The 252,181-nt window shown below is 40.7% G+C and overlaps 8 protein-coding genes and 1 non-coding gene across 11 annotated transcripts; 6 read left to right on the forward strand and 3 right to left on the reverse strand.

The window, feature by feature from the left end:
• The first annotated feature begins 13,120 nt into the window (after window positions 1-13,120).
• Window positions 13,121-19,394, forward strand: slc5a3b (solute carrier family 5 member 3b). Of its 2 annotated transcripts, none has more exons than XM_085433824.1 (2): window positions 13,121-13,183; window positions 15,334-19,394. In XM_085433824.1, the coding sequence occupies exon 2, from the start codon at window positions 15,627-15,629 to the stop codon at window positions 17,760-17,762; it is 2,136 nt and encodes a 711-aa protein (XP_085289950.1). In that variant the 5' UTR covers window positions 13,121-13,183; window positions 15,334-15,626; the 3' UTR covers window positions 17,763-19,394. The 2 variants fall into 2 exon arrangements, with proteins under 2 accessions (XP_085289950.1, XP_085289951.1); XM_085433825.1 differs by lacking the exon at window positions 13,121-13,183 and adding an exon at window positions 13,761-14,785.
• On the forward strand, window positions 13,121-32,647 carry LOC146690750 (potassium voltage-gated channel subfamily E member 2-like). Its single transcript, XM_085433826.1, has 3 exons — window positions 13,121-13,183; window positions 31,369-31,417; window positions 32,032-32,647. The coding sequence occupies exons 2-3, from the start codon at window positions 31,388-31,390 to the stop codon at window positions 32,362-32,364; spliced, it is 363 nt and encodes a 120-aa protein (XP_085289952.1). The 5' UTR covers window positions 13,121-13,183; window positions 31,369-31,387; the 3' UTR covers window positions 32,365-32,647.
• A 1,199-nt stretch (window positions 32,648-33,846) lies between these two features.
• casq2 (calsequestrin 2) lies at window positions 33,847-38,758 on the forward strand. Of its 2 annotated transcripts, XM_085433829.1 has the most exons (12): window positions 33,847-34,038; window positions 34,167-34,352; window positions 36,099-36,183; window positions 36,348-36,448; window positions 36,549-36,660; window positions 37,096-37,169; window positions 37,247-37,377; window positions 37,472-37,517; window positions 37,594-37,648; window positions 37,885-37,985; window positions 38,121-38,195; window positions 38,333-38,758. In XM_085433829.1, exons 2-12 carry the CDS (start codon window positions 34,269-34,271, stop codon window positions 38,570-38,572), a joined length of 1,104 nt encoding a protein of 367 aa, XP_085289955.1. In that variant the 5' UTR covers window positions 33,847-34,038; window positions 34,167-34,268; the 3' UTR covers window positions 38,573-38,758. The 2 variants fall into 2 exon arrangements, with proteins under 2 accessions (XP_085289955.1, XP_085289954.1); XM_085433828.1 differs by having other exon boundaries at window positions 33,847-34,352.
• A 2,623-nt stretch (window positions 38,759-41,381) lies between these two features.
• Window positions 41,382-63,896, reverse strand: LOC146690752 (vang-like protein 1). The gene is made up of 9 exons (XM_085433827.1): window positions 63,703-63,896; window positions 57,938-58,187; window positions 56,736-56,907; window positions 50,158-50,586; window positions 49,600-49,775; window positions 48,178-48,311; window positions 45,385-45,535; window positions 44,501-44,735; window positions 41,382-43,688 (listed from the first exon to the last, which is right to left on the reverse strand). The coding sequence occupies exons 2-9, from the start codon at window positions 58,006-58,008 to the stop codon at window positions 43,428-43,430; spliced, it is 1,629 nt and encodes a 542-aa protein (XP_085289953.1). The 5' UTR covers window positions 58,009-58,187; window positions 63,703-63,896; the 3' UTR covers window positions 41,382-43,427.
• A 2,177-nt stretch (window positions 63,897-66,073) lies between these two features.
• Window positions 66,074-67,598, reverse strand: LOC146690753 (helix-loop-helix protein 1-like). The gene is made up of 2 exons (XM_085435141.1): window positions 67,351-67,598; window positions 66,074-66,828 (listed from the first exon to the last, which is right to left on the reverse strand). Exon 2 carries the CDS (start codon window positions 66,816-66,818, stop codon window positions 66,471-66,473), a length of 348 nt encoding a protein of 115 aa, XP_085291267.1. The 5' UTR covers window positions 66,819-66,828; window positions 67,351-67,598; the 3' UTR covers window positions 66,074-66,470.
• Window positions 67,599-73,534: 5,936 nt separating this feature from the next.
• On the forward strand, window positions 73,535-73,617 carry trnal-cag (transfer RNA leucine (anticodon CAG)). The gene has a single exon. It is a non-coding gene; the product is annotated as a tRNA-Leu (tRNA).
• A 14,285-nt stretch (window positions 73,618-87,902) lies between these two features.
• On the forward strand, window positions 87,903-93,351 carry ackr3a (atypical chemokine receptor 3a). The gene is made up of 2 exons (XM_085433830.1): window positions 87,903-88,038; window positions 90,802-93,351. Exon 2 carries the CDS (start codon window positions 90,871-90,873, stop codon window positions 92,011-92,013), a length of 1,143 nt encoding a protein of 380 aa, XP_085289956.1. The 5' UTR covers window positions 87,903-88,038; window positions 90,802-90,870; the 3' UTR covers window positions 92,014-93,351.
• Window positions 93,352-119,595: 26,244 nt separating this feature from the next.
• On the forward strand, window positions 119,596-123,753 carry rpe (ribulose-5-phosphate-3-epimerase). The gene is made up of 6 exons (XM_085433831.1): window positions 119,596-119,822; window positions 120,170-120,249; window positions 120,327-120,466; window positions 120,647-120,781; window positions 122,892-122,978; window positions 123,081-123,753. Exons 1-6 carry the CDS (start codon window positions 119,701-119,703, stop codon window positions 123,201-123,203), a joined length of 687 nt encoding a protein of 228 aa, XP_085289957.1. The 5' UTR covers window positions 119,596-119,700; the 3' UTR covers window positions 123,204-123,753.
• A 15,108-nt stretch (window positions 123,754-138,861) lies between these two features.
• On the reverse strand, window positions 138,862-219,598 carry igsf3 (immunoglobulin superfamily, member 3). Its single transcript, XM_085433832.1, has 9 exons — window positions 218,917-219,598; window positions 199,801-200,181; window positions 169,849-170,268; window positions 166,465-166,851; window positions 159,970-160,377; window positions 157,144-157,569; window positions 146,044-146,454; window positions 143,857-144,303; window positions 138,862-142,688 (listed from the first exon to the last, which is right to left on the reverse strand). Exons 1-9 carry the CDS (start codon window positions 218,954-218,956, stop codon window positions 142,438-142,440), a joined length of 3,171 nt encoding a protein of 1,056 aa, XP_085289958.1. The 5' UTR covers window positions 218,957-219,598; the 3' UTR covers window positions 138,862-142,437.
• Between the last annotated feature and the right edge of the window lie 32,583 nt (window positions 219,599-252,181).

Raw genomic sequence — 252,181 nt, forward strand, 5'->3', positions numbered from 1 at the left:
TTTGAATATTTTGAAAAGACCAAAATTCAATATTTCTAGACTGGGACAATACGAGGTCATGGAGAGATTTCCATAAATTTTGGACAGTCACACGCCCATAAAACATGCGCTCTGTTGCTTTGTTGTTTTACAAATATAACAGTTGTCTGACACAAATTTAAACCTGTTTAATTCAAGTATATCTCCATTTTCATCCATTATATGTGTCGCAGACCAAATTTGTTTTGTCATCCATTCTTCCACAAACATAGATTTCCCTCGATTCAATATCACCCTATTATTCCACAATGGAACATTGTGGGCACTAAAGTTATGTTTAAACATTAATTTCCAATTTAACAAAACTTGTTGATGAAATTTGGAGAGTTTTATGGGCAGTTTAGAAATTTCAAAATCACATACTAATAGAAATTGGATATCCCCAACTTTGTTGAAAATAAGATGGTATCAAGAACCAGATCTCATCATTTTTTTAAGAAAGATCAGAGCCAATTAATCTTTAACACACCAGTCATTTTTTCACAATCGATTGCTTTTAAACCCCCCTCTTCATAATCTTTTATCAAGTCCCTGTTACTGATATAGTGATGTTTATTTTTCCATATGAAATTAAAATTCACCTTATTGATGTCTTTTACAATCCTTGGTGAGATGACTAGGGAATAAGCTGGATAGATTAATCAGGACAAAGATTCAACCTTGGTTAACATTGTCCTTCTGAACAACGTTAAATCTCTCTGTAGCCAATGGTTCAAAGGTTTTTTTTGCATTTGTCAATTGTGTTCTGAATATTCTTTTTTTCACTATCAGCCATGCATTTAGTTAACCAAATTCCAAGATATTTGATCTCATTTTTGACAGGTGTATCATACAAAGAAGAGTGAGAACAAGTATGGATACTCATGAGTTCACATTTGTCCAGGTTCAGGCGTAGTCCAGAAGCATCAGAAAAGATCTTTATTGTATCAATAATACCAATGGAATTTGTTCTTTATTTTTTAGAAAGTTTGTTGTATCATTGGCAAGCTGACTTATAATTAATTTGTGGTTATTTATGTCTAATCCTTTGATGTTTGAATTTATGACAGTAATAGCAAGGAATTCAATGGCTACAATGAATAAAAGAGGCGAGATGCTGCAGCCCCGCCTGATGCCTCTTTCCACCCTGAACCTGGGACATGTGCCTTGAAAGGGAAACACAACTATTATAATATCAGTGTATAACATAGTCATCATATCCAGAAATGCATCTCCAAACCCAAAATGTTTAAATGTCTTAATAATAAAAGTCCTTCAAATACAAACAAACACGCCTAGTAGCAACTATCACAACCACCAGATTCACAAGACATGCTATTTTTAAGCATCACGTTTCGCGCAATTTACAGTAAATTGCATGTTTCATACTGTAATAAATTACAGTTGCACAGTTCATTTGAATATTCTCCTCTTGCAAGAAAAACACATAGAACTAAATAATCCACAAGTCCAGCAACAAAAATATCCCTGTCCACAACTTTCAGTCACACAACTGACACAGTGCCCCTTTATTAAATCCAGTGTTTTTAACAATAAACGAAAAAACCCCACGCGCCTTCTCCTTTAACATTCCAAACTTTGTAGTAAACGCTTTTTTTGGACTGTTCCTAGTTTACATAAGTGACATAAAACAGGAGGGCAAGAACATGTTGTGGTGAACTGAGATGTGCGTTTTGTAGTCCAATTTCTGCACATTGTAGTTTCAACAGGAAGAACATCATTCACACTCTTTTTTCTAACTCCTTATCTTTTCTCCTACCTGCCGAACATAATTAGTAAAAGGAAACAGGAGATAGTTTCATTCATGTTGGAACGTGTTCCCAGATAGTACGAATACATTATTAATAGTAAGATTACTGCAAATTAAGCATTCTAAAACACATGAGTACTGTAAACAACAAAAAAATATTTTATTTCTTATACACAGAATACTCTGGAGCAGGCACAACGTTGGTGCTTACTTTCCACACAGTACATCCATTATCCTAGTTTTACAGAAGAGATTTTGTTTACTAACTTTCCATAAATATATTCACCAAATTAGCTGGTAATTCATCAAGAAGACACAACATGCACCACCATCTGTTCAGATATGGTGCTACTGTACTGGAAGCAATGGGGTCAGTGCAAGATATGTTGGACACTTTGTGTTTTTTTGTGTTATATCCTGGAAAAAACAAAACAAACGAAGATGCTGATATCAGTGTATCTCAGACAGCCCAGTAATACAGTATACAGATCAGATCCAGGTTCTAATGATTACTGTCGTGAGTTCGTAAGTAGTGCTTTTCTTTTCTGTTTTTGCATCTTTTCTGTAAGCACTGCTTTCTATGTTATGTTTTGATTGTTTCAAATTCAGTGTTGTGCAAAGGACATTTTCATGTTGAAATGTAGTGAAAGCTGATAAAAGCTGAGCTATTTTACAAATAGAAAAAAATATTAAAATAAAAGTTCCCTGCTAGGGACTTTTATTTTATTATTATGAACTGTCACAAACACCAATATACAGTGGCTTGCAAAAGTATTCGGCCCCCTTGAACTTTCCACATTTTGTCACATTACAGCCACAAACATGAATCAATTTTATTGGAATTCCACATGAAAGACCAATACAAAGTGGTGTAAACGTGAGAAGTGGAACGAAAATCATACATGATTCCAAACATTTTTTACAAATAAATAACTGCAAAGTGGGTTTTGCGTAATTATTCAGCCCCCTTTGGTCTGAGTGCAGTCAGTTGCCCATAGACATTGCCTGATGAGTGCTAATGAATAAATAGAGTGCACCTGTGTGTGATCTAATGTCAGTACAAATACAGCTGCTCTGTGAGGCCTCAGAGGTTGTCTAAGAGAATATTGGGAGCAATGACACCATGAAGTCCAAAGAACACACCAGACAGGTCAGGGATAAAGTTATTGAGAAATTTAAAGCAGGCTTAGGCTACAAAAAGATTTCCCAAGCCTTGAACATCCTACGGAGCACTGTTCAAGAAATGGAAGGAGTATGGCACAACTGTAAACCTACCAAGACAAGGCCGTCCACCTAAACTCACAGGCCGAACAAGGAGAGCGCTGATCAGAAATGCAGCCAAGAGGCCCATGGTGACTCTGAACGAGCTGCAGAGATCCACAGCTCAGGTGGGGAATCTGTCCATAGGACAACTATTAGTCGTGCACTGCACAAAGTTGGCCTTTATGGAAGAGTGGCAAGAAGAAAGCCATTGTTAACAGCAAACCATAAGAAGTCCTGTTTGCAGTTTTCCACAAGCCATGTGGGGGACACAGCAAACATGTGGAAGAAGGTGCTCTGGTCAGATGAGACCAACATGGAACTTTTTGGCCAAAATACAAAACGCTATGTGTGGCAGAAAACTAACACTGCACATCACTCTGAACACACCATCCCCACTGTCAAATATGATGGTGGCAGCATCAGGCTCTGGGGGTGCTTCTCTTCAGCAGGGACAGGGAAGCTGGTCAGAGTTGATGGGAAGATGGATGGAGCCAAATACAGGGCAATCTTGGAAGAAAACCTCTTGGAGTCTGCAAAAGACTTGAGACTGGGGCGGAGGTTCACCTTCCAGCAGGACAACGACCCTAAACATAAAGCCAGGGCAACAATGGAACGGTTTAAAACAAAACATATCCATGTGTTAGAATGGCCCAGTCAAAGTCCAGATCTAAATCCAATCGAGAATCTGTGGCAAGATCTGAAAACTGCTGTTCACAAACGCTGTCCATCTAATCTGACTGAGCTGGACCTGTTTTGCAAAGAAGAATGGGCAAGAATGTCAGTCTCTAGATGTGCAAAGCTGGTAGAGACATACCCTAAAAGACTGGCAGCTGTAATTGCAGCAAAAGGTGGTTCTACAAAGTATTGACTCAGGGGGCTGAATAATTACGCACACCCCACTTTTCAGTTATTTATTTGTCAAAAATGTTTGGAATCATGTATGATTTTCGTTCCACTTCTCTCGTGTACACCACTTTGTGTTGGTCTTTCACATGTAATTCCAATAAAACTGATTCATGTTTGTGGCTGTAATGTGACAAAATGTGGAAAAGTTCAAGGGGGCTGAATACTTTTGCAAGTCACTGTATATCCAGCTACATTATTACCTTGCTTTTAATTTATAATAGTAAATATAACTAATGTTATATTCCATGTAGGTGCCATGACCCTGACATAGGCTCTTTTCACAGAAAACATTTTGATCTCTTACAGCAGAAGCAGAACAGGCGTCTGTATAATGAATGGTGGCTGAAGCTGTGATTTAAGGGTTTTGTTATTGCATGCAGGCTCACTGTCACTCTGACGTGCCCTTTTATAAGACATGACATTGTAGTTACTGGTAATATGCTGATATATCAATTTTTAGAAGTTATAGTTTTTCAAATGCCTGTTCCAAACCACAAAATCAAACTATATATTTTCATAAACAAGCAATCTGAGGTTTCTGAGTGTCATCTTAAACGTGACTTTCACTTGCCAAGGTACGTGTCAAGCATTATTATTATTATTGTTATTATTGTTGCTTTAATGTCATTTGAAAAAGTTTTTCCAGATAAGAGGAGTAGGCTATAACTTACAATCCAATATTATTTCAACACAGACTGAGTTATATCTCCACACTACACATGAATCTGCGCTAGCCTCTCAGACCAAATTTAAGACCTTTCTATGTTCATTTTATAGCTGTTAGATCAAGACAACCCCCCCATCTTACTGGACAAATGCACCAGTTCATAAAATTGAAGTATTATATATTGCATAATAAGTCTTAACTGCGACTTGTGCAGTTATATAATGGCACTGCTTTTGCAGATGCTTCCACGCATTGAAACCTGCGAAATCGAGTTTACGTCTGTAGATGGAGCTCTTGTAACTGTAGATATCTTTTTTTTTAAACTCCCGCTAATCCAGCTGTCACCTTACTTAAAGACCATGACAATGCTTCAAGCAGAAGTACAAGTGAAGCATTTTAAATACTACAGTTTCCTCATATTAGAAAATTGAAACATGAGACATACAACATGAGTGTGACATAGTGCAGCGTGTGGTGCTTGTCTATCTCTGACGTCCCAAGTTTTTAACAAAAGCTACAAAAATCTTGTACTTTCACAGAAAGACAAGAGTTTGGATTATTCTAATCAGGGTTTTTAAATATGTGTGAGCCGCTGTAATCGGGCACAGTTGTAATGAGAATGCCTTCTTGTGCACTTAAGAGTGGTTCAAGTTTGAAGAAATTCAATGTATTTATAAAACTAAAAATGTTAGCAGCCCCATTAGTTATACCTCCATGTGTCACAATTTGGTAGGCAGATGTTTCACAAAAAGTCAGTTGCTTTGTCATTTTTGTGCAATTTTTTCTTCCGTTTTGGCCATTTGCTATTTGTTTGATAGACTCCTTTTTGGCTGTCTTATCTGTACAGGAAATCTGATGTGTTTTAAGTTCAGTTGAGATTACACAAACATGTCTCCAGGCTACTTACAAAAGAATGTGACTTTCATTGAATCAAATAAGTTAGGCTTCATACAGTGCTTCATGTACTCTCTGTCCTAAACTTCACATATGTGATTACAGTCCAGAGCCTGAAAGTGGCTGTCTTATTTGACAAACATCTACACATCTCATACAGGACAACAGATTTTCTCTGATGTCACATGGCAGGAGATGACTTGTAAGTCCATTGGGCAACATCTGATAAGAATCCAGGCCTGAACGCGTCTACACGCATGCAGTAAAACCTCAACTTTAACTATGTGGCCTGATGTGTGTGAAAGTTCAAGGATGTAATCATCACCGTGTAGACTTTATTCTTTCTCATGTAAACGTTAAATAAAATACATTTAAAGCAGATACACTTCTATCATTTCTTACAGGTTTTGGGGATATATTTTTTCAGTAATATCCCTCACGATGTAGAAAAGAAGAAGTTTTACACTATTTGAAATAATAATGATAATTTAAATGTGCTTATTTTTGCCAAAAAAATGTTGTTACATTGTATTGCTTAGGCAAGGTCTGGAGGATGAACACAGAAGGCGTAGAGGTGGTGAAGTTTAAACACCTGGGGTGATTTGTGACAGAAAGATGTCAGCAAGAGTTTAAAGATGGTATAAGACCATCTTATTTTCATTGGGAGTGACTGGGAAGGATTAGAGATGAGAACATCAGAGGTACAGCTCAGGATGGGTTAGGAGATATGCAGAGGAGGAATAGTGGATACGCTGTGTGAAGGATGTTGAAGATGGAGCTGCCAGGCAAGAAGAAAAGAAGAAGAGCACAAGATTCATGGATATGGGGAAGGAGGACATGCTTGATGTGACAGAGGAGGATGCTGGGAAAGAGTGAAATGGAGGTAAATGATCCGCTGTGGCAAGCCCTAAAGAGCGCAGCTGAAAGAAGAAGAAGACACAGATTCTTCCTTCTAATACAGCGAGCTATAAATAGATGCATGCTGACCATTCTTTGCTTCAGATGGTTCACAGTTTACACTGATGCTGGGACACAGAATAAAATAGTTTTTATGGTTTTTCAAATATGACACCCACAATTTCCTCTTGTCATTTGTGATCGTGGTTGCCTCATGACGAAAAATTATATATAAATATATTTTCAGTTTAAAGTTAGTTGAAATAAAGCATATCTTATCATCACAATTATTTGTACAGTGTGTCTGAATAAGAGGAACATCATGTAAATCTGAAATCGGAAGCTCCTTTTTTCATGTTATGTGAATACCAGTGAGTGGCATGTTATCAATAATCACTAGATTTGGAGACTATGTCTAATAATAGAAAAGATTTATATGGGTCGAGTGAGAAATTCCAGTATTGGGAAGTGCTTGCTCACCGTGCCCCAAAAATGGATCAGTGAGTGATAAACATCTTATTTGCTTTGTACACACAGTTCATGCCAAGTCCTGAGAATTCGCCAGGCTATTTTTAACACAAAGATTTCTGAGGACGTTCAATTCAGGGGACCACGAGGGCTGTTTGGAAAGCTTCAGCAATGTTTCTTGAAGCTCCTTCTCATGGATTTTGAGTTTTGCATTTTGGGTCATTGTCCTGCTTTAGGATTCACCCTGCATTAAAAACATAGTATTTCCACCCCCATGCTTACTAGTGTTCATGATGCTACTATCAACAAATGCTGTTCCTTCTTTCTCTAAACATATCTTTCATGACTCTCAAAGAGCTCAATTTGAACTTTATCTGTCAACAGCACTTGTTTCCAAAACGACTCTGGCTCATTATTGTTGTGAACGCTTCAGACACTGACTTTTGCGAGGAGGCCGCAGAGAAAGTTTCCTTTCCTCCTCGACATACATCCCCATTGTGCAGCCTTCGCCAGCCCTCCTGAACATTCCTGCATTTGCTTTGCAGTCACTTGGGTAACTTTGTGTTGGCTTTCTGCTCAGTAGGCTTGCAGTTGTTCTTAGTCCTCTGAATCTCTTGTGGATCCCCTTAACTGGTAACTATTAATAACAGTTAACTTCATTTTAGATATCTAGTCAAGCCTAGAAACACCCACTGTAGAATAACAGGCCTACCAAGTTAATGAGGTTTTGTGTGTCTTACAAGTTTTGTGCACAAACCTTTGACTGCTCTTTAACTAATGAATTCATTAGTACTAATGCTACTGTAGTGTGGAAGCTTGAAGATCTCTGTTACTATGGACATAAATGCAGACGCATATTAAAGTTCATAATGAATACTTTCTAAACTGGACCATTTAGCTTTTGTAGTTCTGATGCTCTCTGAATGCTTCCAGGTTTTAAATTTGTGAGCCAAGTTAGCTAATTTAACTCAAACATGCTTTAAGACAAAAGCACGGATCCTATAGCTATGTTTACACTCTAAACACAAAAGTTGTGCTACAGTATTTAAGATCAGACACAACAAAGTTGGACAAAGAGGAGGGGAAAGATTTGATTTATTCTTCTTGTTAGTCTTCTGCCTCTCTTTTCTTTTTCCTGTCTGTTTCCTGCCCTCACGTTCTGTTTCACTGATGACTGGTTTCTCATTAATACGCTGTTAAAATCTCACATACATTGTGTAATTTCATCTTAACTGATACTACATCTGCTATGGATGAACTATCCCAAATGGCACATTTCTGTGCTCCTTGGCCTCAAGGTGGCTCCACAACTACACAATAGATTTAAACAGAATAGAACACAATAGAAAAAAAACATAAAATAGAACTTTATTGTTTGTTTTTGTTGTGGTTTTTTTTTCAGAAAAGGACTGTTTATCAGCTCTTGGATTGCCAGCAAAAGAAAAAGTATCCAACAAAGTTACATAGTGAGGTGTGCAACATGATAGTAAACAGTGCAACGTGTGGTCCTTCCAGTACACCTGGCTTTCTTTGGGAGTCGACCAGTCTGGATATTTCTGAGAAAATGTTAGTCATTCTGATAGCAGACACGTCTCTGTGATCTTGACTAACTGAACTAACATTTTACACATACAATACTTCCACATACCACACCCAAGATACAGGTGCCTTCTGCAAAAGAGATCTGTGGTTTGTCTTTCTTAGAAGAATCCAAAGAAAGATATTATAAGAAAACCCTGAAAACAAACTTAGAAAGTACCAGCCTCAGTCAAATCAAATCGAATGACTTTTTATTGTCACATCACAGTGCTGAGTTCCTTACGATTACACTTTAACTCCTAAGTTAACATTTGTTATGACTTTGACCGTGAATTAAAACAATACAGCAGCTGCTGAGATGAACAGCGTCAACCTTATTTATAGGCACCTGCCAGACGAAGGACTTTTCCTTGGATATTGTGTCCTACATTTCTCTTAATATGCAGGGTTGGTACTAACAACAAATTCGAGTGACCTAGACTACACGAGACACCAGAGGTTTTCCCAAAAATACCTTTTTTGGGTTAATAAAGAAAGTATTCACAGCTGTAACGATCCAGCACAATCTCCCAAAGTCACCTGTTTACCGAATGCTTATTACTGGTGTGAACGTGAGTTATTCTGCACCCCAGTTCTCCCGCTAACATTTCCTCTATTTTGCTTGAACATTGAATGAGGTAGGGCAGCAATGCGTGGATAGAATGAACAACAATGTTAACGCACTGCAGTGTGAGTCATATCAAACCAGTTAGGCGGGATAGTTTTTGTTTTTTTAACAAGTTTTTAAAATGGCTGTTGGAAAATAGTGTACACATATACTTCTAACCTTCAGCACTAATCCAACAATACTAGGAAGTCAAACCTACAGTGCAGGAACAACCACTAAATAACTGGGACTGTAAAGTGTCTTGCTACTCTCCATCTGTAACGCCTGTCTTGTATAACAATATCTAGATAATTGCAATCTCATTTGGCTTTTAAATGTGGAAGGCTTGCAAAGTGAAGAGTGTATCTTCTTCTTTTGTCTGTGTGCACAGATGTGCTGTTAAGTGCAGTGAGCCTTTTCTGTGTTTGATCGATCTGCATGCTGACTTCAAGCTCTGCATCAAGTCTTATTCAAGTGAAACAAAATTGTCTTACTATTGCTAGGCTGAGGCTCCTTCTAATAGATGGCAAAAATAACAAACTAGTATTTATTTGTAGTCTATTTATAGTCATTTCTATATTAATTTCACATTAATTGATCTCAGGTTTAAGTAAAAATTGTAATCTATGATCGCATTGTCACTCTTTGTGATTTAAACTGCCACGACGAAAAGGACAAATGTTGTAAAATTACTACTGATATAGAATCTAAAAAAAGCACACAATAAAAATGTAACTACTGTTCATATAACAGACTACCCATTACATTGCACACCTACTGTTCTTTGACCTGAAAATGTGTTGAAATATAGTGATTAAAACATGCACTTTAATGGGCAACTGACCAGGCTGTTATTTTCGGGTTCAGCACTCATCCTAAGCAATTAAACCACTTCAAGGCATAAAAGCCTGTTTATAAATAACCTCACAACCAACAGGCCAGAACCAAAATTGTCAGTTTGTTTAATCCCCCCCCCCCCATTCGCAACTGTTCAATCTAATTCCGATCAACACCACAGGTTTTATGACTGCGACGATGAAGCAATACAGAACGGCCGGTGTACACTGGAAACTCAAAGTCTTTTCAGATCTCTTGGGAGAGGCTTGTAAAGGATTACTCATTCAACACATGACACTGGGTTGCATTATTTTGGCATAAATAAATAAAAAAAATCATATTGGTATTTCAAACAAAAATGTTTTGGGACAGTTCGGAGGTGCTTTTCGTGGGAAAATGTAGATAAAGCAATTCAAAACAACAGAAAATAAAGGACACTAAAAGTGAAGAGAGGAAAAGAAAATCTAATATGTAGGTCAAAGGTTAAAGAATTGTAAGATCAAAGTGCAGACACTTTCACTGCTCTCTGAATAGATTTTAATGTTTCGAGTGGGGTGGATTAATAAAAAGGCTTATTTGAGTATACAAACTTCCAAAATTCTGTATTTATTGAAGTTCAAGCAAAGCATCGGCATCAGCTGCTGGTGGTGTAATGGTGTGGGGGATATTTTCTTGGCACACTTTAGGTCCCAAAGTAACAACTAAGCCTCATTTAAACACCACAGCCTATTTGAGTATTTTGAGAATGTCCATCCCTTTATGACCACATTGTACTCATCTTCTCATGTCCGCTCCCAACAGGAAATCACACCATATCACAAAGGTCAAATCATCTCATACCAGTTTTCTTGAACACGAAAATAAATTTTCTATATTCAAATAGCCTCCACAGTCACCAAATCCCAAACCAATGTGTTTCTAGCACCTTATATAATCCATGCCACACAGAAGAAAAGCAGTTCTGAAGCCAAAAAGGGGCTGAATGCAGTACTGGCAAGGAATACCTAATTAAGTAGAGGGCGGGTGTATTTATTCCACTATGTGATTTCTTCTAGGAAGTTATAGAGATATGATGTAAAACGCAAATAATTTAGACAGGGATAAAAACAATAACAACAACAAAAATCATTCATTCATCCATACACATGTTAGTTTACTGCAATAAAGTTTCCTACCTCTTCCTCATCTCTTCAACCAATGATGCTTACTGGGTACAAAAACCTTGAGGCAAATAATTTACTATTAGTCTCCCATCTGACTTAAGACTGTAACTAAGGAAAAAAGGGGAAAAGGAGCCCCTCTCTAGCAATTAAGCGCTCAGGCCATAGTCTGGTAGGGAATATAACTAGGTTTTACCAGCAAAATAAAAAAGTTTAAAGTCCAAAATAGATTAAATTTAAAAATAAAACAACAACAAACAAAAACACACACGCGCTCACAAAAGTCAATCAATTCCCACTTCCTGGTGAAATCGAAACACACCGCAACATAGTGTCGCGCAACAAAAACGCAACCGAAAGAGGCGCAATGCCTGCTGGGAAATGTAGTCTTTCACGAAATGGAATTTTCCAAGATATCTGCGAGAGCAGAGTGAGTGGAAATTTACTCCGTTTCCCTCCCTTCGTAGTATGCAGAACTGTGTCTGCCGTGCAGGATGTTTTGTTGAAACTCAACCAGTAGAATCATATTCTTATCTGTCTGCTGAGGCTGTTGACGGTTATTATCATGGTCAGGGCAACATGCCTGATTACAGCAATATCTTTTGGATTATTATTGTTATAATATTGTTATGCTCTACAACCTTCTGGTACATTCTTTATATTATTTGCTCAGTAGTAGTGCCAGCTGTTTTAACAGAACCCAAGCTGTGCGGTTGATTATAGTGAGTGTTTTAACTTGCATTGCAAGCCTCTTCTAACACTATCTACACTATGCAACATACACACGCACAAACAGACACACACTGAAGAATCGGAGCATGCAAATATTTGCAAGCGGTAACATTAATGCACACACCTACTTCACATGCACACACTATTTAGGGCCCACTCAACACAAGAGGTGCTGCTGTCTGATAAGAATGAGACACTTGCTTTTCTCCCAACTGGATGTAATGTTATTATGATTGTTTTTAGAGAGCAAAGCTCATGTGGCTCAGCTCTGTGTTGCAATGGAGTGATGGCACAACAGTCACTATAAATTAGGTGTTGATGATTGCTGGTGTTTTCTCTTGTTGCTCTACAATGACAACTATTTCCTCCAGATTGCAAGCCCGATGCTCTCCAACAAATAGCAGCGTCCGTGTCAGGTCACTTGGAAAATGAAAACATGTGTTGTTGCAACAGCAAAGTATGCATAACTTTATTCCTCTGATGGGCATTGTTGTTGGCATGCGGGCCAAAAATTCCTTTCCGGGGAGACTTCAGAAAAAAATAAATCTCATTAGGAGCTACACTTCAGTGACCTGGCCTTGAATGGGTTTCTAGCAGTTTCCCCGATTGGCAGCAGCTCGAGACCTTCCAGGTGTGTTAGTTCAGGTTAAGCAGCCACCTTGGTATCTAATTACGGGTACATAAAAGATTATGGAAGATTTGGCAAGCTTAGGGATGCTTTGTCTGATCAGCAGTGGAAAGTTACTAAACATTTAGACAACTTTACCCAGTTAGACAAACCAGTAAATACTAACATCTATTCTCCATTTTCACGTTTAAGTAAACCCGACACTTTTTAATTTTCACGAGTTCGTAAAAATGCATATGCCTAACCTACTTATTTTGTTTAAGGACAAGCAAATGATCTTCCTCATTCAAAGCACGCTGAGGAAAAGGGTGGGCGTGACCCAGGAATCTCGACTTCCCGTTGAATCGCTCAGTGTGCACCTGCCTGTCTTCCTAAGCTTACATAAACAGACAGGTGACCAGGAGAACCAGTAGCCTAGTGATAATAAACCGGAGCAATTTCTAGTAGGCGGTATTTTGCGCCCTGTAACACGTCACGGGTGTAATACACGTGTGGGGCGTGGAATCGAGCGGATGCCTATAAGGAGCGAGGGCAGCATTGTCTGACGGGCATCACAGCTTTCTGTGAAAGTCGGAAGAGACACGCCGGCAGTTAATGTGAAGTCCACAACCTGGAGAGGCGACCTACGTGAGCCGAGGAAGCTGCGAGCATTCAGTACGAAGACGCTTCTCCACACACATCTCCGCCTATGGGGCGTGGAGAGAGACGGTTGTGAATCTCTTTGCTTTTGGCGCGTTCGCGAACACTAGCGATCCAGGTACATGTGTAGCGACTTGTTTTGACTTTTTTTTTTATCAGCAGAACCGGTGAGTGTGTGTGTGGAGGCTGAGCTGTTTTGTCAATAAACCAAAATATCCGAGCACGTGCCAGCGGGAAGTCCATTGAGGCTGCTTTTATTTAAAGCTACGCTAGGTCTCATTCAATGGGGTGCCAACTGACTGTTGAGCCACCAGACTCATGTTTTACAGCTGACGTCAGGCAGGGGGAAATGACGGATGTTTTAAAGGGTAAAAAGTGTGAAGGAGTACGCGTAGAGCCGTCCGTGTGTGTTTGGAAACGCGTCCCGCATCTCGAGGATGGCTAATGATGACGACTGCTATCTCTTGGAAGATGCGCAGTTTTTGCAGGCGGATGAATGAGTGACTGTTCTAGAAATTTCCCCCCACTACTTAGGTGCAGTTGGGACTACTTGCCTGACCGTGGTAGACTGGTGTCGCCCTCCTCTCTGTATTCACAAAGGAACTCTCAGGCTGTCAGGCACATCTGGCATTGTTTTGTACACTAACTATCCATTATACCGCTGCTCTCCACGATGGCGTCAGTCGGCCTTTGCTCCAAAGCCCTTGATCGCTTATTGTGTTATTAGACATTTAAAGCAGAGGTGCCACATTTGGTGTCTCCTTGTAGGCTGCTGTGACCGTTGCCAGAGAGCGACATTCATTTAAAATCCGGCTGTGCAAAGTAAGCTGCTCAGCATAAGTTTAGTCCTTAACGACTCCTTAAATAAATTGCAGCTTCTGTTTATCCTCAGGGTTTATATATTTTATTGTAATTCGTATTCCCAATGTGGTATTGGCACATGCCAGGACACGTTTGTCTTGGCGTGCATCTCTGCTGTCAAGTAACTGCTATGCACTTGCACACTAGACCTTCTTAGATAGGTCTTGGCTTAGAAACAAAAAAGAAGAAGAAATAAACTTTAACTACATGGATTTATTAATGTGTTATGCATGTGCTAAAGTCTGCCCCGTGGCATTATTTAAACCCATGATGTCAGTATGTGGGAGCATGCTGCGCGAGTCCCCATCCTGGCATACCGGGGTGTTGGTGATTGAGCTTGACTCTTGCATTAAATAATGATATTGCAAATACAATTCTATTTGTCTGCTGAATGAATGAATGCTATATTTCAGAGTCTCATGGGCAGTTTGTGGTGAACACATGGAGCGCAGGCCTTGATGATGAGATGGTAAAATGAAAACAAAGGCTTCTTTTACAGAGAGGGATGGTTATGCATAAAGCATGGTTGTGAAGTCCGATGCGTGGGGTTATTTTCTCCCATGCATGGCAAGCTGAAACCTCAGGAGGGGCCTGGCAGCCAAGTGTGTGTTTGTATGTTTGTGTGTGTATGTGTGTATGAGACTGACACAAAACAGATGTGCTCTGACATCCCCTTGCATATTACTTTTTGCTGACACAAGAATTTTATTTTAATCCATCCCTCTTGTAATCTTATGTTCCTGCAGAATTTGGAATATTTAGCATATGCAGAATGCAGTTAGCTATAAACTTTTTGTGCAGTTAAATGTCCTTCTAATTTCAGGAGTGGAATATGATGATGCCAGTTTAACAGATTCAGGTGTGTCCATAAAAGCAGACATTGTGAATCGGTCCTTGTTTTGTGTGGTATATATAAAGGAGCTATACTCCTTTAGCTCCATATTTAAACTTGTAGCCCTAAATGTATTTTTGCTACCTGTTTATTTTAATGCGCTGCAAGTTTTTGTGTAAGGCACAAGTCAAACTGCACATTTGGTAGTGGCGCAGCGGCATAGTCTTTGCCACATTTCATGATGTCTTACATAATGCTTCTTTGAAGGTTTTATAGTAGTGTGGCTTGAGTCCTTTTGTGTTTAAACAGATTAACGAGGAAAGTCACAGGAAGTCTAATCCCACTGGAAAAATACTAGAGTTGCAAAGCTGGAAATGAGCAATAATATATTGAGCTTCATGTAGTTTACTGAGCATATTTTCATATATTTACATATATTTTCTTTTATTAGTGATTTTTGATCTTTTTATTTTTGTCATCAGATGCAACACATTTCTGTAATTTTTTTTTTTTTTTGCCCCCACTACACTTCAAATCAAACCTCTAATGTGGTGTTTTTCTTTGCTGTCTTGCAGGAATTTTAACTCTTGGCTTTTCTAGACCAGAGACGTGCAGCATCCTCCGCTTAAAAACTAGAACGACCTCAGTGCCAGTGGATAACCCCATCCAAGTAGTGTATTTGACCAGACAGTGGATCTTAACAACTTCCCTCCAGACAGCAAACCAAAGCACAACATTTCCATTCCATTTAAACAAGTGCAAAATAAGTATATTTATATATTTCCATTTTTCTTTATTTTCTTTTATTTTTTTTAAAGTTTCCTGTAAGACTTTTTTTTTTTTTTTTTAAACATAATCTGTAAAAAAAATGGCTGGTGGAATGGAAGCAGTGGACATAGCTGTGGTGGCACTGTATTTCGTCCTGGTGCTAGCCATCGGGTTTCTTGCCATGTGGAAAGCCAATCGCAGCACTGTGAGCGGCTACTTCCTGGCTGGACGCTCCATGACATGGATTGTGATAGGTGCCTCGCTGTTTGTCAGCAACATTGGCAGTGAACATTTCATTGGCCTGGCTGGGTCAGGAGCAGCAAGTGGCTATGCTGTAGGAGCGTGGGAATTTAATGCACTTCTACTTCTGCAGCTGCTTGGCTGGGTGTTTATCCCTGTGTATATCCACTCAGGAGTCTACACCATGCCAGAGTACCTATCAAAACGCTATGGTGGCAAACGACTCAAGGTTTACTTTGCTTTCTTGTCTGTGCTGCTTTACATTTTTACCAAACTGTCTGTGGACTTGTATGCTGGAGCTCTCTTTATTCAGGAGTCCCTTGGATGGAATCTCTATTTGTCTATTGTTCTGCTTATCAGTATGACTGCTCTGCTCACTGTCACTGGTGGATTGGTGGCAGTGCTCTACACCGACGCCCTTCAGGCAGTGTTGATGATCGGTGGAGCCCTCACCTTAACCATTATGAGCCTGATCAAAGTCGGTGGGCTAGAGGGTGTCAGAACTAAGTACATGCAGGCAGTTCCTAATGTTACCGCTATACTAGCCACTGGAAACTACACATACTCGCCTTCATGTCGCATTGACCCTAAACCAAACTCGCTGAGCATCCTTCGAGGTCCCCTGGATGAAGACATTCCTTGGCCAGGTTTTCTTTTTGGCCAGACACCTGCATCTATTTGGTACTGGTGTGCGGACCAGGTCATTGTCCAGAGAGTACTGGCAGCAAAAAACATTGCTCATGCAAAGGGCTCAACACTCATGGCTGGATTTCTCAAAATCCTGCCCATGTTTCTAATAGTCATTCCAGGAATGATATCCCGCATTTTGTTTGCAGATGAGATTGCCTGCATCGGGCCGGAGCACTGCATGGCTGTTTGTGGTTCCCAAGCTGGCTGCTCAAACATTGCCTACCCACGTCTGGTCATGGCGGTGATGCCTGTGGGACTTAGGGGTCTTATGATGGCAGTCATGATAGCTGCCCTGATGAGTGACCTTGACTCGATCTTCAACAGCGCAAGCACAATCTTCACCTTGGACATCTACCAGACCTTTCGGACGAAGGCATGCCAACGCGAACTGTTGATTGTGGGCCGCATGTTTGTTGTGGTCATGGTGGTCATCAGTATTGCCTGGGTGCCTGTCATTATTGAGATGCAAGGTGGACAGACATACCTCTACATCCAGGAAGTTGCTGGCTACCTCACTCCACCAATTGCTGCCCTTTTCCTTCTAGGTGTATTCTGGAAGCGATGTAATGAGAGAGGTGCATTCTGGGGAGGCATGACGGGTTTTACCCTAGGTACCATACGACTGATCCTGGCATTTATCTACCGTCAGCCTCACTGTGACCAGCCAGATAATAGGCCTGCCTTCGTTGTTCGAATTCACTACATGTATTTTGCTGCTGGGCTGTTCTGGATTTCAGGGTTGGTGGCAATTGTGGTCAGTCTCTGTACTTCTCCACCAGATAAGGAGCAAGTTCGCACCACCACCCTCTGGGGGCTCTACAGCATTGAAATGACTCCCCCTAAGAACAGAGAGGAAACGTACCGGCTGACTGAGAAGAACCACTGTAATGGTGACACAAGCCTGCGTAAAGAGCTGCCCCCAGACGTTAAAAAAGAGAGGTGCGTGGACGGGATGGATATCAAACTTCTGGTCCCTTCCACAGACCATGACCCAGCAACACCAAGTACAGAAACGTCCCCTGCCACCACTCCTGGAGCCCAGATTGGTAACAGAAATATGGAGACAATCAGAGCAGAGGAAGGCTGCCGTAGTGGTGCGGAGACGAGCAGGTGCATGCGTTTGCTGGACTGGGTTTGCGGCTATAAGGGAGAATCGCAGAGCGCTCAGCAAAAAGGGGCGAAGGAGGACGCGAGAGCCATCGCCGAGATGCTGTACGAGCCACCTCGAGTCAAACTTCTCCTCAACCTGGGCTTGGTCTCAGTCTGCTCTGTGGGCATCTTCATGTTTGTTTATTTTTCACTGTAGTAACAAGGACCGAGTGGGGTGGGAGGTGTCTGGGGCTTTTAGAAAGAGTTGACTTTTCAGAGATGTATGAAGCTCTGTCTGTAATATTTACAGTTGTATTTTGTAGCTCTCTAACAGGGATCTAAGCTTAGTGTAATCATTTTTTTTAAATGATGAAAGCTTCTTCACATTTTAAAAAAACCAAACCAAAACAAAAAACTATGACTTCTCTATGACTCTGAATCTTATTTGACACTAGCGTGTCAATTTTGTACAGTGCTTATTGTTATTCCTGTATTCAAAATATCTACTGGGATTTTTAGAATTGTTGTACTCTAAGTGAATTCAATATTTGCCTTATTTGACATATGCACTTGTCTTTTTTGTATTGTGAAAATAAATGTATTCTGTGATTTTTTTTTTTTTTTTTTTTTTTTTTTTTAAGCTTTTTATTTTACTCTTGTTCTCAGTGACTGTAGGCTTAGTTGCTGGTGTAGCATACATATATTGGATATTAACAAATATCCATTTATTTTTAATTTTTTCTTTTTATTTGTTTGGTTGAGGGGCCATTATGAACTTTGGGGGGAAAAAAAGAGTTAATGCTGCGAAGCATTGCATTCGCTGCTGGTATTGAATATTACCATTATATTTATTGTGATTATTATATCTGTTTGATTTAGCCTACTGAAGGTGTTGCATCTAAATTTAGTGAAACTTACGGTTAATATTTAATGTTTTTAATATATACATCTTTTGCAGTACAGAGAGAAAAGAGAGAGCAGAAAGAAGCACAAGACTAATAATGTTGTTATTATCGCTACTATCATTTCCCCTTGCAATGAATGACATAATGTAAATGGTCCATTTGAATTGGCTGTTTACGATGTTGTCACTGATGACCTAAATCAGGGCATAACTGGAGCTGTACTGCTATTTTTATTATACTACATTTCCTAGTAGTGTGTTTTCTTCTTTGTTTTCATTACTTTCACTGTTATTTTTATCTTTCTGTGACTGTATTGTGTTGAAAGTTCATGTACTTGTATTGTATCGTAACAAAAAGTCACAAGTACCAACAGTCATGAGTTGAGTTGTCAGATTGTGTTTTATGCAAATTTCATTTTGTGCTCTACATTACTGAAATTTGTCTCTATTGCATTATGTCCACATTGTGTACAATATACTTCAGGGCTCACTGCATCACCTACAATGTACATTTCTTCTATAGCAGGCTATCTGTTGTGTATCTACTGTGTGTTAATGTATTTCTAGTGCACTGCAGTGCTGAAATGTCATTTAATCTTGTTTGAAGTGCATCTTTTATGAACCTCCTACCGAATGTGTCTTAGTGTGCAATGTTAAAGTGACAAAACATCGACGAACACAGACTTTAAGTTTTTTAAGTACTGAAACTTTGTGCATTAGATACCACATTTCTTCTTTTCTTTTTTTTTTTTGTTTGTTTAAAGTCATTTTCAGGATTTTGTTGTTCTGTCATGTAGACAGTTTTAGTTAGCATTAACAGATAATGCTAAGCAGAAATGACATTTCAGGCATTTGTTGACAAAGTAGCACTTTACTGGACGAGCTTAATCGTGAGATTATTAAGAGCAATTCAGCTCTTAATTAAAAAAAAAAAAAAAAAAAAAAGCAATTCAGCCAGGGTGCTTGAAATCATTGGCCTTCTAGATTGTGGTCATTGTTCCCACAGTGTAACGTGTTCACGCATCAACACCTCATCCCCAGAATACAAAAATAAACGAAAAGTACTGTGTTTGTATGTATTTTTGACACCAATGTTGAATGACCTCAGTCCAAAACGTCAGTTTTATAATGTGATAGGCCAATCCCTATCTGTGTCAGGCGTGAATGATGCATAACATGGAGGATGGTTAACAGACGATTGCTGTATGAGTATGGGGAAAGAGCTTTAAAACGCTTTCTTTCTTTCTGAGAGACTTTACATTGTTATTTTTATGGATTTTATTTTTAGAGATTGAAAATAAAGTTTTCGTGGAGACTAAAGCCAGATGTGTTTTCGTTCTTCGTTCTAGCAAAATTTTCATCCCATGTGTGTGCAGTGTTTATATATGGAGGGAGCTTTTACTTATTGTTGACCAGGATTATATAAACCCTGGCAAGGCTCTAATAATCTCCTCAGGGCCAGACAGGGATTGGGTGATTCCAGGCCCACAAGATTTAACCAATCAAAAGGCCAGCATCGGTGGCTTACAAATCTCCACTGCTTACCAGTTTAGCTCCATACATCCTTTTATCCTCTGGCGACCAAACCTCACACTTCTGTAATTTTCCACAATTAAGGGTGGATTAAAAGTTACATTGTGAAAACAGACATTCATCATGCAAATTTTCTTGGCATGAAGCACAGATGCCAAAGGCAAAATGCTATATTGTACGGTTAGGTAATCTGTTGACTAATACGGTGTGTTTTTTAGAGTGACACAGTCATCACTGCCATTAACTGCTTCTAGTCAGAGGGTGGTATTTAGTGGCCATGATCTGTTTCAATTTAGACGATGACTCATATCAGCGATGTCCTGTGACTCCCCATAGCAACAAGTTAGAATGTAGCATTCACATTTCAAAGGCGGCTGTGTGGGTAGCACATTGGAATAAAGGAAGACAAACACAGACTTTCCTTGGCAGGTTTTTCTGAAGGTGCCATGACCGAAGCATGTTAATTAATAACTTAGAATTGTCACCTGAAACCCTGCCTGCAGATTCTCAGTTGGTTTTGGGAAAAGCATTGTTTTGTTAGAACTGTGTCACAATGTTGACCTCCCCGTGAAGACATGATTAATGTTTATGGATTATTCATACAAGGATGAGGACCATAAGTGTCTGAGCATGTATAGCAATGGACTTCATTTGCCTCTTATGAAAGAAAATCTGATAAACAAGGCAAAAAAAAAAAAAAAAGGTTTAGTGAGCTGATCAGGCAATTCCTCCTCTATGGGTACTGGTGTAGCAGTTCATTTATTTTGAAAGAAAGTAAGGTAACCAAGAACATTTGCTGAAGTGTATGTAATGTAACTGTATGTAATGATAAATCAGAAAATGTTGCCTAAGCTTTTTAGTTCTAGGCCACTTTGCTTATTTTAGGTTATTTTAGGTGAAAGGTGTTTAAACTATTTTGTGGTTGTTGCCTCGGAGATGGACTTGACAGAACATGCCATGACCGGATCTTGAGAAAAAATGAATACATGGCATGACTGAATAGCTTGTGGACCCACCTTTAAGAGCAATAAGTTGAAGTACTCATTTTCTGTATGTGTTTGTCAGTCTCTAAAATTGCCTAGTCTTTTACAACATTTCTTCAGTTTATTGAGGTTTGCCAGCATTCATTTATGCAGAGGTCTTTCAATTAGGTTAAGGTCTGCACTTTGACTGGGCCTTTGCAACACCTTGATTCTTTTCAGCTGCGCTTGGGATCATTGTCCTATTGCTTGACTCAGTTTTGACTTAGCTTTCTTACAGATGACCTCACATTTGACTCTATTAGTTTTCAGAGGAGTCACGCTCAGCTCAATTACTGCAATCTGTTTGTTTTACAGTCACAGGATGTAAAACAAACCCAACTCATCAGCCCTCCACCAATGTGCTTCACGGCTGGCATGAGGTGTTTGTCCTTATATGCTATGTTTGGTTTTTTCCACATGTGGTGCTGTACATTATGAGCAAACATCTGCTCTTTAGTTTTGTCTCCAAACGGACATCGCTCTAGAAGCCATACTTGTGACGTTTGTAATTCTGTTGTTGTGTTACTGCTTTGTGTGTGTGGACGAATGTCTGTGTATATAATGCATATGGTCCCTTCTGTTTTACTATGTAAACCTTTGTTTCATGTGCAGCACTTTTGTTAAACTTTGTTGTCTTTAAATGTGCTTTATAAATACATTTGGATTGGAGTTTTTTTCTGATTGTACTGTCATGAACCTGTTGAACCTGAATGCCAGGTGAAACTGTCAAAACCTCTACTGTCACAGAGGTGCTCACATTCACAGCTGATCACTTAATCAATGTGTTTCATTTGCAGCACCTGGCTGCTATTTACCTGCTTAATTCCAATTGAAGCAGGAGGGGGGGACTTCTTTTTTTTTTAGTATTGCACAGTATTTCTTTTTCACATGACCTTATATTCCCCCCCCTCTACCATAATATATACACTCACCAGCTACTTGATTAGATACACATGTTCAACTCCACATTAACAGAAATACGAACCAGCCAGTCACAGGACAGCAACTCAATGCATTTAGACATGTAATAATGGTGAAGAGTGCCTGCTGAAGTTCAAACTGCGCCTCAGAATGAACAATAAATGGATTTAGGTTACTTTGAACAAGGTTGCTGTTGCCAGATGGGCTTCTCTGAGTATTTAAGAAACTGCTGATCTGGGTTTTTCTCTTGCAGTCACCTCTAGGATTTAAAGAGAATGGTCCAAAAAGAGAAAATATTCAGTGAGAGGCAGTTTTTTGGGTGAAAATGCCTTGTTGATGGCAGAGGTCGGAGGAGAATGGCCCGACTGCTTTGACCTGATAGGAGAGCAACAGTAACTCATATCACTGCTTGTTACAACCACGCTGACCTTGTCCATCTCTTTAAGAGCTCAGTGTACCCATCTTCTCATAGCTGATTCCAGAAGGATAATGCACCATGTCACAAAGCTCAAATCATTTCAACCTGATTTTCTGAACATGACAGTGAGGTCACTGTGCTCAAACGGCCTCCACAGTCAACAGATCTTAATCCAACAGATGACCTTTGGGAGGCAGAGTGTTCATGACTGAAAAATAAAAATGATTGGCCAGCTGTGATGAATAAAGAAAAAAAAAAAAAAGCAGACAAACCTAAAAGTATTCATTTTCTTTCCCAGACATTTTTTGTTGGTCATAACTTAGTTAAGTACACTTTGAAGCTAATATTACGAATATAAATGCATGGAAGTTGCAACTGCAATAGCTCTTCTTCAATAAATTCACCATCATTATTATTAGTACTGCTACATCCAAATATCCCCATTTCAGATACAATACTTTAAGATCCTCCATTAAAACCAACAACCTGCTCTTAAATTAAAGCCACAGACTGGGATTCCAGCACTCTGGTTTTGTTGTGATTTCATATCACTGCTGAAATATACAAGAAACCACTTGACCCTAGTTATTTAAAATAGTTGATTTCTTGTTGCCATATTGCTGACTACTGTAATTCATTATTATCAGGATGTCCAAAAAACTCACTGAAAAGCCTTCAGCTAATCCAAAATGCTGCAGCAAGAGTCCTGACAGGGACTAGAAAGAGAGAGCATATTTCTCCTGTTTTGGCTTCCCTTCATTGGCTTCCTGTTAAATCCAGAATTGAATTCAAAATCCTGCTCCTCACATACAAGGTCTTAAATAATCAGGCCCCATCTTATCTTAATGACCTTGTAGTACCATATCACCCTATTAGAGCACTTCGCTCTCGCTCTGCAGGCCTACTTGTTGTTCCTAGAGTATTTAAAAGTAGAATGGGAGGCAGAGCCTTCAGTTTTCAGGCCCCTCTTCTGTGGAACCAGCTTCCAGTTTGGATTCAGGAGACAGACACTATCTCTACTTTCAAGATTAGGCTTAAAACTTTCCTTTTTGCTAAAGCATATAGTTAGGGCTGGACCTCCCTTAGTTATGCTGCAATAGACATAGGCTGCCGGGGGATTCCCATGATGCATTGAGTTTTTCCTTTCCAGTCACCTTTCTCACTCACTATGTATTAACAGACCTCTCTGCATTGAATCATATCTGTTATTAACCTCTGTCTCTCTTCCACAGCATGTCTTTTATCCTGTCTTCCTTCTCTCACCCCAACCGGTCGCAGCAGATGGCCGCCCCTCCCTGAGCCTGGTTCTGCCGGAGGTTTCTTCCTGTTAAAAGGGAGTTTTTCCTTCCCACTGTTGCCAAAGTGCTTGCTCATAGGGGGTCATATGAATGTTGGGTTTTTCTCTGTATCTATGAAGCGCCTTGAGGCGACTTATGTTGTGATTTGGCGCTATATAAATAAAATTGAATTGAATTGAATTGAATATATCATTCCAACTCTCTTACAAACAGGTTTTTCTCCTCAACCAGCCCTCACTCGACTCATACCTTCCCTCGTTCCCAAGAGGAAACTAATGATATTGTCCTTGTGGAAAAATACTGGCATCCAGGCCATGCTTTGTTCATTGTCCATATTGGACAGTGAAAACACAAACAATAGTCTGAGCAAATGCTTGAAATGACAGTTTGGATAGAAACTGTGTCAACATTACAAAGTGTCAACAGCTACATGTAATAACCATCAAGTAATACATTTGTCATTACAGCATGTATGCAGCTTCATAAAGTTTAATGACATATTAATTGTTTCTTATAAATTGGATCAAGAATAGTCACAGAACAAAAGGCTATATTTTAGGAGAGAATAGGCAGAACAACACAGCAGTTTCAGAAGACAATAAAGTGCTGTTTATGGTCCTGAATGGATGTTGAGGAGGAAAAGGTTTCCCAGTTAAACATAGCAACTTCAATGTAATGTACTTCTTTAAAGCAAACATGGGGTGACATATACAGTACTTCCAAGGAGCCAGATGTTCAAGAAGCTGCAGCAAATGGTGAGCAGTATCTAAAAGTAATTTCCTTAAGAAACAGGAAATAAAGCCTGTTAATAAATGACGTTAACATGGAGGAAGAGATGTACAGCCGTCTGTAAAACATGGTGGGGGCGCGGTCTTTATTTATTTATTTTTATTATTTCAACCAGTGGTGTTGGGGAACTTGTCAAAACTGATGAAAGAATAAACAGGGAAATGTATTGTAAGATTTTAATCAACCACATGATACCAAAATTGATTGGCAGCAGTTTCACTTTTGAGCATGACATCGATCCCAAACTCACTGTGAATGCAGTAAAAACACACCTGGACAGAAAAACACACAATGCAGCACTATCAGTCATTGATTATGCTTTCCAGAGCCTGTACCTCAACTTTACTGAGGCTGTGTGGGATCGTCTCGACAGAGAACAGAACAAAAGGCAGCCAACAATCAAAGAAGAGCTTTGATTGTTCCTTATAAAACCCGGAGAATTATTCCTGAAGACTGCTGTAATAAATGACAATAAAGCGTGCCTAAGAGAGAAAGAGAATGGTAGTAATAAGAAATTGTGGTTGTAAAACTTAGAATTGCACATATTTTATAAACTGGATTTACATTTTTTAATAAATTGCTGCACCCATTTCTGATTTTCCTTGCAAAATATCATAAAATGAGGTGTGACTCTTTTCTTTTGCAGCAATACTGATATAGATAGAACACCTGTGATTATATAACATTAGATGATATATCTTTTTTCAGAGCTCACAAGAAAAAAAACTAAAACAAAATAGCTGGCACGATAGATTGCCACCTGTGCAACAAAATAAAACAAAGAAACAAACAAAAAATGCCATGAAGCCACTTCTTTGTTCAAGCACAGGTAATCCCCTGCATTAAACCTCCACCTGCTTCACGCTTTAGTTGAATTAAGGTATGTAAGTCTCTACAAGTCTGAGTTTCTAGCAAATGCCCCCCGGCTGGTGGCTAAAATTCACACCATATTGCCAACTGTATTCACTCACCCATCCAAATCACTATATTCAGGTTTTCCAATCACTTCCACGGCCAGTGGCCACAGGTGTGTAAATTCAAGCACCTAAGCATAGGTCGCTCTCAGGAGCACCGTCGATTCCGGCATGGCATCATGATAGGATGCCAACTGTGCAACAAGTACCGTCATGAAATTTCCTCACTGCAAAATATTCAACAGTTAACTGTTAGTGGTATTACACCAAAGTGGAAGTGCTAGAGATCAAACTTCATGCGGCCTCCAGATTATTGTAACAGTGCGTAGAGAGCTTTATGGGTTTCCATTGCTAAGCAGCTAAATCCAAAGCTTTGTATCATCAAGCACAATGGACAGCATTAGATGCAGTTGTCATGATCCGACTGTGTGCATGCAGGAAGAAGAGCTTTTATTGCTGAACAGAAAACTCTACAAAACCTAAACTGGGAAGAATCTAACAAAACACACGCATTGTTGCTATCTCCTATCCACATGTAAGTAAAAGAGGTTGTGCAGGCCATACCCCCTGTAACCCCTGCAAAACAATAAAAATATTACTTATTATTTATTTTTTACGATTTTCTTGGAATGAACAGTTTCTGGTGGGACTTTTGTCTTCGTCTGATCCTCGCTCTAAGTCAGTAGCTGAATCCAGGGGCATGTGGATGTTGCATCTTGTTCAGTTTAAATGCAACAGCTCTGCAAGCTGAGTTTATAGGGCTTATGTTTCCTAATGCCTTTATCTCTGCTCTGACATCAGGGAGGCAACGACGACAGAATTATTCATGAAGCCGCTGAGTTTGACAGAGATAAGTGGCAGAGAATTGTGGGTGGTCGATAACCCTTTTCTTTATTACATTCAAATCTATTCAAAACTATTACTGCGTCACTGGGAGCTGGTACGTAAAAATTATGATCCTACCTGTCAAAATATAAATGAGTACTGCTAAAATAAATTAATCATAAGTTAGTACAGTTTCTTTTAATTAATATAGTATTAGTATAAGTTATGTGCAGAGGTTGCACTGCCAGTGAGGTGTGCCACTTCTGTTGGGAAATGCAAATCTGATGGAAGTGGTTTTTTATTCCAGTAACCTCCAAGTATGTTCCAGGAAAGGCAACCCAGCGGCTTTCTTTTTTTAAAATATATGTCTGACTTCACAAGATGGTACGATAAGGTAACTTAACCTGAATACATTCAGTCAGCCATTTAGTGACTCTTGTGCTTTAATAGTAAACCCAACTGACCAATTTCAATGTCAGTCAGTTCACATGATGTCGTCCAGTGCAAAAACTTTCAGGGCTGTCAGCTTTGTAGGACAAGTAATGGTCGTTGTTAGCTGATATTTAAGATCACATTTTACTTAGGTGTTGTTCAAAGATTTTTTAAAGTATGTAAGTATATAACGAACGCGATAAATATTTGTTATTAATGCTACTTTGAGTGTGAAATGAACATGTTGCAATGAGCTGAGCTAATGAGATAGCTGCAAGTTGTAAGTTGTATCGTGCGCCCTTTTAGGTCACGTTGCTATCCAGACACTTTGAAACATCAAAAACGTCTCTGTTGTTCTTTCTTATTGAAGTGACAACGGAAGCAGCCATGTATGCAATGTGCTGTGACCTTTCAAATATACGGCAAACACATAGTCAATGCATTCCTGACGTTCCAAATGCACCGCACCGACTAAACTATGGCGGCATGCCTGGGATTCTGCATTAATCCATGGAATAGGGCTTCAATGGCAAAAGGAAATATTTACCTCTTTTAGAAATAACAGCTGGGAGACTAGTGTCTAGGGCCCCAACACAATAACTGCGAATCACTGAAGCCAGCGAGGTCTTTTCCTATCTTTCTGGGTCAAATTGACCCCTGACAACAACATTCTTGATGAGTTACACCTCAACAACACAGCTGCTGATAAAGGGTTTGCTCAGAGAGAAGCAGCAAGTTATTGATATGATGTGCAAAAAAAAGTAGACCAGTTTAGTTAATACGCAACCAGCTAAATCCTTATCAATGCCGGTCAATACTGTATGTCATTATAAAGAGATAAACAATCCTTATCACTCTTCTTACATTAGTATTATCATAGGACAGTAAACTCACTGCAATAACTTAAGGCAAATAGGTGAGAGTGAATGGAAATATTTAAGAGTGTGTTATATTTCAGGCCCTCCAGGGTTAGAACTTTACTCTCCTGCCATGTGTTGTATTTCTTTAATACAGGCACGTGCTGTAATAGAAAAACATCAATTTTCCATATGGTCAGCACTGTTACCAAAGTCTGCTTGCAATAGAAATAAAAGCAACATCATATTTGCAATTATTGCTAGGCCAAGCAATGTATTTTTCCTTCTGTTACCATGCCGAGTCATTTGATTGTTAAAAATGAAACATCTTAACTTTGTTAATAACATATCCCAAGCTTTGGCCCGCAGCAGAATGTGTGCATGAAACATTTCCTTTCAAAGCAGATTAAAATTTATAATTTACATTTTATGGCTAGTCCTGTCTAATTTGTGGAGCATTAATTTAAGTGATAATATCATCATAATTACTGGACCCCATGACCCAAGAGACATATATCATACTGTATCTCTAGTTAGACTAGCGAACTGGGTATCCATCACATTAAACTGCTTTAATGTCTTCATCAGTAAAGTGTAGGCTGTTCTTTAATTATTTTGTTTTTCCTGCTTTATTGTTTCATAGCCAGTGTCAGGCAGCTGCCCCCTACAAGAAGGGCCGTTCAGCCACTGCAAACAGATGGTCCACACTTCTTTATTAATCACAGCATCAGCTTTGGTTTCATTACAGACTGAACTGTGTGCACCACATGACCAGTATGTGGAACGTTTTCATTGGTAATCCATTACTGTCTTTTGCTTTTACACATACACACATATGTTTTTAGCATCAAAATGAGGACTCAGAAACGCAGGGAGATCTCTGTTTTGAACATATTCATGTTATCCTTTACTTTTTCTGCCCTAACGTGCACTTGGATCCTCATGTAAACACAGTGTGACTGCTATCTTTTGCAGTATCTCATTACAATTGCACCAAGTCACTGAGATAGGAAGAAAGAATGCTAACGTAAGAATGCTCATGTGTGGAAAAGTACTGCAGCTCCAAGGTCAGGTGAATCACAGTGGAAAGACACAAAGGCTCGGTGTCAAGCAAGTTAAAACATGAGCTACGTCAACATGATTAAAAGACATAATTGAAATTTGCATCAAGGTGCCCTCTTTCTTAGAAAGGTATTATCTATTGAACTGCTACATACCTGATCAACTGAAAAGACAAGTCTTGACTGTACTTGTCGATGATTATATAACCATGAACACTGACTCATGTGAACCCAGAATTTGCAAACCAACACTTCATGGTAAAGTGCTGCCAGGACCCCATGAACATACACACAAGCTCTTTTGAGGAAACTGAGTGTGCTTTTTTTGCAAGTATTGTGACAAAGAAGAATGATCAGAATGTAGTTTTAGTGTGTGTGTAGTTTGTGTGTTTTTTTCTTTTTGCGTTTCTAAATCTGCATTTCAGAGTTTATATAACTTTCTGGCCTAGCTACACACTATGGTTCGCTGCGTCCGGTGGCACTGCCCTCTGTTTTGCATATGTCACCCTCGCCCTTGGGGTTTCTTTTGCCATCCGGTCCTTCCGTGACCACTGACGTTTAATCCAGCCAGGCTTGCGATGACTGCCTGTGTTGCCCTTTTTTCGGATCACGTTGTTGTACATTCCACTCATCCTTTTACTAATAATTCGGGGAAACTCAGTTTCTCTGTCTGGCTCTGTACTTAATTTATCTCAGAGTTTTTCAATCTGCCTCCCTTTAGAAGCCAAAAAACATGTATTCAACACAGCCCTGGATTTCTAGAAAGCACTCAGGACTCCATGCCAGAGGACCCATGTCAGTGCAATATTGAGTTTGATATAATCAGAGGTCATTTTAGGGGTTTTCTTAGCTTTCATGTCAGAGTATTGAAGCAGTTTTTCTTTAGTGCTGCTTGATTGTGACCTTATAAATGATTGCCGCACTCCTCTTTGATTCATAAACCCGTTTAGTTAACATGGTTTATAAATAAAACTTGTTAACTAAGATACCTGCATTTGCTGCCTGTGACAGTAAGTGTCTGCAATTTTAGAAATGCATGAACATAAAACGCATGAGAATGATGATATCATAAGTAAGATTATATAGATTATAAATTACAATTAAGGATTTAAGGGTAACGATTAATGTCACACTCACTAGTGTTGCATTAAACCTTGCAAGTCAAAAGCTAATCTGTCAACTAGTCTATAGTTGCTTTGTACTCTAAAGCATCATTACAACAGGTAATTGTAGTAATATACGACAGACTCTGAGTGACTTATTTAATGCCCATCTGCTGTATGCTTGCATTAAGTGCAACAATCAAACTCTTCATATAACTGTATGTTATTTTTTTCCATTCATTTCATACATAAGGTGGATGAGATAACAACTCTCTCGAGGCTGATGTGGTACTCTTGCCTTTTATTGCGAAAGCATGACATGTGGTCTCCCGCTGTCCGTCCATTTCACCACATATTGTGTTGTAAGGAGCTTTCATCAGACTAAGCCAACTGGAAAAATTCACCTGAAAAGTGTCTGAAAACTGACCAGAGTTAAGAGAAACATAGAAAAAATCCAGGGTCAGCGTGGAGACCCTGAAACACTTGGACTTTTTTTTTTTACTATGCAAAATCTCCTTTTATCTGATTTGCACATGAAAATTTCCATCAGACACCAGCCTGTAACTTTTCCACGAGGAGAGCATTAGCAGGAGGACCTACATTTGCAAAGTAGATAAGGCAGTTTCTATTTTACTTTTTAAGACTCTTTCCCCCCTTTTCTTTCTTTTTGGCACACTGGTTGAGGAATTTTGCAAGACATATTCCACAGAATGTCTATCGGGTTACAGACTTACTGTTTTCATCTATTCTGCTTCTATTGTCTCTCTCCTTTAGGCTAGAGACAACTCTTTTCAGTGTGTCTCATTGCACTGATGGTCTTTGTGCAAAACCTTCCATATGCCTTAAGTTTTGTGTTTACAGGGAAGAAACCCAGCAGCTATCCAACTGCTGGCCCAGCAATACAAAGCATGAATGATCTGGAAATGATCAGATATAGTAGGAGTCATCCCTTACAGCAACGTGGCTCTGTTGGGCAAAAACACCAGGCTTTCAAACAATTATAAAGTATGTTATCAAGCATCCTTTTTACACACAGACACAAAGCTGGAGTGTCCTTGAGACAGACCTCTTATTGCTCTTGACAGCTGGTACCGGAAAATTTACTATAAACAAGGACTTCATTTTAATTCCTTGGTTTTTCGCTGAATATGGAGTCAAGCATATCTGAGAACTGATTTACTGGGGTAATTCATTAATATATATATGTATATGTATATATGTATGTATATATATGTGTATGGCTCTTAAATGTGTTGCATTACGTGTTGCTGCCATCTAGGGTAAGCCTGTTTAAAACTGCTTTAGACTGGCTATCACTCAATTTTATACTGCGCTCCCTCTATGAGGGCAAATGAGGAATTACATTTCAAACAAGTCAGGCCAAGCCAATAACTATAAAGTGATGTTATTTCTTTTTGGTATATGGGAATTAATGGGCGTATAAATGTGTTTTTCACCTTTTAACCACTATCAGCACTCTTATGTCTCAAGTATCCAAAGCAAATATCAAGATTTTAATATGCCTTATTCAAGGTCATGCCTCACTATCACACACACACACACACACACACACACACACACACACACACACACACACACACACACACACACACACACACACACACGAAAGATAAAGACAGCAAATAAAATATAAGCAGCTTTCTGTGAGCTAATTACTTCGTAGGTTACTCTGACCGGCGACGCTCTTGTGCTCTCTCCCTGTTTTTCTCTGCTTTCATTCCAAAGTGATTTCCTGATCAGTTCCATGATGTGGCCTTCTCAAACATGGCAAAAGGTTGGTACAGTTGAAGCTTAAATGTTTATAGTCTTTGTCACTCAGTAATGTTAAATTGTTAAATCTATCTCTATATATTTAAGAGCAAATTTGTCTTCAGGTGACATTAAATGAAATAAATAAAGGAAAAATAATGCACTGTTACTTGTTTTGTGTTTTTGAGCTCTGAAAACTCATTTTCTCACCTGATAACAAATGTGTTACTTTGTGTATTCAAAAGGGCACATGAAGGGTGCATGTCAGTTTTCTATGCTTTTTCTTTTATAAGCAATTAAAGAAAGAATTTCAGTGTAACAATAAAAAACCTAACATCATGTTTTGATCAGACTTGCAGTGTTTTACATTTTATGCTGATAAAAAACAGTAAAGTACTGTTGACGCAAATCAAATGAATTGAAAGTTCAACTTTGAATGAAAATTGAATTAAAGAATACCCAAGAACATCTTCTTTGCTGTTTTTTCTTTTTTTTCTTCTTTATATTTTGCTTTATTTTTTGTGTTTGTGTCAAGCAGATTTTGGATTTACAGGATTTAAAGCAAACAAATGGGGCTATAAAATAAATTTTCCATGTTTTTTCATTTTTTGATAAAAGTCTTGTGGTTCTTTCAACTAGTTGAGTGACACTAATTGGTCAAACTTGACCCTTCATCTTGAGACGTCCCTTACCAACGCACTGAATCACTTCCTGGATAACTGGAGGCGCAACGTGACTGCTGCAAGCAACTCTCTGGACAAGACTCTGGCTGAGGAGAACTTCAGGGACGTGATCTGGTATCTCGCCGTGATGATCGGCATGTTTGCCTTCATTATTGTGGCCATGCTGGTGAACACAGTCAAATCTAAAAGGAGGGAGCACTCTAATGACCCCTACCACCAATACATCAAGGAGGACTGGACTGCTCAAAAACAGCAGGGCGATATCATAGCTAATTTTGAGGCTAGATAATGAGGGCAGAATGAGGTCACAGCAGAGATTTGCTGTGAAGACCAGCAGAAAAAAAAGTCATATAAAAAAAGAACCATCATTAATCAGTTACCATTACTAATGAGCACAACAGCAGATTTTGCAAAGTTATTTCTTGATGTCCCACTGCTAACCTGTTAGATGAGCTTCTGAAGGACAGCTTATATGTAGATGTATAACAATGCAATACTGGAAATGTATTAGGGAAAAAAATGTAGATTTTGAGATGTTGCGCTTTGAAGCATATAAAGATTTTGCACTTTGAGCTGTTGTTTCTTTATTCTCACATATATGCACCCACACAAACATACCTAGAGACAAGACAGAGACGGAGAGAGAAAGAAAGAAAGAAAAAGAAAAGGAGGAGGTACACCGAATAAAGGTTTATAATTTTTAACCATTGTGATGGTTGTGATGTAAATTTCCAGAGGTATTTGTTGGACAGCACTCACATAAAAACATTTTTTCTGCCAATGGCCATCTGCTGCATGTGTCCAGATGGCACCTATTATCTCATTTTCTTTACTAATCAACTCAACTTACAGTCAGTGTTCCCTTGTTGTAAGTAAGTATGGGCTGTGAGTTTTGGGCAGAACTTTACTTGATAAGTAGCACTCTAAAAATGTAATTGAAGTATCAGAGGTCTAAGGTTTCCAAAGCAACAAAAGTGCATAGTGAACATAAAGACATTCTGACATTCATGCACATTTTTCAAAGATTCAGCTTTGTGTAATCACACCTGCACATGCATTCCTGCTGTGCTGTGGCCAAAAGTGCTATGAAAAGGTTTGTCAGCAGCCGTACATATTTTGGCCTGAGGAGGGCAGCAGTACCTCTATCCCGAGATCTTATAAGCACCTGCAGTACTTCAAGCAGGAGCATGAATGCAAGACACCAAAGTAGAAGTGTTTCTAATGCTTTTTTGTGGCTTCAGTGGTTATTAAAGATGCAGTTTACTAGTAAAATTGTGTTAAAATCATTTGAGGTACATTTAGTTATGAGAAGCCAGTGAGACATAACAATTCAATCACATTCCAGCCAAAGCAAAAGCTGTTATATTATCAACACACTGGACAGCAGCACAGTGACTGTTCTTTTATTTGCTTGTCCTTTGCACATCTGTTGCCAGATTCCATTAAAATACACCAACATTTTCCACTGTAGCACCAAGCTCCTTGTGGACTTTTGGTCTTCACCGATATCTCAGAATAACTAAACCCTCAAATCTCTAGTGCTCAGCGTGCTTGTCCCACATTACTAACTCTCCCAAAGAGACATCACAGTGAGCAAGTACTGTAACTCATTATTAAACCCTGACTGTCATCCTTCGCTATCCTCTGTTCTCAGTTTGCTCTTCTATTTTTAGCATTCAAACAACTGGTCTCCTAAAAATGGGCCTATCCTGCATGAGTAGTGGAAGGGGAGTGCTGCTATGTATGGTATCCACCCCCAGTGTCTTGCAGCCCTTGCAGTACTCCTCTTTCGCCTTTGTGTCTGCAGGCGTGAAGAAGTAATGACGAAAGGAGTTTCTTGGCCCAGAGGATACGTTAAATTTTTGGATTTCTTTGGACACCGGGGGATGCCTGCAAACTGCCACTGACGGACCAGCAATATATCTGTTTCTTACATTTCCTCATCCTTTCATAGGCCTTATAGGTGACCTTTCTGACCGTGCACTTCCTTTATACTGTGAAACTAACTCATACTCTGGTGGTGTGTGATAACTCTGGACCATGCTCTCCCTGTGGTTGTTCTTGCTCCCCTGCCTAAACTTTGTGCCTCAGGCCCTGTCTGAGAAAGGCCTAGAGTTGCCACAGTATGATGGGAAAGACCGTGTTCTTGATATCAATGACAAGAACTACAAGAAAGCTTTAAAGCAGCACAGCATGCTCTGCCTGTTCTACCATGAGCCCATAGCAGACAGCAAGGAACTGCAAAAACAACACCAGATGACTGAGTTGGTGCTGGAGGTAAAGTATAAGGAAAAAGAAATCAATGCATGCAGTGCAGAAAAAGATTTGACAGGTCAGGGAGAAAAGTGCAGATAACTTTAAAGAAAGTTGAGTTAGCACTCAAGGAGATGCAGCAAAGAAAGGAAAACTCATATGATTTGGTTGGGTGACAGCGGTGTGAGACAGAGGGCGCTCATAATCCCATCAAACAGACTCATAAGTGACTCTATGTTAGTGCTACAATAAGCAGAGAGGGACCTGGTGAGCTATAAAACTCCAGAGCTCTCCATTTTAATCTCTGTATATATGAGGTTCCTCAAGGTCATTGTGTGCACAGATGCAATGAGATGCAGTGCTGCCACTTCAGGTTATTTCAGCCAATTCAGTGTGTGCCTCCTTTCCACAGAAATGCGTGAAATTTATTCTCCTTGTGATTATTCTTTGCTGGCAGAAATAATCCAAGAGCTCATTTATATAATGTTTTTAAGCCACACATGTGAAGGCTGATGCGACCTTCTCTTCTTTGGTATATTAAAGGTATTTAATAGATTGAGTAAGCAGCTGGAGACACGTCTATATAGGAGATTTTAGTCTGTCTTTGTGAATCCTGTATGAAACTGTTCATTCTACCCGTCTCGTGTGACACATGGTGGAGGACATGTTGCTCTTTGAAATGTTAAAGGCAACCTGAGCCCATACGTGCAGGCAGAACAGGTAGGCCACGTAGTTACTCAATAAGGCAAACATGACACCATGCACAGTGTATTTGTAATAGCTGATTAGAGTCTACTGGTTGTAAGTGAGAAGCTCAAGTATGCCACATATCAGCTTATTTACCCCCAATATCTACAATTTGTAGTATTCTGAGGTCTGTCCCCATCATGGGCAAAATACATTTACATAAGTCTATTTTTACTTGAGTATATCCAAGTAATGACACTCTGTAATTTCATATATAACAGGGGAAAATTAAAATATAAATTCCCAGAGACAGGATTAAGTTGTGGCACATTTTGTTTGTGCATGTAAAAGTAAAGAAAGTTGTTGAAATGAACTTAAGTCAGGCTTTGAAAGACTGGCAACCACAGCTCTCACCCCGTGACAGCTGGGACAGACTCCAGCCTCCTCACAACACTGAAGTGGAAAAGTAGAAGTAAATGGATGGATGGATGGACATGTGAAATGAAAGTGCTCATATAAGTAGATACTTCTGCCAAAAGCAGACGTCCATTTAAAGACGCAATAAAGTAATCCTGTATTAGTAACTACACTGAGCTCTATTCACTTTTTTTTACTGTAAATGTTGATGCACTGTTTCATTTGGAACAGGATTGTAAAATAAATAAAATGAAGATCCACTCGTGAGTTCTTTTTAAACTCCATGTTATAATTTTACCAATCTTGATTATTAGTTAATCAAAGTATTAGTGAAGCTCATCCACCTTATTTCACACCACAATTGCCAGGCCAGTCATGTGTATAAACTTACCTGGCTATATTTAGAACAAGGCAGTCTGAATGATTATGTAACCGTATCTCTGTGTGGGCAGCTTGGACACCTCTGTCATATTGCCAACTTTGGTCATGCTGTCAAGCTCCCATTCACAAACAGTCCCATTTAACATTTTAACCGAACCTGCATTACTGTTTCCAGTACTCAGAAGCCAAAGTGAAAGTTTCTTTTTGTCTTGCCTATTTACGTGCTATGTGTTCAGTCCTGTTCTTACAATTTAGTCCTCTGTGATGTTTTTGTGTTGGTTGCAGCTTGTAGCTCAGGTTATGGAGGAGAAGGACATCGGGTTTGGAATGGTTGACTCCCACAAAGATGCAAAGATAGCAAAGAAACTGGGTGAGTATTGGTAGTGGTACAGACTAAGTCTTTTATTTAACCTCAGTCTGATTGGTAGATTTTGATGAAGAGAACTGCCTTTGATAGCAGTCATTTTTGTTAAGAGTCAGACAACTTTAGGTGTTTGACTGAATCTAATGTCTTATCATTTCTTCTGATCGCAGGCTTAGAGGAAGAGGGAAGCATGTATGTTTTTAAGGCTGATAGAGTTATCGAGTTTGATGGTTTGCTCTCTGCTAACACTCTGGCCGAGTTCTTGTTGGATGTAAGTAAACTTGCTTGAGGGTTGATTCCCAGTTGCTTGTGCTAATCACCACCAGTCACACCCTGCAATCCTCTCCTCTTGCTTTATGCTTATATTCTAGCTGTTGGAGGAACCAGTGGAAATCATAGGAAATGCTCTGGAGCTGCGAGCTTTTGACAGGATGGAGGAAGACATACGTCTCATTGGTTACTTCAAGAGCGAAGAGTCCGAACGTGAGTGTGTATATTTGTAAAACTCGTGTTTTTTTTCAGTCTGAACACACCACACCGCCTCGTTAGATGGATCTGTGAAGGACTTTCTGTGGCCCATGCCCTTCATTATAACATGGATTTTTAACCCACTCGTCTCCATGGATTTACAGATCCATTTTTACCGCTACTGCACACGCAGCTGCCACTGCCTGGTCGCCCTTTCACACGCTGTGGAACAACTGAGCGTAGTATAGTTAACTTGCAGATACATCCCATCTGACCAGCTGTGGGAGTGATAAGCTGAGGTCAAAGTTCTGCTATTTCCGCTCCCCATTGTGGAAATGTCAAGTACCCATCGGCCAAAGAAAGGACAAACAGATGTACGTCCAAAAAACAAGGAAAAAAACTGTTTAAAAAGCTAACTTGTTCTTTCTTCCTCTTTCTTTTTTACCTTAGACTATGAAGCTTTTAAAGAAGCCGCTGAGCAGTTTCAGCCCTACATTAAGTTTTTTGCTACATTTGAGAAATCTGTAAGTTACAAACAAACACATAAGGCAATGAAACACTTGCATGTGTAGTCCTAACAGGTCAGTTTTGGTTGCTGTAGGTGGCCAAAGAGCTGAGTCTGAAGTTAAATGAGGTAGACTTCTATGAGCCCTTCATGGAGGAGCCCGTGTCCATCCCAGGCAAACCTCACTCTGAGGAGGAGCTGGTGGAATTTATAACTGAACACAGGCGGTAAAAAAAGATTAATGTCATACTTTATGACTTTAGTAAAGTATAAAGATATATTTTCAATTTAACATCTAATGTTTTTTTTCTGTGCTGTCAGACCAACACTGCGAAAGCTGCGTGCAGAAAATATGTTTGAGACCTGGGTGAGAAAATTAATCATTTTAATTTTAGTTTCCCAAATGCTTTAAATAAATTCACATTTTGGTCTCTTTCTCTCAGGAGGATGATATTGAAGGCATTCACATTGTGGCCTTTGCAGAAGAGGAGGATCCTGGTGAGAGCATATTATATAACGATGGACCGCTGTTTTACTCGAGTGTAAACATGAGATGCTGAGCATATTTCCTGCAGATATGGAAGGCTAAACTATTCAGTCCTCAGGGACTGCTTATGTAAAATGAAAATTATAAAAGGTATGGACTTTAAAATGGATCAGGGTCAGCCTAAGGAGGTAGAATTTTTTCAGAAAGTTTTAGGATGTTTTTTTTTTTAATTTTCTTTATTTTTTAGATGGTTATGAATTTTTGGAAATCCTAAAGGAGGTGGCCAGAGACAACACTCACCTACCTGAGCTGAGCATCGTCTGGATTGATCCCGATGACTTTCCACTGGTGAGAAGAAAGAGAAGCAGACAAATAATGAAAAAAAGAAAAGAAACAAACACACACGCAAAAGGAAAACCTGAAAATGTAGATTATTGTCAGACCTCATGCTCTTTCTCTTTCTGTCCTGCTGACTCTGTTCAGTTGATCCCCTACTGGGAGAAGACCTTCAAGGTGGATCTGTTCAGACCACAGATCGGAGTTGTCAATGTTACTGATGTAAGTCCCCGACTGTCACCACTAACACCGACGACACATGCTGTGCTCAGTTTTTACTGGCACTGTCTGATCTCTCTCTCTCTCTCTCTCTGTGTGTGTGTGTGTGTGTGTGTGTGTGTGTGTGTGTGTGTGAGCAGGCAGACAGTGTGTGGTTGGAAATGGATGATGAGGAGGATCTACCCACAGCTGAGGAGCTGGAGGACTGGATTGAAGATGTGCTCTCTGGCAAAGTTAACACTGAGGATGATGATGATGATGATGATGATGATGATGACGACGATGATGAGGATAATGATGAAGATGATGAGGATAATGAAGATGATAATGAAGATGATAACGAGGAGGAAGATGATGATAATGATGACGATGATGAGTAATTTACAGTGTTATCTGAGTATCCACTGTTTCCTCTTCAGAGTGTCTAATGTGGATATCAGTGCATCAGCTTTATGCTACAATAAGTTAATTTTTAAAAAAAGGTAATTTTTGCACTTAATGTGTGCCTGCTATTAATATTAAAAAGAAATAATATCAATAAAGGTCATTTTTGACTGAGAAAATAACTTTCCCAGTGTCTGGGTTATATGTGAGGATCTTAGAAAAGAATCTAGAAGAGACAAAGAAACAAAGGGGTGAAGGCTAAAAAACAGACACACATATACAGTGGCTTGCAAAAGTATTCGACCCCCTTGAACTTTTTGTCACATTACAGCCACAAACATGAATCGATTCCATTGGAATTCCACGTGAAAGACCAATACAAAGTGGTGTACACGAGAGAAGTGGAACGAAAATCATACATGACTCCAAACATTTTTTACAAATAAATAACTGCAAAGTGGGGTGTGTGTAGTTATTCAGCCCCCTGAGTCAATGCTTTGTAGAACCACCTTTTGCTGCAATTACAGCTGCCAGTCTCTTAGGGCAGCGGTCCCCAACCCCCGGGCCTCGGACCGGTACCGGTCCGTGAGTCGTTTGGTACCGGGCCGCGAGAGTTGCGGCTCAGGTGTGAAATATATGGTTTCAGGGTTTTTATCGGTTTTCAGCGTTATTTTATTATCGTTTTTATCGTTTACTCGGTTTTCCTGGGCCTTTTCATGTGTGTTATGAATAAATCTTTTTTTTTCAGTACCGGTACTAGTTTTATTTTGTTGTATTTATCCGCGACACCTTAAAGGCCGGTCCATGAAAATATTGTCAGGCATAAACCGGTCCGTGGCGCAAAAAAGGTTGGGGACCGCTGCTTTAGGGTATGTCTCTACCAGCTTTGCACATCTAGAGACTGAAATTCTTGCCCATTCTTCTTTGCAAAACAGCTCCACAACTGCCCTGTGATGGCCTCAGAGGTTGTCTAAGAGAATATTGGGAGCAACAACACCATGAAGTCCAAAGAACACACCAGACAGGTCAGGGATAAAGTTAATGAGAAATTTAAAGCAGGCTTAGGCTACAAAAAGATTTCCCAAGCCTTGAACATCCTATGGAGCACTGTTCAAGCGATCATTCAGAAATGGAAGGAGTATGGCACAACTGTAAACCTACCAAGACAAGGCCGCCCACCTAAACTCACAGGCCGAACAAGGAGAGCGCTGATCAGAAATGCAGTCAAGAGGCCCATGGTGACTCTGAACGAGCTGCAGAGATCCACAGCTCAGGTGGGGAATCTGTCCATAGGGCAACTATTAGTCGTGCACTGCAAAAAGTTGGCCTTTATGGAAGAGTGGCAAGAAGAAAGCCATTGTTAACATAAGAAGTCCCATTTGAAGTTTTCCACAAGCCATGTGGGGGACACAGCAAACATGTGGAAGAAGGTGCTCTGGTCAGATGAGACCAACATGGAACTTTTTGGCCAAAATGCAAAACGCTATGTGTGGCAGAAAACTAACACTGCACATCACTCTGAACACACCATCCCCACTGTCAAATATGATGGTGGCAGCATCATGCTCTGGGGGTGCTTCTCTTCAGCTGGGACGGGGAAGATGGATGGAGCCAAATACAGGGCAATCTTGGAAGAAAACCTCTTGGAGTCTGCAAAAGACTTGAGACTGGGGCGGAGGTTCACCTTCCAGCAGGACAACGACCCTAAACATAAAGCCAGAGCAACAATGGAATGGTTTAAAACAAAACATATCCATGTGTTAGAATGGCCCAGTCAAAGTCCAGATCTAAATCCAATCTGTGGCAAGATCTGAAAACTGCTGTTCACAAACGCTGTCCATCTAATCTGACTGAGCTGGAGCTGTTTTGCAAAGAAGAATGGGCAAGAATTTCAGTCTCTAGATGTGCAAAGCTGGTAGAGACAAACCCTAAAAGACTGGCAGCTATAATTGCAGCAAAAGGTGGTTCTACAAAGTATTGACTCAGGGGGCTGAATAATTATGCACACCCCACTTTTCAGTTATTTATTTGTCAAAAATGTTTGGAATCAGTGTGATTTTCGTTCCACTTCTCTCGTGTACACCACTTTGTATTGGTCTTTCACATGGAATTCCAATAAAATTGATTCATGTTTGTGGCTGTAATGTGACAAAATGTGGAAAAGTTCAAGGGGGCCGAATACTTTTGCAAGCCACTGTATACAGCAGGTAAAATAAGTACAGAACAATCCATCCAACCCACAGATGCAATGAAATCAAACCATAGATGTCCATAAAATAAAGTTATGTGTAGCAATGAGTAAGGAATTATGGTATTGCAAACATATTATGTTAATTGTGCCAAAAATACACTTTATATGAAAGCAAATTACATGAAATTTGCTTATTTACATATAATAAGTGCTACTATTGTATGTAAATATGTATGGTTAACAAGTTTGTTAGACCAACTGTTATAAAAGAAGAAATATTTTGGAAATCTCAAAAAAGCAATTTTTTAGGCAGATAACTGATCATAACTAATAATAAAGTTTTTATAGCCAAACGTCTCCTAGAAGAATATACACAGCTTGCTGCATAATTAATATAATATGAAATCAAAGTAACTGTAAGCCTTAGATGCCACATAAAGGAGCCACAAATGTCCCTTCTAGTAGCAGCCATAACTAAGTAACCGTAAATGTAGTTAAATCTTTAAAAACTTCTCCACAACATGGAAGTAGAACAACAATCAAATTCCCTGAAAACATCAGTACAAATATTTATTTCTTCATTTTTATTTTATTTTATTTTTTGTACAAATGTGACTTTGACACCGCTGCATTAATGTTCAATGTTATGCTGTATAAAAGGAGACGGGGGCAACTCACGACCTGTCAGCTGCATCACATTTGGACATTTGGGAAAGCGATCTCTGTGTTTTCTTCTTTTCTGTTTTACTCAGTTTCTTTCTCACACACATATGCTGAAACACACAAACTTGAAAAACCGCACATGTATGCTGAGCACATCCTAAATATGTCAAACCAGGCACGTGTGTAGTCGTACAAGAGAAGGTATTTACAACCACCAACACCCCTAAAGAGTCCAAAACAAAACTACACCCTCTGTAAGCACAGTAACACTCTTGTAAATATAAACTTACAACACATCAAGCCTTATAAGTAGAAAAAGTTTAAAAAATACACATCAAATATCCTCACTCATTAACAGCTGATGCCTAGAACAGTGTTCCAGTAGTTGTAGGCAGGTGGCAGTAGTGAGACACCCTGATGTCCAATACTGGCAGCACAAATACTGATACTGAGTTGAGTTGTTCACAGTAAGTTATTACTATTGTTTTTTTTGTTTGTTTTTTTAATTCTTGAATGCTTGCAGCATGAAATAATGCAATATGAATTTTGGAGTGAGCGATTCATTTTGTACATAAAGTACTTAATGTTTTGAAATTCTTCAGAAATCTGATTTTAGGTAATCCTTTAGGTTGTGTGTTGCATTAAGCTTGTGGCTGATTATAGGACACTGGCCAACAAGATTTACATTACATGGAGCCATAATAAAAAACACAAATCGAGATGAAAATCAGGGCCATATGTTCTGAAATAATACAGCAGTGGGTAAAATTTTACTTTACCAACTGGACCATCCCAGCCTTGCCGTATTGGTCTATTTGATTCACCTTTGCTTTTATTGTTTATTTTATTTTCATTTGCTGAACACGGGACAGACTTGACTGGGGAAAAGAAAAGGGAGAAAGAAAGAGGGAAAGATGAAACATGAAATATCCTAACAGTATTCAGGTGTAGCCATCCGCACAACTCTGGATTGGATAAGTGGTAAAACATTTTTTTAATGGATATTAGTTTCTTTATTTAGGTATTGGAGCTGGGACAGGCTCCATCGCTCCCACAGTAGGACAGTCAGGTTTCTATATTTATCTGCTTTAATTCTTTTTATAATTTCTGCTTCACTGTGCAAATACATGGCCCATCCGATTGGCCAGGACACAACAAACCTAGCTGTCTCTCATCAGCTAAGTACAGAAATTCTAATTTATGACACCTTTTTATAAATGAAGGCCTATTTTAATGTTTTTTTTAATATTAATTACTATGTTTAACAAATCAATTTATTTATGATTTTTCAGTCTTCTTCCTCTGCTTTTTTTAGTACATGAGACTTCTTTGAATGATCTGACAACTACAAACACGTCTATCTACAGTCCAATTATCGTAACAAGTACAGCGCAGACAGACAGGGTAAAAAAAAATGTTTGAAATGATAAAAAAAAATCATTCAAGTGATACATGATTTTGGTATAAAAAGTCTGTAGGGATAAAGTATTACTCACGTATAAATACTGTACATACATTTCCAATACAAGACAATTAAATAATAACTGCTTAGACTGAAAAAAGAGAGGTTCAGTTTATATTAAATGTCTTGGAGAGAGACAGACCCCAGTGTACACTACGATAAAAACCACACTAACGCACACATTTGCATTCTTAAAATCTCAAACGCTCCTATGCAGGCACGCACCGGCACATGCACGTAAAGGAAGCTAAACGTTTGTGAGGGTCATCTGTAGTGCATAGAGACATAACTGAACTGTGTTCTGCAAATGTCACGACAGAGGACATTTCAGTGCATTTCTCCTCATTTTGTGTCTTTTATCATCTTTCAAGACTCCTGGGACAAAGACAAAGACATAAATACTCTATATGTGAGAAAACTACATAAACATAGGTACAAAAAACAGTACAAAAAGATATTTCTTGAAAAAATTCAGTTGGATAACTGCAACAGTTCTGCAAGTCCAGAGCAGCAGCGCTCGTCCACTCTGCCACTGTTAAACTGAAGTTTCTGATTGGAGCAACAGTAAAAACTTGTGCGACTTGGGATCGATGTACTCTTCGGTCAGTCGGATATAAGGGATGCTCTTGATGGTGATGGCTAAGCTAAAGTCGAGACACTTCAGAAGGAACTCTGTCCCCTGTTTAATGCCGCTGGTCACAGACGCTTCGCTCACTAAGGTCCACTGATCAGCCATCCAGCGCTCGGGGCCGTACTGCAGGGTTGGACCAGGCATGAGATAAGCCTCAAGGAAGGCCTACGCACACAGAGAAGCAGCTGATTATATCAAAGTACCCACAATGAAAAACAAAACAAAATTGATGTGTAAAGACAAAACTTGGGATAACATCTATATGGCAAGATTAACTCAATTTATTAATCTCCTGACCGATGAAACCATTTCTAATGTCAGTGAACCAATAAAAGTTGACCTCATGGCCCTTCTTGAATGACAGCTTGCCCCTCTTTTAGTTTCATCATATGATAATAAATTAATTAATCAATAAAACTGAAATTAAATGGACGCACAAGGGGGATTTAGCAAAGAATGCATACAAAACTAATAAAACCTCTTTTCACTGATGTGACACGATTAAGTAATGCTTCCATTTACTTTCTGTCTGATAGCTGATGTTATTTACTCAGTTTGAGTCACAGCTTGTTAGACATAAAAATAAATGTCATTACAGCCTTTCTTCCACCTCATATCACCCATACCCATATCACCCCATCCTTTGCATTCTCCTCTGCATTTCCTCCTTCAATACATCCATAAATCTTCTCTGTGAACTTCCTGTTTTCCTCATGATAGCTCAATCTTCAACATCATCTCTGTCCAGTATCCACTATCCCTCCTCTGCACAAGTTTTTGTCTTCAAACCTCTTGATCTCTTGCCTCTAGCTCCAACTCCTGTTTGTTAGTGCCACCATCTCCACCTCATTCATCACAGCAGATCTCATTAACATCTTGTAAACCTTCCCTTTCACTCTTTCTGCTATCCTTTTGTCATAAGTTACACCTCTTGGTAAACACCGCCTTAGTGCAAAGCTATTGACAACAAATCTGACCTTAGGACTCATGTTATTGACCAGGCAGAAAGCAAGATGCTTCTGGATGCTCTCCATGCTGTGGCAGTGTTGCCTCCTGGTGGTGCGGAGGTACTTCTGCAGGGCCCGAGCCATAGAAGGAAATATAGCCAGAGCTGCCTCTCGCACATCCATGATGTCAGACGGTGTTGCACGCTCATCTTCTTTCTTCATGCGGCGGACATGTGTGAAGGCCTCCTCAACAGCAACTACCAGCCTGACAGAGAAATACCACATTGTATTTGGCTATATACAGTTGTTTTTACTGATCATTGAGCAGCACCCTAATGTTAAGACAGATTAAACGAAACTGCAGACGTATATATCTGTTAAAGTAAAGGTATTTAAACGTACTGTGGAGGACTTTCCATGCAGTTTTTTAGTCATCAAGTTTACATAATAACGTGCATAGCTAAGTGCTTTCTCACAAGCCTAGTCCTCTTGACAGTTTTTTTTTAACTACACATGTGCATGCACCAGCCATCCCAGTATGTGCAGCTTCCCAAGTTTGATTTCTACTTCTGTGCAGAATCTATGTGGAACCTACGACAAACCATGTGCAAGTGGCTAACACTAGATTTATAACAGTCCTGTTGTGCCTCTGTCGCTTCCAAAACAGGAGTTGGCGGTAGGGTTTTTCTCTTCAAGTTGATTTATTTTCTTCCCAAGAAGAAGTAGCCAGAAACACATAGAGGTAAACGGGCCATTAAAGTTTGTAATGGGCTGGCATTAACATGTGCTGTGGTTGCATTTCTAGGGATGTGGATATGTGGCTACAGCGTAAGTTACAGAATAACTGTGGTACAGATTTAATGCAGAATTATTAAGCCACTGTAACAGTGTGACACTTTGCTCCCATGACTCACCTGGCTCTACGTTTACGGACTCTTCTTTCATAGTCGGCTTCCTCGTAGTACAGCTCATTGTGGGCGCTGTCTTTACGTTTGCCGGCAGCTGTAACCATAGCCCGTGACTGATTTCCATTACTTGGCTGAGCCCCTGCTGCATTCCCTGGGGCTGTATCAGAAAGAAAGGACAGTAGTAAATTGGTTAAATCAGCCTGACCTGGGAGGGCAGTCTTTAACGGGCCAGTCCCCCACCAGTGATTAATGGACAGTATCTCAATCTGAATGATTGAGGGAAAACTCATATTGAAGGACAAATTCAGATCTTATTATTAGTGGTGTAAAACAGCTGTAAATCAACCTTCCCAGCCAGTATTATTCCCATTTTATCCTCCACTTAACTGTGAGAAAGGTTTGATAGTTATCTGGGTAGTGTCGCCAGTCTGAATCACAAAACATTCTTAATTTTAGCACTGAGAAAAGAGGCAATTTCCACTGGAAGCATCCACATTTCTACACACACTCTGTGATGCAGAAACCTTTTTATTGGGGTCTGGATTAAATATTCATTATTTTACACATCAAAGACCATGTGTGAATTTACTGGTTTGTGTGGCAAACCCATAAAACTAATGGGGCTTATATAGCAGTATATTAGAGATCCTGTGGTGTCACTGAGGCGGAGTAAGATCTGGTCCATATTCATGAAGATCACTAAATCTGGGGGTGGTTATAGATGGTAAATGCTGCAGGTCAGACAAGGATATAAATTATTAATCTGATCTGCATGGGCGTATGTTTACGCTTGTGCATGCAGGTGAGAAAGAGAAACTGAATTTAGTGATGAAATATGGATGAAAAATCCTCCCAGTGCGAGTACTGTGGAGCAAATGCGGTCAGATCATTTGCAGAAGAAGCACTGTAGACACTTTCCAATGAAAATAAGAGTAAACATCCTTATACATCCTGCCCTACATATTTGTACTGTTTGTACAATGAGAAGAGTGGCTGACTGGTATAGCGTGAGGGAGATGTGTGGGAGTTGACGACGGAAAAGAAAGGGGAAAGAACGAGCTGGAGACAGTGTGAGCAGGAGGAAGGAGAGATGTGGGAGTATTTGAGAAATGAGCGTTACACTGATGAATTATTTAAGGCTTGGAATTCCACGGCCGCCTAGAGACCCTTCCATTGCACTTTGATAGGAGAGGGGGTGGGGTGGATGAAAAGCACTGTGAGGTATCCAACATTGCTTCCCTGCTTTATACATCAACAAATCCAGCGCTGCGCAGCCAGTGGGAGATTAATAGGTGTTGAGTGGAAGACCCTTTTAACTCCAGGAAAGAGTGTGATATGTGGCATTACAGGATGTGTGCAAGAAAGTAATATATCAAGAAAATTGTAGCATTTAGAAGAGTGCTTTTTTCCCCTGCAAATTCAATATATGCATTATGTCAGAGAGGGACGCTTCAGAGTGACGCTTCACGACTGAAGCGTGAAATTAGTGTCTCCCTGTGATGGTGAGGGCTTTTATCTGTATTTACTGTCAAAACGGTATGTTCTCAGTTTGTTTTTCAAAGCTGCTCATTGAAACCAGAGTATCACAGAAAGCAGAACGAGGAGAAGACAGTTAAAACAAGGGAAAGTAACGGTATAAACTAAGGGACATCAGCAGAAATATTACATGCGGTGCACAAATAAATTAAAGGAACACTTTTTATGCGAGTGTAGCATCAAGTCTAGTTGATTAGCAGGGCGGGTTGTTAATCAGTTTGAGCTGCTTTGGTGTTAATGAAATTAATAACAGGTGCACCTGTTGTTAATTTCTTCTCCTCTTTTTAAGAAGGAACAGGATGAACACTGCCAGAGCTGCAAAATGATCTCCAGCAGGGTATGGTGTGAAAATGTCCAAACAATGTGTCTGACCAATCAGAAACAGACTTCAGAAGGGTATCCTGAGGACCCGATGTTTCTACGTGAAAAACCCAATATATTTTTAAGCAATTTTAAAAAACAGCCAGATGTAGCAAATATGACACAAATGAAAATTCATATATGGAAATTAAAATGTAATTATTATTTGATGGTTCAATAAGCTCTCCAACATAAAAAACGTATCTTACAGGCTAGGCAATGGGCCATGACTGCTACCAGTGAAATCCTCGGACCCACTGTCAAACCCTGTGCTGGTGCAGTGGTTGCTGGATTCCTCCTGGAGCACTACAATGTCAAGCCCCATGTGCCAAGAGTATGCGGGCATTTCCTGGACAATGAAGAAATTTATACCGTTGACTGGCCCCCATGCTACCCTGACCTAAAGGACACAATAGAGCACCTCTGTGACATCATATTTCAGTCCATCAAACATCACCAGGTTGCACCTCACTGTCCAAGAGCTCAGTGATGCTATGGTCCAGATCTGGGAGGAAATGCCCAGGACATCATCTCTTTCCTCTCATTAGGAACATGCCCCAGTGTTATCAGGCATGCAGGGGACAAACAAACTACTGAGTTCCATTCTGCAATGTCATTTTGGCAAAAGGACTAGCCTGCAGCATGCTTTTCTTTGAAACTTTTATTCTGGGGTGACATAGAATTCAGCCTTCTGTAGGTTGATCATTTTCATTTTCATCAAACGATGTGTTATCTTTTATTTCCTAACACATTACCCAGTCCATGTCAGTATAGCTCCCCCCCCCCCCCCCCCCCCCCGCCCCCCCATTGAGATCTGATGTATTTCCAGAGTGTTTCATTAATTTATTTGAGAAGTGTAGTACAGGAAAAAAATAAATAATTGGGACATATGAGGCAACTAACCGTCTACATTGTAGACCTTTAACCCAGCCAGGTGTTTGGCAGCTCGGTGTTTAGAAGCAGAGAGAAGGGCCGGGTTATGGAGTGGAAAATCTCTGTAGTAATACTCCAAAATGGACAGAGCGGCCCTTTGAATGCTGTGTGAGGCAAGAGAGAAAAGAGAAAACTTAAAAACAGTACAAGACAGTATAAAATCCCCCTGAATCTGGTGAACGAACAGCCCACTAAACAGTGATTGAATTACAAGATAATGCCGTCATTTAGAAATTCAATTAAACAATTTGAGAACAAACATTAGCACAGATGTGATCTATTTTATTTAATAAAATCCTCTTAATGGCCAAACTTTTGCATCTACATTACCAACGATGCACCTCAATCGCCGACAGTTCAGTGGGAGAATCTGTTGTTTTATGCCTCAGTGCAAGCATCTGACAAAAGATGAGCAGGCTACTGAGGTCTGGTGAGCTCACTACTTTATAATCCCTCATCCCTGGCTTCTTATTTTAAAGATTTTATTTTGACTTTATTTGACAGAGAAAGATTTTAATTCTTTCCCCCCATAAAGACATTTAGCGACCTCTCTTGTAAAGTTAAAGACACCTCAATATATGTAAAAAAAGACGTGGTTCGACGACTGTCAGAACAGGTTTCAGTAGCTCTCAGTTCACTCAGTTCAGCAAAGAGAAAAAAAGGCTTACTGCTAGTAGGCATCCAAGTGGGGGGTAAAGAGTTAAGAGGGACTCAGCCTTTATACAAGCTGCAGCACTGTACCACGTGAGCTGCTGAGAACTGAGTCATCGACAATTCAATTTTCATATTTGTCCTCTTCAACCAATGAAGACTCAACTGACCTGACATGAAGCCATTTACAGTGTCACCATGTAAGCCACCACAACCAAGTAAGCCATATAAACTACTGGAAACGGTTAATGCAGTATGAATCCTTTTCTTTCTCCTCCGCAGGTCCTAACCTCTTGTTTACCATTCCACAAATTAGGAATTGGAAGAACGCCCATTATTAACCCATTAAACTGTTAGCCTCATTACACAAGCATAAATAGTAATGTCTCCTAGTCTTGTCATAGTAATAAACTTGTCCAAAGAAGAAACAAAGACAGTCATATGACGAGTCGCTTTTTCTCATCTCTCCTTTCCGAACTCCTAGAATAGCACACTAGCCGAGGTCACCGTAGAGTAACTCAATTACTGCCTGTGCCTGTCTTCCCTGTGGCCATAAGCTTCCAATTACACAAATACATCAACAAGGAGAGTGTGGCTGAGCACCGTTGTGTACTTACTGTGCACAGTACAGAAAGGTTATATCCGCATGCGAAAGTGTGAAACTTATCTATGTCGGTCAGCCTTGTGTTTGCTTTAGGAAAGACACACAAAGCTAATATGGTGCAACTGCAGCGTGCTCACCTGAGCTGTCCTATGTTGTAGTGACGAGTCTCTCCATCTGTGGAGCGGATGACACACACGCTGTAGCAGGGCTGGAGTTGGCGGAGTTCCAGAAGTACGACTGCCAGGTAGTGAACAAACAGCTGGGAGTCCACGAGGGACACAGCAAACTGGACGATGCCGTGGTAATCCTCATCCTGCTTGGACCACACCATGGGCTTAATGAAACTTTCATTCTCATTAGATAAAAGCTTAAAAAACAAAACAAATTACAGCTTTATTTAAGACTAAATGAATTAGATTGAACTAATACTCGGCTACATGCAAACAACATACCATAAAAAACAAAAACAATATGTCCCAAAAACCGAATCAATCAACCTTTATCTAAGAGCCATTTAACACCATTAAAGCAATAAAGGAAATAAACTCGGAAAAAAATTGTGTATTTGCATGTTAACTATTTGTTAAATGATCTAAAAAGATTGACTGATGAAAAAAAAGTTCACTGCTTAATGTGCAAAATTAAGAAAATACATAAATAAATACATAAATAAATGAAATACATCTCAAACCCACCTGAGCATCAAGGATCCGGACCCCATAGAAGAGCCAATAAGACATAGTGAGCAGGAGTGTGAGTGTGATGAGGAAGGCACGATACACACACACTCTTGGCAGGCAGGCCCGGTTGGGTCGCAGAAACAAGGCCCAAACAGCTACCAGGAGGATGAGGAGCTTGAAGGAAATGGAGAGGAAGAGCCCCTCGCAGGCTGCACCACAGACCTGCAGTCTGTCGGGCCACATTACTGCTGGTAGAAGCAGGAACACCAAGGGCGTGGCGAGCACCAGCAGCCCCACGCATGAGCCCACAGCCAAGGGAAGGTAACGGCGAAAGCCTTGGGTCCGGTCTTGTATTCCTTTCCCCAGGCCTACCACCTCCTCCTGGGAAACACTGAGCTCTGACGTTCCTGTGACAGCGGTGGTGGTTTCTCCCCAGTTATCATCCTGAAAGGATGTAAAGGAATACATGAAGGAAATCTGGGTTTCATGCCACAGATGTACATTTGGGTCTGCTGTATTGTGTATGCTGTCAATTAAAGTATTTACCTATTTCAGGTCATTTATTAAAAGACTGCAAAAGTCTTGGGAAGTTTGCCTCTATACACCAAAACTGGAATTTTATGATAAGATATGATAAATTTCAGGCCTTCTTTTTTAATTTAAGGGGTTTAACAAAAAGAGTTACAGCCATTTTCACTCATAGTCCACCACTGTCAGAGGTTCAAAAGTAAAAATGGCTAAAACTACTAAACAATACTTTTGTTAAACCCCTAAATTTACAACTAAAAGTCTGCACTTTGAACACATCTTGATGATTTGACTTAAAATCCAGTGTGGTGGTGGTGGTACAGAAGCAAAACTCCCCAAAAATATGTCCAAGCTGTATGAATTGATTTGTTTGTGGTGCTAGGTAGATACACTGGGTTCATCAGCTTCATAAACAACATCCCAGCAAACACTAGTAAAACAGCAACATTGTGAAACTGTCAGACTGTCAGTCCCTCTTTTACTGACCTAAGAAATATTTATAATATTGTAAGCGCACGCGTCTTTGTTTGTTATTACACCAACTTTTGATTGACAGTTAGCTGAGACATCAGGTACACAGACTAGTACAACTAATGTTCTTGTTTGTTTTGTCAGTGATAAAAGGATGCATCACTCTCATGTCCACAACTAATGTACACAAAGGACATCAAGCAGACACTGCCACCACATTCACTCTTTTTTTTCAACCATAATAATGGGGTGTCTTCAATATTTGTTCAAACAACAAAATATTGCATATCATCCAACATCAAAATGTTTGATGGATCCTTCCATTGATAGAGCAGAAATGAGCTGAAAGACACTAAAAATGCTGTGGAGGGCCAAAGGGGGAAAACAGATTTGGGTATATGTGGGTTTACTATTTCATAAGATTCACACAATCATTTGGTTCACTGTTTATCCACTGAGTAGATCTTTAAAATGGATTTTGTTTAATGCTTTGGACACCAAACAAATGTATGAGACTAATATGTCAAAACCTGGGCCCATAAAATAACATAAGTTGACAAAGCAGAGTCAAATGATGAATGTGAATCAGACAGACAGTGCTTCCATTTTCTCACTGACTCCTTTCTTGGCCCACAAAGGCCCCACAGAGTCTATGCACCATGAATGCAGCACATCCTTAATTTTTTTTCTTTTTGAGCAAGTCAATATAATGGCAAGCCTTTTAAATTCTGTTTGAAGTAATAAAGGATGACAGGATGTGCATGCAAGCAAAAGCACACACACACAGCATAAGCCAAAGCTTTCCATGCCCATCATCACAAATTAGTCTGTTTTTTTCTTCTTCTTAACTACCGTGGTCATTTTGAGCATAAATATTTCCGACAAAGAGACACAAAGAGAATAAATTAGTGACAAGTCTACTCTAAAGAGACATTTATTTTTGTTTGCCTGCCATTAATTCATGTAATTAGCCATTCATTGTGCTCCAGAGTGTCACTGCATTGTACCTCCCGACAACCAATCAAAGGAGCAGCAGCTGCAGCGAGAGGGATGACGGCTGGAAAATTGACAGGCTGAACAGATAAGCCACCCTGGCTTCACACACGTGTGCGCACACATCCACCTAAGCACCATCAAACAGTGCTTAGATCCACACTGAAGCCACATGAGCCTCATGGAGCTGCTGTTAGCAGCACAGCTCGTTGTCATATACTCTTCACCTGTCTAGAGCTTGTGATTCCAACTATATGCAAGATCCTTTCCAGTCTATTAAAGTTAAAAGAAGCCTAAGTGAACCCCGCTGGAAATCTGACTTACTTTGCATATTTTACAAATTGTAATATAAATATGAATTTTGCTTCTCCAGCACAGCTCACAGCCAATTAGCTTAGCCTTGCTGGAGGAGGAGGAGGAGGTGGAGGAGGATGCCAACGGGAGCCAGAAGATGAATGAGCATGATCAGAGAAGAGGGGGGCAATGCCGCAGAGGGATGGCAGCAGGTTATGAGCAGAGAGAGGAGAGGTTGGGCTGGCGTCCTGAGTGTGTGTTTGCCAGACTAATGTGAGAAACAAGAGGTCAGCTGTGCACCGTAGGTGTAACATCAGCTTCATTTAGTGCCAGATCTCATTTGTATTCAGCCCACACGTCTTCTTTTTTCCCCCTTAGTTTCTTTCTCAAGCCAACCCCCCACTCACCAACCTGCATCTGTGAACAATCAATGTCATTCCGCGTTCCACTGTGACAAATGAACAATTAGGAACACAGAAACAACATCTTCCTGTTTGAACACAGATGCTGAGTAGTCACTTAGCTAGTGTCCAATTTTCTCTCATTGTTGTTCTCTAATCTCACTAATCTGGTGTTTTTCTTATAAACCCAAGAATGTTAGTCTTTCAGTCATAATTCTGAAAGTTTCAAAATAAACCTCTTCTGGGACACTTGAGAAATGCTCTGTTGTACAAAAGATGGCTAATCACGGGCTTATGGGATTAAGACTTAGCTCAGAATTTGTCATTTTTCATACTTGTGCTGTATGCATGTTTTGTGTTCTGGTGAACAGCCTCTACCTTTAATATTTACAATCAAAAGCAATATATAGAGTAACTTGTGTTAACATTTTGAAAGGAAAAGAACAAATAAGGAAAAGTAAGCATAAAAGAGGTTTGTGCAGTACTTTTTCAACACTGGGTGCTTGACTGATCTTCTCATGCAGCTCTCTGCAAAAACAAGAAAAGAAAAGCTTATTTCCCAAAATGCCAAACAATTTCTTTGAACCCTTTGTGATCACAGAGAACAGGAGGAAACAGATCACAAACAGAGACCAGACTGTCTGGGCACCTCCTCTTCACCAGATGTTGGCTAAGAGGCACAGCTTTGTTTTTATTTGTAGAGATTTACTCTGTTTTATTTTCCACTTATTTAGACATTGAAGTGCAGTTGTGGGTAAGAGATTAAAATGTGTTGGCCAAGTGTGTCTTAGTGCACTAACCACTTAAGCATATACATTTTATATTCTATATGCGAAATGCATGACTGAAACATTTCATTCATCCCAAGGATCCTACTGCAAATGCTTTAAGGCTAATGTGTCATTTAGAGGGAGAAAACTGAGCATTATTGAGTGAGCTAATATACTGCTAATACCTATCATTAAGTCTCAGTGGATTCATGCAGAAGATTAATGCTAACTAATCAGATCAGAAAGAGAAAGAAACCAGGAGAGACTGACACAAGGAAGGTTATAAAAGCAAGAGTGGAAGGGCATGACTGCCGCCTGCTCCCTTGGCAGTGTTTTAGTCTTTTTATCTGGCAGAGGGTGAATATGGATTATGCCACACAACACAGAAAACAGTCTGCCAGCTACAAAGCCTAATCGCTGAGCAGCACTAGCTTGGGTGAAGGTTAAAATAGGCTTTGTGAGACACACACAAAAAAGCTTCAAACGCCTGCCAGGTTTCCTTAAATTTACTGCATTCCTTTTAGGAGAAGGAGCTTTTGTGTTTTTACCTCACATTACATGCATTGCTGGTGTAGTAGCTGTGAGTAGGTGAGTATTTTAGAAAAAGGGCAAACAAACAAGTTTATAAAGCAAGACTACCATACGCTATGGTGTTGCTACAGCTAACACTGTGAGGAAATTGAAACTGCTCCCTCTTGGCACAGAGTCACAGTGTCTAACAAAGCAGCATGGCCAGTCTCAGTAACAGATTCTCAGTGACTCACTCTTACACACACACACACACACACACACACACACACACACACACACACTGTGCTCCAAGACCGTATCCTTATGTCACAGGCATGCGTGTAAACATGGAGGATTATTCATATCAGCTTTCCTCCAAGTGGCGTTTGGCCGGATGCTAATGCTAATCCCAGTCTGTGAGAATGTTTCCTCTGCACTGGAGACTAGTTAGTGTTAATATGCGGCTCCACCATCTGACAAAGCTGCTCTAAAAAGCATGGGTTGGAGTGCACCGTGGTTGACGGTGTTTGCGGTAATGCTGGTGCTGCCACTGGTGTATGGTGTGCGGACACAACCGTCTGCAGGGGTACTGCAGTACAATAGCAGATTACCTTACACTGCTAACAATGGATGCAGGCTAGGAGCTGACAATCACATGCCAGTGTGGAATGTGCCTTTCCAGCCAAAAGGGGATGCTGAGCAGAGATAGCAAAATAGGTCAGACTTCTCCAACATGGTCAGAAAGTCAGGTTGAACGCACGTTTATTTTCCAGTCACATTAAATGTTGCTAATATTAGGAAAGTATATTTTGTCAAGGTAGCTTTCACTACTGATACAATGCTTTTCTGCAGCTATTTTAAGCATGCAAGTTGCACAATAAGCCAATGAAAAATGCACTCATTTTGGGTTACTATGTATTTCAAGTGGGTCAAAGACACTGTAAAGGCAGCCCCAGGCTAGCAATATCTTTAACTCGTCTTCAGGGAAGAAGGTGCTTTCTTTATCTCTCTCATTTTCTTCGTTTCTGCTTCTACTTTAAGCTCTATTTATCTTTCAGTACAGTTTGTGCGATTCTCTGCATTTAAAGGAACCCTAATATTTTGGAAAATAATTTTATTCAGGTGGCAGTTAGCTTAGCATAAAGACATATTTATATATATTTACATTTTTCTCCTATGTGAAGCTTCTAGAAAAGCTTAAATGTAAAACAAGGAGTTGCAATCTCACAGTGATGATAAGACCACAGGAGGTCACACTCCAGGCTATCACTTGGCTAATAAAAGCACTCTTGTTTTCTGCTAAGCCAAGCCAACCAATTGCTATCTACATGCAGACAGGAGGCAGGTATCAGTCTCCTCATTTATGTCTTGTTCATATTGTGCTTGTTTGGTGAAAGCTGTTGATATATTTCAGAAACCAGTTGGATATAATGCTGTTTATGCTTTTTAGGGATATTCCTAATTATCCCAATCAGTACCACATAACATTGCTGTTTACAGATATGTAGAAGCTGTAACTGAGATCTCTCACTCACTTTAACATAAAACACACAAATCTATAATCCATGCACATCTATATGGAAGCTTTTTTCTGCCACTTAAAAAAATGCCAGGATGGGGAAACCTAAAATTTTGTGATATTAATTGTAAATAACACAATGTAGGGATTAAACTAATATATTCTTTTAAAAGCAGCATTAGCCACATCTGGTTATAGCTTTGGGGCAATATTTCACATATCCATATTGCTAATATACAGTCTGAAACGCAGTTCCAGAAGATGTTTTAATAGTCATTTTCTTGAAATCCTGCTGCTCAGAGACAGGAGGACGCATAAGGTTTAGATGCCTGAGGCGTATTACGCTCACCAGGCACTGTCAGCATGGAAAAAAATCGCATTAACTCATCGTTTGAATACTCCTGTTGTAGCAGCAGAGGGACCGCAATGCATGATGGTCTCAGTGCATGGATCTAGTGTACATTGTGATGATTTTAAAGCACTCTGTGTGGTGGAGGACAGTTCAGAATTAGAACAGCACTACAAAATGGCTAGTAGATGTTCCCAAAATAGCCAATAATTTCTGCAAGAAAGAAATAACTCCTAAATATCCACACAGTATTATACTCTAATGAATCTTTAATCCTTGAAGCCTTAGTTAAATATCTGCCCTGCATTTTAAGCCTCATATCGCATCATTTTGTGTCTACACAAACCTATTTTGCTTGTAGCAGCAAAATCAGCTTTTTGATGCTATACTATGCCTTGATTTCAAAGCCATTAGGCATTACAGTCAGTATGTAGGCACACACACACACTCACACACACAGACACAGTAACGAAACACTGTCTGTACAAATCCAGCCAGGCCTATAAGAGAGATGCTAATCCTCTGACCTATCTGATCCCTTGTCGCCATTGTTAGCCTATCATGTGTCGGTCAGCCAGCTGTGCGAGGGCGAGTTTATAAGGTCGGGACGCAAAGTTCATGCATGGATTACTGGGTCTTGCTTTTTCTGAAGGAAACTGATACTAGCTGCAGTTTTAGTGTGCTTTCCTACAAAACAATGTGCATCTTTCACAGTTTCACTGTTGCTGTCAGTTTTCAGTTTAGAGTTACTCCAATACCTGCGCCTCATCTCCTTGTTCTGCTGCAGGTGTGGGCTCTCCAGGCAGCGGTTCTCCGTTATGAACTGGGGAGTCTTGGGAAGGGGTGTCGGGGGGATTGATGACCACAGATCTCTCCGAGCGGCTGCTGTCTTTACTGCTGCTGGCTTTGTGTCGCTCACGGCTTCGATCTCTGGAAAGTGAGAACAAGCACACATGGTGACCACTGGGATAATACAACAGGAAAAATGTACCGATATATAAGACTGAAACTGGAGCCTAACATATCGTTATTCAATGATTATTCTTTACTAATTAAAATGGAAATGAATACTAATTAAAATTAAAATAATGATCACTATACATGTCTATATAATTTCTTTAACAGAAATGTAAATTAAACAACCATTTCGGGTCCCTATTTTCCATTCATTAAAATGATTCAGCTTGGGATAAGTACCATATCATCAATATACACACAAAATAAGAGCTGAGACAATAAGCTCATTAATTTATATCAATAAAAATAATGAGCCAAAATGTTTTATAGTTTATTCTTGATGATTATTTGTTTAAGGTGAGTCCAAGAAGACAAAAATTCTAGTTTCTAAAATGTGAAAATGTGCTTCTTACTTAATAATTGTTCTTAATATTTGTGAGGTTTGGACTCCTTATTGGACAATCTTTGGCTTCTGGACCTTGTGAGCAGCGTTTTTTATCAGCTCCTGACATTTTATAAAATAACTTGTTAATTCTTTATTAATCAAAAATCAAGAAAATAATTTGACGGTTTCTCATTAATGAAAGCTCGTAAACAGTGAAGTGCATTAATACTCCAGCAGACAATTATAGGCATCAGGAATGAGGGGGGAGATAAACAAATGATTCTCTCGTTTGCAGAGCACACAGACTCAATCACTGAAATAGGTTAGAACCGCTCAGCTGTGACGACCCTAATCCACAAGCTCTGTCTGTCTCAATCTCTCGCTTGTTCTCTCTCTGCAGTTTCTCGCCTCATTATTTCACAACCAACATGTGGCCCACTCAAACGGAAGACAAACAAAGCTACAAAATGTTCACTGAAGGCATTCCAGTAGCCAGGGAGTGGGATACAGCATGTGATCTGGAAGAAACAAATTCCTGTCATGGGAGTGCCGGTTAGACAGATACAGCAGAGAAGTAGACAGTCAGATGGAAAGGCTGACGACAGACAGGAAACATACCCATGCCGGTTTGATCTCCCGGAGCGACTGGAGTGATAGGAGTAGCCAGAGTGGGTCGACTCCGTGTCCATACCGACGCAGTTCAGAGACGGTGATTGGACAGGGGGATGAGGAGAGACTTGCCGTGTGGCAGAGAGGGTAACTTGGCAGCAGCGCTCAGGAGGACAAATGGGTTGCTATAGAGACAGGCTTCAAAAATCCACGACGAATGACAACTATCTTTGATTGCGGCTTCAGTGACCACATTGACCTGAGGGACAGATAAATAGCACAGTATGAAGGATGCACCAAGACATCAAACAAACAGAGCATTAGATATGTGCAAGAAAAGCTTCTGCATCTCTGATTCTCATCATTCGACACATTTACAAAGCAGACAGATTAATATATTAGCCATTGTGCTCTGCTGTGTTGTGGGTATATACTTCAGATTATCTATGATTAATGTATTAACCTGGGATATTTATTCCAATCTAACTTGATATTCAGCACACACACTACATGTGTTACAACATCCCCTTAACAGCAGCGGTCCCGGTTCAATTTTTACAGCATGCCACGCCCTACTATCTCCCCCAATATTTTCCTATCTCTCTAATGTGTCTCAAAGACAAGCAAACATGCAAAAAAACAAAAACCAAAACCCCAAACCAAAAACCTTTCCTCTGCAGTCGTTATAAGTTTGCCCTGAACTTGGAAAAAGTGCATTCTGTACCCTCTGCTTGGAATTATTTACAAGACGCACTTTATTTGGAAACTCTAACTTAAATCCAGCCATTCGAATGCCACATATAAAACATGTTTCATGAAGAAGCTTTTACACAGTCTTTCTGTCTTTTTACAAGTCTTATTTTATTTCTGTTTGGATGCGTGTTTTTATAGCTTGTGCCTAAATACTGCCTTTTTGGCTTGGTCTCGCTTGTAAACCACCCCCCAAAAAACATAATTATGCATCTCAGGAGAAACAAAAACATTAAGGTTGTATAAAAAAATATGGAATGGCACAGACATACATTAAGAGGTGCAGGTAACAAAACAGAAAATAATTAATGTCCCATGTTAATGTTAAAAATGCCCACTTGTATGAGCTCTTAACACTCATTAGGATTAGGTTTTCTTTCAGTTACATTCTTAAAAAAAAAACCCTTCAGTAATAGAAGAGGCTAAAAACCCCCAAAACCCAAGTATTTTAAAATAAAACATTCCCTTTGTCAACGTACAGTTTAGACGTACAATATAGAGAAAACCTGCATATTCACATAAAAAGAGCACATTCAGGTAGATCATTTAGTTCTAATCTGTACTATAATTGATCTCATAATAACTGCATTTTATTTGATAGCCAGTGATTTGGAAAAGAGAACTCTCTCCATCCTGTCATTATTAACAGGAGCTGAATCTGCCAGACTCACTTCCTGTGAAACAAATGTGTGATGTATGCATGACGATCTCTCACCAAGCATTCATTTAGACCTCAATCTCAACCCTGTCTGTCTCCCAGCTGTTGTCCTGACAACCACCTGCCAGTCAACTTCCCCATCACCATCTCAATTTACCAGCTGAGACTATTCTTCCCATCACTTACAGGCCATTTGTTATCTCTACAGCAAATGATGCATACTAACACCAAAACAGCCCATTCAGCATATTAGGATGTGAATGCTCCAGAGATCGTATTCTGAAGGGTTAAGAGAAGACACTGCTGTGCAGCAGATTTCCATTAAGAGGGTTTAAATGGTTTTTATTTCCCTCAGCTGCCTATTCCATTAAAAATGTTATACAGTACATATAAAGTCTGTAAGATTAATATTGCAACCTAAAGAATTACTTTTGTCAGATAAATACAATCTATATTGTTGTTCTTTGGGCTGTAGACTGGCTCCATAGTGTAGTGGGTTACATGTTTGCCTAAATACATAAAAAAAATCCCTAGTTTGATTCTGGGAGAACCCTTTTGGGGCTGCGTGGGGAAGTGCATCCAGTGCAAAAACTCTGCCAAAGCAAACATGTGGAGCTACCTGCTGTGCTAACCCCCTGTGAATAAGGAAACAGTTGAAACTAGTGCAAGACTGTAGTGTCTTTTATTACTTTAGACATCAACCGTGGAAATGTCTGTCTTACATAAAACTACTCGTGGCAAAGTTTTAGGATTATTTTGAGCAGTTGGAAAGAGATAGTGCTTAACAAGTGCTACTCAGTTTCAATTCATTCAAGAACAAGTGGACATTTTATCCACAGCGCCCATAAATCTTGATGACACCACAGCCCAGAGGATTATTATGTAAATTTGATTTTGGGATGAAGTGTCAGTTTAAGTTGGGATGAACCAACCTGATGCAAAATGATGCCCCAGTGACAAAAAAGTGCAATTTCTCAGAGCGTGACTCCATCAGTGGAGGCTGATGAATGCTGAGGGAACATAATGTTGAACAAGGCAGAGCAGCACTTACAGAGAACGTCAATAAATAATGCACTTGAACACACTGTAACATGCTACTCACAGAATCAAAGTCAGTGGTGCAGTATCAAATTTTAAACACAAGCCTGACTTTTAACAGGATTGTCATATGTCTCATCTTCAACCCACATCCGGAGCGTCCGGTGTTACCTTGGCAACACTGGAGGCAGGAGGCTCCATCTAACAGCAGTAATCAATCTGCCCTGCTGGGCCTAAATTTGTGGATGCACTTAAGTGCGTATGTGAGAGTGATGTTGGGGTGAGGCACAGTGAGAGGGCATAAAGAGGAAACAATAGCCTTCCATCACACCCGTCACTCGTGTGGTTAACCGAATCCCGCCTGGTGATTTGAATAAAATCCATTAACCCCCTGAGTGCTGATCTCTGGGCGTGTGGCAGTGGTATGTGGGGCACAGGGATCCCACTGAGAAGCCACTCATCCACAGGACGAGCATGAAGAGGCACAGTGAACCAGGCCATGTGGAAAATCGCAGCCACGGGGTAAGAAAAACTATCAGTTACAAGCCAACGATAACTATGAATGAAACATGCGGGGATAACAACGCGCATTAGAGACGTGCGCCTGTCTGAGCTTCCTCCGAGACTGTCCCAAAAATGCAGTACTCCTCCGAGAGGGAGCCTGTGCGGAAAATTGACTCTGCAGTGAAACACAGTTGCATCACTGCAGACCGTTCTGGTTGGCTGCACCGAGAAGAGATTCACCAAGGCAGAAACTGACACTAATGTAAAGCAAACATTCGTTAGGGTGTTTGTTTAGTGGAACGAGGCTGATGCACAGTGGGAGCTACTGTAATTACAAATGGTCAGGCTCAGGGGTGCACGCACACCCGCTCTTATGCTCCTATTGAGTAATTTTTTACTCCTATTATAAAGACAAGGCATAAGCACACTTTAATCTTGCAACAAATAAGCATGGGGCTCGTTGAGGAAAAGCTGCAACGTATGATAAGTAAAATGCACTGTAGCATTTTTCCCACTGCTGATTCAGCTTATAAGTATAACGTGAGATTTTGACTGTATAGTAATTTGCCCTCTAAACTGAGCTGAGAAGGAGGGGTGTGGCATTGAGATTCCATTAAGGTATCCAATGCAGTGCTGGCAAATGAAATGGCACAGATGAGTCTCATAGCTCAACCAGGGCACATGCTGAGGCCTGGTTACCATGGCATCTGTGCCCTCCTCACACCTATTATCTTTCATGCCTTCCTTCCTTGTTGTGCACCCTGCCCCGGTAGCATTATGCCATAATCTTCCAGATACAGCAGCTGGTAATCTGATGAATTTCTTGTATCAGCTGTTTTGCAGCTTAAAGGCAAACAAACTACAAAACTCCCATCTACTGTTCAAATATACAGTGGATAGTAGATTTCTGGATGGATATCAATACAGATGTTCAAAACCGCAGTTTAAGCACATTTAAATGCCAATGTAAATATGTTTTTTGGAAGGTAATCATATGTTTTAAGGTGTTTCAGATATTCATCACGAGATCTTTGCGAAATTAATGTGACACTACAGATAAATATTGGCCACCGGCATGGGTAAATGTCATCTAATTTACTTGTATGAAGACATATGGGTCGATATCAATGTTGGCTCACTTATGGATCAATACCTAACACACAGTAGGTATATTAGAGCCTCATCTTAGCTTAGTATAAGCTAAACCCATTTCATTATTGATTCACTGTTATATCAGATCACTGGTTTGCCGGAATTGAGAGCAAATGCCAAAAACATTTCATTTACTGCCATATAAAAACAAGCCAAAAGCCACATTTTAGGACCTGAAACAACCAAGGTGTATATTATATTACTGTTTTAAAATGCATTCTTTTAAAATGGCAGCAGAAACAACAAGTCCATACATGCACAGGAATAACACAGTCCACTAGGCTGTGTGAAACCTCTCTGAAATCAAACAAAGGGTGACAGAGTGTGAGCCTGTGTAATATATAGTGGTTAATATCTTAAATCCGTTCGTGGACTACAGATAACCCAGAGGAACTGCTGCTCATTAACATATTACATTACCACTGGGCTAAAATCACATAAAACTGAGTCAAATATGCAAGTCATGACACTCCCTTAGAAACACCCCCTTTTTTTTCTTCTTATTTTGTGCCCCTCACTGCCAGGATATCTGACGTGATCAGGAGTGTGTTCCTGTGTATTTTTCCACAAGTATTTGCAGAAGCAAACCTGTGACCTTTCAGTGACTGGATATAGCTACTCCCACCCTGCTGCCCATTGTAAAAGGAGAAAGTTAAGACCTGACACAGTTCTCTGGAATGCAAACTTTAGTCCCCTCTGATCCGCTCATGTGGAATTAAAGAGAAGTACAGTAGAAGAAGAGAGGGAGGAAGAGGAGGGTAGTGCGGGCTGAGAGGGCTGTTGAAGAGATACCTTTATGTAGTGCAGGGCCTTTATGTCTCCAAATGCACAACTGTAAACTATACTGTAATATATTGCGCACTACCCCATGCTCCTCCATTACCTCTCTTTAGCCTAAAGGTAGCTCCAGTTCTCGTTGCACTTCTGACACACTGCCCTGTCGGGCACATTTAAAGGAGAACAAAGGCCAAAGCCTTGCCAACATCACTTTTGATCATGCATGGGAAGAACTGATAGCTTCCATGGGTTGACTCATCTATTCAGGGAGGGTTCCCAGGCTGGCAGTGTCCTCAAGCTCTCTGCACAGGACCCATCAACACTGCTCAATAATAAATAACTGTAGGTGCTACACGGCTTCACTGCAGCATCATGACTCTGACCGACAGAGAGAGAAGACACGTGAAACTGCTCCAGTCACAGTTAACACCTCATCCAGCTGTGTGCTCTCCAGACAGCTGCTGCTGCTGATGGAGACATCTCCAACCCCGCTTTTAATATAAAGGCTACTAGGTCGCACAGAACAAGGGGAGCCACTTCTCTATTACACAGCTGCAGCTTCTGTTACAGCAGATCTCCTTTCAGTCTCGCCCTGAACCCCATTAACCACACAAGACTAAATCACTTCAAATAAACCATGCAATCTGGATGATCGGCTCAAATAATATGCTTACATAAAAAGCGATACTAATGTAATAGAAAAAGGAAAGTCATGAGCTCCAGATAAATTCGGGTTATGTGGCTGCATCTGTCTGGCGAAAAGGAAACCATTTTCCCACGACGGCAGCATTGAACTTCATCAGTGATTCCTGCGTGCTGGTGTATCTCAGGATTTTTTTTTGGCAAGGGCAGCCAATACCCGGTGTGATGAACATCCGTGGATTCGTTTACCTACCTTTATCTCAGAAGCGTTTCATATTCCTTCACCTGCGTGTCGGTGTCAGCGAATCTGCCGCCGAGGAGCTGCAGCTGTTCCTGCTGCTGTGAGGCGCGTCTGCACGGAGAGGCAGCTCACAGGATCCTGGCCATTGTGGTTCGCAGGACCAGAAAGGGAGGCAGCATGGGTGTACAGCACGCTTTTACAGCGCGTTACAATGAGTATTTTCCGCTCTGGCCCGCAAGAGGTCGTCCTTTACGACTACTGTAGAAGGGTCAGGGCCGTCAGTGAGTGTAACTGATGTCTAAATGTGATTTGCTACTTAACTTGACATTTTTTCACGAAGAAGCTCACGTGGAACTTCTCTAATTAGAAAATGAAAAGATTAAGCCCCGCCCAAACGATCCTATATCTAACCTGTAGACTAAAATAGCAATTATTATTATTTTGTCATTATTGATAGATGCGTTTGAAGCCAGTCATGTTTCGCTGTGCAACTGAACACAGTATATAGTATAGTGTATGCACTTTTTTATACTACACGTCTCTGTGAAAACGTTGTAAATTGAAGACTGAAGATTTTGATGGGGAAACTGACAGATTACTAAGAATAGGACTACATTTTCTGTCTGTTAAGGGTGTCTTTAATAGCATAACAGAATTAAAGAAATATCCAGAAATATCCACCCAGAACCATTTCAGTTATTTTACCTATGATGAGCAACCCGTAAGGATGGCCATTACTCTGAAGATAAGGGTTGGATCTGTTTAACTATGATCATGGTGAGACCTTTGTTAATTCATCTCATACTTTGTCCTTATCTTTAATTAACTTGTATGGACTTGCTTTTGCAACACATCAGCTTAACACATGATATTAATTATAGAAGAAAGAAGGCTTAAAGGTAGGGTTAATAGGGGCTTAACACCTGCACCTGATTGTGCCATCTCATTAGTGTCATACCAGGGATGCAATTTCTATAATAGTTCGAGGTTCTGGTGTCATAGCTGACACTTCCAGGGCCCTGGCGCCTCACCTCTGATCTCTGCAGACAGAAACTGTCTGTGGGCTCTGTAGTGGATAAATTGCCAGAGGAAATTCCATCACAGGTAACTGACAGAGACTAAATGTAGAAGGGAACGTGCCACTTTTCACTGTTATTAAAAGAACCAACTTTGCAATCTGAAAAAAAAGTGAGATTTTCTTGATCCCCTGCACAACAATAGCAGTAATCAATAAAATACAATGGTGCTAGTTTTTACTTAACTCCTGACCTTGAACACAGCAGTTGACAGGAGATACATTTAGTTGTTTCTCTCTTGGGTTTTTAAATGCATCACATCTTCGACAGGCTGAATTTCCCTTATGGCGAGACTTTTTCTGCATGGATTACACGGTAATTAAAGCATATGCTATTGCGGAATCTCCAGATGCTGCAGAACCTCTTGAGATATCTTATTAGACAAACATTTCTCAATAGCTCAAGATACTCAAAACCCGTATGACAACTATGATGTCAAATATGATCTATATAATATGATAACAAAAGATTTATTTGGGCCTGCTCGATAACCATATTTTAAAAACTGACATCACACCACGAAGAAACCGCTTACCGTATATGTAGTTCTCTACAACGCCAGCAGAGGGCGACGTTGCTCCTTTCAAGGAAAAATAAACTGGAATGAATTCTGAAATTTACAAACTCAAATTCGAATACATGTGCAGGAAGAATTGCATTAAACTTATAATTACATTAAATATATTGTATCAAAATTATGTGTGTGATCAATAAGCCCTTGTTTCACCATTTAACCAACATCTCTAAACACACACAAGCTTTATGCTTCTTTGCCCTATTTGCCCCGAAATCTGACATTAAGCTGAGCCCCGTGTTCCCTGTATTCTCAGAAGCATTGTGTTCAGTGTGTAGACCAGTGCGTGTAATGTGCTGCATGCACAAAGGACTCTCGCTCTTGCTGCTGGAGTGGACATGAACAATACCTCGAGCCCCATGGGCCACATTACAGATTCGCATAAATGGACGACAGGAGGAGCGCAGGCAGCCTCAGACTAATGGAGAGGAAAACCACAGGGGCGAGTGAGCTGAAAGCTACATCCTGATGTCATCCGGTATTTGGGCAGAATGTCAGAACCTTGAAATGTTCGGAAATCTGTTTTTGAATGCCCAGAAATTAGACCTGTGTGTTCGTTTACCCATGACTAAGACAGAGGTGTCAACTTCTTTACAAACACAACAAACAACCCTCTAAAAGAAAATATAAACTCACATTTATTTCTCAGCATTTTGGTGAAACTTTATTGTTTCTGAACTCTTCCGGATTCAAAAATATTACAAGATGAATTTGAAAAAACAAGATGAGCCTTTTTACTGTTTATTTTAAGCAAATTTGATTTGAAATGAAATTCCAGCTGCCATTAGAAGAAGGAACACAGAGCACACGAGTGTTTTACAGTTACATATTATATTATATAAGTTTCTTTAATACTTGGTGGAATAAGAACCAACCCCAAGCATGATAATGTTTCCATAAGTTAGTGATTAATAAACAAAATGCAATATGTGATATAGAGAAGGTCCCAAAATATTTTCCATTCTTCGGGTGCTTCTACGGATGTTAAGTCTCCAGTGCTGCAGCTCATCCTCATAATGAAACATCATCATGCAATAATAATGTCAGCGTGGTATTCCATTAGGATACAGACCAGGGATTCCCCATATCCCTTGTTCTTTAGTGGCTGGATACGCACTGCCACACTTGTCCTAAATGTCCAGCACGTGGTCGAGATATGAGATGTAACAAATCGCGAGTCGCAAGATTTCAATCTTGGACAACTTTTTGTCTGGCGGGAGCGTTGGGAGCAGTTTCCTTAGTTCTGCAAAGGCCACATTGAAGGCTACAACACGGACCCGTTCCCTGGTGGCATGCGCAGATCGATATTTGGCTGTGGCGCGCCTCTTGCGCCTCTTCTCCTCCTTGGAACGCACTTTGGCCTCTCCATCGTGGGTTCCGACCGGCATGGACCCACACTGCGCACCGAGGGAGTCCAGAAGGGTGTCCGTGTGTCCCCAGGGGAGATCAGACTCCTGATGATCACCGCTGAGCATCATATCAAAACCTCTGTTAAAAATAGAATAAAAAAAAAAATACTACTAGGCAAATGAAACTGAGGCAATACTGTAATTCTATAAAACATGCACAAATCATGGATGCAAATATGAAAACATTTTATTTTCTTCTGGCTTTTCCTCATTAAATGGCAATTAGGAACAAATGCAGGGATATGAGAGACTCCTGCTGCCCTTCAGTGGAGAATCTGTAGTATTACCACTATAGCGACGCTGTCCGAGGTACTGAAACATCAAGACAAGAAAACAAAGCGAAGCAGCCCTTGTTTGTTTTGCAAAAAACAACTGGTATAATAAGAATAGCACACATTTATGATATATTTCCTGAAGATAATATCTATATGTAGAAGAGTGTGCAAGAGGAACATCGGATTGTTTGTGTTTTTATCTGGTAATGTTTCAACTTTCTTGCAGATTTCGACGAACCAAACAAAAAAACAAAAGAAAAAAACGAAAAACGCGCAGAAGACCTTGGAGTAACGACCGTGGAAACAAAAAACAAGGCTGAACTTACCTTGTGCATTCGAGGAGAAGGTTTCATCTCATTCAGCAATATCAAATATTTAAGCTGCAGGTAAAGTTATCTCGCCAGCAGCCTTCATGGTCTCTGACTCTTGATTTACCCGAGTGGAGAAAAATAGCTGAAAACTGGACTTGAAGTGGAGTAAAAATCAGCCCACCTCGTCTTTCCCTTCCACCACACTGTCACTATTGTATGGCTCCATTCAGCAGCAGCATTTTTTGGTCTTCTTCACCCCCCACCTCCCCTATGCTTCCTCGCCTGTCTGTGCGCAGGATTAGACACTCTCGTCTTACTACACGGAGCTCAGAGACGACAAGCAAGACGGATGACGCTGTCTTCTTTCGCTTTTATTAATCAGCAGGTAAAAATAAAACCTGCCTGAGTCCCCGCCCTGTTTTATGAGATTTGTTTTTGCAGACGGTTCATTTGAAAGGTTAAAATCCAGTCCACTACATTGAAGGACCACTTGACGAAAACTTCTGCTAGTGACGTCACATTCCCCTGGCTCTTATTAGCAGAAGGTCAAGTGAGCACCTGGGTCTACACAGAAGGAAATCAAAAAGCCGGTGGAATATCTGCTGTAATAGCCTTGACCTGATGCAAGACTGAGTCATATTTGTGAAACTGGAGAATTAGAATGTGACAAGATTGCTGGTAGAAAGCTGTGGATCTGCAAACCAGTGTGCACAACTCTTGCTTTGGACTCAGGAGGGGAAGCGTTTTTACTTATACATATGAAAATCTAATTTCATGCAAGCTATGCATACCATGCATTAATATCTATTTTTATATTGAGGATTAGTTTTTGTTTTTTATACCTCGTCTGGTCCAGTGTGCTAGTTGCAAAGCTGCGGCTATGACATTTTGATCTGCTCATTTCTGGAAATGTCAACGCTAATCATTACTAACATAATCACTGAGAGTAAATCACCACTGAGCCTCCACCTCTGTGGTAGTGGAAAATGTTTCCTCAGACGCTGTCAGAAATGGCACAGTAAATGCTCGACTGGATCGTGTGAAGTTATTGAGATGGCCTTGGCATATGGCTAACATCATTACCGTTCTCTCGAAGCCGCTGCATGACCATTTATGTGTTGTCGATTTGAAAACGGCGTGGATATGATGCTCATCACAGGAAAGAAAGAGGTGCACGTTATGACAATGGCTTCCCAAAGTTGCAGCGTTGGCAAACATGTGGCCTTTTCAAAGAGGACTTGACAGACATGATGGCATCCTTTGCATTTCTTTACACCGCTTAGATCTAATGCCTATGTATCATTGACTTTTTCTTTTTCTTTTTTTTGCAGGACTGTGAGCACTTTAAACATCTGAATTAATTAATTTACCATCATTGCTGGAGCAGTGATGATCAGCTCTGCCTGTATCTGGCTGTAGCTGTAATATTTCAGCAAGTTTTTATTTATGCTGTGATCTCTTTTGCCATCATCATGAAAAACCAGTACATGGATAATTTTTATTGATAATGAATAGTAAGAACATTCACAGTAAAGAAGGCATGCAGCAGCCAGAATAAAAGACCATTTTATGAACAGCTACTGTAATTATCAGTGTAAATACGATTTAATCAATCTAAGATAAAACCATACATAGCCTTGTAATGACTTGCTTCTTGATATTGCAGCCCAAAAAATGCTTTTCTCACAGATGTCTTGCAGGGTTTGATTGATTGATTGATTGGTAATTTATTTCAACATGTGAACAATATACAAGTACATTTAGAAAAGAAATGAGAGAAAAAAAATATACTATACAAATTACATACAAAAAAACATTCTGATTAATTTACATGTTGAAAGGGAGTGGGAAGAAGTATACACTTATTTAATCCCACCCCTGTCCCATAAATTATCAGTGAATATTTAGTCAGCTTCCTTACTGATATAATTTGTAATAAAAATAGTGAACAGATTTCTGATATACTATATACTATAATATCACATCATGAATTTTTTGTTTGTTTGTTTTTAAATAGAGACATTCACTTAATTTAAATATTTTCCTTTTCTTTATAGATCGAGAAGATCATATTTTTATAACTCTTTTTGAACAGTTTTATGTTTGGACATTGCTTTAATTCCATATTCAGTTTGTTCCATAGTTTCACTCCTTGAACAGAAACACAAAAGCCTTTTCTTGTAGTACGTACCTTCATTGTTTTGAAGTTACAAAAACTTTTACATCAGGCTGCCTTTTGCAGATATATACTATATATGCAAATGCTCTGTTTCTGTGCTAGTTTTTCTATTCTTTTTTACTCGTTGACCTTCATTTGTCTTCTTTGACTGCACAGTTTGGCTTAATGTCAGCAGATTCTGGAGATGCTCAAACAGTTGCTCAGATCTAATGACTGACTATCTATCTATCTATCTATCTATACACACATGTACATATAGAACCTGAGTCAACACCACATTATTCAATTCAAGTAGCTGTGACCATAAAGTCTAACTGGTCTTGTATCATCTCCTCCTTTTCTTATTGGTTCTTCTGGGTTTAGCTTCTCATCTGTCTCAGTCTGGACACCATCTGTTTAAAGGACACAGACACAAACCTCATATTTACATCTCCTTATTCTCATCTGTTCATAACACTCATGCAAACCCGGGCATTATGAAAATGCATTTGCTAAATATTTTTCTTACACACAATAAAATTACAAAAAAACAAAAATCAAACTAAAATTCCTGTTTTTGTCAAAGCTTCTATTTTTACTGTGAAGAAAATATGCCTTAGTATCCCCCCCCCCCTTTCTTTTTCTTATTTTCCAGAACTTTACCTCCATCATCATTTGTCAGCTTCTATAATGAGTTTGCAGCAAACAGCACAGTAAATGTGAATGAGTTACAGTTTTTCTCAGTCGCTTTGGTGCGTTTCTCAGATCAGAATTGAAATTCTCATAACTATTAGTTCAACCTCCACAACACTCAGTCATTTGTGCACATCATAGTAGCAATTTCTCCTCTCTCTGAACAAGCTGCAAATGATTTTGGACATGAATCAGTTGCTTCCATACATTTCCCTGCTGCTTTCTGACATTTCCATTTGCTTATGTCATGTCAGTCAAAAGTAATCATACCTATGGATGCTGAATAGTCGTTCCCAATAAAACTAATAGTCATACATCCATTGCTTGAGTCATCACACACAAAATTGTTGAACTAGTTATCACATGCCAAATATTGGCCATCTGTCAAGCAAATCCTATACCTTTCTGTATCATTGTTCCTGGAAATGTCTGAACAATTGATCTCAGGTGAATTACAGCTGTCACTCATGAGGTTGTTCACTGTCAATTATGGATGAATCCTGTGAATCTCCAATTGGCAAGCATATATAAACTGCGCAGGAGCTAGTGTGTAACATTTCTACACTTCTGTGACACAAACAGTATACACTGTAATGTACTGTGCCATCTCAGACAACGGCGTCCTCACCCATATCCCCCTTCTTGGTCCATACAATACCCAACATCTCCTGACATTTTTAGACACTCTTTACAGGGACCTAGTCCCTGAGAATGAGAGAGGTGGAGGCCAACTCAGCAAGTATGTTGTTGTCTGGGATAATGTCCGTTTTCACCACTCCCATCAGGTCAGAGAGTGGTTTGCAGCACATGACAGAATTCTGGTTGAATATCTCCCTCCATATTCCCCATTCCTTAATCCAATAGAGGAGTTTTTCTCTGCCTGGAGGTGGAAAGTTTATGACCGGCATCCACATGAGCAAATGGCCCTGCTAGCAGCCATGGATGCAGCATGTGACGACATCACAGCAGGGTCCTGCAGAGGATGGATTCGCCACTCCAGGAGATACTTTCCTCGCTGCATTGCGAGGGATAACATCTGTTGTGATGTAGATGAAAATATGTGGCCAGACAGACAGGAACGTCTGGATGTGCCAGAATGATTTACTGTACTGTTACATGTGCTGTTTATTGTTCACATTAGTGCACAGCTCTACCAAATGGGTGATTTTATGTTTACATGTATTCTACAGTGCACAAGTGACTGTAGCATATTTTTCTTTTGCACAATTCTGTAGGATTACAAACACTTCTACACAATGGAAATGTGAAACGTACGTATTCAGTGTCTCAGTTACTCCCAAGACTCCCATAACATCTACAGTGACTTTACTGCACATTTCAGATGGCTGTACAGGTAGGCCATAGTGCTGTCGTCAGCATTTTCAGGTGTCACCAATTGTTTTTGCAATGGGAAACACTGAAATTATAAACTGTCATAGTGGAAACATGACAATGCCATTTGACTATCTTGTTCATAAAGATGGTGTCAAGACTTTTCATTTTGATGGCACTGACAGTTTCATTGACATGGATACTTGCTTTTGAGGTATGGATAATCAATTCTGTGCATGTGACGTGCTTTTGCAGGCTATCCACTAGGTTTTGCAGTTTGCACTAATTGTTTTGGGAAATGCACTAACTGCTGTGCAAATGTTAATGGTGTTCTGAGAAACGCACCAAAGCGACTGAGAAAAACTGTAAAGTAGTTAAGGTTTATTGTGTTCCCTATTCCTTCCCCTCAGCCTGGTTAACATCTGCTGTCATATTTTGTTTCTGCTGATTTGGACTTTGGTGGCATCTAATCAATCAGCTCAGTCCTCATGGTGACAGGGAAGGAAACACAGAGGGCAACGGAGGAGGGGAACGACAACAGTGAACAAAAACAACAGACAGAGAGAACTCTGATGACTGAAGACAACATCAACCTGTGAGCAAATGTTCCGAATTATTATCAAGCTTTGCTGTAAAATTTAAGCTGACATTAAATAATTAGTAAAGTAGAGAGATAATTTTATTCTGTACACTTCCAGTACATAAATTTTACTCACTGCAATGCCAGTTGGCTTGGCACAGCTTCATAAGCTACTATAAATGCTGAGGAGGAATACACGGGCAAAGAATTATATTTATATATATATATATATATATATATATATATATATATATATATATATATATATATATATATATATATATATATATATATATATATATATATATATATATATATATATATATATATAAACAAAAAAAACAACACAGGGTCAAAAATAATGTATTAACAAGTTTTCTACTGTCACACAGAAGTGTGCAACATGTTAGAGATAGAGGGAGACATTAACCATAGAGAACTTTTTCATGCTTGTGCTATAACATCAAACAAATATCCGGGAGGTTTGTGTGTCATCCACTCGACAGAGAACACAGGGCAGTGTTTCCCTGCTAGACACTGCCACAGTTCAGTGAACATCTCTTCATGGTGTTGCCTTCAGGGGCTTTGAATTTGAAAAAATCTATTTGCTTGACAAACATATAATAAGTGACTTATTATCCAGATAAAAAAAAAAAGTACTGAGGGAGGATCAGGAAGGGGCTGGGCGAGCGCGCTGGCACGCACACACTGACTAATGTAGAGAGAGAGCAGAGATGTGCCTTTTAAAAAATGCATCACTTTACAAAGGCACAAAATGTGAAAATATAGATTAAAAATGGCAAATGGCAACATGTACTTGTGAAGAAACTGCATACATACCAGAATCTTGCACTGTTACTAACTCTGTGTTTCTCAGTATGACTCCTTAAAAAGGAATTTTAGGGTTTAAAGTTTCAGAGCCAGTGTAATATTGCTCCAGGACATCCCCATGGATCTTTTCCTAAAGGCTGATGCAGCAAACCCATTTGTTTCGCTGCCAGGCAGCAGTGCTGAGGTGGTGCCAAAAGTCTCCCAGTAAATCCTGGACTTGTGTTTACTTCTGGTCATTGCAGTGATTAAGCCAGTGACATTAATCCGTGAAAGGTTGCAGTATGCATGCTTCACAATGATTCTGTTCTGTCAGTAGCAACAAATCATGACTCACCATCTGGATGCCCATTACTCACTGTTGATTTTTACAGTTTGTGATTAAACCATAAACTGCATCAAATCAATGTGTTGGGTCCAAGAGAATCAAATAATGTCGCCATCTAGTGGTAAGTCAGAAGTACTCAATAGGAAAAGTGGAGAATGGATAATTATTTGTGTTATTCAAATATTTGTAATTCATATTAAATATATTCAGCAAACGCTTTATATGAAGTATTACCTAAACATGATCCAACAAAACAGTTTTTGAAGGATCGACAGCACAAGTCAGGATGGCCGAGCGGTCTAAGGCGCTGCGTTCAGGTCGCAGTCTCCCCTGGAGGCGTGGGTTCGAATCCCACTTCTGACATCATCTGTTTTGTGTAAAACTGAACAGTTTCCAATATGACATCTGCGACCGAGGCTTTGAACTATGAAAAGTTTATAAATCGTCATATCGGGGTCCTGGTTGATGTCATATTGTTCAAAATGAATCCACTAGAGGGCACATCTGGCTCTTTTCACTCTGTGCATCCAGTAAAGTGCCATAGAAGTATCAGCGAATAAAGGAAGATTTAAAAAAGAAAATCAAGCTGTTGCTTTTTAAATGAATTCTTCAGACTAAGCTCAGTGCCTCATACAGTGAACCATGAACTGCTTCTTGTTTTAAAATCACAGTTTTTAGAGTGATCGAGTTGCTTGTTATTATTTATCAGTGATGTCAGCGGAAAATAGAATGAATTATTTAGTGAAAACATATCGTATGTATGTCTAGGTAAAAGGTTTCAACACCTCTTACTTCTCAAGCACATACGATTTCCAGTCCTGGTTCCAGATTGGGCACAAGCACCAAATATATTCCCAATAACATTTATTAAGCTATTTATTTACATCTATCTATTCTTTTTTTAATCAATATTTTAATACTGCTATATATCTTTAATTTGTATGTAAGTATTTGTTTTTACTTTAGAGAAATAGTAATACAACTGCAAGACTTTCCATTGTCCACACGATGGCACTGCAACTCACCTTTTTCTATTAATACCCATATAGATAAGATTGATATGTAATTATGTTTGCTTCTTTTAATGCCCATAATTTACATGACCGCAGGCTAAACTACAATCTAACGATGGTTTCATCTGTGTGTAACTATGTGTTTTGAAGCCCCACTGCAACATGTGATCAACCACGAAAACCCACTCCTGGTAATTGTGCAACTGTAGATTGAGAGGATCACTCAACCACCGGACTCACGTAAGCACAGCAGAGCACACAATGCTGCAACAAAACAGCCTGGGATCGAGTAGCTGGATGTATCGCTGTAAAAACATACCCCCCAGCAAAACACATGATCCCTGTCTGTTACAACAAATGTACAAAGGGAGGGAATGCTATGACAAGCTCAGTAAGAAGCACAGTCAAGAGCAGCACACTAGAGTGAAGTTTAAGAAACAGAAGAGCCACAGAGATGACATAAAACGTCTCATAAACACTAAAATGCTCCGCAGTTTTCCAAAAATCTAAGAACTGCTTTGACAAATGTCTGCCAGTCATTAAAGATGAAGTCAGGCTCAATAAACTAGAAAAAAAAGACAGACCACAGAATGAAACATAGCTGACAGTGCTTAGGCTATACTGTATGTCTCATTCAAGTGGCATGCTGCTATGTGTTAATATGCAGCAGTTGCTGGTTACCCACCTCCTCCTCACAGTGGCTGGGATAGAGAGACTTAGGACAGCCTTTGGTCCCAGATGTATGCCAGCTCACATCTGCCTTTGATGCCTTGTGCTGGCTCTAATTTTTCTTTTCTTTTCTTTTTTACAGGGCAACTTCCATGAGTGGGCTTCACCTCCGGCAACTGTTTCTTTGCAGAAAGCTAATGCAAAGGAAAACAGTGCTGGAGACCAGTAACAGTAGAGTGAGATGATCACTCAGCCACATCTGTTTCATGTGGCTTGAAGACTTCAGGAGTGGCACACCATACTGAAAAACCCCAAAGACAAAGAAAGAAGCACACACGCTCAAACATCTACAGTTGCTGCACAATAGACCACACATGCAGAAACGCAGACAAACATGGGCTCTGTCTCTCTCAGGATTGGCCCAAATGGGAAAAAACTCACATTGTCTTGAAGCAGAAGAAATACTTGGATTTTTTAAGTTTAAAATAGGCTAAATCTCCAACTTACTTTCAGTGAATCCACATAAAAGTGCTACCCATTCTCAGTAACAGATATATGGAAATAAGAGGCATGAGAATTAATCCTCCAGTGGCAGCTGGCTGATTGATGACCTCGATTGCTAACTGAGAGCACCTTAGTGTGGCAGAGCTAGATGGGCATAGACAAACAGCTTGTTAGGCTTCACACTAGCCTGAGCAGCTTGCACACATTAGTAAGCCATCATTCATAGCTGACACTTTGCCTCAGAAAAAGGAATTTTCTTTGTCTAGTTTTTGCTGGTAATTGTGGAAAGTTTTGCTTCTGATTAGACTTAATCTAATCTAAATATTTCTTTTCTTGGCAGCTTGGAAAGCCTTGACTGTGTATGCTCACTAGCTTATTCAGCGCTGCTGCCAAAGATGCTGCTGTGGAGGTTTTAACAGTTAGGAGCTGCACAGCAGATGTAACAGAGCTGGCATGGCATGACGTTTGAAGTCACTGCTATTGCTGTGGACATCAGCGGTATAACTTTGGGTTGCAGGAAAAGTAAAGAATCACAAACACGTCTGTTATGCAGGGAAAACCTGCATAACTGGTATGGGAGGAAGGGAAACCAACATGAAAGGGCAGGATTAATTCACAGAGGAAGAGCTTTATTATTTTTCAGGTAGAGCCTGAGTGCCTGAGAGCATTTGTGTTGCCCTGTAAACACATATTAAACCTAGTTGTAAACGTTTTTTATTAAATCCTCAGTTACTCATTCAGTGTTCTTGCAATCATGAAAAACTGGATGGATCAGGCGCTTACACTACTTAAAAGAATCAAATACCACGGGAGCTTTCACAGTAAGGGCTCATAAGAGATTTTTTAAATACTGTCTGGTTATGTGGAATATTTCCCCCCACTGAATCTGTTCACTACTTATACAGAACAAGAAAGCCATTAGGTCTTTAACCTCTGGGAGTTCTGAGTAAGGGTTTAGTGAAGATGGCATTAAAAGAGACTAAAAGTCACACTGTACACACTGCCAGTGTGTTTCACTACAGATAAAAAGGCATTAAACAGGCAGATAATGGTGGACATGATTTACTACATCCTGCACAACTGTGGCACCCAGGTGCTCAGATTTTCTGGGATCCAGCTCATGTTTCTTCCGAGCCCCGCAACGCTATGCAAAAGGGCTTGCGTGCATGACTGCAAACCTTCCAGGGAAAAGAGGCACTCTTCTTTTACTCCCTTGGACTCCTTTGATTAGGAAAAGGATTTCCAGCTGAGGCTCGAGGTCCTTGAGAAACACGATAGCAAAGAGTTTAGACTGACAGTAGAGATCCACCTGCGCAAAAGCTACTAACAGTGTTTGTTTAGTTAATGGCAAATTAAAGCTGCTTCTATTCTGAATTTATAACTGAGTAGAACATTTTATTTTCCTGTTAGACTTCCTAGATGGTAAATATTGTCATTAAGACCTAGAATGTCTACAGCTTGTCTTGTGTTTGGTATATGAGATATAGCCAGGATATCGTAAAAACATCTGTATGATGTAAAATATCATTGGCCAAGTAGAAAATTCTTAAAATTCAGCAAATGTGTTTATATAGTTTGTAATTTCAGCTGTTTTTTTAATGTAAAAAATAGGTTGCAGTATATTTATCAGAGAAAAATCAGACAGCAGATGAAAACTGACTTTATGAAGTAATCCTATTTCCCTTTTACTGGTAAGCCCACTCCCATTTACGCTGCTCATGTGGTGAAGCTTGCGCTTTGTCTCGTTCTGGCGTTTTTGTGTAAAGCTTCGACTCGTGTGTTTGGGTGGCCTGACTGAATGTTGTTTTGAACAAATCAGTCGTCTTGCATGCCATCTGGGTGAAGCTACGGTGCAGTTTGTAAACAAGCGCTCTGGTGAGTTAAGGGTCCGCTTCCATGCAGGAGCGAGGTCTGCGAAGACGCATGAGTGGCTGAGGCCTTTTCCCAGAGAAACAGCTTTTGTTTGGGTATGGAGGAAATGAGATGGGGGGAGGGGGGATGGGGGGGGGGGGGGGGAGGCACACTTAAGGAAATGGCCTTGCACTCAGATGTGCAGACCACAGCCTGTCACATGTAGGGACTGGATGGTGTGCATATTTCACAGCTTAGGTTTCACAAGGTCACTGCGTGTTTGTTTGTCTTAGTCGGGTCCAGCCTCATAATCACCTGTCTTCATAGCAAGAACATTTTCAGATCATATCCTTTTTTTGTTCTAAAATGACAAAATAGAAAAAAAAAACTGTTGAGGTAATTACTAAAGACGTCATGCAGGTCAGTGGAAGTTTATCAGCTAACGTGTTTTAGCACATAACATATGTAACTCATTATGGCCTAATAATGAAAAAATATGGCAATCTTCCATGTAAGCAAATCTACACAGCAACCTCTCAATGCCATGAGAAGATTCTGAGGACTTTTTCTGATGACGTCATCGTCCCAGACACAAAACTATATAGTGCTGGAGTCTGAAGTGTTTATGTATGTTAGGGCTGTGCCATGCTCTGTGATCTGGTGTCCATCCTGCTCTCCCATTGTCCATATCAGTTCTCCCACCCTGTCTGCATTGAAGGCCATTTTTGGCTGGTTCAATGGCAGGAAGTGGGCACCATCTTATACCAGTGATTGAAAAGTCTCCGGAAAAACAGTGCTGGAAGTCCAAATGCAGATATTCATTCAGTCATAAATAACAATCTAATGTTGTGACCTGAAGGTAGATCTGGTGGACGCAACATTTCCCAGGCCCTCTTTATGTGGAGTATATGGAATATATATATTTTTTAATTGTACAAAAGCAAAAGAGTAAAAACCACCATGTGCAGTCTGATGTTATAAGTTTTCTTTTCTCATCCGTGAGTTCCTGGAATTTTCATTTGCTGCCTTGCAAAAACTTACACATGTAAAACAGAGGAAATAACACATTAATTAAGAGGCATTAAAGGAGCAAGTTCCTTTTTTTTTTGTTTAAAGCAGAGGAAGACTCTAGTGAGATGTTCCATCTTGTTTCCAGACCTAATCAAATGAGCCGAGGTTTCTTTTTCTTTTTTTTTCCTGTAGCCTTCTTTACAATTCAACTTATTTCTACAGCCTAAAGAAAGTCTGTAGATTTAAGACACTTCTTCATTAGCTTTACTTTTTAGACCCAGAAGCTACATAAAATTCTATTTGCAATCCATGACTGGGTACTCATCTAGTGTCATTTTTAAACATACATGGTTTGTGCTCTGCTGTAGCCAGATGTCATATAAAAACTCACAAATGTTTCCAGGAGGTGAGAACAAGCCACACAAACTTCACCCGGTACAAAGGACAACTGCAGAGCTACTTTTTCTTTACTCTTGTTTTTAGGTTTTTGTTTTGATTTACTTTAGGCACAAGAATCTTTTGATTAGGTTTAAGAAAGGATCACGGATTGGGTTAAAATATATGCTTTGACAATGTTAACTGCATGTTAGAACGTAAACTTCTTCCAACTGTAACGAGGTTCTCTCTCATTTTCATTGTAAGTGGCACCGTCAGTGAAGACACCGGCTGAGACCTTTGGCTGGAGTTTCACAGAATCTTTTTCAGACTCTGAAGGACTCACACCTAAGTAATAAGTAGTACACAAAAGAAGTTCTTCTGAATGTGTTTATTTCAACTGCACACTTCAAGAAATGTGTTTCTCAAAAAGTTAAAAGGTAAATATGAAGAATTTACAGTGTAAAGTAAACACTTTCTTCTACTCTAAATCTCCGAGTAAATCTCTGTGAGCCAGATATGACTGTTTGTTCTTTGTTAACTTTTGGGAGTTTTGATTAGGTCATAAATCGGTGCTTGTGTTTGCACCAGATGTCACAGGGTTAACAACAGGCCAGCCTTTAAATATGATGACTCACAACAGAGTGGGAGAGAGAGAGATGGTAAAACGCTGAAGAAATACGAAGCAAATTATTTATATCATCCATCCTTTCAATCTTTCGAGGGTTACATTAAAATCCAATCGGTTATTCCTTGACAAAGAAAAATGCAGCTTGTCGAACTTTGCTTGCGTGTGAGAGACTGAATCCATGTGTGCTTGTACACGAAGAAAAGCGAGGCGCGCTTCAGACCACTTCTATTAAGATTGGCAGCAGGAAAGGTCTGTAATGAAGAACTACCGGCGTTAACTTTTATGCTTTGACTTTCAGCTGCCCCCTTTACCTTCCCATCACAGAGTGCCCATTGTATGTTCCCCATCATTATGGAACTGAGGTATTTACTCTGACATCTGAGTACAATCCCTGGTCCAAAAGCCACACCAATCAGGCTAGCCTTTTAAACCACGTTTTTCTTGCAGCATGTAGATAATGTTGTTAAAAATGACAAATTCAGATCCTGTGAATAATTCCAAAAGCAATATCACAGCCTGTATGAAAAGAGTCCATTACAACAGCTGTGGAGGAACAGGACCAAAACACTCTATTCAAAGGCCTGAAAAGGAGGGAAAAAACACGGGTGAAAAAATAATAACAAAAACACCACCGCCTTCCTCTTTTCATGAACTTCTGCAGGATGTGTCTTTCATCCCTTGCTCACTTTATCCTCATCCTTTGTGTTAGTCTTCCTCTCACCTATGTTAAAACTCACAGGAAACTTTTACCACAATGGGAAATTTAACACATTTTTTTTACAAATGAGTGATCTGAATGTTCATTGGAGATGTTTTTCTCTGGGGATTTAACCATAGATTACCACATATAAACAGTCCCACAAATTAGGCTCTTGACAGGCATTTTTACTCGGGTCAGCTGGCATTGATAGGGCCCAGGCGAGTCTGCACTTTGCAACTCTGTAACTCTCACACGGAAGGCCTGCCATCGTGTGTTTTGATGAATGGACATGAGGCTATTGGCTACGATTCAGACTCTGATGTATAGGGTGCCTGGTACTGAGAGGCTGACGTGAGGCAGCAAAGCTGTTTTGTATTTACAAGCCAAGGTTGAGTGTGGCTGGGAGGTTCTTGGAGGCTTTTGGTGGTTTGGAGTGTCAGAGTGACAGGGTTAAGGCTCCAGTCAGCCATTACGCTCCCTCTTTAAATGCGTTTCTGTATTCTAATGAGAAGCAGATCTCTCTTGGAGCATCTTCACCTCAAACTGCAGGGTGATGATAAAAACAGACATACGATGAACACAGCACACCCTATTCCTCATTTCTGTTTGGTCCTTTGCACTGATGTTCAGTTTTGTTTCTATTTGACTTGTTTTCTCTCTTTTTTTACTCCCTGGGATCATTCTGTCTCTGTTAAACATCAATAAAAGCAATGAAAGACTGGAAATGGCCTCATATGTTTTTGTCTGAGAGCAAAAGCTGAAACTGGGCTCCGGCTTAGAAATGAGACTATGAGGAAAGGCTAGATGAATGAGGGTGCTAATGCTAGTGCCCCTCTCTAGCAGCCCAAAGCGCAGAGGGTTGGACTCCAGATGAGGCCTGCGTTGCCACATCCTGGCCGTAATCCCCCTGCAGTGCCATGTTCACTTGTGTGCATGAAATCTGTGGGGAGACCAGGAATGGGAACCACCTGGGAGAGAGACAAATGGCTTGAGGTAATTTTCCATCGTATGTTGCTCTTGTGATTTTAATCGATCACTCAGTTTTTTTTCTTTAAAGGACATGATATTTATACTTTACCACCATGTAGATCTTTTTTTTCCTTTTTTCCCTCCATTTAACCGAGTCAGACTTCGTTCTGCTAGCATGTTTACCTACATTATTTATTCCATCATCATGTTTGAGTGCTTTGGAGTCGTGTTTATATCCAATAAAACCCACACTGTTTGGTCTTCTCTCAGTGCCTCACGCTCACATAAAACCTAACATGTACTATGTTTGCATTGGAAATGTCGCTTTGTGTAGGTCACCTCGGCATGTTGATGCAACGTAAAAGTTTGAAACTTGTTATAACACTGTGAACTTGATCCCAGGGACCGTACGTCAGCACCAAGGCTTTCATGTACAACCATAAGCTGGCAAAGACACCTATAAGTATTGAAATATTGCTGCAGGCTTCTCCAAAACAACACCGCATTCCAGAAATCCTGATGGTCCATTTTTCATCTAATGTTACAGGACAATAGGGGTGAAAGTTACCTACAATTTCTGTGAACTTTGTCAACAGGATCGAAAGGCAATGTGTTGCATTGCACATGTCAGGATTGTCAGGATAGGATTACCAGATTAGCTGTAAACCCTGGGGTACAAAAAGAGAGGGACACCTTCTCCTGCAGCTTGTGGAGAGATTCTGTCATTCACTAATCCATACTGGACGTTCAGTGTCCCCTGGGGCTAGACTTTTCTTCACCTATTACCTATCTCCTGCATGATCTCAGTGACCTGGCTCATAGTAATGAACATGAGCAGTTTGCTGTGTGTGTGTAAAGGAAAGAAAAAGAGTGTGGGGTGTGTAAACGGCTTGGGGAAAGCAGAATTTGCTTTTTGTTTGAATTACCAGTGCGTGCAGAGATGATGGACAAAGTCAATGGAGTATATGAGCCGCAGCCGGTCATGGCCAACGACTTAGCATGAAGGCACTGACAGATTCAGTGAGGTAAGGGAATGTAGAGCAAAAAGAAAGCTCTTCCAGAGAGCCAGAGGAAAACAATGGGAACAAGTTAAGACTTCAAAGTGACTGCTCTGGTCTCTAATATTAAAAAAAAAAAGATCAGTTTACTGTCCTGGAAGTGATCAATCCACAGAGAATTATCTTTACAGTTCTGTTTAGGGTTTTTAAGTTTTGTACCATCTTTAAACTGATCCCTCACAAGTATGCTGCTTTGTTTCACTCTTATTGTTCTCTTCAGAGCCATTTTCCTCACAGGAGGAAGCGTTTTTTTCAGCAAAAAAGCTCCGAAAACCCCTCACTGTTTGCTCAGAACACAGATATAGTAACTTACCAGTGAACATAATGGATCTTTTGGCAGCTAAAGACCTATTTCCCCTAAGATCAAAAAGGAGAGTGAATACATTAACCAGATGGCCACGATTAAAAAAAAAAGCTTACATAATCAATTGTTTCAGGCAATTTTAGGAATATTTTTGCATAAATGTTCAGCACAGAGACTTTTGACATTTTCCTTTTTTTTTTGGACATCTGAGCAGGTCTCAGGTTTCACCTACATTCATGGAGCTGTTGTAAGGTATGCTCGGTCAGTGTGAGGAATGCCTTGATTGCCACATTTCCTGACAGAGACGCACTGTCTCTGCCAGACGCGCACCTGCACGAACAGATCCTGAAAGATCACCTCATCAGAAGCTCCGGTAAAAATATATTATTTTGGCAGAGACGGGTTGCAAAAACCCGAGATAAAGTCCAGCTTAATAAATAACTTCCAATCTTTTGTCCTTTGAATAGCTTTGTAAGGTTCAGTGGTCACCCCTCCCTCATGTTCATGCACTCCCTGACAAGCTCCATCCTTGTGCGAGCTGCTTTCAGCTTCGCTCACGCAGGTCCTTCTCGGCTTGAAAGATAAATTTAAATGAATAAGTAATTAAGTGAAAAATGAGTGAGGTTGGAGCAGTGGATAAGCTGGAATGTGCAAGTGTAGAGAAGTACACGGGGGAGCCTCTGAGCAGGAGGGGAGGTCGACTGTAACAATGTGGTGGGGAGAAAGTTTGAGAGGTACCCTTTGAATGGACATTTGCAAGAAAAAGAATGTGTCGGTCAAACCCGCCACCGTGAAGCAGGGCTAGACAATGCAAACAGCCGTCATTTGCAATAACTGATGCAGTCTTTCTCCGTTTGGTTCCTACTCACTGTTTTCCCTCTTCAGCATCCCTATCTTTTTCAATCCACTTATCTCATGACAGATTATCCTGCTTCATCTTGATTTAATTGGGCAAATATCTCTCAAAAACTGTGCTTGAATGATTAAAAACAGTAAGCCTTTATCAAAACAGATAACTCAGGATGTCTCTATTTAAGACTGTGCAAATGAAGAGTCAAATGCTGCATCTCAGGAATTTTGGCAAAGACAAGCAGATTTTACTTAACCTTGTTCCTTAGCGAACAAACCTGTCTAAAAGAGTTTTATAGTGTGTATAGCATGAAAAGAAAAGATTAATCGTGGACTCTACGTGTAGCCTGGTACGTGCTAGGTGTGGGATTAGTGAATCAGACGTGGAATAACACAAGCATTAAAGCTGAGTTAAGTAATACTTGACCACTTAAGGGCAGTGGAAAAAATACACATCACTTATAAACTAACAACTACTGTGTCAGTGTATTATTTAAAATATGGCTCCTATTTACTTACTTTAGAGATCCAGAATATTAACCACACATCTTTTTAGATACAGTTTCTCTTAGTTTACCAGGTTTTCTGGACTTGATGACCAAAACTTTATGCTTTCTTCTCAACCGAATGAACTTCTGAAGGAAATTCTCTCAGATGTTTTCTCTCTCTTTCTCTCTCTCGCGACATATATATGCAGTAAACATCATGGCAGCGGCTAAAATGAACCGCATGAAGACGTGAGCTGAAGATGTTTTTAAGTAAATAAAGTCAAAATGTCTCTAATGTTATATAAGTGAATTCTTTACTCATTACACCTTTATTAAGGATGTTTTTGTGGCAGAAAGCATGTTGAAAGCAGAAAGTACACAACACACACTCTCACACACACCCAGCCACCCCTGCTGTTCCCACTCTGGCTTCCCTGTGAATGAGGACAGCAGAACAGAGGTTGGCAGCAGTCTGCGGGGCTACGGATGCTTATCAGAAAGGCTTACAAATCCCCCCCTGATGCTTCTGATATGGAGGACAATGGGTATGCGTGCGTAGTGGGAACTCTCTTTAAAGCCTTATTGAAACTGACTTCACTACTTTGCTCTTTAATGAGGTCAGAGTAGGCTGCTGGCTGTATTTCATTGCTGTATACAAGGCATGCAGTCATAATAAACTTTAGCCCAATTGGTGACCCAAGCAGGTCAACAATATCATTTTCAGAAAGAAAGGCTGGACACTCTGTACCTGGTTAAGTCAATACTTCCCTCATTAAACACAACATCAAAGACATTACTTCCCTCTGCAGAGGCTCATGAGCCCGATCAAAGTATATTATTATGATTTGACAAAGCAAATATCCTTTTGCAGTGGACTCCTTAAATAAATCCCACAGTTTCTGACTCTCTTTGTGGTCCCGTCTTTGTATTGAACTTGGGGTTAATTGCTCCGGTGGTGGCAAAAGCAGCTGCGAGGCCACCAGAGTTGCAGGTGAGCAGAAGCTTTTGACAAACACGCAAACCTCCCACGCTGCTTTGTGGCACTTTCAAAGAACATTCTTGAAATGAGACAGCGTAAGAGTCAAATAAGAGGATAAAGACTGAAGTGAAACTGAAGAAAACTTTTAAAACGAGCATTGCATTTCATGAATTCTTTAAGAAAAAAAAAAAGACAACACCCGCAACACCCCTTTGCATCATGATTTGGTCGGATTGTTCAAAATGAACCTGAAACACAGCAAACATTAGACAAAAATGTAACTGTCATTATTCAGAGGATGTTTTCAGTTATCTTTCTGGGGCTGAATGTTGGGTTTAACCCATGTCTTGGTTTTGGGTGGGAGCCAAAAACAGTAAATGTGATTTACTGAATGTCTGCAACTGGTTTCATATTTAGTTGACTAGGGCGGGTGCGGCAGGGAGTTGCCCTCATATGAATATGTCTGCTGAATATAATGATTTTATCCTCAGTACTGGGATGTACTTGTTGTAATTGTTTTATACATAAAAAACAGTGGAATTTATTTTGCTGTATGAATTAGTGTAAAATTGGAGTTTTGAAATAATAGCAAATATGTTTTCATCATTTTTCTGATCATATCATCATGTTTTAATGATTTCTACCAGTTTTCTTTCCATTAGAGACCATTCTTTGTACCAACACAGTCTCACTGCAGTTTGTGAAATTGCTACTAAGACAAGTGAAGGGCTCTTATTTTGAAAGAATTATTAAGTCTACTGTGGGAAGTTGGAAAGTTGGCATAACTCATGGGACTTTAACCCAGGACACTGGGGTTCAAATAGCTTATGATACCATTGTTTTTAGACTTCCTCTGTTATTTTGCCTTCACACCAACAGCCATTATCTTCGTCTCGTTCTTGGGAGCGTGATATCTCTTCTGTCTCTTGAAAGAATTTTTTCAACTTTTGGAACAAATGTTCCCTTTGACTCAAAGAGGAGCAAGTCACACGACACTGTGACCTCAGAAACATATTTTTGGTCATAGTTCAAGAATAATAATGACATAATTTCACACCAGTGAAAACTCAAATTGCAGTATGTGAAACTGTCCTGAAAGAAAAAAGAATCTGGCCATTATCCAACATCATAGCTTATGAGCAGAAGGCTCACTATGGTATGACCATAGTTCACGTTTAAATACCGAATTGAAGACACTGATCTGTGGTGTCCTCCAAAGTCCACACTTTCAAATATTTCAGTACACCTGGCTGATAGAAACATACAAGCTACTTGGTTGAGTTTATCATTGTTTGAGTTAAAAGTATTAGAAAAACCTGTTTGGCAGAAAGCCTTGAAGACAAACTTGTTCCATGTGTCTGTAGGCCTCTGCTGCTGGGAGACCTCCCTGATGCACTGATCACTGCTTCTCTCTTGCACTCTTAGTGCACTTGTATGCTCCTTTGGGGCTATATATAAATATATATTTATTTATTCTTTATTCATTGGACAGTGGGGATATTACATATTCATAAACTTACCGTATTACCAGTACCAGTACTACAAAGTATTTTTTCTAATGGTTTCTTTAAAAATAACATCCTTTGGGTATTATTTAACAGGAACAAAGGATGCTGAAGTAACAGTCAGGACTATAGCAGTATTTGCCAAAATTTCAAATAGTTACAATAACAATATACATACATCTCTGTATTACAAAGTGGAAGAGTTACTGTGACTGCCCTGCCAGTGTCTGTGTCTGTTGTGTCTCGAGACACATTCAGTTCATAGTTTGACAAATGTTTCCATCTGCAATCAGTGCGAGCCTGTGATCTTTTTCATAGATGTATAAGATCAACAACTGCTATCTATTCTTCTTTTGGGTGTGTGTGTGTGTGTGTGTGCGTGCGCAAGGGTGGGGGGGGGGCCTGGGGGGGGGGGGGGGGGAGTAGGGTGTGTGTGTGTGTGTGTGCGCGCGCAAGGGGGGGGAGTAGGGTGTGTGTGTGTGTGTGTGTGTGTGCGCGCGCAAGGGCGGGGGGGGGGGGGGGGGGGAGTAGTGTGTGTGTGTGTGTAACCAAATAGTAACCACTTAGTTATTTTTTAAAGTATCCATATCTGTTCAAATGAAAATCAGTGTTTCCCAACACAAAGGCACTAAGCTGTTAGGGTATGTTAACATTTAGAACCTTTTCCATTCCAGAGCTGTGTAACTGCTTGACCTCCTTTGGATATTATTAACTTAATATCTTCTCTCTCACAGAGTTGTACTGTTGCATTTCTCTCCCTTTCTCTTTCTGCGAGTTCTAGAGCTGGATGTTCCTGATCTACGCTTACTGGCCCCACCAAACTGCCAAGTATTTTTTGTTATCTGTGTTTATCTATTGTTTCTCCGCTCTACTCTCAACCTAACCGGTCGAGGCAGATGGTCTCCTTACCTGAGTCGGGTTCACTTGTAGGCTTCTTCCTGTTTTAAAAAGATTTTTTTTACTCCTCCTGCAGATTACAGATTATTTCTGTTGTGACTTCATTAAATATAAATAGAGCTCCAGTGAATTGAAGGAAAATAGTGAAGATAAGCCCATAAGCAAAAAAACAAAACAAAAAAACCCCCAACAACAACCAAAAATAAAACTACAACAACAACACTTTGACCATCTGCCAATAATGTTGACTCCTATGAGTTCTGTGTGAACCATCTGAACAGGTTGTGTTTATATATCTTAACAGATTTTTCATATATGCCAACTGCTTTCCAAAAATGCCAATCATGGCAAAATATAATGCAGATGCAATACTACAGCTACAGCTAATATACTATGCACAATTACTTAGAAAAACAATGCACATGCAGCACAAAGTTAAGGTAGATGTTGCATGAAGATTTTTAGGACGTTTAATCTAAAATGTAAAAATGATTGTCGTGGTCTACATAAAATAATAATAATACGGTAATATTATTATACATCATATGTTTTGTATTGGCTATGTGATAACGGAATAATTATATTACAGTGCATTGTTACAGTGAAGACGTACAAAAACCTGCATGTCATTTGAAACTTGCAACTGAAATAAAATTTGCCAGTTTTACATATTCTTTTTTAACCGTTTAGCTGAATTAAGGGAACAACAGTGAGGCTAAACCGAAACTCGCTGGGCAGCTGACTGTTGATTGAACGCTTGGCGATGCCATGTCAATACGCATATCTGTTTAGGACCAGCCTTAAAGGCGTAGCTCTTAGGAGTATCAGCAAGTGCAGAACAGGAGGCTCGCATTCATTTGAGGAGGCGGAGGGCAGCGCACGCAAGTTTCCTGCGGTGGATCTGAAGTTATCCTTTTAACATCAGGGGTTATCGCAAATAAACCTGCTCTTCGAGAGAGCTGAAAAGGAAAAGAAAGACAGGTACGGTGCTTAATAAGCAGCTGTGTGGCAGGAAAAGTGTTCTTTTTTTTCAACTTGTAATACCTCTTAAAAAATTCTTCTGAAATGCGCGACGTAATTTTGACCGCTTACTTCTTATACCAGCAGCTGTTTCTGTTCTATTTCTTACATTTTGACACTTTTATCGACTCTTTATCGTTTTAACAAATGCCAGACGAGGGGAAAGTATTGCTTAATTGTTCGTGAAACATAAACAATTTATAATAATAGCCATTTTATTGCTCTCAATCCTTCCAGCCTATCTGTAATCTGTTTGTTTGCTCCCCTATTCAAATCTGGAGTCGGGCTTCTGTATACCAAGCTCAAATCTGATAACAGACGTTTGTTTCTCGTCTGATATAAATCAACAATGACAACAATGACATTGCATGTCTGTCGTCGGAAGCAACTTGGATTTAGTGCTTGTGCGTAATGACGCACAAAATAGCACTTTTACTGTTCATCTACGCGGAATCCTCATGTCCTGTCCTAAACAGCGAATATCTGATTACAGATTGTGAACTGTAAATCGAGCCTGACAGGAGAAACTTGTGACAAACATGCTGCACCTGCACGATCCGTGTGGGCAGCATTTGCACATGAAAATCGTCCTCCCTGTCTTTTATTTTCTGTGTATTGAGATACAAAAGACTTTGAACCTAATTTGTAAGTGGATAGTGGCGAGCTAAATAAAAGAAGAAAAGCTGGAGAAGAAAAGCTGGGGGAGAAGAGGTACGCTGAGCGATACAGCGAGTAAGACAGAGACGGAGAGATAGAGAGGGGTTTCATGCGCTGTCTGCGTTATCTAACGGTGTGGGTGTTGAAAGGTTAATTAGCTTGAAGCCCGCGGAGCTACCTGGCACCTGCAGGTATTTTCCATACAATATAAGGGAATTAGAAACAATTGAGGGGGATTACACTTTGGAAATCCCTCCAGGATGAATGGGTCTCCATGCCATCCCAAACAATTGAAAGTAAAAGTAAATGTGTGATACGTGACATCTTTTTAAACTGTTTTATCCCAGGCCATGCTACAGGTAGTACTTCAATTTATTATAATGTAAAAGCAATAATAGGAATGGATGCTGGAAGTAATGCTGGATCAACCGTCTGCATTCAGTATTACCACAGAACCTTTTATCTGATGTTGATATTAAAACCAAAAATTCTCTACTAGCCCTTTCTGTTACATTTAATTTAACACTACATATAAATTATTATTATTATTATTATTATTTTGATTGGAATTTCCTTTTTAACTCATTCTAATGTATGGTATTGCTTAAAAAATGTATCATGTCATCATACTGATGCAAAATCTTTAAAAAATCAAATATTTTCACAAAGTTTTGCAAAAACGTTGTCACCAGTCCTGCAGCTTAAAAGCAAAATGGTGCAAAGTAAACTGGACTGACCAATATTACCCAAAATTTGTCACAGCAGAGGTGTAAAGTGACATAAAATGAAAATAAATAATCAAACTGACTGCAGGCTTTGAGAGCAGACATAACCTTCCCTAGACAGCTGCACATCTTAATATGTTCCAGCTGTCCTTGTTTAGACTAAAATTCAACTTGTCTTTTTGTTCATCATCGTTTTTGAACTGGTGCCAATTATTATATGTACAGCACCGTTTTCTTACACAGACAGATGTCTGATATGGTCACATTTCACAGCTCTGTGGCGTGCTGTGTCACGCAGTGGTTGGTGACCTCCATGTTTACTGTGGTCGGACCATTCTGAAGGCGTCAAGCCTTCCCGCTGGTCTCCGCACACAATTCACTCTGTGGGCGTACAAGTCAGTCGGGGGCGACGGCGGGGTTAAGCCTCTTGTGTTCTGGTTTTGATGTATCCCCTTTCACCTCTGATCTTTCACACTGTGTCAAGCTGACAGTTAGCTGAGAGAGACATCACAGCAGAATACTGTGAATGAAGACCATGTAAGGGCGAATATTTTGGTGGTCCGCCAGGGTGAACAAAATCACACCGGGTTTTAGACTTGCCAAGGTGATCCAGACTGATACTTCTTTAATCTTACATACTGTTTCAGTCACCTTATTTGCTGCATGTATGAAGCCTCTTTTTTTTTCTTTTTAAAAAAAAAAAAACGTGTGTGTGTGTGTGTGTGGTGTGCCATGTGCTGCTGCATTATAAGATTCAGATGTTGCAGAATGACGTATTCAAAGTTACGAGCTGCCTTTTCTTTGATCATCTGGGGAGTGACAGCTGATCTTTGCCTGCTTTATGAGCAGAAAACAAACAAGACTCTGGCGTCAGGTTTCCCACCCTGACCACTGCTTTATCTTGGAATGCCCGGAACGTCCAGGAAATACACCCTGTTTGGACTTCTCGATCCCACTTCCTTGTGTCTAATCTGCACTCTGAGCCAGTGGAGCTAATGTAAACATTTATTGTGCTGCCCCCTGACTGCACATCAATCATAGTAAATCCCACTGTTTGTGACACGGTAACAGAGAACCTCTATTAAGTCATGAAAGCAGTGTTTTAACAAGTTAACCGCATTAAGATTCTTTGGGATCTGGTGGCATACCACAAGTGGGTTTATGTTTTATTAGTTCATTCAGTGCACATGAGTAAAATAAGCCAGGCTTTATGCAGCAGAACCTCAGATCTTAAATATAATACCCGAAGGTTTGTTGAAAAACCTCTCACATTTGGCAGCTGTGTCATTATCAAAATAAATATATGTTACAAGAAATTATAATTTACTGTCATGTTTTTCAGACTCTGTCCCAATCAGAGGCGGTGTGTGTTACCTCCCAGCGGTCTGTTGTCCTCTCCGAGTGCTGAAAAATGAGTCTAAGCAGCAGTGATATGGAGGTCCTGTGGGACTCTTTGGATGAGCTCAACTTCTCTGACCCATTCAGCAACATAACAAGTGTGGAATCAATGGTGTGTGCAACGGCATTCAACCGTACGGCTCTGCTGAATTCCTTGTGCGTCCTCTACACTTTCATCTTCATCGTCGGCCTGGCCGCCAACGCCCTGGTCCTCTGGGTCAACATCCGCGCACAAAGAGACTCCAGCCCTCGCCACGAGACACACATGTACATCACACACCTGGCAGTTGCGGACCTCTGCGTGTGCGCTACTTTGCCTATATGGGTGAGCTCACTGGCCCAGCATGGCCACTGGCCCTTTGGTGAAGTGGCATGCAAACTCACGCACCTGCTCTACTTCGTCAACCTTTTCGGGAGCATCTTCTTCCTGGCCTGCATGAGTGTGGATCGCTACCTGAGTGTGACGCGGCATGCAGATGAGGGAGGTGCACGCAGGAAGTTGATCCGCCGTGGTGCGTGTGTAGGGGTGTGGCTGCTGGCTCTGATGGCCTCCGTGCCAGACACCTACTTTTTGCATACTGTGAAGTCAGCACACGGGGACATCATGCTGTGCAGGCCTGAGTACCCAGAGGAGAACCCCAAGGAATGGATGGTGGGGGTGCAGCTGAGCTTCATCCTGCTTGGCTTTGTTCTCCCCTTCCCCATCATTGCTGTGTTTTACATCCTGCTGGCCAGAGCTTTTGCTCACTCCTCTTCCTCTTCTTCTACTTCATCGTCTTCCCCAGTGGAGCAGGAGCGCCACGTGAGCCGCAGGGTGATCCTAGCTTACATTGTGGTTTTTCTGGCCTGCTGGGGGCCCTACCACGGTGTCCTTCTGGCTGACGCTCTGTCACAGCTGGGCATAGTGCCACTGACCTGTGGCCTGGAGAATGTGATCTACGTGGCCTTACATCTCACCCAGTGCCTGTCCTTGCTTCACTGCTGTTTCAACCCCATCCTCTACAACTTCATCAACAGAAACTATCGCTATGACCTCATGAAGGCTTTTATTTTCAAATACTCGACGAGGACGGGTCTGGCACGTCTCATCGAGGCTCCGAACGTGTCTGAGGCCGAGTACTCTGCTGTAGCCGTAGAAAACCCACCACAGATTTAAAAGTTACAAATCTCTGCAAAGCATTTAATGAAGCTTTAATTCAGTGTAAACTTATTTTACAGCTGATTTGTTTCGTCTATTATCAGCATTATGTTTGATATTAGAAGAGGAAATGCTAGAGTCACAGAAAAGCTTGAAGATCGTGACACTTCATCTCTGGTGGACTGATTGAAAAGCACTTAGAAAGCAATGTTATTATAAAATCTGTTACAGAAATCATGGAGCTAGTATCATTGCAAAGCCAAACCAGTGATTGTAAATGTGTTAAATTTTTGCTGTCTATGTAGAATTATATTTGTTGTAAGTTTGTATGTGTATTCAATGTATATATATCTTTGTTTATAGTTGTATTTATATGAGTTTAAATGTGATTTCCTCTTAAATGTCTTCACACACTGATTTCTGCTCAGAGCTCCACGTCATACAGTGCTGCCTCAGTATTTAAGTCCTGCTGTGTTATTGACCACAACCTCTTCTCACATCAGCAAAAAAAGCCTACTAATAAGACAAAAGACTTTTTTTTAGGTTTCTACCTATTAAAGGAACACTTCAACTCTTTTGAAAGACAGACTTTTCACTCTGACTGAATTTATGATATTAATGCTATTCTCATATTTCTAAACTAAACATAAAGACAGCAAGTTGCTGATTAGCTCAGCTCAACTTAACCTACCCTCCTACTTTAACCTTACGGCTCAGTTTTATTTTGGTCGTAAATCTTTCCAGACCATCAGTCTGGAACCATCAGCTGTGACTACTGAGCTCAAAGAGTAGATGCATGTCGCTTCTGACTGTTCTGGAAGGCATTATACAGTATCCATTGCTGTCACTCTTATCTTGTATCTGTGCTAGTGAGATACACATGTCCATGTGGTATTGATCCTGCTGGGTTATCACGCAGGCCGCAGACAGCGCAAACCTTATGACCAAAATAAATGAAAAGCTTTGTTCCTCTCATACAGGCAACACCCAAGTGTTTATTGGCAACCAAATAACAAAAACATCATCATGTTTGCATGTGTGTGTGTATGTGTGTGTGGAGGTGTCTGGGTATTACAGATGCCCTGTGTCTGTGTATGAAAGAGCATGACAGCAAAAGAGGACTTTTACATGTTATAAAATGTAAATAATAACTTTTTCGTTTTTTTTATATGCTGACACAGGCACATCTTCTCATGTGATTGGTTACATATGTAAGCTGTTACACCGAAATGTTTTTTTCATGTTGCAATTCGAACGAAGTTGAGAAGCAAACATGTGTCTACAAGAACAGAGGCATTCCTTTGACACGGTAATGTGTAACACGTGTATTATTCTATATTAAATGCAGACAAAATATTTTGCTTCAGTGATTTCTTCTTCACCCCAAATGATTGTTTATTTTTCTTAAACTTTTTTAAAAAAAAATGGAATGTGGTTCAGAAAAAGCTTTTGCTACACTGTTTGAATAAATCCATCCAAAGAATCATCAAACTTCAGCTAAAAAGACAAGTCAGTATCACTTTTCATTGTTAATCCCAGCTGCCACCTCTAATATACGCTAAACTCTAGGATAGGAGTGGTTCAGCTATAGTTCATGAGATATGGTTTAGTATAAAAAGGAAAACACATTTTCCAGTTATTGACATACTGAAAAACTAAAGGAAAAGGAAACAGACTTTATTTTCAGGGTCAGATGAAAAGCCTTGATTAGTTCACATCTTGCCACCAGATTAATATACAAATGTGGGTTTAATATCTTTTTAGCAGCCGTGCTGCCACCAAATTGCAAAACTGTTCCAAGAAGATACAAACTAAGCACTTTTTTTGGATTTTCATGCCCAGTGCTTGACCTGCAAACTTCCATGTGCATGCAATAAATTCTTTAGCCAGTGCACACCCCTCTAATGGGATGACGAGCTCATTAAGGAATATCATCTTGATGGCCAAGAGGGAGGTATCTTGGCCAAAGTCAATGCTCATGTTTGCCTGAGGGCAGAAGTGTTGATGCAGTTCCTTCCAGTGTTCCCTCCTATCCTGAGGAAATGGATAATATTTTTTTTCTCAGGAGTCACTGATAATGTTATCCTCATAATTTAAAGTACCAAAACTCTATTATTTTATCTATAACAATAACTCTGTGTTGCCTTTGTTTCTGAGTATGTGCCTGCTCTTTCTAACGTTTTAAAACAACACATTTTAAAACAGCTCATCAACCCTTGTCTACATATTTTCAGTGTCTTGACCTCCTTTTATAGCGTTAAGTCACACCACCAGCTGTAGTAACCTTGGGACAGTATAGTCTTGCTGACACACTGTGTTGCTGTGTTATATTGGGAGCTGAAGAGCAGATCAGCAGTCTTCGTTGTTGAACCAGGAGTGCATTTATGTCATGACTGCGATAAGAAAGCTGTGCAGGGATATCCAAAGGTCAACCTAGTCAGTGCTCTGCTAATGATACTCTCCCGGCCTCCTCCTTGTCTGAGAGTCTGCCGTGATCTTTCAGCACTCAGCGTGTGGTAGTCGCCTCACCAGAGCTATGGCCTCTCTATCTGTTCTTGTGTGAAGGATTTTCCACACACAAGCCCAAGCTATCTGCCCTGAACTTTGTCAATACATTCCTGATGTTAAAGCCTAGTTACGGCTCATTTCACCCCTGCTAACTTGCTCATCTGCAGTAAAAGAATGAGACAGCTTCTGACTAACTGAGAAATGGATACTTTTGCTCTTGATCCTCCTGCATGCAGGTCCCGATCAAGCATTTATGAGCATGTGTGCTCCCAAATTTCAATGTGTTGTGAGATGATTTAATTGAAAGGTATTCAGAAACATAAGAAACTTAGATGTTAAAGTAGAGCAGCGACTGCATCATTCCATGTTTGGCACTGATCACCACCTGCACTCATGTATATATCTATCTACTTAGCACTTTTAATTCTTATTCTTTTTTTTATTTTCATGTCTATTTTAGCGTAATTTATGACAGTATGTTTGCACTGAAGCACCGCAGCAATTTCCTTATGTTGTAAACCTGCTCAACATTTGGAAATAAAACCCTTTCTGATTCTGATTCTGACTCAAAATAAAAGAGCAGTTGCCTTAAGAAGGAACTGATTTGGCCTCGCAGTCCTGTAACACTGTCAGACTCAGGATCAAGTACTAGATATCTTATCATTTTTTTCTGTTGAGTACTAATAGATTTAGATTAGGAAAATAATTTATGTTGGTAAGGATTGTGCAGTTGCTTGACGGGTTTTACAGGTTTTAAACTGTTGGTGCTTGACAGTTGAGGCCTTTTTGTGTGGTGTTTACATATTCTACCTGCACTTATGTAAGCCTTCTAAGGGTCCTTTAGTTTCCTCACAGTACAAAAACCTGCTTTTTAAAAAAAAATAATTAGGTTACATGTTGATTCTGAGTTGGCTGTAGCTGTGGACATGAGCATGAAAGGCTACCTGTTCCTCTGCAACGAGCTCAGGGTGCAGCCGGCCTTTCACATAGAGTTACACACTGCTATTTGCCCGAGCACCGCCTGCAACCTTAGTTGGATACATGTTTAAAAAACTAAGTGCAAATAAATCAAAATTTTTTAGCTGTTCCACTTTAAAACCCATGCCATTTCCAGATCACCATAAAAGTAACTGCTACACAGTGAGTCTGGGGTCCCTGCAGTTGTGTGCCTTCAGGTCCAGCTCATTCTGAGGCTATAAACATCCCATGCGCTGCTTACTTGCATGACGGTAAGCAATCATATTGCTTCGATACTACAATTACACATGGAAGATGGATGTTTGCATAGTTAAGTGCAGTATGTGCAATTCCAGATGAGGCACTAAAATGTACTCTATATATTTCAGTCCAGTTCCTCAAGCCACCCCAGTGAGCAACACAATTGCTGTCTGGTGTTTGTTATAAGAATCTTTTTTTTTTTTTTATTTACGGGGTTGCCACATTTATGCACTGTATTGATGCAGAAGAGGTTTTATGGAAGGATACCCACACGTCTGTGGTTAGCTTTTAAGCAACAAAAAGCAGGACGTTCAAGGTTGGAGAAACATTGCGGTTTTGGTTCAATATAGTTGAACATGTTGTCCCAATCAGCCCAAGACTTTTCCATATAAAACTGCACCATAATCATTCTTAAAGAGTGCTGTAACTGTAACCACAAGAAAGTTTAGATTACTTTAAACTGGATATTTAGTGGGGGTGAGCAAAGTGCCTGACGTCTTTTGACATCGTACTGATGTATTCTCATCTAATTAGAGGCAAATACTTAAGCTCACCTTTTCCTCATTATATTGATAGTAACATGCAATCCATCCGAATTACATTTACTTCGTGATTTCTGGCAGTTGGGGCTCCCTTAGAGTCAGAAAAGTAATAATATATATGTAAATTTCCCTTCTAGCACTCTGCAGTAGAGTGTCCTATAATTTACTTGAACTGCACTTATGCTGTGATCTGATGTGCTTCTTCTACTTCTATTAGATGCTGCTTACACAGGATCCGTCAAACATACTGAAACAGTGCTCTATGCAAAGCCAAGCACTGAAAAATGTTAAGAGAGTCCCCTCTTAATGCTTCTTTCACAAGATAGAGTGTTTGCAATTTATTGTTATCACCAAAGCACTTAGGGTACCTCAGATTTGTGCAATTCTCACCACCAAACGGAAAGAGTTACAACAAAATTTATGAGCTACAGAAAGCCAATATCCTGTTCAGCCTTTGCTTCTCTTACAGCAGGGTCATATATGAGTTACGGTACTACAGTACAGTGTTAATGGGGGTTATCTGTTTTAGTTTGATTTAATAAAACAGGTAATGGGCCAGAAATGAACACCATTAAGGGAGTGTTTTTCCTATAGCACGATTGTCTCCATCTGATGCTGGAAAGAGATAACATTAATGAATTATGAAACGGCGGGAAGGTGTAGAGGTAGGGAGAAATTTAGAGCATTTAGACATCTTTTTAAAATGCTTTCTATGGGAAACACTTTACAAATATTCATATTTTGTACATATTATTCACACAAACACAAAAAGCTTGTGCCGTCACTGCAACTGTCACATCATTCCTGGATTTCCAGGTATTTAAAGTGGTTTCATATCTTAGTCAAGCCCGAGCTTGTTCCATTCACTCTGGAAGGAATTTTGCATGAGGAGTAAACAACGAGAAGGGGTTTTGAATTATTAATGAAGCAGAATGGGTAAAAAGCAGCTGCTTTTGCTCAGAGGGACTTTTTAGTGCAAACAGAAAGAAAATTAGAAGACCAGGGTCAGTTTAGCACATCATGACTTCACTACTGTCAGGAGAGGGCAAGTGCTGTGCCCAGATGTTGGACAGATGGTAAGTGAAACGACCACTGAATGCGATTTTGGTTCAAGCACCACATTTACAAACTCACAGCTTATATAACCTTTTGTGACAGCAAAAAATTTAAGGCCATATTTTTGTGTGGGCTGGAGTACATCAAAAGAAACTGAAAGATAACAAAAGCTGAAGTTTATGTTGCTTAGATCAGCTGGTCGGTGCACCAGATCATTTTCTGCTTCAGAGCAGAAGAAAATAAATAAAAGTCTGGTAGCATTTCATAGTGTTTACAAAATGTCACTTAATGTTATTAGTATCTGCCCATGAATTGTTTGCTTGTTGCTCTTTTAATCTATGCAGAAATTTCTGACTCAGCCAAATAAATACAATAAATAAAATAAATAAATATATAAATACAAATAATGCAAATGAATCAGCACTTTCAGTGCTGATGCACTGGGCTATAAAAGAGTTTATCCAGAGTTAACTGGGACTTATAAAAGAAATACTGATGATCTGCATGCTTGATTTGGCAAAGATTTTACAACAGATGCCCTTCTGTACACAGGCCTCCACTTTATCCAGGTGCACAGGCTTGTGGCCCTCCCACCATCTATAAATATATATATATATATATAAATATATGTATTGGTGCAATACATTAGCACCATGAGAGTGGAGACCTTTTAGACACTAATTAAAGTTTTAAGAGAGCAATCGTTAGCATTTATGCAAAGATGATAGAAAAAAATGTTTTGGGTCCTACAACCCTTGAGGTAAATACCCTGCTTCTCCACTACATCCGAATAGTTGCTTGACTGTCTACAGCTGGATTTTAGAAAGTTTCTTGTTGAAAAAGCTGCATTTGATATTTATACCTCTAAAGTTTATGAAGTTAAACAAAAAAAAAAAAAGAGCTGAAAGGCGCTTAAAAGTTCTCCTGAAGAGTATGCTGTCCTTGGTTTCCTTTTAGTCACAGAAAAACTGATTGATTTCCTTTAAAATGTAAAAAATATGGAGGACTCAGAGTGCCATACGGCTTGGCTGCAACTTGAATTTATGGAGCAAACACAGATTAGACACAGATTAGAGTGCTCCAAAATAAGCCTCACATGAACCTTGAATAATGGGATGTGATGTTCTCTCCTGTTACCTACCACTCCAACCCCTCATAAACTATCCTGTGGCTTATTGTTAGTGTGAAAGCTCTAATCTTTTCCAGATTCTCAAATGTAATTGTATAGGCAGAGCACACATGGCTGTGAAGGCTTGATCTTTTGGGGGGCTGATTTATACCACCCTTCGTGCCCGAGCTACGGATCCGGTGTTTAGACATCACCTAATTCATTCATCCTCCTGTCGACTTTATGCGCTCAGACCTGATGTGCAGCTTTAGGTTCATCCTCCACTCGATCTTCTCAGCAGCACGCTCGTGTCAGAGCCGATAATAAAACTTCTGAGACGTGCCAGAGAACTGAAGGCAGCTGCTTTTTGGCTTATGGAGGCACACACATCGATACAAAGCACTTTGCTGTCATATATCTTAAGAGCACCCAGTAATATGTTTGGAGAGAAGGGTGATTATAGCGTCTTCTGAAAGTATGTTACTGAAATGTTTATTTAAATCACCTGCCTTCTTATCATATCATATTAAATGTTTTCTGTCTCAGCTGTGCTGATAATATGCACAGAATAAAAGGCAGAACACAAAGAATTCAGGCTAACACCCGACACTCACAGATCTTGCTTTAGAAGACAGTTTCCATGTTTATTATAGTGTTTATCACGCTGTCTAATCACCCCGTCTTTCCTGAATGGATAATGAATGACTTACCAGCAACACTTTGAGACTGACTACAGATAATGAAAGCTTATTTTTGGTCCCAGAGAGGGAGCCGAGATGACATACCTTTACCTCAACTGACAGGGTGTGTTAACAGAGGTGGCGAGAATCTAAAGCAGGATTTGTGTGCCCCTCTGAAGTGACAAAAACACACACATGGCAAACTTTTGGCTGCGTGTGATGTTTTGTCTGTGATGATGTTTGAGCAGGCAAACGTCCTCCTTTGGTTCCTGTCTGGGGTCAGACTCTGGCATGCCACTGAATAAACACGCCTGTTATTTTTTCAGACAAAAGCAGGGCGTCCCAGTCGAGCCCACATAACATCACTGCACTACAACTCAGTTTAATAAGCTTCATAAACTCGCTGCTGCCTCCTCTTTCTGCCTTTGTTTCTTTGTGAGGCACGCCACATCCATCGGAATAATAGCTTATTTTGGCTTTGCAAAGTATATAAAACCGAGGTCTACGTAAGGTCTTCCTTACAAAATTGGAGCTTGGTGAAAATCTGGAAATCCCCCAAACTATAGCTGCCAGTCACACATTAATTCAGCACACAATAGCATTTCAGTACGCCTGCATTCTGATATTCTCATTACCGCATTCTAACCCAAGGTGAAATGTATTATTTGAACAACCCCCGCCCCACCTCGGTTCACCACAGACTACAAAACTACACAGCGTGCACCGTGCAACAGCGTGCGCGTTACCAAACATGTTATTCAGCTTATCCCAGTTTTCTCTGGGAATTATTAAATGTCATTAGAACACCTGAATTCTTATAGGAAGTGCATGTAAAGCAATATTCCCAAGTGGCTCATCTTCTAAAAAATCACAAGGGGCGGGATGAAGATGATTGCATGAATTAATAACTGCATGTGTTCATTCCCTGTACCTGTTATACTGTATATAGTATTGTTTTAGCAGAAAAAAAGCTTTGTATTTGTAAAAGGTGTTGACAGTTTCAGTTAACACAACAAGAACAAAGACTTGAAACGAAAGGTCCTGCCAGCAGTCTACAAGGAATTATGGTCTATGTGCTTTATCGAAGTTTTGCCGGGATTATGTTCCCTGGAAATGTTATTTCTCAGTCTTTACCCATTAACTATCTAACATGTCATTTTACATCGCATGTTAGTTCAGCGCGTCCTGTCACTGATGATGTGTTTATGCCTGTCTGTCACTGAAAAAGAAAGAAAAACATCTCCATCTCCTTCCCTATCTGCTCCCTTTTTCTTCTTGTCTGGATAGCAAGACAGATCGACTCTGCATGGTATCAGTTTTCAGGGAGTTTCTCAAACCATCACTGACACACACACACATGCACAAAATTTACACCCTGAGGTGAATACGAATGTCTGCGTGTCACTCAACAGCCACCTTGGAGCGTCTTGGCTGAAATGAGAGGTACTCGTCATCCTCCATAACACCCCACTTACTGCCCCCGCAGGAGTGAAACCTCCACTGCCTCCCTGGAACTCACTCAACTCTTTCTCCATTATGTTGTTTTGCTTGTAAGTTCCCTCTAGCTCGAGCAACCTGTGATTTATGTCGTGTACCCTGCCGCGAAAAGAAGGAATTCATAATGAGTAGTCAACCACAAAAAACACAGTCAGCTACCTTTGGCTGTTTCCATGCAGGTTCCAGCCCAGGTTCTGACTGTGAAACGTCTGCGTCTCATTGTGGTAGAGGGTTGCTGCAGCTGGCCCCAGTACAATAACCTCAATACCTACAATAAGTGACGGCTGTTTCTTTAATCCGTCTCTTTGTCTGAAAAGGAGAGTTTCCTCGCCACTGTTTTCCTAAGCTTGGTTTCACGGGGCTCGAGATGCTTTTATGTAGCTTAACAAATGAGTTTGTAAAATGGCTCCTGAGAAATAAAACAAAATTAGACTGAGATGAATGGGAAAGGAAGTTGTAGTTTCCGGGTGGGAGTGAGGGTGGTTTAAGGTGGGGAAACTGAGCACTGACACACCCTGCGTGACACTAAATTTCAGCATTCACCCACACAATTGACCAAATGAAAACACGCAGTGGATTGTATTTCCCTCTTGGCATTCAGATATGAGCCGGAGATTTTCAGAAGCTTTTTTTCACCCTCTGCCCCCTTTTACCCCCTGCACTGGTCATGAGTTGCTCTGTGTATCAGTTGCTGGTTTTATTTCCTTCAAGTCGCCATTGTTGTCACAGCTGCAGCTATTGTATTGTTCCAAAAGGAACTTTGAAAGGGAGAGCTGTAGGAGAAACCCATAAGGAGCTCCAGTCTCTAACATCAAGAGCATGAAGCTGTGGCATAGATGTGGTAAATCAGCCCGATTCCCTGTTCAGGAGGCAGAAAACAGCAGGAACCTTTCACCGAGTTTATCTTGCAATAATGTTTCTAAACTGATAGGAGAGCTGTCCAACAAATTCAAGTTCAGCTAAAAGATAAGGCAAGGCTGGTAGACAATGAAGATTTATTTAACACGAAGACACAGAGAAAACAACCCTGCTGCTTTCTGTGTGATCATTTGCTCCATGATCTAATTATATTACTTTAATAACACAAAGCATCAAACAGTCATGATTTGGTGCTGGGAGCCAAGAAATGCCATACGTATGACAGCAATGAGGTGGAGAAAGATTTTAAAATTTGCTCATTTTAGTGGAAACCCCCTCAGTTTCATGTCTGGCAATGAAAGCATGAAAATGACTATAATTTATATCAGGGAAGTTTAATTTTCAGCCTCTTTCACTCTTCTCTTTATGTCTGTTGCTGAAATGCAAGTTTGTGACTAACTAATGACATTCTCCATAACTTCAGCTGTACTTTTTTAGTGCTAAACGGAAAATGTATCACGCTAACACGTGTAGGGGTTGTTCCTCAAAGACATCATCTAGGCCACGGATGTTAAACACACAGCCTGAGGGCCACAACAGGCTCACTGAAAATTAGAAAGGGGGGTAAAGAAAGAGTAAGAATTGTTCATTTCATCAGAGCCAGACGTCTGAATGTTTCAGTTTTACAGCCTTCCTATAGACACGGTTACACATTTATTTTTCAGACTGTGGGGTGATGACATGTTCTTTGATTCACTATTGCAGCATTTCTTTGTAATGTGGAAACAGTGAGACATTTTATTTGTCTGAGTACATCTGAGGCTGGTCATCTTTATAAACGGATGGTTCACTAAATCGTTTCAGAATGAAATGTCCATGCACTAAAAAAAGAAAATATCCTTTAAAGGTAATTACCATATAGTTTGTATTTATGAACTGTATTTTAATCTTATTTTATTACTTATGCATTACAGTGCTTATGTTTTAAATCCTGTTTTATGTACCTATTTATTCTACATGGGAAGTCCTTGTTCTACATGAGCAGTTGTGCAGTGGCTCGCACTGCTGCCTCACACCAAGAAGGTCCTGAGTTCAATTCCACCATCAGGCCAGAGTGTTCCTCTAGTGTTTGCTCTACTTATTCTGGCTTTCTCCCACAGTCCAAGGAAGTGAGGTTAGATTAAGTTGTGATTCTTAATTGGTTTGTGAGTGCAAATGTCTCTATGTTGTTAGGCCTCTCACAGACTGCATATCTGTCTAGGGCAGGGGTGTCCAACTCCAGTATTTGAGAGCTACTGTCCTGCAGCTTTTAGATGCGTCCTTGTTCCGACACACCTGAATCAAATGAAAAATTGCCATCAAATTGGCCTTTGCCAAACTTGATGGCATGCTGAAGAGGTAATCCAACCCTTTAATTCAGCTGTGTTGGAGTAGGGATGCATCTAAAAGATGCAGGATAGTAGCTCTTGAGGACTGGAGTTGGACACCCTTGGTTGGTGTACCCTATCTCTTGCCCTAAGACAGCTGGGTTAGGCTTTTATATCTCTCAGTAGACTTAGAAGTCTCGTAATTTAACTTGCTCATGAAAGTTTAGTATTTGCCACAAGTTTGCCTGCTATTAACTCATTCACTGCCATTGACGTCTATAGCCGTCAATGGCAGTGAATGAGTCAATGGGTTTAACTCATTCACTGCCAATGGCTGGCAGTGAATGAGTTAAGAAGAAAATGCACTTCATGTTTGTACTTAACTCTTTCATTCTTGTCTTGTCCTTAATTGTACTTCCCCCTAATCTCTGACACTGGTGCCAACACTTAACACTTGGAGAAAAAGTGGATATTTTATCTACTAGCTTCTAGCTTCTGAGTTTGTTAGAAAACAGTAGTTAGTTTTATCTATTTTGAAGCACAATCTCACAGAGCTGCACAGCTTTGGACATTTTTTAGTATCATCGGGGTTTACAGTCAAAAAGTTACCAATCAGTTTTCATTCAAGAACATGAAGACGGAAATGACAAAAAACACCAAAAAACAAACAAACCAATCTTCCAAATAGAGATGCATTTGTGGGAATCACATTTTGTCATACATTTCAAACAATGTACAAGGTATGTAACCGTATACCTGTCTATGCTGTAGGTTGATGGATGAACATTTTCGCTGAGGTTGAAATGTCATGGCTAAAGACTGCAACCCAAACTGAGCTTCCCATCCTGGCCTTACACTTGGTATATGGTTTGTAACTCTATAGGAGGTGAGGGGGGGTTGAACAAACACATTTAAGGGAGGAGGCTGTGTAGGTGTGTGTTTCACTGCTTTCTGCTACAGTATTAAACAGCTTTCCTTCACATGCCTGTCTAATCAGTAATGTTAGAATAACACCTAAAGCACAACAGCCATCAATAAACATGTACACCCAAACTCATGTACACATGCTTGTAAACTCTAAAGTATGTAAACACCTGTAACTGTCTAGCAGTTGCTCATACAGCTCTTCTGTGAACACACTGGAGTTTCTGAGCTTCCAGGCATCATCCATCAACTTGGGCCTCCCACTGGGACTCCATGGATGAGGCACACAAGCAGCTAAGCCGATCCAGCCCAGCCGGGGCGCCCAAATACAAACAAACATAAAACACAGGTCACTTACAGTCACATACAGGTTCCCGGCTTTAAAAATAGTTCAGCTCCCTCCCTTTCCTCTAACCCATGTAATGATTTCCTCTTAATTAAATCTTCATACATTTTTCCGTTACATTCAACCCATTCTCTCCAGACTCTTTCTTCTCCCGCTATGCGGATTATGTTAGCAGCACACTGTATAAATAGTGCTGAGTAGGTGGCCTGGTAATAGAAACAGAAACACAAAGGCTTAGACCCATTTTTTTAAATTCTACACTCATTAATCAGGACTTGTGGGTTTTACAGATGTGCCTGAGTATATGTGTGTCTGGACATTTGAGGGTGTAACGGTGCAGGCACCCATGCGTGCTTGTCTGGAAATATGTGTATGCATGTCACGTAGCAGGTGAAAACACATGGCGGCACAGTTTACATTTTCTCACAGTAACAGGCTCAGTTTTACGTCAGCTTGAAGATATTGAAGTGAATAGCTCTGTCAAATTACAGATTTGTGATTCCACACAACAACTTTATCTTTAATTCACAAGTTGACTTGTTATGGCCGTGTTCTCATGACATGGTTCTTGGCAGGGTGCATGGTCTTAGGTTAATGAAACAGCTTTATATACTCTGACTGGCCACTTTGTTAGGTACAACTGCTCATTTATGTAAATATTTAATCAGCCAATCACATGGCAGCAACTCAGAGCATTTAGGCATGTAGACACTGTCAAGACAACCAGCTGAAATTCAAAGTGAACATCAGAATGGGGACGAAAGGTGAATTAAGTGACTTTGAATGTGACACGGTTGTTTGTGCCAGACAGGCTTGTATTTCACAAAGTGCTGATCTGCTGGGACTTTCCCACCATCTCTAGGGTTTACAGAGAATGGTCCGAAAAAGAGAAAATATCCAGTGAGCAGCCATTCTCTAAGCAAAAATGCCATGTTGATGCCAGAGATCAGTGGAGATTGGACAGACTGCTACAAGCTGATAGGAAGGCAACAATAACTTAAATAACCACTCAATATACTAGGGAAGAGCATCTCTGAACGCACAACACGTCCAACAGCTGACCATGTGCACCCATTTCTAACCGCAATGTGAAGTTTTGCGTCATGGATGTGCAGCTGAAAAATCAGCAGCAGCTGTTTGATGTTATAGTGTCAGTAAGGACCAGAGTCTTTGAGGAATGTTTCCAGTATCTTGTTGAATTCATGCAATAAATAATGAATGAGTTCTGGAGAAAAGAAAGGGAAGCACCCAATACTTTAAAAAGTGTCCAAGTCTTTGTTTTCTGGATGAGAACTTTTGGCAGTACAGTTCTCTTTTACTGATTTTCTGGAATACTTGCATCACAGTTTGGATGATAACCCATGCCTTGCTAGGAAGCTCATACAACACTGGTCCAGAGTGGTGACAGAGGAGAGCCAGTTTTTCCCCTCTTTAGCCCGTCTTCAATAAAACCACATGTTACATTCAGTCAATGACAACTGACAATGTCAAAGTCACATTCAGCTCTCGCTTCCCTCTAATATCATTGTGTTTTAAGGTCCTGTCTGTGCTGTTATTTCCAGAAGTTGTGAGAGACTTCACATAAACTGTCGCTGATTTCTTTCACTCTTAGTTAGTCAGCTGAGTCTTGGCATAGCTGCCACATGCTGCCTGATGAAAACTCAAACCTCTGAACAGAACCATATGGAAAAAAAAACTAGAAAAAAAACTATGGGTTAATGTGAATGTGACCTCTTTTGCATTTTTCTCATGCAACGTGATTAGAATGAATTAAGTATGAATCAAGTAAACATAATGTTGTATGAGAAAAATGTGAAAGGAGCCCCTGTTTAGTTAATCATATAGTGACACATACAACCCAAGGCTTATGAAGACTTGGAAATAGAACATAAATATTCAGAATTAATGGCAAAGTTATTATTAGTTTAATGTTTTTAATTCTTTTCTTCTTTTTTGCTATTTCTTTTCCATGTGGGGAATGCGTACCAGGAGTGCTGAATGCTGTGACGCACAAGAACGAATCAAATAACTGTGACAGTGACGACTGCTGCTCTAAGCACGCTGAATGCTGTGGTGATGAAAGTAGTGTCACAGTGCAGTGGCTCTGCTGGGACATACTGCTGACTTATAAACCAGAAGCAGAAGTGCGCAAATAACCCTAATCAGCCTCTGGAGCCTGAATATGTCAACATTTAAGAAGTCGAAAGACACTGTAGACCAAAGAGAGTCATAACACTGCTCGCATATGTGAAGGCCTCACAGAAGACTTCACATATGCGTGATACCTTTGATATGGTGAACATGTCAACACACATTCAGCTCTGTTTTGGATTTCGTCAAGCGTCCATCTTTAACAGCTGTTTACTGTGCTTGAAAAGTAGTGAATGCTCAGTTTCCAGACTGTTTTTTTCCATAAACACCTTGTCCCTCTGTGCATGTTGCAAAGATAATGGTGATTTTCATCCGGTAAAAAAAAAGTACTGGGCCAACTACATTTTGTGCTAATGTCAGTGCGAGAGGAGGTTCGGCAGGTTTACGCACTATGCGCCCCAGCACTCGTGACCCTGCTCTCTTGACTTTACATTACAGCACCATGATTAAATTCAGTGTCCTTTTAAATGGCCCTTTTGTAAAGGCAGACTCCTTGGATATTATACACACTCGTGGTCATACGACTGAAAACACTTAAATCCAGAGAGCCAACTGACCTTAAGCAGTGACCAGCTCTGTGTCTAGAATAAAATAGTACTATTTTACTGTTTGTGGGTATTTCTGGTGGTTTGAGCTGCACTTGGTGCAAAATGCAGTGGGCTGATTGGTAAGATCTGTTTATTCGCATCAGAAAAGTCGTCCAGGAAAATCACCCGGTCATTGGTGCAAATTTTACACATCTGATGTGTAAAAGCTTCAGGAAGTGTGACTCAATTCTTTTCTGTTGTTATGCATGAGAGGCAACAGTGGGCAGTACCTTCCTCAAAAGCTTGACGGCAGCTATAACAGTAGGAATGTGGCAGGTTTGAGTTACAGGTGGCTGCCCATTCTTCTAGTTTAGCATTTGTTTGCACTAAAACGAATTCAGAGGAGTTAGCTGCTGTTCAGTTTTGGCAGAAGAAGCTACATTTCATTTTAAACCAAAACTAGCATCTCATTTAATGTCAAATTGAGCTCCCAAACATGCTAAACCAGCGCTAGCATTAGCCGATAACAAAAGGCTTTTACGAGTGAAGTCATTTAATTCGTCATTTCCATGAAGTTTGCAGCTGCACTACACATGGAAGGAAAGATGTCATGCACAGAGGGAATGTATCACAGTGTCCACTGTAACCTGGAAAAACATCTGGACTTGATAGCCTACCACCTCATCTCAGGAAGGACGCAGCAGGAAACCAATCGTCGCACCCGTGTCTCCATTTTCCTGATCTTTGCCGTTTCTGAAAATATCAGCCCATCATGGAAAATTTCACACATCTTTACAGAGTCAAGGTGATGTTGATTGTAGTCTACATTTACCCATAAATCATCTGGGGAACATGGCTTGAAGACAGCTCTGGACAGAAAGCTGAAAATTGGCCCCTGATGGCGAGCTCATCTTTGGTAGAAAAATAACAAAAGAATCCACTGCGGAACACAGAGGTGCTGCCAAGGCGATGACATGAATCAACTCTTGTTTTTCTGGTGTTTTATGAAAATGTTATTCACAGGTTTCTTGTATCCTTTGTCTGGAAGTAAACCAATACTCCCGTTGGTCAATACCATAGAACAGTTATCCTGTTTCTTTATGGTTTTGTTAAACACACACACACACACACACACACACACACGCACTCGCATACATACAGCATTTCATACATACACACCCAGGAAGTGGAACACTGGATATGAAAATTAAAGATGCTCTTTCAGATTTCAGATTTTACGTGGATGAACTTTCTCTCACCTCCACAGGCAGGGCAGGGACACAGCAGAAAAAAACAGAAGAGAAGGCTGAGGGAAATTCCTGCCAGGGATCCGTGAGTGCCTTAATACCACAGGAATGCACAACTAAAATTCACTCGACTGTCAAGACAACTGCAGATAGGGTGCAAGATAAACTCAGGTTGTTCCCGACAGCCCTGTGGTTGTTACTGCTGCCGTTTCTGTTTGTTCCGATTTGTTACTGAACAGCAAAGGACACTAAATGTAGGAACAGTAAAGACTTAAATTTGAATAAATCTGTTGTTTGTTTACAGCCAACAAGTCTTTAGGAAACTACCACAGAACGTGTGTGGTCTCTTATCGCATCTTTGATTATGTTAACATACAACAAGAAAGCAAATTAAAATGCTACGCTTTCCCCATAAGCGAGCAAACAAACATTTTCCCAAAACAAACGAGTATTTGTTTGGATCAAATTAATTCCATGAGGAATCTAGTTGTCCAAGTTCAAATGAGGACTGAATACAGTATTAGTGCTGCATTTTCTGTTGCACTTACTTTTTTTCTTTTAGGTAAACAGCCTGCATTTACAGTACATTATACATTTGACCCACACAAGGATTTATACAAATATGGTTCTTTTCCTGTCACACATTTCTGGAGCTCAGTATCTTGCTAAAGGACACGTAAGCATGCAACTTTGATGAGGGCCTCAAACAACAGTTTTCAAAGCTACAACGCATCCTAAGGCATGAATTTTAACCTTTGAATCTCTTTCACGTTGCCTTTTTAGATGTCTAACCAGCTCTCCGTTTTGAAGCAGGGCCTCTTATACACTTTTTTTATATTTAGCAGCTTATAAATTATAGATTGAAAGAATATTTTCACATCTTTTGCTCAATGGATGGGATTTTGCCTCCAGACAAAGATGAGCTAGCCGTTTCCTCATGTCCACGGGCTATTTGCCCCGTGGCTGCAGCTTGATATTTATGACCTTCATAACCTGCAGCAGCTCAGCTGGAGCCAAATCAAAGGAAAACCGCAGCCAGTCATTAGCAGCAGGCAGCTACAGCTTTGGTGCTTTGTCGGTCCTTTGTGTTCATTGCCTCGGTGCTCAGCAAGAAAACCAAAGTGCACTGTTTATTTGAAATCCACTGACATTTCTGACAGTATTTTTGAACAATATTATAGTCAATTTCCACAGAATCCCAATTTAAAACTTGCAGTTTATTGGTTTGGAAGGCAAACTGTAATGATTCATGTTTCTGCGATAAAAATAAGTTAATTAAACAGTTACCCACAGGACTGGTTATTTAACTCAAGGAAAAACCACTCTGATGAACCCAATGAACAGCTTTCATTTTCCAGTGGTAGACTTTATATAACACAGAGAGGGAACACCCAGTCACAGCCTGAAAAACAGCCTTGATTTGTTACATTGTTGAATTTCATTGCTGGGTGGATCTTCTTCAAAACTGCCTGTGTTTCTATTTGTCTCTCAGATAGTTTCTGCATTAGTGAAAAAAAACTATTTGTCAAGGCTCATGTGGATTTGTGGAACTCCCTTTCGTGCCTCCGTTTCTGTTGATGAAGCTGCTCATGAAACCTGTTGGAATAGTGCCCGTTGATCCTTGCTCTTCAATTTCAAGACATATTTTTCTACTTTCTCAGTGTCGTGGCATGTTTCCTGGCAGAATAAGAAGATAAAGCACTTTCCCCTAAGAAGCTGTTCTCTAGTGTTTGCTCGGAGCAGCCTTTAGGAAGCCAAATGCTTTTAAACATATATATATATTTTTTTTTATTATTTGGCTTTTATGGATAGCAATGTGTACAACATTATTCACTTTTATCGCAGTGCTGAGCACATGCAATAATCCAAATTACAGTTTCCTGTCCTGTTCAAATATAGCTGTTTCTTTCTCCTCACTTTTCTCTCATGTGATGAGCAGACCAGTGTAGCAGAGTCCATTATTAGCTGCTATACATGCTGGCTTTCTGCCAGGCCTCTCTGGTAAGCCACTCAAAGAGGCCAGCAGCAGCCAAAGCCTCAAGCGTTCCCATGCCAAACAAAGATATGTCAGTAAAGTCAATATTAGCCTTTTATGCTGCCAACCAGCAGCAGGAAAAAAATGAATAAAAGAAGGGGAAAAAATGTCTGAAAGGATATCTAGAGGCTGAATGAAAACACAGGGATTGTGGAAACGTCAGTGAAGTGCTCTTAAAGGTCTGTGTGCCTACAGGAGGTCCTGACCCATCACGCTCCTGCTCTCACTTCCGTCCGTTCCCTGTGTGAGGTTAATTGGACAGTGGGACAACACTCTGTCAGGATGTGTATGTGTGTGTGTGTGAGTCCATAGAGCCATTCACATAGCCCTCTTCTTTTCTAATGGAACGTAAAGCAATTTCCCCTGATAATGGTGCTTGGCTGTTACAATCCAAGCTGAAGACTCAGAAATCCATGTTGTTACACTGACAAGGATCATTGTTGATGAAGTGTATCTGGAGACTTATTATCATACATTTCGTGTAATTACTTTGGACTTTCCCTCTCAGCTGAATGTACAGAGAGAGACAGCGGTAGGGTTTCATTACGTTTACTTACTTGCTCTATGAAACATTAAGACCTAAGGATTTGAGAAAGGATCTGTCTGTTCTTTGCCCTGTGTGACTGTTAAATATGATCTTTCATACAAAAGAGGTATTGATCTCAATGAGATTAACTGACTAAAGATAGGATTAATAAACTGTGGTGAATCTGGAGAGAAAGGCTTGAATGTTTTACTTTGCAACCTGGCATTAAGTGTCAGTGACTGAAAGGGATGAGCATTAGGTACATCAGAAAGATCCTGACATTAAGTGAAATTATCAGTGTTAGATGAGTCATAAGTAAAAAGTACACTAATATTAGAAGAGATAAATATATTATCACCTACTTAAGTTGGTGACTTTGAGAGGCTTATTGGATTTTACCTTTAGTTTTCTGGCTTCTGCATATGGATACGTTTATTTTTGCTTATGTACAGTACTGTGGAAAAGCCTTTGAACCAACTCTTCTTTATAACCAGATGCTCTTGCCATTTTTTTAAAAAGTGGTCTTGAGCAATAGGTGTCCAACACTGGCTGCAACACTCATTTTCAGTCCAGTGTTTGTACCTTTAGGATTTAAAGGAATGTTTTCACTAACCTATGAATCATGCAAGAAAAAAAAACAGGCACCTAATTCAAAGGATGAACCAGTGTTGTCTACACATAACAGACAACTTTAAATTATATCTTTGTTACAAACAGTCTTTCATAAAAGCATATAATTTGTTCTCATTTCTTTAGTTGAATCTATGAAAAATGCCAAAGATAACACATTGCTATAAAATAGCATTTTTCCACCAACAAGGTGATTTCCAAAGAGCTGTTAGCTGCACTTGGCATATATACATATGATGTATCCTTCAACAATTTTAAGAAACTGGACAAGTAAAGTAAAAAAAAAGACCCAAGAAGTCAGGTCTAAAAAAAAGTAACTACAGTAGATAGTTACTTTGTGAAAGCCATGACTTTCAGAAAAAGAAAAAAAAATCCAGCAAAAACCTGAAACAGGACCTGAAAGATGTATCTGGCCCTTCAACTGACCCATCTCCAGTGGCTGTCAAGATGCTGTCTTAAAAAAGAGAAGGAAGGAAAAAAGGCTGAGGTATGCCAAACTACACAAGAACTGAACTGAAAATCAGTGGCAACAGGTCTTACCGAGAGATCAATTCAAATGTGAAATTTTCTGTTCAAATCATTGTCACTATGTTTGGAGGAGGAGCAGGAGACCGGTGCCACAACGAGCGTCTACAGCCATCTGTAAAACATGATGGAAATTGTCAAAATTAATGGAATTTGGAACCAAGAAAAGTATCATCAGATTTTGATCCACCATGATATACCATCTGGAAAGACTCTGATTGGCAACAGCTTAATTTACAGCATTACAGACACACTGCCAGGGTAGTAAAAGCACATCTGGGTAGAAAAAGCACACAATGAAACATTATCAGTCATGGATCGGCCTCCCTAGAGCCCGGATCGAAATGTTCTCAAAACAGCTTGAACAGCAGCCAACATCCAAAGATGAGTTTTGGAATGTCCATCAAGAAGGCTGGAGAACTTTCCCCAAAGACTACGGAGAGAATTCACAAGAAAGCTTGCCTAAGAGTTGGCAGTGGAGACAGTGGTTATAGTTGGTTATATTAGTCATAGTTTTTATAGTTTTATGTTGAGGTAATTATACTGATTTCTAGGCCCAGTTCAAACCACTTCAGATCCACACTATGTTTTAATGTGTTATATTTTTTTAATGTATAAATTGTTCCCAAATATTACAAAATAAAATCTTGAAGTCTTAAAATTTACTCCGCTTCCTTTTTGGTTTAAAAACTTTTTTATATTTTTTGCTCTTTTTTCCACCACTAAAGTAGTAAAATTCACAAATGATTGTTTTAGGCAGTTTGACATAGTTCACTTACTGCTCTCCTCCCTGGAGAGCCATCCTAGTCAAAATCCTGTCAGGAGAGCATTTGACCTGAACGACAGGAAGAGAAAATGTCACAGACAGTTAGCGTCTGCGTCCACGTAAGATGTGAACAAGTGGTTGAACTTGTACACACACACATAACTGCATATATATATATATTCACTCTTTTTTCTTACCTTTCCCTGTGCTGCAGTTGAAATCCCTAAATTGCTCCTCGCTGAGAAAAAAGGATTTGGGCGAATTTGTCTAAACTGCTTGGCTCTTTAGCACGCTCCACAGTGGGTCCAGCAGCTGTTCAAGGCACCAGATGGGGTCAGAATCCATCCTCCCACTTAAATCATGCGATAGTGATGGTTCTCAAATATTTTTCGCAATAAGCTTATTTTGTCCAAAGGAAATGGACGCTCAGTGCCAAAGAGTTTTCTCCACAGCTGAGTCATGCTTAGCAGCTGATGTTCCTTTTAACATTTAATCTGTTTTCAACAGAGGAGAAAATAGTCACAATTCACAGTTTAGGCAGAATATGGATACAAAAACAAGTTGCTTTATGAAGAACTGGAGGACAAGTTGGCACACTAAATTCAGGACCATGTACCTTTTTAGAAGAAGAAAGGAATGCTCATATAGTATAGGACTGATCTTGGAAAGCATTTTTATTAGAAGTGGATTTACAGTTTTCATAAACCAAACCCCTGCACTCTGCAGGCACACACTGAGGGAAAATATTAAACTTGGCAGTGTTTTGTTGCATCCAGACTTCAAATATGAAAGATTAAATCAGGTGGATTACATTTTTTTATGAAGTCAGGGGGTGATCTTTGCTTAGATTAACCTCTCTGTGGGCTACTGATATTAAATCACCAAAAAAATTCTTTATAAATGTGTTTTCATTCTCCTATAACCCCATGCTATTATTTTTAAAAAAATATGCTCCCACTTCTGGTCTTTTGAAGTGACAAGTCCAGCATGAAGCACTAAATTACGACTCATGGAAGATTGCATTTCTCCCTAGAGGGGGTTTTCACAGGCAATTACTGTTTTATGCTTGCCACTAGTGCTAGGAAGTGTGCTGTGGTCAGGGCACACATGCCAAGGTCATGTCAAAGAATACAAACCATGACGTATGCCGGGTGATGCTGTTTAAATAAAATCCTGTGCACACCCCTCATTTCTGTTTTTCTTTTTTTTTCCCAAGGAGCCAGACTTTTTGGTCATTTTTAAAGTGGTCTTGAGCTTCTAATATTGGCTGCTTTTTCACTATTTTCAGTCCGGTCTTTGTACCTGACCATTTTCAAATGAATGTTTTTGTTTGTTAAGCCACTTAACACTGACCTATGAATCATTCAAGCATAAAAAGGCACCAAACTCAAGGGAACCAGTGTTATGTCTACAATAACAGACTTATTTTTAGCAAAGAGCCAATTTTAAATTGTATCTTTAGGCACTTTGTTACAATAGCCTGTTGCACAAACACATAATTTGAAGGCCAAAGACATAGTTTAAAATGGTCTCAGTGGAAGGGTGGCTGTCAAGAAGTCAGTCTTACTGAAAGGAAAAAGGGAGAAAAGGCTGAGGTATGCCAAAATGCACAACAACTGGACTGAGAATCTGTGGCAACAGGTCTTATGTAGTGATTAATCCTTTTGTTTGAATCTTTGTTATTATATAACAGGATGTGAGAAGACATGTATGACAGTGAGTGTCTACAGCCGTCTGCAAAATCACTGCTGTGATTTTCAGCCAGTCATTTTGGGGCTCTTGTCAAAATGGATGAAATTTTGAATGCAGAAGAATACCATCAGCATTTCCACCACTTAATACCAACTGGAAATCATCTGATTAGTAACAGTTTTGCTTTTCAGCATTACAACGATCCCAAACACACTGCACTGATGCAATAAGAGCATACCTGGACAGAAAAACACACAATGGAACACCGCCAGCCATGGATAGGCGTCCCCAGAGCACAGACTTCAAAATTACTGAAGCAGTGTGAGATCATCTTGACAGAAAATAGAACAAAAGATCCAAAAAGTTGATTTATCACTTGGATGGGTGATGAAATGCTATGTCCAGATGAACAGAATGAACTTTTTGGGATTTCCTTACCTGGTTGACTCAGAATACATCAAGACAAGAGCTTTGAAAGGAGAACTATTCCTGAAGACAGCTTAAAGAAATGAGAAGACTTCGAGGGTGGGGTGCCCTCTGCCTCTCGGCCTGGGGCTCGGTCACTCTGGCACAGCTGGCTGCCGGTGGAGCTCAGGGACACATCACTGCAACCCCCCCTGGCTTCTGCTCAGCGGCTGCTGAGCGACCCCTCATCTGGGACTCTCCTCAGCTCTTTCTGGGATAGTGGTGCAGCTGCCCCTCTGTTGGTCTTCCTTGGTCTCTTGTGTTCTGGGGGCCTCTGGATGTCTGGAGTTTTGATCTCCTCCATACCTGCTTCATGCCCTGGAGGACGGGGCTGTGGCCCCCCCACACCCTCTAGCAGATCATTACATGAAGGAACCTTTTAAAAACAAGCGCGTCCATGCTCACAGGTGTACACACGGGTGCTCACACACACAAACTACACCCTTTTTGGCTCCTACCTCAAAGCACACTGTGCACTGTCGATATTATGTGCTGCACAATAATGTTTAATATTTAGTATTTACTGTTATATTCCCATATATCATCGTGATGTTGTTTATTGTATTCCTCTCTTTTTCTTCTGCTTGTTTTCTTTTTTCTTTCTCAACAGGTGATCCAGGTGATTGATATATGTATTTTTTTGTCTGCTTATTTACAGTAGTTGGTTTTTGTTTTTTTGCCCTTTATCCCTGTCCCTCTTCTCCGCTGTTTTTTCCCCCTCTTCCTTTCTCCCTTTTCTTTTCCTCATCCATAATTCTGATGGCAAAAGAACCAAACGGGACAGGCAAATAAAAAAAAAAAGAAATGAGAAGAAACCTGCCTAAGAGAGCTCAGGCTGTGTTGCAGAATGAAGGTGGTCTTACCAAATATTGACTTTGAAGCTTGTTAGAATTACTCAAGCTGTTTTTGTCTGATATACTGTTTTTCTAATGTACCTTTGCCCACATGTCACATATAGCATCCTTGTAACGTGTCTAAACTTAAGATACATACACAAAAGAAGGAAACAAAGTTGATCAGGAGCATTAACCTAGCCGAGGGAGGTAGCGCCCACCCCACCCTTCCCTTTCCACTTATGGACCCCGACCACGATGACATAAAGCCAAGGAAGGGAGAGGCTAAAAAGATATGTTCCACACTGTCCTTCTGACCATCACAAAAAGGGTAATTCCTGTTTGTTTGTTCAGGCTTTTAGAGTTCAACTCCTAGCGAGAAGAAGGAGGAAGGTTACAATCAAGATGATACATAAAAGGTTTGGAGTTGCACCAAGTTCTTAATAATCAACAACAGAACAGGAAAAACGATAAAACACTGAGCAGCATGGTCACCATTTGTGTTCCTGGTTTTAATTGTGGAGGGTTAAGGGTCACAAACCCAGCTTATGCGTAAACATGCATATGTGCTGCTGAATGTGCATGTGCATACGATATCTGGAAGAGTACTTAAAACACAAACAGAGGGACTTTTTTTTCTTTTATGAACACACCATCCCTCCTGCAGATGATTAATTGTTATAGGATAGGCTGTCTCTATTATGTTGTGTTACCAGTATGATGGCATTAGCTGAGGTTGCCTCTGATTTGCTACTGTATATAATTAATTCTGGTACATGATTTACCTCAGAAGACTGTTAAGCTCTTTAAACACGTTCAGACATGCTCGGGAACACACACTGCTGGGTGCCAGTTAATTAGCAACCTCAACACCAGAGTCCTAATCTGCAGGGACGTATCGTTATTACTGCTGCCAATGAAGCCGCATGCCAACTTACTGAAAAAGTGTTGACACCTTGAATGCCGATGTGAGGCAAGTTTACTGGGAAAAACAAAGAACATTAATTCCTGTAACTGTCCAACCATGAAATTTCTTAAAATGGCAACTATAAATATGACGGACACACACTGACTCACTAGACCAGGGAATGGAATTGATTAGTCTTCAGCTTTTATCCACATCAGCTCCTAATTGTCCTGATGTGCTGCTGAAAAGACATTTTTTAACAGTCCTCACAGGCAAGTGAGATGCAGGAACGCATATAACAAGGGAACTTTCATCCACTAGCTCGTTGAGATCACTCACCATGAAGAAGTAGAAAATATAGAGGAGGCCACAGACGGGCATTTGAGGATTTTCAGTCATCCAAATAGACTGAAATAAATTGTGCTTTGAAGTGTGTGGAGAGGTCCACCCTCTCACTTTAGTGTTAAGTAGGTAAGATGAGATGGCGTGGTATTATAAGCAAACAAACATGGCTCATGGCTTCATTCATGCTTTGTAGATGACTACAATGTATCTTAAAAACTTGACAATATGACAACATGAACATTGTATGTGTTGGGAAAATAATATTATTTCTCAAAATACTTATTGAGAAATTGCATTATATGTAGTGCATAATCACTGATATGCATGTGATAATATGTGACATTATGCGGCTGATACAAAGCTGATTTTTCAATTTTTTTTGTTTTGTTTTTAAGAATACGTCAAGAATGAACAAGTACAGCTTGAAAACATCCGACAAATGACTGCAAGTCACATTCCTCAGCAGTCCCTCCTCCTCTTAACCATAAAAAGGTGTGTGTCCCCAGTAAACAGAGGCTTATGGTTGGCTGAAAGTATGTGCATGGTGTTAAAGCTGTTTAAAAGTAAGAATGCTTTTCTTTCATTTTGTGTTTTGGTCAGCTGCAGGAAAAAGAATGACTGCCTCTTCAATGACTGCCTGCAGTGGTTTGACCTTGAGTGTGACCCAAGTAGAAAGAGACTTTTCAAGCACTCCTAAATTTAAATTTTTTCTAAATCACTTAACGAGCTGCAGTGAATCACCTCTCTCATCAGAACGGCTCGAGAGAGTGAGACACTTTGCACAGAGAAAAACTGTGAAGGACTGTTGTATGAGCCGACCAATAAAACGCCTCTTTCAACAACTGCACCAGCCCATTATATGGTTTTCAAACCTCAAAGCTTCATTTTTGTGATGCCTTCTTCAGTTTCTTGAGGCCCCCAGCTTCTCTGCGGCACAAACGTATCCTGCCTGAGCCCTTCTTAGAATCTGTGTGTATCATGACCGCATGTCAATCAGGATAAGCCATGCCTCTAGTATTTCCATTACTGCAGTGGTAATGCAAAAACTTGGCCAGAACTCCTAAATGTCAAATTCTGTTGAGCCTATCTGGGTATAACAGCGCAACTCTTGTGGCTTCCAGAGTGCTGCAGAGAGGCTAGCTCAGCTTTCTGCTCGTTATAAATCACAGCAGCTTATTCAGTCATCTGGAAAAATATTCAAACTATTTTAGGGGACTGCATCCAGAACGGTGAAAGCGACAAACAAATCACACAATAGGGAGCTAAAAGTTAACTGAGATGAATTATAACTCATTCAAGCTTCTATACCAACTTGTGCCAACTAACCATGAATGGGGGCATACCAAATGTGATGTAACATGTAAACACATTATTGGAGACTTAAGTTTTCTATGCAGGTGTCAGGTTTTTAGGAGACATACATGTATTTGGGTTTTTTTTGTTTTTTGTTTTTTGTTTTTTTTTTGGGGGGGGGGGGGATTGTTTCATTTACTTGGAAGCCAGCCTTTTTCAGTAATACTCAATCAAACTTTTCTTCACAGACAGACTTATATTAATGCCTTCAAACTAGCGATTGAGTCACGCTAACATATATTTATGACAGAGAGAGGTCATAAGAATAAACTTGTTAAATCTAAGAGAGATTCAACCATAAAGCAATGGTCAATTGCAGAGAAAAAGACAGGAGCAGAGAGCATGCTAAACAATTAGAATTCAGAAAGGTTACAAACAACTTAACAATTTCAGGCCTTTTTACACTATTTACTGCATCCAATTACTTTTTACAGCAGCATCCAATTACTCAAAGCGACTGAGGCAGCTGCAGATCGGGAGGTAGAGTAGGCCGTCTACTAATTGGAAGGCCGTTGGTTTGATCCTTGGCTCCCCTAGTCTGCGTGTTTAAGTATCCTTAGGCGAGATACTGAACCTCGAGTTGCCACCAATGCATCTATGCGAGTCTGTGTGAATGTTAGGCAAAGCACTTAGGCATAGAAAAAGTGTTTGTATTGCATATGTGTGAGGAATGAGTGAATGAGGCTTGCAGTCAGAAAGCAATTTGAGTGTGCAAATCGAGTAGAACAGAGCTATCTAAGTGCAGCCCATTTACTATTTTGTGTTTGCATAATTATCTGTTGTGATGTCTCAGGAAATGGATTTGCCTTGTTCTAAAACTATACCAAACCCCCCCGCCCCCCCAAAAAAAAAGAAAAAAGAAAAAAAAGATTTGCTAGAAATTGTTGCACCTACTTATTACATTGTGGGGGAAATAACTATTATAGTTTTGTTTTGTTTTTCAACCATTTTTTTCTTCTTCTTTTTTTAAGAGGCTTTGTGATCTTTCTTTTTCCCGATCAGCCTTCTGCTGTTCAGATAAAAACCACTAATAGATGTAGGAGCTCGTTGCTATGAGCTCTGCGCCATCTAGTGTCCAAATGCACACATTGTCTTAACCTGAAGGCGGAAGTGTGACAACAAAACGTGAGAGAAAGTTATCAAACTACCCACTGACACTTAGAGCAAAACAGGAAAGTTTTTGAAAAAAGTTAAGATGTTAAAAAATACGTCTTTATTCATTCATAATTTTAGTACTTTATTAAAATTGGATAGTTGCCTTTAGCTTGTTTAAGCATAAAAAATGCAATAATACATACTTTGAAGATATATATCGACGGGAAGAATATCACAAATGAAAAGACATATGTCTTAAAGACAGTCACACGTTTATCTAACTTCTTCTTAGCATAAAACACAGACTTGCATGATGTCCTAAATATCTTCGAAGCTTGTCTATGCTGCCTAGCTACATATTTCTCCACGACACGACGCCAGACGTTTCGCTCTCCGTTCTTGGATTTTATTTTGAAAGTCATCAGCGGAAGTTGAGCTTTACGGTACGGCGAGCTTGTCCTGTTAGGTGTCAGGCTGCACGCAGAGAAATACAGCATTAGCAGCATGGCTTACAGTGCGAAGATCGGTCCGTCCATCCTTAGCAGCGACCTGTCCTGTTTGGGCAGCGAGTGTGTGAGGATGATGGAGTGTGGGGCGGATTACCTGCATCTGGACGTCATGGATGGGTCAGTTGGTTAGCATATAGTTTACCTGTTGTGCTAGCTGCTAGCAAGCCAATTTCAAGCTCAGTACTTGAGAGCCAAAGTTGGCTAACATCAACAACCTAGCTTGTCAAAAGTTAAGCCGGGCAGGCGATATTTTTGTAACTGGTTTAAATGGAAGGCTAAAACCTTTTGGGTGCTAAACTATTACAAGACTGTCTTTAAAGTGTTATTGCCTTATACTTCTCCGTGGTAGTTTTGACATTTTTAGCTTTCTCCACACTTACGCAAGACGTCAGTGTAAGCTTTTTATGCAAGATGAAGAGCACAACAGTTGCAATCTAAAAGTTTCTCTTTGTTTCCTCTTTAAGGCACTTTGTACCCAACATCACGTTTGGCCATCCCATGGTGGAGTGTTTGAGGAAGTCAGTAGGCCAAGACCCGTTCTTTGGTGAGACTTAATGATAAAACAATCACTGTTATTGTATTGTTGTGCCGCACAGTATTGGGACAGTGTGAATGTTGCAGATATGCACATGATGGTGTCTCGGCCTGAGCAATGGGTCAAGCCTATGGCCGCAGCAGGAGCCAATCAGTACACCTTCCACTTAGAGGCCACCACCAACCCTGGAAACCTCATTAAAGAGATTAGAGAGAGTGGCATGAAGGTGAGGAAAAGACCCCAAAAGAAGAGACAGACTTGCTTTACTTATTCACTGCCTTGACGATAAAGACATCTGCATAATTATAGTGTAATTGTATAATTGTAGTGATAGGGAATTATAAAACCCCGGCATTTGTTATAAACATGCGAGTGTTAAAGTGACCCTCGCTCACTTGTATTACAGGTGGGTTTGGCTATTAAGCCTGGTACTACTGTTGAAGAGCTGGCTCCCTGGGCTAACCAGATCGACATGGCTCTGGTAATGACTGTTGAACCTGGTTTTGGGGGACAAAAGTTTATGGAAGACATGATGCCCAAGGTAAGGACTAAGCAAAGATGGAAGAATGACCTTTCTGAAAAAAAAAAAAAAGAGTATTACACATAACCACAACAGAACAAATTGGATTTATCATACTTACTGAATTTACAATTTAGCACAGTGCAGTTTCTATACAATTCATTAGCATATGAGGTGTGAGGTCATTGTTTGTCTTATTTGAGAAGTTTAAGAAAGGAAATTAAAGGAATATGCATTAAAAAATCAATGTGCGTTTCTCTGTACACTACCCCTAAAATTATCCAAATAAAAATGCATAGTAAATGGTCATAGCATTAAAGACTGCACAGGAGACTGTATAATCATGGTAAAAAGAAAGCATGCACTCATAGTGCTTCCACATGAATTAAGAGGGTACGTAGCAGCCAGGAGCGGCTAATTAAACACACTTCATTAACTGACCATCAGTAAGTGTGAAATGATAAAACAATCAAAAAGTAAAAGTGGACGTTTTGTTAATTTGTTGGTCTGGAGGATTCAGGTGTGTGTTAATTCTCTAGGAGGAAGGATAACAGCATGATCTTACAGAAACGATTATTGCTATCCATCAATCTGGGAAGGGTTATAAGGTCATTTCCAAACAATTTGAAGTCTGTTATTCTACAGGGAGAAAGTTTGCTCATAGAAGGCAAACATTGAAGGCACTTGTCAATTTTCCATTAGTTGATGTCCCAGCAGATTTATCCCAAGGTTATTGGGTGCAATCCTCAAAGAAATTGCAAAAATCCCAAAAGCTACATCTCAGACTCTACAGGCCTCTGTGAGAAAGTTCATGACAGTAAAATTTGAAGATTGAACAAGAATGGGTTGTTTGAACGGGTTGCCAGGAGAAAGCCTCTTCTCTCTAGAGAGAACATGACAGCCCAGCTCATCTTTGCAAAGTTGCATCTGAGCAAACCACAAGACTTCTGGACCACATTTGGTGAAAGCCAAACGCATATCAGCACAAACAGCTCATACTGACTATCAGCACTGTGACAGAGGGGTGATAATTTGGACTTGTTTTGCAGCCACTGAGTCGACTATGAACTCCTCTGTATATCAAAGTATTCTAGTCAAATGTGACGGCATCTATCTGACAGTTACAGCTTGGCCCAAACTGGGTCATGTAACAGGACAATAATCCGAAACACAATAGCAAATCTGCAACAGAATGGCTGAAAAAAGAAAATAATCAAGGTGTTGCAATGGCCTAGTCAAAGTCCAGACTTCATACTGATTGAAATGCTGCAGTGGGCTCTTTAAAAGAGCTGCACATAAATTACCCACAAACCTCAAGAAATTGAAGCAACATTGTAAAGAAAAATGGGCCAAAAGTCCTTCAACACTGTAAGAGACGATAAAATCATGCAGTCAACTTCAAGTTATTGCTGCTAGAGGTGCTTCTAAAAACTACTGAATCATTGTCACACGCTGCTTCTAAATTTTGGCTTTGTTTTTTATTAAATGAATAATGACACAGTATAATATGCAGTGTAATATTGCTCACCTGAGCTTGTATTAAAATAATTATAAGCAAGGATCAGATCTTTTTTTTTTTTTTTTAATGTCCTGGTATGTAAACACTTAGAACTGCTAGTGTATTTTACCATGACTATTCTTTGTAGCCAGCCTGCTGTGGGCAATGCTGGTTTTCCACAAGCATAGCCCACAGCAGGCTGATACAAAATATTGCATTGCACACTTAGAAAAAAGCAGTGCAATGGGTTCAGGTATATGTGAAGTATGTGGTGTATGAGTGCTGCCGGGCCTTTGTAGTGATCACGTACAGATGCTTTTCAGATGAATCTGTGTGTTCCATTTTGAGGAGGACCTCTTGTGTGGGTGAAAATTTGGTGTAAAAAGCAAAACACTGATCCAAGGCACACTCTGTATGATTTGTGCAGACTGTTGGTTGTTGACAGTTCTGAAAAGATTATTATTATTGAAGCAGATATTTACCACAATATAGTGGTTTTGTTTGGCCTGCAGTCTTGTTGAAGGGGGGTGCATGTGATTAAACCGGCATTATTGTGTGCCTTTGCTCTCCTACTAATCTGTGAAAATTGTATTTGGCACATTTTGAGTTCTTTTCTGTGTATGTGTGACCCAGGTAAGCTGGCTGCGGAGTCAGTTCCCATCATTAGATATTGAAGTAGACGGAGGGGTCGGTCCTGACTCTATTCACAAGTGTGCAGAGGTAAACGACGCATACACGACAGGCTAATCAAATAACCGTCTAAAATCAAAATGTATATGCTTTTAGGTTTTCTTACATTTTGTTTGCTCCCATTTGCTCTAGGCAGGGGCTAACATGATTGTGTCAGGCAGTGCTGTGATTGGCAGTGATGACCCTCGTTCTGTCATCGCCCTCCTGCGCACCGTGGTGGCCGAAGCAATCCAGAAACGCTCGCTGGACCGCTGAGATGTTCTAGTTATGGTCCTCACAGCGACACTCTACCTACCTGTCCCAGCAACACCACCGCAGCAGCCAGCAGAAAGGAATCAATATGGACATTTCTGGGTTAGAGGTTGAGGGTCCAAGTCTGAACAGGGGGCTTCAGTGGAGGGTGTGTGTTGACAGCCAAATCCAAATCACTTTGATGGAGTGAACTTGCGTCGTGCCTCCTAAAACTTGAACTTCATCCTTTTTGCCACAGTCTCCTGAATAGTTAACTCAAAACGAGTCTCACCTCAGCATAGGAACATCTATTTCAGGACTGGAGCCAATGCTACTCTGAGAAACTCTGTAAACATTCCTGAGTATTGTTTTGATTTACACTGTGTTCTCCCTATGAATCACAGAAATAAAATGGCCCAGATATCATGGTTCATACATCACAAAATCCAATTTTGACTCGTTCATTGTTGTTGAAATCACAAGCTATTTACTGTTATACTGAGTAGAAGTATTGTACACCATTCAATCAAACCATGAAATTTGATTTTGCAGATTAAAAAAGTTAAAAGTGAAAGGAAGTGTGTGTTCTTTGCAGTTTGACCATAAATGTGTATTATACATTATGTACTTATATCATTGGGTACACTGCTTAACAACACAAATGCCTAGTTAGCCAATTACATTGTATTAACTCAAGCATTTAGGCATAAAGAACTAGAATCGGTGAAGAAGAGTGATTTAAGTGACTTTGAACACGGTGTGGTGGCTGGTGTTAGAGTGGCTGGTCTGATTTTTTTTTTTTTTTTTTTCCCAGAAACTGCCGATCTACTGGAATTTTCCCACACAACCAACTCTAGGGTTTTCAGGGTCCAAAAATATCCAGTGAGCAGCAGTTATCTGGGTGTGTTTGTGTCAGAGGTTGGAGGAGAATGAATGGCTAGACTCATTCAGATTAGAAGTCTACATTTAACAGCACACTACAACCAAAGTAGTTTTTCAATGCACAACACGTCCGGCCTCAAAGTAGACAAACTATAACAATAGAAAGCCGTACTGGGTGGTGGTGCCTCAATGAGACAGAACTGTAAGGTGCTCCTTAAACATTAATCTTGCAGCAATAATCTTGAATTCAAACCCCATTTTACATTAGTGGAGCTGATGAACAGCAGGTGAACATATTTCAGTTCTCGGGAATGAGTATCACAGAGAACCTGTCACTGCCGGCACACACCTGCCTGGATAAGGACGCTGAGGAGTGACTGTACTTCTTAAGAAAACTGAATTTTCATGTCAAGTTCTTGTTAACTTTTACTCAGGAGCAGTGGAGAGCAACTTAACTAGAAGCATCACAAAATGCTTTGATTTTCACCAGCATCCATCTGTTGAGCCTCACTGTTAACAGTGAGGTATCTGCATACAGCTCAAAGGATACTAAAAAAAAAAAAATTACCCACCACAGCCTGTTTACCCTGCTGCCATCTGGCAAAACGAGGAGGGATCCAATGCTGTACCACCAGACTCCGGAGCAGTTTGTTTCCTCGGGCAATTTAGTTATTATTCTTTGTTAGTGCAATACATTTACAAAATTTGAATTTGTCATAAAACCTTGTGTTATATGTCGACAATTAAATCTTACATTTCACTGCAGCAGCCTGCTCGATCTCTTCTACTATTGATATTAAGTCTGTTTTTATTAATCCTCACTCAGGTTTTCAGTGTTAGACTTCTGCTTGTCACTGGGTATATTTTCCACAGCTCTTTTAACTCACGTGGAAGGAGATTAATGGCTCCTTCACAGAGAAAATCTAGAGTACATGATCCAAGCTGCATGACTGGCTTCCACTGATTTTTTTCCCCCCCTCTCCCATTTGTACACAAGATGGCGAGTTTGGACAAAAACCTTTTTGATTAAATAGTCAGGGGTATATTTATTCATTTGTAAACACGAACAAATATTTTACAAGCCTCCAGATTAAAAACTCTGCGCTGTAATCTATGGTGTGTTCAGGCTTACTAGTGTGAACAGCAACGCTACAAATTCAGCAGATAATTGGACACAGAGTGATTGCTGTGAATAAGAGGAGCCGTCTGTCTCTCTGCATATTGACAACACTGCTTTAACCTTTGACTGCTTTTCAAAGACTTTTATTGCTCTGTCAGTTTCAATCATTACACTGAAAAAAGGGGGCTGTTATTTTTCAATTGATTACTGTCTCACAGTGGTGCCAGTGTCTGATTTGTTTGAACAAGGAGAAATGCAAGTTTACGAGCAGGATGTGTTTCCAGGAATCGATACGTAGCATTGTATTTGTTGAATCACCAGAACCAGAACCTTGTTTTTCCCGCACACCCAGAAAGACCAGAGATATATCTGTGGTTTCTCTCATCTCTTTATCTGCTGAAAGAATCCCTCCTGTCAATGAGAATCACCCATGACATACTTCAAACTGCAAGCAGCTCACTCTTAATAATGCAGCATATATCTTGGAGGCAATTCACAGAGCTGCTGAAATATTGATGCCTAAAAATCTGTATTTTTATTTTAACATCACAGATAACGGCAGATAATGTCATCATCTTTGCTTACAGGGTCGATGCACACGTGTATATAGAGGTTTGCATACTGTGCGAGTGTGTTACAGTTGAGTTTGTGTATTATATGTGTGTTTGCGCATTATTGGGTGAATCTACTGTGACCGATTTCTGTTCTAATAGAGGATGACAGCCGTTTTGTATGCCTGTGTTGCTGCCACTTGGAAATGAGAGACAATTCAATGTGAGTGAGTCGGCAGCACCTACACATGCTCCACACTACTTAAGCCATGTCGTAGTGTCATTATTAGTTAATTGACAGTTGCTGTTTCACTCTCCACACTATCTACATGCCATTTGTTGATTTGTTACAAAGTTTTAAAAGCAGAGAGAGAGAAATGTCGGCAGCAGCAGTGGGAACAAGGACAGAACCGGTTCGCGGGGGTTAGAGGATGCTCAAAGAGGGACATATGCACACACCTCACATACTGGCCCTTAACTTATAGATCAAAGTCAGCCATGACAACAACATCCAGAGGTACTGTTATTTGTGGTTAAAGGCCATAATAGATGTGGGAATGACTGGAGCACAGAAAAGAATGGTCCCAGATCAATCAGCCCTTGGCTTGTCCTAGTCACATGTAAAGTACCTATGCCTTTCACAGCATGCTACTGGCCTTGTGCAAAATAAAACAATGGACACACACACCACACACTGGGAATGGCTGAGAGCAGGTGTTGAAAGTCCACAAAACGATTTTACACTAAAAAAATGATTCAGACAGCCGTCATGCGGAGTGTGACAAAGTGGGTGAGAAGACCATTTGTCTACATTCTTAGTTAACATTCTTGTTTTGATTTAACCATATTTCACATGTAATCTGCAATAGGCAAACATCTACTATCCCGGGTTTGTTTATGTTCTGCACTTTTACAGATTATATAATATAACATCTTGGTTTAAATCAATTCATGCAAGTTTGTTAAGTTAACATGTTATTTATTTCAACTGTTAATTTGTATTGTTTGAACTTACCTTTACCTACCGGTCTTCCAGAAGCAAAAGGAGGAAATGTAGTTCTACTTCCTGCTTTATACCTTCTGGGTTCATCTGAGGTCACAGGAAGAGACCAAGGGCAGGAGGGGAAGAATTCTTATAATTTAATAAAGTTGATTTTAAAGGGTTTATAAAGAAATAGATTTAATGTTGTGATATGTATTGATTACACCAGAGTTTATGTTGCCAGTCAAGAGGAGTAGTAGAGGATGAATATAATCATGTTCATCTCACCTACCTACTGAATGGAATAGTCCAGAGGAGAAAGTGTTTGATTAAGGGGACTATTTAAGCAGACGAACTCAGGTGTTTCAGAAGAAGGGTTCAGGTCAGTGTAGCTGTGTGCAGTTTGACCTTAATTTCCGTTGATTTAAGTTCAGTTATGTTTATTTGAATTGAGTTAATTATAGAGTTGAGTTTCTTATTTGTTTCTTTGTAAATATTCTTGGGCCACAGAATGGTGAATAAATCACTTGCTACACTGGACAGCATCAGTCTCCTGCACTTCTTTGACCGCTTAAGTCGAGTCCTACCACATTTGGTGGCAGCAGCAGTGGGATTCCAGGCCAATTAAGGAGTGGAGAAGATGTCTACCCGAGCAAAGAGAGGGCATGTTCCAGAATGTGAAGCAGATGATTTACAAGATGGCAGCGACCAACAAGGGGCAATAAGTGGCCATATTTCTGGACAAGAGAATGTGGCTGAATTGTCCAAACTTTTGCAAACTCTGATGCAACAGCAGGCTGAACGCGATGCTAAACTGGAGCAAGAGCACAAGCGCCAGGATGATAGATGGAGGCAAATCCGGCATCAGTTTGCCCAGCTTCAACAGCAGATGCAGCATGGCAATCTAGAGCATCAGTTACTTGAAGTACAAGCATCTACATCGGCTTCTTCGAGAGCACCTACTCCAGAACCATCTGCCAGCACACAAGAATCAAATAGGCTTGACTTGGAGCCGGCACATCAACGCAGTGAGGCACAGCTTTCAACACTGGTGAGACATTCAGGCTGGAAGGGGCCAAAAATGCAACCTTACAATGAAGGTGAGGACATTGAACATTATTTAATCACCTTTGAAAGAATTGCTCATGCTTGCCAGTGGCCGCGAGATGAGTGGGCTCTTCACCTAGCACCACTGCTAGCTGGTAAAGCACGTTCCGCTTATGTAGCCATGGATATTGATGACACTATGGACTATGCAAAAGTAAAGTGTGCTGTCTTGCAGAAATATGAAATAAGTGTTGACACCTATCGAATGAGGTTTCGTTCTAGTACCTTTGGAGCAGAGGAAACACCAAGGGAGCTGCAGGTCCGCCTAAAGGAGTTGTACATCAAGTGGATGAATCCTGAAACAAAGACAAAGGATCAAATCGGAGACGCCATCATCATGGAACAGTTTCTCAAGGTTTTGAATCCTGATCTTCGGACGTGGGTTAAGGAACGTAACCCAAAGACTTCCAAGGAAGCAGCAGAACTGGCTGAAGCTTTCTTAGCAGCTCGTCGACCATCAAAAGACTTCACACCCACCAGTTAAGTCAAATTCCAACGTGCCATTCAACAAGTTAGGTGGTGGCCCTGACTTGACAGTTAAGCACACAAGACAGAACTGGTATAACTCAGATCCTGCCAGATCTGAGACAAAAAATAAAACCAATAAAGAATGTCATTTGTGTGGTCAGATAGGTCATCTTAAAGCTCAGTGTACAAAGATGTCTGTTAGTAAAAATTACATGTGTTCTGCTAGACAAACTGAAGTCAGTGAGAATCACAAAAATGAAATTTAATGTCAGCAACGTGAGCCATCAATTGGGGTATTTGTTGAAGACAAACCCTGTGTAGCTCTGTTAGATTCAGGAAGTAATCGCTCTCTGGTTAGACAAGACAGTCTTCCCAGGGATGTGATCTTTTCAGGAGCAACAGTGGATGTGTGCTGTATTCATGGTGATAAGGTATCATACCCAGTTGTTGAAGTTGCAATTGAAGTAGAAGGCCAGTGTTCCACTCTTTCAGTGGGAGTGCTGCAAACGCTGCCTTATCAAGTGGTGTTGGGCCGTGATCTCCCAATACTCACAGAGCTAATAGCCAAGCATCCCTGTCAGACTGAAACCGTTGAAAGTTTGTTAGCGGTCACAAGGTCAAAAGCTAAGGAGCTACAGGTTAATGCTTTGGGTTGGGATGAATTACCTTTTGCAAATGAGGATGCCCCATTGGACGAGTCTAGCACTCGTTCTAAACCAAAAAAGAGCAAGAGACAGAGAAGACATGAAAAGGTGAAGGGAACAAGAGTAGCTGAACACATTTTAGATCCTTTAAAGACTGAGTCTCTCCCCAGTGCTAGTCAGGTTGCTAGGCTTCAGAAAGAGGATTAACACTTAAACCATTGTTCTCTAAATGTGTCCCAGAGTCAACTACAGTTGAGGGAAGGCAGGAAGTGTTTGTGGTTAAGGGAGATTTGTTGCATCGCCGTAGCAAGATTGGTGACCAGTTGGTGATCCCCCAGAGTTGAGATCTACCATTTTGAAAATGAGTCATTCCATTCCCTGGGCAGGACATTTGGGACAATCTAAAACATTTTCTAGAATGATTCCCAGATTTTACTGGCCCCAACAGTTCAGTGATACGGTACAATACTGTAAAGCTTGCCCACAGTGCCAGTTAACAGCTCCAGGCAGGAAAGCAGATAGAGCTCCGCTTATCAGTATGCCCATCATTGATACACCCTTTTCACGCATTGCCATGGACATTGTTGGCCCACTAGAACAGAGTAAAGCAGGTCATAAGTACATACTTGTAGTTTGTGACTATGCCACAAAATATCCTGAAGCCTTCCCCCTGAAGAAAATAAAGGCTCGTCAGATTGTTAACTGCCTGATTCAGTTGTTTTCCAGAGTAGGTATCCCAAAAGAAATCATCACAGATCAGGGGACCAATTTCACTTCTAAGATGCTTAAAGAAGTATATAGTTTGTTAGGGATCCAGGGTGTCAAGACCAGTCCTTATCACCCACAGACTGATGGCCTTGTGGAGCGATTTAACAAGACGTTAAAATCAATGCTCAGGAAATTTGTGAATGAAACAGGGTCAGATTGGGACCAATGGCTCCCATTTTTGTTATTTGCCTACCGAGAGGTTCCACAAAGTTCTACTGGGTTTTCACCATTCCAGCTACTTTATGGGCATCCTGTCAGAGGTCCAATGGATGTTCTGAAAGAAGCTTGGGAGGGTTCGATGTCAGAGCGGAGGTTTAGTGAACTCTCACATGTCCTCAAAATGAGAGACAAGCTAGAACATTTCCAAGAACTTGCTAATAACAATCTGGCCCATGCGCAACAGCGGCAAAAACAAAGATATGATAAAGTGTCAAGAAGAAGAGTCTTCCGTGAGGGACAGAAAGTTCTTCTACTTTTGCCAACTTCGGAGAGCAGTCTTCTTGCAAAGTGGCAGGGGCCATATGAAATCACAAAGAAGACAGGCCCAGTCACATATGAGCTTCATTTACCAAACCGTCGAAAGAATCATCAAGTGTTCCACGTCAATCTTTTGAAAGAGTGGACTGACCAGCCACAGGACTCAACATCCATGTGGGCATGTACAGTTGTGGATGAGGAAGAGCCTCAGGAGCAGTACTTCCCTTCTTCAGCTGTCAAAACTGTTTCCAGATTTAAACCATTTGCCTTTGGAAAGACGTCAGGAGGTGCAATCACTTATGACCAAAGAACTCTTCAGTCTAAAGCCAGGTCGTACACACCTCATTGAACACAAAATCACTTTGCATTCTCCAGACCAACGGCCAATTAGAGATACCACTTGCCGTATCCCAGCTAAGCTATTGCCTGAGTTGAAAAGTGAGCTGGAGGAGATGCTGGCTGCAGGAATCATTGAGCCATCGCACAGTGAGTGGTGTAGCCCTGTTGTGCTTGTACCAAAGAAAGATGATCCTAAGCTTAGATTTTGTGTAAACTTTTCTAAGTTAAATTCTGTGTCTGCTTTTGATCCTTATCCAATGCCGAGGGTTGATGAACTAATTGATCGTTTGGGAAATGCTAAATTTCTGACTACCCTTGACCTCTGTAAAGGTTATTGGCAGGTTCCCTTGACAGATTCATCTAAGGACTTAACAACATTCAGAGTGCCGAGTGGACTGTTTAGATTCAGTGATGCCCTTTGGTTTGCATGGAGCACCAGCTACATTCCAAAGGTTGGTGGATCGAGTGTTGAAGGGTGCAGAACAATATGCAGCTGCCTACATTGATGACATTGTTGTTTATAGTGGTACATGGGAAGATCATCTGAAACATCTTGCTGATGTGTTTCGACGTATCGCAAATGCTGGACTTGTCATAAATGCCAAGAAATGTCACATCGCCAAGCCCGAGGTGCAGTACCTGGGTTATGTAATAGGGGGTGGAGGCATTCGCCCTCAGGTTGGAAAAGTGGATGCAGTTGCTGCAGCACTCTTGCCAAACACAAAGAAAAGGTTGAGATCATTTTTGGGATTAGTAGGTTGGTATCGTCGACTAATTCCAAATTTTTCCTCAAGAGCAGCTTTATTGACTGACATGACAAGAAAATCTAGTCCTACAAGGATCAGGTGGACGAAAGATGCTGAGGATGCATTTAATGATTTGAAAGACTGTTTGTGTCAGAAACCTGTTTTGCAGTGTCCAGATTTTAACCTTCCATTCACAGTACAAACAGATGCCACTGAGGTGGGTCTGGGAGCTGTTTTACTGCAAGGAGAGGAAGGGCAGCAGTTGCCTGTCCAGTACATCAGTCGAAAACTTTTTCCAAGGGAAATGAGGTATTCGACCATTGAAAAGGAGGCATTGGCGATTAAATGGGCTCTAGACACCTTGCGATATTATCTTGTTGGGAAAGAGTTTGTTCTTGAGACTGATCATCGTGGATTCATAATATGAAAGACACTAATGCCAGGATAACAAGATGGTATTTATCTCTCCAGCCTTTTCGTTTCCAGGTCCAGTATAGACCTGGACATAAGAATGTCATTGCTGATTTCCTGTCCCGTGACTCAGAGGAGTAACGGTCTTAAGGGGGGGGGAGTGTGACAAAGTGGGTGAGAAGACCATTTGTCTACATTCTTAGTTAACATTCTTGTTTTGATTTAACCATATTTCACATGTAATCTGCAATAGGCAAACATCTACTATCCCGGGTTTGTTTATGTTCTGCACTTTTACAGATTATATAATATAACATCTTGGTTTAAATCAATTCATGCAAGTTTGTTAAGTTAACATGTTATTTATTTCAACTGTTAATTTGTATTGTTTGAACTTACCTTTACCTACCTGTCTTCCAGAAGCAAAAGGAGGAAATGTAGTTCTACTTCCTGCTTTATACCTTCTGGGTTCATCTGAGGTCACAGGAAGAGACCAAGGGCAGGAGGGGAAGAATTCTTATAATTTAATAAAGTTGATTTTAAAGGGTTTATAAAGAAATAGATTTAATGTTGTGATATGTATTGATTATACCAGAGTTTATGTTGCCAGTCAAGGAGTAGTAGAGGATGAATATAATCATGTTCATCTCACCTACCTACTGAATGGAATAGTCCAGAGGAGAAAGTGTTTGATTAAGGGGACTATTTAAGCAGACGAACTCAGGTGTTTCAGAAGAAGGGTTCAGGTCAGTGTAGCTGTGTGCAGTTTGACCTTAATTTCCGTTGATTTAAGTTCAGTTATGTTTATTTGAATTGAGTTAATTATAGAGTTGAGTTTCTTATTTGTTTCTTTGTAAATATTCTTGGGCCACAGAATGGTGAATAAATCACTTGCTACACTGGACAGCATCAGTCTCCTGCACTTCTTTGACCGCTTAAGTCGAGTCCTACCACACGGAGCTTTTGATCTTCAGAGAGCTGAATGTCTCAATGCCTGGCAGAGGTGTTTGCAGACTTCAACAGAGTGCCACAGGGTGTACAACCAAACAGTGAAGGTGGTCAGATCAGCAAACAGCATGTCCCTCCAGAACCTGTCTCGATAGACTGCAGTTCACACATTACCACAACAGGGTTTTGCTTTAACACCTGGTTTGAGTACGAGTATCTACATCTACATCTGGAAATTTTACCCCAGGGTCTCAGACATTCTGATACCGGTATCTCTTACCATATGCATGATCACGAGAGATGAAAAACAAGATAGGAAAGCCTACTACATGCTGTCAAATACTCAACTGGCTCATCCAAAGATGCCGTTTGAAGTAGCTAGCTTGTCACAGGGGAATATGTTTTTTATGTTTCTGTATTTTCCTCTCCTACTCTTCTCTCTGCTGCCATTTATTTTGTTCCATCTATTCCCCGCAGCACCATCTTTGCCTCTTCACTCTTTCCTCCTTTTCTGGGATTATTGTATAGCAGAATTATATCTTTCTGCTCCTCCAGTCTTCTTCAGCACTAAAGACACATTAGTGAACTCGCTTTGCCCGCTCCTGCTCATTCATAATTACTTGGCATCCCACAGGAGAACAAGATGCACATCACTGATTAGCTTGCTGTTTACCAACTTTACTTATGCATAAAGGGCTCATCTGATTGAATGTGCATCATTATATTAACAATTAAAAACATCTTGCCTAAGATAAATTTACAAAAGATCTTTTTTGCTTCAGCTCTCAGCAAGGTGGGCTACTTTGTAGAATATACTGTTAATGTATAATGGATATAATGGATAGTAATGGAGGTATGGGTTGCCCTCGTTGCCTCTCAGCTCCTGCTATAGGGCCTACTGATGTGTGAAATAATGCATTTTCTGGAAGGTGACAATTAGCTTGCATATAGCTCTTTTTTTTTTTATTTTTTATAACTATATGTAAGGCCTATGGTCTTAGCTGCCTGGTCTCAGGGTACTACTAGATAGACTGCCATGAAATATTATAATTAGACCCTAGAGACCTAAATGACAATTTCACAGATTTTTGCACTTCCCTGATGTTAACATTAGTGGGGACTGGTGAAAACTGGAGAGGAGGAAAACAAACTTATCATGCTATTTTACACTAGCTGGGAACTTACTCTATTTCTGCATTTTAACATTCAACAAAAGATTAAGTTAGATTAAGTCTTTTAGATTTCATTACAACTGTTATTTATTGAGTTCTTGATGGGAATGCTTGATGTGTTGCCATCTGTATATGTAGCGTCTGAGTCTGCAATGCATTTTTCCAAATGTCCAGTAGGAGGCGAGTCTTGTGCTTGGTTGGCTAAATTGATCTATAACCTCAGAAAACATTTTAATAATAACTTCTTTTTTTTTTTTAGCTTGTGAAATATAACATATTGCTCAGTTCTACATTAAATGACCCCATTAGCTTGCATTGTCCTTCTCTTATTCAGTCAGTCTACCTCTTACTCATCACATTCAGTTTAAAAATGGCGGTGTATGTCCATCTTTTTATATGCACTGTCCAAAAGGGTCACATGAAAATTTTGGGCTGTTTTCTAAAGCCCCTCCATAACAGTCTCAGCTGTGACAGTAGAAGCCAGCAAATGATGACATAGCACACAGTACATTATGCCAAAAATGCATCAGCTCTGCTACAACAAGCTAACTGCTCAGTTGGTTAATGCAAGTTGCAAGCTAACACTAAAAAAAAAAAAAAAAAAAAAAAAGAAGAGAGGAATAAAAATGAAAAAGGAAATGACTCCACTGAAATTTCTAATTTGCAAGCAAAATTTGTTTGCAAGTCAGAAATCATGACTCTATAATTCTAAATGTATTTTGCTTCTATGTCTCTACAAACATTCATTGCACTCACAGAGTGTAGTACAGAGAATCAGTAACATACTGTCATATCAATAATGTATTGTGGCTGTTGATTGGTTAGGGAGGATGTTTTCTGGTGGTGCACTGTTGTGCATGTCTTGGCATGCATTAAATTAATGCAGGATCTCCCTTCAGAAGGACAACACAAGCTCCTTCTTGCATACTTACAGTATATGCAGAAAAGTGCTGAGACACCTACACATTACATCTACAGGAGCTGCTTGGCTATGGAAATCCATGCCATGAAGCTCTAGGGCACAATTTCTGTGCTGATATTAATGCCTGGAGGTCTGGAGTTCTGCAGTTATTGAGTAAGCGGAGTGTTGGCGACTTTTATAGACTATGCCCCTCAGCATGATGTCAGCTTTATCTGCCACATCCTGACTGGATTGCTGTGGTTCCTGAACACTTTCACTTTGCAATAAAACCACTTAACAGTTGATTGCGAGATATCTAGGAAAATATATAGACCTTATTGCAATGATGCCATTTTACTACAACTACAGCCACTGAACTTACATGAGATCTTTAGAGCTACACATTCTTTCACAACTGTTGTAAAGCCGAACTGCCTGGCCTGGTTTATTATATACCCCCATGGCAACAGGACTAAAAACATCAACGATTAAGAGGTGTGGTCCAGTACCTTTGTATATTCAATGTACACACACTCATGCATACAATGCAGGCTGTCGTTTCCCCTCCTGCCTTCCTTGCAGGGGTTAAAACAAACATTTTAATCAAAATTGCAATGGATTATGTCTAAAGAGCAGGAAAAATCTATAAATTATACTGAAATTTGGGTAATAGTTTATTTCAAGCAATTACTCTTTCATGTTTTGATCTCCTTCATGCCTCTAGAAAACAGACGAGGAGAAATCTCCTCTGCCTCTATTTAGCAGCCTCCTCTGGCTGACACAGTTTTTATTTTAAACGAAATGATTTTAAAGCTGATCAAATTTGTGCAATACATGCTCCCGCCAACCTCAGCGCACTTGATTTAGGCGCTTTTCATGGTGTAAATGCGACACTAAATGTGTATATAGCAAAGCTTCACCTTTATTTTTGTTGTATGTTACCACCGCTGTACTTCCAGCATCATAAAATGGGTAGCATTAGTCTTTTTAAAAACTCTCTCAGCGCTACCTTCACCCCTGCTCTTCCCGCTCACTAAAGCTTCGTTCTAAAATACATCTAGCAAACAAACCTTCTCATAGTCAAAAGTCCTGTGTGCTTTGAAAAGCTCAAGAGATTAAGTGGACTTTCTTCATTTTTTTTTCTTCACAAAAACCAAATATTTTGCAAGGCAATTAGATCCATCAAGCTTTAAAAGCTCATCTTAATTAGGTCTGCATCTGAATCTCCCGGCTTCCTCTGAGAATTGAGAGACTAAATGCTGGGGTCCCAAGCGAATGTTGCAGCAACCTTAGCACCAGTTTACTTCATCTTAGCCGAATCAGTGGAAGTACACTCATTTTGTGTGTATCAATTATGAATAAGATGAGAATATTTCAGTGTGTGTTTGAATGTTTTATATCTATAATGAATGATGTGGGGCCATCAGGGTTTTTGTTGTTGGTTTGTCAGTAGAGGTGTCTTCTGCAGTACATCATTTGCCTGTAAGTGTCCATGATAATCTCTTGACCTTTCCCCCCCCCCAACGGACAACCTTTACAAACACGTTTTGAATGGAGCTATTGATTCTTTTCTCAAGCAGCTTTTATACAGATCACAGATTAAAGACTGCTGCTGAGGCATCAATAGCAAATTACAGTGCAATTTTCAAGAGTACAGGTGGCACAACTGTTTTCTACTTTTACCGCCTCTTGTCCATCATCCACGCTAATGTCTCGAGAAGTAAATGTGCAGATTAACATTTCATGCCCGTTCTTTCTGATTCAGCCTTACATCACCGAGTGAGTCATACTACACAAAGCAATGTGGTATCATACAACAGTGAGTGCAACAAGCTGTACACAGTCCTCATCTACCAATCACCCTTTACAGGGTGTTAATTTTGTAGCTCTGCCTCCCTTATGTCTCTTCTCTAAGAACCAAACAACCTGTCTGTAGCAGATACTAAGCTCCGTGATTAAGCTAACATGTTTTTGCACACAGGCGAATATTCCCTGCAGAAATTCACACATGATCTGTATCCATCTTCAAACATTTTTATCCCCGTCCTTGTTTGTTATGCATCCAAGCTCACCATAGTGCAAGCAGAAGAGAAAATGTCCTTTCTTTGCATTTTCTCCAGCACTTTCTCTCTTCTATTGGTAATAAATCATAATATATTTGCCCGACTACTGCCCTGCTGCTCTGGATCGTTAAGTACTGTCTGCCCAAGTGTGCCCTTAGGTGTCTAGATTCTCTGCAAGAACTATGGATTTGTGATTATTGGTAACTTGTATGCAAAACACATCTTTCCTCATAGAGGGAATGCTTGAGAAAGTGGAGACAGACAGCACAGAAATCTTTAAGGAACTGGGACAGGGAAATAGTGCTCAAAGGGGGACAATTGGTGTTTTGCATCCTGTGAGGTTGCGACACAGTTTGCCAGAAAACACACACACAAAAAAACACCCAACAACCAACAATGTGTTAACAGTGTGTGCTAGCTATCTACATCAACAGATCTTTAACGGTGGCCTCCCTTTCAGGCAAGTTGAGAATCTGCATGAATAACAAAACCAGATGAAAACCAAACCACAATTTCTTTCCCTCACCCTTTCTTTTTCTGTGGCCATGCTTTATGGAGATAATTTCAGAATTTGTTCTTGGCATCACTGGGTATTCCTTTGCATTATAACAGGTAAATATGAATTTGGGAGAAAAACAAATGGCATAGACTGACTGAAGACAGTTTACTGCTGCAGTGTTTGATGGAGTGATGGTAAAAGATTGAGAAATTCCACCTGTGTTGGAGTTATGTAACTGCAGAAGTGTTTGTTTTTTTTTAAGTTGCTGGTTAATTTGCGTGAGGATCTCCAAGATCCACCTTACAGTTATGATACAAGTTTTGTAATTTTTTTCTCTGTACACCACCGCAACATGTTTTTACTATAAATGTGATTGGAGTGCCGAGTTTCAGCTTTAATTCAAGAGGTTTAACAAAAGTATTCAATCCTTTTGAAGCCTAGAACCCATGGACATCACCCAATGCCATGTTTGGTCCTTTGTTTGATCTAGCAAAGATGCTTTGCTAGATCTTTACTGCATCCACTTTTGGATAGCTGCTCATCTTTCTGCCTTTAGTTCTGTCTTCAGTAACTGAAAGTCATCCTCTGATGGGTTTAGATCAGGTGACTGATTTGGCCATTGAAGAACATCACATAAACTCTTGGGTTGTTATGCAGCATGCTTTAGGTCATTATCCCTTTAGACTGTGAAGCACTTTTTAAATCAGCTTTGCAGCTGAATATGAGCAAAGAGCTGTAAACTTCAGAGTTAATCCCATCACTTTCACTGGTATTGGCAGTCATACATGCCCAGGCCATCACATTGCTTCCACCATGTTTGAGATAATGTGGATTCAGACTATGAGCAGTTTGTCTCCTCCACCCTTTTCTCTTCTCATCATTCTGGTACAAGTTAATCTTTTAGTCAGTGGTTTGCACATTGTTGTAAAATCTGTATTTCCATTCAGCAAAGCATCTCTTGACTGTAGATTTTGACAACAGTGTTAGATTTGTTTTTTTCCTCATCCTCCACTTATATTTACATCTTGTTGGACCTCATACCTTGTATATATTATAATTTAAAAACGATTGTCAATTGTTCACTTTCTTTTGAGCATCTGACAATCGAGGACTTTGTATAAAACTGGCTGTTAATGCTGTGCGTTTGATAAATCAATTGATATAAAGCTGAAAGTCTGCACTTCAATCACATTAATTGAATGTTTGGTTAAAATTCACTGTAATGGTATACAGAGGTGAACCTACAAAAAAAAAAAAAAAAGGGTCCAAAAACATATCGATCTACATACATACTTTAACATGATGATTAAATTCCTTTTATGCACAAACTCAAATGAATAAATAAACATTCATAAAATGAACACAGAACATACAGAATACAGTAACTGTTGCCCAGCAAAGGACAAAAATCTTACACTAACTGAACAAAAACCATGCCTCCTATAGTGCTAGTATCATTTAAAGAAAATGTAGATGTTTTGCAAGGGTGTAGAAAGCAGCTCAGCAAGTCGTGACTGTTGTGAAAAGAACTGATAGATATATCGGTTTAATGACGCATCTCCAAACTCTGCAAAATGTATATGGTTGGAAGCAAAACAGGAAGAGGCAATCAATGTATTTTTATTGCAATAAACTGACAATAGCTAAGTGTCTCTTCAATGGTCACAATGGTAACTATTCGATAGAATAACATAAGGAAAAATAAATTAACCATGGTCATATAAAAATACATCAGTGAAAATAAAGCATCACTGGTTCAACTGAACACATCAACACACACTGTTTTACACCTAAATCCGGAACCAGCACACAGCCAGAACATGCAGCCCTCAAAACACAGCTACAAGACTGTCAGAATGTGTGGAGAGATCTTGGGAGGTATGGGTGATATTATTACCACAGAAACACTAGAGACTGAGTGTACAGCGCTATTGATGGTAGTGAGCAATGTGACATGAAAAACCACAACCGCATCCTCCACTTCCTGGCTAAAGTCTAGAAAGATACAATTAATGTTGCATGAATTAAGTCTCAGATTGTGGGATTTACACATTAAAGCCAAAGCAGCTGTTCTGTGGGCACCATTTACCCATCCAGCATCCCTGGAAATGTCTGAGATTCATAAAAGGCAATCACTCAACCAACAAATGAGTTCATGTAGACTTTTTGTTTTTTCCTTCCCAGCTTTCGATTTAGCGCTGACGATAGCGCAAGCCCATAAGAAGTGGAAACCATTTTTGTCAAACCACACCAGTTATTTATGTCACTGACTTCCTTCCTGTTGTGAGTTTTTTTTTTTTTAAATCTTGTCAAGAGATGTAGTTGTAAACAAACACAAAAATAATAAGGCAATATTTTGACCACCGAGGTCTTTGTTAGGCAAGCGCATGTGAGAGAACACTTAGAAAATTAGGACCATTGAGAAATCATAATGCAAAAAAGGGGAAGTCATTTGCTATGTATACAAAACAGGCCAGTTTTATGCATGTAGAATTAGCTTAGTTTCAAAAATCAAAATGTTGCCTCATTATATTGCTGGCCTTTGAGCTGGTACTACTTGTCTCGTTTCCACTGTGTGGCACTTTTTTTCTCCCCCGAGCACCTTGCACCTGACCCGGGATAGGATATGATCCGCAAAAATGTGTTTATCCAATCATGTTGGCATATGCATAATAACAGATGGACGGCTAGTTGATGCTCCAGGTTCTGTTATGACACTGATCAGGTTAGTTGTAGCTGTATTTGCTGCACATGCATCACATTTCTAACTCCCAGCCTCACTCAGATTAAAATGGTATTGTCTACTTGAAAAGGATCATTTGGAGAAAATAAAAAAAAAACTAGGAAGCTGTGTAGCTCGTGTCACAGTATAGGAAACATACTTGTAGCTTCTTTTTTGTTGTTTTTTTTCTTGACATAAATATGTTTAATGAAATGCTGCATAAAAGCAAAGCATTAAAAAGACGAATAGGAGCAATAAATATCAAACACAGTCTCCACAACACCCATTCTTGAAATGATCTATTTCACAGGCTCAAAGGGCATGTAGAATTGGCAGTCAGATATCGTAAATGATGACTGGGGCCGGGGCTTCGTATTCACTCTTGGGTCAGGAAGTTTGGGGTGGGGCGGGGGCGGGGGAGGGGCTGGGCTGGGCTCTGTCACACGAACACAATTCACAGAGTTCGAAGTTTACAAAACATCAAATTTCCTCCTGCAATATTGTCATGCAATATACACGTTGACACGACTGAGACGACAATAATGTCACGTTTCTCAAGAGTTCTCATGTCCAGTCTGGCAGTGAATGGGGGTTAGGCCCACATTGGATAGAGGATTTCACACCTCCCCTGGCACTCCAGAGAAGGCAACAGAGGTTTTCAACCCTTCTCCCTTGCGTCAGGGGAGCTGAAGCGGATGCCTTCAGCCAGAATCCTTGATTAGAAGACATGTTAAACAGTTCCGCTGTCTTTGACCAAACATCCTACCTAAGGTGTTACATCACACTTCACTAAATAAATGCGACTCAAGCAAAAAAAAAAAAAAAAAAAATTGAATAAGCATTTACGTGAATCTATTTTTGTGACTTGCCTGGTCAACTATTGTATATTTAAAGCCACAGTAAATTTCATTATAGTTATAGATATACAGTGTTTTGACACTGACCGAACTTGACAACCTGGTATGAAATGCGCAGGACAAATCTAGCATTTCTACTTCTACCACATTGTCAACACACAGGCTATTGACATATGTGCTTGGTGCAGTTGCCTGGCAACACAAGCAGAAGCAGTTTTTTTCTTTTTTGAAATTCAAAGCAAAAAAGAAAATCTTACAAAGCTATGCAAAACAGTATAAAACAATAAATAGAAAAAAAACAACAACCTTAGAATAATCACAAAAGTCAAACATTTGTCATCATAAACTGGTCTTCTGATGTGCAGATAATGTGTTTAGTGGTTCATGATACATCTACACATTTTTAATCTTCAGTGTGGCGCTATACAAATCCCTTAAAAAAAATATGCATCTGATATCTTTTAAAGATGTAGGACTTCGTGGTCGTACGGGGGAATTCAAAGAAATGTGCAAGAATTCAATTTCAATCAAGAATGTGGAAATTCAACCAGGACAACTCAACTGATTCAACATAAGTACATTTTTTTCTTTTGTTTTTGCCAACAAGTCCCATAAATCCACAGCAGGAGGTAAGAAGACGTATTTACAATCTGCCTTTGAACCCCCCCCCCCCTCTTTAAAATTTCAAAGAGTAGCTGTTGAGGAAATAAGGAGGACTTGGCACTGAGAAAAAATCACTTGTGTTAAAGTACATATATCCTCAGCAGGAGGGAGCTGTTCATTTATTTTCCATAATTTCCCCATCTCCCACTCTTTCGCTTGCAGTTTCTTTTCTGGGAGAAGAAGAGTGGGACAGTCTCCCACTAAGGCCAGAGTGTCTGGCAGTGTTTAAGTGGCACACCAGGACCTGTTTCTGTCTGCCAAGCTAAACTCATTGTGAAGGCAGGTGGGCCAACACACATACACACATCCTCACTTAGGACACAGACTTGTGTGTCCTAGCCTTTGTCTCTATGCAGCCTGGCAACCAAGTCGGCAGCTACGAAGTCAGTGGGCGCAAAGCATCACTATGGCAACCAGCATAGTGGGCAAGGCTGTAGCTGCTCCTGGATCAGTGCTGAGACTTTTTTTTTTGGCATACTCTTAATGCCAGAGTTGATTATAGAGTTCCTTCTCTTAAATGTTCTTCCTAAATTGGCCCGTGATCTCATGTGCACAGTTTTTTTCCCTCCCCGCACTCTTTTGAAAAATAGACGAATATTCAGAGTAATAAAGATGCAACTAAGAAATTAAGATTCACAAAAAAAAGACAAAACAAAAAGAAAATGAGAGAGCCTCATGATACTTCCTTTCCCATACTTTGCACGTGCACAGTTAATTGTGCTTACACACTAGACACAACCTCATCCACACACACACACACTTTTTTAACATAAAACAGACAGCCACCAGGGTGTGAATTTTCAAACTGATCAACTGATTGACTAATTCAACACAGCAGTGAACGACAGTAAGGTCTGAAGGTGGAGTCCAGATCTGCTCCCTGGCATAGTGTAGGCTAAATCCACGATTTAAGCGAGGCAGTCGGGCAGGACCCTTGCTTAGTCGACCGAGCCGGGGTGCAGGCTGAGAGCTGGCGGGTCCAGGCAGGTGGGAGAGTAACTGAGGTGAGGTTCTTTAATCCACAGTAAGGGAGCACCGTTCTTGCCTTCTTGGCTCTTGCTGTTGTTGCGGCTCTTGTAGCGGACTAGCAGCAGGGCGATGAGGAGGATGCCAAAAATGGGGAAGGGATAAAAAAAGACAAAGTAGAAGAGGGAGCTATTGGAGCACACCACTGACTGGACGGTGGACACTGTTGGCAGAAAATAAACACGTTAGTTGTTTTATTCTTTCAAAAGTTTCTCATTTATGTGTCAAAATATCACCATTTACTGATATATATACACATACATATTATATTTCTTTCTTCCACCTGAGAAGCTGCTGTATCAGCATATGTAAGCTGCTATGATGTCACATGAATGAATATGTGGTTATGTGAGAATAAGTGGGGGGGGAAAGAAATTGAAAACTACACCTCTCAGAATTTGTGTAAAACAATAATTAACAGGATTTCCGGCTTTTAAAAATAGTTTTACCAAGTTTTGGCAAAAACAGAAGGAACTTAGATTTTTCCTAGATAAGCTCAGTGCCTTTTTGATCAGCGTGTATATATCTGGAAGTAAGGAAAATGATGTGGCCCTCTGTAATGGAGAAAAACAAAATGACCTTAATGACTGTAAATAGAGAACATTCAGAGTTTTTCTCTTTTCTGTCTGTAGTCATAAACTTTTAGAAGTTCACCTGGCGTCACTGCAGCACATTTGAATAGGCTAGAATTTACTGAATAAAAGATGTATATAACCAGATTGTACTCGTTAGAAATGAGATTACGCAAGCATTTTTACACAATGAAACCAGGGGAACCAACGAACAGGACAATGTGAGTCAGACTTCAGAGGGTTAATAATAAACATAGCTGAGTACTGATAAATACAGAGTGCAGGTCTCTTACAGCTTGCACTTTTTGCACTTCTAAATCATCTTCTCTTATTTATTGAGCCTTGTAATTTGATTTATTTTACTGCTTTAAATACCAGCACAGCTTTTGACACTGTAAATGACTCAGCTTCAGTGCTAAACAGTAAGCGGCCATGTCTGGCTCTCATTTTTACTTGTTAATTGCAACTGAGGAAGCCAGATCCCACAAGATAGAAATTACGAGAAAAAAAAAGTAACTAAGAGCTGCATAACTTGCTTATTATTAGTTTCCGTTTGCCTGCACCAAAACACATATTAGGAGATATTAGGACTGCACAGTGTGACAATACATACGATAAGCCTAGATTTCCAAATAAGCAGTAGCTAATTGGTAATAAATTACCAGTATGCTGTTAGAAGGCAGCCATTGATAAAAGTATAGCTTTATGCAATCTTCAGTGTCACGACAGATCAAAAGATTCTGTCTTTTACGAGCTTACCTTGTTGTAATACATTGACAATAGTGTACCCAGAATTGTTGGTGGCCAGGCGGTACCATACGTTGCGGGGGTTGAGCAGCCACTCTTCGACGTGGCAGTAGTATCGGCCCCCGTCTGTTGGCCGGGCCCCTTGAATGGTCAGGCTGTACTGATCAGAGGCCATCCTCTCAAACTGCAAGCGAGAATTTGGCCCGGGTTCCTCTATGGGGCTGCAGTTTCCATTTCCAAAAACGGCATCATGTCCAATGGAGAACACGCACTCCCGGTCTCCTTCTTCTTCCCCTGGCTGATCCTCATTGTTGTCGTTTTTAGGGCGCTCTACATACCAGGACACGGAGAAGCGGGAGTTTCGGGATGACTGTGAGGGAATGCTGCAGCCTAGTCGGATTGGACCGGACTCTTCCACAGTCATGTTTGACTCCAGTTCTTCAACCTGCAAGCGAACCTCTGCAGGGGTCCGGAAAATAAACAGAAATTGAAGACCCTGAAGCTCTCCAAGAAATTTCTAATAATTTCAGCTTAGTTCAAGTTCAAATACAAAACAAACAAATCAGTTAATTAGTAGGTTACCATGCTGCTATTCTGAAGATCTTCAGAATAGCAGCATATTAATATTATATTATTATTTCCCCATACAAAAAACGCTTCTGTGATGATGATTTTCTTTTTTCTTTGCTGTCAGTTTGCCATTCGGTAGCTGTATTTCAGTGTTTTACTGATAAAATCATGAAGAGATGTTCTTTTTAAATGAATCAAAATAAATGCCAGTCATTGCTCTAATTTGAACAAGTCCAAAGAAATTAATACTACAAAACAGCAAATGATTCTGAAAATGGGACACTAAACTTCCCAAATGCACAAACAAAAAGGAAAAAATAAATAAATCTCAGAGCGCTGCCCAGAGCTATCACTAGTCTTTCAGCTTCCCAGCAGGGTTGGATCCTACCCCAAGGCTACTGTGTCTGGTGTGCGGTTATACTACAGTCCTTCAGGGGTGATACTATGACCCAGTTCCACTGCAGTTTTAAAAAAAATGACAGTACAGACTTGGCATGCCTGGACTCATCTCACACACAGTTTGGAACGGTCTCCTTGTTAAAGCATAATGAGAAGCAGAAAGCACAGCAGGAAAGCAGGAAAGCAGGGGGAAAAAAAGGAGAGTTCTGGCACACGTCTCCCCTCATCTTTTTTCTCGACAGGCAGATTTTTGGATGACTTCCTGGGTGAATGTTTTAACACCTTAATGAACATCTACGAAGTTTATACCACATTTTATATTTAGCTTATGAAGATGTTTACATGTCCATAAAAGTTGAAATCTATAGGGTCATGAATAATAAAAGTTACAGTCCATGTTGCATGATGAGTTTCCAGATATATTGTGTTAACTCTCTGAAGCATGAAAGGGACGAGTTAGTCTCCCCAAAACAAGCCTTGTATACGATGCGCATATTTCAAAATATTTTCATTTGCGTGAGTAGCTGAGTGCTTCAGCTATGCACTGGTAGACCAGATTCAACTTAAAAACATAGTACTGTAAGCACTTCTTACTCTACGGGCTAATCACCAGGTGTTTTCATCCTCACATTCTAGTTGGACAGATGCCTGATCAATGATATAAATTCTGCATTGTAAACAGCACACCTGGCAGATGAATACTGCTCCCCAAGTGCCTGAAAAGTCACCTTCAGCAGGACTGTTCAGTTATTATTGGCATTTATGGGGTTAGACAAAGAATCTCTTTGTATATGAAGAGTAGGAGGGTTTAGGTAAATGAGAAAAGGGAGAGGAAGTTAGTCAAGTTAGGGAGAGGAAAAAGATACAAGTTGGAGAGTTCCTAAAATAACTGTAATGAGGTGGGATGTCAGAGTGTAGGTGGCAGTTGGAACATCATAGCTTTAAGCTCAAGTTTTTGAATTCTGGACAAGAGGATTAGGGTTTTCCATCAGCTGGCATGACTTCAATCCATCTTTTTCCACCTGAGCTCTGGCTGGGGCAGGTGTAAGGTCATTGGAGTGAGACATAGCATGTCATAGAGGGAGGAAAGCAAGTTGGAGGAAGGATTGAGTTAACAATGGTTAAGTGGTTTAAAGGATCACAAAATGTAGGGCTTAAGTGGCAGCTGCTACCTCGCTCCAGTGGGAATAAACATGGATTTGGTTAAAGGGAAAAGCACTGCTTGCTCACCTGGTTTTCTGACCAGAACCTGCGTGAACCCCGAGGAATCCCGGGAGAGTCGATACCAGACTCCATCTGGGTCACTCAGCCACTCCTCCACCAAGCAGTAGTACGTGCCAGAATCGCTGCTTTCAGCCCTGTTCAGCGTCAGCACATACAGACGGGGTGACAACCTCTCAGCCTGCACACGCCGTCTCAGTCTCTCTTCATCTGCGTAGGCGCCATATTCGAAGGCCCCGGAGCGTTCGATCCTCAGCAGCAGCTCGTCAGCCTCCGACCCGGTCGCTCGTCTCACGTACCACATCACGGTATGCTGGGAGTCCTGGTTGGTCTGGGAGGTGATGGAGCAATTGATCCTGACACGGCTGTCTTCCAGGTACACCTGAGACTGGTTGTTCTTTTGCACTCTCAGCTTACTCTCTGCAAGGAATGAAGGGAGATGGGGGAAAAGGGAGAAAAGGAAAAGGAGCAGACAGTCATTTCTATGGGTATAGGAAAATGTGAGCGCTGGTGACAGGTACACAATGCAATTTCTGTTTTGTGACAGACGACATGTTGCTAGGTTTATTTCTGGTGGCACCAGGGGAGGAAAAGATAGTGATGTGTGGGTGGGTGCAGCGGTTGATGAAGAAAGAGAGAAAGAAGGGAACAGGAAGGAGAGGGAAATGTCAAGAAAACCAAAGCTGCAGGGATGGGAGGTCTGCTGGTATCAAAGTAAAAATGTATGATAAGATGCAGAACAGGAGAAGAGACAAGGGTGAATGGTAGTGGGGTGGATTGCAAAGTAGGGCTACGTTATTAAGTAAGATATAAGACAAAAGCAGTTGGGGGGGGGGGGGGGGGCGTCTTGTCAGTCTGCCAGAAAGTAAACGAAGTAGGAATCCATTTATAAAGTCAAGCAAGGAGGGAAGAGAGCAGATAGGAGAGGAAGGAGACGACAGCGAGGTGTGACTGGGATGTCAGGAAGGAACTGAGGCTGCCCTGAGTGCTGTGACAGGATTGGTTACAGTGACATTGGTTGTGCGATAGGATTAGTTGCAGGTACATCAGGTGTGACCGCAACCAGAGTCCCACTGTCAAATGCCTGGGGGGAGAGGGATTAGTTGAGCAAAGTATGTAGAAAACCACAAAAATGCGTGTAGACATAAACATCCTTGTCATAGAATGTATGAAAACACAAGGACAGAAATTGTGTGTTTTCATACATCTTATGTCCACCTGCACCTCATAATTCTCCGTTCCTGTCGTGAAAAGCACATTTTTTCATGATGTAAGAGCTTCTGTAATTTACATGAGACGTGAAAATACTTGTTATAATGCAGTGAAGATCTGTCTTCAACAATCATAACAACAGGGGTACTTACAAGCAATCAAATATTCATACATTAAGCCAAACAGGTCTGCATAGTTTTGCATTTATAGTTTATTTTTTAGCGGTTTTTCCCAGTGGAATTGGCACACCACCTCTATAACTAGTTTTAACCATCTTGCCTGCACAACAACAATTTGACTGGTAGAACTCGTGTGCAGGGAAACATGTGAGCAGCTATAGACATGCATCTTGAGGAAATGCCATCTTTCTTCACACCAGAATGAGTGTAAAACACATTTTGAGGTATCAGCTAGCATTATCTAAAGGACATGGGTGATTTCTGGATGGATTAAAACAGCAGTTTTAAAAAACTGCCTGTTGTAATGCATCTATAGATGCAGTTTTTATTGTAATTAATAACATAAAGATTAAACAGACACAAAAACCCCCCAAAATTGATACTTAGATATCATATACTTGAGATCACAAATAGCACCATAGATCTCAAACCTACAGTTTTGGCAATGCTGCAATGCATCTGTTCCACTGAACATCAAAAACTGTCGAGTACCTAAAGCTGGCATAAAATGCTGGATGACAGCCATATTCTTTTTCCACTTGTCCTCCATCCGACCATTTCCGAACCGTTTTTATATTTTGAGATGGAAGCACAGTTTGACATTTCCCCCCAAAGTTAAAAGAAAGATTTTATTGAAAAATTTATTTTCAAAGGAAAATTTGGGTATTGATGCTTTGAGAGTCAGGCATATCTGTAAAAAAAAAACCCAAAACTGTAAATAAAAACAGATATGATGTGCAATATGCAGTGCATTTGTATTAATTCGATGTTAATGAGTTGTCATGTACATTTTGTTTCCTGTTTGATAACTTGAACTATATCTGACCTCCTTTTAAAGCTTCCCAATTCCTTTTTATGTTTCTCCTTTGTAAAACAACCTTCTGTATCCCCAAATTCATGCACCCTTCTAGCTCACGCTAGGCTTTGCTATGACTGACTGAATGATTGACTGCCTAGGGTCATAGCCATCTGCCTAGAGAGGCTCATCCTTATCCACAGATTGGCACGCATGCTAAAATGAGAGCCGTTTGTAATATTTCAAAGCTGCCGCGTACATTCAGTATGCGTGTGTTTAGCTGCATTCAAAAGACGCCTGTCTACAAGACATTGTGAGACCACCATGTTGCGTAAGAGTAAAGCTAGCATCTTAAATTAGTCATCATCATTGCCCCTTTACCTCTGTACCCACTAGACTTGGGAGGAAGCCCGACAATGTCCCTATCCGGAATTGCGGTAGAGCCCTGTGGAATCCTGGCAATCCTTTTTTCTTTTTCTTTTTTTTTCAGGAGAATTACTTCCGAACCTCCTGAAGTGGAACCATGCAGGATTGGATTGGCACAGGACAAAGCGATTCTCTGCCATTTCCATTCTGAAGTTTGAATCGGCAGCCAGGAGAAAAACTGGGGGCTGAAAGCCTTTTTTCGTACATCAGTGTTTACAGATATGCCGTTTAAAAATCTAAAATAGGCTAATTATTTGAGAGCTATTAAGTAGCATCATGAGCTATTACAAGTTATTATTGCTCAGTCAAGCATACACTGAAGGGACAAAAAAAAAACAAAAAGAAAAAGAAGTAGAAGAAAAAGAAAATCTGAGAACAATGAGCACAGAAGCAGAAAGAAAAATTAAAGGAAAGAAAATGCATCTTTTCATATGCCAAAACATCTTAAAAGTCTCCGCTCCCTGCAGAATCCTCATGCTGTGAAAGCGACTTCACAGATCAGCCTGTCAAATCCTGACACGTGTCCATTCCCACAGAGAGCGAAGTTCCTTCTGTCAGCTACACTATAGCCATTCCTACCAAGAGTGCATGTGCTGACGCAAGCAGCAGACGAGCTAAAAATTCAGGATGATGTGCGTACAGTGTGCAGTGCTTTTTTATGTGCAGCACTGATGGGGGAAGATTCATTATGTTGTGGGAAGAAAACCAGCACAGGGAGACAGTTCAAGCGTTGATTGTTAACAAGGATGCTTATCATCTATGTGCATTCCCTAAACAGCAAGAGTAGTTCTGCATTCTTGTGTGTCAGCAAGGCTGTCGATACCTTTTTTAACTGTCATCACACGTTTTTGGCTACAGCGTTTCTTTAATAAGCCTCAAGGGTTCATCCACGAAGTAAGACAAATCCGTAATTGGAAACACTTGTTCTCACTGCTCCGCATTAGTTCACGTGCCAGTCAAGTTGTTAGTCGGGTGTGAACAGCAACGCACGGAATTCTTTATGTAGTAACACTTGAATTCTCTTCTTTAAACTCACGGAATAAACATAACAATTTTTCATTTAACCTTGAGCATTAACGTTGACAGCATCTTGCACTGTTCACCTGCCGTTTCCAGGGCAACGCTTTCTTCATGATCAACAAGGGTGGCCAGGATATATTTAAGAATGTCAGTGAGCTCATCCTCAAATAAAAAAACAAAAACAAAAAACACACAACTCAGTTAAACCTTACATCAGCATCCAGGACTGAATAACGTTTAATCAAAAAGTCTGATTTTTGCTCCACAGAAAGCCTGAAATGAATTTTACTTGATGAAATGGAGATGTAATGAGAGACAGAGCACGGCTCAGTCCACAATTGTCTCGGCTCTACTGGAAATACTGTGTTTCAGCAGTTTGCTGGGCATGTACAGTCATTACAGTACACACAAATCCACACAGTGGAGTCACACTAATTGGCTCACTGAACCCTCATCTCATCCCTTCTCCATGTGTGCGGATATTGTCTGGTTTAATAGCTACAGGAAAGTGCAGAGTTGAGACAAAACTGTCTTTATTCCATTTAGTCATCAGTGGAGGCAAGTACATAAAGGCTACAAACAACAGCCCAGTTTTGATGCAAAAAAAAAAAAAAAGGGGGGGGGGGGGGGGATAGCAAAGTGCACTGCAAATCCCAAAAGCAGCACTGCACAATTGTTGTTTATGAAGCATAGCAGATGAAAACAAGTTTGAGTCCAGGGGGAGGAGAAGTGTACAGCTAAGGATGCTACTGTGGCACATCAGAGCATACCAACCACAGCTCACACAAGCACACGCTCATAACAAAATTTTAGGATAACTTCAAAGGATCTACAAAACTGCCCGGCCGAGCGTTCAGAAGAGGAGAATACAGCTAGAGATGGTAAATCAAAGAAAAAAAGTTATCCTTTTTTCTTTGTCAAGGGAGAAAATTGCAGTTCATTTTCCTTTTTTTTTTTCTTCTTGCGTGTGTGTTTTGTGCTGTCGCCGCTTTAGGTGAAGTCTTTTAATACATTGAGTTTCAGGTTAAAAAAAAATCTGATTCAACCCTCTCGTCGTGTGCCTTCATCACAGTCTTTGTATTGATCAGTCATAACCTCTTTGCCCCACAGTCATTTATGCCAGTCTCTCTAATCACCTGATGCTTGCATGAATATTCAACAGACTAACCTGTAGATACATTAATTTTAATGAGGCATACAGTAAATGAAGTGTGAACGCCAGAGGTGCTGCTGGGTCTCTGCCTAAGACTTTGGCTTCTTTTTTTTTTTAAAATAGTCTAATGATTACTTAATGACCACTGAGCTGACAAGCTTTCTACTAGGCCACAATATAATGCCTCCACTTTAAAGGGAGAAAAAGTGGGCAAGAGACAGGGAGAAAGAGCCACACACAAGAGAAATGAATAAAAGCAAAAAAAAAAAAAAAGGCGAACATAGAGAGGGATGAGATTTTTTTCTTAAAGAAGACAGGATGAGAGAAAAATGGAAAATTTAAGGGATAAATCATCAGCTGAACAGATATTCACAAGACAAGTGAAAGTGAGGGTGCAGAGGGAGGAAGAGAGCCTGGAAAAGATGAGAGAGATGTAAAAGACAGAAAGTGAGAACATGCTCCGGGGGGGATTTTGAAAAGCAGCAGGCAGCCTCTTCAGCTCCACTCCAGAGGACTTATAGTCTTAATGGCTGCCTGCTCCGCCTTTAGCATTAGCCTTAGCACAGCCTGGGGCTTATCCACAGCCAGGACACCAAGCATGTCAGGACTGAAGGCTTTAGACACACCCCAATCCTCTGCAGGACAGCACGCTTTGGCCTGATGCTACTTGCCAACCCCTGCCACTTTACACACAACATACAATGCTACAGATGCCAGCTTGTCTGGACCTCTGTGAGCGGGGGCATAGATAAGAGTGTCAGAAACAACGAGGGAGAGGCTTCACCCGACTGACAATTGGCTTCTCTTCTGAACTAGGAGGCTAATGTCTATGCTAACGACCATGATGTATCTATGATCCCATTGTGTCAAAGGGATAGCACCACTTCTCAATTCTACTCCACAACTCCCCTTGAATAATTTCATTAAGACTGGGCCTATTATAGGGATATCTGCACATAAGGACAGCCTTGAACACATCCGCATACAGGGCAAACCCATGCAATATATATTCATAGCTAGTTGTAAAACACAATGTCAAACCAAATTCATTTCCTATTTCCTGCCAGCCTGTCTGAAAGACTGACTGTTGTAAGCAGGCTGGAGAGCAGGAACAGGATGCACAAGAGGTGTGCATCCTCTTGGGGTCAGGGCAACGTTCGGGACATTAATGACCCAGAAAAACTTTGCACAAAGGGGAGAGCACAAGATGTATCAGACTGAGCCATGTGTCTTCATGCTTGCCTGTGTGTGTGTTTGAAAGGGGTCTGCCGATGAGCATAAAACACATTATGCACATTAAACCACAGAACAGTGGCCATTCTGTTAGTGCAGGATGGAGGAGGGCGAGAGCGGGTGTGTATTCAGGAGGCAGCACTGCAGGGCCGTTTTCTGCTCGCTCCTACTATTAGCTGCTGATTTACATGGGGAGCAGCAGCACTGTATCTAGCTCTGAGTTACGACTTCAATTACAGCAGCAGCAGGACACACACACACACACACACACATACACACACGGGTGCTTATGAGAGATGGAGAGACACAACACAGAGAATCTCATTGTGTCGGCAGATAGGGCCGAACAAGGAAACGAGCCGGAGATTGGATTGGGTTTGACAGAAAAATGTGCCGTTGTGAGTGCACGAGAGAGAACGTGAGGATTCGCTCGCGTGAAAAAGAAGAAGACGCGATCGGAGGGAACCTGACCTTGAATGTCTGAAACAGACGTGATTAATCAAAAAACCTTTTTGGGAAATTATTTTCCGTTTCACCACACCCCTCAAAGTCTCTTAATTTATCACACATCACGACCTTGCGCGTTTATGCGCGTGTGTGCAGACAAACGGCCCATGACTGCACGTTGAACATTTGCATATGCAAAGAACACATTTGATGAGGCAGGTGATGTGTTTCAGAAATGGATGCAGCAGCCCCGTACACAGAGCTCTGCCTCAGGTGAGCTTGTGGCAATCCCAAACTACATCCATCGCAGGCCAACAAAAAAAAAAAAAAAAAAGGGAAAAAAAGAAAGGGGCACAAAAAAGATTTAGAACCCTGTCACCAGCAATGACACTGTGGTAAAGCCTCTATTGTGCAAAAAACAAGCAGAGCTTCCATATCCTTATTATACAGGAGATACTAACAATGATGAAGAAGCTATCTGAAGAATTATGAGGAGGAGGGAAGAAGGGAATTATAAAATACTGAAAATCACAAGACTGAGGCAGAAGCTGGGGGCGTTTGCAGGGAAACATGCAGCTAAGTGAGAGTAAAGGGGAAAGAGGACATTAGATACTTATGGGAAGAGTGAGAACACAATATAGAAAGAAAAGGAAGACATGAGGGTGACAGGCCAGGCCCTAAGACAGACAGCTCCCATCTATTCCCTGATACGCAGCAATCTCCAGTCACTGCAGTGAAGGCAGCATTATCAATAAAAGCCTGGGAGGCAACTACTTCAGTGGCATGAAAGGAGGGCGCACGCGGCATCTCCAACTGCTGGCCCACAAGGCGGGACATGACGGTATGAGGAATATATTCTCTAACTCAAAGCGCAACCACAAGGGAGCAAAACAAGAGAGGAGGCTAGGAACAAGCAAAAATAAAAAAGGAATCCATTCCTGCACTGCGATGTTTGATCATGTGAGCGAAAGGTAGCCAGGGAAACGCATGTGTGGGAGATTAGATGAGGAGAAACTCTAAGTGGGACACCCCACCCCATCATCACCATCATCATTCTAACTCAGCCAATAACCAGGCGGCCTTAATATCCCGCTTCTCATACCAGACACGCACGCACGCGCGCGCACAGAAGTGCACACGCACACACTACAGTGATGAGAAAAATGTATTGATCTCCCCAAATTATCATTAATCTAAATTCTCGTTCCATTAGGGAAGATTCAGCATAATTAGTTTTGTGTTTTCTGCGTACGAGTGTGTGTGTGTGTGTGTAGTCTGCGTTATGAGTAGATGATATTAGATTGTGTTAGAGAGACTGAGGCTTCCCCGGTGATCTGCCATGCTGAACATGTGTTTGCCATTATTGCGTTTCAGAAAGATACAAAGAGAAAACTCAATCAGGTGAAATCTAATATCACTACCACTGTACGTGAAGCTGTATAGCCACGGCGTGTTTATGTTATTTCCGTTTGTTGGCGACTATACTCTGCTGTGGGATCTAATACGGAATCATGTTCCATCATAAGATAATTACACTTTTGCTCAGGGAGACAACCCCCCTCCAAATGTGTGTACACACGCACACATAGACACTGTGCTCTTGTATAGGATGATGATGGTTGTGCTCCTATGTGAGCGATGGTTTTCTCCATGTAGGCTATGGTGGATAATTCAAGCCAAACTGCTGCACAGAGTTGCCTCTCACAATGAACATAATAACTGTATGCGTGTGCAGATATGGTGGTGAACTTGTCTGATATGACTCATGGGACAGGCATCGTACTGTTAATGAAATCTGGAAAATGTAGGCTTGGACTGGGCTACAGACACCCCACTAGTTTGACGGTGTATAACGCTGACCAGCCTACTCCTCAGAGGGTTTGGTCCGGCTTTCATCGACTTCCAACATTTTTATTTTCTTCTGTTGATCAAGGGCAAACAAGTTTTAAGTCCCTGCTTTTGAAGTTCAGCGATATTTTAATGAAGAGCGCCATTTCACATATACAAACCTCCCTATGCTTGGCACACATGTACCTTTCTTCTGAATTAAACATAGCGGTATAACAGACCATCAGAAAGCTGAGAGAAACTGTTTTTCTGTTGGGTGATTCTTTATACATTGGTAAGCCACTAAAAAAAAAATATATATATATATATATATATAAATATGTTATTATTATTATTATTATTTGAATGTAGTGGTACATCAAAGTAGGTCAAAGGTCAAAGTAGCCACATTTCAAGGTTTCTTAACAGTACATTTTTAACAAGCTGGTCAACCTGTCAGATATTAACATGAAAGCTTGCAGAAGCTGACCATAAGGTGTGCGGCATGCCCATATGCAGTATGTATGTACGCTGCCAAAGCAGCTCATACATATTGAAAAAGTACCTCTGGAAGCATGGTTTAAAGTCTCTCAATTATGTATCTGGTCAGATGCTGTGTTTGCTCACACCTCATTACACACACTCTCCTTTATCCCACTTCTGTGGGAGAGGAACAGTAAATGCCAGCCGCTCATTTAGCCAGGAGTGGTTAACATTTAGGGAAACAGTGAGGAAAAACAGATGGTGAGGAGAGGCGTGAGGCAGAAAGAGACGTCCTACATTTTGACAAATGAATCATCGGCCTAAATGCAGGTCACAACCAAAAAAAGAAATGTAGAAGAAGAAGAAGATAGAAAACCCCATAAGAGGCAGTGGACACGAACACGGCATGACCATGACTGAAATAAGCTTTGGCAACCAATGAGATAAAGGAAATCAGTCGCTCGCCCTCCCCTGTGTGACAGTGCCCTCATGCACAGAATGACTGCATCGTTACGGTTACTGATTGGATTGAAGTCGATAACTGATCACATCGTCATGGTAACTAATGGTATTACCAAGCTAACCGATCACTTTGTCTTAGAGACAGACACTGCTGGAAAAGAGAGTGGAAGGAGGAGACCCCTGATTGCTATGAAATGTCTGTCTCTGTGTGTTTGTGTCCTTTTACATTTTTCTGGTTATGGATAAACAAAGTAAACTGCGCACGGGCAGGAGGTAAATGAGCATTCAGGATGATAAGTTGATTTCCAAATACTTTTTGAAGGGGCCGGAGATGCAGCGCGGTCTGCATGAGCGGTTAAGGTCAGAGCAGAACCAGTCACGCAAGTAAAGCACCGTCTCTGCACTGTAGTGCTTCTATAGGTTTGTTTAATACATGTTTGCATTATGTATTGCTCCATTCTAGATAATAAAACTGAACTCTTATTGCTCGTATTTCTTTCTTACATGTTTTAGTCCCATCTGCACTCATCTGGAGGTGCATGTGTGGGTTACACTGAGGACCGCAGCGGGAGAGACATTAAGTCTGAGTTGAGTTTGAGAGCAGGAAGAGAGGTGATGTTCAGCTGGGTCATCTTGACCTTGGATCAAGTACGAAAGCTGAGTCAGTGTATTGTACTGACTGACAAGAAGATGTACTGATGAAAATATGATTTTGCTGAAATTCTACTGGGCGTGGGACACTTGGTCAAAACGACCAAATTGACATTCACCATAAGATGCTTTGCTAAAGAAAGTTTCATCTGTTGCAGTATGACTTTCTGCAACAGCATCTGAATTAACAGCACCACGGAATGAAAGACTATTCATACTATACGTGCAACGACATTCATCTGGCCGACTTGAAAAGTGCTGTTGATCATCACAAAGTGCCTCTGAACTCAATACAGCATCTCACTTATCCCCACCTGAACAGGTGCCTGCAGGCACGCATTGTTCACGGTCACATGTAGAACCTGCTGATATTATTTTAACACTTGAAAGCCTACTTGTCATCCCACCCACACATCTCGCTGACATTCTTCCTGCTAAATCCAACAAATCGGATCCCCTGTTGTACAGCAGGTACAACAACGCTTAGTTGGACTGCTTTAAATCCTACGAAAATAGTGGGTTATTTTATCAGCAGGATGAGCTTTTTTCCAGGGGTAAATTCACCTGAATAAATGAAGTATCGTACTGTTAAGGTACATCAGACTGGGCTAAATTGGGCCAAAGCGGGTTTGTGCTTCTTTGTGGGGATTTTTTGTTTGCATTCGGCCACTAATTGGGCTGTGTCTGAATGGGTTCTGTGCGTGCATGTGAGTGTGCCTGTGAAGCACAGAAGGCCAATGAGGGCGGAATAGACAGTTTAATGCCTCCGCTGAGGAAAAGGGTTCAAGGACAGATCGCTCACTCCCTTTATCACACTTTCTCTCTCGCTCCGTCTCTGTCCTTTGCTACTTTCTCTCCTCCCTCCTTCACTCAGTTTTCTCTTCCTGTGGGATATTTAGCAATCCATTCACTGCGCTCCATTAGGAGGCTCCACCCTGCCCTGCATACTCAGTCACACACACACACACACACACACACACACACACACACGGACATCCACAGAAACTCCAATTAGTGGCTAAACCACAGACTAAGAGCAATTAGAGCAGGTAGAAATCCTCTAAGCTCTGGTGCCTTCACCCTATTTGAAAGCGTATAAGTCTGTGTGTGTCTGTGTGTGACTGTATGTTTGAATCTGTGTTTATCCCCGTTTGTGTGCTGGTCTGTGTCCACTCCAATTAGATGTGTGTCAACCTGGCAACACAGTCTTGCAGCTTTACCTGGCTGTAGGACACTGATGCCAAGTGGGTTGGAAGTGCGATTGGCCACTCTGCTCCAGCTGTTGTCGTAGTTCCTCCTCCACAGGACTGCAGTGCAACGATATTTGCCCGCCTCACGGCGCCCGGCCCGGGTCACAGACAGCCAGAAATTGGTGTGGGAGTGGGAGCGGTCCACGGTGGTGCGGGTGCCCAATCCCAGCAGTTGCTCCCCCCACTGCAGCGTGCCTTCGCGCGTGAAAGTCACCAGTTCTTTGAACTCTCCTTCAGCCTCGCCATCGATTTCTGTTCCAGCTGGCTTAAAGTGCCAGGTGACGGAAGTGGGGACGCGTGGGTTATGGCGGGGCTTGACCAGGCACAGGAGATCAAAGGAGTCTCCGAAGGTTATGGATGGTGTGCGCGATGAGGCCGACACCGAGAAGGAGGACTCTAGATGATGGAAGAAGAGGGGAAAGAAAGTTAGGCTGGCACACAGTCAAATGGGCTTTTTATCTGACTAATGATAAATCTTTACATAATAAAGTTTAAAAAGTAATCACATTCTGGAAAGAGTTTTTGTTTCAGCATAGGTACCAGGAGGAAGAAAGTCCACTGCTGAATAAGACCATACTTATCTAAGAGTTCACAGGTAAAGCATTTCTCAGTCTCCAAGTATTCTCCAGCATCATTACAGGTGTCAAAAGACAGCTGTGTGTGCGCGTGAGTGTGAATTTGTAAGCTTGACTGTGAGAGAGCGCCTCAAAATTAACGGTGATGCAACAAAGAAAACCCAGGGGGGAGATTTCCTCTAAGCGCCGATGTTCGATCTACGCTCAACTGCTTGCCAAGTCTAAACTATCCTCATTAAGCTAAAAACAATCTCCCAACTCCTTATATTACTGCCAACAGACACCTACACTGGAAAACAAGAGTGATCAGAGAGGGAGAGAGAAAAGAGATAGGCTGGGTGAAACAAATAAACAATAATAATAATAAAAAAAAACCAATCCCTTTTCTCTCTGGCCCTGCTGCACCTATTTCAGGGCACTCATTGAATGTGACTGATTGCACTTGAAAATGAGAAAGATGGTCATACACAGATACAACACCAACAACAACAAAAAAAAGCGTGAGGTGGAATGAAAACATGTTGATGAAGTCTGACTTTTGCCAGATCGGATAATTCGTTTCCTTGAGACTTTGCACATTCTCCATTATGTTCTTGTCGACAGCATCGTTGCTTTCTCTCCGTCCCTCACCCTCTCCTGTCCTCTGACAGTCATCATCCTCAGCGTCCTTCAGGATGTAATCAATGGCTTTCTGTCCAGACTTGGCTACAGCTGGGACAGCCGCCTGGGGCCATAATTCTCTAACAGACAATAACTCTCCCCTCTCACTCCATCTCTCATCGCCTGGCAACCCTCTTCCATTTTCCCCTCACAGTCTGTCTGCCTCAGTGACAGAAAAGAGGATTTCACGCTGATCCATTTTTTTCCCCATACAACTCTCTTTTTGTGTGTGAATAAACATTGTGTTTCTTTCCATTACCGTACAAAGTGTGCTTGATTGTTTGGAACACCGTGTGTGTGAATATGTACCCTCCACTGTCATTTGTCTGCTTATGTGTGCCACCTGAAACACCATAAGGGCCCCTAATGCCAGTCAACTAAATAAGTCCCAGAGGACATCCACTTGCTATTCTCAGTAGGTCTTGTCAGGAAGCAAAGGGAATTGTGAATAAGGATGATATAGAATACGGTATGGGCACAGTGGCCGCATGAAATTTCACCCACCACACTGTCAGTCACTGCTTTTACAAGCAGTAATCAATCCTGTGTTTGTTGTTGTCGGAGGCTGGGTGGGACAAACCCTGCTTTTGATGCAAGTTTTGAATGTCCAGTATATGTCCAATGATATACCCCTTGTCTCAATCGGAAAATGCTACTATTGGCCTTTTAAGCTCAGGAACAGAAGTGTAAGATTTTCTTTTTCTTTTTAAATCAAATGCTCCATTCACATGGTAGGTTTAGGTCCAATAAACATGCTTTTGGAAGCTAAAGTGAGGAAAAACACAGGCCAAAACAAATCAGACATAACACACGTATTGACCGTCATGCTATCATGCCTATTTAGAAAGCCAAGCATGGAGGAGAAGAGGGTTGTCGAGAAGTGCAACTGAAGAAAGATGAACATCTTTGGACTTCCTTTTTTCGGATTTGCATAATATGTCCCTTGTTCCTCAAACAAATGTTTCTGTTGTTGCCCAAACTTAAGAAATGGCCACTTAAAAACTGACATCTCCTCTCTGCAGCACCACTGTCTGCTGCTGTAGGGAGCTAATCCGTTAGTTGTGTGTCTATGTGTGTGTGCATGCTGCACCCGGTGCTCCTGCCCTGCCAGCGCCTCACTGCTCTGCTCCAGTGGCTTCCTCCGCCTGTACTGAGGATGTTCAGCTTAAGTCAGCAATGACAGAGGAGACCCACAGACTGTGAAACACATTTCCACTGCATTTCCATTCTAATAATTCTGGCTAATCCAAGTGTGTGTGTGCGCACGTGTGGGTCTATCATGGGTGTCATGGAAGCACTGCTCTTGACATGAGGCAGGTGGTGTGAGAGTGTGTGTCATAATAGCTCTAGCCCCTAAGCAGTACATGAATAAAACATGCTTTATTCTACCATGTGGACTCCATGTTTTTCCTGAGCCATTTGTCAGTCTTTAGCAAATCACAAAACCCATGTGTGTCCCTTTGATTCTGTGTACAGACATGCTGGAATTGTCAGGGCATTTACATGCCTCACTGACTTGTAGATATTAGAATACAGATCAGATTAGGATGACATTGCTCACCGACAGTTGTGACATTGACCATCTTGGTGTCGGATCTTTCTTCACTCTTCTCCCAGTTTAGCTCAGATTCAGAGCCGGTGTGAAGCCACTCAGTGGCTGAGCAGCGGTACAGGCCCCTGTCCCCAGGTAAGGCGTTGTGTATGGAAAGAGAGAATGTGTCAGCTCGCACCTTCTCCACGCGTATCTCCCCATAACTGGCACGCTCTCTGTAGCTGGGGCTATGCCATATTGTGCCGTCCCGATCAATGGAAGCCACTTCCTTGGTCAGTGAAGCTGTTTTGCTGTCTGTCCACTGCCAGACAACAGACACGGGGCCCGTGGTAGCGTGGACTGTGCAGGTCAGCTGGATCACGTCACCCTCTAGGACCACTGAGGAGTTACTGGACAAGAACACTGTGATGTTGCTCTCTGAGTGGGAAGAGAAAATACAGAGATAGACAGTGAGTTGGTTGTGATGCAGAGAGAAAGCTGACTGAGAAAATATCCACACGCCCATTTACATAAATAATAATACTAATAAGCTGGAGGGGGAGGCTGGGGAGAAGAAGTCTGCGCTTCTCTGCTTGGGCTGCTGCCCCTGTGACCTGCCCCCAATAAGCAAAATAAAATGGATGCGATGGATGGATTACTAAATTCAGAACTCTGCAAAAGTCTATCCAGCATGGCTCGCAGTGTTTTTCAATAAGTTCATGTCTTAACAGACTTAAAATGTGACATCTTCAGGTCTCTAACTGTGGTTTTTTAAACTGTGGGCTGTCACAGGGCCATTCTGACGAAAGAGCTGCACTTCTGTCACATCAGACCAGAGAAAAGTTTTCTTCAGCCTTTTCATCAGAGTCTGTTTGTCAGGTCAAATTCCAAGTGGGCTCTAATACATCGAGTCACAACAGTTTATCTGCCTACTTAATGTTGTGTAGCTCCCCCACTGTGTTGCTAAAGGTGCTTCATATTGAGGCCATTAATGTTAAGGCTCAAAGTTTGTTCATCTTATTACAAAGCAGAATGTCATTAACTTCACTGATCAGTGGTACTATTGTTGTGGCTGATCAGCATCCTTTAACTCATGAGTGGCCTTTGAACAACAAGGACTGTCAAGGTCAGTCATAGAGGGGCTATGTCCAAATCATGGTAAATATTTTATTGAAGAAAACAGACTTAAAGTGATTTTTTTTATTATAATTATTTCTATTATGGTGAATTATTCATACAGAAATACAAACTCTAACTCTCCTACAATAGCTTAGAATTAAGAACACTTATGTCTAACAAACAAACGAGAAAAGGAGAAAAAAAATGAAAGAATGTATCAGTAGAATTTATTTTTGATGTATTTTTCTCAATATGCACTTTTTTTCTGAGTCATTTCCAGTAAAAATGTTTTCTTGCAGACTATTAAAACTGTTTTGTCCATGATGGAAATCTAAAATTATTCTGATTTCATTAACACCAACAAACGAAACAACATTTTAATGATCAATCTGTTGAAAGATAAAAAAAAAAAAAAAAAGAAGCATATATATTTAACCACACTTTGCTGTGATGCAAAACAGCTTAAGCCAGATGCCTGGTCGTTGTTTTTCTCTTCAAACTGCAAGTTTAGTGTTTGGTTCAGGTTCTGTGCTGTGAATATTTTCAGGATGGATTGAACGTGTGCACAAGTAACGAGACTCCTGTTTGGTGTTCGTCTTTATCACAGAGAAAGTTGCCAAATGCGTTAAGTGCTGCCAAACATGCAGAGCATTGGAGCAGCTTGTGTGAGTGTGTGTGTGTGTGTGCTTATAGGTGCTCTTTCACAGTCAACTGCAAATGGATTGCTGAGAAGTTCAAACTTGATTTTCTGGGCTTCAAAGTCAGAAAACTCGCTCTGAGAGCGCAGTTGTGTTTGCTCAGTTTTTCAACAAAAAGTGCAACGGGCAATGCAGCGCTACAGATCTGCTCCATCATCGATTGACAGCAAGTGACTCGGGTTTCCTTCTAACATCTGTGTTTCCCACAGGGCCAGATTGGCTTTAAAAGCTCTTGCATGTTTCATCATCACATGGCCCTACCCCTGAAGCTGCCCCTACCACAGTGAACTGGTATTTCGCACCAAAATTCAAACTCACAGAGCCATTTTTCATCCACGAGCTCTTTGGCATCTTTCCCTTTGCTTTCCATAAACTAAACTTGAAACATCTTTCCAGCACTTTCCCTTCATTTAACCATGACGCTTCTGTGTGATAGGGCATGCCTTCATGTCCAGACATCATCTCTTAAACCGTTGGTTCATGTAATGATAAATGTTGGTGTTACCGGGCTAATTCCATGTTCCACTTTCAGGGTTTTACCACACAACACTTACTGGTGTATAAGGCAGTTATAAACTGTGACTTCACCAGTGCGTCTTCTCCCACACAGCTGTCCACTAAGCCACTCTTTTCACCACATATCGCAGGCGGTCCATCTGTTGTCATTCCTTTGGCGCTCCCCCAAAGCAGCTTCATTTAAGTTACGCACTTCGATTACTTCTTCAAATATGTCTTTTCCCTTAGTTGTGCCATTGCATTGATTTAATTCCCAACAGTTCCCCTGGAGTCAGCTCGACGCGTGAAGATCGAGAGCTGGGCAGTATCAACCATGTCACAGGAAGGGAATTTGCAGCGAAGTCTTCTCCTTTTTCCATCAGCTGTTTTTGCAGATTGGTGGCAACCTCACAAAGACAATCGGTAACAGTATTCCGAGTACTTAAAATGCTTACTTTTTGTCTGGGATTGCACACTTTAAATATGCACCACTTTAAAAATTCCTCCTCACTTTGTCACCAGGCTGATTTGGCCATTGCTTCTGCCACAATAAAACTGGCTTTAACAACAGCCTCTCTTTGAAATGTTGCTTCTGTGAACACAGTCTGCCATGACACCAAACTTCTTTTCATCTCTTCTGCCTTCTGAAGATTCTGCTGTTTGTCCTGGCGTTTTGTTTCATAGTGTCATCTTGTGCTATATTCTTCAATTATGGTCACATCGGCTCCGCACACAAGACAAAGAGGTTTACCCTTTCATGTTAGCGATCAGTTACTCTGCCTCCCACTTCTCTTGAAAGCCGCCGGGCCCTTTTGATCTTTTTTTTGTTTTGTTTTGTTTTTAATTTCGACTGGAAAAGACTGGTTGATCATGAGGCTAACAAGTATATCAAATCAAGACGTGTGAGGGGTAGCTGGCACTAGTTTCAATTGACACGCTAATGCGCCAGCCATTCCAGTGCAATCAAACCAACTTGGTGTATACATACTTCTGTTTTGTAAAGCACTTTGTGAGTTTTGTTCTTGAAAAGTGCTATATAGTAAACCTTACTTACTTACATACCAACTGATAAGATTTTTAAGACTGATACCAAAACCAAGACTTATATTTGTAGATTTAAAAAACGGATTTCCCCAATATTTTTATTTTTATTTTTAGACTTTTAAATGCACAGAAAGCTTTTTGAAAGAGAAAATGATCAGAGCTGTGAAACCAAACTTAAAAAATTGTGTGTAAATGATCAGTCTTCATTCTGGAAAAATTAATATAAATAAATAAATGTAAATAAAATTAAATAGTTTTACTTCACATTTGTGCAAGGATTGAACCACACATTTGTGAGTCTTCATAAATTACTGTACACATTTGTAAATCGTTACACTTGTGGATCATAGCATATGCATTTTTAGGCATATTTCTCTCCATAGATTTTACTCCCATGCCAGAATTTTACTGCAATCTCTACACTTGTGTAAAGTAGAGGTTTTTCAAAACATTTTCATCTTTTTTCCACTAGTGCAGCGCTGGGTCCAAACCTGGAACCAGTTCCATACTGAAAAAAAACAGACTGGGGCTGGTCATTGTTTTTAGTGGGAACGTAGCCTGTGGTTTCTGTCTGCTATATTTTTCCTTGTATGAAAATTACTGTATAATTTATGTTTAGTTCCCAATCCTGATAAAATATTGGCTGCTTATAAAACACAGATCAATGCTATGACTGCACCAGCACAGTCACCGTGCTCATAGAAAACTAGATGATGGAAAATAATGACGTGTAAGTGTCGATTAGGGCAAAATGTCCACGATATCAATTAAAGATGAAATACACAAAAAGCCCCCCAAAAAGAAAACAAGAGAAAAAAAAAAGGAAAAGTGATCGGATCTAGATACTATATTTGATACGGATTTTAGGACACAGGAACTCATCCAAAAGCGTAACTCCTTCTCAAACTGAATCCAAGAGATAGCTAGAATAACTCTGTCTGTGTCAAACAATTCAGAGAGCAGAGGTGGCCATGGGCAATAAATCAAATTGCTGAGCTTTTCCCTGGAGTGCAACACTGTAAAAGTGCTGTGTGCGTCTGTTTGCATGCTTATGAGTGTGTATGGAAGCATGTGTCAGGGTAAGATAGTGCAGTTTTGTAACTGGCCCCAGGCACATCAGAGTGACAGCCACAGTAGACACACTGATAAGTTTTGTGTGTGTGTGTGGGTTGAGATTCTCTTCCTGAACCTTGTGAAGCTTGTTCACCAAGTCCTTAATACGCACAGGAAAGAAGGTTCAGATCACAGGGCTCAGTGGCACTTCAGAGGAGAAGGATAAAAGTCTTTACTGACTCTTCTGCTCTGTTTTTCTGCTTTATCTAGACTCCTATCACTTCAGCATCCATCAAACATCACGGAGCTCTGGTTGACCCATAAGCTCTCCTCCCCTCTGCGGAGCTAGTGCTGCTGTCTCGTGGGGGGTGCGGCTTAAGAATTCTCACTTTTTTTTTTCCTTCCCTTAGGCCAAGCTCTGCTGCCTCCCTCTCAGCTCACCGGCTCTCCTAATAAGCATGAGTCCTCTGTGAATATGAAATGAATTCAATTCTTATTTCTATCAGATTCACATTAAAAAAGGGAAAATGCTTCATCCTTTACTTTTGTCTTTCATTTGAACAGCTCATAGTTTTCTTACACAGCTAAGAATAGACTGTAACATGTAGATATATCTGCCTGCCTACCCTTAAAAATCTCTTGGTCTAGTCAACGTTCCTTTCCCTGTTATTTAATTTTTTCAATTTTTACCCACCGGCTCCTTCTCCTTTGTGCTGAACAGAATGCATTTTTCTCTCCAATCCCAAAGAGCCCCAACTCTCTTTCCCTACCTTATCACCTGTCCCTTCCATCTTTATGATAGAGATTCAGTCTGGCAAGTGAGCTCTCCCTCCCTCTCTCAGTGCAAAGGTAAACTCCATCCATCAACATTCATTTGTCATGAGTGTTTACCCCTGTTTTTCCTTCGCTGTAACCTCTGCCTGCCGCTAAATCATCAACTATAAACCCCTGTCGCAACCCATTAACAGCTTCCCCCCCCCCAATTCCACAAATTAAAGTGATGAAGCACATCTTCAAACTTTGTGTCTGTGCCTGAATGTAAGAGAAAGGAGGCATAAGGAAAGTCTGCATACGACACACACGCTCCCCGAACACTACTGCTGTGTTTCATGAAAGTTCTCCACCAATAACCATGCCCATTATCTTGTGTAAACCCTATAAACATCCTTTATATGGCATTAGGGCCTTTTGTTGGAAAAACAAACCTTCCATACAGAGATATTCCCAAGAGACTGCTGCAGGCTCTGGGCCATTGTTTTGGGGTGATTTAACAGGGGCTGCAGAACGGTCAGAATAAGGTAGCATCGGCTGCTTGAGCAGAGATACTACTTTGTGGCCATTATGTTTTATTATGCTGCTATCAGTTGGCTGGCTCCATGCACTGTTCTAGTCCTCAGAGGCATGGTAGCACAGAGAGACAAGGGAAGGCAGCATCAGACACAGATGCTATGAGTGTGTAGAAGAAAAACACCAGAAGTGATTTGGGAACAAGGTTTTAAAGGTTTAACTGTATATTTGTATCAATCAGCTGCAAGGCTGACATCACCCCATTGGCTAGCCCTGCTTAACCCAGCTGAGGAGGTTTGCCCCAGCAGAACACATTAATTTAGCCTAGGGAGCCACTTAGAGGGCCCTGGAGAGCTAGATGCCATTCTCTGCTTCTTTTCTTTCTCCACACTTTCATTTCATGGCTGTTAGCTCAGCCTCCTTCACTCAGGACTCTTCTGCTCTCCATTATCCTACTATAGTGTTACCCACCCTCCCCATCTCCCCCACTAAGCCAAGGAAATGGGAAGGACCATAATGCTGCATTACCAATCCTTAGCAATCCACTCAAACAGAAAATAAATCAGGAATAAGAGTAGCATTATCCCATTCCCTCTTACTCACAGCTAACAATAGAACCTCTGCAGCTATCTGTTATAGCCACCCTTAGAAGGACAGGACACGGGGGTGGGGTGGCAGAGAAACGCAGCAGAGGATCACAGCACGATATTACATGTGGACTAAGTGAAGATAAAACAGCCATTATCAAAATGTCATCATTCTTAGTGAACTTGACAACTAAGGACAGGACAGCCACACAACTGGCTTCAGTGAACAGATTATTACTCACTCAGTGCCTGGACTGTGATCTGGACATTGCGGGATCTCTTGCTGCGGTCGATGAAGTCACCCGTGGGCGTCTTCTCCCGCTCTGTTACGCGGCAGATATACTTGCCGGCATCTTCAGGGCGCAAGTGCTGCAGCTTGAGCAGGTGCACGTTGACGCTCTCTTTGCGCACAGTCATTTGACCGGCGGCCTCCCGGGCGACATAATCGGGGCCCAGATTAGGCACGGCACTGGGGCCCACCACGGCCACCGGTGAGCTGCTGAAGACCCACGACACAGAGAAGAAACGCTCGGGGACATTCTGCGCCTCAATGGTGCAGCGAAGCTCCAGCGGCTCACCGGCCGTGAAGGACCGTCGCTCCGTGCTCACCTGGATGCTGAAATCCCGGTCTGAAAGAAAGGAAAACAAATGAAAACAACAAGGTTAAAGGCTAATAAATGCACGGAGATTTCAATTAAAGCTGCTCGAAACCGAAGCGCACAGTGCTGCTTCATTTTCTTGGTAAGCTGAACATGCATTACCCAAGAGAAAGGGGTTAAGAAGACTGAGCAGTGGGTGGTAGAGGTGGGGTTTGATGTATTCAGGAAAGCCATGGGGCAATAACATGGCATCAGCTCGTGCAGAGAAAAAGAATATAAATTAGAGATGGTTGAGGTCACTCGGTGGGATAGTGGCATAACAGACAGGCCTGCTCTCTCCTCTCTAGTTTTCACCTCTGCAATTAGGAAAAAAACCCCACTTCTAATTAAAATTCTCGTTAGCTGTTTGAAACAGTCAGGCACGCTTTTGCTTTCCTGCATGATCTAAAACCACAGAGCAGAATAAACACTGGTAGGGCCCCCTACCTGGCCAAATCATGCTTGTTGTCTCTGCATGTGCAATTGCATTTGTGTCTGTTTGTTATATTAATGTTCAGATCCTGAGTTCTGTACGTATCGGAGACAGCTGCAAAACATCTCAGTGAGTTGGTAGCCCCAAGCAGTAATTACAAAGACTTTAAAGTGAATCGTGTGGAAAAGGTCAAAGCCTGCCCCTAGTATGGAGCTAGTTACGCAGAGATAATTATGATGAGAGGTAAGAGAATATTGTTGACACATACAAAACATAAATGTGTATAAATCTGCCTTCTGCCATGTGTTGCTGGCAACAAATTCCAAATATATTATTAAATACATATTAGGAAACTCTAAGCATTCATTACTGGGATTATTTTTTTTAATTTAATACAGTATAGATCTGGTAGAAGATCATCTTAAAGAGCCAACACATATTCATGTTGGGGTGTAATTTAAAAAAAAAAGAAAAAAAAAAAAGAAGTAAATGCTAAGCACAAGCAGCCAAAGTGAGGAGGAGAGGAGGAAGGAAAAAAACCTGCAGTGATGAGCAATGTTTGCAGAAAAATAAGAGGGTATGTGAAAGAAGGGAACAAGGGAGGAGATGAGTGGAAAGACCAAAAAAGATAGGTATGGTGGGAAAAAAAAAAGGGGGGGGGGGGAGTGAAAGGTACATTAAGATTCTGTCTGTTGCTCATCTCTCTGATGCCGGCAGTGGGTGATTAGCTAGTGATGGGGCTGTCTTGAGATCCACTCCATCTTTTATAATAGGAGTCTAATGGAGAAGCTGCTCCCTCTCCTTTCTAAATTTCCCTGGCTCTCTGTCAAATATGCACTTGGACAGGTGGAACGTCACATACACCAGTTCAGCCTTAAGGCGTGCAAGTGGCTCCTTCGTCATGCAATAAGCACGTGGAAAGAAAACCAAAATGAATTTACGCATTACACTGAAGTTTGAGCAGTTACATTCATAGCTCGCACAACGCAACTGCTTTATTCTCTTTGTCACGCAACAACCCTGCATCCATTATATATTATAGGGAAGACAGAGAGTAACAAAGGATGTTTAGAGATGAGCTCTTTGTGCCCTTTGTCTCCTCACTAAAGTAGCAGGAGCTCATCTGACAAACCTGCTTTACATCGGAGTTCTCACTCTCCTTCTCATCCACGCACGACTATCTGGGGCACCATCAAGTCGCATTGGTCCAGAGCGGATCTGATGCTTAATGGAGAAAAGCAAAATGACTCCTCTTTGAAGTGATTTACTGGCATGAGACATTCGCCACTGCGTGCTTTCTTGGTAACTGAGCTAATGTCAAAGCAGTTTATCACCCATCTCTTTGGCCCTTTCTTGGAAGCATACAAAGGGATACTTTATGTATGTGGAACGCAGGACAATGAATGTGATGGGCTCGAGTCGGGTGAGAAGCTATAAGGACATGTAATGAGATATTAAGCTGCCTTTTTTTCTCATCTTTTTGGTCTAGAGGTTGGCTGCCTATTAAATAATTATCATATGAGCCCACTCAACACATTCTTTGTTTCCACACACTTGCACATCACGCAAACCTTGTTATTGCTACCCCCGCAGTACCTCCCTAAGATGGAAACTCCCATAATGCTTTCCGCTTTCCATAGGTCTCTTCCTTTACATTTGGCAGAAGCATTAAAAGAAAGCTGTCTCTCTCATAGCAATGCATTCTAGCCCAATCAACACCGGACAAACTGTTGGCAGGAAGTGGCTGAAAAACACATTCTGCCTTCTGAACCATGGGCCACATGTTGCTGGGGAAGCTGCTTATGTGGAAGCCATAGGTCTCCTGTGTCAAACACCCACGCTATTTGGAGCTGGTTACATTTTTCTTGGATGTGCTTGTAATGTTGCCCATCAAACAGACACAAATACAAAAGTAGGGAATCTGCGGAGGTTTAGTTAAGCCCTTTTTAGAAAGCTAATGAGCTTAGCCGGAGATACTGATCAGCAATCAGTGAAACCCGGCCCACATGCATGAGTGTGTGCCACTCAAGAGGACAGAGGGGACTGACACTAACCAATATCTATACCCTGCCCACCACCCCTCCTTTTCTTTCCCACAGAATACGATCCCTTTGGCCTATCTCTGAGGCGCAGAGAGAAAGGGAATTAGGGTTCACAAGGTTAGTGGTTCAAACCCCAGTTCCTCATGTCGGTGTTTCTAAAGCCTCTGTTCCACTAGTATCAACTCTGCCAGGCTCACCTCTGTTTTAGGGTGTTCCATTGGATGATAGTACCTGGTAACAGGTACCTTTTTTAATATCCACTTGGCTGGGGTTCCAAACGACCTGTGTCGAGCCCACCAACGTTGCGGTGGTACTCACTTGTAATGGAAAATGACTGAAACAGAGTAGAGTTGAGCCGAGTAGAAGCTAATGGAGAAGAAGTATAACGGTCTTGTTGGACGGCAGCTTTATCCACTGATAAATGGTTCAGTGAGAGAGCTGAATGATAGTTGCACTGTGTATGCAAAGGTAATTTTTTTTTTTTTTAAAGCAGTCCATTTACAATTCACTCACCAGTGGGCTGAATACGGAGCTGAGTCTTGTCGCTCTGCTTGCGGGTCATAGCAAACCAGCTTCCATCTGGGTCCTGAATCCACTCAGCAGCCTGGCAGTAGAGCAGCCCCTGGTCGACTGGCTGCAGCTTGTGAATGGTCAGCCTGTAGGCTGTAGCGCCAGTTTTATCCAGCCTGAGGTCCCCCGCTGCCATTCTCTGCCGATACGGCCCCCCAGAGCGCAAAACGAAGTCTCTTGACAATGTGACTAACTCCTGAGGTGGGGCGGTTGGGTCCTCTGGGGACCTTAAGTACCAGCCTACTGACAAGTGAGTGTGCTGCACTGTGGTCCGAGACACCTCGCAGGTAAGCTGTAGCGTGTCGCCTTCCACTTTGGACAAAGTCTGGGCCGGAGCTGTTACTGTCAAAGAGTCAGCAATAACTGAAAAACAAATAGAAGAACAGGGGCAATTATTACTTAGCGTGTATAATGGTAATTATTCTGTAATTACTCAGTTTTAGAATAGCATCATCTGCTTCCTTAAATAATATATGAACCCTTTACCTCTGTGAAAAAAAAAAGACCTTAAAGAATAGAAAGCTGATTAAAAAGGAAAACCAAATACACCCAAAAAAGCATTTTGGGGGGTTTTCAGCTATTATACATGTGATAAAGTCCATTCCACTGTTAGCTATTAATTTTATGCACTGTGAGAAAAGGTGTAAATGCAGCCTTGCTTTTTTCCCTGAGGTGACTGCCCTCCATTTCCTCTTCCATATATGACTTTCACATGTTACTGTGTGGTGATGGTATTTTCTCCATCTCACACAGACAGAATCCTCCAGAGACCCCTCTGGCACTTCTTTCAGACCGATTATATCCCATATGGCTGGCTACAGAAAACATAATAAAATGTAATCTTACAGTGTCTCACTAAACTTTTGGAACATTTGGATCACGCATAGTAAATATACAAAACAGCAAGACCGAAATTTACTGTAATAAATTCAGCCCAACCCCTTCTATCTACAATACAACTGAGAATAAAAAGGATGGGATCCAAGCCAGATGGTTGAGAACAGAAGAGATCAGAGAGAGGGGGGGTGCAAGGAAGCAGAAGATACATCAAAATGTGATAATTTCAGAAAGGAAGATGGAGTGACTCTACACACTGACAGAAATAAACATGTATAGCCTTTAAAAGGGAACCTGAAATAGCTAAAGAGGTATTTTTAGATAGGTACCAGAGCAAAACTTTATGTATGTGTGTCAGGAAGACTGAAATAGAGACAGCATTAGATCTGAGCTTCCAAAACTAAATCCATTACAGACGAGCAAAAACACCAAAAGGCAATAAGGTCAGTCATAGGGGGTGGGGGCGGATCATGCTAGAAATAAAGGTTACTGGACAAAATTTAATTGGGTAAATAATTCACACAGAGGATTCTGCGCTTTGCCATGCAGGGACTGTGACCACTTCTTAAAAGCCAGAAAATTGAAGTGCATTGTGTTTGGCTATTCACGCTCCTAAGGGAATGTCACTGTGAAGATTACAATTCAGCATGTTTGAGTCTGCCTCTGCGCAGTAACTTGCTGCGTCTAAGTGTAGATGCGTGGGAAAGAAAAGCTTTACTCTTGCATTATTTTGAATGTATGCAAGTAGAGGCCACTGTGGTGATGTCTGTCATTTGCTTTTAAAAAAGAAAGAGATATCAGAGGGACAAAAGTGCATAGAACCAAAGAGGATTTTGAGAGAGACTCAATATATGGTTATCCAGAGTTTAACAAAGCACTCAAAGAAAAAGAAAACAATGAGATAGTAATGGCACAAAAATACGGAAAGTAATCAGGTGGGCCACAATCTGATAAGACACTGCCTCCTGAAAATGGATTAAGTAAAGATGTATAAAATGTCCAGACGAGAATAAACAGTTTCTGCATTTTTGTGTCTTACAAAAACACAGACAAGGTCTGATTCAAGGTAATTTGGAAGTTCACTAGAGGTCATATTGAGTGCTCGAAAAACCACCTAGCAGCAAGGGATGCAAATGGGAGCCTTGGGCAGGAATAAAGCTATCCTGCTGATGTATTTGTTTGTTTCTTGCAATAATACAATAACTGACATGGGAATCTTACTGAGCCTGGATTAGTGTTTATATTCAAATACTTTATTTGTAACAGTTTCAGAAACAGAGCAATTAGTGGTAATGATGGTAACTGCTGGGAAATAATTGTTAAATATTATCAGTTATGAACTTCCGCAGAATCACTCTGGTGTGATCTTATGGGACTCTTCTAAAATTTGTGTTGTTTGAATGATGGATTCTCAAAGATGAAATTAAAATATAAATTAGTAGCTGATTATACATTTTGGAGTTGGTTAGTTAATTTGGACATCAGTTTCATAATCCAGTGCAAGTTACTCCTGTATCTCTTCTTTGCTCTGTGGTGTTTTCAATACACAAAAGTTCTGCACTTCAAACACTGGTTGTAGCAAAGTCCTCTCACTCTGACACTCCTGTCAACAATGAGTGAACAGCAACCTCACACACAACACACCTACGCTACAACCTGGCATTGCCATAGCAACTCTCCCACATGGTGCTGAGGGCCTGTGAGAACAGTCATTAGTTACTATAACAACCGCACCCACCAACACAATCCTGAAATCGACTTACATTCTTTCTGTAGACACACTAATGGACGGTGAAAGCAGTTAGCTGCTTCCTCCTGTCGGATGGCCCGTTTATTGTGGGCATATTTAATATTTTTGACCTCATCTCAAGGCATCTGAGCCAATCTGAGCCCTACACCAGATATGTCGGGAGGACAGAACAAATCAGATAACACCAGCCAATCTCAGCCTTTCCAGCAGTCGGGCTGAAGTTGTACACCGGGATCATCCAATAGTACCACTGACCTCAATCTGCAAAGGATTAGGAACAGCGTGAGATGGCATTCTCTGGCATACATGCAAAAAACAAAACAAAAAAAATTAAATAGAAAAACGTGCATGCACACATACTTCTGAGGACTTATTTTACCTGTTCGGTCCTTAACTGCAAACATTACAAGAGCCTTTAGAAATGAATCTAAGGACATTCTGTGTTTTTTTCTTGAAGATCACACAGCTCAGAAGCAGAATTTGTGGTAGCCGAAGCCCAGCGCTTGGGCAAATAACTCGTTTTATTGAAGAAAAATATTGACTTCTTTTCACTTCAGAAGTTAAAGGCCTCAGTTGTTGTCTGAGCTGTTATAACATCAATACCCACACTTTTGGACCAGGCAAAGTATTTTCATCACAATGAACACAGGCACTGCAGTTCATTTAAGGGTGTCTAGTTTAGTTTTGTGATATTGTCTTTATTTTATTGATTTTTTTAAATGTTTTGCCAACAATAAAATAGTACAGTCTCAGCTTTTGGGATAAATAACAGTATTTCTTAAAAAATGAAATAAAATACACATTAATATACATATACATACAAATACACACTACTATATCACCAGAAATTATTCAAATGTTTCCTTAAAAAAGAAAGAAAAGACTTAATAATAACAAAAATTACCATGTCACATTGTCCATGATAATACCAGCATGATGTTTTGTGTGATAAAGAAAAAAAAAAAAGAACGCGTTTTCTTCATGATATCAACAATATCAATGTTCCCTTGCGTGCACAGCACCAACAAAAATCCAGCCATGTCTGAGAATGAACTTCAACAACCTCCAGCAAAGCACAAAAGTTTGAACAAACTTTCATACAAACAGGAAAACTGTTCCTGAATGTGGAAACAGCAAACTGAAAGCAAAAATACACTGCCGAATACAACTAGGCTATGAAGGCACCCAAGCAAAAGATACTAGCAGCAGGTGATGTGCGACCCTGAAATTAAACAAATGACGAGTATTTCTGGAGCACTCGATAGTTATGGATGGATGGAAATTGCAGATGTGGTTGCATTGCACAAAAAGCCACGTTAGAAAACACTTTTTAATTTCAAATTTATTATGTGACAATATTGTACAGCGACCTGCTACCGGCACCTTGTGGCAATAGTTTCACACTTCGAAATAGGCAGTGTGTTGTCAATGGCAGTAAAATGCACATAATTTTCTTTGCACTTACACAAGCCTATGCCGGTAAACTGCAATCACCAATAAAACAAGCTTTTTCCCCCTGTATCTCTACAAATATCACTATTACAAGTTTCCCTGAACTGCTGTGGTATAATTTTGATTATGTTGTCCACCCCTATCATTTATATACTCCAGTACTTGATCGGGGATTTTCTACCATAAATTGCTTGGTAAATGGACTGGTTCTTATATAGCACTTTTAAACTCAATGTACTTTACACAACATTCATGCAAGCACTTTTTCTGTGTCTAAGTGTTTTCTAGCTTTCTATCTAACATTGACACACACATTCAAACCCAATGTATTGGGAGCAACTCGGGGTTCAGCATCTCGCCCAAGGATACTTTAGCATGCAGACTGGAGCAGCCAGCCTACTAACCTACCGATTAGTGGAACCTGTTCTACCTCCTGAACCACATCCACCAATTTTGGCATCAAAGGAGAGTGGCACCGTTGAGGTTTCCCAGGCTGCTTTGCAGCCTTCAACTCTTCTGCAGTGTTAGGTGTTGGCAGCGCTCCATAGATTCACATGGGGTCAGGCAAGTGGGCTACCCCAATCAAGCACAGTAATAGTAAAAGTAATAACATGGTCAGCAAAAGATTTGGTAGCAGTTCTGGCACTGTGGGGAAGTGCTAGGTCCTGCTGGAAAAAGGAAATTGCCATCTCCATGAAGTTTGTCAGGAGATGGAAGTATGATGTGCTCTAAAATTTCCAGGTAGATGGTGCATCGACTTTGGACCAACATCTGCAGGTGACCTCAAATCATTACAGATTGTGGAGAGACTTCACACTGAACTTCAAACAGACGGTATACTGTGCCTCTCCCTGCTTTCACCAGACTTTGGGACCTAGATTTGTAAAAGAAATGCTAAATTTACTTTCATCTAAGAGGACTTTGACCACTGAGCAACAGTCCAGTTCTATTTCTCCTTAGCCTGGATAAGATGCTTCTGATGTTATCTCTAGTTCAGGAGTGGCTTGATATAGAAATGTGACTCATGAGCTGCTGTGTTTCAAATAGGATTAATACAAACCAGAGGTGTGGACTCGAGTCACATGACTTGGACTCGAGTCAGACTCGAGTCATTAATTTTATGACTTTAGACTTGACTTGAAAAAATGTTCTAAGACTTGTGACTTGACTTGGACTTTTACACCAATGACTTGGGACTTGAATTGGACTTGAACCGGTTTACTTGAAAAGACTTGATATTTTACCCCAAATATAAAATTTAACATGCATATTATATAGAGATTGAAAATGTGACGTCATTCACGGGTAGAACCGCAAAGGATTCTGGGAACTCGTGGCAAGCGGTACTAGCGCACGCAGGCTTTCAATTGAAATCAGTTATACAGCGATAAAAAGAAACACAAAAATGTCAAGAAGCTGTTGTATTATTAACTGCAATAGCCGGTCGCATGACAGCCACGAGAAGCTGACGGGTAAAGAGATCGGTTGTTATCGGATTACGTCGTTGAAGAGAAATTGTTCAAGCCATGTTTCCGAAGTAACAAAGACGCGACGGATGGCCTGGATCGCAGCCATTCAAAGATCAAATATAACGTCCCAGAACACTCCAGCTCACAGGTTAGTCTGCTCCAAGCATTTACACGAAGGTCAGTCTGCTGTTGTAGTTAATACGTCATTTTCATAACATAATTAGTGATATAGGTTACAAGCAAGTCTGGCGCTGAACAGAAATTGTCGCGCTATGCTCCTTTATTTATTGTGTTTATTGTGCATAAATAGTGAATTGTCCTGACACAATATTGCGTTTCGCTTCTGTTATTATGGTACATTGACAAAAACATATACTTTTATTCACAGGATAAAACAGTTGTTTTGTATCACTAATTGTCCAGTACGATTACAGCATACAATATTATTGTCACTGCTACATTTCTGTGATGGGTACCAGAAATTATTTCCAATACTAATTAATTACCGTTGAGCTCAAAGGTCCTATTAATAAACGGTTAAGGAATGTGTATTTATGACGACAATTTGTGAGACTGGTAAACTTATGATACGTACGATGGTCTTTACTTTCTACACGGTGCATTTCAAGGTCCTGTACCCATCCGTCGGTAAACTGTACCTGGGCTTGTTGCAGTGACCTGAAGTTACTAAACTTCATGAGTGTATGCACTCACTCCAAGAACCGTATGATTATAAATATGCATATAAATATGCTAAGATGAGATAGCTGACTTCATCTAACTAGCAAATGTTGTCCAGGCTACGTTGGTGATACAGTTTTTTTTAATGTGTATGATATTTTTGTCATGCGATTTTAACATGCAGCTTATCTCAGAACTGTCGGTGAAAATTATTCTTGGAGCTAGGTTTAATTGAGCTGCATTTTAAAGAGGTGCAATTTCACAATTTGTGTATATTTTCTAAGTTCACTATTTTGTCATGTGTTGAGAAAAACACAGATTTTAAAATTACATGGTCTAATATTTACATTTAGCATAACTGCAACATTATTTTTTCGTTGTTTTTTTTAAAGACTCGAAAGGACTTGAAATTCAAAGTTTCAGACTTGTGACTTGACTCGGACTTGCCTGACATTACTTGAGACTTGACTTGAGGATAAAGACTTGAGACTTACTTGAGACTTGCAAAACAATGACTTGGTCCCACCTCTGATACAAACACATGTAACACTCACATACTAAAATTTGAAATTTAAATGTTTATAAATATTATAAATAAGAAAATATCTTTTCAGATATTCATAAACTTTAAGAATTTCTCTTTTAACCCCGGTAAAACTACCAGAGATACAAGGCTGACATTGATGAGAGTGACTCATTTCAATTCATTATTAACATCAAAACATCAAAAATCACATTCAGTCATTTCTCAGCTGCAAAACACTCTGCATGTGTTCCCTGCAAATCAGCCTTTATTATCATAGGATGAATAAACATTTCAGTGGTTTGTGAAGGATTTCAGATACCCCCCACCCTCTGCAAAACATTGACGGAGACTGGATTTCCAAAAAATGCATTTTTCACCAGTGAATCAGGTAATCTTACATTTTGAGATGAAGGTTTTCATGTGTGGATGGTTTGCATTTCTTATCCTTTTTCTTTTTTGACTGGCAGCGAAGCTGTCAATCCTCGATAAATCTTTAAAACTACGCTCTTCCTGCTTTACCTCATCTGCAATTTTTACTTTCATCTCCCTCCATTCCAGATCTTTTCCTACTCTTTCAGCTCTCTGATGTGAGTGACGGTTGTCATCCCCCAAGCTAGCCTTTTAAGTCCAGTCACATAGAGATAGAAGTGGGGGGTGACATGGGGACACACCACCATGGGGAAAAGGATTTCACAAAGATGACACATGGAAAAATAGATGATAATTTATTAAGCCTGATCTTTACATTTTAGGATGGGTTTGGAAGTAACAGGACCAGAAAAGATATCTCACCGAAAGAAAGCACCAACGGCAAATCAAACAGCAGTGTTGTGCATTTGTTGTTGTTGTTCTTTTTCCCTATATATTAGAGTTGTTGTGGATTGCAAAGATCCAACCATTCAGCACTCCATGCTGGAAGATACAGAAAAATCTTCAGTCCTCACAAAAGCAGGCCTGCTTTCTATTCAGCAAATAAAATAACTCCTGCAAACACGCACAAAGATATCATTTTTAAATCATGGGTGCCAGTGTGCGACATCTTCAGCTTTTCTTTGAGGCATTGTACAGAGTCATAAACGTTACAGAAACATGTTTGCATGATAAAATCTGGGTGGGAAAGTGAAGCGGTAGTACTTGTCCCACCCACATCATCATCATCAGTGTTGTGCTCCTAATCCCAATGCCTTAAGTGTAGCTGGAAGATCAAACTGTGGTTCTAATGAACAGTTTCCGTTCAGGATTGAATTACTGGCTAGTAATAAGGCCTGACTCACTGTTGTCATTACAGATTGCAAATAGTTGAGAAGACCAGCTGGTCACCCAGAGGTTGAGGGTTTTGGTTACAAGGTTATTGCCCAGGTCACCCGCTGCGCGGCAACCTGTCTCAGTCCGACTGACTGACTACAATCAGCCTAAAACAGATAATTGCCATCTAATTTATGAATGCAGACACACTGCCAACATGTTGCAATCAGTCGAGTCAGTCTGTGCCAATGAGCGCAACTGGTCTGCTCAATCCAATAACGAAACACCCAAATGTCAGTTATTAAGGTTTGTGGCAGGCAATTTACTGTAAATTGAACTAAATGTAACACCAAACAGCATGTCTTATTTTGCGGCCAATGCGTGTGTGATAGTTGCTGCTAAAAGTGTGTATTTACTTGGAATGAGAGGGGGAGATATTATCAGAAAGAGTGCGTAACTGGCACAGTTGGATAGCTCAAAGCTGTGAGTTGTGCCCCGTCATTCTTTACTCAGTGCTCACCTCTGAGCATTTAGAGCTGAACTGCACGTTCTGCTCCACAGGAATATTGGTGTTTTATTGAAACATATCAGAACTGAGCTGAACTCCACAGAGCATTGACGAGAGAAAGGAAGAGAATCCCAATGCAAGACAGAAACAAGAATACATCCTATTTTCTTCTTTAAAGATAGTCAAGCGAGTTCCAGTGTTTTAGGCTCTTAGTCATATTTCTACACAGAGATCAGCACACAGTGAAAACATCTCACTCTCTCTCGCGCGCTGTCTGTCTTTTACTTCCTTCGATAGGCGCTTTTACATAACATGTGTCTGTCAAAATGCATTTATTAGCTGGATTGTGTTAGTGCGATTAGATTAGTCTCGGCACAATGTTCCCAGCATCACACTTTCCTTTTCAGACACTGAGTCAAATGCAGCAACACAAATATTTCAACATGCCGGAATCAAATCTCCTATCTTACTGATATTTGACCAATTTTGCCTTTACCATCTGTGTTTAATTTGAAATAACATCTAAATGCAACACACAATGTGTTGTCAGTTTAAAGAATTAATAAGTATAACACTAAAGTAGATTTCTAAGAAAACAGTTTGATTTTTTTATGCTTTCCTGCAGCACAGCACATTATTTTTTTGTTTATTTTGTAAACAAACAAAACATGTTTTACAGCATCATGGACCACACGTTCCTGCTTTAAATGATGGTGAGATTAGGGTTGACCTTCTAACTCAAGAGTGTGGCTGTTCCTTTTTATCAGTCTATCGCAGTAGCTGCAGCATGCTGCCAAGCCAACAGTTTATTCTTTTGTTAGTGCAAAACTGGCCCAATCTCGGAGTTGTGCCCTATGTGTGGATTTTGTGCAGTCCGCCGGTGTGAGTTCCCACAGACTCCACTATAAATCTGATGTAACTAGCAACAGACGGCAACAGATTTGCAATTCATCACAGTACATTATCACAAACAGATTGCATGCAATTACCAACTTGACCCCATTCATTTGAAAACTGGTTGTAGACCGACTCCGTCTTATTGCTCTTCTGTTGCCATCTTATTGCCCCAAAGACGGTTTGAAGACGGCAACTGACTACACGTGGTCTGATATCTGCTCGTCACCTTTGAATTAACCTTTTCAAAAGTAGGGAGATTGTAAGGTGATTGCACACAGTCGCAATCATTTTGGTTGTGCTGTGGACACAAATCATCATTTTCCCTAGCATGACTACAGCTAAGCTGAAACTAATTATATAAACACACACCAAAATATATAAATAAATAAATAAATAAATAAATAAATGAAACAAACAAACCCCAAAAGCAAACAAAGTGTGATCATACATACCTTTGGCACTATATTGTATGTCAATCACAAGTGTACTGCAAGACGTAGCACTAGAGATATTTAGACACAGCTGAAATGGTTACCACTTATCAGTGGGTAAAAGCTTTAAGAGAGAGAGTGAGTGTGTGAGTGGATGTGTGTGCGTGCATGTGTTGCTGCAAAGCAAATGGCCATTTGGCAAAGCCAGTAGGGTAATTATTGTTAATTACTCTCTGAAACTAAGAGTACTGCTGAGAGGAAAACGAAGCAAGTGGGCGAGCCGCCGCTCCACTTCATGCAAGTCCAACCTCCTTGCTGAACAGACGTCACTTGCTGACCCAGTATGCCTGCTTGTGTTGCAGGCATACCGGGTCAGGAAGTTGGAAAAAGAGATTTAAATACAGAAGCTGTGCCTACACCTGTCTTTCGTATTCCTATTACCCAACATCCTGCCCATTCACATCCTCCACTCCTTTGTTATTTTCTGTGGAGCTGTCGATGAGTCAGAATGAGGGATGAAGAGGTTCAACTAAGAAAATGGGAGAGAGTAGATAAGAGAGTAAAGTGGGAGGAAAAAGAAAGACAGCAAGATGAAGACAAAGAAGAAAACCGAGCAAAAAAGCAAAGACAAACAAAGGGACAATGCTCTTTTGCTTGATACAGCTAACCACATGGATCAGCATCAATGCTTTGTTATTTCACAGCAAGAAGTAAAAAAATAAGCAAACAAAAAACAGGATAAATAAATTATTGTGTTTGTAGCCTATATTTAAGTAGTATCAATGCACCATTCAAGTGCACCAAAAACAAAACAAAATTTAAAACAAATAAACAAACAAACAAACAAAAACACATCGAGTGCACTCTCTCGGGAGTCTAGAAAAAATAATCAAGGAAGTTCATGAAACACTGCACAACTAGCAAACTCTGGTGAACTCAGGCCTACATATAGTCCCCAAGAGCCTGCACTGATAGTAAGGACACGATACAGAACAAAACAAGGAAGCAAGGGCAGAGAACGGATCAGGACTGGAAGGGAAAAAGAGACACACAAGAGCCCTTTTTATCCAAGAGGAGGGGGAGCATGTGGAAAAAAGAAAGAAGAAGAAGACAGGAGTCGAAGCCTGTCATTTTGGGATCTGGGTCCACAGCAGGGGGCACATCCATAATACAACATAAGCTTCTGATCAGATGAGAGCTGTACCTAATTGAATCTTAGATATGGAGCAAGCTCCTTCCACCCATTCTGTTTTCTGTTTTTGCATATTCATATGTTATACAACACAGGCCTACAATATCTTGTCCAAGGAAACTATTATGTTTCTGTGCTATACTTTTTTGTTCCATGAATTTTTTAAAGAACATTGTTTTACTAGTTTTTGTTCCATGTAAAATATTAATTTAATAGTTTTCTGGAAATATATTTCCTGTTCTGTTACTAGCATGGTTTGTTTTTGGTTTTCAGGTCATGTGGTGGCAACAGCTTAAAAAACCATCCAGTAGCAAAAGGTGTGTTGGCAAATTTAAGGGAAAAACTGAACGAACAAGGGCTTTGCAAACTTTCCTAACCCAACAAAATTCCTTTATAAAAAAGTCATTCTAAAAAATATCTGTTTTAAAGTCTTTCAGAACTCCTTTGCATCATCAGCATCAACATAAATTCAGGCATACGGATTAATGAGACTGGATTCCATATGTAAGGGTTAGAATTAGGGATTAGGGATGTGCTCAAGCTGTTACTACCCTGTCTTGAAGATGGAAGCGCAATGACTAGCTGCTTGATCTTTTCCACAATTGTCTCCTATTAAAAAAAGTGATACTTTTCTGCTAAATCAATAATTGTTTTTTAAAAAAAGAAAAAAGTAATTTGGGTCATCTATTAAGTGTTCTGCTGGTGATTTTGGAAATCATTTCTACCTTAATAAGATTTAAAGATTTGTGTCCTGTGACAGCTGTGACTGACAGGCTCATCTGCAGCTCACACAGGCTTCTCAACTAAATTTTGGGAGTTTCGGTTTAAGGAAACAGAAACGTGCAGTACTGACTGTTTACGTCACCCTAATGCAACTTATTATCTGTCATGATTGCGGCTGTGTGCAGGCTGGATGAGGACCCAATCACAAAGTCACGGAGGCAGGAATGAACTCAAAATTCACAGCTTTATTGCTGGAGAGCAAAACCATACAAACTAAACTGGGAAACTATAACGTAATACACAGAGAAACACACAGCCATGAATGAAGGAGAACGCGACACAGAACTGAGGGAGATGCGGACATAAATACACAGAGGGTTAACGAGGGAAGTGGGAGCACACGGGGAGACAGCTGACACAGATAATCATAATGAGACAGGGCAGGAGTGAACACAACATGACGCATACTGACGAGAGACTGTCAAAGTAAAACAGGAAGTACACAGAGGTTCAGACAGGAGGAGAGAGAGCACGGACATAACAGGCTGGGGAAAACATGGGGAAACGAGGGCTCACAAATACACACAGGGGTACACAGGGGGTAATCAAATAAGAAACATCTTAACTAGGGATGGGTACCGGGATACCGGCAGTGCAAAGGAGGTAAGTCCTCAAATCTGATGAAACACCTGGCGACATATAGCATTTTGTTAAAAGCCGAGAAATGCGTCGTATTTGATAGCTTGCTGCGAGACCTCACATCGTGCATATCTACTGCGGGTGTGGTGCCTGTTATCTGACCCGGAGTTAGCAACATCCGCAAAAAACCCGAGGAGGCGAGTCCTGGCCCCTAGCCCTGCCAGTGTAGCAGAAATGATGACGGATGATGATGGCAGCAACAGCTGTTCTTCTCTGGGCGAGTAGCTTAATGTTGTTCATGTGTAATTTACGTTGAGTAGGCTAACTGCGTTATTACATTAATGCATGTAAGGTGAACTAGCAAACACAGTTGTAGTTACATGCGGCTTTCTTCTTGTTTGATGGCAGGTACTCCCTTCATCCTGGCCAAAAAAGCTAAAATGACCAAAGAAAAAGTGGAAAACAGCTAAACATGAGAGGTTTTTGGACAAAGTTTGTTTTTTCCATTGATTAAGCGCTGCTTCCAGCCAAGAGTGATGCCATAAATCCCCTATAGCTGCAGAAAAGGCTAACATTGTTATCTTTTTTACAAAAAAAACAAAAACAGCTGAACATGAGAGGTTTTTGGACCAATTTTTTGTTCTCCATTCTTTAAGCACCGGTTTGAGCACCAGTTTGAGCACAGTTTAAGCACCAGCACCGTTTCAAAAGTACCAGTTTGGTACTGGTATTGGATAAAACCTAAACAATACCCATCCCTAACCTTAACATAACAACCTAGAAACCAAGGCATAAATGAAGAACAAAACCCAAAACACACGAAAACTAAGAATGCTGGGCCAACATGGCCCAGGATCATGACATTATCAGTAAACAGCAGAGAGAGCACCTAGAGGGTGTCCATATTGTTGCAGGGGACTTTAATAAGGTATGTTTGAAATCTGTTAAGTGTCCTACCAGGGGGACAGGACACTGGACCATGTGTAGAGCAACATCAAGCAGGCCTACACAGTAACAACCCTCCCCCATCTAGGACAATCTGACCGTCTCTCTTTGCTCCTCATCCTTGACTACATCCCCCTTAGGAAACAAACTCCTCCAAGCACCCAGGTCATTAAAGCACAGCCTGATGATGCAGGAAGACCTACATGAGGATGTACAGTGTTCAACACTATAATCCCAGACATTATCACCACCAAACTGGACCACATTCAGACCCCCCCATATTTAGCTGCTCCTGGATCAGACTTCCTAACCAACTGGCCTCAGGCTACGTCCACACTAGCCCGGATAGATTTGAAAACGCGTCCACACTAGCGTTTTTAGTCGTTTTCACAGAGTTGTGCGTTCACATTGAAACAACCGAAAACGCTTACGTTCCATTCCTGCGCATGCACAAAAGCGAGTGAGAATTAAAGAATTTGAAGAAAAGCTATCTGGAGCATGTATAGACTGATATTAATCTTTTTTTAGGGCTGTCAAAATTGAGAGCAATCAAAACAACTGCTGTATAATGCACTCCGCTATCTATGTTTAATTGGTCACATGACTGCATCACATGACTAAAATGCGTCATCGTTTTAGAAAGTCTGTGTTTTTGAGCGTCCACACTGCGACAGGACAGCTCAGTTTCGAAATATGCGTTTTCAAGAGCGTTTCCAATACGCTGCGTTCGTTTTTCCTTGAGGAAAACGCCTTCTCAGTGTGGACGGGAGGCCAAAGCGGAGAGAAAATGATGCGTTCTCAAACAAAAACGCATTAGTGTGGACGTAGCCTCAATCAGTCCGACTTGGCCCCCGCCGTCACACAGCACCGGATCCCAGCAGGGTTGCCTTCTCAGCCCTCTACTTTACACCCTGTACACATATGACTGTACACCAACCCACCCAACGAACGTCATCATCAAGCACGCCAATGACACCACCGTGGTTGGGCTCATCAGGCTCAGAAAATAACCTGAAGCGGAACATCCTTAAAACAAAAGAACTCATAACGGACTTTAGGAGACACAGACGGGTCTACTCTTCTCTCTTTATATATGGAGAACAAGTGGAATCTGTCTTCACCTTCAGGTTCCTGGGCACCCACATCTCCAGTGATCTCACTAACGCCCTGGTAAAGAAGGCCCAGCGGTAGCCACACATCCTGAGGAAGTTGCTGCTGGCCTTCTACAGCTCCTCAGTGGAGAGCGTACTGTCCTACTGCCTGTGTGCAGCTTTCCTGTTCTCAGGAAGTCTGAACACCACATTTGTAAATCAAATAGTTGATAAACCTAAAGTCAGAGACATGTAAATGTTTTTTTTAATAAAATGAACGTGTGTGTGTGTGTGTGTGTGTGTGTGTGTGTGTGTGTGTGTATATATATATGTTTTCCAATACAATATAATATATAAAGTATAATTTCAATGAAACAGAAAACATGATGTTTTTCATAGTGTTTACAACCACATAAGTGTATCAACATCATCTCTGGGCTCATATTGTAAGCACGCACAGAATTTCTGAATCATCAAAGTGCTGTTTAAAAAGAAATGTATCAAACTTCTGTTAACTATCATTATATCCTCTGCAGATGAACGCATTGCATGTTCTGAGCTGAGTGTGCAGAAATAATATAATTCATATATTGTAATGAATACATTAACCATTGTTTATTATCACAGCTGACAAATTGCAGCCCTGTAGTGTAAAAAAACTCATTTAGAAAAATTATTAAAGCAGACAACAAATTAGTGCCTGATTTGAAAAGCAAATTATCGACTATGAGTGGAATATCTCACACTATCTTGACCAATCAAAGAGGCCTCTGCACTGCGCTATTATATCACACCAAATCCAATCTTCTAAAAATGTGAAGAGAGATGAAATAGAAATCAGGGGGGTGAGCTGAGAGGGGTAAGAGGATATGAGAGATCTTACAGATGCTGTTATGAGATTTTCAGTGAGGAGTCGGTGCTCTACCGCTATTGGAACATCACTCTGGGTGGGTGTTTGAGCGTCAATGTGTGCCATACGCTGTAACACAAAGGTCACGGTGACCGAAAGGAAAAAGGCCTCTTCGTTTAATAAAGGGGTCTCTCAAGCATTCCTTTGTCTCTCTCTCCGCCATGCATGTCTGGGCTCTGTCCCATTTTTCTCCTCACTCAAGTTTCATTCTAGCCACACACCAACACCTTCACTATAAACCCTTACTCCCTTATGCCCTCTCCACCACACGATCTGGTGAGTTTCCTTTGTTAGACAAGTTGCTTGTCAGCACCTAATTATCACTTATTTTCCTTCTTTTTTTAGTTGACTTTCTCCTCCAGCTCATCTTTTTTTTTTTCAAAACAGGAAGGCATCTCGATCCCACTTTAATCTATTCTTTTTTTTTTTTTACATCACATAATTATCAATTCTTTTTTTAAATTCTTGTGTATTCTAAACTAGTTAATGAGTGGCATCCTGTCCATATGACACTGTGCAAAAAGAAATCAGACATGGAGAAACAGAGCGAATCCCCTGCCTTTTTCCTTTCAGCTCATTATACCTAAAGGTGGAAGGGACAGGCACATCAAAGATGGGCGGTCTCTCACACTCTCTCTCACTCTCCACTTTCTCTCTCTCTTACAAACTCACCTAAACACACCGAACGTCAAGCCTGAGGGAACAGCTGCTCTCTGACACACATAGATGGGGATAAGTGACTGAGGTATTTCCCTCTGTGTGCCCAAACATTTCCTCCAGAGCTGTGACTTAGCGGTGATGGGTCACTGAATCATGCACAGCGCTAACGGACATGATGCTTATCAACATTAAAATTTAGAAAAAAATAATATCAAAATCGAGTACTTCATACCATGAGTTGCTTTCCAAAAGCATGAATCTCCTGCCATCTGTGCAACAACCACAGGGGTTCTGATAGAATTTGCAGTACAAACGTCCACGGTCGCTTGTGAGTTGTAGTCTTCCCTTCTTGTAATAACCCTCTACCTACACCTCTGCCCCACCTGCTGCCTCCACATTGCTCCTCGAGTTGAGCTTCCATTACATGACTAATAGAGGTGTTAGGACATACACACCTTGAAAAAGTTAAGAGCAGCAATTCAGTGTATGAATGTTAACAGAGACAAATCAGGAGGAGGGTTATGCAACAGCTATGGCTAAAATGGAACAAATGTTATCTGCTTTTGTTAAAATAGATCACTTTTTAACTATGAGCCTCTTGCAATATTGTTGGTTAAACAGCATGTGTGTACATAAAAGTTGAGAAATAGCATTTGAGAAATAGCAGTGATACACTAATTAGCTTTGTGCGAATGATGCTCATACTAGTTATCAATGTGAAGGCGTGTGTGGTAAATCAGAAGTTTTATCTTGATCTTAAAGTCCAAATTCACACTGCAGTTGAAGACAGCAGCAGTGAATGTAAACAGTTGTCCAATAAAACTGCCGAACTCGTAATGTGTAATACCACTGCTGTGGTGTGTGTCTAAATAAGGGCAGAAATAAGAAGGTTCTATTTGTGAATGTGCTGCAGAAAAGTTTAGTGCCTGTGAGGGCTGGAAGACTCCAGTTTACTACTACGACTACTAAAACAGCATCCCTCCCAGCTCCAATTTCTAAAGTAACAGGAACCACAGACAGTAGAAGAAAAACATCATCCACTGGTTTCTGAAGTCCCACTCTGAAACCTCTGTCAGTGCAGTACACAGAAAAACCAGATGTGAGGTGGAGGAGCGGGTTTCGCTGTAAAACTGCTTGCTCGTAGGTTTTTATCAATTAAATTGTTGGCCAATATGCGCATGAATATTATAACAGATAAGGCACCTTTTTAAGGCAGTATGCCCAGAATAAAAAAATCTGTTATCAATTTTCATTGCTATAACCTAAGAATGAGTAAACAGAATCAGAATCAGAAAACAGGCCAATAAACTCAGCAGGAAATTGTTTACAGAGGTCAAGTCAGAAAGCTGTTTTCCCATAGACATCGGAAGTCTTTTTGCAGCCACAGCTATTTCCACCCGAAGGCTTTCAGATAGACTGCAGGTTTAAGACACTTACAGACTGTTTTTTTTGGGGTTTTTTTGACTGGCTGGAAGCTGCATCCATGTTTTACGCTGTCTAAGAAAGGAACACAGCACTGGTAGTCTGGTGAAAGCTGCGGTATTTAAAAGATTTCTCAAAGATTTTCAACTGAGCTGGAAATATAACCACAATATAAAGTATGAATAACAATATAAATAATAATCAGAATTATGGAGTTAAACTTACAATCCAGCAATGATCAAGTGATTATGCCTGGGGTAAAAAGATTTTTTTTTTTTAAAAATGTCTTCAATTTGATCTTTTTAATGAACTGAAACTGTGGCCTTAAAAAAAATCCAAGCACCCCAACCCAACAGTGAACCCTCTTTCAAAGACACTTAGATCTTTTCCTCAGAACCAAGAAGGCATGCTCGGGATTATTATACGTGCCGCAGAGCATGAATTAATGTTAACTGCTTAATTGTACCATGTGGGCTCCTGTGTGGAATCATCTGTGTTCATTGTCTTTCTCTGCTCATTTATTTAATTTCTTTCTTCAGTTTTGTCTGGTATAAATTCACCGGTGTATCTCGCTAGTTTGCTTTTATGAGCTTTATGTGAATTTGTTCACTTTCTTGAGCTGTACAGCACGGGTATAGAGGGAGTGGAATAACAAAAGAAGAAAGTGGGAGAAGAAAAGAAAGACGGGCAGTGAGTGAAAGAGTGGGCTTTGTTATTGTGGCGGGAGAACGGTGACGTAGAGTTAAAAGGCTGAATTTTGCGATAAGAAAGGGATCCACGGTGTTTCAAATATGAAACGGTGTTTACACAAAGGCAGAAGAGGGGGATTTAAGACTAACTAAGATGCACAGGAACACGCACGGGCACACAAGCGCATACATACGCACAAAATATGACACTACCTCTTACTGAGGACCAGCCAGGAAATGAGCCTGAGTGAGTGAGTGAGTATGGAAGATGGAGAGTAAGCAAGAGATTAAAAGGCAAAGCGTGAGAGGAGGGGTAGTCTGAAGAGAGGTGGGAGTATGAAAGACAAATCTTCCTAAGAGCGTTTGAGAAGAGCTGTGTGCAAAGCTATCGTTGACTGAAATCCTTTAGAGCATCAAAGATTTACTCATCATGCCTAAACACATGAAATATTCCTTCTACCCCACCCTTCCCGATTCGGTATCAACCTCCTCTTCCCCCCCCCCTGCTTTCTCCATGTTTCTCTTCTTCATCAGCTAAAGACCAACTTTATATGTCTTTCCATCTGTCATACGCTTCCTTTAATATCTTCCATCTGGCCATGTATTCAAATAACATGAATTACAGCAAACACTCTGCACCCAGAAAACGAGAAATATAAACAGACACCACCCCAGTGAGGGTTTGTTAGTTTTTATCCGTTGCTACTGTCCTGAAGGTTGTTAGCACATGTGCAGGCTTTTGCTCTGACGGCCAATAACATCCCAGAGTTAAGCGCACTTCTACACACAAACACAGATGCTGCCACGCAATACTCTGTCTACCTACAGGCACACATGAGTGCACCCGGGCAAAGGAATACAACATGCGCAATTATTCACGCACCTTTTCCTCTTGCATACTACAAGCGGCTTTCATCAAGCATATTATGATTGCAATATTACTGGAGGTGGACGTATTAAAACTAATAGGCTCCATCCCTGTCCTGCACTAGCTGCATTTTCTACTCCTGCCTTACAGGAGCTCCCACCATTTTCCTTCATCGTCACTCCAGCCCCAGATGGTAAAGCACTGTGACCAATTAAAGACTTCCCTGAGGATAGAACCAGTTATAGCCCCAGCCATCTGACCATTTCTGTTTTCTAGTGTGTGTATGTGCATGTATAAGCCTTGCAAGAGATATCAGTGCTTTTTAATCAGACTACAAAGCCTTGTTTTTTGGCCAGTTCCATACTCCCTCTCGCTTAAAAAGCATATACTGGCATACAAGTCCAGGAATAGTCATCTAGAGCCTTTGCTTGGCTCCTCCTTCGTGGCTCCTGTATCACCACATTGAATCAAGCTAGAGACAGAGTCAGGGTCTATTAGTGGTGAAAAGTCTTAGCAACTGTACACGTGCTCTGTTACCATTTCAGAAATGGTATCACTGAAGGAGATGGGTGACAAAGGGAGGTGGGCAGTGCTCAATCACTAGGCAACCATCCAGCAGGGCAGCAGATGAGGGAGCAACTGTCTGTATGAGCTGCCAGCACTGAGGGAAATTAGGCATGTGCCAGCCCTGCTCCTCTCACTCTCTCTCACCCACATGCAACACACCCACACGCTCACACCCACTTCTTTCCGCACACATCCCAAGGTGGCCACCCAGGCACCGGGGCACAGGTGGCAGCATATGTTTGTCGTCTGCTCTGAGGTCAACTGAGAGGAAGAAACCGACTGCCCCTGTCTGCTCATGTGTGAAGCGTCAGTCCGTACTTACAAAAGCTTTTAGATACTTGCAAGTGTGTGTGTGTGTGTGTGTGTGTGTGTGTGTGTGTGTGTGTGTGTGTGTGTGTGTGTATGTACACATTGTTAGAATCTGTACAGCAGATTTAAGATAGTGTTTTGTCCCCGAGTTGGAATTTGAAGGCAATGAGCTTGCTTGCCTCGGTGCTGCTTCACTAAATTGAGTTAAGCCTCCCGGGCTTCTCTACTTTTATTTTTCACTTCTACACCAGCACTTAAAAAAATAGCCCGTGGCATTCATCCTACACTCAAATCCACTACATCAGACATTTTAACTAAATCTCTGTTTCCCATTGCAAATAAAGAGGCCGTGATTAGTATGCTAATGAGGTGGGTGTGATGCTAATCTTTAAACCGGTATCCATTTAGTCTCCATCTCCTTTAACCGTCCTTTGCATATGCCTGTCAATAAGGACAGCTAAGAGTATACAGAACTATAAACAACAAGGTTACCCATGAAAACTTAAAGTAGTGCAACATCCCTGTCAACTTGCTCTGTGCAGATAACATTGTTAGAGCCTTTTGATTAAGTTGATACTTAACATAATCTACAGCTTCTTATCCTGCGTGGTCTTTCTTCCACATGCTTGATGCTATGTATGAGCCATCAGCATGGAGGCCCAGTCCCGTGAAGTGTAGCTTCTGTGCTTGCTACTACAGCCAGTTGTGCTGCACAAATGGTAAGATCGTTGCCAAAGATTAGTTGGCAGAGCACGAAAAATTTATATGGGTGGAGTAAAGAGTAACTCAACAATGCAACTATTCTGCCATTGCACACACAGGACACGTTATGTCTTTTACAGTTGTGCAAGTGTCATGCCCTGCCACATGGCAGGCCGTAAATGCCAGTATTTGTGTATGCTCTTGTACATAAAATAATGTGTAAATACATTTGGATGGTGGTGTGCATCCATATTAAAAGGGGTTACTGAAGTGAGAAAGTCCCTCCCCCCTTTTTTTTTTTTTTTTTTTTTATTAAATGAGGCTTCCAACCAACCGCCAACTTTAAACAATGGAGCAGAAGCATCCTGGAACGCACTCAGAACCGTGTGACTGCTCGAGGATATTACACTAGAAGTTCCACTCTTTACCAACACATTTTAACAACGTGAATACAACCACTCATTAGCAAATTCATTCACATCCATATTTATGATGAATTCATATTCAAACGGTGGCTGTGCTCCGTTAATCTCGCAGAGGAGGCAGCAGGCCCCTGAGGGTTAGCGCTTAGCTAAGCTAATCAAATCAACCAGAGGAACGGTGGAGTATCTTGAGCCCATTACATAAACATTAATACACACAAATGCATGTGCATCCACGTGCACATGCATTTGTGTGCATACAAACATGCATTTTATAGTTTTCTAATTTGTTGACACACGAAATCCTTTCTCATCTGCCAAACTCAGTGGTGTAGGGCAATGAGCTAAATGCAGAGCACCACTGACATCGTTAATATTTTTGTAAGTGTTACAGTCAAAATCTGCAAGGCAGTGAATGTCTCAAAATGTGTCTGTAGGCAATGATGGTTTTCAGCTTTGTAACAGCAATAGCTGGCCCATCTTGCACCTTAGTAGTTTTCACAGGTACAGCAAGTCCCTTACAAGATCCAGGACCTGATTTGGTCCAAATCTTACTCACTGTAATAGGGTAGAGTGGTGTGAACTGAGCCCAGCTATCATAATGTTCCCAATATAAAATTGCTGTTTTAAACTGTGTACAGAAAACATGATTGTATTTTTTAAACAACTATTCTCTTCTTATTCGTTTGTTTAACACTATTTTGAGTCAGGGTCGTTATCCTGTTTACTTAGACCGTACCAATTTTAGATCCCTTCTTTAAAAATAATGTTATGGAAGTCAGGTTCCAGTATTTGATCCGCTTGCATTTGAGTCTAAAATGTTGGAACTGTTAGTATCGGCAACCTCATTAGTTTGGTCTTCTGTGACTTTGGCAATGTACACAATTAATTTGTCCGATATCCAAACTGCTTTCTAACTGAACGCGTCTATTCAGTGTTTCAAAGTCACTCGAGTGTCAGACAGTTGGCAGGACCTAAGAGGCATCTTAGAGCGGTACCTAGTGTCAGAAAGACATATGTGATCTTGACTGTTTTGGGAAAGGTCTGAAGATAAATTTAAAATGTAGTTGCTTAACTGCCAGTTTTAAAGAGCCATAGATTGGTAGGAAAATATAATTTCGGAATCATTTTTATCTACCCACTACACAGTTTGCACATGTACATACAATAAAGTCCGACTTGTCCTACATGACTACAGAGAATCAAGGTATCCTATGCAGCACTATTATACTCAGTGCTACATGTTCTATTCAGTGGTTGTATTGTCTAACACGATGATCCACCGGGTTGTTAAAGCCCTCTTCACTGATGTTCAGTGTGCTCCAATGGGAGCACTACAGCACCATCCCTCTCAGACTCAATTATGGGTGCGACATCTGTCCTGACTGACAGCTCACTACATTGTGTGACTGTGGCTGTGTTTGCGTTTCCAGTGTGCATGCATAAATGTGTCTGCGTATGGTGGGTAAGAGTGGCAGTAATGTTATCGAGCAGGAAACCCCGTCGGCTAAAGTGGATGAGATGTGCAAGAAATTGCAAGCCAGCCACAGTGATAAAATCTCTTTCCATCTGGAGTCCTGCCTGGTCGGCAGCTTAGAGCCAGTTTGTGCATGCATACGCACACATACACACGTTTCTCTGTTTCTGAACACACTTAGTCATAATGCATTGCCTAGCTCCTTTCCTTTTAACTTTTTAGCCAAATCTTTGACAACCTTTGCACTAGCCTGAAAACCAAATTTAACCCGCCAAAAAAAGCCATTTGAAGGTCACAAAAGGAATGCCTTCACTGTGTTGGTTGACTCACACAAAGACCAGAAGATCTGTGTAAGTGCAAGAGGCGTGCACAAATGGAAGGAAAGGAAATCTAATTATAAAAAGAAACAGAAGGCTGTTAAGGCAAATCTGAGGGGAAGGAAAGAAATTTAGGTGTCACTGCAAGGAGAGACAAAAGAGATAAAAAGCTCCAGTCACATTCAGGCCTGTGCTCCCGATCAATACCAAGAGACACAGAGATACAGCTTCCCCTGTCTATTCATCTGCTCTTTCTCTCCCCTACTCGCCCCTTTCCCCCCAAACAGGCAAACATTTTACTCTTTTTTATTTTCGACACAGGGCTTCATCTTCCCTTCTTCCCTTAAAAAAAGAAAAGAAAAAGAAATTCCTCCCTTCATATTTTTCATCCTATTTTTCCTCATCAGCCTTTATTCAATCACAGATTTCCTCCACAATCTTGCGCTTCAATCACCCTTACAGCTTTCTCCTGTGATAAAGCTCAGTGAACAGCTGTATTGACAAAACCATATACCTGCATGACAAACATGGGCTGGGGGGGCTGAAGTCTGGAGTAGGAATTGACTCTGTAGATTGATGGAGTGAGCGGGATTCAGATGGGGAGACAGCATAGAGAACAGGAAAACAGGGGAGGGGGGGTGTCTTTGTACGAAAGATAGTGAGATGACATTTTCTTGTTCTGTCTATCCCATTAAGTGAAGCAGAGGAGTGCAGCTTGGCAGCATTGAATCCTCTGCGAACAGAAAGGCAGGGGAAACGCACAAATCAGACACGTGCACAGTGCTGAGCTCAGCAGAGGCATGATCCCGCCACTCTCATTGGGAACGTATGTTTTTAGCAGTGCACAGTCTCAGCAATGCTTCGAAAAATCCACACTCCTCTTTTCCCCTTTCCCTACACATTATGACCTTTGTTGGGCATCACTTCACTACATAAGCACATTTTTTTTATTACTGGGTCAACAAAGGGGAAGAAGTGCTCCCCTTCAGACCCTATAAGCACTGCAATGGACAGAACATGTTTTTTTGCAGATTGGTTTAATCTGCAAACCAATAATTGCATAAATTCATTATCTGGACTGTGCCTGGATCACTGCTCACTAACTATTAGTTCTAATAGAACGGTACTTGTCATTGGGAAACATCAGGAAGCAAAGTTAATCATATCTAAAGAGGAATTGTAAAGGACATTAAAGGGACAAATGGTTATAGCTGGAAACGTAGGTCAAAACATCTCCAAAGAGCAGGTCAGAAGAAGAGCTACAACATCACAAACTGCTAAAAGCAAAATGTGGCTGTGAGAGAAAAAGATTGCAAAGCATGCAGAAGACTGCAGACTGCTGGAAGTGACAGTTAATGAGCGCAAGACTGATCAGAGTACCCGTGGTGACCCCGTCCACTCCTAGAATGTGCACAATGGCAGACATGCATCTGAAGGAGACCATCTGCTGCTACTGCCTTGGTATTTGATATCACAGGGCGCCTTCAGAAGTGTCTTGAAGTCCATACTGTGACAGATCAGCTGTTTATTGTGGCTGGTTGGTGTAGGGGGAATTATGATTAATAGAAACAGGCTAACAGACTTGTAATGATAACAGACATTCACCTGTGCTTTGCACCACGCTAAAATAGCCTCGAAGGAAACTCAACAATGTAGGAAAAACATCAAAACACACACCGGTATCTTTAAGCTGGGAAAATAAAAAATGAGCCTGCAACATACGCACAAAGATAGAAAAGGAAATACAAGTGTTCAGCATCCTATGGACTCACTTACACAGATGCAATGTTGGCAGTCTTTTTTTTAAATATTTGTTCAGTCATGGTTTAACTTATAAAGTGATTCATTTTGCTTTCAAATACTGGTTATTTGTTTTTTAATAATGTTCATTTTTATGCCTGAGAACAGAATATGAGCTGGGTAAGAGAATACACAGCAGAAAAAAATAAGGAAATTAAATAAATGAAATATGAGCCATAAAAATAACCAAAATAAAAACTCTGGAAAAATTGGGTATTTTGCTGTGGTTTGTTATGAATTTGTTTTTGGGTTTTTTTGCCCAACGGTATTTGAATAATGGGAATCTCCAAGGTCTCAGCTCTAGTCTTTTACTTTTTCCTCTTTCCTTCTCAGACGCCTCAATTTGTGCTGGCTAATTGCATTTAGGAGTTGCATGGCAGTTGGTAACTGCATTAACCTCGGGAGTCACATCAGGCAGAGACTATTTAAAAACGCACCCCTATAGCACCAGTTGTATTGTGGGTAATGCCTCTAGGAGGCGTAACCAATCACATCGGAGTGAGACGAAGAGCTCATCATTTATTGGTCACACACTCTTTTCAGCATCGCTCCACTACCTATTTCCAATACTGCCTCCTTCTGTCCCTATTCCCCTCTTTTCCAATTTCCTTATGTCTGCCTTTTTTTTCTTATTTTATTTTATTTTTCTTTAACAAAAAAAACAAAAAAAACAACAACACACCATATATTGAAACTTTTACTTCCTCAAAACTGCTTGCTGCCAAATGTATTTTTTTCTGATGTCACACATCTCAAGATGGACATGTTCTTCTTTTCGCTCATTTAGAGAAGGCGAATAACAGAAAGCCATTTGTTCATGAACTTACCATGGCTTTGATTACCCATCTTTTTTACTCTGTTACTACAGTCCTGGCTTCTGCCAAACATGGAGGCTAGAATCTGTATATGTGCCAGCACAATGACTCCTGTGTCTTCTATGGCAGTGAGGGTATATGGAGAGCAGCATGTCTCAGCGAGGGCTTGTTGTTCTGCTAGTTGTTGGACAAGCTTGCACACAGGCTGGTGCGTAGGATAAGGACAACCGTGACGGCCATGTCAGGCTGTTGTCCTTTTCTTCTGCAATCTGATGTGTAGGAGGAAGTCAAACAGGCACAAGCACACACACATAGAAAGAAAGAAAAATCACACACAAGAGCATACACCCAAGTAAAACAGACTGAGCTTAGTCAGCCTCCAACTTAAGAGAACGGAGGTGTACAAAGGGAAATGCCAGGTGATCTTTGACTTTAAAAAGCTTCACATCACTCAGGTTAAATGCACGCCTTATGTAATATTTGACAATGACAGTGGAGCATGCATAAACAACAACAACAACAACAACAACAATTATTACAGTAAAAGCACATGATTAAAAAACAGGAAAAAGGGAAAAATGGTTATGCATTTATGCGACATATACCCTCTATTGTGATGACCATAGCAAATTGTGGTTCACTCAACCCAGTTTGCTAATCTAGTAAAGCGGTGTGAATCATAATTATTGCTCTGTCAAACAGTCATGTGGAGCTTTACATCTGCTGCTGTCCAGACTTCCCATCAGAGCTGCCCACTGAAAGCTGAAGGTTTAAAGCAGCAGGCGAGCATTCAACATATAACAACGTGAGCAGCGCTTCTGTTTAACTGATGAGAGAAACTAAATCGTTTACCTCATCACAGATGTGGGAGAACCTGCAGCAACTGTGAAGTGCATGCAGACAGCTGTGATTAGGCTTCTGTAATAAACCCTTAAGTGTTTAGATGTACTTAAGTTTAACACTCAGGCTAAGACAGACTAAGGTAAAAACAGAGAAGCATGGTAGATTGTTTTTGTTTTTTTAAAGGAGTTAAAATCATAAGCAACATGCTTGAATAGAAAGACAGATGATGTTTCAACCATGACTCTAGTAAATTCATATTGGTGACACAAAAGAGCAAATACTCGAATCATAATAGGAAACTACTAAATTTGATTTCACTAACAGAATTCTAAAACATCCCACACACATTTTCAACCCTGCAACAAAAAAAAAATCGACAATTTTAACACAGTTGGGTAGCTGCGATGAGTGTACCACCAATTCATTAAATAACCAAATGTAAAACAAGATCACAATCCACTTCTGCTTGTGTGTTTAACAAAGGCAAGAAAATATTTTTAGGGTGTTTTCACACTTTAACCTCTTGGTTTCGTATCCTTTCACACTAAGACAAATCCAAGTGAACAAATGTCCCACAGAAGTACACTCGGTCTGCTTACTGGCCTGAAGTGTCTCAGAAATAAGCAACAAAAGTAAATACAGGAAGACTGTTTTTGATTAGTGGATAAACAGAAAATCTACATTTATTTTATGCTACAGTTTGTGTACATCTATAGAACTTTTCCAACAGTCAGATTGCTTTATGTTCAAGGATGCAGCAGTTACTTCAAATATGTAATGTACGCCCGAGCTGGGTTAGATCGAGATGATGTAAGTGAACCCTTTTGGAGCTCAACTGGAACCAGACTGAGAGCACCTCCTCCAAAGGGCCATGATGCGGTTGTGCTGGTACCATCTTTCGCAAAAGAGCAAAATGAATCTGACTTCTAAATAACAAAGGTGTGAAAGAACATTGTGCTGTCAAAGTCAAGCTGCTTTCCCAATCCAAATGCACAGAGGAAAATAATAAAATGTCAAATCTAACCTTTTCTCCTACATACTAAGGATCTTCCCGTGGTTTGGAGCCATTCCATAATTTAGTGGATATAATCCAGAATGTGTGCAGTGGTGGCTAATTATCATTTGCACAGGTGAAATATTGGTCTTTTGGGACCAAGCAGAGAAACCTTTTCAGCTGATTAATGGCTTTACCTTCATGGAGGATAAAAAAAAGTCAAACTTTCTATCTACCCCCTCCCTAAAAAAAAGAAACAACCCCTTTCAGATAAAAAGAGAAGCAGGTATCCCATTTCAGGTAGTCAATAACACACAGTTGTTGTATCCATCTGATAGACAATACAGGATGTTAAACAAAAGGTCACAGTATCGTGCTGAATAATGTGCAGGTTCATGGCTGAAACTACTTCCCTTTAGGCAGCAAGTGTTAAGTTCCACATTAAAACCCTTCCCTGCTCTTTGTACAGAAAGATGACAGTGGATGAAACATATCACCTTGAGTAAGACTTAATACAGTAGTACTCAGGGCACAGATTACTGTGCAGCCTTCTTCCCCTACAATTAACCCAGCCACCCCACTGCCAGACACTCACACAGACATATCCCTTCTGTCTCCCTTTCTATCTCACTTCCTACATGCCTATATGTCTTTCATAATACTCCCTGCTTACGATCATCCTTTGACACTACCCTTGAAACACAATTCCTCAAAGGCACCATCAGCAAAGGTTTTTTTAAATACATCAGAGGGAGATCAAATTAGAGAAAGGGGCCGGGGTTGATGATTAATAGAAACAGACACGTGACAGTATGAAAGCCAGACGAATGTGCTATAGAAGAGAAATAGGAGGGTGAGAGGAGGGAGAACAAGGTATTGTTTGCTCACAGTGGTCCAGGGAGGCAAACAGCTGCCAGGGGAATACACAGGGACTCAAAAGCACAGTAGAGGAAAGGGGAAGAAATGGAGACCCTGCTGCGTACCCCTGACCCTAGAAACTGGGTTAAGAGGTTAGAGACACAGAAAGAGGCTCAGATAACAGTCCCTCAACACCTCCGCTCACATACTCTGTCTAGCTCTCTCTCACACACTGATCTATAAATACTATGTGCTATCAGCACTGCTGTTTCACAGCGCCCTGCAACTGAGCCCTGCCCCACATTCAGATCATACTGCTCATGCTAGAAAATACAAACCACTGAAGTCCTAATAATAACTTATTTGGTGAAAAAGAAAGCTAAACTAACCATTGATCTTCTAGGCAAACAATGTCTTTGCAATGGTGACTCAAAAAGTATGCAAATATTTGCATTTCTCAGCTCGCAGTGATACTGTGCTTTCATCCCATCGGAATCTGCTTTGACCTTAAAAGGAAGGTCAGTCGTGAGAGAAATAAAGGCATGAAGTTATGGGGGGAATGGAGTGACAGCTGTGTCTTCAGTACTGCCTTTTGGGTAGATGTGTGTATGACTCCGGATGTGTGTATGACTCCGGAAAATAAGGAGCGGGAGAGGGGAAACTACTGACTGCTACAGTCTCACATTCTGCCAGTACACTGAAAGAGCCCACGGCAATAGATAAATGGGTGGTGTGGGAATACCTGTGTGGATGCGTCTTGGTTTTCCCCCCGTTCAAAACAGGTGGGAAATACATGACAATGTAGTGGAGGGGAAAGTCTTTCAATGCATGTTTCAGTGTGCGCAGGTGCTTTTTTTTTACAATTATAATTATCCTAACAGTCACTGATCAAACTGTTATATCATTACGCCAAAATGGATGTTTTTTTGTTGCTTTTTTTTTTAGCTAATTTGATTTAATAAATTAAAGTTTTCAAATTTCTGCTAGCAGAAAGCAGTAGAATATACAGTAATGTGAAAAAGTCTTAAGCCACTCCACATGTCTTTATATTTGGGTCCCAAGATATAACACTTTCTTGTATTTTTTTAGTGCTCTCGAGCAAAAGTTCTCCAGCCTTTTCACCAATTTTCCATCCAGTTCTTGTACCCGATCTTTTTCACAGGAATGCTTTTTTTTTGTTTGTTAAGCCACTAAAAACTGACCTATGAATCATTCAAGCATTAAAAAGGCACCTAACACAAAGGAGGAAATCATCCATCATGTTCATCGATGGGCTAGCCTCCCTAGAGCACTACATTACTGAAGCAGTTCGAGATCATCTTGACAGGAAATGGAAACAGAAGGCAGCCAAAGAAGAGCTTTGAATGTCTCAAGAATGCCTTGAGAACTATTGTTGAAGATTATTTAAAGAAATTAGAAGAAAGGCTGTGTTGAAGAATAAAGTTCATACCAAATGCTGACTTTCAAGATGTTATGTGTACATGTTTCAAATCGCTGCACGTAGTTCCCATCCTAGCAAAATATTAAGAAATGAGGGGTGACTCGAGACTTCTGCACAGTACTGTATATCTGTGAAGTGGCACATAAACTGCACTGCTGCAGAGGTTAGATTAGTGCTAATGAACCTCTGTTTGAAAGGTGCAAAGCAAACCTCCTCTCCCTAAGCTGAATGCTAATTCAGTATAAAATCTTCCAATTATGTTTCTGTATGCCTATCACAGATGTCACATTAGCTGCATGCTCATGCTCAGCTACACACAGTTTTAGTACCTGTGGTACCGAGATGTGGTTTGAGTGCGTGTGTGTGTGTGCATAAGCTTGTTTCTGTGTGTACACGTGTGCTCTTAGAGACTCACCAGTGAGGTTGGTGCGTGCACTGTAGGATCCCAGGTACCGCCCGTCTGTATTGGGTGTGTAACACTCAAACAGACCTTGGTCCTTGGCCTGTACTTTGGTGATGTGCAGCACAGCTGAGTCACTACTCAGCTTCTCCACAAAGATCTCCCCATTAGTCACCCTCTGGGAATATACGGCATAGGCATAGTTTTTCGTAGCTGTGCTCACAATGCGAATCTCCCGGTCTGGTACTGAAGGGAGGTACATGGACCATTCGAAGTTCTGCTCCGTCCCCTCTTTGTAGCCCGTCACGTTGCACCAGATGGTCACGTGTGAGCCTTCAGTCCGTACGAGCGGCCCACTCTGCACCGTTACCACTCGCTGAGCCACAGCGACACCGGCTAGAGATGGAGAGGTAGTGGGAGCAAGGGAGGAGTGGACAGGGTGAAGGCAGGGAGAGAGGAAAGAGAGAGCATAGGTTACAAAACTGCACTTTAAATATTTAGCATTAACAGAGTTTATGCCCCCCACATCTCCCAGGAATACAGAAACAGTGTGACATGTGCAACTAAGCATTCACGGGTGTGCTTACCAAGGTCGAGGTGTGCACACAGACTCACCCGAACGAGTTCTGAACACCAGTAACCACTTAGAAAAACGAAAAAGAAAAATCACAGTAGCTCACAGCTATAATCTAATCACGCTCACGGCAATCACACACACTCGCATGTTAACCCTTCCCCACAAGGACACCACCGCAGCTGTACTACACTGTGGTGAGAAGCAGCCATCTGGGAGTCAGGACGGAGGTCAGCATGAGCTGGTAAAATGCGTGTTGGTATCCAATATGTTGTTCATAATTTAGATTTATCCGGTACCAACATTGTTGGCTATTCTACTAGCCTGTCATTTGCTAAGAAGGTAGCTTTAAAACATCTCCCTCCTGGCTACACACTGCTCTCATTATAAACAAAAATAATTAGTGAACTAAACCATCACAGGGGACTGCAACAAACTGCGAGCAAACCAAGCCCTTGTCAAGACCGATTATTATCACTCTTTGTAGCCTATATTTAGGCGCTCAGCATATGTGAAGTTTGCCTTAACTCCTTATACACCCACACGCACACACACACACACACACACACACACACAAAACCACACATAAAACCACACATATCAAACACACACACACAGAGAACATTCGCCATTCAAGGAACAACTACAAACATCCCTCTCATTGGGGCCAGAGACAACAGAGCATTTACACATACCCCCAAATCCAGACAGAGTGACAAGTACGCTGTTTCCTGTCTGCACAAGCAACTGGGGATTGCAGCTGTGTTTTCGTGTGTGGGTGCGTGTGTGTGTGTGTGCATGTAAGAAAGAAAGTCTGTAAGAGGCTGTGTCTGTAGGCACAATGCTCAGCATTAATAATTCACTAGAAAACAGCTTTTTAACTTTAACATCCTCACTCTTACCATAGTAACTTTCTCTCACACTTGCACTACACCCGTCCTTTCATTCACTGTGAGCGCAGGTCCATTAACACCCATGTTTGCCTGTCCAAGGTCAATCTTGTAGAAAAACAAAGGCCCTTTTGCAAATCGTGCTCGCAGAGTCCGCAAAACGTAGATGAACGGGAGGAAAAGTTACGATGATTTTGCTGTAGGAGAATACTTCCAATAGAGTCGGAGCAAGCATCGTTATCTAGATGAGGGGCTCGTGTGTCGTTTTGTTTTCCTTGCTTCCTGAGATTCCTGAACACCTTCCACAAATGAACAAGTTTTACAAATCTATTATTGTGAGTCCCTCACCTTAGTACTCTATGAAATCAGTTAGACTGAAGTGAAAACTGATTAAAATAATCATTCCTCAAGGCAAGGATTTCAAAATTGTACGCCCTCATAATTATGAAAGCAGCCACTGTAGATAGGTTGACCTTTTCTTCAAAGAGAAATGAAAAACAAAACGCAAAAAAACTCAAGTTAAATTGTTCAAACAGCACAATTATGTTGTGATATTATTGTGTTACTATAGAAACAAGATAAAAGTTCGGAATCTCATTGTAGCTTCCGGTAAGGTCACCAAGCCTTGCTACGTTCCTGTGCGAATATTATAGAAACACTATACAAGACTTGAAATGACAAAGTAGTGTTCCAATTCCACTCTTAATAATGCTGCACTCGTAAGCAGTGTGTGTGGGGGTCATAAGCATATTGACATTTCGAATGCGGTCTTGAGTCATTTTTCATAACGCATCGACAATGCTTTATTTACACATTCAATCAATAACACACAACCCATTTAGGAAAGTCATATTTTGTTTGAACATGGAAATGGAAAGGAATTCAAAAAAACAAAAAGTCACTAAGCAAAATATTTATCCCCAGATTTCTGTGGAGCCCCCCTGGGGGTCATGTGGTAGAGGAAAAATAATTAGAAGAGGATCCACAGAAATGGATTAATAAACCGCGCACACCAGTCAGAGAGGGAATTCAACATGTTTTCATTTATTATTTATTATATTTTCGTTAATAAACTTGCATACTTGTTTATCCAATTTGTATGCAATCTGTGCCGTCAGCTTTTTTCTGCTTATCTGCCAGCTTTGCACATCTTTTTGGACCTGCACATACTGCTGTACCACACTGCAATGAATCATAACCTGTTAAAAATTTGGCAACTGACTTTTACTTGATATAAAAAAATGTTTCTACAGAGAGAAAGCATTAAGCACTCAAGACAGAACGTCTACAATGAAATGTGCTGGCAAAATCTATCTGACCACAGCATGGAATGTAGTATGTAAGAGCAGGAGCCATCAGTAATGACTCAGACCTTGGTTCCCCCAGTGTTTCTTTGCTGTGATGTCAGTGTGCTAATCTGGCGGCACCCAGTCTACCCAAATCCAAGTCTGTACTGCTGCATTAGTGCTCCTCACGCTGCAGCTTCTCACCTAGAACTGCTGGAAACATATTACTCATACATCCAGAAAAAGAAGGAGGAAAAAAAACCCCAAAAAAACAAACCATACGACTCATACTGTGTTGGTGCACTAAGAGCTTTCCTTCACTTGTCTCCTGTCATCCTCATGAAACAAGCTTCTCCTCATTTCTGATTACTCTCACTCCCTTCCTCCATGTTTCACCAATCATCAATCCTCCCCTTCGTCCTGCCCCTGCAGTCTCTCTTTCTCTGGATATTCCTGTCTCTTTTCTGTGCCTCACGCTTCTCTGCATCTTTTCAAGCAGGATTTAAGCAGCTCTGTGAAACTTCAAAGTGTCCATCGCTCTGCAGGCTGTTTAGAAAGGATGACAATGACAAACCAAACCCTGCAGACCTTCAACTGATCGCTCTATTCCACCACCCTTCCACAGTAATCCTGAGCCCGCCCCCCCCATCTCCCAACTTTTTCACCTCTGGCTGCGCTGCCTTGATCTCCAAGTGTCCATATTTGTTCAACAAGGCCTCAGATATTCTATTATTAACGCTCGTCTCCATCTCTGCATACCGCAGATGTCCTGCTTTGCTACCTTTTTCCTTCTCTGGTATTCCTTTCCTGTATCTCATACCTCATCATAGCTGGCCCATTGCTTCCCACACAACTTTGGTGCAAGCAAAAACATGTGTCCCACATCAGGTGATGAAGAATGACCACAAGCAAGCTGACCTTCCTGTTGATCGGTTGGAGGATATAGCAAATGGGAGCAAATGATTGCAAATGCGTGCACACACACACACACACACACACACACACACACACACACACACACACACACACACACACAGAGAGAGAGAGGGAGAGAGAGAGAGAGAAAGCTGCAAAGAGGATTAAGCTAAGAAGAAGGGGGGTTAAACACTAATCCAATCATTCGTGGCCAGTGTCTTATTCTCAGCGGAAACAGCAGTGAGGCCACTCGCATTCATTCATACCTACACCTCACATCATCACTCTTCTATGACACATGATAATTATACACCTTGAAAGGTGTATAATAAAAAACACTGTAGGGCGTAAGTAATATAGAGGGCATTTTCACAGCGGTGCAAACACATGCTAATGTAGAGAACAGAGCTGTCCATCAATGACTCTCACTTTGCTTCAGTTTTTAAATTACATACCCACACGTGTAAATACAGATTATATTCTATACGTGCACACAGGGACACCCATAAAAAGTTTAAGCAACCTAACGAGGATCAGCCTAACGTAGTTCCTTCATCCCAACCGCAGTCAGGCTGTACAATACCCACACAGTATAAATACTGTTTAAAAATGATGTATATTATTATCACTTCCACTGTACTTTACGTATATATCAAAAAGAAAAATCTTGGTGTATTTTACTGTATATAGTAACCATCTGCATCTTTAATTCACCTGTTCTTCCCTTTTGCTGCTGTAACAAGTGAATTTCCCCAGTATGGGACTGAATAAAGTATGTCTCTGTTTATGATATAAAGGTGAGGCGTCAGCCTTGCTTTACTAATATAATATATGAGGTTAAATTACTGTGAATTCATAACACTTGACTGCTCTAATACAAAAAAAATAGATTAGACTCCTTGTAAATGCATTTATTCAATTGCCTTATTCGGAGTGAATAGATACTATCAGATTTTCTCAGCGAGAATAAAAGCTCTGGCTGTTTCACATCAGAGGTTTTTATATTTCTGTGTTTGTTTTGTTAAGAGTTTTACTTCTCTCACTTGAAGCAGGTTGTTTCTAAAGTGGAAGAAGGTGGTCACAACTCCAAACATCCATCCATCCATTTTCTTAACCTGTTATCCAATTCTATGTCGCATAGGGGCTGGAGCCTATTTCAGCTGTACACCCTGGATAGGTCGCTACTTGATTACAGGGCTAACACGTAGAGACAGACAATCATTCACGCTCACATTCGTACCTATAGCCACTTTAGAATCACCAGTTAAAATAACCTACTGAGAGCCCACACAGGCACAGAGAGAACATGTGAACTCCACTCTACCACAACCCTACTGTATAGCTCCAATCATTTCTTGATGCAGACGGAAGACTTTTTTGTTGTTCTTCAGTAGCGATAGAAGTCAAGGCGTGACAATATATGTCCACAATAATGATGACATCACATTACACTGATTCTGTGATACTGTATTCACTGCAAGAAAATCATCTCTATAACGGAAGGAGTAAAAAGCAGCCTCAAAAAGGCAAAAAATTATTTTTTTACCCTCTGCACCATTGCATCAATGACTTTATGTATTATTATTTTTTAATTTTAATAACGTGTCAGTTGAACCTCTCAGTTCCCTGATTAGCTTCTCCCCCCACTGACTGCTGTTTCCCCTCTGTGAGTTCCTTGTTTTTCTTCACAGCTGCCACTTTTTCAAGTTGGTTTACTTGTGTTTACTTCACCTTCAATCATTTGGTAAACTCCACCACAAGAAATCATGAAATATTGACTAATAAGGTTGCAACTTAGCATGAATTATTAATATTACAGGGAGATACGCAATGCATAAAACTAAATAAGTTCTGTGACTATTTTAGTTTAGCGCACAGTGGTTTGAATCTTAAACTGGGATTATAGCCAGTGTTTGAGATACTGCCGGCCCTTAAACTTCACCTCAATGCTTTTTGGCAAAAACTATTTAGGAAAGTTGAACAGGGGACCGTCTAATGATTCAGCGAAACACGACTTAAACATATGAACATGCTACATATAAAAAAAAAGTGCTCTACATCAGTGTCCAGTTTGCCCAAGGGAGGTTCAAAATGATCCAGAGTAAGGCAGCAATAAGAAGAGCAAAGGATTACACGGGGAGCAGAGGGAAAAAAAGAGCGGAAGGGGAAGAACGGTTGCCTCCAGGTTGCAGAACATTACAAAATGCACAAAGCTTTTGAATATATATTTTACACCTTGGGGTTTGGACCCCCTTTTGCCTCAGGAGCTGATGATGTAAATCTTCTGTTCCACAATATCCCAAAGGCGCTCAATTAGATTGAGATCTGGTAACTGTGGAGGCCATTTGAGTACAGTGAACTCATTGTCATGTTGAAGAAAGCAGTTTTAGATGGTTTGAGCTTTGTGACATGATGCAATATCCTGATGGGCGTAGCATTCAGAGGATGGGTACACTCTGGAGCTACACTTTCATGTTTTTAATGCCTAATTCTGATCCAACCATCTGAACGCTGTAGCAGAAATCGAGACTAATCTGACCAGGCAACATTTTTCCAATCTTCTAATGGCCAATTTTGGTGAGTCTAGCCTTAGTTTCCTGTTCTTAGCTGATAGCTGAAGCGTCTGGTGTAGTCTTCTGCTGTGGCAGTCTGTCTGTTTCAAGGTTAATCACTTTTTGTATTCAAAGATTCTCTTCTGCATACATTGGTTTTAACAAGTGGTTATTTGAGTTGCCGTTGCCTTCATATCAGCAGTCTGGCCATTTTGCTTTGGCATCAACAAGGTATTTTCACCCAGAGAACTGCTGCTCACTTGAGATTTTCTCATTTTCAGACCATTCTCTGTAAGCCCTAGAGATGGTGGTACAGGAAAATCCCACTAGATCAGCAATTTCAGACTCAAACAAGCCCATCTGATCCTAACAACCATGCCATTCAAGGTTGCTTAAACCACCTTTCTTTCCAGTTCTGGTGCTCAGATTGAACTTCATCAGGTCATCTTACCGTTGTGCACATGTTTAAACGCATGGCCTAAATGCTGCCATGCAATTGGCTACTTAAATATCTGTATTAACCTGCAGTTGAACAGGTGTACCTAACAAAGTGGCCAGTGAGTGTGTAGGCATGCTGCTAAATAATGTGCTGCCATTTGTGTTACAGAAAGAAATAAAGACCAAAGAGCGATGACGAATATTTTCCTGTCCACTCTTCCCTGCACTCATTAACCATACTCCAAAATCACTCTGTATATTTCTCCCTCTAGGCCCCTGAAAGCATTTGACCCTGTTAACATCATTACCAGAGACAGCAAGAGTGCCAAAGACACAGAGAGATTCCAAGATGAGGCAAAACAGAAGGAAAGAAGATCAATGAAGAGAGATTTTTTTTTAATGCAAGAGGGGCACATTAGCAGGCAGTAAGGGTATGATCACAATACAAATTCTAGCTTCTTTCTCAAAACTGTCCAACAAAATAAACCTTTACATGCTAAATCATATCGTGCGCCGCAAAGAGCACGAATTGTATTTTTGTAATGCCTCTTACGTGAAAGTGTCTGTGCAAAAGAAATGTGATTTAACAGACTAAAATTCTTCACGTTGCCTCTGCAGAATAAATTTAACATTCGGCTTGTCAGGCTTTCCACATGGCACTATGTAATCATCCAAATGTAAACCCAGCAATAGATTGATGACAATACCCGACTTTATTTCCTATAGTTTTCTCATCGTATTGGAGAGACTCTAGACAGCATCGAATATTGCAATTCAGGCCTCGTCCTCTTACTCCTCTTGCCATCCGTGTCGTTCCTGCAGCGATAATCATGGCGTGTGTCAGACTGTAGAAGTCGCTGCAGCAGGGCTGTTTTTAAAAACCTCTGACCCTTGTTCCAGCTTCAGAATCTTTAATATTGACAGCCTCATTTATTAAGTGGGAGCATCTTATCTTTTGTACTTAAGTGAAAAACTAAATGTTTTCCCTCAAGGCACTGTCGAACAAACATCTGAGTGATAGGGAGAGATGGCTAAAAAAAAAAAAGAAGAAAGAAAAAGCAAGTGTTACGTCTTCCACGAGAGGTCAGTTACAAAGGCCGGCTGGTCAATCCAACTGCTGACGAACAGCTACAACAACTGCCCATTACACCCACACACTTCTAATCACAGCGACAACGACAGAGTACAGGATGTCCACGGGGTTGGTAGAACAGCAGTTCAACTGTATGTCACCATCTTGTCTTTGTATGTGTCAAGTAAAGAGACAGAGGTGATGTTAGTAGTACATAGGAAGTGATTGCAAGACTTAAAAAAGACTAATAATAAATAACAGATACACAGGGCCGAATTCACTAAGGGGTAGATGTGTTAAATGGAAGAAAACAAAGCCAGAGGGCAAGAAGAGGATCAGAAGTAAACTAACTCGCACATTTTCGTATATACGTAAGTGAATAAGTGTGCACTTCAATTCTGTGTACACATTTATGCTCCCTCTAAACTTTGCACGCAAAGACTTCACAGGCAAGTACCTTGTGTAGTGTTATTTAGTTCTATTTTTATTTCGTATATATAAAAATTTTTTTCGGGGGTTGGGGGGAGAGAGAACAAGTGAGACGGAGCCAATTTTTGGGAGAGATTGTTTGACATTCCGTGAAATACAAATGTGTCCGTGTGTGAATGAATACTTATTTGTAGGGCTGGGCGATATATCGAGTTTTTAAAAAATATCGATATATTTTCATACGAGATATAAGATGTGACAATATCGTTTATATCGATATAGTCTATGTTACGTTATAATTATACTTGTGGAGCCGCAGGTTTGCCTCTCTTTCGTCCACTTTTGTCTCTACACAACGTTACTCGGCCTCGCCTCTCCTGCACTGAACACAACTCCCCCATAGCTTCACCTGCAGGCAATGACAAGATGAAAGCGGAAAATCTCCGTTAGCGAGTTACCGTGCGTGGGGCTGGATGGCGTCAATGTGTTAGCGAGCTAACCGCGCTAACGACATGCAGCCCAGAGGGGCTGCACGGCCTAAAATCCTTTCCTTTTCTCAAAAATCGACAGTGCGCCTTATGTATGAATTCTGGTTGTGCTTACTGACCGCGAACCGATTTTATGTGGTACACAGCGCTCAGCAATCTGTCAAAAAATGTTTTAATATGACTTTGCTAAGCTACGGAGCTGCACCGCTTGATGGATTGTCGGAGAATTACGGCTACAGAGGAGGAGCCTCGCGGAGTGATACGTACTGTGTGTGTATAAGGACCACAAACGGCACCTGTTCAGAGACGTGGTGCAGCTGTGAAATCTGTCTCTTTGTTATTATGCTCAGCGACTATTAGTTTACATTTTGACTGCACAATTGTGAGCTTTTTGTTATGCACAAAAACAACATTGTTTTCTTTTATTTATGGACCATGATTATTTAATAAATGCTGATAATTTATTTTTGAGTAATATCTACGCTGTATGTAAATAAAAGTGCCCGTGTGACATCTGGGACACAGTGTGACTAAGAACTCTCTTTTTGTTCTTAACTTATGGCTTAAAAAAAAAAAAAAAAAATCGAGATATATATCTTATATCGCCATCCAGCTAAAAAATATCGAGATATGAATTTTGGGTCATATCGCCCAGCCCTACTTATTTGCTTTCCTGCTCTTTCAGGAGACCTGAGGTAAACGTGGTGAGCAAGATCGCAGGCAGCAGCCAGTTAGGTTAGTCTGACTGTCCGGTTATAACAACCAATAAAGCTCACAAATAAAAACAAGTTATATCCTTCAAACCGACGTGTCATAAAAGAAGCCCAAGTTGCAGTTTTCCAGAAAGTTATGTGTTACATCCTTTATTTAAAAAATATATATACATCTATGCTATGCATTGCCTAGACAAATAGCCATTGGATCCAATCTTCTATCTGGATTCAAAGACAATAGATCTTTTTTTTTAAAAATGCCATTCAAGTCTCACTGCATTCAAATCAATCATGCTATAGTCTCCATTTCTGTAACTCCCATCCAATTCTCAAATCTCGGTGTAAACTAGGACTCCTGCTTTGAATCACACCTGGGTCATGCTGTCCTCGCGCCTCACTATGCTAACTAGTTCTAATTTATGGGCCTCCTGGGCTGTAGCAGTCATGACCTCACCTGCGCTGTTGCTCGTAACAGCTGGTGAGACCAGGATGGAAGCCGAGGGGGGTTCCTAATTCCTACTTCTGCGTCAATATGGTGCTGAATGCTCGAAGTGTGAGTGGCCACTACACTATAAATGGAACCAAGCATTAAGGATACGCCTGCTTAGCTGAAATGTAATTTTTCAGTGTGTGGGCTGATTCATATTTTCTCCTCTCCATTTCCGGTGCTGGCATTATTCGTCAGTAGTGTCAACAGCGCAGAGCAGATCATAATCTATCCTTCTCGACAGAACAGCTGCCTCTTCATCCTCCCTCCTACACCCTCAGCTGCTTCGCCTTCTTGTTGGACCACGTCGGAAAAAGAGCTTTTAAGTTTTATTGTTTTATCCGGAGAGATCATACGGAACGGATAATCAACACACAGTCACTACTGTGACATACACAGCTAGAGCAGTAGCTTGACATATAAATTTAATTAAAACCTTAAACGTGTGCGTGAAGGTCATTCCTTAACAACAGCGCATAATGATTAAAAACAGAGCTGGCTAGTAATGCTTTGTCTTCCACGCTCCAGCCAAGGCTACAGCAAATTCAAAGGAACCTATTATGCAGGCATTTCCTAATTTCTGTCATAAACCTGTATAATAGTGGATGCTCATAAACTCTTTCCCCGCCAAAGCATTGTTTACCAGTGACTCCCGAATCGCTAATGAGTCAAGGTGTCTTTACTCTATGATTTATATCACAAAAAAAAAAAAGAGCAGAAAGTTGGATTTTTAACACATCGCATGACATAATTGCTGTAACATGTAATTACTGGTGATGATGGTGTTTAATGTGGTCAAAGTATCAGTTACTCACACCAGCCTATGTACAAGCAATCCCTGTGACCCAAAAGCTTCAAACTTCCCTAAATGTTTGGTTCCCCTTATTTTTTCCTACTCTTGGCTCACAGATGATGACAGAGAGCGTCCTAATATGGTCATCTTGGTTCCAAGGGAAAGCCAATCAGAAGACCGTTAACTTGAAAAGGAGGGGGAAAGGGGCTGCAACAATATTAAAGATAATGCGAGCAGAGTCTAAGAATAAAAATATGCCGTTGGAAATTATATAAATATAACAGGTCCACATCAGGTGTTTGAAATGCTTTTCTGGAAATGTGCGACTCCTGAATTATGGAATCTGGGTTACTGAAAGGCAGGGTAAACACATACAGTGTAACAGATGGCTACAGTCACTGTAGACTGATGAACAGAACTTGAAGGAGGACCGTCTGTGCCACATTGAGGTGTCTACATTAATAGCTGAAAGTGACAATTTTTCCATGGCAAATACAGCCATAATCCCAACTACTGTTTGTCACTGTGAGGAAGACAAAGGCGTCTGGACAGAGGACAGAGGTAGTCTGTCTGGGCCAATCATTTCTACGTGCACACACGAACACACCTTCAGTGCACTTAGTGCTTCCATCTACACCCCACCCCAAATGCATCAACTCTATGTGGACACCTGCTACCACACTAACCTCCTCTTCCCCAACCCCCCAGTCATAACCAACCTGATTCCCTCCTCCCAACCCCCCACCTGCCACCCCACACACACACACACACACACATCCCCCACCCGGTCTGAATGACAAAGCATTGCGGTCTCAGAGCTACGCCCAAACCAAGCTATTCCTCCAGAAATAAGACTAAAGGAAATATATAAATAATAATAAAGCTGTACACAATATATGCAGTCGTGACTAACTCTTACAGAAGAGTCGAATGTTCACGTTAATTGTCGCAAAAGAAAATGTAGCTATAAAAGCCGCACAGCTATCTCTGGTCATTATCCATCTTGTACTTGTGTACAATTATGCCTGACAGCTGCGTCTACTTTATGTACACTGGTTAGGTTTGGGTTTTTTTGTATGACTGGCAACTTGCTATCAGTTCCCACGTTTGTGCATTAAGCCGCAGATTGGAAAGAAAACTAATTAACTATTAATTACTCTACTTCAAACAGACTTTTTCTGCCATTGTCAGTCATTTTGCCTCTCAGGCAATGAAAGACATGCGCTTGTAAATTCATGCATTTATGCATAAGCAATTAGACACACAAACACACACATACACACGCCAGCACATCTTTGGTTTTATGTGTAAAAGCGAGCGCCGTAACAGAACATAGCGGTAAAGTGAGTCAAGCGCTTTTTGCGAGGGGAATGTTGAAGGCAAAGAAACGTTAATATAGACATTTAATTATGCGCACGTGCTTCTTTAAACGCGGGCATAGAGATGAGTGTCTGTCAGACGATGAGGACGTGGGGGTGGGGGGAGTGGTCGCCATAGTTACAGCGCCTGGTGTGCATCCCACCCGCGTGGGATCTGCTTGGGTGGAGGATCAAGCAGGGAGCAGGGGAGTGTAGCAGCGTGGAAGGACAGCAACTCAGTACTGTGGGTACTTTATGTTTTAGTGCTTGTTTGTTTTAGTGCTTGTTTGTTTGTGTGTGTGTGTGTGTGTGTGTGTGTGTGTGTGTGTGTGTGTGTGTGTGTGTGTGTAGGAGTGAAGTGGAATCCTCTTGTCAACCAGCCATCATGACTCCTAACACAGAAAACGGGAGGAGTCGGCAAAACCCCCAGGGATTTGGGGTGGGGGTTTGTTGGTCTTATAACTAAGCAAGAATGGTGCATGTAAATACACCCACTAAATGCGATTGTTAAACTTAGCACCTTCCCCTGAAACTCCAAAGATAAATATCTGGTTTGGATCACACTTGACGGCAGTTTCTAATTAGTGCTCTTTGAAGAAGGGGTGGGCTGGGCACAGTATTGTTTAAAATGAGTGGGGGATGGAGGTCAGGGGCTATTCACTGGAGGAGGAGGAGAAGCAGGAGGAGAAGGAGGGGGAGGCATGCTGGAGTACCTTTTAAGCGTGTGAGTGAGGAGAAGCAGGGGCACGTATGCAAATCAGCTCCAAAGAACACCTAAACAGTTTACAAACTCAATGGCTAAAGGGATGTAGTTGGGATGTTATCGCAAAGCACGAGATTGGATCTGAGGCGTGAATAAGCGAACAGGCCCGGGAATGAGAATGTGGCAGAGTTATGATGTAAGGAAAGGCCTGACAGTTTACCAGAGATACCGCAGCAGAGTTAAGATCAGACACAAAGCAGACGCTGCCTCTTCTCTGTCTCCAGCTCCAGCCACTTTCCTCATTCGCCGTGGCAGGCAGGAAGTCTCCTACAAGAACTCTGGTTGTCTTCAGTCACTTATCTCCCCATGTTGGAGAGAGACAACTCCGATGTGGGTCATGGGGAGGTGGGGGTACATATAAGGAACTTTTGTTTTAAATGTATTGTGAGCACTAGAAGTTTGCTCAGTTTCCTGATGTTTTCTGGATGTTCCCTTAGAAGGAAACATGAGTTTAATTGCAGCTTTTCACCACTCAGACGATGCAGACAGGAGGGCGAATGACAACAGACAACACTGGTGTTGTAGGTCTGTGAAGGTTTTCAGTCATCCAGGTCATGGTGTTGTAGGAAAACTCTGGTCACAATTGGGTGCGAGCAAATGGGTAGTAGACTGGCGTCTACTACAGGGCAACAATTCCTTGGCCTGAGGACATGCATACCAGCCAGTATCTGACTTGCTTTTAGGTACACATGACACAGGAAGTTCCCAGAAGACAAAACATTTCCATACTGGCACAATCACAAAACACCACTCATGCAGCTCTATTGATCCATGCCTAATGAGACATCTCAGTCATAATGTTGACCGACGAATAGCTTCTGTTGTCATTATACATCCCAACTTTAATGAATATTTACTGGGAACTTATCACACAGTTTGTGGATGATAGCCAAGCTGTCAGTCTTGTTTCTGCTTTGGTAGTCCCCCCCCCTCTGTCGAGTCAACAATGTTATGATATGAAAAAACAATAGCACAAAAGGCATCCTGTCATGGGTATACACAAAGAGATGGGTCTGGTGTTTATGATGCAAACAAGCGTGCGTGCAACTACAGAATACAGCAGGCACAGAAAATAACAAGGGGAGCAAACAGCGCTGCAATCAGACAGCTGCACAAGCTCGTATTCCCCCTAACAGAGAGAAATTGGTCCTCTGACTCTGGCGACAACAGCAGGAAAAAAAATAATAATAATGAGGAACAAATCTTGGGACTCGCACCAAAAATTCCCATACCATAAACATAGATCAGCTATGCAAACAGCTAGCCAATGAGTTATTGCTTTCTGCCTCAGTGTCTAGACGGCACTGTCTCTTGTGTCAGCTGAGGCTTAAACACACATGAAATGCATTCCCCCGTGCTGTAACAGCTGACTCAAGGTGCTCAGCATGAGGACGCACTGGTTTGACCGCAAACAAGCTGTAATGCGCGTAATTTTCGGGTGGGGGGGCTTTCAGCTGTTGTTCTTATTTGGGACAGAGGAGAGGCGGGGTGTGCATCAGGGAGTGGCACGACAAACTTTGAATCCCAACAAAATTTGAAATGCCTGAGTCAGCATCAGTGACATTAGCATGGTCCTTGAAAGCGTGGGAGTATAATGGATCACATTCAATGTGTATAATCTGTTTAATGAGAGAAGATTACATTTGCAAAAGATGTGTTGTGAAAATATACTTATATGATCAAGGATTACTTTCAAATGTGTCCATTTTTCATGAAAAGCATTGTTATTAATTGATGATGATGATTAATAATGTAACAATACTGCTTCTGTAAGGATAATTTGAATGAATCAAGAATAAAAGATGAATATCCAAGGACTTTTCTTTTTGCTCTTAATATAGATGGTTGAGATGGTTAAAAACAGAAAAAAAAAAAACATGAAACATTTTGTGGTTTTATCAATTTTTCTACTAAAAAGAAACTTTTTTTCCAGTAAATCAAGTATTCCTCTGACAACTTTTGTTTTTGACAATTTTATTTATTATTATTATTATATTAATGACGCAATGATGTAGCATCTTACTTCTCCTCAAAGGGAACCCATTATTATAGTAAAAAAGACCAAGATTTCAAATAATGAGTGTAATTCTTACAAGCTTGAAAGTCAACACAGGCACAATAACTGGACTAAAATTAGTGAAAACACAGCCAATGTCCAGAGAAAAACTTTGAAATTCCTTCAGAAAGTCTGGTGAACAATTGCTCAAGAACACCTTAAAAAATCTACACGAAAGTCTGGCTTCATGTCTCCATATAGAGAAATGACTGAGGTCTTGAGACTTTTGCACAGTAGTGTATCTGCTGTTCAAATCTTCTGTTTGCAAGAATAAAGTTGGCTTAAAAGGGAGGATGACTCTGAAGAGGTGTGATTTAAAATGACACAAAGATTCTGGAAAAGAAAGTAATGGGTTCCCTTGAAACCTGCATCATAACATCACTTATAACAGTTATGTGCAATTGTCTTGATGAGTCAATTTCATATGCAAGATTCCTAATTTCTTTCTCTGTTAATTATACAGTTTGTTCACATTAAGAAATGCAAACATTGTAATGAGTTTGTCTGGAATGAAAAATGAGATCAAAGTAGAACTACTTTCAAGCATTTGCGACAATTGTCACGGCACCATATGGACAATCAAATCTGCACTTGAATGGCTGCAAGTACCGCCCTTCTATTTCTGTTAAAAACACAGGGGGGGGAAAAAGGAACACTACACATTAGATATGTCTAAACTGATAATGAGCTTATAAGTACCTTCATTTTCTTTGATTGGGCCGGTTTTAGAGGGCCAGCTTGATAAAGGGTCGGCTGATAAGCTCAAAGTTTGATGGTGCTACAACAAGTACTTAAAACTTTTCTCTTTTCGATCAATAGCACTGTAATGAGCCTGGATAACAGGCTATGGTTTCAGTTTCTCTACAGGCTTGAAACAAGTGATCAAAAAATAGCATCAAAATCCTCATAAGAGAAGAAGGGAGATGGCTCAAAGGAAAAAAGAAAACAGCCACCACACACACCACCACCATACCATCACTTTTGAAAGTTTTACTTCCTCCACTAAAACTTCATATTTCTGCTGACCTTTTTCCCCAAAGGATATCATTTCTGCTTTTTTTTTTTAATGTGTTTTCCTTACAATCCTAATACCAAAAGGAAGAGACTGTTGAGTGAATGAAGCTCCATTATTACACTCCAGTAAGGACAATTTACTGTAGTCAGACCTGAAAAGCTACTTGGCCGTGTTTAAAAATGAATGCAGACAATACATGATTAGCATGCCAATGTGTTAGGGGAAAAAAAATTAAAAGGTGAAGAAAAAGATAGAAAAACACTAAAGTCACAAAACTGTGATGCTACAGCAGGGTTATACGTTTAATCTTTTGTAGCAAGCTACGTTCAAGTGCTCCCTCTTAAGGGCCCACCGCAGCCGCTAGACCAGCATGTCTGAGCTATATAGCACACTTGATAGGCCAATGTGTAAACCACAAATGCTTAAACCATTATAGTATAGATCCACTTCTTCATAGTTTGTAAGGGATGAGCTAAAACACAAATCATTGGTATAGAGTTTGTAGTGCCTGATATGAGACCTGATTTTATCGATGTTACATAGCTATACTAGGTATACTACACGTTAAAAACCTGTATTACTCCCTTCCCATCCCCATAACTAACCGTCTCATGCAGGTTTATGCAAATTCATTCATAACGCGTTTAAGCGTCATGAGAACAAGGTAAAAACAGATCTTGTTATGGAAGTTGGAAGAGATATTCGACAAATACAGAGATACAAAATGTGAAACACACACACAGGCGTCAGGATTTTGCGCTAAACAGTGTGAAGCTGCTCTTAGACGAGCTCAACAGAACCAATGGCAGCTCATCAGAACCTGAGCATCCACTGGCCGCTCTTCTATCAACCCAGTAAACGGAAACCACTGAGGCATTTCGCAGTTAAACTTGACAGCCTCGCACATATCACACTTCCAGTTTAGTTACATAAACTGGAACATGTTGGATAGCAAGTTGGCTGCCCGGTTTCAAACACACTCACACAAACAGAAGAATGCCCGCACAAAGCACACACACTTTTACACCAAAAGCATGACATCTTTCTCGCTCGCTGAAGGAGAGAAGGAAGACATTCTGTTTGTAAAGCTAATAAATATTCGTTCCTTCAGGCGACTCCTTTTATAAGCTTTATATCATATACCCTGGTGCCACAAATAAACACACACACACACACAGACACACACACACGTACCTGGTTGCAAACTCAGCAGCATAAATAAGCCAATATAAGATTTGCCTGCCAAAAGAATGTGTAAGTGGCACCTCTGTCTTTAATAATGACTGATACAGCCTTCATCTATCACAGCTGTCAGCCATCTTTATTATGTTCTTCCTTATCACACACACACACACACACACACACACACACACACACACACACACACACACACACACAAACAAACAAGCACTAAAACATAAAAAAAGTAAGTTCAAACATGTGCTTGCTGACACACTGCGAATGAATCACACAGCTGATCACACACCGCCAGACAAGTACCTCTAACCTACCACAGCTGCTTGTGTATGCAAGTAGATGACAGATAGACAAATGATATGAAAGTATGTGGCAGTGCATATGCTAGTGATGCATTATCAATATAGCAATACCAGTGCTGCTAATATGAAATATAAGCATATTTTTCCTTCAGACACGTTATTTAGTTATTTAGTTCATGGCTCTGATGGCTCTAAAATTGGAGGACAGGTATAGAATTTGAAATCATTGTGAACAGAAATGATTCAAGTAAAAAAATTTAAAAAGTTCCTGATGCCATCATGCTGATTTAAATTACCACTTCTATTTTGGAATAACTGAACTTGACTGCTTGCCAGTTGATTGCCACCCCAATATTTTTTTTCTGTCTTCTCGAGGGGGATTGGTTTATAATGTCAGCTAACAGTGAAAAATACCAATCACAAGTTACCAAAGCCTAAAGACATGTCATGCTTTTGTTTGACTAGCAGTCTAATCCCACAGACATTGTTTACAGAACAATCAGAATAGTCTGAAAAGACTCCAATTTAAAGAGCCAGAGCCAGAGAATTTGCACTTTTGTTAACACACTGGTTCCAGATAATTTACTCTGAGTCTATAATTTTTCAGTTGTGGTGATTTTCTGCCTTTGGTTTGGACTACGTCCCAGTTGTCAGGTTCACATTACTGATAATGTTGGCAATAATAGCATTAGTATCATGTTAAACACTGTTACTTCAACAAGAGCCACACAGACAGTTGTTACATTTTACTGTCTCCCTCCTTGCACCCAAAAGCTTCTTCGCCACCTCAAAGGGCTTCCAAATTGAATCATGATTATGCAACATGAAAACCCCTCTCTTATCCCTTTTTACCACCGATATCTCATCTGTACTGTGACCGTGTGAAGGCCAGCGCATCTCACATTCGAATTGGGAAACCTGCACAGAGGTCTGATCCTAGTGAAAGTGACTCACGATGTGCTGAAAGGGGATGAGAAGCAAGGCACAGGCTGGTAAGCCAAGTGGGGGCCTCCAGCAGGCTGACTTCCACTCCCACTCCCGCACGCCCCCTCCTTTGTGCCCCCCCTCAGCAGTGCTGACAGGCCACCCAGTCCAGGAACAGAAAAGCCATCTGGTGTTTGTTTGGGACAGTTCACAGGCAGGATGAAATGTATATGTGTGTGTCAGCAGTGATGTCTGCATGAATGTTTGTATCAGTGTGTGTGTGGTGTGTGTGTCATCAATGTGTCTAAACTTGCATTTGCAGGAAGGTCTCATACAGTGACAAATGGGTTTTATGATGATGACTTACTGTAAAGCAGAGCAGGCACTGGGTGACATCAGAATCTATTATGCACAGATCCAGATGTGTCTATATTATGTGCATCTATAGGGGATGTATTGATACACGTGTGTGTGGCGACAGCAGCTGGTTGCCTATATGATCAATCCATTTAACACTGCAGGACTGTATAAGCTTAGTCTCTAACTAAAGACCAAATATCACATTAACCTAGTTCACCGCGTACACACACACACACACACACACACACAGCTGTTCACGGGCATCTGTTATTATTGCAGCGATTTAACCGAAGTAGTCTACTTCCACCTGACTCAGAATGACTACTAGCCCAGTTCCCCTGCCTGTAAAGAGGTTTGATTGACATGTCTCATACAGGTGTGCCGTGACAGACAAACAGCAGATGCCGATTTTATCTCGGAAATCTGAGCACTGATAAAAATAAATAAATAAATAAATAAAAATCAGATAACAAACGCAGTCTCAAAGCTTTTTTCACCTTCTTTTTTCAGATGACTTACCAAGCAGAGCGCAGACTAGAAAGAGCGCACCGGTTGCCATTGTATGTGTGTGTGTTGCTCCGCTGATCCACTTTTAATATCCCCTCCTTTTAGATGAGAAGCCGGTGGCGTCTGACAGTGTGATCAGCTGCTGGTCCTGAACCAGAAAATAAGGAGGTCTACAAAACCCCGGAGGCAAGAAGAAGAATAAAAAAGCTTCCTTGAGAGTCAAATCCACAGCTGGCGGCTTTCCAAATGTGCGACCCACCTCTCTACAACGTCCTTCTGTTTAAAATAAATAAATAAAAAGCCTCCGATGTCGTTTCCTCTCGCCTTTACCCTCACCTATCTGCTTTTATCGCTGACGATGAAGTGTGCGTATGCCCAGCGCCTAGGCGACCCAACCCACTCACTCGCAGCACCGGCTCACTACGCATCCGAGACTGCGGAGGCGATTCGCACTCGCAGCCTCCTCAGTAAAAACTAAAAGTCCGGCGTGACTCCTGCGTATCTGGATACACGAAGGGAGGCGGGGAGTGCTGACGGTTTTGGGAGTCAGACTGGAATAAGTCCCGGATAATTTTCCTTCCCCTCACTGATGGGAGCGCAGGATCACGAGCAAGCAGTCCAAGCAGGCTCTGTTTTTTTCCACGGCAAATCCCGTAGACCTTATAATCAATCTCTCCACTATCGCTCCGCAGAAAGCCCAATGGGCGGGCGCTCCAGATGAGGCAAGCAAGGCTTTATACTCTGTATAAAAAAAATCACACCAGATTGATCACAATACTCTAACCCAAAATAAGTGATTTGAAGTTGTTACTGCCAATTCAAGTGGACATTGTGTGCTAATTTAAGACACTATGCGTCTAAATCTTGACAAGATTATTAAAAGATTTTACGAGCTCAAAAAAATGAAGCAGTTCATCCCCAGAAAGAAACGACCCAACCCGTTGCTTTTCCTCTCTGGAGGTTATTTCCTTGTTTTCTGCCTGACCAAGCACTTTGGCAGTTTGAAAACTTGAAAGCGTGTTGCCTTGCTCCACCCCTAAAACCACGCCCCGGCCGTGTGGGTCTGGGGTGCAGTGGGACAAGGACGCATTTGCATTTGTTTGTTGAAATTCTAGTTCAGGCCGTTGATAGATTGAATAGGTTAATCGGAGTGGAGGGCAATTAAGCCCCTTATGCTACTAGTTTTCCCAGCTTTTTATTTGCAGGGTAGAGTTCAACCACTTTTTTGAGGTAGACACGAATTGTTCGCGCAACATCTGTTTACTGCATAAACGCACGATGATTATCACTTGAAAAATAAAATATCAGGCTATTCTTTGATGGTGTTTGTTTATTTTGCGCCGATCACAAATGTCGCCTTCTCATGTATAATTTACAAAGCAGTCTGCGTGTTATAGACAGATTTTGTACCTCTCCTTCCCCCCCTCACCCCACTTCTCCATACACCACCTGCGTTACACACAACTGGCAATCAACATAATGAGGTGCCGCTCTGTTTGGGAACTGCAGAAAAATATCTGAGAAAAAAACGCAGTTCACCTTTCATGGGTTGAAACTCCATCCCTCTTTGAATCAGATTATGAGAACATAAACCACGCATCGCTTTGACATAAGCACAGATTTATTGATTTTCGTGACGCTGCTCCATTATTAGCAGGATCTAAAATAGACAGGGTGAATGGGAGTTTGCTGGGAGACAGAAAATAGCACAAGTGAAATAAAACTGCTCGGGTGAGAAGCTGTGAAGTGAGAGAGCTGCTCTCTGAAAAATTGAATTGAAAAGCCCAAAAAGCTCTAACTTAGTAAAACTCTAAGCTCCCTCCTGTGTAGCACATAAATAAATGAGTAGGCCTTTTGCATGTGCGTACAAAAAAAAATGCAATTGCAGTGGACCCATCTGTTATTTTCTTCATCAGCTGGGAATTGCAAGTTCCGAAACCGCCTGAATGTAACATAAAAAAATTTTTTTTGGAAAGCAGTAAAATGATTCTCTTCTTCTTTCGCCTTCGGATTTGAGCTCAAATGAAACTTAACGAACACGGTGTGGGCCCTGAACAACAGCCAGAGACAGAGAGATGTTTACAGAGCACACGTGCGTCAATAAACCGCAACATGACATCTAAAAGACAAGAGTTTAATGGGAAGAATACATCTGTTTGTCTCTCCCTCTGTGTGCCATGATATTAAGAGGGAAAAAAGATACATCTTTTAGACTGCTTATAGAGCAAACAAAGGCTTTAGCAGACGCTGCTGCCAAGAAAATGTAAGTGAGAATGGGATTAAACACCGCTATGAAGCATGTGGACTACTGCCTCAGCTTTTCCAAAGGTTTGTCCAGGTCTAGTGCTGCTGAGTTAATGCACATCCAAAAAGAGCAGGCTAGGTAGGGCATGTGTGTTACTCCTGATCTACATTTTTGCTCCACACTTAAAATTAGCTCAGTTCTCCGCAGAGCCCTTATTGCACAGCCAAGTGAGGCCACGTTTTTGTACAGGCAGCTAAAGCCAGAGTAGCATTGTTTGAGCCTAGCATTATGTCAGCGCTAAAGACAAGTTCACCTTTGGCCCAATTGCACCTGTTTTCACAACTGTCGAACACGTGCTTATAGAAGAATAAAAGCTTGAGGGGCATGTTGAGTATAGTGTGTGCTAGGGATCACAATAGGTCTCCATGGAAACAGAGAAGTCTGCATTATGTGTACTTCATAACAGGGCCCTTATAGATGATGCCTTGAGAGCCACAGCTTTCTCATTAGTATCTTTCAGTTGTTCCGCACTGTGTGACACTTGTACAGGCCCACTTATTATTACTTTTATTAATATGGACTTACTATTTCAGTACCCTGTGGCATTATCCATTGAGGTGGTGTCAGCAAGGTTACGTTGTATAGCTGAGAGGCACATTGTGGGGAACGAGGGAGTTTTGTTCACTTATTTCATCATACTCAGATTTTCATACAACGTCTCGAAAATATATGAATGATTTATTAGGTTTCTCTGAGCATTTTTTTCCTACTGCAACATATGAATGCGTCAGTATTGCACAGATGATAGTGTAAAAGAGGCAGTTCGCTCACACACGTGCACGCAAACATTTGGATCCTTTAAATGGAAATGCAGGCGCGCAGACGTCGTTGTCGCTTTAAATTACAGAAGAAAGCTGCTTTTTGAGATAATAAACTTGCATATGAAAAGAGGAGTCCCATTATAGCATGGAATCAGGTGTGCACCCAGCCACTTGCTGATGAAACCTGACTGTAATATGGGGTACACAGAGGATACACTGAATCTGGTTACCTAAATGATCTTTGACATAAATGGGAATTGGGGGGGGGGGGTGCTGATGGAGTCAGAAAGCATGTGCAGTAAACTTTTGAAACTACTTCTGCTTATAATTATTTTGAGAGGCTTCCCTAAGAGGAACGAGACAGAGACAATGAGCGAAGCAGGAGGGGAATGGGGAAATAATCCAGATGGGTTAAGATCGAGGGGAAGATAAACAGAGAAAGTGTTCTCTAGCATTTTGTATGCCAAAAAAAAAGAAAAAAAAGAATGTGTTTTGTAATATTTGGCTCCCAGGTTCAAGTGAGGAAAAAGGGGGATAAGCTCTCCAGTTTGGTCAAAACAGTTAGATTCAAGTGCCACTCTTCCATGTTGGATTTAATGTGGGTTGAGTCACTGCACTACTCAATTTCTCATGCCACACTTCACATTGGCTTGAAAGATTGCATACTGCTTTGTCAGATAACCTCTTATTATACCACGCAGTGATTGGTGCAGTTAAAGATGTAATTTTACCTTTGTGTTATAAACCAAATGTAATGCATGACTTATTTTTTTTTTTAAACCAAGCTAAGGTCTGCAAATATACAGCCTTATGCTCAAACTTAGTACTCATCAAATTTATTCTGTGTACATCCACAGACTCACTCACGGGGCTTTATTTTACATTGCATTAGCCTGCCAGGAGCACAAATCACTACATTTTCCAGCAGATTAATTATTCATCATAGGGGCTCTTAATGTAGAGTATTAATATGAAATGACTGTCAAGCTACCAAATTTTTGGGCCTTCTATCTCATTCTATCTCTGTCTCCTTTTTCATCCCTCAGCTTTCTTAGACTATTTCTCTCCCTTACTGCATTCTATTTGTGGGACTTTATGTCCTCGCTTCTTTACACTTGCTTTGATGCCATGATTGCTTGATAATATGTACTGGTGCTTATACGTGTGTTGGAATGAGTGATCAGTGAGATGCTTGGCTACAAGTTGAACAGCCACAAGGGGCAGTACCCTCCATGGAGAAGGAGGCTAGAGGCTAAGATCAAGGTAGCACAGAGGGAGGTTAGCCAACTATCGGAGTTGCAGAAAGGTGCGAAGAAGAAGGTGCCTAAGAAATACAGGAAGCTGTCCATACCTGAGGCCTTGGAAACTGCCAAGCAACGACTCACAGCCTTGGCCAGCCACTTAAAGAGGTACACCGGACAGATAGAAGGCAAGAGAACAAACCAGCTGTTCTCCACAGAACCAGCCAAGGTGTACTCTCAGTGGCAGGGGAACAATATAAGAACAGCACCACCAAGGCTGGAACAATACTGAAAAATACTGGAAGAGCATATGGGAGAAGGACGCAACCCATAACGGGTGGATCTGGGGGCAGACCACAGCAACCTCCCTGAACAGGGTCCAGTAACCATCACAGTGGCAGACATCCAAGAAAGGGTCTCCAGTATGAAGAGTTGGACAGCACCAGGCCTCGACATGGTTCATGCCTACTGGCTGAATACTGCAGCCAGTGAGGCTGACTGCACTCCACAAGCGTCTGGCAGAACAAATGGACCAGCTGCTAGTTGACGAGAGACCCCCAGAATGGTTAACTGAAGGCCGGCCAGTCCTGATCTTCAAGGACCCCCAGAAGGGACCGGTCCCCTCCAACTACTGACCAATAACCTGCCTCAGCACCACGTGGAAGCTCCTGTCAGACATCATAGCGGCTAAGATGAACAGGCACATGGCTCAATAAATGAGTGGGGCACAGAAAGAGATGGGCAAGAATACCCGAGGTGCAAAACACCAGCTACTGGTAGACTGAACAATCAGCCGAGACTGCAAGACCAGACTGACCAACCCGTGCACTGCCTGGATTGATTAAAGAAGGCCTATGACTCAATGCCCCACAAATGGAATGGCTAGAACTATACACGATCAACAGGACCCTAAGAGCCTTCATCAGGAACTCAATGGGGATGTGGCGTAGCCAACTTCAAACCCATAGCACAAGTCACCATCAAGTGCGGGATCTACCAAGGAGATGCTCTGTCCCCACTGCTGTCCTGCATAGGCCTTTACCCCTTAACCTCAGTGTTATCATTGACAAGACTGGCTACGGATACCGACTACGTAATGGAACAGCTGTCAGCCACCTCCTGTACATGGATGACATCAAGCTGTATGCTAAGAGTGAACGAGATTCACACCACCAGGATATACAGCAATGACATCAGAATGTCGTTCAGACTGGAGAAGTGTAGTTGGATGGTAACAAAGAGAGGGAAGGTAGTCAGAACTGAGGGGATCGAACTACCAGAAGGCAACATTGCAGACATAGAGGACAGCTACTAGTACCTGGGCATCCCACAGGCAAATGGAAACCATGAAGAGGCCGCTAGAAAAGCTGCAACCACCAAGTTCCTGCAGAGGGTTAGGCAAGTCCTGAGGAGTCAGCTGAACGGTAGGAACATGATCCGGGCTATCAACACCTACACCCTGCCCGTGATCAGGAACACTGCTGGGATAATAGGCTGGCCAAAGGAGAAGATAGAAGCCATTGACATCAAGACAAGAAAGCTCCTGACCATGCATGGAGGGTTTCACCCCAAGTCCAGCACCCTGAGGCTGTACGCTAAGCCGGAACGCCATAACCAAGTGGCCAGCCTAGTATACAGGAACATCTGTGCCGAGTATAACCTGGAAGTCCAGAGGTCAAAATGGGAGATGCCCCCAAGGGTGATGGAGATTGACCGAGCTAAGATCCTGTGGGACTTCCAGATACAGATGGACAAAATGGTGGTGGCTAACCAACCAGACATAGTAGAATAAGACGGCCATAGTGATCGACGTAGTGGTTCCGAATGACAGCAACATCAGGAAGAAGGAACACGAGAAGCTAGAGAAATACCAAGGGCTCAGAAAAGAGCTCGAGAGGATGTGGAGGGTGAAGGTAATGGTGGTCCCATTGGTGATCGGAGCACTAGGTGCAGTGACTCCCAAGCTAGGTGAGTGGCTCCAGCAGATCCCAGGAACAACATCGGAGATCTCTGTCCAGAAGAGTGCAGTCTAAGGAAGCGCTAAGATACTGCGCAGGACCCTCAAGCTCCCAGGCCTCCTTCAACCTGAGCTTGAAGGATTGACCGCCTGCAGGGGCAGGCGGGGAATTTTATATATATATATATATATATATATATATATATATGAATCATGATTGTTCCTTTTGAATAAAATGAACAAATCCTTGGACACCACAGTAGATGCTTTCAGCCAGCCTGGTTAGACTAGTCTGTAGGTAAAATTACACAGTGTTACACCAGGTGTTCACATACACACATTGTCAGCAGCAGAACAAGTCAAATACAATTATGGTAGTTTCTGGCAGCAGTGTGGATAAAAAAAAAATCCTCCTGTGTCTCAGTGAAGGACAGCTGTGCACACTCGTTCTTCAATGCAGGCAGCAGAACTCTTTTTTTTTTTTTTCTGGGATCTTCATTAAAAGTAATTGTAGTAGGCTTCATGCATTTGTGTTGCATTCATCTCTTCTCTTCTCTCTGTCTGTCTTTGTCTTTCTTTCTCTTCTTGATTATGTGGGTGTTGCCCAACATGCAAACACAGATGAATGTCATGCATTATTCATTGGTTCATGCCCGTCTCTCTCTTATACACACACACACACACACACACACACACACACAAACTGACGCACACGCAGGCGAGATATTCTCAGGGAATAGCTCATGAAGGCAGGAGCATCAAGGTGAGCTCGGGAAATCATTCGACTTTCCGCCCCAAAACACCAACGACATTACACAACAACACACGCGTTTCATCATCATCCCTCGCAGGTACAGACTTTTCCTTTTTTCTTTTCTTTTTTTTTTTTTTTTTTTTTTGCTGTTGGGTAACAGCAACAAAGGCAGATGTTATCTATCAACTCCAGGCTACAAAACATTATTTGCTTGTCATGGTCACATTTACTGGAGCATTTGCTTTGCAGAGCAAGGTAACTCATTCACACCGCACAACCCATGTAAAACTGACATGACTCATGGCTGGAAGAGAAAGCATGTGGGCAATAAAGGCTTTTGGAGGCAGAGTTAATACAGCACCAGATTACTGAATCACATCATTATCCAAGCTGGTAACAAAGGAGCAGCACTCCATGCAGAATTTTATTAATTTTTATAGACACTGAGGATCATCCTGAGAGCTGCATTCACATGTATCATTTACCTTTACTCTATATTGTGTTTACTACCTACATTCAGTATAAACCAAGCAATAAATTGTATGTACACTGCAGGTTATTCTTCAGAGTTGTTGGAGAAGTAGCAGTCACATTTAGGATTTCTAATAATATCTGAATGTCTCACAATGAACAACTCATTCTAATATTAACATATTGGGCATTGAACGCATTTAACACTGTTTTACTTTTTATGAAAAGGTGCTAACACATGTTAAAACAATAATTATGGGATTAATATGTGCTTAACAGAGCAGCACTTCTACCTTCAGGGTATTAGTCTGCTGCTGGTCATCTAAACCATAATTGTTACTGTTGCATATTTTAACAGGTTTTTAGAGGCCTTTTTAACAGATGAAAAGAATAAAATAATTCTTAAAAATATCTAAGAAATAAAGATGCAGCACTCAGTGTTAACTGGCTGAACACTTTGGTATAGGTATGGGAATTGTGTGTAATTATCTCTATGGAACAATGGTGAGCATTAGAGTTATGTCGCCTACCCTTGACAGCAGTTCCACTGGTAAATTGGTCAAATTGGTTTCAAATAATCCAGAGTTAAATAAAGGGTCTGTGCATGAAAGTGGTTTAAGGGGTTAATTTGACAGCAGGAACATTAAGTACTAATTATGTCATAGCAAGCTGGCATATAATTGGTGAGTGTGAAATGGCAATTACTTCTGTCTCAAACAGCATGCTTTCAGGTCAGTATCTTTATTTTGCCACATGTTTAATACCTGTTTGTATTATAAGGGCGGTGCAAACAATTCTGGCAATCATTGCCTGTGATTTCTTTTTCCAGTCAGATTTTCACTCCATCAAAGTACTAAGAGACACAATGGCCAATGGCTGGGAATCAAACCCACTGCATTTAAAAGATCCCATGTAGCCACTGAGAAAAGCATATTAGCATATTTGCCACTGCCATGCTGTATGTTACGTGCAATAAGGGACAATATTTTGATGAGTGATTTAATTAATTTTTTAATTAGTTAAGCTTTATTTCTTTATTTTCGTTATAATGTGAGTTAGCGACAATATAATCTCGAGACATTTTTTTAATTCTATGTGAAAGGTAATATTAAAAAGGGAACTCCAACAATCCAAGTATGAGGTTTGGATCACTGGGGTTGTGGTGTGGAGGAAGAGGTTCCCCGGTAGAAACAGCCACCAAAGACCTATGTCCAATTAAAAACAGCAACCTGCATGTGATCAAGATAAACTGGTGGTAAGGGAGTAAATGTGTTGACTGACTGGTCAGCACAACAACTGAACCATGTTCGGTTTCTAGGTGATTGGATTGCATATGGTTGTGCTTTGGTCTATAAACACTGTTTTCTCTACTGTGTCCGTACCTTAATGCAACTGGTTGGGTGGTGGAGAGAAACAAAAGGCAGAGGAGCACAGAGAGACAACAAACAAGTTAAAATGCAAACTGTGTGAGAGAGAAAGCAAAACTGAATGGCATTCAGTAGTGGCATATAATAACTGAGGAGTGGAAAACAGGAGAAGTGTTCAGTGCTTCCTGGGAGGTCCACCTGCAGTCTAAGCCTATAGCAGCAAAATTAAAGGGCGCTTCAGGGCCACCTAATCCAGGACTAGCTATAAACCTTGTCAACAATGAACGTTTTAAGCCTGAGGTGGCTCAAGTTATCAAAACCAATGCTAGCAAGTGTTTTAGAGAGATGCGTGGCTCAGACACAGATACCCGCTAATTAGTGCTTAGTATAAATACTAGTGTTTCACTACTGAAGTAGACTTTGCAGATGGACTGTTGTTTCAGCATTTGATAATTGCATTAAAATGATCCAGCAACACAAATAAAACAAAATCATGCTTGCTATATCTTATAGCAGACTGTAAAAAAAAAAAAAAAAATAATATATATATATCAGATTTTAGTCATGATTATCTCTGTTGTAAAGTTGGGCAGTTTACAATAAAATGGACTGAATAGGGATTTTTGTCAGCCTCAAGTGCACATTTGATGAAATCTGTTTTTTTGGGACTTCAGCGGTGGTTCTTTTTTCCAGCCCTGGAGGTTGCTCTTGATCAAACACTTCTCTCCTGAAATGAAAGAGGACTAAAGCCAGCAGGCAGTTAGCTTAGCTTAGCATAAACATTGAATAAGAAAAAGCCTGGCTCCATCCAAAAGGTAATAAAAACCAACCTACCAGCACGCTGAGCAGAGTAAGTAACAGATGATTTAATCCTCCAAACAAACAAGCCATAATGTGCTAGCTAATTAGTGAACTTTTTCTGAGCTGTTTCTCCCTGCTTCTGGTTGCAATATTAAGAAACGCAAACTGCTTGCTGCCTGTAGCTTGATGTTTAGCATGCAAAGATGAGAGCAGCATCAATCCATTATCTCTGCAAAAAAGCAAAATGAATACTGACTTAAATTGTCAAGCTATTAAGGTGACAGTGTGTTTATCACTGAGCTACTAGGTTGCATCAATTATCCACTCCCTCATACCAACGGACAATGAGTAAGTGACAACAAGACTACAAACGGAAGAGGTGACACACAACTTGAATCATAAGTTGACGTATCTATATACTCCACCCAGCCAGCCAACAGGCTGGAACCGCCTGCCTTTAGCACTATGGCCATTCTTATGCCATTCTTGTACCATAGATAAGGCAAATAATATTCAGTCGTGATATTATTTAAGAAAGCCCAAAACAAAACTGTGCAGTAATTCAAACAGCACTAATTTATTAATCATTAACTTGTAAGTGAAACTCTTGAGATCCAAAAACTATTTTGCAAGAGTGCCCTGGGCCCAGATGGCAGCATTAACCTAGCAGGTTTTTCAGGGGGAAACTTAATAGTAACCAGATTTCAGTAATGCATTCACTTATCCGGGAAAGCCTCTGCCTGAGTTTCTTTGAACCTAAAACCACAAAAGTTACAAATTTTGCAAGGGCATGGCTGTGCCAGCCAGAAAACAATGTGACATCATCATCAGTGGTGAAATCTGACTTGGTAGACTGATGACAGTACCACGGTCTCACTGTAGTATCTATCTGTCCGTATATATGTGTATATATATATATATATATATATATATATTTTGGTTGAGTTCATCTGAATCTGTGAACTGATACTTAATCAAACCAGTCACACGGGAGTTGAGCATTTGCAGATAAGGATTTCTGAGTCGGCCGTGTTTTCTTTTTTGGCAGAGGTAAAGCCCAGGGCTTCTTAAATGGTCAGCTCAGTTCGATCTTATCTGTGCTGCCTGCCAAGCAGAAGAAACATGAGCTGTCTGCCTACCTCAGGCTGAGTCATGCACTTCACTCTCTTAAACAAACACACTTGCATATTTATCTTCACGGACATTCACAGAGAGACTCATGGTGCGCAGACGTTTAGGGATACACGTACATCAGCTGTAAAAACCACAACACAACTTTGATGCAAGCATTATCTCATATTATCACTTGCATGCAAAAATGCCTTCCCGATAATGCCTTTGAGCCTGCTCCCCTTTTTCCTCGCTCCAGCATCGATTAGTCACGTTCACATGTGCTTTTCATGTCCCTCCACAGCCATAAACAGATTCACACAATGTTGTATTTTTGCTCCCGGTGAAATAGTGTTCTGCAGGGAGGAGGGAAAGGGTGCAAAAATATGAACATGTAACCATCTTGTGCAGACCCACAAACACTCATGCATGGCTACATACAGGCTCATACAAGAATGTGTTGACTGTGCTCAAAATCTGATCTTGCCCAAATACACCTCAAAACTCAAAGCCTTCTTACTGTAAGCACTAAGGGCAACGAGGGCCCTTAATCCAATGAAACATAACGTAAAACACTTTGCACGCCTTGACATTTTCTATTTGCAACTCGATTTGTTAGCCCTTTGCACTAAATGTGTTATTTCAAAGAAAATAATGACAGTTTATACTAGTTAAAGGTAATTATAGGTTAGGATTAAATGAGCAAATATGATTCTAGATCAGCATGAGCAAAACATGATATTAGTGTAAGCATATTAAATGTTCCAGGGGATGTTAGTTCAAGGACTTGCAAATGCTACAGGAAGTTCAGATGAGTAATTAATCAGATTGTCATTGAAAAAATTTGGCTTGGATTGCACAAGTGATAAGCATTAGTTGCAACAATCAATGGTGGATTAAGACTAAAATCCCCTTTCCCTTTCAGCTTTTGTCTGAGGTAATGACCGTAGATTTACTTAATCCCTGTGGCAACAACAAACTTACAAACAGGCTCTCAACCTTTGTAAAAACTGAAAAAATAAAATGTAAAAAAAATCAAGAACAGGGCATTGTTCAGCTCATGGCTCATACGTGCATGCTTTACTGTAAGCATACTGCACACACGAAGCAAAGAAAGTATCTGAATCCAGGACCCTCAGGACTCTGTATATCTCGTCTCTTCGACATTCTTCAAATGACTGAGTGTATGAGTATGAAAGAGGCAGAGAGAGAGGGAGGGAAGAGTGAGAGAATTAGTTTTCCTCCTTTTGAACCAGGCAGGGCTGTTAGCAAAAAGGTTTTAATTGATTTTGAAGTAGTAGCTGTTGGGAATGCCTCTCACCGTTTAAAACATGCTTGACACACAGAAATCAAAACAGCCTATTACCACATCAAAGGGGCGACCACCCTTGTGCCATTCGTGGAAAGTGAGCAGCCAATTTTGATGACACGGACCATTTAAAAATTGTAATTTCTAAACTTCCCTTTAGCTTCGTTAGGGTCATTTTATTAACTATGCTCATAATATCCAAAAGCCATTACCTTTTAGGGAGGGATTGCTGTTATGTTCAATATGGATATTATTGCAGAGTGTGGCTGGAAAATAAACAAATTCTTTCCCGACAGAATGATTGAATTTTGTTAGTAAAGTATTGGAGTCTTAAAAAAAAAATCCTGGTAGGTGTTTATCGGAGTGATATGTTGCTCACTGTACAGGTTCAGTCGTGTGTTTTCTGCAGCTCTGATATCAGACTGTCTCCAGCACAGCGTGAGGCTGAGCTCTGGGATAAGGAAGCTGCTTACCAACAGAAATACCAATTACTGCACACTGCATCATGATGCCTAATGGGCCTGCTGTGGTGGAGAGATGCTCAGGATGAAAGGCTTCTAAGTTCTTTTACGGTGAAACCTGCATCCCAGCCCTCACCAAGTTGTTTAAAGACCACTGGCATTATGGTTTTGAACAACCTAATGTTCATGCTGGGTTGATTTATTTGTATATGTATATTTATAGCACATTGTTCAGCACGAATACAACCCTAATATACTACAGATGCTTCATTTAAACAACAGCATTTGCTGTTAGACAAGGATTTAAACTTGGATGAGCTTTGTCGGTTTAATACTTTCACCCAGAAAAGCGAGGCTAAGCATGACAAACATGCTATGGGGCCATATCTCCTGTTTGAGATTTGCCAGGCGTAAGCTGTTTATGTTAGCTGTGTCTGTGCAAGATTTCGCTATTTCCACTGTACACAGGTTATCAAATATATCCACAGCTTTAAAGCAAAGTAAAAATGTGATCATATCCATGCACTCTCCCTGCAGTCAACAACACAAATCATAAATTCAGGTGCCTGGGTTATCCCACATCTTTACCACATTTAGATTAATTTTCTTTGCTGTTGCAACTGTATGCTAAATTTAGATTTATTTGTTTGATTCTGCTGACATCGCTAGCCATTTCATTGGATATGCCTGTTTAAATTAATATTAATGTAAATATCTAATCAACCAATCACATGGCAGCAGAGCATTCAGACATGTAGACATGATCAAGACGACCTGCTGAAGTTCAAACTGAGCAAAAGCAACTTTGAATATGACATGGTTTTTGGTGCTAAACAGGCTAATCTGATTGCTTCAGAAGTTGCTGATCTACTGGGATTTGCCCACACGAACCTCTCTAGGGTTTACCAAGAATGGTCAGAAAAACAAAAAATATCCAGCAAGCGATGGTTCTCTGGGTGAAAATGCATTTTTGATGGAGAATGATGGACAGACTGCTTTGAGCTAAAATGAAGGTTACAGTAGCTCAAATAACAACTCGTTAATTCTACAGTAGAAAAAAGCAGAAAAACCTCTCTGAACAAACAATATGTCTAACCTTGAAGCAGATGGGAAGACACTACCTGGTGTCTTTCCTCCCAGTAAAGAACTGGAAACCAAATTCACACGGGCTCAGTAAAATAGAACAACATAAAGTTGGGAAAATATTGCCTGGTCTGATGAGTCTCAGTGTCTCCTGTGACATTTAGACATTCATAGTGTTAGAATTTTGTATAAACAATATGAAAGCCGACAGAAGTGTACCAAAGAACTTTGTTGTTCACTTCATAGCTGTAGTAATGGTTTGAATCAGAATGTATGAATTGGCTGGTTTGGTTACTTTACTTCAAGTAAATTCAGAGTAGTTTACCCATTTTAAAAGCTCAGCTTCTTCTTGAAGTTGCTTATTTTTATTCCCTTGCATTCTCTTTTTACATTCCTCTCATGCCGTTGAGGTTGGGGGGTAAAATAAAAACCCTCTTAGGCAAGCTGTAAATAACTAACTTGTCACGGTCTGCAGAGACAGGCCGTGCGGTGGTGTGTGTGATGGACCCAGGTGCATACACAAGTGAGTAGACGGGAGTGAACTTAACAGAAAGCGAGCCTTTATTATGGCTGAAGACAAAGTGCACAAACAAAGCAGGGATGGCGTGACTAGACTATAACTAAACTGGGAAAACTAATACTGCGACAAACTAAGAAAACTCAGACTATGATGATCACTGCAAGGACTGACCGTGAAAACATGGAGGTGAGAACACAGACGACGCGACACAGACTGTACGAAACACAGAGACTAAATACACATGAGGGATGATCAGGGGAAGTGGATGCACACGGGGAACACAGGTGACACTGATAATCATAACAAGACACGGCAGGAGTGAACTGATGGGAGATGGGCAAAGTAAAGCAGGAAGTACACAGAGGTTCAAACAGGAGGAGAGAGAGCACGGGGAGAACGCAGACATAACGGGCTGGGGAAAACATAGAATAAAGCACAAAGAGAGACGAGGGCTCATAAATACACAGAGGGGCACACAGGGGGTAAGAGTCACGAAGGGAAAACACATAAGGAACAACGTAACAGATCAACCCAGGAAGCATGGCCTAAATAAAGAACAAAATACAAAAATACATGAAAACTAAGAATACTGGGCCCACATGGCCCAGGACCATGACATAACTAGTCTGCATATTCACCATATTAAATTCCAATTAAGAGAAAAGAAAGGATGAGAACATTTATTCTTGTCTAAATTGTTCAGGACATGTGTCTAAGGAATTAAACTTTGTTTAGAAATTCACCCTGAATGAGAGAGTCGAAATTGCTGCTGAAATGCTCTCTGTGGGCTAAACTGTCAAGCTGCTACACTCTTGGCCACATCCCAATCAGTAATGTTTTCAATTAGCAGCAAAAAGAAAATCAACCACATTTACATCTCTAATTGCAGTTTGCTTACAGATGTAAAGCGATTCAAACTTTCCCTGCACTGCCAACCTTCCTCCCTGTGTGAATCAGGAAGGATTATAATGACAATAAAGAGAGAAAATATAGATCTATAGAATTTATAGATGAGCTAATATAACATTCACATTTTTACCTAGCTGATAATGAAGGAATGTATTACAAACAAGTAATAAAGGTATCATGTGATCTTTTCTTAGCTCCATTAGGACTTTGAGTAATCCTGTTCCATATACTAGGAAATATGATATACCTACATGTGGACTTGGACCAGATCATGTCTCTGCCCCAAAGCTCTACTGTGCTGCTCTTTAAGACTTTTACAATGTTTGACAGGACTGCATGCTTCACTGTCACATCAACCCGCTGCTCAAAATGTCAGTGCAAGTGAAAGAGACAGTGACAGAAATATTAAAAGATATAATGGTTTATATTTCTCCATTTATTTGACCAGTAGTCCAGGGTATAAACAAAGGAATCTCAGGAATCATAGATGAGATAAATCTAAGATAAATGTCAGTTATAAATAACTGTTTCATTTACTTTATGATTTTTTTCTTCACATTTACCTTTAATATTCTCAAGGAGTGGGTTACCATAGTAGCCACTGGGTGATTTAAAATGGGGGATGGTAATCAGATTCTCCATCACAGAAGAGATGATCATGCATATACTGAATATCAAAGAACTATAGTGTTTACACTTAATAAGGAAAAACCCTATAAACACTGAGTAAATCTATGTGCATATGTATGAATGCACATGGCCGTACCTTTTATTGCCATGTGAATGTGACACTGCATACTTGAGTTCCATAAGTAAGTGCACATTTTGGATATTTGCATGCGGTTGCTGATGTATACAAATATGTGTTGTAAGATGCCAGCCCCTCCATGGAACAGCACTGTTTGTCAGCTAATTAGCAACATGAGTTAGTGCTACAGCAGTTGGGGGAGTGCCTCACATGCAGAGAAAGGCTGATGGGAGCTGATGGGCGCAGCAGAGCATCATTTCTGGTGACTTGGGAGGAGGGTGGGGGGGTAATGCTTCTAAACCACTGCTAATGAAGACATCAGCTTGTTGGCACAGCCATCTTAGTCACAGGCGAGGCAGCCGTCAAAACTGGCATTATGGCGTAAATAAATTGCTCAGACAGCGCAGAATCGTCAGACATTCAACATGCCAATGAGGAGAACAGAGACATTTGTGCCTCTGAGCACACAATTATCCCACTCCAGTAGGGGTGTTGGTGTCCTGATGGCAATGCACAGCTACTCAAATGTTCAAAACTAAAGTAAAGAAAAAAGTAAATACAATCAGATTGGCTCTGTTTGCTCGATGGATCCGTCTGATTTGAGCTTTGAGCCAATTTGTGTCATCTCAGTCTTTGCTGCATAATTTGGATACACAGGCAAATACAATAATCCACAAAGACTGGAATAGAGTGGCTCATAAGCAGCAAGGGCAACTGAAAGTTTCTATTATTTTTTTAAGTTTCAGGTGGCTGTCGTTGTGCTTATCTCTTTGAATTATTATGACAATTTAGAGAGTACAGGAAACAGTTCTTGCATCTCTTAAGTGTGAGTTTCAGTTTGATGTAGGTTCACATAATGGTGAAAAAATAATTATGTATTCCTGAAGGAAAAAACATAGGGTTTGAAATTATAAATAAGAAGGGCGTAAAGAAATATATTCGGTAAAAGGGAGCTATATTAAGTTGCATAGAGCAGCAGACAGGTTTCACACATAATTTGTGGTAGAAGGTGGCAAACAGACACCACAGGTGCCAGATTTTCCTAGCAGCTAACACCTAAAACGGTGGTAGCAATCTCATTCTCATTCCTCTAAGAAAATTTGAAGCTGGAGCATGTAGTCAAAGTCAAACTGACCATGACATTTCTCGCCTTGCTACCTTTCAGGGAAACATTTTGGATGCGAGACCCTGTTGGACAGTGGTTATGAGGAAAGCCTGAGTGCCAGAGGGTGATTGAGTGCCAGCTTGGAAGGCCGCTGCTGATAGGCTTCCCTGATAGCTGCATTTGTTGCCCCGCTCTGAGATACCAGCGAACAAATGTTTTGGAGGCAGCTGACATTTTTCTCAGCTCTCATCCCTTATAGCTAAGAGGCCTTTTCTCTGTAGCACTGCTGTCAGTATTGAAATCAGATAAACTGTAAACAGACAGTGTTGAACCAGCTTAGCCGCTTTCCCATTTTCTCACCACAGAGAGTTCTCATTTAATAACTTCAGTCAGAATCCAATTGTGTGCCATTATGTTGGCTTTTGCTAAATGTTTAGAATTTGCTAAGAGCCTTTTCTTTAAATTTCCCTGATCCTTTTACACTTTTTTAATCAGTCGAATTTATGCATCACGTGTTTGCAGCGGTCATCTCGAGGTGCTTTAGATTGGCTTCTATGTTCTAAAGATGTAAAGGTTCGTAGAGAACAGGACCCAAGTGTAGGAGGACGAGGAAGTGGTGAGCAAAATCCTAGATCTAAATTAGGCAGTCAGTAGGACAACTAGTTCCAGCAGGAAGCAGGCAAAGTGCATCGTCGAGACAAAAGGTCATACACCGGGAGAACTCCACTAAGAACACAAGGAAATAAAAATACACAAGAAAATCTGAACTGTGAAAAAAATAAAAGAAATATAAAGAAGAAATCTGGCCAAAAATCTCAATTAATCAGAATGATGAGTTTGCAGGTGACGGAGAGAATTGAGGGAGTATATATGTATGTATACTCAGACTCTATGCAGTATATAGTGCGTGGTTAAATGATCGATCATAGGTGAGACAAATTTAATGTGGTAACAAATCTGCTTGTGCATTCATTTTTTTTCTTCTGGCTTTCTAAGCCATGATCTTAAATGTAAAAAACCTTTGCCGTCGATGACATGTCATCTCATCAGTAAAGGCCTTCTGTCTCCTTATTTAATCAGACTTTTGTTAGTACACTGCCCAAAATATTAAGGGAACAGTCGAGCCTCACTAACCCAGTAAAACTTCAAATATATCACTCTCTTGCATACTTTTGGCCAAGCTATCAGAATCAAACTCCATGATGGTGGCACGAGCTCCCGACGTCCTTTCTGTGCTCTCAGTCCAGCACTGTGCAGCTTGATTGCCATTTGCCAGCGAACACCAGAACTGGCTGGCCTGCCACTGGCACCTTGTTCTTTTCACAGATGAGAGCAGGTTCACATTGAACACATGTGACAGATGTGGTAAACATCTGGAGATGCCATGGTATCGCTACATGAGTAGCCTGTTGGAGGACGTTTTTTGGCTTTCGCAGCGCTCCTCCTGTTCCTCCTCACACAAAGGAGCAGATACTGCCGCTGGATTGTCGACCTTGTCCAGCTCTCCTCGTGTAGTGGCATATGTCCTGGTGTGCCTGCTAAGACTGTGCTAGGATACACAGCAAACCCTCTTGAGACAACAGGTCTGGATGTGCCACCCCGGAGGAACTGGTCTACCTGTGCAACTTGTGTGACCTGCAGGTGCTATCTCATGTTCCCAGTTGCGACAAAAACAGCAGCAAAAAGAAAAACAAGAGAAAAATCAGCTAGGATAGGAAGAGAACAATGGTCTGTGGCTACCACCTGCAAAACCACTTCCTTTTTTAGGGGTTGTCTTGTTCTTGCTTCTACAGTAAACCTGTCGCCACTTTTATTTGCACCTAAGCAGCTGAAATGGATTCACAATGGTTTACGCTCCCTAATGGGAGAGACGAATATCTCTGAAATTTAACTGACTTTGTGTTCAGGATTGCGTGTCCCTTAATGTTTTTTTAAGCAGTGCATTTTCTAGCACGAATGCTGATAGTCACAATAACAACCAAGAGTAGCTGCAAGGCTCGCACCAGAGGGAAAGCCCCAGCAGTCCTATAAAGGCACAACGACAGGGAAAGCGTTATCATTTTATCAGCTCTGGAGGGTATGTAGCATATAATCCCCCAAAAAGCAAATCTATTTCTTGTTTGTCAGTGGGAAGGGAATGTCTGATTAAGTGAAGTGGTCTGTAGAGAATAGGCGAGATGGAATGATAAAGAACAAAAATGCTCTATCAAGAGTCAGTTAGGATTCATTGTTTTATTCATGCGCCAACAGCATGACAAAGGAAGCAATAACAAAAATAAATATATAAAAATTCTGCCAAGAAAAAAAAAGCAAACTCAAGTTCATTTTGACACATGAATCAATGCTTCGTGGTGCAGTTATAATGAACTTTGAATTTGCTGGATGTGGTTTTTTTTTTTTTTTTCGTTCTTGTTTTTATATCTACTGTCAGGGGAGGCTCAGTTATTTCTAACATGATTAAAGGTTTTAGTGACAGCACATGCACATACATGTAGACAGGCAAACATGACAGACACACGCTGGTAAGTTATACTATAATAACAGGAGGCACACAGATAAAGCAGCTTTGGGGTATTCATTCATGCAGTTCCAGTATGTGAGAGTAAAGCTGAGAAATAAAAAAAAAGAAAGAAAAAAAAGTGAGTTCTGGGTTTGTTGAGAGTTCCCTTGACAGGGAGCAGAACAGGCTATTACTTCATATTGCACCATTTAAGCTGTTTTTATTTTGGACTCTCCAGCTCCTTCTACCAGCCGGCACAGTCTCTGGGGATAATAATCAGGCCTCAACAAGAAAAAGCAGACAGCTCTTAACAGTTTAGAGAGTTGTATATAGTTTGTGTGCCCACATATCTGTGTGTTGAGCGGTGGGCCTGGATAAATGAGATAATACTCTGTGTGCTTGTGTGAAAAGACCTGTCAGTCACACTCCGTTAGCAAGTACTTTCCTAAATGCTGTATCAGAAGACAATGTGCAGCTTGAAGTGGCATTACATCCTTAGACTCTTAAGGGATTTTCACACATGAACTCCAGACCATGTCAGTAGAAAGAGGTAATTTTTCAGATGTCTATCCCTGTTTCTCATGTAGCTGACAGTGTGAGACACTCTGCTTCAGATGCATTCTCACTGTTTGGCTTAGGCGAGGGTGCTGCTAGGGTAAAGTATGCTGGAGGCTTGCAAAAAAAAAAAGCACTCAGTCTGTATGAATACACAGAACTATTACCTTCACAATTTTTACAATGGAGCAGGGAGCTGACAGGTTAAAGACTGCTCAATGCCATTTCTAACGGAATCTTTTGCATTCACTCATGCATGTCCGTTGGGTAGGGTCTAAAAAAGTTCAGGGCTGAAGTGCATGTGTGAAAACAGCTATAGAGACTATACGTCTCTCTGCTTCATGCTCTTTTGCCACTTTGCAGACAATTTTCTTCTATTCTCTCATATACACAGACAGAAAACTTGCACACAAAGCTCGCAGCACCAAGAGACCTCAAATCAACAAGTGAAAGGAGAGAAAGTACTTGACAGTTTTCAAAGTCTTACATTTTCAGATTGGGTGCTACAATGACAAGCTGGCCAGCACTTCACTTCTATGGTGACGGGATGACTGCTGTGGATCTCTGTCATTCTGGGTGACAATAGCTCCCTCTGGTGCTGACGAATAAGACTGTGAGCGAAAGAGAAAGAGAGAGGGAGGGAAAAGTGTCTGCAAGTGAGAGAGAGAGAAAGCTTTTGGTTCAGACTGGGAACAGAAGGCAGCGCTGTCAGGCTGTGTCCTCTTCTTGTGAGAAAAGGGAATATCAAAGGCAAGACAGGAGTCATGAGGGAGTAGAGTGGAGTTGGGGGTATAAGCAAAGAGATTCAGCGAGATGAGGTGAAAGGAGGCAGTGCTTCAGAGAAGACTTTCAGTGTCGATGAGAGGCGTTACGTAATTTGTGCAGATGGCAGTTTGAGTGTCTCTCTCTCCTCCCTATGTTATATCCCTACCTCTGCCAGGACACATTATCCTCTCATTCAGGAGGGTGTTTTAGGTCTAACTTTGATCATTTGTTCTGTGTGTGTGTGTGTGTGTGTGTGTGTGTGTGTGTGTGTGTGTGTGTGTGTGTGTATGCGTATGTATACACTTACGGAAATACCACGTCATACACAACTACTTGGAGCCTGGTTAAGGTGAGGAAATCTAATGTCAACTCAAATTTGTGTTGTTTTAGCAGATAAAATACGAATATAATACTTCACTTTCTGACTGTTAGTGAAATAGAATGCAAGACACTTGTATTTAGCATTAATGTGAATGTTTTTTCTTGCAGGTTTGGGGTTTTGACCTGGAATCTTCATCTGTCAGATAGGCAGGCTAGTAAGGTCATTATTTCGAAACTGATGGTGGCACTAGAAGAAAAAATCCAATTTTGCATCCAGTTTTTGTCACTAGATTAAAAGTCAGGGGCTCAGCACAGCAATTAGTGTTCTGTGCACATCATGATTATGTGTTGCACATTTTATGACAACGTTGTGGAGATGTTTCGCCAGAGAAGAGGTCAAAGGATCAGCAAAGTAAAAGTGAAAATAAGAGTTTGGGGGATTTATTAGCATTTATTTTGCCACTGTGCCATTCACATGCATTGATAAACTACACAGGCACAGTACACAACTGGCTTTTCGTTGTTTATGTATGTAGGTAAGCACAGGGGTGTTGTTTTTGTAAGAGTAGTGCTCTTTTGATTTCTTTTCCCAAAAAGACGTATTTATCGCAGCACCAGACACCGTATGCCCGCTGCTGTTTTATCTCTATTACTGTCTGCTATAACTATCTATCACTGTTACTATTGCTATTATAATTTACATTTATGTGGGAAACCTTTCAAAGCAACCTTGGTCCTCTCCCTGTATTTAGTTGTAATAGAAAAATGGTTGCACGATTGTCATAAATCAAGTGCTTTCATGTCACACAAAGGCCAGAGCATCAATCTGATGTCAAATTAGATCTGGAACGAGACTGCAGCAATAACGATAACCAGCTCAATGTATTCAGCTACATGCAGGCAAAAAGTTCAAGTTCAGAAAAGAGAAGGATTGTACTGTTTTAGTAAATCCGGGCTTTTACTTTACACTGCATGCAGCAGCACTAATATGAAAGAAAAAAATGGATGGAATGACTGTTTAATATGCAAATGTTTGAGACTTTATTAAGGCAAAGAGCATGAAGAGGGAGCTCTAATGGCTGCCGCTCTGGATGTGATTTTGCCTCTGCTAGTCTTTGCTGCATAGTTACAAGCATTGATTTGCCTCCCAAATTCAGTGTTTCTTTGTTTGCACTGACAGGCATTGCCATGGAAACACAAGGGAGTGAAATTACAGTAAAGTTAAGAGGGAAGCTGTACCAAGGAGCCCAGTCCACCACTCTGTGAAGTGCTGGTAAAATTCAAGACCAAAGGCAGCACAACATCATCATCTCTCTGGGGCTGAGAGAACTACAGTCTACCATAAAGTTCCTGAGTGTTCTTTTAGTCTCTCACATCTTTCAGAGAAACACTGCAAGTTTTACCTCAACTTGTACACAATCACCACGCAAGAGCCTTCCTCAGTATGACAGTAATCAGATGTCTGCAGTTGTTTCTTCTAAAGTGAAAGCAATAAGTAGATTCTATTTCAGTCTCTAAAACAGATGGGGTGTTAAAGATTTATGGGGCTGATGAAGGAAAAAAAAAAAGAGTCAGGAAAAGGGAGGAGAGAAAGAAGGAGAGTGTGAGACAGATGGAGGAAACGCATCAAAATTTTGATTGGATTTATTCAGTTTTGTGCAAGTCCAGAGATTCGGATCCACACTAGCATTTATAGGCAAATATATACAGTACATTGCAGTCTGTGAGTATTTGCAGAGCAACACATTTTTATTTTGGCACATTGGTTTACCACGGTATGACTTTATTCTTTAAAATTATTCCCAGCTGCACTGTAAACTGGTAGAGCTATTCCATGAAATGCTCTGAACAGATAAATTGAAACAAGAGTGATTTAATTGGAAAATATGAGTTAAAAGAAGATAAGCTATTAAATTCTTTTGCATATATTGCATCACATAGAAAGAATGTCTCTGCTGTTCAGTCGTCTCCACCTTGATTGGTGTTCAAAGGGAGCGATTCACCCCAGCGAGATGGAGTTGACTTCTTTCCTTTTGAGCCTTTATTTCTGCACATCTTGAGCATCAGTAGCAATATGGCCATGACTATGACGATGAGAATTGTAATAGTTATTTTATAGGTACTCATGTTGCATTCAGAGATGTGATTAGCATTGCCTGCAAAGAAGAAGACAAGGAAAGGTATTTCCACTTGATCTTCTTTTGATATTTTCTGAAAGAAATGACATTGAATTAAGGTACATTAATGATAATTGCCTTAAGACATGCCTACCTTCTGTGAGAACACTGACATTTAAATTAACTGACTTTTCTACTGCAACTCCACCCATGAGACAGAAAAGGCAGCCACTCCTCTACCTCACAGAAATACAGACCACTATTTTCAGGACCAAGGTTCAAGAACGTGAGGCTGAATTATCTGGGGTCAGGGTGGTCGTATCTCAGGCGAACATTCTCCCCAAACCTGTCTTGTAGAGTTGTGTTCCTGTAAACTGTGAATACGGGGCGCTGTTTAGTTTCTGATTTTTTTCTGCCAAAACCATGTGACCTCAACTTGGATTCATGGCTGGGTTGTTGGTTGATGTTGCAGGGGATGATGAAATTTTGCTTTCTTGTTCCTCTGCTTTATCTCTGCTTTCTCCTTTGGAATAGAGAGACTGTTTTCTGTGAATAAGCACAAGGGTAAAACTTTAGTTTAACAGACCTTTAATAACAGACCAGTCAGTGAGACTTATTCTGGGTTATACTGGCAGACAAAAGAGATAAAAGAGAATTCAGGAGGACTTGTAAACAACCAAACTGAGGGAAAAAAACAATTTAACAATAGGCAGAACACAAGCAGCTTGCACAAAGGATAGAATAAGAAATGACTCCATCAACATCAAAAAGAGAGATAGTGCAGACATCAGCTTTGCCCAGAAGATGACCAGGAGAGGTGGCATATTTTGCTGGGTTTTGGGAAATATGCTTTTTTACAAGGAGTTAAATCAGATGATCAGCATTGAGAGTCACTCTCAATGCTATGCAACTGAAACAAAGCTGCAGCAAGAAGATATGAGATTAATTATAGCTTCTTACGCTCATTTTCAGCTCCATGTTTATTAAGTGATTCTATAAAATAGCTTTGCATCCTTCACAATGCAAAAATGTATCCTGTTTTAACTCAAAATGGGTAACTTCATGTGCCTGAATCTGTTTTACCAGAGACACATCGTACCTATAAAAATCACTGTTACAGTGGTAGTTTGTGCCTGGCTGTGAGTCTTGCTATTGGGTTTCTGCCCAGACACGGGTACACAGGACATTTTGACCTCATCAAGCTCAAGGATCAGCTGCTGGACGCATCACCCTCACTTTGCGACTCATGAACTCCTCTGCTATCTCTGTAACACCCTCCCGACTTATACTGATGATCTTGGTGAACAAGGCCATTGGTGTTGGTTTGTGTTGCCAGGTGACAGAGAGCTGACCTTGAACCCCATCCACTTTACAGGAGAGATGCAGCCCGCCCCCTTCGGTGACATTTACAGCCTGCTGCATTTTGACTGTCATCCTGTTTTCTGTGAGGAGATGAGGTACCAGACAAATAGTACTGCTGTGTTTGAGAAGTTACTCGTGAAAAAGTAATTTTACTAACAGAAAACAAAATAAATAAGCAAAGTAACGCTTTGTGTAAGTCTTAATAACAACAGATAAAATTAACAATGTAAAAAGTACACTGAATTAAACCCTGAATAACCCAATGTGCATGTGTTAATTCTGACCCGCTGTGGGCTGGAGTCTTTGGGTTCTCCCTCAATAAAAGTATCATCTTGGCCTCTCTCTTGAGGCCAGACTGTACAGATATACTCTCCCTGGTCCTCAGTTCTCACAGGCTTTAAGATGAGACGGTAATCTTTGTTCCCAGTCCGGGCGGCTCTGAACTCTACATTTTTCTGAGGAACATTGTACTCTGGCGCCACAGTGAACACACCTGTGGGACCAATGAGAGCCAGCTCCACACTTTCATTCAGCCATGCTTCAGAGAAGAATCTTTTTTCCACATCCTCTGTGTTTATGTCACAGGACAGCATCAGCTCCTGCCCGTCCTGCAGCGCTGCTGGCTGTGCTGAGATTTCCACTGCCAGAGACGGAGACGATGGCTCTACCACCTCTAATCAAGATAAAAATGAAAACAGTGAGACATCCACACAGGTGTCTATAGGATAAGTAAACATTAATGTGCTGACCAATATCAAGATGTGTTTTTAATATAGCATGACTGAGTAAAATCAATTAAATGCTTCTAACCTGTGGATGTTTAATTTTTTATTAAGGATACTGTGGTTTACCATCATGAAGAAGTGGCTGAGGCAGTGTGTACATGTCTTAACCATTTTCTTTTGGAGTGTGGCTCCAAGGCTCAGTCTTACTGTTTAAAGAAGAGGATAATCCTACAGTAGATTCAGAAAACATGGTGTTAAATTAATAAAATGTTCATGATTCTCTCAATGCAAGTAATAAGAGCGTGTTGGCATGATTCACTTTATTTTCCGTCATGCAGGAAACAGTTTTCCCCAACGATTGCAAACACTTATTGCTACTTTTTCATAAACAGTGATTCATGAAAATAATTTGGAGTTAATTTAAGTTTATATAGCAGTTAGACTGATATTAAAACATAGAGACCAAAGAAGAATTCTCATTTATGAAACAGGGAGTTTAATCTCTGAGGGTTGTAATCATATAAAATTTGAAAAGGCAAGTTGCACACAACACAGACAACATATTTACTGATGGTGATTCTGTGTTTATCTATATTTTACTAAATAGCACCAATAGCACTACTTACTAACTCTTTCCTTTAAATTTTTACTTTTCAAGCTCATCATCCAAACCTTCAGCTACAAGCCCAACAATATTTCCTCAGTCAGTGTAGCTGTATCAAAATCTGTCTGCGCCTTTTCCCACCTTGATTTAGACTTCTGTGTTGAATCTTCCACTGTGGGCTCCCCCCACAAAACCCTGCGGCATAAAGTGAGACAGGCAGCAACAGTTGTGTTGCAGTTCAGTATAATCGATTCCTCCTGTGCACTTTTTGAATTTATTAGTGAGAGAAAAACAATCATATTATCAGTATAATAAATTATAATCATAGCATGAATGTCCAGAGAAAGACCCCCGCCCTGCCCCCCGTCCTAATCTTAAAGTTTAGCTTTAAGTTATAGCTTTGTAACTTTGTATGTGCATCTTTCACGTTTTCTTGATTCGATTACACATCGATTCAGTTTATAACTTAATTACATAACATGACCATGTTCATACAAGGCAGCTTGAGAGATAAAGTAGTAGTGGGTATTTAATCTGATTCCCCAATCCAAGTTTGCCCCTTTTGAACTGATTTGATTGAGTAATGCTGTAGATTCATGATGCAATGGTGCCACCTGGTGGAGAACTAAAAGAAGTACAGTTTTACCCAGTGTCCTTAAATTCTTCAGTCTCTCTTTTAGTTGCTTTATTTTTTGGGATGTTTGAAAAAGAGGAGAAATGTTAAGAAAGTATTAGAAAGACTGCAATAGTCCCTAAGGAAAATTCACATTTGAAACAAACAAGGAAAGACGTGTGCAAAACAACAACACATTTATCTGGACTGTTTATATGGACTATCGTTGCCAAGTGCTGGCTCAAAGAGCGTGTTCTGATTGTTGGGGTTTTCTCTGTATTATTGTTTAAAGAAAGAAATGATAATTTATCTGGCTTTTTAGCATGTGTGTGTGTTTGACAGGACATAAATTCATACAAACAACACATCTTATCCAACTACTGGGAGCCTGGTACACGTGGGGAAATCTAAAGTCAACTTCCATCTGTGCTTCCATCCTGTTGCGTTATCAGATTTAATATTAAACATGTTCACTGTCTCTTTGTGAATTTGCATGCTGATATTTGTATTTAGCACTAATGGGAATGTCCTTTCTTGCAGCTTTGTGGTTTCAAACATTGAAATCTTGACCTGATGATGACTCTGTCAAAGGTCACAGAAGTCATAAATGATGTAGCTGTTCGGAAGTTCATGACAAACTATGCAGCTCAGGAGCTTCGTGGCAGGTTATTAAGACCCTTATTGCCAACCTGATGGTGGCACCTTATGGTGGCACTAATCGCTTTGGTGCTCACCAAAGCAATTCGTGTTCATTCTCTGCACTCCCTTAATATCTGCTGCACATTTCATAACAATGATATCAATCAATCAATCAATCAATCTTTATTTATAAAGCACTTTTCATACAGAAAAAATGTAGCACAAAGTGCTTTACATAGTTAAAAGCAGCCCACCCCACCCTCCAACTCACTCCCCACACTCTCAATACACATATATTCCCCCACCCCCACCCACACACACATACACACACGCACACTTAAAGAGTAAAAATTGGGCTGGGCTCGCATGAGCCAAGTGAGGAAACATTATAACAGAGAGCCGTCTGCACCGGGAGCCGGTCACAGACCGCAGCCTCCGGGCTGGGCACACAGCAGGAGAGAGGCAAAGGAGCCCCCCAACCAGGCTGAGAGGACCCCAGAGACCCAGCAGCCACGGTCAATAACAGCCCCGGTGCAGAGAGCGCCCTCTGAGGAAACACTGGAGATATGACGCAATACGATGTATACAGGGTAAAATGATAAAATAAATAAGAACAGGATACAATATAAATATAAATATAAATAGAGTAAGAAGATTAAAAAATGAATAAGAATAAAATCAAGAAATATTAGGTAAATCCTAAATTAATAATAGAATAACAGGATAGAATAAATAAGCATAAAAAATAAATAAACGCTAAGTAAAAGCTAAATTAAAAAGGTGGGTCTTGAGCCTGTTCTTAAAAACATGTACGTTCTCTGCGGCCCTGAGCTCCTCCGGCAGGCTGTTCCACAGACGAGGACCATACCACTGAAAAGCTGCCTCTCCGTGAGTATGTGTCCTGACTTTAGGGACAATCAAAAGGCCAGTACCAGAGAACCTCAGGGTCCGCGAGGGTTCGTATGGTAAAAGCAGATCTGAGAGATAAGAAGGCCCAAGACCATTAAGACATTTAAAAACCAATAAAAGAACTTTAAAATCGATAAAATCGATATAGAGACATTTTACCAAAAAATGTCCTCATGGCAGTGCTAGAGAGTTCAAAGAAATGAATTGTGTCACGTGCCTTTCAGGTATGTTGATAAACCAGATACTGTAGAGTATAACTGCCAATTTGTCATGTAAACAAGTAAGAACAGAGACTGTGTTTTGTAAGAGTCGTGTTCTTTACTTTCATTTTTAATTAAGAAACTTTTTTGCAATGCCAGACACCGGATGCATTCTGCTGCTACATCACTGATTTCACTATGTGAATACAGCATTTGTGTGTTTTAAGTTCACAGCAGTGCTGTTCCTGTATTTAGAAAAGTTGTAATAGGAAAACGGTTGCACAATTGTCATAAAAATTCTCATGAAATCAAGTTGTTTCATGGAACATGAAGGCCAGCACCTCAATCTGATGTCAAATTAGATCTGGAATGACACTGCAGCAATAACGATGACCAGCTCAGTGTGTTCAGCTACATGCAGGCAAAAAGTACAAGTTCAGAAAAGAGAGGGATTGTACTGTAGACGTATGAACTGACTGTTTAATATTTTAATGTTTGAATGTAAAGTTAATGTATTTTAATTTGTTAAAAACATTGGATGTGATTTTGCCTCTGCTAGTCTTTGCTGCATAGTTAAAAGCATTGATTTGCCTCCCAAATTCAGTGTTTTTTGTTTTGCTCTGACGGGCATTGCCATGGAAACACAAGGGAGTGAACTGTACAGCAAGGTGCAGAGAGAAGCTGTACCAAGGAGCCCAGTCCACCATTCTGCGAAGTGCTGGCAAAATTAAAGAGCAAGTGCAGCACAACATCATCTCTCTGAGCCTGAGAGAACTACAGTCTGCCATAAAGTTCCTGAGTGTTATTTTAGTCTCTCACATCTTTCAGAGAAACACTGCAAGTTTTACCCCAACTTGTACACAATCACCACACAAGAGCCTTCCTCAGCATGACAGTAATCTGATGTCTATGGCTGTTCCTCGAAAAGTAAAAGCAACAAGTAGATTCTATTCCAGTCTCTTACACAGACGTTGTTCACAAAAACAGATAATCCCAATGGGTATGCTTGCTGCAAAGAAACTCATTCTTTTACAGTGGCGGTCTCCTTCGGCCCCGTGTTTTAAGAGGTGGCTTAACAAGATGGTGTCTGTGGCCAGGGTGGAACAGATACGATTTGACAGGAAAGGGAAACTGGTGCGTTTTTGCACGATTTGGCAGCCATTTCTAAAATTCTTAAAAATGAACTGATCTTAATTTTATTCCTCCCCCTCCTTATTTAATTACTTATTTATTTATTATTATGGTTTTTTTTCTTCTCTAAATTTTCTTTACCTCTTTAGTTTTTTTTTTTTCATTAATTTATTGTTCCTCATGCTTACAAATCCACATATGCTAACTGTAGTAACTGTTTACAAATGAATCTGTATAAGTATGTTGTGTTCAGCTGTAAAAGCAAAAATAAAATATATTAAAAAAAGAAAAGAGGAGGAGAAAATTACACTTATGTATGAAAATATATACAATACATTGCAGTATGAGTATTTGCAGAGCAACACAATTTTATTTTGGCACAGTAGTTTACCAAAATGCTGAGTTTATTCTTCAAACTTATTTGTTTTTGCACTGAAAGTAAATCACTAGATCTATTTCAAATCAAAATCAAATCAAATCACTTTTATTGTCACATCACATGTGCAGGTACATTGGTACAGCACATGTGAGTGAAATTCTTGTGTGCGAGCTTCACAAGCAACAGAGTTGTGCAAATGGAATGTTATAGACAGGTTGATTGAAGACTGGTTCTAAATGGTACTAAAAAGTATATGCAGTCCAACTACAAAGTCTTGCATATAACATCATGTGTTTTAAAAAAAGCCTCCCTGTTCAGTCATCTCCACCTTATCTGATGTCCACAAGCCTGTAGCAATAGGACTAAAACTAAGATGATGAGAATTACAATCGTTATTATATAAGCTCTTGTGCTACATTCAGAATCGGCATTAGCATCACCTGCAAAGACGAAGACAAAGAAAGGTATTTCCTCATGATCTTTTGATATTTACTGAGAGAAATGACATGTTAAGAGAAATGTGTTAAGACATGCCTACCTTCTGTGAGAACACTGACATTCAAATGCCCTGACTTTTCCACTGCAACTTTTCTCCACCCATGAGACAGAGAAGGCAGCCACTCCTCTACCTCACAGAAATACAGGCCACTATTTTCAGGGCCAAGGTTCAAGAAGGTGAGGCTGAATTGGCTGGGGTCAGGGTGGTCGTATCTCAGGCGAACATTCTCCCCAAACCTGTGTTGCAGAATGGAGTTTCTGTAGACTGTGAATATGGGGCGCTGTTTCGTTTCTATTTCTTTCTGCCAAAACCATGTGACCTGGAACTTGGATTCATGGCTGGATTGTTTACTGATGTTACAGGGGAAAGTAAAATCCTGGTTTCTGCTTATATTCATCGCTGTATCTTCCTTTGGAACATAGAGATTGTTTTCTGTGAATAAGGACAAAGAAAACTTTTTTTTAAAAGACATTAGAATGAGTTGGTAATATTGTCAGTTCACATGCCTGGTTTATCACAGCTCACATCATAATCAGTATGAAAAGTTAAACAATTTCAGATCATAACCCCTTCTGGTTGTCTGTGGTGTTCCCCAAGGATTTGTCTTTTGCTCACGCATAAATATTCATTTTTTATCTTTAGCTCACATTTTTAGGCATACGTTTACGTTGTTAAGCTGATGACACCAAGTTGTATCATTCCACTAAGACTAGGTCCACTCTCCCAACCTTCTTTTGTCACCGACTGCTTATATGAGATTAAATTGTGGTTATCTGCTAATTTTATGAAATTAAAAGTGAGAAAACAGAAGTTCTTCTTAAAGGAACTAAAACCATTTTGAATAAATGTGGTAAATTCTCTCATGTATTGACTTTTCTCTAATTGCTCCTTCCTCCCAGGTTTAGAGTCTAGGTGTTGTTTTGATAGCACCTTATATTATGAGTATCACTTGGACTGAATATTCCCCTCGTATTATTAGTTAGCTATGCCAATCATTTACAGGTAACAGTACTGTTATTTTTGTTTGCGCTGGTTATGTGGTTATTGATTATAATGATTCTGTTTACTTTGGATCAAGGGCGTAGATTTGGTTTTGACATTGGTGGGGACGGATGATTCAACCACCGAACCCTGCCCTGTTTCTTTTTTTTCTTCCTTTTTGTGTTTGCTTCTTGATTTAAAAAAAAAAAAAGAAAAAAAAAGGAGAAATATACTTGCCTACATATGCTATTCTACATGCTTTTAAACCATTTAAAATTACAATTCATAGTTTTATATGTGAATTATATAATGTTAAATTACTATTAAATAAATGACTGACTAAGTATTTTAGGCTTTAGTTTACTTCAGCCATATTCCATATAAATCTGGTATCATACAAAAATAAAAACAGCTTCATATACAGTCATGACAATAAAAGAATATGACTTTAAGGACTTAACAACATTACTTCAGTTATTGTACACCAACATCTCTGATACATTAGCAGTAAGGCTTGCCACTGATAAATCTAAAAACAGAGCTCCCTGAAAGGCACAGCCAATCACATTGGCCATATTTGTCACATGACGTAGGACTCCAGTAAAGAACGTAATTTAGCTCTTTCTGCTCCGCTGGGTGAATGAGACGCTGACAGATCGTTTTTCTTTTCTTTCTCTAGGTTTTGTTTTTCTTTACTCGAAGATATCAAATTATTGGTGGGGACAATTCAATAATCGCTGGATATTGGTGGGGACACGTCCCTTCCGTCCATGCCAAATCTACGCCCTTGCTTTGGATAATCACAGAAATCTCTCCATAGGATTCAAATGGTTCAAAATGCAGTTTCTCGTGTAATTACCAGAACCTTCTTAGGTGAGAAGAATATCCAAAAGTATCTTCATGTGAACTGATGATTTGGATCTCAAAGTCTGGGTTTGAAGGCTTCGTCATACGGAATTCAAAATGTTTGTCAGTGTTTTCACTTCTGAAGCCACTCACACTGCAGGTGATGTAGAGGGGAGAGCCTAACACACGATACAGAGGCCCAGCTTGTGCTTCAGTTTTCACTCTGAGTAAAGCAGAGACAAAACACAAATGAAGTCATCTGAATCCTGAAACTTTGAAGTGTCACTCATGTATTTATAAGTATTAAAGTATCATATACTGTAGGTTATGGCACACTATATAGACTGTGCATTGAACATCTATTGATATATCAATTTTTGCAGGTATAAAGAATATTTTCAAAAAGATATATTTAATTGTAATTCTGATTAAAAAAATGTTTGCACATTTTGTCAGAAATGTCATCTGTATCTTGGTCACAATTTTTCTATTTCTGAAAATTGGGAGTTCCTGTTATAAACTATATGAGATAATGTGTACAAGTCTAGACAAAGACCGAGCTTGTCAGGAGTATAGTGACATTATCTTGTTGTTTGGTTTCTTTTTTGCTTGTTTTTTTCCTTACATTCCTTACATCTATTTTCTTCAACCAATCCTATTGTTGTTCGTTTTTTGTTTTCTTTTTTGTTTTTTGTGGTATGTTGGCTTGATTCACTTTATTTGATGTGGGAAATCATTTTTCCCCAAAGAAAGCAAACACTTTTTACAACTTCTTCATGAACGAGACTTTTAAAGTAATTTACAGCCAATTTGTTTTCATGCAGCAATTAAACTGATATTAAAACTATGGAGACCAAGAAGGAATGAACATTTATCAGTGAGTTTACTCTGTTTTTGCTAAATGACATTTTATAAAATTTGAAAATCATTTTGCAAAAAGCACAGATGGCATTTTAGAATTATCATAGACATTAACCTTCATTTACATCTATTTTTACATATTGGACTTTTATAAATTGGTCATAGTTAATATTCTGACATTTCCCATTACTCCTCATGATCATCAACCAGGCTCAAATGCAACTACAGGAATTCACTGCTACTTACCACAATGTAAAAGTTGACCCAGGCAGATCATCACTCTGACCCTCCAAAGAGACAGCAGGAAACAGCTCATCGTGAACCTTCAACTTCAGGCTCAACACTGTACGTCCTCCGCTGCGATCAAG

Source organism: Copadichromis virginalis, linkage group LG16, assembly GCF_057382275.1.
Source record: "Copadichromis virginalis isolate Kocher_CV1m ecotype Utaka linkage group LG16, C_Virginalis_male_GT1.1, whole genome shotgun sequence".
NCBI lineage: Eukaryota > Metazoa > Chordata > Actinopteri > Cichliformes > Cichlidae > Copadichromis > Copadichromis virginalis.

What these genes read in the sequence shown, in the direction of transcription:
- slc5a3b (XM_085433824.1), top strand. Translation starts at nt 15,627, where the DNA reads ATGGCTGGTGGAATGGAAGCAGTGGACATAGCTGTGGTGGCACTGTAT.
- LOC146690750 (XM_085433826.1), top strand. Translation starts at nt 31,388, where the DNA reads ATGATGTGGCCTTCTCAAACATGGCAAAAG. An exon ending in CTTCTCAAACATGGCAAAAG is followed by an intron (nt 31,418 to 32,031) that starts GTTGGTACAGTT and finishes TCTTTCAACTAG; the next exon opens with TTGAGTGACACTAATTGGTC.
- casq2 (XM_085433828.1), top strand. Translation starts at nt 34,116, where the DNA reads ATGCTCTCCCTGTGGTTGTTCTTGCTCCCCTGCCTAAACTTTGTGCCT. An exon ending in TTTATAACTGAACACAGGCG is followed by an intron (nt 37,378 to 37,471) that starts GTAAAAAAAGAT and finishes CTGTGCTGTCAG; the next exon opens with ACCAACACTGCGAAAGCTGC. An exon ending in AAAATATGTTTGAGACCTGG is followed by an intron (nt 37,518 to 37,593) that starts GTGAGAAAATTA and finishes TCTTTCTCTCAG; the next exon opens with GAGGATGATATTGAAGGCAT.
- LOC146690752 (XM_085433827.1), bottom strand. Translation starts at nt 58,008, where the DNA reads ATGGACACGGAGTCGACCCACTCTGGCTACTCCTATCACTCCAGTCGC. An exon ending in GGGAGATCAAACCGGCATGG is followed by an intron (nt 56,908 to 57,937) that starts GTATGTTTCCTG and finishes CTCACTTTCCAG; the next exon opens with AGATCGAAGCCGTGAGCGAC. An exon ending in GTCCGTAAACGTAGAGCCAG is followed by an intron (nt 44,736 to 45,384) that starts GTGAGTCATGGG and finishes TTTCTCTGTCAG; the next exon opens with GCTGGTAGTTGCTGTTGAGG.
- LOC146690753 (XM_085435141.1), bottom strand. Translation starts at nt 66,818, where the DNA reads ATGATGCTCAGCGGTGATCATCAGGAGTCTGATCTCCCCTGGGGACAC.
- ackr3a (XM_085433830.1), top strand. Translation starts at nt 90,871, where the DNA reads ATGAGTCTAAGCAGCAGTGATATGGAGGTCCTGTGGGACTCTTTGGAT.
- rpe (XM_085433831.1), top strand. Translation starts at nt 119,701, where the DNA reads ATGGCTTACAGTGCGAAGATCGGTCCGTCCATCCTTAGCAGCGACCTG. An exon ending in CATCTGGACGTCATGGATGG is followed by an intron (nt 119,823 to 120,169) that starts GTCAGTTGGTTA and finishes TTCCTCTTTAAG; the next exon opens with GCACTTTGTACCCAACATCA. An exon ending in AGGCCAAGACCCGTTCTTTG is followed by an intron (nt 120,250 to 120,326) that starts GTGAGACTTAAT and finishes TGAATGTTGCAG; the next exon opens with ATATGCACATGATGGTGTCT.
- igsf3 (XM_085433832.1), bottom strand. Translation starts at nt 218,956, where the DNA reads ATGGCAACCGGTGCGCTCTTTCTAGTCTGCGCTCTGCTTG. An exon ending in GCTCCGTATTCAGCCCACTG is followed by an intron (nt 166,852 to 169,848) that starts GTGAGTGAATTG and finishes CCTTTCTTTCAG; the next exon opens with ACCGGGATTTCAGCATCCAG. An exon ending in GGTTCTGGTCAGAAAACCAG is followed by an intron (nt 144,304 to 146,043) that starts GTGAGCAAGCAG and finishes GGACCCCTGCAG; the next exon opens with AGGTTCGCTTGCAGGTTGAA.